The sequence below is a fragment of the Perca fluviatilis genome, chromosome 13 (genome assembly GCF_010015445.1).
Source record: "Perca fluviatilis chromosome 13, GENO_Pfluv_1.0, whole genome shotgun sequence".
Classification (NCBI taxonomy): Eukaryota; Metazoa; Chordata; class Actinopteri; order Perciformes; family Percidae; genus Perca; species Perca fluviatilis.
The window spans coordinates 25,846,666-26,069,407 of record NC_053124.1 but is presented as its reverse complement, the minus strand read 5'-3'; the positions used below and the strand labels follow the sequence as shown (position 1 = coordinate 26,069,407).

At 39.3% G+C, this 222,742-nt stretch overlaps 5 protein-coding genes and 2 long non-coding RNA genes across 21 annotated transcripts in view; 5 read left to right on the top strand and 2 right to left on the bottom strand.

Annotated features, from left to right (window-relative positions):
- nudcd1 (NudC domain containing 1) overlaps window positions 1–32,019 on the top strand; it is a 41,804-nt gene extending 9,785 nt beyond the window's left edge. The window contains exons 4-10 of the mRNA XM_039820658.1: window positions 1,736–1,919; window positions 2,815–3,003; window positions 12,606–12,813; window positions 17,623–17,767; window positions 18,989–19,114; window positions 26,653–26,812; window positions 31,289–32,019. Of these exons, the coding sequence (XP_039676592.1) occupies window positions 1,736–1,919; window positions 2,815–3,003; window positions 12,606–12,813; window positions 17,623–17,767; window positions 18,989–19,114; window positions 26,653–26,812; window positions 31,289–31,578 (1,302 nt within the window). The 3' untranslated portion in view covers window positions 31,579–32,019. The remainder of the gene's footprint in view (window positions 1–1,735; window positions 1,920–2,814; window positions 3,004–12,605; window positions 12,814–17,622; window positions 17,768–18,988; window positions 19,115–26,652; window positions 26,813–31,288) is intronic.
- A 13,580-nt stretch (window positions 32,020–45,599) lies between these two features.
- Window positions 45,600–51,174, bottom strand: trhrb (thyrotropin-releasing hormone receptor b). The gene is made up of 2 exons (XM_039819367.1): window positions 50,234–51,174; window positions 45,600–48,556 (listed from the first exon to the last, which is right to left on the bottom strand). Exons 1-2 carry the CDS (start codon window positions 51,014–51,016, stop codon window positions 48,131–48,133), a joined length of 1,209 nt encoding a protein of 402 aa, XP_039675301.1. The 5' UTR covers window positions 51,017–51,174; the 3' UTR covers window positions 45,600–48,130.
- A 16,060-nt stretch (window positions 51,175–67,234) lies between these two features.
- LOC120570761 (transmembrane protein 74) lies at window positions 67,235–74,193 on the top strand. Its single transcript, XM_039819286.1, has 2 exons — window positions 67,235–67,376; window positions 67,777–74,193. Exon 2 carries the CDS (start codon window positions 67,787–67,789, stop codon window positions 68,591–68,593), a length of 807 nt encoding a protein of 268 aa, XP_039675220.1. The 5' UTR covers window positions 67,235–67,376; window positions 67,777–67,786; the 3' UTR covers window positions 68,594–74,193.
- Window positions 74,194–84,767: 10,574 nt separating this feature from the next.
- LOC120572016 lies at window positions 84,768–86,227 on the top strand. Its single transcript, XR_005641338.1, has 2 exons — window positions 84,768–84,897; window positions 85,407–86,227. It is a non-coding gene; the product is annotated as an uncharacterized LOC120572016 (long non-coding RNA).
- Window positions 86,228–87,030: 803 nt separating this feature from the next.
- On the top strand, window positions 87,031–94,317 carry eif3eb (eukaryotic translation initiation factor 3, subunit E, b). The gene is given in 11 exon segments (XM_039821203.1): window positions 87,031–87,072; window positions 87,782–87,888; window positions 88,040–88,165; window positions 88,612–88,736; window positions 90,779–90,905; window positions 90,986–91,087; window positions 92,894–93,003; window positions 93,305–93,407; window positions 93,650–93,751; window positions 93,754–93,786; window positions 94,010–94,317. Coding segments are annotated over 11 exon segments (1,005 nt in total). The 5' UTR covers window positions 87,031–87,041; the 3' UTR covers window positions 94,049–94,317.
- Window positions 94,318–95,922: 1,605 nt separating this feature from the next.
- pleca (plectin a) lies at window positions 95,923–208,878 on the top strand. 15 transcript variants are annotated; one of them, XM_039819226.1, is made up of 39 exons: window positions 95,923–96,097; window positions 96,818–96,855; window positions 99,809–99,979; window positions 105,504–105,717; window positions 170,155–170,216; window positions 172,521–172,535; window positions 173,408–173,497; window positions 174,005–174,040; window positions 175,418–175,495; window positions 175,626–175,718; window positions 178,914–179,080; window positions 181,320–181,435; window positions 181,579–181,685; window positions 182,632–182,751; window positions 182,856–182,951; window positions 183,630–183,757; window positions 184,384–184,477; window positions 184,569–184,723; window positions 185,036–185,372; window positions 185,740–185,817; window positions 186,060–186,221; window positions 186,310–186,414; window positions 186,540–186,635; window positions 187,921–188,046; window positions 188,284–188,436; window positions 188,733–188,887; window positions 188,982–189,108; window positions 189,759–189,942; window positions 190,161–190,181; window positions 190,919–191,076; window positions 191,308–191,486; window positions 191,565–191,703; window positions 192,150–192,506; window positions 192,793–192,876; window positions 192,959–193,063; window positions 193,256–193,354; window positions 196,727–200,074; window positions 200,789–207,863; window positions 207,956–208,878. In XM_039819226.1, the coding sequence occupies exons 1-38, from the start codon at window positions 95,938–95,940 to the stop codon at window positions 206,975–206,977; spliced, it is 14,142 nt and encodes a 4,713-aa protein (XP_039675160.1). In that variant the 5' UTR covers window positions 95,923–95,937; the 3' UTR covers window positions 206,978–207,863; window positions 207,956–208,878. The 15 variants fall into 15 exon arrangements, with proteins under 15 accessions (XP_039675160.1, XP_039675161.1, XP_039675171.1 ...); XM_039819227.1 differs by lacking the exons at window positions 95,923–96,097; window positions 96,818–96,855; window positions 99,809–99,979 and adding an exon at window positions 102,368–102,730; XM_039819237.1 differs by lacking the exons at window positions 95,923–96,097; window positions 96,818–96,855; window positions 99,809–99,979; window positions 105,504–105,717 and adding an exon at window positions 137,079–137,347.
- On the bottom strand, window positions 100,887–103,181 carry LOC120570743. The gene is made up of 2 exons (XR_005641112.1): window positions 102,908–103,181; window positions 100,887–102,815 (listed from the first exon to the last, which is right to left on the bottom strand). It is a non-coding gene; the product is annotated as an uncharacterized LOC120570743 (long non-coding RNA).
- Window positions 208,879–222,742: the final 13,864 nt, after the last annotated feature.

The following is a 222,742-nucleotide window of genomic DNA, read 5'->3' as shown; positions in this document are numbered from 1 at the left end:
CGGTCCTTAGTAATTGGCTTGTAGTAGTCAAGCCTTTGATAAGATGAGTCTATGCACTTTAAGGCTGTATGTGGAATTGGCTTGTGTGTGCGTGCGTGTGGCCAAAGGTTATTTCACATTTTAAAGTACTATTGTTTTGTGTGTGTGTGTGTGTGTGTGTGTGTGTGTGTGTGTGTGTGTGTGTGTGTGTGTGTGTGTGTGTGTGTGTGTGTGTGTGTGTGTGTGTGTGTGTGTGTGTGTGTGTGTGTGTGTGTGTGTGTGTGTGTGTGTGTGTGTGTCCGTAATAAATGGACACATTAACCAGGTATTTGTATGCAGTCGGCCTTCTCTGCATTACATTACCTTCTTCAAGCAGACAGCTGTAGACACTGATTTAGAAATACTAGTTTGAATTAGCATTTATTTATTTATACAATAAAGACAAATATCTCTAAGGTGCATTATAGACCATTTAAGCCAGTTAATGCTGTGGCCTTCATTAAAGCATCGGTTAGAGCCTAAAAGGATGGTGCAGGGATAAATCCTTTTGTTATTGAATTCAAGGCTATTCTAAAGTTTTATATTCAGATGCACTGACACTTCTAAACTCAAAAGGTTTACATTTTACATTTGGGTAAGGTTTGGTTATAAGGGGTTAATAAGATGCGCTCCTCATGACTATTTAAATACTATAGTCTTGTCGCTGTCAGCAGATAATATAAAGCAGAGGGGATCCTGTGCATCCGTGTATGCATCATATGAATACTGAATAGTTATAGTGATTTGATTTCAGATTGTTGGGGAAATATATTTTGCACGCATAGCTGGCTGATATATTTAGTTTTTAAAGAGACCTACCACTAACCAAATTGACCCAAGTTTAACTTAAAGTAGATAGACCAAATGTAAAAGTCAATCTCTTTCCACATTTTGGCAACATTTTTGCTACTAAGCACTAATTCCTGTTGCATTTCTGTATCTTGGATATTCTCTTAGTTAGAAACCTTAATTTCTCCAAAGTGGAAAGTTATCTTTTAGTTTAATACACAGCATAGATTACAAAGATAATTGAAGACAACATGACAAACATGACTTTAAAAAAACATAGATGCAGTTGAAAAAGTCAATAAAAATATAGAGTAAAATTGTAAAATTTTGTTAGAGGGAATAAAGGAAAGTATGCATTCAGTATTTGGCAGTAACGACTTCCTGGACACATTTTTGTTGGCTCTTAACTCTATAGCGCCTTCTTGATGGTCAAAGCTCAATGTAAAGGGTTCAAAATGTGGGAAGCATCATTTCCAATCTAAATCTTGTTTTTGTATTTTAATGATATATCTCGCTCTCTCGAAGGCATTAAGATGTCATTATCAATTTATTATTATTTTTTTCCACATGTTTTGTTCGGTTTTAAGTTTTTAATTTTAATTCACAATGATATAAAACAGAATAAAGAATTTGACAAATTGAAACTAATGACTGTTTGATAATTTACGTGGATGACTTTCAGTTGTTGAAATTATTTGAAGATTAATTTTATGTCAGTTGACTCCGATATAATGGCCAGTTGTTCCAGGTCTAGTCAGTGGTTTTGTGCACTTGGTATGAGTTGAATGTCCATTCATTTTATATTACTCTGTCACAGATGACCACATCTGGCATTTACTTTAACAATAATGCCAGCCACCAGATTTTGCCCACTATCAAATTTATCCTTGTAAAATGTTGACTGTATTTGTTGATTCTTTACTTGTAGCCACTGTTTAGTGAAGACATGGAGGAGCCTTTCACCATCCTCCACAGCATCTCACATGTCCAGGATGGAGTCCACACCATGGAGGTCCTGCTGCTCCGCATCAAGAAAGACCCACAGGAAACTAAAGGGAGTGGTTTCTCAGTGTCTCTTGAGTGGATCACAGTCGCCAACACTGCAGGACATGGTGGGTGGTGTACTGGCCTATCATCATTTCAGTAATTGAGCATGAAGTGAAATAAGACAAGACAAGTGTGTCAAACATTATACGGTCTGAATTAGAATTTAAATTTCAAGCCTGTTATGTCATTTTCATGTTAATTTTTTACAGTATTCATACCCAGTAGACGACAGAAATCCTTTGTTAATTAAACCATACTAGGAAGTTAGTCATGGTCTGCCATTAATGTGGTTTAATTATTGTGCTCCAGATGAGATTCTAAAGCAAAAATTGGCAAGGAGAATTTTCATTAAAGTCTTTGGCCCTTGCTGAGAAAGAAAGAAAGAAAGAAAGAAAGAAAGAAAGAAAGAAAGAAAGAAACCCTGACTAATGATTCAAAGATTGGAAAGACAAAAACTGAAGCAGCCTTTTGAGAGTCCCTTCCTCAGTAATTTGGATTGAAAGATCCAGCCCTCTGATATCTGCCAGATGTAGAATAATCTTTGGTTGTTCGTGTAGTGTCTCAATGCTTGACCTGTCTTCACCTTTCATCTAGCTTTACAATTTTATCAAATATTATTGTAGAGGGGAATGTGAGTCTCCTAAAGCAATGTTACATACAATATGTTTTAATGCAAGGCATCACCAGTATTATCATTCTCAATATGCCCATGTAGTATTCTTAAAGACTATTTAATCACTATTTGCAAACATGTACAACAACAAATGGTTTAATACGTGATCTTATGAAAGGCTTCTCCCTTACCATGACAGTGAGTTGACTAGGGGCTCGGTGAATGTTTGTATTATGTATTGTTGTTAGTAGGTATAAGCTCGAAAATAAATGTACTATCCTGTTACTGTGTCAGAGTTCAATGGAAGACACGCCTTTATCACGGTGTCATTTGGTTTCCACATGCAGGTCAGGAGAAGAAGTATGAGGTAAAGAAGAGGAGGGCCCTCAGGGGGAAGTCGGTGCCTCACTACGCAGCGGTGGAGCCACAAGGGAAGGGGTTAATGGTGGCCTCGGAGAAACCGTTTGCCTTCACACATGTGGACGGGCGTCCTGTGGAGCTGCCTGACCCAGAGCCCATGGAGGTGGAGAAGACAGGTGGGTCAGAGGTGCTGCTGAGAAATCTGCCAGCACACTGCTAGAAAGTTACTAGAAAATACTGTGGTTAGGATAGAGTTTTTTTTTTCTTTACATCACAACTCCACCCTTCATTTTGACACTTTAAAATACATTATTGAGCCATGCCCCTCCCTGTTATTTTCTGTTAGAAACCAAAGATTTCCAAAAACACTCAAGAAAGGTCATTTTAAAGCTGCAGTAATTCTTTTTGGGCAAATGGGGTGAGACGATCTCCACAACAAGTTGAAAACGCTCGCATATCGTCCCTTTGTAGAGTTGTTATGGGTACTGTGATTACTATTTACACATTCAGTAGACACTGGGCAACATTATCGCTCATGTGTTTTGCCTTCTGACAAATTCAAATCCATTATTCCCTCTCCTTTTAGCACTACATCACCACCAACTTACCTTGGAAAGATATCTTTAGCTGCTTAATGCTTCACTTCCTTTACCAGCTAGTTGCTAACTTTGTCTCTATCGTGTTTGGTGCTGGGTAGGTAGTGTACATTAGGTTTATCTGACCCTTTTCTTGCTAAAAATAGTTACCTACTGTGGCTCGAAACGGGGTTAATGAGAGCAGAAATTGCAGGCAATAAAACCATAGCAATGAACTAAAACAGGCCAAAAGTTTACCTAGAGCTGCAGGGTTTGGTTGGTTGTGACTGCAAGCGACCACTTTCCCATTACACGATTTCATTTGGGCCATTGTTATTATAAAAACACTGATTTGAGGGTTTTTAACGAAGACAACACGGCCTAAAACTAATGCTCAAATTTAATGTTAAAGAGGAAGACATATCCATATGGATGTGTCAGAAAATCCTAATTCACTAAATGTGAGCTACTACTAGGGGTGGTACGGTCCATAAAAAAACATCCGAACCACTCGGTCCGCTTGTCTCAGTTCGGAGCGTGTGTGTGCCGCACGGTTCGACGCATGCGCAATGTAGCCTCGTGCCCGTATGTGATCTCAGACAGCTGTGTTTCCCTTTCGCGCGAAAGAAGAGGTGAGGACAAGTTACCTACAAAACGTACAGCAAAAGACTGTGCAAAACATTTAAGGCCATCCTGCCAACCTGTATACATTTTAAAATCAATTTACTGTAACGTTTTTTCACTCTAAAGTCGCTGAAGCGGCTGCAGTTTAGCCTAGATCCTGTCAGGTCTCTGCAGCAGGCGGGACTGCTCAGTTCTACCTGCGACTGATTATATTTGTATCACTTTTAATTTCAGGCAGCTCTTTGTTGAAATATTTTATGTGCAGAACTAATTACGAAAAAGTGTTGATATTATATCAGAAGTTTTGACACAATCTGATGCTTTAGAATTTGAGAAAACACTAAAAGGTGGTTTTGACATGGTTTGGCATTGATCATATACTAGTCCGGTGCCCGTTGAAAATGTGCTGTGAAATGTGTTTGGAACGGGCAATTGCTAGGCCTGTGGTATTGCTGCTTGTAGAATTCTTCAAAACCAAATTGTACCACAAAATTACTTACAGAAGGACCCCAAACCACTTAATATGCAACTTCACTGTATAGCTACTACTGTATTTACCTGACAGAGAATACCGCAGATTTAGAATGTAATCACAAAATATCACAATGACAAAGTGGAGTAATCAGACATTAGCGTCATCGTCTCATGGCAGTGTGCTACCAACCTGGAACGTTATTTCTCGCATTGCATAGCGCTGTGAAGGAATAATCTCCGAGATTACGTTATGTTCTGCCAGCTCACAGCAATTTCATACAATAGCACGAAAAGAGTTCCTGCAATTTATAGATAGATATAGCCAAAAAGTGGCTTCTTTCTTTTTTTTCTTGTAAAGATCACAGCCTGAAATTGTCTGTTAAACCTGTTGAAACAAAGTGAAATGCAAACGTCATCTGTTCTCCGAGCTGCTGTTGTGCCTCCCTCCATGAAAGATATATCATTACAACACTCCTTTCTTGGCATTTTTGTGACGAGATGTTTCTAGTTGTTTTCAGTCAAGCAACGTCGGCTTCTTCTGCCCATTATATTTAGGAGGCACAAACTGACGAGTTGGGTTGTAGCCATAGAAACGCCTGAGCAGGCAGCGAAATATTCCCAATCGGACAGGGGTCTCTGTCAGAGCTGGCTTTTCTAGGCCATTTATTACTGCTCGTACTGACATTGTGTGTCTTTCCTCAACAGCAGTGGTGCATTAAACTGTCTGTTTAGTTCAGTCAGTGAAAGAGTGAGAATTTGGGATTCATGCTCAGGTTTGCAATTTATGAATATTATTAACATTTGTTATATAATTGATTATTCAATTAACTGTTTTGTCAAACAATGTCATGATTATTAATAAATGCATGTTACTTAAGCCCATGTCTTCAAATTGCTCATTGACCAACAGTCAAAAACCCAACAGTGTGAAAATCACATTCTCACATTTTTGAGACTGGAACAAAACAATATTTGTTTTTTATACTTGTTAAATGACTGTCATTTTTGTTTCATTTCTAATCAGTTAAAAGAAAAGATTGACGTTTTGGGAAATGCTCTGATTTGCTTTCTTGCCAAGGCTTGGATAAGAAAATTGATACCACTCATCATGTCTGTACAATAAATATGAAGGTAAAGTCAGGGGAAGCTTAGCTTATTTTAGCTTAGCATAAAGACTTGAAACATTGGGTAACAGTTTGTCTGGCCAAAGGTCAAGAAATTAGCCTACCAACAGCTCTAACACTTACTAGTATCTTGTTCGTTTTATGTATATTACCTGCATTGTTACCTTTTGACAGAGCCAAGCTAGCTGTTTCCCTCTGTTTCCGGTCTTTATTCAAAGCTAAGCTCACTGCCTCTTGACTGTAGCTTCATATTTAACCTACAGACATGATAATGGTGTCAATCTTCTCATCAAACTGCAAAAACCAGAAATAAGCAAGTGCCCAAAACTGTTCCTAAATTGACTAAATCTTTTATCAGTAATTATGATTAGTTTAAGATTCAAGTTAGATTCTTGGCTTTACTTTTTTTTCCACTAAACATCCTGTGTCTGGACTGAACCAAATGTTCATATCCAACTGTTTGTTTTTTAAATATCTTTTCCTGTTTCAACACTTTTTAATACTCACAACCTCTAAACGAGCAGACAAACAGCCACCCTCTTTTTCAAAAGATATAAAAAAAGATCTCAGGTGTCGGAGACAGGGCAAAGTGTGTGTCTGTTGATGGTGCAGAAGCAGAATAATGGCAGCTTTTTTAGCCAATCCTTTTATCAGCGCTCTGCCTTTCTCCTTTCCAAATGGGAGAAGTGGATTAGATGTTAAGAGAGGAGGCTCCTTCAAAGAGTGATGAGAGAGGAGATGCAAATGGGGGAGCAGAGATGGTGACTTAATGGTGCACTGATGGAGAAGACCTGCTGAGATATATATATATATATATATATATATATATATATATACTGTAGAGATAGAGAATGCGTCCAAATTGGAAAAGTTTCTGAAATATGATCATCCCAGGAAAACAAAAACACTTCACTTATAAATGTATACGGTATAAATGCCAAAAGTACTAAAGAGTGACTATGGATCATTTATGTAAGTAGATTAGTTCTGTCTTGGTTTGGCATTGTGTCGGTACAGCAGTTTAGCCAACAGAATGTTTAAATGATGAACATTAGAAAGGCAAAGAGAATATTTGGAAATTAAATAAATAATTCGGCAGCTCCCATCTCTCCTTCTCATTGGTTTCTTTGTTGATTCAGTCGACAACAAAAGGTGATAATGAACATGTCTCAGTTCCTCACATCCCTGCCAGATATAGAGCAGGTCTGTTGGTTTGGAGCATCATAATTGGACCAATTTCTGTGATTAGGCTATGCCAGTAATCACAGAGTGAGTGTGGAAGATGAGCACTGTTCTGGCACAGAGCTTTCTCTATAGGAGTTTTGTTTATGAGAAACTGGCACAGAGTTGTCTGTGTATGAATCGGTTATTTACTTTATTTCGTATCTAAATATCCTCCATAGTTCTTTGTTTTTTAATCAAAGTTATAATGCCGGCCTGGATCGAAGCAATCTGTTCTCTCAAAGCATAATTTTGTTTAACTAACAGCAGACTTTATCTCTTTCAGAATATACTGTAAGAACATACTTATGACATTGCAGGTTTAGCATGCTGTGTGTCTATGATAAGAAAAGAAAAAAAGTGTCTTCTAATTTTCTTCACTTAAGTGTCTCCTTTTTAAGGACTGTTAAGATGAGACCAAAAATGATAATCATCCTTTGTAGATCATAAAAAAAAATCAAAGACTAGGAACAGCACTCCAATTAGAGTCTTTCATTGCCATACGGACAGACGTGGACATCAGAGTTAGGGGCAGAATCACATCACATGTGACGTGAATCACATGTAACTCTAAATTAAATTTGTGGTTTACCAAATTACGTTGGTAAAACAAAACTAGAGATCTTTGAACACAAATGTTCTATTCGTAATCATGATGATAAATCATGGGTTGCTGGGCACTTTAAAAGTCCGAACCAGAGCTTGAGTGAACTAAACTACAGTATTTGGGCATTGAGACAGTGGCGATGCCACGGAGAGGTGGTAATAGGGACAGATTCCTTCTCCAAAGGGCGGCGTCTTGGATACACTTCCTGATACCTGCATTAACAAAGGGATGAATGAGATTTCCTTTCCCATTTCTTATGAAGTTAATATTGTGGTTCCATCTGTATAGATGTATTTGGCATGCTGCCTGCAGTCACCTATAACTAACCCCACCTGTCTATATTTTGTGAAATTGCCAGAATACATGCTGAAGAAGGGTGTCTTGCCTGAAATGTCTGTGTGGCAATAAAAAGTCTAATTGAGTACTGTCCTAGTCTTTCCTTTTAAAAAATAAATAAATTGACTATTTACCATTTCATTTGAATGCACACAGCGATGTCTACTAACTCAGATAAATATGAGGGAGATCAACCTTATCGGCCTCTCTGGTACATCCTTTCTGGCAGTTTTGGGATGTGAATCTAAAAATTAGATAACATATGGACCTGGGGGATTAGTATTATCTGAACTAGAGAATACTAAGCAGTATTTCTAAATTAAGTTTGGATTATTCTGTTTCCCAGATAGTGAAATGAGGTGATCTGTGTTCTGTGATAAGGTCACTGTATTTTGCTCTTATTATATATGCCTCACAGCTACATTACAGAAAAGAGGAAACCTTAAACCTAAGACAAGAACAGTAAAAAACTGTAGCCTGAAAGAAAATAATGTCTCAATCTCCCTTCTGATCAGCAACGGATGAAAAGGACTTTGTTAGTGAAAGGATTCAAGGGGACTTTATTTTAGAAATATTTATCAGTGAACAACCTCTGACTCGTTTATGAAAATGTGATTTAAAGAAGGACACAAGGCCTGCTGCTCATACATTTTCCAATAAGACTTCCGTTTCATTCTGGGTATACAACTGTTCTCACACTGCCAGTACAATAGATAGAAGGCAACTCTCTCTCTGACAACTTATTTTGTTGATTCATTACCACACCGTTAAAATTATTTCATAGTGGATCATAGAATGCTAACACGCCAGTGGAGGTGCTAAGTCAGAGGCAGAAAATTGGCTTCTTAAAAATGTGGGCCAATGCCTGAACTCATTCAGTGCTGTGTTTTTAAAACACGCATAACTATAACTAATTACACTTTAGCTATTCATTTCACAACTAGGAAGCACTTAGAGAGAGCATACCTTCTCCAGTGCTGCACAACACTCTACATTTTTATTTGAATAATGGAAAATAAAGTTTAAAATTTGGATCTGGATTGCAACACACATACACTACCGGTCAAAAGTTTTAAAACACCCCAATTTTTCTAGTTTTTTATTGAAATTTTAGCAGTTCAAGTCCAATGAATAGCTTGAAATGGTACAAAAGGTAAGTGGTGAACTGCTGGGGGTTAAAAAAAAAAGTAAGGTTACCCAAAACTGAAAAAAGAAAGTACATTTCAAAATTTTACAAAAAGGACTTTTTCAGGGAACAAGAAATCGGTTAATGTAAAGCTGTTCTGCAGCAATGGAGGTTGATCAAGCTTTGAAAGTTGGTGCTACCAATTCCCACAGGTGTTCCAACTTGTCTGGATTACTTACAACCCCCTCTGTTTGTATAAAAGTATTGTTGGAACACACTGTGGTACCATACCCTCGTGAGCATTATTTGAACAGTATTGTACTGCAGAAAGTAGTGTGTTGCCATAAAAATGGTGGGAAAAAGGCAATTAACAATGGAAGAGAGACAGACCATCATAACACTTAAGAATGTTGGTCTTTCCTACAGAGAAATTGCGAAGAAAGTCAAGGTGTCAGTGAGTACAGTATTCTTCACCATCAAAAGGCACTTAGAAACTGGGGGAAACTCTGACAGGAAGAGGTCTGGCAGACCCAAAGCCACAACAGAATCAGAAGACAAGTTTCTGAGAGTCAACAGCTTGCGTGATAGGCGGCTCACAGGGCAACAGCTTCAAGCACAGCTTAATAGTGGTCGGAATAAGCAAGTCTCAGTTTCAACTGTAAAGAGAAGACTAGGAGCTGCAGGTTTGATAGGTCGAGTTGCAGCAAGAAAGCCATTGCTAAGACGTCAGAATAAGAAAAAATACTGAAGACTGGAAGAAAGTGTTTATGGACTGATGAATCAAAATTTGAAATCTTCAGTTCATCACGCGGGATTTTTGTACACCGTCGAGTAGGCGAAAGGATGGTTCCTCAGTGTGTGACATCAACTGTCAAACATGGAGGAGGAAGCGTGATGGTCTGGGGCTGTTTTGCAGGATCCAGGGTCGGTGATTTGTACAGAGTGAAACCAAAACGGCTACCACAGCATTTTGCAGCACCATGCAGTACCCTCTGGTATGCGCCAGGTTGGTCAGGGGTTCATCCTACAGCAAGATAATGACCCAAAACATAAGTCCAAGCTATGCCAGAACTACCTTAGCAAAAAAAGAACAAGATGGTAAGCTTAAAAACATGGAGTGGCCAGCACAGTCACCAGACTCAAACCCCATTGAGCTGGTTTGGGATGAACTGGACAGAAAAGTGAAAGCAAAGCAACCTACAAGTGCCACACATTTATGGGAACTTCTGCAACAGAGTTGGGAAGAACTTTCTGAAGAATATTTGATTTCCATTGTAGAAAGAATGCCACGAGTGTGTTCAGCTGTTATATCTGACAAAGGGGGCTACTTTGATGAGTCAAAAATTTAGAATGCATTTTGGTTTATAAATTGATTCCATGATTTCTTTTTTAACTTAAAAATATGTTCTATTCTTTCATTTCAAGTACAATGGTACAATAAGACATTGAACTGCATGAATTTTAATAAAAACCTCGAAAAATTGTTTTGACCAATAGTGTATATACTGCAGTAGTGATAGACAATCATGTGATGTATGAAATAAAGAAATTGTAGTGATGAGAGGCAGGATCAGACGACAGATGAGACTGACTCATGATGTTCTTTTAAGGGCAGTTTAATCTGTATGCTGTGAGAGGGAGCGCTGCTACGTAGCCATCGGTTCTCTCTCTCTCTCTGAGCCGCAAGATACAAAGGTGTTCTATATGGTTGGGTACACACAGAATACAAAACACATAGATATGCATGACATCACTTGAACATAACAACTTTGTCCTAACATGGTAGAAACAATCTAGCTGACACAGCCTGTTGCAAACACAGCCACTGGCATCCAGGTTAACAAATGAACTTGAAATAGTGGCGCCTCTGTCTCACACACACATGTCCAGCTGTCTTCGTTTCTCCCTACAGTCTAAAGTTACTTGCACATACAGCACATTACCATGATATGTTGAATAACAACTATCATCACATAAGACATAAAAGAATATGCTTAAGAAATTCTGTGATCTTAATCTCCCACTATCAATGCATGTGCCAGATTTTTTTTTATTCAAGTAAGAGATGCAGCTTATGAGAAAAATCCCTATTTACCATAGCAATATTAAGAAATTCTTTTAAGCAAAATCATGAATCAGCACCTGGCTTGGATCCACACCAAAAACGGCTAACGAGTTCTTTGGATGATGGCCTAACGTTGCACTAAATATAATCAATATCTGTTAACAGCAGATAAAAAGGGCTAAAACCTTTCAGATCCATCCTTGGCAAATGTAACAAATGACAGCAATGTGGTGTTACTGGTTTGCATATACTGTAAATATTTAGCCTTTAAAGTCCCTGAAAACATATGTTCTCAATTTGTTTTTTACTGAGTGATAGGGTTTTGGTTATTTCACAGGATAGATTTGTGTTTTTGTCTGTGCTCTTATTACTGGTTTGAAGGACATGAGTAGGTATGTGCAGCATAAGGGTTTAGAAATATTTTAATCAAAGTAGCAACCATTACTGTGTTTTCAGACAGAACTTTAATTTTAGAGGCAGTCAAGTCAATGGAAATCTGATTAATAAATGAAAGACGAGGATAAAGGAGAGAGACTGGAGGGGAAATAAGAGTACCAGGGTCTCGTGTGAGTGGACACAGTGGCTGTTTCCTTTACTAGTGGGCTTACAGCTAACATCTGTTCAGGTGGTATATTTGCTGTTTGGGGGGCATTAACACCAAAAACGTTCCAGCTGTCAAATGCATGTGAATGATGTGAGGCAGAATTTACTTTGCTTTCTGTCTGAACACAGAAGGGGTTGTTTACTTATGTTGACGGGCCACTGTTATGCAAATCTGATCAAACTAAACCTACACAGTCCAGATGAGTTTCTGAGTATTAAACTCTTAATAAATTGGTTGTTGCTTATTTAGATATGAATATTTAATGTTATAAATAAATACTTAAGATGTGAAAGTTGTAGGGGCTTTAATGTCAGAAGATGACCTATTTGTTTATGAAAGGGGCAAAAATGTATGCATATTTGATGTTGCCACCATGGCCTCATTTCCTCCTAAACGGTATAAACGTCCTCTTCAGATTTGAAAACCATGTGAGCATTTTAAATTATCTTGACTGTACCCTCAGCTCTATATTATTGTATCTTGAATTTCCCCTTGGGGATCAATAAAGTATCTATATATCTATCTATCTATATTACAGTGTGAATTTTACCCATTCTGTAAAAATCCTCTTGTAATTATAATATTGAGACCTAAGATTGTCACTTATATCTATAGTGATTTAATATCATTCATTTTTACTAGAGGTTCAACAAATTCAAACTGTCAATGGTAAACCTGAATCTGAAAATAAATCAATTAAAGAATAATTGTACAGAAGCACAACAAAATCTGCAAAAAGTTTAGGTGTACCAGGATCAGATCAAGACTGCAGGTCAAAATGTGAAATTGTGCCGGAGAATTGGCCTAATAGCTTCACTGTGAGCTCGGTCCTCATAGTCCCCCTTGCCGGATGATAATTCATTTATTTTAATAGTCATCCATCTGCAGTGTCGCTGAATATTCAACAGTAATTTCCTTCAACTCTTGCACTGTATTAGATGTTTTATGTATGACTCTGTACCAGCTGGCACAGGACTGTCATTAACTTTTGCACCATACATTTCTCTCCTGTTTGAACTCAGATCCCATTTACTTCTGGCAGCAGACAGAGGAGGACATCACGGTGTGTGTGCGCATGCCTGAGGGTGTCACCAAAGAGGAGGTGCAGTTCAGGCTGACGGCAGACAACATCAGGCTTGGAGTTCAGGGTTTCCCTCCTTTACTGGAGGGCCAGCTGTTTGCATCTGTAGACCCAGAGGCCAGCGCCTGGATCATCAAAAATGACAAAAGGTGTGCAAAGTTGATGTTTGTGAGTTGCTCTTTGATTTCAGTGTTTAAAGGAGCAAAAACAGCAGTGACACACACAGGAAACCTCACGGTACATTACAGCAGTATTGCTTTTGAATGAGCTGAACAGGGAGACACAAACCAACTCCAAAGAACAGTTGCCATCTCCGGTCTTGTTTATTCTCCTTTGTTTACTTTCTTTCACAACCTCATATCAAAATCATAGATCTCACATACTGCATATAGTCTGTACCCCATGAATCTCAGAACAGAGAATTGTTTCACAACTGTATGAATGTATGGAAATTGACTATGTGCAGTTTGCATGCACCATTCTAGAGATTTAAGAGACCTGAGATGCGTTCTGAGCTTGGAGCTTGAGTCAGCAACGTTTCACTTACCATCATAATGTATTTATTTATTTACAGCTTGTAATGTTCAATGAATGCTCTAAAGTCATTCAAGGAAGTAGTTTTCCAACCTGTAACGGCACTGTTTTTTTCTGTAGTCGTACAGCCACTTATTTCACGTATTGTGATATTAGCGATAGTGGAGACTACTCTTCGAAATGGCCTAGTATACAGTCAAGAAATTTGGGTCTCTAAAATGTATCAAGTATGCAATGCATCTAATAGTTGGGTAGTTTTCTTTATTGCCCAGAAAGTAAATGTGAAAAGTATTCATCTTCTTTTTGGGGTTAATAATGTTATAATGTATTGAATCCTAAGGATTGTGGCTAGGATTTCACTTTACACTGAGCAACAGAACCCATCTGTAATTACCTTGTCTGTCTCTGTGACCCAGGTCAGTGTCCTCGTACGGTCTCTCAAGCCAAAATGTTAATGAGCCAGTTTTGAGAAGCGTCATACATTCAATCAACACCATTGGAAAAGAGTCACCTTGCCCGGAATAGGGAGACCGGGAAAAATTCCTGTAACCAGGCTCCAGGTTGAGCTTTCAGGTGAATGTGTCCTACCACTCAGGAAGTTAAATCAGGGCCTCCCTGAGGCAGTTTTTAGCAGGGGAGGAGAACTACTTGAAACTCCCAGGAAACTTCTGAAAGCTTACAACATGCCTTCTGTAGAGAGAAAGTGGAGACTTGCGATGAGAGCTGTGACAGACTCACAAGGTGAAAAACATCGCTGTCGCAGCAAAAGTGACAGGGTCAAATTCAGGGCTCGAAGCGAATACGTTTCACCCCATTCCTTACAGAATGGACTGATACGACTGTTCTTTTTGGGAACCGTTTTGCCCAGTGTTCATTGAGCTCTTTGAAAAGATCTGCAGTAGCAAAGTGCCAGGGGTGGATGAGTTATGCCCTGAGATTGTTGGAGTGTCATGGTAGGAACCCTTCTTCAATGTCCCATAGAGGTCGAGGACAGTGCCAGATGAAGTGGTGGCTCACTTTTTTTTTTTTAGAGTCGCCAAAGGTTTTGTGCTCCAATTATTGCAGTATATATATTAGCTAAACTGGAGCTTAGTGCGACGACTGTTGAGCACCAAGCTTCAGGTGAACATGTTGTCCTAGTTGTGGAAAAGTGAACTCTTTCTCAACTTTTTGAAATACATCAACTGATTCAGTGTTGAAAAACGATAAAGCATTGGATCTATTAATCCAGTAGTCCAGAGATATTCAACAGGAGGTCCTCAGAGTAAGTGCTGCGGGGCCGCCATATTATGTCTAAAATGTTTTTGAAAGTTTATTTTTTCAAAAATTCAAATATGTCCGAAAATATGCAATAACATGAATCCAACCTATTATTAGGAAAGATAATTTGGCCTGTTTGTGAAAAGAAAACCATTTCATATACACATTGAAGATAAGCTTAATATAGGTAGCCATACAGTTAGGCTTAAGAATTCACTGTGCCTTCCACATATATGTTTAACATTAAAACATGATGTATAAATAATATATATATTCATTTTCATCCATCAGTCACATGCAACTCAATTTTATACAATATATGTACAGTAGTAGGGAGTCCCTACTCTCTTTCAGCTAAGGGGTCCTTGGCCTAAAAAACGTTGAAGACCCCTGCAGTAGTCAATATGAGTTGAGTCATATCCTCCTTTTGTAAAACCTTTTTATCTGTGTGGTTATTGTGGTCAGTTCCATCTATGCTTCCTGTTTCTTTAATACGTGTGTGTGTGTGTGTGTGTGTGTGTGTGTGTGTGTGTGTGTGTGTGTGTGTGTGTGTGTGTGTTGGTGTGTGTTGGTGTGTGTTGGTGTGTGTGTGTGTTTGGTCTGGATGTCCTTTTACAATGTAAATATCTAGGGAAAAAAACACTCCAATTGTTTGTATTGGGAATGTTTTTCCATACCAATGGGTTATGCATTTTATAGACAGACAGCTGAGCACCATCCTGCTTTCCTCTGCCTGGAACTGAATTAAGAAGCTGTCCTTGTGTCCTGTGTCTCGTTCATATCTTGCCATTGTTTCCCAAATATAGACCTGTTTCATAACATCCAGCAGCACAATAGAATATTAATGATATTTGCTCCTGAAGGCCCATGTTCCCATTCTTCGATTGAGGCTGCAACATGTGCACAACGTGTCATGTTAAATAGTAGGTTGACTATTTTTATGCCTAAAAAAAAATCTTTTCTGTTGGTAGAACTGAAACCCAAAGTAATTACAATTTGGAGGTGTGAAGTCATACATTACACAGTACTCTCTACTTTTATTATTATAACTTTATTTTAATTTTGTACGTCATGAAAAACAGAGACTTGGATTGGTTTCTGATAGCCAGTTCCATTTTGGATCTGGTTACCAGTTCTCAGTACCAGACGTCAACAAATCTCTTTTTTTGGAACCTTTTATAGCTCCTCATCCCTTTTTTTTAATTAGCAAAGAATAATGTAGAAAACCATTAAGGTAGTAAACTTCTCAATTTTAGCTGTTGCTAACCATGGCTATAGTTGGTCAAAATGACAAACATCAGCTGAAGCTAATTAACTATATTTTTATAATGGCAAAAATGTAACTATTGGCTGTTGTCTAATTGCCATAGTACAGAATGAATCATGACAAATAAGATTCAATAGTAAGTAGGCAACACCTGATATTTTAATATCTCATAGACATTTAATATATTATGCTTCAAAAAACTGTGTTTTAGCTTAATAACTAATTACCTGCAAATGTTTAAAGCTAAACCTAATTACATTTAATAAGGGATTTGTATGAATTACTAAACTAGTTCCAATGCTCACTCACTGTCATGCTCATGGACCCTTTTTGAGTGAGACTTGTATTACTGTGCCTCCTTTAAAATTCAGTTCTGATGCAACAGAAAGCTTTCATTTGAATACATATTTAGCTACATTAGACTGCCAATGCATTCACAAGGCATGCATTGGCACAGTCTTATCTGGACTTCTATGCCCAGGAGAAATTGTGGTAATTATTGGTTTACATAACACGCAGAAATAAACTTAATTTTTTTAGCACTTTTTTTTTTAAACAGAAGTTGCTTTACAGGAAGATTAAAAACAGAGAGTGAGATAAAAGAAGAGGCAGAAAAAAAAACCTAAACATAGGGGGAAAAATGTGTATAAGCCATAAAGGAAAGGGTACACAATTGTTACAGTAACATTATTTAAAAATTAGTATTTGGCTAAATAATACAGTTAACATGCATTACGTTGTTTCTCTTCTTATTTTTGTCACCATCAAACATGCTTTTAATAGTTTGCAGATGTGGTACTGTGCCGTACTGTGATGCACTTAAAACAGTACATTGTACCTTTTCACCATTCAGCCCTATTCAGTGGACCATAATGCATTGGCGAGTACATGATACATTCAGAACCACAAACCATGAAGCACCAACATGCAGTTGTTCATTATGCTATCTTTGCTTAATGGAAAACGGCAATTGGTGCACTGTGACTAAATATACTCGGAACCTTGAGAACTGAGATAAAATTGCTCTTGCAAAATGGAAATTTTCTTTAGATTTTGTTCTAATTTATTTGTATTTCGGCTTGAATTCATAAAGATGGATCTTCATTACCATAATGTAAAGTGAAAAAGGATCAAGTGTATAGGTTTTATGTGTATAAAGACATAATGTTATGCAGACTCTGCAACCTATGAGTAGCATTGTTGCAGTAGCAATGTTTGTGTAGGCCTTTATTGTCAGTAATTAATGTTACTGTATAAATTAGCCATGTAGAAACAATGATTGGTGGTTGCATTATTTTATTTTCATGTTTTGGCAACAAAAAATATTGAACTTCTGTGACTATTGGAGACAAGATGTTGGCAGATAATAATATTTTAGTTACTTTAGTCTGAATGTCAGTACAAAAATGTATAGAGGATAGAAAATAATTGCTGCTAGTAATGTTGCTAACCTTTTTTTATATACTTTCTTTCTTGTTTTATTCTGCTGCAACTTCAAACACTTGCTACTGAGGAAAATTCTGTATTCTCATTTCTGTCAAAACCAGATCAGCCACAGTCCTGTCACCCTGAATAACCCATCAAGCTCTTCTCTGACCTTTCTCATCAAAACTGCATTTCAGCCTACCAGACTGCTCCTGATTGGATGTTTACTAGTTGTTTGCATCATTCTCATTCAAGTACACCGTTTGCTCTGTAGTTCATAAAACTCATGCTGTCAGACAATTTCTGAAAGTGTGGAACCTTTTGGCAGCTTGTGACAAATAGAAAATCAGGTTGTGAGCTTTCTGACACAGCTTGTCTGCACACTCAAGCCTTTTCATTTGCATGTATATGACTCATTGATGATCAGCACTTTGAATGAGAAGGAATATGTTTCTATTTGTTTCTATATCAGCCTGGAGGTGACCCTGCAGAAGCGCACTGAGGGACCGATGTGGTCGGAGCTGGTGATGGGTGACAAGAGAGGGGAGAACGTGATGAGCGACGAGCAAGCTGCCCTCATCCACGAGAGACTGACATTCCTCACCTCTGAAGACTTGGTAGGCTGAGGCTCATGCTGATAACTCAAATACTAATGTCTTTCATCCGTGCCACCATTAAAACAAATATCCTGCCAAAGCTGCCTCCCTTGCATGAAAATACCCAACATTTGTGTAAATTTACGAGTGTAAAAACTGCCCACGAATTAAATGCTAATCTACCAATTACAACATGAGATATTTTGTGTGCAAAGTTGACATTTTGTCTAGAGCATTGTTCTGAAGAAAAAAGAAAACTTCATCCTCTGGGGAGCAAGAATTAGTTCACAAATTTTTATGGCATTCTGCTGATTTTCGATAAACACATTTTTACATCTCAAGCTGACCTGCTGCTGAAATACTCCATTTACTAATGTCCATTTTTCCTATAATTAGTAAAAATTTTCATAATTCTTTTTTTCGGAAAATTCCTAAAAAATGATTAGGAAATTACTCTTGACATTTGGCACCCATAATATAAAGTGTTACCAAATGTTTCAATAAATAAATCAATATATTTTGGGATATAGTGTTTTGTAGAAACTCAGTTGCAAAATGGTTGATAAATAAGACTGAAATGTCTGTTTATCTTATCCAGCGAATTAAATACAAATTATATAAAACCACAATCCAGTAAACCCAATATTACCATAAAACTGTACTGTTTTGGGGATTTGAAACACCCAGGAAATAGTAAAGCGAAATATATTGTGGAATAAACGTCATAAAGTTCATTTAATTATAGTTATATAATGTCATAGCGCCCTGCCCCATTGATAAATGTCTGGTTGAATCACTGCGGTGTTAAATCAATCAGCAGTACGTGTTTGAAAATATTACTCAAACATTAAACTTTCATGAGGCCAAGCTTTCGCTTTTGCTTGTTTTCTCAGGAGTTTTCCACATGACCTCACAGACATTTCTTATTTAAGTCCGCTCTTCTAGCTTTTAGCAGCCCTCCCTCCTCCTCTAGCCTATCATCTCTGTCCTTTCCCTCTTCAGCTGCTCCTCGCCCTCCTCTGTCTTGCATCTTGTACACATCATCACACTTGGGTTACCCTCCGTCTCATGTTCAACAGCATTTTTTTAGCCATATCCTCTCTCGCCCTTACACTTCATTAGTATCATCTGGGTCCACTTGAGGTCCTCAGTGCAAATCAAGCCTTTTTACATGTTAATAAATGCAAAACGAGTGTAACCGTGGCCTCGGCCTTGTTTTCCTGTTCCTCCTTTTTTATCCAGAACGGAAACCCTGACAGCGACAAGCCCCCTTGTAACTCTCAGGAGCTGGAGGACTGTGATGGGTTCCCAGAAGACAGCTCCAGCCTCACACACTTTGATGGAGAATCACTCAAGCCCACTAAGGTGGTGAGTAACACCTATCTCCTTCACTAGTAAACACGTTGATGCTCCAATCCTTCAAACCTGAGTCGTAAGATTTAACATTTTCAGTCGTGTCTGTCACCTCCTTCCATCCTGCATTCCCCTCAAGTACACTGCTGGCAACCTGATGCTAACTGCCTTCAGAAGAGCATGTTTTTATTCAGCACTGCCCCCAGTGAGCAAGCCAGTGCCGGCCTTGCACTTTAACAAGCCACTTTTTCAGAGAGCCCCACAAAGGCCCAGTAAAGAAAGAAACAGGCACACCCACTCCATTTCTATCACCTGCCCTCGTGACTCGAATATTAAGAAGCTGAACCATTGTACCTGGCATCTATTTTTATAAATGGTCATCCTGGGAATGTATTTGTCAGGGTACAGCAGGTCACTTTGAATTTTGTGCGGAGAAAGGCGTGGACATGTTGACATTTATCAGATGGTATCAATGCTCTGCATCAAAGGAGGCATTTACTCATTGTCAACCTATTAAAGCGGATATTTTCCTACTGTACTCTGATCGAAGACTCTTGGGCTGTCTATTTCAGCTGCAGTAAGCGTTAGCCTTTTAAGCAAAAGGTCACAGCGGATTTATAAACTACATTGCTGGCATTTAAGATAGTGTTTACAGTCTATCCCCAGCATATACTTCAACAAACAATAATTATTATCTTATTACAGTTTATGTTGTCAACAAGAGTCTACAGCTATCTTAGCAGCTCTTTGAGTATGTACTTACGGTCAGCTGTGCTTTAAGCTTAATGCTTAAATCAGCACGCTAACATGCTCACGGTGACAATGGTAAAAGGTTGATTTTAGCGGATATAATGGTTACCATCGTAGCGGGTTTGTAGGATAGCATTTGCCAATACACCAATAGTAAAGCTGAGGCTGATGGGAATGTTTACAGATATTTAAGATAACAGGAGACTTATTTGTTCCCCAAGGGGGAAATTGACAAACTCACATTTGGGTCATACAATTTTAACTTGATGCTGGCACTAGATGAAAAGTTAAGAGATCACCAAAGTTTTTATAATTCATTCTCAGGGGAACATAAGTGCCTGTACTAAATTTCCTGGCAATCTATCCAATAGTTATTAAGACATTTCATTCTAGCTAGCTTGGTTAAAAAGCAAATAACAATGCAACAAAATGCTGGAGTCAAATTCCTTGTATGTGTTTACACTTTGCCATAAAAAACTGATTCTGAAAAACAGGATTTTGTCTAGTTTGGGTTGTGAATGGCTTTTGTGTGGTTTTCAGATTAAAAGAATGCCTGAATAATTCAAGGTAGAAGATATGGAACTTGTCTTTTCCATTATTTCCATCATTCGTGAAATCTCCGCCTTGTATTATTTGTCGCTTTTCTACTATACTCATCTAAAGGTTTTTGCTGAAAAACAGCAATTGTTGAGGAAGATGGGAGCCTGTCGCAACCATCCATCAACAATGTATGAGAAAAAAAAAAAATCTTTCTCTTGCCATTATTTGTCCCAATGTGAAAAACACACGTCACATGTTGGAGTCTTTCCTGGAGAGAATGTGATCTATTTTAGTTGGAGAAAACAGGCTCACAGTTAAAAAAGGAAAAGTGGGATTTATTAACAGTTCTTAGATTTAGAGGTAGACTTAGAATTAGACTTAAATTTATGTTTCACTAATATTTCTGCTGAGAAAGTGACATGTACACATTTAAACTCCATGACGTAAGTATTTATAGAAGCAAATAACAAACTTACCTCTGTATTTTGGAAATACATAATAATGAGCTTAAGTTAAGTTTTTTTTTTTGCAGTTTAAAAAAGCTCTATTCATTTGTGGACATTAGTGTATGTCCATCACTGCGCCTCTTTCAGTTTCTCTGTTTCATTTGCGCAAAATAATTTATGGTTAAGAATTCCCCATCACAAAAACTCTCACAATAGTCAAACAAACCTTTTCACTATGTAATGAAAGGCTAATGATGAGTATTGAATACAAGGTGCAGTGATTCTGCCCAGGCTGTGATGCCTTTAATGTTTCTCCCCCCATTTACTCTGCAAAGGCGAGCTGCTGCCCTTAAATGAGGTGGATTAGAATCGTACCTGTACCATCAGCCTTTCGAAGGACAGTTGGGTCAGTTTGTTCACGTGTGGGTGTGTGTGTGTGTGTGTGTGTGTGTGGGGTCCGTATCTTGTCCAGGAAGCATTACCTTTCTATTCTTTACTTCCCTGCCTCATTTTGTCCGCCTTAATGCTTGCCTGCCCACTACGACATATATATATATATATATAAAACCTTTCAGCTTAAAATTGTGACCGCCTATTAATTTGGCACCTTTGTCAATGTGCTTCTCCTCGGTTCCAATCCCGGTTGAAAAGACTAAGAATGTTTTTTATCCGTGTTCCCTAGAGGGAGGCTGTGAGTCATATCCACTGGCCATATGTGTAATACCTTTTTCATTGGAGTATATCTGTAGATCTGTTAACTGCATTTACTGCAGGCTTTGGCTATCAAGGCTTTCTTTGAAAAATAAGATTTAGGAAACTTAGGAAAATGTACAGTTTGTAATTACCAATAACACCATTAAAATATATATATGAAAAACAGGGATATTGTATGTAAAAAAAAAAAAAACAACAGAAAATGATGTGCGTTAGTGCCATGTGTTGCAAATGTGCATATTCTTTAAATATTTCTATCTACACTTGCAGCGTCAGTCTAAGGATATAAATAGCAGTTAGTCGGTCCACCACGTTGGTCCAGACTGGAATATCTATTGAAAGGATTGCTATGGCAATGTTCACAGACATTTATGGTTTTTCTGAAACATATTAATTATTATATATTATTATTATTATTTGGTATATACGTCCATGGTGCCCAGAGGATGAATCCTAATGGTTTTGGTGATCCTCTGACTTTTCCCTGCTGACTCCACCAGCAGGTCAAATATTTCACTTATCCAGAACCCAAACCTTTGTAGACCACCATATGGCTTACTTTTTTTTGTTTGTGTGTGAAATATCTTGACAACTATTGAATGGATTGCCATTAAACTTGGTGCAGACAGTCCCTCCAATTGAAGTAAAATAACTTTGGTAATCCTCTGACTTTTCATCTGGCACCATTCCCATCAGCCTCTGATGTACTTTGTGTTCAGTGCTAATTAGAACATGTTAGCAGGCCAACTTGGTAAACTAAGATGGTTAACATGGTAAACATTATCCTTTGCTAAACATCAGCATGTTAATATTGTCATTGTGAGCATGTTAGCTGTGCTGAAGTACAGCCTCACAAAGTCACTAATTACAGTGTGTGATGATAAAAACATAATGTGAAACTTGTCTCTTTCATTGTGTTGGCACTGTCAAATGACTCTGCAAGCCAATTAACATCTTACCATTACAGAGCAAATACAGCTTCTCTGAACACAGTGAATGTTCAGAGTTTTTGTGTAAACTACATAATGATACCAGCATTGAAATAATCTGGTTTATTCCCCTTTGATTCAAGAGTGACAATAATTAAATGTGATATCAAAGAGATTGATACACTGAGGCAAAGTGAATTTTCTCTTGAATATTCATGATCACACACCAGACTGAATGATCTCAAGGTCTTCATGTCTGACTGTTGTTTGATTTAACTTGTCTTTGCAGTCAAATGAAAAGCAAAAGTTCAGCGTCTCGGGCAAGAGAGAGTCTAAATCAACAATGCTTTGTTCTCCCGATATAAAGGCGAGTGAGCAGCAGCCTCACAGCAACGTGACGGAAGCGGTGATGATGATGACAGGTAGTTGGCATTTCAGCTGTTATTACAGACATATGGCCTCAGTGTGCAGATACATTTGCTTTTGCTTTCGAAATGCCAACCACTCACTTCCTGTCATCCATCTATAAAGCCTACAAACCCTTTGATGATATCAAGGAAAGAGTATTCACTAAAAGCTTCTTTCAGACTGAGAACAGGTAATTTATTTTGAGTATTTGTCTATACAGAGCCCAACTGTAGTGCTTTATGCTGTGTGTTTCAATAATCAATAATATCGACTATTCAACTTTTCCATGAGTGACAACTTTACACGTTGTCCCAGTTAACAAAACAAAATACTAAATGTTTTCTAAAAAGGGAACCTGTATGGCAGGTACACTAAAACATGATTATTTTATTTATTACAAATCAAGTAACTATACAGAAAGATATTACAATACACCCGAGCAAACTATGTGCTTTACCACAAGGTATAAAGCAGACAAAAAGGCAAACCGTGTTTAACCCATTCTGTTTCTGCTATGTAGAGGCATTAAATACATTTAACAGTATAAGCAGAAGAACAACCGGGAGGGTTTTTCTCTGTGTCCAGGTCATCCATGTTCTTTAATAAAAATCCCCTGGTCCCTAAGAACTGGGCTTACCTTTCATATTTTTTAATCACTCTATATTTTGAATAGCATATTTCGGTTTAGCAGGTAACATAGGAATTAGAAGGAATTTTGTACTCATTCAATAATGGCTTTGTAAAGAAACTAAAGCAGAATAGGAATTTCTTTTATAGAGGTTTTGATTCTTCAGATTTCCCTGGTTTGTAAGATAAGATCTGAACACTCTGCTGTACATATCTGACACCGAAAGCAGGCCAGAGACTGTGTGAAAATATGTGCTGTAAAATAATGAGACAAAAGCCTCATGATTGGATGTTTCCTTTTTTGTGTGGAATTTGACCATTAACATGCCACAGAATATCAGAGGAAACAGTTTTATTTCCCAAGACCCAGGCCAGGCATAGGTAGAGTAGAGCTACAGTATGTATTACAATACATACAATAACAATGATTAGTCACCAACTGAAATGTCTTGAATTGGAGAAGACAAAACAAATCTTAATATCCTGCAGCTGGCTAATGTAATTCTTAATAAAGGTGGTAGAGAGTTTCCAGCTCCCAAATATGTTTATCAAACAATAACTGTATTCCTAGAGCATATATCCACACACACTCCCACTCAGCATTAGCATGTATGAGTATGAGCTAGTAATATTATTATATTTCAGGTTTAAGATATTGAAAGATGTAACTAGATTTTCCGAAAGTATGAAAGCTTATCCATAAGATTGTATCTATAAGGCATATTTTGTATTGGTGAATTTTCACTCTTTCAATGCATCAGAAGCAACACTTCCTCTTGGACTTTTTTTTAAAGCCACTATATGTAGAGTTTTTACGTGATCATAACATCTTTAATGATGCTGATGACAACATTTTTATTATAGAAAGATTAAGACACTCGTGGTGAAATTTGGTTATGTGTTGCTTTCAGTGTTTCAGTCTAGGATCCGTGTTAAGAAGGTGCCACCCACAGATGGCAACCAAGTCTGAAAATTTTAATTTCTTTCAGTATTATCTTGAAAATATAAAACCATTGTTTTGTTTGATGTTTTAACGTCTGGGATTGCCTGGGTGTTGAATCTGCCCACTCTACCAAGTTGACTGATTTGTCTGGCATCATCACATGAAGCAGTGGTTTCTCGGTTGGAAAAAAATCGATCCAATGAGTGCCCAGAGGGGACTAGCGATTAGCCAAACAGCACCACAGACGGGACTAATGGCATGTCTTCTCAATATCGCTAAACATAGTTTTTATGTTTTATGTGAACAGTTTTAATTGAAACTACTTTATACTAGGGCTGCAACAAATTATTTCCCTACCACTTATTTTATAGAATGTCAGTAAGTGCAGAGCCCAAGTTGATTTCCTACAGTGTCTTGTTTTGTCTGACCAACAGTTCATAACCCAAAGTTTCAGTTTACAAGCATGGAGGAGTGTTTTCTAACAGAAATATTCAGATTTGAGAAGCTGGAACCTGTGAATTTTTACGATTAATAATCAAAACAGTTGCGATTACATCTGTGGACTAACTGTTTAAGCTTTCTTCTAAATAAATATGAAAACTCATGGGCTCAAACTCAAATTCCAAGTTTCAGATTTTTCGTGAGTAACTGGGACATTGTTTTCTAAAAGATGCATTGCTGTTGTGTTTTTTTAAATATGTATTTGATCAATGCTCTGAGTAGCACAAATTAAACCCAATTCATCTCCATTGTGATGGCAGATGTTAATGGTGGGAATTTCAAAAGTTAGATCTTAAAATCTTGGCACACCACCATCTTACGTCTAATAATACTCAATTTGGCAGCTGTGTGCCATGCAGGGCTGACTGTTTTGACATCATTTTTACAGCAGCTGATTTCACTGATTGATTAGCATTTCCCATTGCACAGAGGAGAAACTAATCATTGAAATCACTTTGAGGCTTTAAGCTCAATGAAACTTGCATACACTCTGCCCCCTGTGACCGATACAATCTTTAACACTGTACTTATTCTTTGTTTTCATTTTTTGTTTCTTTTTATTGTCCATAAATCATGACCGGGTTAGTCACTGGTGTCATTGTATTCAACTCTCACACACAGGATCTACAAAAGCATGAGCGAACGTCTGCTGCATGCTCAAAGTCAAAACACAAGTGGCAAGAAAATGAAGTTTAGAGTGGAGGAGTGATGGCTTGCTAAAAGGCTTGTCATTGTGCACAACCATCAACCACCAACATGTGTGCTGCTTTATGCCGAATTTTCAATGCTTGTCAAGTGTGTTTTGAGATGGGGAGGACAGCGCTGCCTGACAGCCTCTAAAATATGTTTGCAGCTGGATTCACAGGGTGTGGGTTGACTCTGACTGAGGGATCGGTGTGAACACTCAGATGTCGAGGAGCGATTATGTCACAACCACGGCCATGTTCTCTCCAAAACAAATTGGAGTCAGACTAGAATAGCTTCAAACCACACACACGCAATTATGTCAAGTACATCCATCAGAGTGAACTGAGTCTTGGGCAAATACATGGCCTTTATGGCTGTTATCACAAACTATTCAGTACAGCTCTTCACCCTTAATGGCCACACTGAATTTCAATGGAAAGATCTTCTACAAACAGTAACAGTAATCTTTCCTTTTATTATATTGGTAACCACATAAGAAGAAAGATGTAGAGAAACCTGTATTTTTTTAAATCAATCACCAAAGACAAGAAAATAGACTTTATTGATCCCACACAGGAACATTTAATGTATTTGCAAAACCAACCAGAGATACTGGAAGGAAAGAAGTAAGTGTAAAAAATTAGGGAAGACAAAAAGAGAGGAGAGGATGGAAAGGAAAGAAACAAAAAAAGGAAAAGAAAGGAAGGAGAGAAAAAAAATGAAGGAAAGAAGGTAAAGAGGTGGGAAAGAAAGGGAAGGAGGGACGAAAGAAAACATGAAAGAGAAACAAACAAATGAAAAAGAAAAAACTGGAAGAAGAAAGGAGAGAAAAAAAGGAATGCAGGATATAAGTAAGTAAGTGAGAGAATAAAAATTGATGGAAAATCTATACAGGTTCAGCCACACAACAGATTACAACAGGGCACATCAGAAAATCTACCCTTCACACCATGTTATTTCAAAATCTCTATTAAATTGCAATTTGGAAAACTGTTTGTCTCTCTCCAGGTGAATCTAGGCAGCCATCAGTATCTGTTCACAGTTGATGGGAACCCCTCTGAAATGCCATGCTTCTGCCTCAGACATGATGTGGACGCTCTGGTGTGGCAGCCTCGTCCCGACCAACCCAGTAACATGTGGGAGCACATTGCCACGTTCAACGCCTTAGGTAAGAGCTTCAACTAAAAACCCCTTTTCAGCTTATATACTTCTAAATAGCCATGTAGCCATTATATTTGCAGCAGTATCTCCCAAAAACCCATATAAATATATATTCAATTTTTTAGATGTTTAGATGTGATTCATTAGTGATGTTTAGACATGCATTGAAAAGATGAATGTAAATGGACTGCATCTATATAGCTTTTCTAGTCTTAACAACTACTCAAGCTTATTTAGGACTATGGTTGCCTGCTCCTCAGATCTCTGCAGGGTAAATCCAGACAGCTAGCTAGACTATCTGTCCAATCTGAGTTTTCTGTTGCAAGACTAAAACAACTTTTGAACATACACAGGTTCCACCAAAACAAGTTCCTTCCCGAGGCTATTTTGCAGCGGCACCGTAGCTTATCTCGGTGCTTACCCATGACAGTTGTGATTGGTTTAAAGAAATGCCAATAAACCAGAGAAGTTTTACTCCCATCCCGGAATGCTGTGTGGACTAGCCACACCCTCCTCCACAGCGCTGTGGAGGAAGGTCTGGCAAAGCAAGACTACTGGATGTGGGAGTGGTTTGAAGATGTAAGCAGCAGTCTCAGTGAGGCCTACCTTAATTTCTATTTTTGATATATCATGACAACTTGAGTTGAATTATTCATTCTTACAGCAATTAACTGTGTTTACATTTGCTGTCATGCTGCTGCTGCTGCTGCTGTGCTTCTGGTGCTGCAGTGGCTAGACAACAGAATGTTTCAAATGGCGGCAATAAATCAGCAGTAAATGACCAGGGTTCTCATTTATAAAACTGTGCGTAGGATCCTTACTATAAGTCTACGTGCGCCCAAAAGGCCAAATTGGCGTACGCCGGAAAAAAGTCAGATTTATAAAACCGTGTGTACGCACACCTGTAAGCAGTGTTCCCTTTATAAATCACAAATTGACTACAAGCGTGCGTACGTGGATCAGCCTCTTATCCCGCCCTGTACACGCCCATTTTTAACCAAAACAAAAACAACCTCTCAGACGCTCGGGAATTGCTGCCAATTGAATTATAATTTCGGCCTGTTGTCGCACAGTGTAGGGAAACTGGATCTATAGACTACCTTTATTAATAAAATCTTCCAAAACAGCAGGCATTACGGCACTCAGGGACAGCTTCGATATACCAGACGTATATAATAAGATTTAACAGAACTATATATTATATCCAAACAAGCCTTAGTGATAAAGTTGAAGATTATATATAATATTATTTAAAAGAAACACTTAGCTGTCTGACATTTCCCTCTGGAAACAGCCGGTTTCACCCAGAGTGGCGAGGACCTGTATTTGGACCGGGATATGGCACGGTTCCGGCGCGTTGCCCTCTCTACTGGACCCAATTCAGTACATAGATCCAAGAGCGCAGCTATATTACTATTACAGCTATATTAGGGAATTTAAATCGGTATATGAGCCAGTCATCGTCATGGTCCGTGAAGTCTCTTGTTCTCCTGATTCTTCCATTCCAGTCCTCCTGCAGGGCCAGTAGTGCCATCATGCAGCATTACGCACGGGTTCACCGCAGTATTTATATGTTTAGTCTACAACAGTTTGTGATTGTTAACCTTGCTAAAATCACAGCAACGACTAGTGGTATCCGTCACCCCGAGATACAATTTGAAGATGAAAGAAATTGTAATAGGCAAACACTTTTCTTCATGCAGGTTTTGTCACAAACAGTATTAAAGTTCGGACTGATAATGAGGACATAGAGCGTAACGATTGCGCGAGAGCTTAACGGCTGTATTTCCAGACTTTGACATTTGATGATATATGCACAGTTTTAAAGACAGATATTTAGTTATTTACACTGTGTTCTGCAGTTATCTAATGGTAGGGTATTTGATGCTATCCTGTATTCCATGCAGTCGGGCCATCTCCTCCTCCTGCGCTCCGTAGCGGACAATGTGACGGCGAGACAGCGGCGATTAAATATTAAGAACGAGTTTTGATTTAAGATTTGAGTTGGAGGTGTTTATGGAACAATTATAACTCAGAAAAATTATCAATCAATTATCACTCAGTACAATCTTCATGATATGGTGTGAAGAAATGTGCATGAGGCATTAATACTTAAACATATTAAGAGTAGCCTAATCGTTATTCCCACATGTACTCTCTGCAGTCTGACTTCAGTTCACCACCTCACCATCTGCGTCGCCAATTCTTATTTTGTCTCCAAAATGTGCGTACGCATGGGTCAGAGTTTGCGTGGAGGACCGCACATTCTCCCGTCAAGTTTGTTTTTTATAAATCACAACCTTTGCGTGGGAAGTGGCGTACACACATTTTCAGCCCCGTTTTATAAATGAGACCCCAGGGAGTTTACTGACACTGCTGGTAGTGTACAGGGACGCACACATAAATGTGTGGAAATAGGATCATAAACAGATTTCTATGCTCTGCATTTAAACCATTTAAAGAGGTCTGGATGATAGTGTGTCTCTTAGCTGAGGCACTGACTAATGGGTTGAGGCTTTTTTAATTTAACTCCATATCTCAAATCAAATACTCAGGCCATCAGCCAGTGTACCCATTTCTAGAGCCACGTCTCTTTCAATCTCCGTCTTCATTGAATTCCTCTACTCATCTTTCACTTCTTAACGACGACTTCTGGAACATGTTTTATTTCAATTTTCACTTTGACAGGTATGACATCTTCATTTGTCTTTTTCATTAAACACCGCATGCAGAGTTTTACCAATCTGTCTGTTAGGAATGCATCATCCAGTTTAAGAGGGCAGATGGATCCCAGGGGATTTTTTTCAGTAATTATGTCAGTGAGTCCAAATGAGGCTCAGAGAGAAAATGGGCTGAAAACATGCATGCACCAGAACACACACTGTACTGAGTGGCCCAACCAGTCCTTCCTAAACCTTATAGATCGGGCAGTGGGGGCCTAAAGGTTACATAAAATTGGTTTGTTACTGGAAGGTGGATCTAATAACAATCCAACTTCAATCCTTGGCCTAGCAGGATAAAACTGCGTGGCGAAAGGGCAGAGCTTGCTCTTCCCTTATTTTCATTAAAGTACCATTGAGCAAGTCCCTGATTCCCAGCTATCCCAGCTAGATTCATTGGTTTCTAATTGGACACATACCTGATCAATCTTTTTTCCTTTGTGTCACTCAGCCAAGGCATTCTAAAAAATACTGTATTTGTACGAATGTGATATTTATGTTTCTGGGTAATACATTTGAAAAAGCAGGGGTTGAAATATATTTGAGGATTAGACAATTAATGTTATGTATTATTCACAACATCAGATTTTTTTTTTGAATGGAAAGACATTTTAGCCTTATTGTTGCTAAGCGAGCAAGTTTCTTCAAGTCCATTTAAAAGGCCTAAAAGTGTTTAGGATGCCCAGTTCAACCTGCTGGAGTTGCTGATGCTTGAAAATGGTGTGAAAGTGTTTTGCGGCACTGGAGGAAATAAATTCAGGAGTGAAAACAAGTGGAAAGTGTCTTTACGACGCCTTTACTACAGAAAAAACCAACAACCCTGAGGTGTTCAACTGTCAAACGAGCAGTAACTACCATTTACAAGAGCCTGACAGGAGAGTGTGTGAGTATGTGACTGAAAGAGAAGCTACACAAATGTGGGATTTATTTTATGCTTTAATTGTATTAGTTGATGTTTAATTTTCATTGGTCGTCTAATATTTGGGCCCTACGGTAGATTTTTTTCTCCATGCGATTACTCGATCTAGAATCGAATATACTGTATATTACATACTTGATCAGTGAAAAGCGTGTGAATCAACGTCCCTAACCCCAACTGCTCTAGTGGAACTGCATTATTACTCTGCGGCTAGGCAGCTTCTAATTGTGAATGTGCATCCCGGTGTGAGTGTAAACTAGCCTGGGAAAACCCTGACGAACTTCCGGCAAATTTGAGATTTGCTCTGCAAGTCAGTCTGGCGAAGAGCCCATTCAAACCCATTTCCAATGTCCCCAAAATCGAGGCACCAATCACAACCGCTGAGGCAGGTTTTACACCAATCACAACCATTGAGGCGGGCTTTATGCGACGACAATAGCGCAGTGAAGGCGAGCAGCTTTTTGTTTACATTCAACATGACGGCTACCGAAGCGCAGCGTCACCCGGATCGTTGGTCTGATTGGTTGAAGGACTATCCAGTTGCGCCCAGAGGCATTTGAGCGGCGTCCGTTGGTGACGCCCCTTTGGAAATAAGCTGTCAATGAACCTTTCCCAGACCCACTCTCAGTTACAACTGAGAAGGGTCTGGTGTCAGCCAGGCTAAGTGTAAACAGGGTGTGAGTGTAAACAGGGTGTGAGTGTAAACAGGGTGTGAGTGTAAACAGGGTGTGAGTGTAAACAGGGTGTGAGTGTACACAGGGTGTGAGTGTACACAGGGTGTGAGTGTAAACAGGTCGCTCCTGTCTGTGCATTTCTCTCTCATCTTCCCGTTCTGTTTTCATAGGCTACGTCCAGGCATCCAAGCGGGATAAGAAGTTTGCGACCTGCGCTCCAGACTTCTCCTACGCTTCACTGTGCGAGTGTCTCCGCCGAACATTCATCTACCGACAGCCGTCGCCGGTGGAAACCGTCCTCTTCAACAGGAAGCAGGGCCGTCAGGTAGGACAGGTTGCCAAGCAACAGGTGGCCAGCCTGGACTCCGATAAACCAATCCTGGGCTTCAGAGCAACCAATGAGAGACTGTACATCCTGACCTCCAGTAACCTCTTTGTTTTAAAGGTCAATAATAATTAGATTTGGGACTCTGTCATCTCATCCCCCTCCTCCTCCCTCACAGCAATCATTCCAAACTGAAGATCTGTTATCTGCTACAACTAAACAAAACTTCCTCCTCATGTGTACTGAATGTGTGTGTCCATGTTTCACCTCCCACAAGGCTTCTGTGTTGCAAAATGTCTAAGATAAAAAAGTAAGGAACCATGTTCTGAAAGACAAATTATTATAATAACTAAATAAAAAAACTAGATCTGAATGTTTCCAGGATATTCATTAAGAAATTAAAAAAATTCTCTGAATGATTTTAATTCAAAAATTGTCAAGTGAATCACATTTGATGCTACTGGATGTTTCATTGATATACATTTCATATATGTGGTGCCCTATTAATGCTCACTGCATTGTTAGACATTTGTAATGCCATGAATTCCAATTCATAAATACAATTGTAAACACTGATCTTAATGAGTGACTGATTTACTGAAGGCTGGCTGTGCTGCACTGATGGTTGGTTGTAGTTTTTGTCAGATGGTCAGAGGGGAGGAAGACACTGAGGAAATTCCTCTTCTTAGCTCATTCTAAAATCATTACTGTGGAAGTATGAAAGAGACGGTCATTTCCATAAATTTACATAAACATGTTTCACACATTACACTGGCTCATTTTGCTTTGGCCTCAATTTTGGACAGATTGGATGGACTTGAAGCCTATAATCTCAAGACACCTAACATTTCAATCACGTCTGCTACCTTTTTTTTTTGGAGAAGGTTGAAATTGAAATGCTACACTTCTCTCGTTTATAAAAGCCTATTCTTAATAGTCACATACACGTACAATGTAGTGAAAGTGTATTTCTTTATTGTTAACCCATCCTAGTATTAGGAGCAGTGGACAGTTATTTATACAGCATCCGGGAAGCAACCTACAATAAATACAGTAGATGGTGTCTGATGCATTTGTAGTACATGTGCATTTTGGAAGAAAGTTCATATTTAAACTTTTGAACATTTCCTCCAGCATTAAACATGGGATGAGCTGCAGTTTAAATGAGCTACATTTTTCAAATCTTTATGCCAATGCCAAAATCCTTCTGGTAAACGACACTTGTTCAGCAGTGACATTTTTTCAAACCCACTCATCCAATCAACCAACCAGATATGAAAAGATTCAAGAGAGACACTAATGGACTTTATTGTAGAAAGAAAAGGATGGTCCACTTTCCTTGATTACAACGCAACAAAAAGGCAAGAGACACAAGTAGGTAAGAAACGGAGATGAAGGTTTTCACAGGATTAGATCCAAAAAAGGAGAGAGTATAAAAAACACAACATCACCTTTTGACTCTTCCAAGAAATAGATCCGCAAATAGATGTCTTTTCATTTGCAGCCTGTGTTTGCTGTCTGGTAAAACTTGCAGATATTTAGAAACTGCTCTAACTTATTTATTAAAGCTTGAAATTGCCAGTGTTGTGTGAACTGGAATAACCAAGGAACCAGTGGATCAGCGTGAGTCCCAGTCATAGGCAGTTTGTCTTTACAATTCAATAGTTGCTATCAGGATGGTTTTCTGAAGACTCTCTGCAATTAGTTTCCTCAGCTCCCCTGAGTGCTGCCGGTTTCAGAGGCGATTTGTTTACCTCTGTCATTGTTTTGTTCAGGAAAATCCAGTTTTACTCTGTTTTTATTGAATTATTGGTGTGCAATTCAATTAGACTGCACTACTTGTTTTTAACGGCTGTACCAGCATCCTTAGATTACTTACATGGCCTGTCAGAGCTGCTAATTTCTCTAAGGGCAGCCTCTGTCTTTTCTCAGACACGGAGAAAAAAAACGCATTATCAAGCCATCTGACCACAGAGAATTGAATAATGAAAGATAGTTACCGCTCACCGTCTGCATTTACCAAACCTTCATATTGCTGTGATCAGGTTAACACCACATGTCTTTTGAGGACTTTATTAAAAAGCATTTTCAAGATTGAAATTTTTTTTTTTATCAGTCCCTCTGAGTGAGTTTCATTGGCTGCAGGCTCAGGAAAGTTGATCTTGCTCTAAATTAAAATCATGTTTCCTCAGACGACAACGATGTGCAGCTGGCTCCTATCTCACACCAGTGTTTGTATTTTCAATGATGCCATGTAATACAGGTACACATTCAGTTATTCAGTACAAGATATTGTAGTTCTTTAACTGATGCGAATGCATGAATCACAATCAAAAAAGGAAGATTATGGGGGTTATGCGACTGACTCCAGAAACCAAGTGAGTCCCATGACATTCAATAAAATAAAAAAGCAGTTTTAAATTAATTCCATTTAATTTAGTTGTAAACATTTGTTAATTATAATATTTGGAGCCCAACTTATGGAAATGTGTGCCCATTTGCTGCTTATTTTAAAACATTGCATATTGTAGAAGGTAACATAGAAACAATTTCTTCATTGAGTTTGCCGAGCAGATTCCAGTGTATCTCTATTCTATATTCTGCAGTACAGACCGTATGAGGGCCGAGTAACATGCCACAGTCTGAGAGACGTGTTATTGTTCATAGTTCAGCCTACATTTTACTGCCACATGTCAGATTAACACATCTGAGTAATCTTTCCTAATTATAAAACAAGAAACAAATATCAGCAGTTGATAAGTTTATTCTTTTATTCTTTTATTTTATGTCAAGAAGTACAGTATGTCACAAGGACAATACAAGGACAGAGTGATTTGTGAAGTTATATCAGAAGAATACAAAGCAAAGGAAGAGACGGAGAAGGCAAAAAACAATCAGAGTGAGCAATGTTCAAACATTTAAACACGTTTCTAGCGTTACTATTTCACAAAGGGGTCAACTCGACATGCTCTGTATACTTTGCCTTTTGGTTACATCAACATAACTCATTTCTTACTACTAAATACCATTATTGGAGAGATAGAGAGCAGGTTTGAAGTCATCAAAGTGGGATGCCGCGCCTGAGTTGAAGTGTTTGATCATGTGGATAATCATGTCCTGGTTTCATAAATGTGGATAGTCTAGTTGGAGTATTCTGATACTAGGGATCTACTAATCCAATATGTCAGATTGGATAGGTATTCACTTTAAAATACAGTCTTTGTCATGAAATTGTGTTTTCTTTTTTCATTAGCATTTTGAACGACTAATAAACAAATACACAATGAACTTAAAACATATATACATCAGAAACTAAAAAGTTAGATAACATAAAATGAGTAAAAAAAGTAAAATAAAAATACAGTGATGATAATACTTCACAATTCACAGATCACAGTTCAAAGATTGATAAGTAAAGTAATGATACATAAAGTAAATCATGTTAGAGGAGAAAATGTCACGTTTATTCAAATTTAAACCATAAGAGAGAAAGAGAAAAGCAAAAAAGAAAAGAAAAAAGAACTTTGTTTCTCACATATTTAATCCATTTCTCACTTCTTTCTTCAAATAAATGCATTTGATTTCTGATCCTCATAGTAGTCTTCTCCATTTCACATATTTCATTCACCAGATCTTTTCATTCATGATTAATTAAGTCGTTTTTCAACCAGTTTCTTGTTATTTGTTTAATTATTGCTACCCTTATTGTTAAAAATAAGTGGGAGTCTTTCTTCCCAATTTCATCTGTAATTTCCCTAGAAGTAGACACTGTGGGTCTTTATTTACAAAGGTGCCAAAGATTTTGATGACTTCTTTTACTGAATTTTCCCAGAAATCATTTAGAGCATTACATGACCAGAATACATGACTGTTTCACTTTCTCTTCACTACATTCTCTCGAACATTTAGCATTTGGTTTGTTTTATTTTTCTTTACATTTACTTTGAATTTGTGGTGATATGAAATATCTAATCAAAATCTTCCATGAGTATTCTCTCCAATAATTTGAACTTGTTTTAAAGTGCTCATATTATGCTCATTTTCAGATTCATAATTGTATGTAGAGGTTGTACCAGGATAGGTTTACATGGTTTAATTTTCAAAAAACATATTTTTGTCGTACTGCACATTGCTGCAGCTCCTCTTTTCACCCTGTGTGTTGAGCTCTCTGTTTTAGCTACAGAGTGAGGCATCTCACTTCTGTTCCATCTTTGTTGGGAGTCGCACATGTGCAGTAGCTACGTAAGGACTACTAGCCAGTCAGAAGCAGAGTATGAGGGCGTGCCATGCTAGCAGCTAGGCAAGCATTATAACGTGTTACAAAGTGACCACGTTCATCTCTGAAGTAAAGGCTGGACTACAATAGAGCTGTTTGGAGCAGTTTGTGAACAGTGTTTTCTGTTGGACATGGTAAGTCCTTTTGGGGTGGACTTTGGGCTTTTTCACTTAATAAACCTGTAACATGCACAAAAAAGATATATAACACGATAAAGGAAAGGGGAAAAAGCCACAAAGCATAATATGAGCACTTTAAATATTTTTACACATTTGTTCCCAATCCATTGATGAAATATCACATTGAAGTTCATTCTCCCATTTGTTTTTTACTTTCTCAATAATTAGTTTATCTTGATTATTTTTTAATTGCATGATTTTAACAACCTTTGTTAAGAATTCTGTATCCCCCACTATCGTACATTTTGAGGATACATTTTATCAGTGGATTAATATCTTCAATAGTTATTTTCCTTAACACGTCAAAAAGACAACTTCTCACTTGTAAAAAACGGCAAATTAGGTAAAGGTCATATGATGATTTTAACTGTTCAAAAGATTCCATGTCCTTTTCCGCTAACATTTGACCATATAAACACCATATCAGATCGGTACTCTGTATCAGCTGCGATCTCAGAATAACTATCGGAAGAGAAACAGTTGTATCGGTGCGTCCCTAATAGAAACCAGCATAATGTGGCATGTAAATACCTTTTCTCTTCATCCATATTTCTGATTAGTGTCTGTCAGCGTGTGCAGTGTGTTTTTTTAAATTTTTATTTAAGTGTTGTAGCAGTTTGTCAGTAAAACAATGAATATGATGACAAACAATGTGATCATACTGACGTGAAAGTGAAATTCTAACCGCAGTAATGGTGTAGGAAGCAGAGGATAAACTGTATTGTTGTTCATGCTCAGCCGCTGAGTACAGAAATGATGGCTGTGGAGGAGAAAACCTGGCAAATTTAAAAACCATGTGTACACAAAGCTGAATAACCAGATTTCTCATTTCATAGGCTATATTCTGCATATGATCAAAACCGGCTTACTAGTATGCATATTAACACACTCAAGTTGGAGTAAATACGTTGTCCTAATTAATACAGTATGCTATTAAGATGTATTCATTTTACTCAGTTTGTTGCTCACATTTGTGTTTTAATTATTGTTGAAATGAGCATTGGTCTTTAATTCATCATCAATCATACTTTAGTATTTATATATCTTTATCGAATGCCGTACCAGAATGTAATGATGCCATCTTAACTGTAAAGAGTAACTGAGTGGCCTTGAAAATACTTTTTTTTTGTGATTAAAGCTTAGCTCCTCGTGATAAGACTGATTTTCTCTGCAGGTGTAATTGGGCTTTTTAAGTGATTAAACGATTAAAGTAAACAAACCCAGATATTCTTCCAGTAGGAGAATCATGTAGGTAAATGATTATTGAGTTGATTGCACATTCTTTTGGTAATGAATAGAGATCCTCCCCGGTGGGATCAGTACATGGAGGGAAAGTAATTAGGTGTTATTGATGTCATACCTGTGCAGTCGTCTATTCACCAGGCGGTGAATGGTAGACACAATGGAAAGCGTAACGGTCACTGACAGATTTATATTGTCAATGTTGTCTTGTTTTCAAATTATATATTGTTTACAGTAATTACAGACACATTATAGTCTACTGTCAGCTTATGCAAGGTGTGAACTGCAGTTTCCCAAGATTTCGAGAAATAAGATAAGATAAAACTTTATTGTCTGTTCATCCAGAAAATGTCCTTGCATCGTCTGCTCCAACAATTAAAACATTAAAAAACACAAACATGAAAAACATCTGTATGGTCACCCAACAAACATCTCATATACACACACACACACACACACACAGACCAATTCCAAACATAATATTTATGATTGTCATGATTGCATTCCCTCAATGATACACCGATCACATGATCACCGCTTAGCTTATAGTAAGTAGTACAAAGACTTAAGGTGTGTAAGTAAGTGAGGTTTATAGGAGCTGGTAGGTGAATTGTATTACTTTTGGACAGAGCCAGGCTAGCGGTTTCCCCCTATTGACAGTCTTTATGCTAAGCTAAGCTAAGCTAACCAGCTTCTGGTGGTAGCTTCACATTTATAATACATAAGAAATTGATCTTCTCATTTAACTCTTGGCTAGTAAACAAATACGCATTGCTTCCCAATCATGTCAAACTATTCTTTTAAACAGTAGCTGTTAGCTGGAGGGGTGAGAACCAAACAAAAGTTACAAATAAAAGATGACCCCTTTCACATTAGACATCTTTTGATCCATTGTTAATTAAAAAATATTGATTAGAGCAGCTTTAAAGGATAAGGCTGGTGATATTTTATATTTTTCTTATTGTCAACAAAGCTCATGAAAAGACCAAAACTAAGTCCGTCACTGTGATTTTTATTTATTTAAAAGGACAAGTAAATTCCCCAAAAAATCTGAGAACTGTTGTTTTTAGACATGTATAGGTCCCCGGGTTTGCTAGGGACTATTTTTATCTGTGGATTAATAGACAGTTGGAGCTGTGGTGAGAATCTACAGCAACAGGAGGGTGAATGTAGATGGACTCAAAATAAACTCCAGTGCCCACATTCATTGTAATGAAGGAACACGTCACACAGTGTGGTTCATTGATGTGTTGTATATCAGTGTAAAAGCGCAGTATATCAGGCTTTGGAAACGCCGACAATACTTCTAGTTGAATCATCTTATCATTGTTTTGGGGTCTTTCATGGGATTTGTTGACCATGATAAAAATACAGAAAATTGTCATCCTTATACTTGAAGTATACAGCCACATAAATCCTTGGCAGAGGGTTTTACAGCATTTGGTTTCATTACTGTATCTGTATGACATGAAAAACTGTAGTTTAGGAAAAGTAACCCCTTTTTGAACAGCCACTCGACACAGTACGTTTTCTTCCACGTGTAATTATTCATAATGCTCTCTTGTTGCAGGAGAGCTGTAATTACACTTACGCCACCCCTTGTCTTTGTTGCTGTCTCTGTCCAGGGTGTCATGATGAACATTACAGTCCCATTATCACAGAACAACCCTCTTTTTATTGTGCTGAAACACTTTAATTTCAGAGTTAATGAGACAGAAAGTTTCTTATATCATTTTTTTACTCTCTCTCTGCTCATCCCCCCTCCCCGCGCTCTTACAGTATTTCTCTCTTTCAACTATACTGTCACTTCATCAGTCCCTCTTTTGCACCTTGTCTGTTTTGACACTTGATTAAGCTAAATTCAGACTTCTTAATATTATAGTGAGGGTGCACTGTTATTTAACTTCCAGAGGCGCAGTAATGCTATTCATCTAATTCGAGGCCTGCATCCTACAGACTGTCCGCAAATTATAGCCTGTCATACAAGGGCATAATTTCAAGTGGTAATCTATAGTTTTTTTTGATTTTGTTATTGTTAAATAGATAATTGTTGTGTTTCTGCTTCTGTACTCACCTGCCACTAAAGTCTCTTTAGTGCTCTAAATAGTTATTACAACTGATTCATGTTAAGTTTAGGCTAAATTGGGTTTAGTAAACCTATAGGAAACCCAAAAAGTGGCATCAGGGAGAGATAGGATAAAGATATAATTTGGATTTTTGGAAGCAGGGTTGTATGAGGTACTTATCCATAGTCTACAGTAGATGGCGGTTGGCATGCTCCCAGTTTGAAGAAACAGGCAGGAGTACCGACACAGAAGCTAAGCAATGTAGGCTACTGTATGCAAAACGTATTTTAGCCACCTTAAAAAAAGGCCCACCTAAAACAATTAATACATTTATAAGTGTACACTATTTAGAATATTTTCACCGCTTTACCTTGCCATCAGAAAGCCCTTTCTGACGAGGAACTGAAGCCGTTATCCATGCTCCCTTCAAAGCCACCAGACTCCTTTGACAAAGACAGTATTTTTATTGTTTGTCTTTAGTGAATCCAAACTAACCCTTAAACACCAAAGTCCCACAATAACACAAACAAAATGACCGAGTGAGGCAGCGGTAGACCAGCAACTCCTGTGTTCTGAGAGTTAAAATGACAAATGAGTCTGGTAACGTTGAACAGAGCATAGATAACGGCTTCAGTTCCCTGTCGGAAAGGGCTCTAGTAGCCTACGTTGCTTAGCTTCGGTGTGCGTCTTCTTTCTAAGGTGGTTTATAGCCTCTCACCTCTGATTCTGGAGCCGACAGCAGACCAACATCTGCGTATACAGGTAGGGGGAGGGCTCATATCAAAACATTATTTACACTTCAGAGAAATTGTATGGAGCCTTTTGAAATTCCACTCATGCAATTTAGTCCTGTGATGGCAGTAAATTAGCAGATTAAATTGCTCTGAGGCTGAATTAATATTGGATGATGCTCAGTAGATATGGTAACATAATTTACATTTATTGGTGAGAAGTGCAGTGTTTATTTCTTCACATATTCTCTCAAGGTAAATGTAGGAAGGGTGTCCATTTGTATGCAAATTAGTGTTATTGTCTAATTCAAAGTGATGGATGTGATGGGATATGTGGTTTGACACATTTACATTCTAAACATCCGTGAATTTCCATTCTGTCAAAGTCAGATGTCAAAGGAGCTGTCTGTCAGCAAAGCAACACATGAGTATGATTAGTTGTCTCTGTGGAATAAATTAATCTAAAAGTAATCAAATCTTTAATCAAATCATAAACAGTATAGTCACAATCATGAGTATAGTGATGTGGATACATCAATAACCATTACAAATGTTATTCTTTAAAGATGTAGGCTATTACAGTTTTTGCCTATTGCTTACACACTTTTTGCAGAATTTGGCTCATTATGTCAAAACTCTACACACAAGCCAATCAGACATAGCGCTTGGAGATTAACAACTCACATCTATGCCAAAATGAAACACTGCAATCACAACTTAACACTCCCTAAAAACGAAATTCTTGCAACCAAACCATACACAAAAGCACCATTTGAATTACTCTTTCATATCACCAGCAACGCACTGATGGGCTTTATATAAAACACTGCAGTCTATATTGTCATTCTTATTGTCATTTTCTCAGACTCTTCTGTAAAACTCAAAAGTAGAATTTCTGCAGTAATAAAACAAACATTCTTACAGAAATAAAGAAAAATAGAATCACAAATCATCAAATTTAGCAACAAAACAAAAGTGTGTGTGTGTGTGTGTGGGGCGCTTATGGATCCTGCCTTCTGTTCGGACCTCAAGACCTCATCAACATCACAGGCGATGTCCTTGCGGGCTAGGCATCGGGGAAAATATTGCCTTGTGTGCCAAATCCACCCTTGGATTGATCCCTCCTCAATGTCTTCGCATGCCTCTTCCATTGCTTGCAGAAGAGGCATGCAGGCGTGTGGTTGCCGATCATATATTTTCCACCGCCACGCTGAAAAGAATTCCTTGATTGCATTTAGAAAGGGGCTGTCCCCTTACAGCCCCTTTCTAAATGCAATCAAGGAATTCTTTTCATTCTTTTCCGAGATTGGCTCTACAACCATAACCATCTCACACTTTTATACCTGCCCCCTTACAGGTATAAAAGTAAATCTCGGACCAGAGCAGCCCAATGGAAACCAACATTATCCCAGATGACAACAAACCTGGGCTGCTCTGGTCTGTCCTGCACAACTGCATGTAGTGCATCTAGAAATGCAATGATCTGTCCTGTATTGTAGGGACCTATAGTGGCATGCAGGACTCCTTGGACACTAATTTTCCCCACGCTGCCCAGGGACATTTACAACGGCCCTTTGTCCAACTACGTTACAGCCCCGACGCCTGGTTTTGGCCAGATTGAAGCCTGCCTCATCCACGTAGATTTAGGCATCTAAATCCAGAACTCTCTGTAACAGAAAATGTTGAATAGTGTTACTGAAAACAAATACGTACAGTAACTACAATTTCTATATTTTTACAAGCTACAGGCAGGGCAGGTGGCAGCATAAACCCTCATTCCCACATCACAATATATAGTATGTGAAGTGACACATACCTGCACATAATCATGGTGCAGATCCTTGACCCTGACACCGTTTCTCTCAAATGGCACCCTGTAAAGCTGCTTCATTCTGAAGTTATGTTTCTGGAGGATGCGACTTAGTGTGGAAATGCTGACCCTGTTGATATTGTTGAATACATTTCTACTTGCAATTATGCGTTGTTGCAACTCACAAAGTCGGATTGCATTATTTTCTCGCACCATTTCAATGATGGCACGCTCTTGTTGTTGAGTGAAGAGCCGTTCCCTTCCATCTTGAAGAGGTCGTCCAACCATTCTGTAGAAAATGCCACCACAAGATATCATTGGTTAGGTTCTTTTTCACATACTGTACTTTCAAACTGTACACAGTACTGTAACATCACAATGGTATTCCTTTACATATACTTCACAGCACTACCCATTTTGTATAGTACAGTTAGTACAGTAATACTGTAATATGATACAGAATCATGTGACACATACAGTAGGTAGAGTGTGGAGTAGAAACTTGAAGATATACCTGTTCTCCAGTCGGAATGTCCTTATTATCGATGCTACTGTGTAGCGACTGAGGTTAGGGTGGACTCTTTGCCCAGTCTCCCTCATGGACAGGCCATGATTTATCACATGGTCCACCAGAGTAGCCCTGATGTCATCTGATACACATCTCTGCACTGGTCCTCGTCCTCTTCCACGTCAGACTTCTCTCTCTCATTGCCTCCATGCTTGCAAAGTTCTCAAAATGGCTTACCTGAGGCCTATTTGTGGTGCTATGGCTCAGACCGATTGGTGTTCTGTTTTCTGTGCAAGTGTTTTAAGTGAACAGAGTGTTTTCCCAATGATAACAGGAGATTTTGAACAAAGTGTCTAATGTAAGAAAATGTGTGTAGTGTTTCGCAATAAGTGTGTTACAGAATTGCAAACAAAGTGCAAAGTTGACAATGTGTTTAAGCTATGGTTACACTGTGTTTAAGGTATGCTACAAGAAGTTTAGGTATTGAGGCTTTGGTCTAAGCATTCGTTTTTAGTGTGTAAGCAATGGTCAAAAACTGCAATTGATCTTTTTGGCCTTTTGGGGGCAGCAACACAATCTGTCAACACAACACTCACACTCCTATCACTTCACGCCTATGATTTAACACCGTGATTAGGATTCACATCGCCTAGTCACTCATCTATCAGTTAACAGACAGACATAAAAAGCAGAATGGTAAATGTTAGCCTAAATGAACTGCTTTTATATAGTCCTTTTCTAGTCTTAACAACCACTCAAAGGAGTGCTCTTGTTGGCTAATAGTCTTTTGAATCCATTGAATGTCCAAGAAAGGCATTTAATTTCAGGAATTTTGGATTTGTCATTTTGAATCTTCCTACTCCTGTTCTTTGACTAAAGCCCATTCCTGCTAAAGTAGTAAAGTAAGTAGTAAATGGTAAATGGACTGCATATATATAGCGCTTTCTAGTCTTAGTGACTACTCAAAGCGCTTTACACACTACATGCACCATTCAGCCCATTCACACATGCATTCATACACTGGTGGCTGAGGCTGCCATAAAAGGGGTCACCTGCTCATCAGATAAGTCTAATCAGTTTGATTTCTAATGGAAAAGAGAAGTTGACGCCCCCAGGTATGCATTTCTGTAGACTCAAAGGGAGAAAATAAAAATAAAAATTGTAAAAACCATCTACTCTAATTCCGAAAACAACTTTATTTGGGACATAAAGATAAAATGTACAAATTAGCAATTTCTAGATAACCATCAAACATACTCACAGGATCACATTATTCTAAAAAGCGAGACCAAGGCAGCAGCTTCCAAATTGTACATCACAAAATAATATTTATGTTTTAATGGGCAATGACGAAAGAAATAGTATAACAATATACAGATAACTTCTACTTGACAAACAGAATAGTTACTATAAATAACAATATATTTCAATACACAGGGAACAACATACACAAGTGCATGAATCTACTGATACTCCAAGCATGTACAGTATTGGTACAATCATTAAACATTCAACATTTTCCACATATATTAGTAAATGAAACCACTGTTTCAGCGCGAGAGCTTCATCTTCCTTAGCTGCTGATGCCCAATTATATTCCCCTGTGTGGCAGACTGTGCTCGGACATTCATAAACAGTCACTGATCTGGCAGAAAAAATCACACGTCCATTCAGCCACGTTCGCTGATGGCTTTAACAGCTAAAGAGCGAGACGAGCAAAGCGATGGTTTGTAAATCCACAGTTCACATGATACAAAACACAGACCAAAACATTCACTTCACTTTGCTTCAACTTGAACACTGATGCTTAGATGGGCCTTATAGTGCTGCAGCTGAAATATATCAACATATTTTGTATGTAACACAAATGCTGTTTTTCACATATGAACTCCAGACAGTGTCTGAAAAATCAGGTCTCCTTTAGCGTCATATCTAAACGTGCTTTATCTAAACGCACTTAGTCGGAACTATTGGCGTCACTGGGTGGGCTTACGTTTCCATGACACGCAGGAAGAACGGTACGGTTGGGTTTAGGAAAAGAAGAATAGACAGTTGGGTTTAGGAAAAGAAGTACGGACAGTTGGGTTTAGGAAAAGAAGAATAGACAGTTGGGTTTAGGAAAAGAAGTACGGACAGTTGGGTTTAGGAAAAGAAGAACGGACAGTTGGGTTTAGGAAAAGAAGTACGGACAGTTGGGTTTAGGAAAAGAAGAATAGACAGTTGGGTTTAGGAAAAGAAGTACGGACAGTTGGGTTTAGGAAAAGAAGAATAGACGGTTGGGTTTAGGAAAAGAAGAATAGATGGTTGGGTTTAGGAAAAGAAGAATAGACGGTTGGGTTTAGGAAAAGAAGTACGGACAGTTGGGTTTAGGAAAAGAAGTACGGACAGTTGGGTTTAGGAAAAGAAGAACGGACAGTTGGGTTTAGGAAAAGAAGTACGGACAGTTGGGTTTTGGAAAAGAAGTACGGACAGTTGGGTTTAGGAAAAGAAGTACGGACAGTTGGGTTTAGGAAAAGAAGAACGGACAGTTGGGTTTAGGAAAAGAAGAACGGACGGTTGGGTTTAGGAAAAGAAGTACGGACAGTTGGGTTTAGGAAAAGAAGAACGGACGGTTGGGTTTAGGAAAAGAAGTACGGACTGTTGGGTTTAGGAAAAGAAGAACGGACAGTTGGGTTTAGGAAAAGAAGTACGGACTGTTGGGTTTAGGAAAAGAAGTACGGACTGTTGGGTTTAGGAAAAGAAGTACGGACAGTTGGGTTTAGGAAAAGAAGATTAGACGGTTGGCTTTAGGAAAAGAAGTACGGACAGTTGGGTTTAGGAAAAGAAGTACGGACAGTTGGGTTTAGGAAAAGAAGAATAGACAGTTGGGTTTAGGAAAAGAAGAACGGACAGTTGGGTTTAGGAAAAGAAGTACGGACAGTTGGGTTTAGGAAAAGAAGATTAGACGGTTGGGTTTAGGAAAAGAAGTACGGACAGTTGGGTTTAGGAAAAGAAGTACGGACAGTTGGGTTTAGGAAAAGAAGAATAGACGGTTGGGTTTAGGAAAAGAAGTACGGACAGTTGGGTTTAGGAAAAGAAGAATAGACGGTTGGGTTTAGGAAAAGAAGTACGGACAGTTGGGTTTAGGAAAAGAAGTACGGACAGTTGGGTTTAGGAAAAGAAGAACGGATGGTTGGGTTTAGGAAAAGAAGAATAGACAGTTGGGTTTAGGAAAAGAAGAACGGACGGTTGGGTTTAGGAAAAGAAGTACGGACAGTTGGGTTTAGGAAAAGAAGAACGGACGGTTGGGTTTAGGAAACGAGACACGCGGGACACGATCCCCGGTCTCCTGGGTGAAAGTCCTGTGTTGTTTGACCCGTCCACCACCCCAACCAACCTCCCTATGCGGAGTTCGGAGTGAGAAAGGGTTTCCAGACATAGTTCGGAGTTTCCCTTTCACACATGTAGCACACAACAGGAGATTGTTTGTGTCAGATGCATTCTCACTTACTGGAAATACTCAGTTTGGTTTAAATGAGAGGTGTCGCCTGGTGGGGCGTGCAGCAGACAGGACATGGCGTGGATTATACTGCGTCACAGAGCCGTTTTTTGTAATTTGGTCATAAACAACCGAGTCTCTTGCTGTTCCTTGAATTTGTCTAACGATTTCGGCATCGGCCCTTACCGACAGAAGTTTCCAAATGTCGTTGTCTCTCCAGTTAGACATTTTCATTGCCGTCTTTGTGTATATCACCCTTCATTTTTAACTTCTTAGTTTTCATCCCGGGTCCTTCGATCTCTGTAACACTATACAGTATACAGTCTTTTACAGTGTAAAGCATTGAGGGTTACAGGCACTGCTGCTCACACAAATATAAACTATATGAGTGAATCATCGACTAATAATTCAATAGTGAAGGAGGTACCATTGTCTAATAAGGCAGTTTTTTATAAAGGGTGGTTATGTTGTAAAACTAAGGCTGTATTAAAATATATTAACACTTTATTAACAATTATACCCGGAGACTATTAGGAAAGTCATCAATAAAGGGTTGTGACTTTGCTTCTTTAGAAATAGTTAATGAATGTATTTTTTAATGCACTTATTCATTCATTTACAAATTTAAGAAGTAACTTAACAGCAGTGAAAGTCTGCTGATGTACAGGTGTACGCCAGGCTGTTTCAGTACACTGTGACATCACTGGTGGGTGTGGTTACAGGTTTCTTTCCCTACAATAACAAATCAGGTTGTAAATATTAACACGTTATAAATAAAAAGGATTATGGTGTAGATTCTCTGCAGTCTTTTTTACCTATGGAAAGTTGTCTAACTATTCAACGGAGGGTTTTATGTTCATTTCATTTTCTGTTTGGAAAGAGGGGTTATTTTGCTGCAGTAGTGACTCATAGCAGTTGCTAGGAACAGTTGAATCTCAGTTAACTTAATTTTAGTCTTCTTTATCATAGAGTTATAATATGTGTACGTCGGTTTACAACAACCTAGCTGCTTCCGTCCTACAGTGCCATTTTTGTTTTGAATAGATTCTGGCAGTACACAAAGTACTTTATGTACTTTGTTTTTGCTCTCTGTCAGTGAACACTTTGCAGTGGAAAAACTCAACAAACCATTAAGAGATCTTTATAAAGAATGAAGCCGGCCTCAAGAACACACTCAACACAGTCTGTCTTGGTTTTCACATCATGCTCAAGGTTGTATGTGAGTCCTTCACGATAAAAATACAGCCTGTTTTGTCTGTGAGGGCTCAGGTGTGACTCACTCTTTAATGGTGCTGCCTGCATGGAAAACATCAGCCTAAGTCTTTCTGAAGCTGAAGTTAGTATGTACACACAGTCAATGGTGACTCAGAACATAAAGACTGAATTCAACTCTTCCAAGCCGTACTTGATGCTGTTTGGTGATGATCTCTTTGGTATCCTTTGGGATAAAATCATCACTGACCGGCTGTGTTGGTAAGCATGCCTGTGGTGGTTTGCAGGATTTCTGGGTTCACGTTATGTCAGACTGTAACCTCTCGCTGCCATTTGGAGCCACCCGTATGCCGCCCTGCCCTGTGCAGCTTAAAGGGGACGTTTCATGATCATTTATACAATCATACTTGTATTATGGGTTCTTGCTAGAACATGTTTACATCCTTTAATGTTCAAAAAACACATTTTGTTTCTCATACTAATTGTCTGAATAGACCTTTAATCACCCTCTGTCTGAAATGCTCAGTTTTAGCGCTTGTCTCTTAAAGCCCTCTCACAAAAAAATCCTAGTCTGTTCTGATTGGCTTGCGAGAAAAATACTGCGCACCTTTGCAAAGGTAGTTCTCAAGCTGTGGGTGGTGATTCTCAGATGAAGGGCGTTAGTGTATTCTAATGAGCCTGCATGTGACATAGGAAGGAGAGCCAAATCTGAATGGCTTGTTGAATCTGAGCAAAGCAGTTTTCTGATCTAAGCAGCCCAAAACCCTGTGGGTTGGCCGGCACTCCATTTACCCAAATGTATGTGTACAAGCACTAAAAAGTGAGTTTTTCATGATATGTCCCCTTTAACGATCCAATAGTGTTTTGTTTTGTTGACTGATACACGGTGTATAATGTGGGTAGGTCCAAGAGAAGATAACACCTATACAATAAGAGAGTGCTTATCTGACAATGTTTGTTGCTTTACAATGTACAGGATCATTCTCGGCTTTGTGCCTCAAAGACTGTCATTACCTATCAGTAGCTGTAATCTGTGTTTACATCTCTAGCCAAAGCAGCCTGTCTTTGAAAAGGTCAGCAGGCACTCAGGAAACAATAGTCCCACTTAACAGATTCCATTAAGCAACATTTTCAAACTCTTTAAATCTTGATTGACCCTCAGAATCGTCTGGCCTCAAACAAACTTTAGGCGTCGCTGAAATTCACCTTCCCGTACACACAAGGGTCTGGGAACATCATTTTTTGATCAGACAGCAGGTCTTCTGTGACGGTGAGCTCCTCCAGCTCTGTTGTGAAGTGATCGGTGCCCTCCACCAACGAGGAATCCTTGACTGCGCTGTACGTGAGGGCCACGCTGTAGGCGGCGGGTTTATCCAAGCCTTTCCTCCCACAGCAGCAGATCTTGCGGAAAGCGGCGCGAAACTTCTGAGACATGGCGTTGTAGATGACCGGGTTGATGGCGCTGTTGAGGTAGATGCAGATCCTGCAGAACAGCAGGAACCAGCTGTCCAGGTAGGCCGGGTCCAGGAAGGAGTTGACCACCACCAGAGTGCGGTAAGGCATCCAGAGCGTGGCGAACAGGATTACCACCACAGCCAGCATCTTGGTCACCTGTAGTGGGTGACAAGCAGAAATATGAGAACTGCTGCTGCAATAAAACTCCCAGAGGAGTCTTTAGTGGCCAAATCAATACTGTTGAGCTGTTAACAAGTAAATAAATATAAATAATAAATAATAAAAAGATATGGAGCCACATATGGTACACATATTCAGTTATTTCTCTTTATAAATATGAGTTCATGGACATCTATAAAGAAGCCTTTTTTTTTAGTTCAGAATAAGGAAGTTCTGACCTTTTGAAATCTTTTTCTTTTTTTAAAGTTTTTAAAGAGGCAGTTCACAAAAAGCACTTTTAGTAGCTATATGAAAACAAAACTAACTGCTATAGACTCCCATTACAGGTCAAATATATATATAAAATTGTATTCATTTATTTTAGAGCTGAAACAATAAGTCAATTAGTCAATTACTCAATTCAATTGATCAACAGTTTTCATAATCGACTAATTGTGAAGTTAGTTGTCGTCAAATAATTTTTTTAAGAAATGCCAAAAGGTTGCTGGTTGTGGCTTCTCAAATATAAACATTTGCTATTTTATTGTGATATTCTAGGATTATATACTGAATATAATTGGGTTTGGGACTGTTGGTCGAACAAAATAAGACATGTAAACTTGGATTTAAAAACTAAGCGGTTAATTGATTAATTGAGAAAACAATTCCCAGATTAATATATAATAAGTGGAGTTGCAGCACTAATTTACTAATTAATTAATTGATTTGTTTGTTTATTTAATTATCCATTGATTCAGTTTTGTGATCTGGGTTAATCGCCCCTTCAATGGTTTTTTCTTAGAGATTAAAGCCAAAATGTGTCTCTCTAACAATGTTTTTCCTGGACGCTGAGTACTAAGAGGAACTTAAAGAGGTTACAATAGGATGTTGTGTTTATGTAGAAAATCTGTGATGAAGTGTAATGTAACAGATATTCATCTAAAGCCATTCAATCCTATAATGACTCAAAACAGGTTTTTTAATTAAGGTGGAAAAAAAGCTTATGCAGAGAGAATGCCAGTTGTTGCATTAAAAAAAAAAAGTTCAATTGTTTTTCTTCAATTTAGTGGCATTTTTATTGAATTGTTTTGCCATACTGATCTTTATTCAAGACCTAATTTATAAAGTTAGTATGTATGTTAGTTAAGTTCTTTGTTATCATTTACAGTGGTGGAGGAAGTATTAAATTGATATAGCAATTCCAGACTGTAAAAATACGCTATTACAAGTAAAAGAACTGCACTGGAAGGTATGCAAGTATTATCAGCAAAATGTATGTTTTCAAAAGTAAAAATACTTGATGTTGAAAAATGCCCCTTAGCGTGTTCATATCACATTCTTGAATTATTTTAGTATTATTTTAGTATTAAGTATTATTAGTGATGCATTCATCAGCATTTTGCTGTTGCAATTGGTGTAAGTGGAGCAAATTTTAAGTATTTTATATAGGCCTACATTTATCCTGAAATTATCTTTTTTTTTATTGCATCATACGTTTTGTGTACAATCTTCAAAAAATGTAAATACTCAATAAAAGTACAAGTACCATATATTTGTACTTAAATACAGTACTTGATTAAATAACATTTTCAGCCCCATCCTCAGCAGAATGCATTCCCTTGTTAAAGATCAGCAGCCTGGCTGTCATCCTCTCCAGGCTCACAGGCCACCCACCTGTCTGCGGGAGGTCGCGGTGGAGCTGGAGTGACGGGAGTTTTTGCAGCTGGTTCTCTTATTGTTGGTGTTGTTGTTGTGTCCGTTCTTCTTCTTGTCTTTGGGGTCGGAGGGGAGCGGGTTGAGGAAAAGGATCCTGGCGATGAGTCCGTACAAGACCGCGGAGAGCAGCAGCGGCAACACGAAAAAGACGCCAAAATCAAAGAAGTAAATGGGTAAATAATACTTCCTGGGGACTCTGTAGCCGCAGGTGATGATGGTGATGTTGTCATACACCAGCTCATTGATGTCTGACAGATAGAACCACATCATACAGTACAGAGAAGTAAAAGCCCAAACGAACAAAATGATCTTTTTTGCTCTGGACAGGGTGCACAGAAACTGGGCTTTAATCGGATGACAGATGGCGATGTATCTCTCTATGGTGAACGCTGTTATGGAGCAAGAGGAGGCGTTGATCCCGAGATACTGGAAGTAGGTGATGAAGAGGCACCCGTAGTGGCCAAACACCCAGGATCCCAAGATGCTGTCCGTGATGGTCGGTAAACAAGCCGCTGTCAGCACCATCAGATCAGCCACTGCTAAACTCACCAGGTAGCAGTTGGTTGGAGTCCTCATGTGTTTGGTAGTGAGCACCACCAGGATGACCATAACGTTGCCAACGATTCCTAAAGCGCAAATCGCGAAAAGCAGTAAACTACTTATCACTTTGTACTGGATACTGTAGTCCGTCCAAACCCCCAAAGTGTGGTTCAGCTCTGGAGCTGTTGTAAAGTTTTCCATCTTAATGTTTAGGCTCAAATATCCGGGGGGAACTAGACTTTTCAGCGGATTTATTGACTCTTGACGCACCAAACAGGTTTTACGCACGAGAAAAGCGAGTGATAAATCAACTCTGCAGCTCCGGGAAAAGTGTAAATCGATCTCAAAACGCTCAAAATTGCACCCGGACGTGTGCTGCACATGAAACCATCATAATGTGACAAAGATCGATGCGTCGCCGGGTTCGTCAGAGCAAACTGTGTGTCGGGCAGATGGCGGTTTGGTTTTGAGCCTTGATCTTGGCACGCACGAGCTCTCATTACGCATGCGAGGGGATTAGCCCATCATTACATTTCGACACTAGACCTCCCCCATCAACAAAGCTGCGCCAAAATGTAACACCACATTTTTGTATTTCCGTTTTTTTTTATATTATTAGTTTATTACTTACATAAGGCTGCATAAATCAGTGTTAGTGCTGCCTAGAAATATGATTTAAACATGCAGCCGTGCTTGGCGGTGCCTCTTATTCTGTCTTATTTTGTCTCTGTTCATGGATGTAGTTTCTGGACTGTTGATCTGCATCTTTAAGGCAACACCCAAAATAAGAATTCAATTTTTAAGATTTGTGCGTTTTTACAGGGCAGTCTCACCTCTGAAAACCAGCTCAGCGCAACAGGCTGCCACTTTAATAAAGTAGCCTGCTGCATTATGGAATGAACTGCAGTCTCTGAAAGATGGAACTCATCAATAGTTGCAGGTCATGTTACACGCAGTGTTTCGCTTGGAATCCAACTTAAAAGTGGATGACTTTTTTTAAAGATTCTACATGCTCTTTTGCAGGACTGCATTTGCAAAAAGAAATGTCAGTACATAATCCTAAAGTACCGTAATTTAGTAAAATATGAATTTTGATTGTTCTATGGTATATGTCCAAGTTACAGCTGATGTATGAATTCTTGGCATAAACCTAAGGTCCGGAAAATGCTGACTAGTGTCAACCAAAATGTCTATATCATCACTATACATCTTTTTCTTTCCAGTTCCAATTAAGATGATGGCCACAGCCAGTATTTTTGATCAGACACCAAAAAGAAAGTCTTTATATTTAACTATTCTGATAAATGTTTATAGTTCAGGAAAACTATTGAAACAGTGTTATCCAAGCCAATTGTCAAACTTAAACAAATGGAGCCTTAAAGAAATGTATCTATCTATCTATCTATCTATCTATCTATCTATCTATCTATCTATCTATCTATCTATCTATCTATCTATCTATCTATCTATCTATGTATATCCATATATATATATATATATATATATATATATACATATATATATATCACAATTGCAGTGATATGTAACACTGCCTGCTATACTACACATTAAACCAACTTACTTCACTGAACAATGAAGCTGATTCAGTATATTTTTTTTACATGTGAGGTAGAAGAAACTTGAAGCGGAAAAACAAACCAGTACTCTTATGTGCAGCCAGCATGAAAAGCACAAAAAGACAGATCTGCGGTGACCTCTATTAGCTGCCATGCTGTCCAACAACATGTGAATCTGCAGTTGCCTGTTCTCTTTTTCTGCACAACAGTGTGGAGGTGGAAAAACTCTCCTCCACACCAACTGTGCACATTGTCCACAAACTCAGCTGAGAGTGGTGACGATCACGCACACACACACACACACACACACACACACACACACACACACACACACACACACACACACACACACACATTCACTCTGTGAGCACTGAAGCTGCTAGCTGTCCATCCCGACCAACAGGTGGACCAGGACGACAGGGAATTACATAATAATGACGCCCGCACCCCCCCCATTTTCTCCCATGATTCCTATTATCTCTCCGCTATGAAGAAACAGTCCGTTTTAGCTCAGCTTCTTGTAACCATTTTTGTTCAATCTGCTTTTTTGTCCTGGGTGAAGTTAGAAGATACACATAATGTGGTTAATTAGGCTGCTTTTTTTTTACTACCAGCAAGATTAAATGTTTAAATTGTTTTTTCTTCTGAATTGATTCTAATTAAGAGTCTACGTTCCTACCTTTAGAGTGGACAGGTTAACAATGTGGAATTAAGAAGCCATTTTTGTAGCAACATTTGGACAGTGAAACAGCACAAATGAAGACTTCAGCCATCTGTCAGCCTTTTATCACTTGGTTACAAATAAACAGAGAGAAAAGTGTCTGTTAATTAAACAGGCTCTCTGCAAATACTGTTTACATATTCACGATGAAATCAATAGCAATTTATCCACGGCTGATTATTATTGTTTTACATATTACAGTTATCATATACAGATCCAGTTTAAACATATTTGCTTGATTACATTATTCAAAGCATAGCCGTAGTGGCAGAAAGAAAAAAGCTGAAGGAAATGAGTGAAAGAGTTTTACTGCCACCCAAAGGACACACCTGACAAGCACCCAAACCGAGACTCGGAGGAAACCTAAGACTCAGACATTTCTGTTTATATTTTTAACATTCATTTCACAAACTTGAATCCAAAGAACCATTGCCTCTTATATTGACAGAGAGCAGTGTAGAGGAGACGAGACATGAGGGGAGAGAGATGCTGAAAGACGTGCACTCCCATGAAGACCAATAATGTTGCTGAGGACAGTTGTCCTGTGACTTTATCATTAAGAGAGCAGCTCCACAGACCTGTTGTGTGATTTTACGTGTTTGCTCTTACATTAAAATCAGGAAAGACATGCAGACAATGCATAGCACACTTTGCAAGTTAAAAAAAATATTTAAGATTTGAGTAACATTTGATCACTTTTTGACATCAAATGCAGTAGGTTGTAATAAACATCTAGCTAATGGCTGTTTTGTTCTGTAGAAAATCCTTTTTTACTAAGTTGTATTATTTTCTACTGTGTTGTTTTGTTGAGACTTATTGTCTTTTTTTCTTTTCTTTTAGGGCAAATAATTCGTATACTTATGAACTATAATACATTTCAGACTGAAAATGCTAAAAAGAAATGGAGCATCCAGGTGGTGTTTTGGGCTGCATTTACCCACTACATCTAACGGACTTCTTCTTCCTAGTTGTTCTCTGTATTTCTACTGGTATTCTATCAAAGAACATATTATCTTGAAAGGATACTCAAGTGAATTAGTGTTGCACTTCTGTACAATATTTAATACTGGAGGACTTGTAAGTACAAATTTAAAAAAAAAATGGCCAAAATCGATGCAGCAGAGATTTCTAGTATAGAAGTATGAATCAACCTGCAAAACCTAGAATATTGTTTGGTCTCTCAAACTGCACTACCCAAGTTTGTAATGTTGGCTTTCTGTAAAAAGATGTGGTGTATAATTTTGTTTCTGTCAGATTAAATTTTGAAAGATGGAAAGAAACAGAAAAGACAAATCTGCAGATTAAGCTCTGCCTGGTTTCAACCTGAAGCCAGCAGGGGGAACATTTGTCACGTCAGAGGACTTGATGATTTCTGGGTCCACAGACCATTACCTCTGACAATAACAAAAATCATTGCCATGTTTCTGCTGTGGTTCACTAACAGCAGTAATGCTTAGGTCTGACAAAAAACACCATAAAAGATGGCAGCAGGGGAAAGATTATGATATCCCCTGCAGGTACTTCATGTCCAAGTTACAGTTGATGTATGAATTCTTGCCATAAACCTAAGGTCCGGAAAATGCTGACTAGTGTCAACCAAAATGTCTATATCCTCACTATACATCTTTTTCTTTCCAGTTCCAATTAAGATGATGGCCACAGCCAGTATTTTTGATCAGACACCAAAAAGAAAGTCTTTATATTTAACTATTCTGATAAATGTTTATAGTTTAGGAAAAATATTGAAACAGTGTTATCCAAGCCAATTGTCAAATTTAAACAGATGGAGCCTTAAAGAAATGTATCTATCTATCTATCTATCTATCTATCTATCTATCTATCTATCTATCTATCTATCTATCTATCTATCTATCTATCTATCTATCTATCTATCTATCTATCTATCTATCTATCTATCTATCTATCTATCTATCTCCATCCATCCATCCATCTGCAGGTACTTCATGAATATAGATAGACTGAGCCTGATGATATTGTGCACCATTTATGCCCATAACATATATCAGTGTGCGTGTATTTCTTCCCAAAGAGCTATAAACCATAACATGTCAGTTCATTTGAGTTATACAGTACTACTGTTACACAATGTGCACAGCAATTAAGCTTACACCTATAATGTTTAGTAAATCAGAAAACATTTTTTGTTGGAAAAAAAAAAAGAGAGATTGCTTTTGCATGTCTACAGACATTTACTGTTATGCATAGCAACTCACTGAAAACATAACAGTACTTGTAAAAATGTAAAATACCCTTTGGTCGCTCTGATTTACTGAGACAGTGGCAGGCCATCTTAAAGAAAGTCAGTCCAAGTCAGTTGACAACCACACACACACACACACAAACTACAGCCATGACTCAAGGTCCGCCATAAACAAGCTGCCGACCCTGACCTCCCTTCATTAATGGTAGTACACTGTGGGGTCCAGTCCATAACCTCCCCTGACAGAAAGCATCACTTTCTGCTTCGAAGACAGCTCTCTCACTTCTTCTCCACCTGTTTCCTCACGGTCTTGCAGGGTGCCCCCGTACATCGACACACACTAACGGTCGCTGCACAAAACACCACGGAAGCCTGATTGTGCTCACGACAACAACAGATGTTCAGTTTGTAGAGGGCTGGTTAGGGGCAGTGTAGTGGTATGTGGGTGAGAAGGCGCATTTATGAGTAAAAATCACATTCACAATTCATGAAATTTGAAGATTTTCAAGATGGAAAGGATTCATTGAAATGTAACCTGTGGTTTCAAAAGAATACAATTAAAACTAGGATTTAACTTAATGTCATTACTGTTTTGCTGTTTCATGCTCAGTGCTTGCAGTGTCACGTTATAACGATATGTCTTGCAGGGATTCCTGCAGGATTTAAATCTGTTCTTGCAGCTTTGCAAGTTTTGAAACATGATCACATTTCACCGACCTTAGCTTCCTTAAAGTGGCTACCTGTTCCTTTAAAAAAAAAATGATTTCAGGATATTATCGATTACCCACAAAGCCCTGAGAGGCCTCGCCCTAAGTTATTTATCAGATCTCTTATTGCCCTATGTGCCTTCCGCACCCTGAGGTCCTTGGACGCGTTGCTTCTTGTTGTTCCAAGATCCAGATTCATACCCAAAGGTGTCAGAGCCTTGCAGTCAGGGCTCCACTCTGGAATTTTCATTTTTTTTAACCTGGAGGTTCTCCAATGTTCCCCCTGAAACACTCAAGTGGTCCATGAAGTAAAGTTTGAAGGGCTGCCAAAAGACAAATCAGCTGAAATATTTGTTCCAGTGGTTGCTGTATTCTTCGGGGATGGTGAAGCACAGTATAATTGTTGTGATGTTTTGGCACTCTCTCCACTCTGGAATGACCTGCCTGCAAACTCCGTCTTTTCTTTGAAATCTATTTTAAAAGCCCACTTAAAAAAAAAAAAAAATGCTTTTTGTTTATTTCATTTATGTTTTATGGCATTTTAGCTTGTTTTCCTCTCTGTGTTTTATTATGTTTAGTTTTTGTCTTATTCTCTTTGTGTTTTAAATGTGTTCTGTTTTTATCGTAAAGCACTTTGTAACTGTGTTTTGAAAGGTGCTATAAAAAGTCTATTATTATTACTATTGCTATTGCTATTACCATTATTATTATTATTATTATTGTTATTGTTATTGTTATTATTATTATTATTATTATTATTATTATTATTATTATTATACTTCAATCAGTAGAAGTTCACTTTCAAGATACAGAGATACTGTGGAAAGCTTGATTTAAATATTTTGAATCAGGAATTTTATTTTCCTTCAGATTGAAAAAAAAGGAGAAAGAAAGAAAAAAAGATCAGCAGAGAAAAATAGAGAATTTTCTCTGCAGCTGTCAGCCACTGCCAGGCTGAGGCGCCATGGTGCAGAAATGTGATGCTCCGAGCTGTGAGAGGGATGTCAAGTTGTTGCTATTGTTACTGGATGAAAAACATTTGTTAGTCTTGAGCCTTTGGAGTTACTTTACAACAAGCCATCATGTCTACAGTTTTACTTTTAACAAATGTTTAACAAATGTTTGTAAGTTTAATTTTAAAAACATTTTTTAACCTGGAGGTTCTCCAATGTTCTCCCTGAAACACTCAAGTGGTCCATGAAGTAAAGTTTGAAGGGCTGCCAAAAGACAAATTAGCTGAAATATTTGTTCCACTGGTTGCTGTATTCTTCGCGGATGGTGAAGCACAGTACAATTGTTGTGATGTTTCGGCACTCTCCACACTTTGCTCAAGAGAAAAAAAGAGGTTACAACTTTCACATTATTTTTTTTTATAATTCTCTCATCATTCTCTACTGTAAAAATACAAGGCTCATGTGAATCTCAATGGAATATGAAATGTCATAAAGTTACATGATTAATACCACAAAGAAATAATATAATCTACTTAATTTGGATGTAACAAGTACTGTGTGAATTCAAATGCAGTATTCATTTTAAAGTGCTCATATTATGCTTTTTGGCTTTTTCCCTTTCCTTTATTGTGTTATATATACCCAAAGTCCCCCCAAAGAGACTTACCATCTTCCAGAGAAAACACTGTTCACAAACTGCTCCGAACAGCTCTATTGTAGTCCAGCCTTTACTTCAGAGACAAACGTGCATTACTTTGTAACACACGTTATAATGCTCGCCTAGCTGCTAGCGTGGCACACCCTCGTGCTCTGCAACTGACTAGCTAGCAGTTCTTACTGCTCATGTGCGACTCCCAACAAAGATAGGAACAGAAGTGAGATGTCTCACTCTGTAGCTAAAACAGAGAGCTCCACACACAGGGTGAAAAGAGGAGCTGCAGCAATGTGCAGTATAACAAATATATGGTGTTTTCTGAAAATTAAACCACGTAAACCTATTCTGGTACAACCTCTAAATACAATTATGAACCTGAAAATGAGCATAATATGAGCACTTTAAAGCTAAAGCCTGTTAAACCAAAACAGATTTATGACTCACAAACAGACAGGTGGCAGTCAGCAGCACAGCAGCATGAATGGAGTTCATCATTTGTCTGACAGATTTAGTTACTTTTCAGCTTACAATTCTTCATACCCTACCTGCCCAGTGAAAACCGCTCTTCTCCAAAATATGGTGATTTTGATTTTAAATGTTTCTTTTAAACTGAATGATGAAGTGTTCCTTTATGTGTTGACACAATTCTCCTACTTCTTAAGCTAAATAAACTATGTCAAAAGCCTCTTGAATCAGCTGGAAAATGCATGGTCACAAAGCTGAAAACAGCGCTGTTTTTCTGACACCATGAAAAGTTAACTTTTTAGAGATAAGTGCTTTTCACACGACAGTATAACATACAAACGTATGATGATCTTATAGAATATGATGCATTGCTGTAGATAAACTAATCAACAGTTTATAAAGGAGTTCAAATTAACACATTCTTAAACATCTACAGCAGTAAAATGCAAAATACACATTAACGCAGCAGGAATATTATTTCAGAAAGATCAAATATAAAAATCAAACACTGACAGGAAACATTTGACTGCACAATGAATGCTTTTACTTTAGATACTTTAAATGTAGCTAATTATACTTGCATATCTTTTACTTAAAGTGGCTATATGTAACGCTCAGTTTGTGTTGATTCTAGCGTCCGCATTGAACAAAAGCGGTAATGTTTTTACCACACCTGCTGCTGTAAAGGTCTTTTCTTTACCGTGCTGTAGATTACTGAGTTAGCGTTACCAGGAGGTCGTTTAGTCACGATGAATGTTTTGATCGGACAGAAAATCATTCATTTTCAATAAGAGAATACGTTACAGATGCATTGTTGCATTTCAATTGTTGCATATGATAACTTAGTCTACTTTGGATGTATCGTGAGCTAAACCCGGTATCACCGTCACTGTGTCACGAAGCATTAGCAAGAGTTTGTTGTAGCAACCAACGTAGTAATAACTTATATAGCGCATTTCATGAAACCCACGGACACTTTACACAGGTACAGGGGGACAAGGGAAAAGAAAATAGTAGGCCAACACAAACACGGACTAAAAGGAATAAAACGTCCAAGCTAAATGGAAGGGGGACGTCATTTAATGTCAGCTACTGACGTACAACCACATCGCGCAATCCAAAGTTATTTTATGAATGAACTAGACATTACATACCTGAGGGACAATTCGGGGACGTTTTTGAATCATTTACAATCCCGTAATTGTCTCCATCTGTTGAAAGCCCGACCGAGATTGATTCGCGTTTTCGCCTGTCATCTTTCACTTTCCCTTTAAGCTTTTAGTTGTTCTTCGTTTGATTTCCTTCTTTTCTGCGATGGCCCTGCCCCAGTATCAGCCATAACTACAACAGATAACTTTTCAAATAAAATTAAAATACAATTAGGCCTATGTAAAAAAAATCTCCTGCCACCCTCTACCTGGCTGGATACAATAACATAACGGTGCTCTGTAGCGCCGTCTACCTGCCGAAAATCCTTCTATGACTTCGCGGGAAAAATCGGACCCAGGCAAAGGCCTTGATAAAAACTATAGAAAAATAGCATTCTTTTCACTTTTAGTCTCGTTTGCTGTTACAGGTCATTTATGATCATCAGATGAAAAATTACATTGTTTCAGAAACATTTAAAAGTTACATATAGTCACTTTAAGTAAGATCCTCCACCTTCTGTAGTTTGAGGTCATAACGGGGTAAGCAATACATCTGGTCTCATATCTTACAATTCTTCTAATTTAACATTTCACAGCTGATGTGTAAAAAAAATAAGTGATTTATAACCTCTTAAAACAACACTTTTTTCGTGTTCTCATATGTTTTACACTGATCATAACTCTCCTGGTTTTAAAACAGGATTTGTCTGAATTCTACAAAACTGCAAGCAAAAAAAAACAACAACTCAGAAATATGTTGCAGCAACTGTTAGACAATCTGGTGCAAGAAAAAAAAAAAACACTTGACTTGGCCCTCTCGATAGATTTTGATTTTGGGTTTTTTTTAAAACCCCGAATTTTAATCGGGAATGTGTCCAATAACTGATGGGTGAAATCACGTCATGTGTGTTTGTTTGTGGCTGGAAATGTTTGTCCTTGATGGATTATTAGTGAAGTGGGGATGTGAAGAAGTGAACAGGGGCCTTTAGTTAGGGGTAGGGACAAAGGGGAAGGGATAAGGGGAGGATTCGGATTCAGCGTTAGTCTCCTCTTGTGCCTGTGGTTGAGCTGCACTTCTGCTGCTGGGGCAAACGCTTGATTTACCTGCTTGAACCTCATCCAAAATACCCTTTAAGTTGTGCTGAGTGACACCACAGAGAGAAATAAGACTACTCAGCTCAGCTTTGCATTACAGCTTGACTCAGCTCTTATGATTAATGACCACAGGACACGAACCATCCAGCAGACGCATGGCTGTGTATGTGTGTTTATCAGTGCTCTGTCCAGTCAAAGACGCCCTCCCCTGCTGAAAGGCTGTCTGACTCAGTTGTGTCTTCCTGTATGCCTGTCCTGGTCTAACCTTGGACCTGCGTCTTCTCTACTGCTGCTGGCTTCCCATAAGCTATTCTTAGCTTTACTTGTGTTCTGGCTTCAGAGCAGATCCGTCAGTGTAAAATGCCACACTTCGCTGGATGGCTTTAATAAAATGGGCCCTGCTGGTTGGGAGCATCTCTGGAGGAAATGACAAATCACTTTAGATCATAAACAACAGAGCAGCGCTGTTGCTAGCAAAAATATCGCATGAGAATAGTCTGGTACTCAGACGGTGATGGAGCAGAATATTTGCAGGAGCTCATCTCAGTATGTCTCTCAGTGGTTGGTTTTTATTTCACTGCAGCGCTGCACTTAAAGTCGTACTTAGACAGATGAATTTTCCTTTTATTCTGTTTACTGCCTGGAGGATGGAGGTTTACACACCCTTACATCCCAGGAGAACACATCATTACCAAAACACTGTGCTGTCAGCCGCAGAGAGGCTATAGCTAAGCGTTTGCGGGCTTTGCTCAATATATAGTTTGTGCAGGTTTTAAGAGGGCTACATCTTTATTCCCACTCTCAGTTTGTTTCCTTTTAACTACAGTGTATACACTTTTATGTGGTCAGAATTGATTTGCTCATGTTATGTTTTTAATTCATGATGATTTAATGTAAAATCAAATGTATACTTTTATACTTTTTTTTTTTTTACAATTTGGTTATACATTGGAGTGATTAACAGACATTTCGTCTTCAACCTCCAGCTGTAGTTCGGCATGTGGACCATGTTCTGTGCCATGTGTAGCAACGGCCCCCTCAGGCCCCAATGAATGGTTTTTTTTTTGTTTAGTGTGTGTGTGTGTGTGTGTGTGTGTGTGTGTGTGTGTGTGTGTGTGTGTGTGTGTGTGTGTGTGTGTGTGTGTGTGTGGAGGTTATGAAAGCATGCGTGACTCTCTCTGACATGGCACAATCATGGTTATGTATTAGAAACTGCTATAGGCAGGGCAGCAGAAACTGTACTGGCATTAATGTTGCAGCATCGTGTATCACATTATGAGTCAGTATTTCAAGAATTAAGGTCAAATAAAGAATATCAGGAAACACTTTACTTTTAATCCCCTTATTTGATAATGCTGTAAAACGTGATTTTTTACACTATAACCTGTTCATACACCAGCCTTTACCTATGGATGTCAACAGGAGAAGTTTAGCTGTTGTCGACAAATACATATAACAATAAAAACACTTCTATATGCTTATAAATACATTAAAGTTTGTTATAAAAGATGTGTTTACATACTGCTTATGTTATGAGTGCTAAATAGTGGGACCTAAAATAAAGTATTGCTGAATATTACAATATATTACAATTGACAGGTTATAATGATTTTAGTATCTCTTAGGATATTGTTAAGTGCTTACTTATTTAATAGATGCTTTTATCTTGACTGTATTGCACACTTGACTGTATTGTACTCTCAACAAATATTAGATTTGAGCTCACTAATATCTTCTGACATGCACACCCTGATGCATTGTTTCTCATCAGTCCTGTACCTAATTGATAAATGATTTGTTTTTATGTGTTTATTTGTGTTATTTGAAAGTATGGTAATTTTCTTAAAACTCTAAACACAAAATGAAAAATGAAAAACGTAAAAATGAAAACATAACAATAAAAACTCTTAATAAATGTTTGCAACGCTCAGACATAAGCCATATAATATGAAATACTAACTATACCTGCCTATCTAACTAACTAACTAACTAACTATCTAACTACCTACCTACCTATCTAACTAACTATCTAACTACCTACCTATCTAACTAACTATCTAACTACCTACCTATCTATCTATCAATCTAACTAACTAACTATCTAACTACCTACCTATCTAACTAACTATCTAACTACCTACCTACCTATCTAACTAACTAACTATCTAACTACCTACCTACCTACCTACCTATCTAACTAACTATCTAACTACCTACCTACCTACCTATCTAACTAACTAACTAACTAACTATCTATCTATCTATCTATCTATCTATCTATCTAACTAACTATCTAACTACCTACCTAACTAACTAACTAACTAACTAACTATCTAACTACCTATCTAACTAACTAACTAACTGCCTTCTGTAGGTTCATGTTTCACAGGTTCTCATCGTTCGGCAGAATACTTCACTGAAAAATACACAGACTTCCGGACAACTACAAAACTATTTATTTTTCCAAATAGTGCATCTTAAAGTGCTGCACCTACTGTACAAAACACAATGCTGAAGGACAAATGTAAACAATGAATAGACTGTAGGCTGTGTTTATGTGGCGTGGCGAATGTAACCTTGGTTATCGCCCATATCAGTATGACTACGTCTCCTCCACTGCCTGGAGAGAAGGCATCGTGTATGGAGCTGATGGTTGTACATCTTCCATCAGAGGGCTGAAAAGAACTTTTCAACAGAATAAAAGAAGTGGAGAGTTTGGAAATATGTCAGGAGATAAAGAACTGTGAATTTCTGTAACTAAAGGCCAAAAGTATGTGGAAAACCTGAAGATGACACACATATGATCTAATTCCTTTAATTAATAATCATTCCTAGGCCAATTATAAAAACAGCCCACAACAAAAAGTACACGAAAGTATATTGACAGGGGTGTCCACATACTTCAGTCCATATGTCATGACACTTACAATGGCGAGTGAGATTCCTTTTTGGTGGACTGCTTACTGGTTTTGAAAATATTAATTAAAGCTATTAAAGTTTTAGTATTTGCAAAAGGGAGAGTCGGGTGAGAGAGATTACATTTTTGAATCTGGTGTGAATGTAGAAAAAAATGTGTGTGTGTGTGTGTGTGTGTGTGTGTGTGTGTGTGTGTGTGTGTGTGTGTGTGTGTCGCAAAAAGTGTAATTCAGAATAGTAAACTGACTTCAAAGCAAACAATGCTTGTTTTGCAGACTTCGTGAAGAGATTTTCAGATTTTGGTAATGTCGTAAAAAAAAAAAAAAATGGATATTGAATCAATCACTTAGCCAATCACCAATAGAAAGATGCCAAATTCTGTATCAGATATTTTGTTTTTTTATTCAGGACTTCTGCAGAGGTTTATGAGCACTCCCAGCTTAGAACCTCTGCAGACTGAAAGTCTTTATGCTGTGAAATTTGTTGCTTTAAACTTGTCTCCCTTCCATTCTCTCCATCAGAAATGTTAAAGCCACCCTGAAGCGGTTCGCCTTCACACTCTTCTCCCTCTGAAAATCTCCTGACTGCTCAATGTACAGCAATCCGTGCATACAGTATGTGTCAAGTAGCCACAAGCATTGGGGTGGTTGATCTTAGTAAACAGAGAAAATTACCTTGAATGGTGGAGCATTGAAGCGCTTTGTAATCATAACCTTCGGCTACCTATAGCCTACATATGCTTCAGTGCTCTGCATAGACAATGCAAGCTGAAGGATTTCAATAAGGGGATCAGGAAGTGGAACATCCCTATTCCTGCAGATGTGTGTCATTTAAATACCTTGTGACACAAATTATTTTTCTCATTTTAATCATTTAAATTCAGTAGAGGGATGAAATTCTCCTCTCGTGGGTCAGAAAATTATAGTCCTTGATGTACATGCTCCCCCTGTGTTAAACTTTTAAATATGATGATGTGTTGGTGAAGCTGATTGTTTGTTAGTTCCTGAAAAGCTGCCAGTTTGGAGCTTTTCACTCAGCAATGACTGTATAGGATTTGACATGGTTTTAAATGAATATCAAAGTAGAGTTTTCTTCTGGCTGTGCGGAGCTTCTCTGAAAATGGGCCATTCAGAAGATGATTGTCTCCTTTCAAAGGAGGAGAATCCCCTTTTCTGGATCAGTTTCTTTGTTGCAATAATATTGTTTGAATGCATATTATACATCATTATGTAATGATGTTGAATATGTTCCCAAAGGGATGGCTGCTTCAGTGATTAACGAGGCTGTTTGTTCATCGACTAGAGGATCCCGTCTTGCTCAAATGCTGTTGAGCACATAGCTATCACTGAGGACATTAAGATCATCTGTATTTCGTTTTTCTGGGAAATTGGAGAGCTTTAGTAAATTATTGGCAGAGTGATTCTTGTATTTCACACCTACTACATTTAAAGGAATAGTTCAACATTTTTGGAAATATGTATTCGCTTTCTTGCTGAGAGTTAGATCCATACCACTCTTGTTTCCATTTGTTCATTAGAAGCTGGAGCCAGCAGCTGGTTAGCTTAGCCTAGCATACAGACTGGAAACAGAGGAAACTGCCTCTGGCCAAAGGTAACACAATCTGCCTGCCAACACCAGTTTTTGTATTGATTAAACAAATGAGATATAACATATTAACTTGAGAGCTTTAGACAGAGCCAGGCTAGCTGTCTCCCCCTGTTTCCAGTGTTTGTGCTATGCTAAGCTAACTAGCTGCTGGCTATATGTTCCTATTTACCGTAGAGGCATGAGAGTGGTTACAATCCTCTCGTCTAACTCTCTGCAAGAGTGTGTATTTTTCGTAAACGTCAGAAAGAAAGAAATGATTAATTATTTGTCACCAGAATTTGAAACTGCCTTTAGACCTTAAATAAATAAACCATCAAAATCCAAATAACTTGAAAATGGGTGAGGGTTGTGGGATGGTGCATCGAGTGGGACGTGGACCCATGATTTCAGTATTTCTAAAATCCTGTCGCTGTGGTTGAGCAAGACACTATTTTGTATGGAGGACTTGCTGCCTCAGCTGCAGGGCTCCTGCTGTCCTTTGACCTCCCTTAAAAGAAGGCATGCCTAAAAAGATACTCGCTCGATACCGCCTCTCAAAATCTGACGAAAATCTTTTAAAGTGACCTTTGTCGATCTAAAATGAAGACAGATTCACCAACTGCATGGCCTATTTATCGCTTAAAATGTTTTCAGAAACACGTTTCGGTGAACTATTTTCGTAAAATCGTATTCCGAATGAGCCGCCATTACGGTCGGTTAGAAATTCTCGAGCAGCCAGACCCACGTGACGTGTTTGTCCAATCAGCTGCCGGTCAAGGGCTCCCTTCTTCTTTGTAGTCAAGATGGCGCCCGAGTAGTGCGAGTAGGGTCCATTGTTCTACACTGAACTTTTTGACCTTTTTTAGGGGGTCACCCGGGTACTTTCAGTGCACTGACTTTTTGCGTTATCTACACTATGTACTAAAAACTAAGTGTTTGAAATGTGCAAGTAGGCAGTTTGAGACACAGCCTTGCTCTTCAGCAATTAATAAAGCATGAATCACATCACTGCTATCTCAGAACAATAAGCAAATTCCTGCTTTTTCATGACAAACAATAGCACTTTTTAATAAGTTACCATTTCTTCCTATTAAACCCTGAAGGCTTAGTAACTAATTACTTTATTTATGGTTAATAAATTATTGACATTATTAAGACAAATTAAGACCAACATCCATTTATTATTAACTATTTATCGACAATTCCAACTGCAGACATGATGATTTATTTTAAAAGTCCTTATTAGACTTATTAGCCACGTCAGCTGCATAAATGTAGAGCAGTGTCGGCCAATCAGTCCATCACTTTGGTCCAACCTGTAAAGTCTCAACAATTATTGGATGGATTGTCATGATATTTTGTACAGATATTCATGTTCCCCAGACGATGAATCCTAATGACTTTGGTGATCCTCTGACTTTTCCTCTAGCGCCTACATGAGGTTGACATTTGACGTTTTGAGTGAAATATCACAACAACTTTTGGATGGATTGTCATGGAATTTGTTTCAGACATTCATCAGGATGAATTAAAATAACTTTGGTGAATCCTGTCCTTTTCCTTTTCATGTAAAGCCAACATCAGGTCAAAATTTTTTCATACTTTGTTATATGATCAAATACAAAACTATTGACATTCCAATCACCCTCAGCTTTACCTTGTGTTAAGTGCTGTCAGCATGCTATAAAGCTGAATTAAGATGGTGAACATGGTAAACATAGTACCTGCTAAAGCTCAGCATGTTAGCATTGTCATGTTAGCATGCTTACTTTAACATTTAGCTCAAAGCACAGCTTCATTGAGCTGCTAGCATGGCTGTACTCTTATTGCAGATTACTTTTGCTGGCATGGTTTATTAGAAAGTGAGAAACTCATAGACCTTTATTATGTTAACATGAGTAGATGCAGAATGCATGGTTTAATATCCTTATAGCTTGTTTGCATTTAACTTGCATTTTTTTGGGGGGCATTTTAGGCCTTTATTCGACAGGACAGCTGAAGACATGAAAGGGGAGAAAGAGGGGGAATGACATGCAGCAAAGGGCCGCAGGTCGGAGTCGAACCCGAGCCGCATGGAGGAGTAAACCTTTATACATGGGCGCCCGCTCTACCAACTGAGCTACCCGGGCGCCCCCAACTGTATGTTTTGCTGTTTATTAGAAAGTGAGGAAATCATGACTTCTTCCCAGCAAGATTCCTGGCAACTCAAAAGTTGCTCTTATTAATGCATGGCTTATAGCTGATCTATAAAGCATTACGTGTCTTATGAGGAGGTGGTAGCTACACTAATGTGAAATATCTCTACTCATTTGCCCACAGTGCAGAGTGTGCCGCTTGCAGACTCTCATCTGATTAGTGTGTGTGTTCCGGGGAACCCTCATGTTGGCACGGTAATAAGCATTATAAGGCGGTCTGCCGGAGCTCAGTCCGTGGGAGGGGTCTGCCAAACCTTTCCCTCTAATTGACCAGGGAGCAGAAGCAGCCGGTGATGCGAGCAGCCACAGACGGGGAGAGAGGTACTCAGCCAACCGCATTTTGTTGCTAAATAACCGATTAATGAATCACATTAGGTGGAGTTAGATTCATTAGCGTGTCGCATGGCTACTAAGTGTTTTGCAGCAGCGATTTGAGAGCTTGCAAAAGCCAGAAAAGGCGAAACATAAAGTGTTACCGAGCAGGTGGAAATGGCATTATGGCATTGTATATTGTCATGGCAATTAATTTAAGACTGTTTTAGATGTACTTTAAAATGCTTGCTTGCGGTACACCCAGGAAAAGGATGCGTGTAGATTCTGCTTGTGCAATAACTTCAGGCACAGATATAAAAGTAGCTTGCGGCGATAAAGCTTGCAAAAATTATTTCAGGTAGTTTAAAATGTTTATTTTCCTTCTTTAAATTGCATGTTTTACTGACAGAGACGGACGCATGGGCTTGTCAAGACGGGAAAGACAGCCCCATGCTCTAATGGCTGATCTCGAACTGTTTTACTTTGATCACTCCGATCCGACAGACACCTCCCTGGTTTTGAATAAGCCAAGTGTTGTCAACGAGATCAGCGGCGGGAAGTCACTTGAGCCCGGCGGAGGAGATGGTTCAGCACCATGGACAGAGACCCGGAGAGCTGCGCGGCCGGAGGAGGAAACGGAAACATCTTTCACCTGCCAACACCAAGGGGATGATGAAGATGATGATGATGTCCAGCTGATAGGGACAAGTCCACAAACCTGCAGACTGAGTCAGAGCTCCTCAAGTGAACTGTACGAGGAGGAGGACATCCAGGAACTTTACTTGCTGTCCGACGACGACCTCTCCTCTGACGGCTCGGGGAAGTCTGTGGATTACGGCTTCATCATCGCCGTGACATGCCTGGTGACTGGCATCTCTTTGGTCGCCATATCCTACACGGTCCCCAGGGACGTCCGGGTGGACCCGGACAGCGTGTCCGCCCGGGAGATGGAGCGGCTGGAGAGGGAGAAAGCCAGGGTGGGGGCCCATCTGGACCGGTGTGTCATAGCGGGACTGTGCCTGCTCACCCTCGGGGGCGTGCTGCTCTCCACCCTGCTCATGATTTCCATGTGGAAGGGGGAGATGATGAGGAGGAAAGCCTTTGCTTATTCCAAACACGCAGCAAAGTTGTACGGCTCGATCAATTTGAGAGCAGGCTCCAGTCCGACTCGGGAGTCCTGCTCACATTTGTCAGTGGCTGATGAGGATTTAGAAGTGCTGAGCTGAATTTATGGACAGGACAAGCGGAAAAGACTCAGAAAAGTGCTTAAGAAATCCAACGAGTTCTGTCCTTTGATCGGGGATGCAGTGGGGGTTTAATGCCGTTTTGTTTCTAACAGCTGAGGCTACGTTTTTTTTAGTTGATATGGACACTTAAAAAAAAGAATTCACATTTTTTTCAAGTCTGTCTTAATACAATACTCACATGCCCTTATGTACACAGACATAATTTGTGTTTGCTGTAACTGATCCTTTTGTCCATAGTGTCCCTGAACAGATCCAGTCCTAATCTAATTTCAGTTCATCTGAAGCTAACATGAGGGTTTAGAAGTTGGATTTGCAGGAGTTCAGACCAAAAACAGACCTGTAATAAATCAACACAAGTGGCTTTGTTGGTGAGAGTGATTTGTTTCAGGTACCAGTTAGACAATGAAATACAATGCAAGAAGTCCAGACTGTGTAACAGATCCAAGAATGTGAAGGCTTATCAGATACCAAAACCCTGCAGAGAAGTTTATAATACTCTGAGACAGGATTATACAACTCTGGAAAGTTCTCAGAGTTTTATTTAATTTTGTGTTGTGCTGTTCCCGAGGTAACAGTTGAAAGGTCACGTGTTCTTTTCATGCAGGGCATAAATCGGTCTGAATGCAGCCTTTGTCATATCTAGTGGGTATCTTTCAGTCTTTTTAGTACAAAGTTTAGTAGCCTACAGACACCATCTGGGAAAACACAAGGAGTGCATTTTGTACTAAAAAGACTGTAATTTTTAAAAGATACCAACTTGATTTCACTAACTCAGACTATGAAAGCTTAATACTTTTAGATAAACTTTGAAATATGTTATTTACACAAAAAGATGACTGTGGATGTTGTCCCCAATCACTAACATTGGAATTGACCTCCTCACAGTCAGCATGAACAAGAGAAACTATTACAGCAACCAATAACTCTTTGTGGTACATATTAGTATTGTATTAATATATTTCATATATGATTTTAATCTATACATTAAGTTTGAAGTAAACCATACATAATGTATGGTTTTCATGTATGGGTGAGCTGTACAACATTATTAGAAGTTTTTTTAAAGGTAAAACATGAAATATGTTTTTCTGAAATATATATTTTGTTCACAATGGTTGGTGATGGTTTGCCTTATGATGATCTCTGACACACCTTTTTGTTTACCATTGCATCACTGTTTTTAATGCTGTTGCTGTTGCAGTGTATTCGTGTTGACATGCCAGTGCAGACTTGTATGTTTGAAGTCCTGTCTGTAGCTGCAAGGGGAATCAAACCTGAATCAGGAGCAATGTCATTGCTACTGCCTTCATTTTCCAGCTTTGTCAGAAACAGCACTTCACTGAAATGCTACTAACAAAGCTGTGCAGATGTAGTTTACAAAAAATTTACAATTGCATGGATTCGTGTTGAACTCCAAAGAAATTCTGTTAATGTAATTGTGACATGCTGAAGAAATGCTTGTGTTTGCTTGTTGAAATGCAAATAGTAATACCACAGGAGGTGTAATTAGATTTTGTGGTTGAGTACCGATGTTGGGGAAGCTCAGTTTACGCCAAATACACTTGGGGGTTTTGACTGCAGATGTTCAAAAGCATACAGAGAGAGAGAGTGAGAGACAGAGAGAGAATCAACAAACCCCTGGGGGAAAGCTCTCTTGGTAATTGGTGTTATACTTAATTATTTGTGGGAGGCCTGTGAATCAGTGAAAAAAAGAAAGCATTTTAGCAATTGCCTCAATCAAACTCGATTGACTTGCTTATCAGAAAACCAAATCATTTCAGCTGCAAAACTGGAGTAAAATGTTACATTGCATTCAAGGGGAAGGAAGTAAATGGATTGCGTGCTCTGACAGAAGATGCTGTGAATGAACTATTGTATCTTCTTCTTACGGTGTGCAGAATGCTGTGCTGCGTAAGCCTCTGTAATTGAAAGTGCTTAAGGCCAGCAGGATCACATTATCCTCCACACCACCTTCGCTCACTCTCGCCTCGTTAATGTAATTAAATAGCCGGAATCATCTGACCTCTTAATGAAATATTAAGTTGCTATCCAATGCTTATCTGTCCTTGTTTACTGTCAAGGAACAACAGTTGACATGAACATCACAGGTGTCAGGTGTTTTCCTCTGCTTATATGAAAGAAAAAGTTATGTTGTGCTAAAGTGATGAGAATTACCCACTTCTCTTCAATCTGACTCATCTGCTTCAGTTGGTGATTCCTTACACCTACCAGATTGATTTTTTTCCGACAGTCATCAGAGAGACCAGCTGGAAGCTTGTTGCATTAAGTATGCAGGATTGAAGAGAAGTGGTATAGCATAGTAAAAGCGAGAGAGTGACTAACATGAAAGTCAGCCTTCTAACTCAAAACTCAATCTGCAATGCACTCTGGAGGCTACCGTCTGTGGGGATACCAGTCTTCCTAGCCCTTGTGGTGCATTCATGTACTCCTCAAATGGTCCCATTTCCCGAGGTCGGAAGTCATTCTGTAATGTAGAAACAACATGAACACTACAAAGATGATGTGTTGTATTTTATTGCTCAGAGCTGCACCAGTCCATTCCCGCAAACCACTAAAATATTGCTTTACCTGTCTTGTTATTAGGGTTAATGCTAATAAATAACTTTTCTAAATAATCTAGGTCACCGTCATCTGAACGGCTACAACCTAAGCAAAAAATAATAATTATATGCAAACGTGAATTAATAAAACTTTTTTATTTTTACCAATCGACCCAACATTTACTTTTGTCTGCTATGTTTCTGCGTAAGATAAACGTCAACTCAGCAAGTCAAACCAATTTTTCTGATTATTCCGACACCACATAATGCAGCATTGTTCAGATGTCTCCCAGTTCATGTAATTTCAAAAATCAGTCTAGAGAGCAAATATTACTCTTCCTTTCTAATGGATTGACAACACAACATTTGACATCTACCGCTAAGGAGTTAGATAATTGGAGATTTGTCTGTAAATATGGTGAAAATGTGTAGTTCTGTCATCACATTGTCTATGTTTATGGGAATTGGAAATAGGAAGTCAAAACAATGGCCCTGGAAATAAAATAATGACTTTTTCAACAACATAAATTAGCTTTAAGGTCTTGTGCTGAGACTATTTTGTCAGCTACTGTTTCCAAGTTCAATAATCAACTTTTAATCTTAACCAAAAAACTTGTTTTCTAATTGAAATGACAAACAAGGCTACAATGAGAACAAAAGTCCTTATTTATAAAATAATGGTAGTTTAAAACTCAGCTAATCTGCTTTGTTGCACCAGATTTTCATAAATCCATCACTAAATTTGTGTGTAAAGTCTCTTCTAACTAACCCCCTAACCCTAATCCAACAGCTTTTAACAGATTCAGATTATTTTTTTTTTATGTTGTTAAATTCAAAGCACAAATACAGACCTTTTCTCATGCGAAACAACCATTCTGGGCCTGACTTTGACAGATAGCAGTGTGTTCATGTCAGGCCTCATCGCTTGTAGTTGATTGAGAAGAAAAAGATGAGGTGAGGATGAGATGGGTTTTATTACATTATTAGTGATCTAAAGGGCCTGGGACACTGCAGCAGCTTTAATTGGTATCTGTTTTTGTTCTGCCAGGGGACTCTCCCAGACACCAAATGAAACCTGTAATAAAAAACAACACATGCACACATGCACACACGCACGCGCGCACACACACACACACACACACACGCACACACACACACTGCCGAAGCACCAAACAGAATCCCACGCACACAAGCACACTGAATCGCTCGGGCTTTTGCAGAAATTGTGCTTCTCTTGCAAAAACACACCCTGACAGACGGACAGACACACACTCAAACACTCTCTCAGCTGACACACACACATACACACACCCACACACACACAGACACAGACACACACACACACACAGACACACACAGACACACACACACTCATAGCCAGCGCGCGCCCCGCCCCCTCTTCCGTGAATGGAGTTAGTCAGAGTAATCATTCAGGGCAGCTGGCAGCAGGAAATGGAATTGGATTGCTGAAGGGGTCACTCAGGGTCAAGAGCTTGGGTGTGGTTGTGGACACTGGGGACCAGGAAGAAGAAAAGCCTTTGTGGCGGTGCTTTCCATCAGCGTCTGGCAGCCACTTATCATCAGCTTGTCATAACTCATCACACTGAGCAAGAGAGAGCTGCAGTGCACAGAAAACGTCCATCACGTCCGTCTTGGCTTGATAAATCAGGAGTAAGATCATGCCTCCGGGTCTGAAATGCCTCTCTTGAACTATTGCCTTAAGTTAATGACTTAGTCAATAATGTTTCTTGTTACTCCGATTGTTGCATAGCAACGGCAGGCAGTCTCAGTCACAGCTCAGAGAGAGAGAAGAGATTGCCGAGGAGAGTTTCAGCTAGACGGAGAAAAAAGGAGGGGAAGTAGAGGAACAAGCTGGAAATAAAATCACCATCCACATCATTTATCAGCTTTATGCATTCAGCTCAGAGGTTTTAAACCCCCAAATCCTGCACAAACTGACGTTCCCCTTTCAAGCTGTCTTTCAGTTTTCAGAGCTGAAAGCCGTTGGGGCGGATATACCTGTAGGCTGCATTTTAACTTGGAACTCTGGGTGAGGAAGAAAAGTCAACTACTTGGAGGTATTCACTGATCAGTTTCAGTTTAAAAGCTGAATCGTTGTTGAACTTGCTGCAACCCCTTGACTCAATGTACCACTGAGACTGAGAGGAGATGTGAACTGTCCTGTATAGGTGCAGGAATCCTACTCCAGACTCACAGTTATTATCTGCTAGTATCGTCCTTTCCTTTGTTTGTGGTGATTAAGTGAACCACCTGCTGTAGTTCGAGCTGCGCCCACATACACATGTGCCATTTTCTATTTTTTTTTTTTTCTTTTTTTTTGCCATAGTTGTCCTGGAAGAAATGCAGAAGGGACACCATAACCATAGAAACGGGGTCAGCCTGTTGCCACGGTAGCTCAGTGTAAGGGAGTTAAAGATGCTCTTCTTTTGATTTGCCACTCTGTAATGGCAGCTGTGGCAGTGTGTGGAATCTGACACATTCCCTCTGATTATCTGCAGTAAAAAAAGAGGCTTCTTGAACTACACGCCTCATTTGAGCAGACGTGTCAGGTGGTGTCACCCTTTGCTTGCTGTCAAATATCTTCAGAAATGTAAGAAAAGGCAGGAAATACTTCCTCTGCAAACCTGCACTCTGTTTAGATCTAACATGAAGCCGGAGCCTGGATTGCTGAATAGACGACTTATAGTTGCATTTCACTGTAGCACAGCATTTTCAACTATAGGTTGTTTTTTATACATACAGACATAATCGACCTGGGTCAGCACTCTACTAAAAAGGAGAAAACTGCACAGAGAGTCACTCACCTTCTTATCCTTCATTTTTATTGTACTCTGATGTGCTTTTTGTATTTTATTGGCTTGGTTGTGTGTCACTCTCCTCTCTGGGGGGGTGTAGGGTAGAATTAAAGTCTGATCCTGTGTTAAAAATGGTTTTTGTGGTTGTTTGCATTAAAAATAACTAAATAAACAATAATAATAAAAAAGGAAATGAAGCCAACAACAGCCATCAGAATCTTTTCTCATTTACAGCTCTGTATGTAATTTGAAGCTTGATCTCGCAGGAGAGCTTTTTGTTATGTCCAATCAGCAAAGTTTTCTTTATTTAATGAAATAAAGGAAAACATTCCTTAGACTTTTTTGTGATCAAGATCTTAAAAGAAGAATCTTAAAACAAAGCCGAATGTCTTTAGGTCCCCCACAGTACATAGTCACACCAATGATGCATCTTCCCTAGTCTTGCTTTGCCAGACCTTCCTCCACAGTGCTGTGGAGGAAGGTCTGGCTAGTCCACACAGCCAGGATGGGAGAAAAATGTGCTCTGGTTTATTAGCATTTCTTTAAATCAATCACAATCGTCATGGGCAGAGCTAAGCACCGGGCAGAGCCACAATGCCGCTGCAAAATAGCCTCAGGAAGGAACTTGTTTTGGTGAAATGTGTACATTCAAAAGTTGTTTTAGTCGGGCAACAGAAAACTCAGATTGAACAGATAGTCCAGCTAGCTGTCTGGATTTACCCTGCAGAGATCTGAGGAGCAGTTAACCATAGTCCTCATAAATCAAGTTTAGAATGCTAACACAAAGAAAGCAGAAGGTACCGGACATCCGGCCGAAAAGAGGAAAATCCAGCCGAATTTCCGGCAGAAACGGAGCAATCCCGGAAGTGGAACGTCGTGAATATGGACTATGTCCTCCCTAATACATAGTGTCCACCTCCAATTAAAAACATGCAGTGAAGGGGTAAGAACACAAGTTAGTACATGCAGACACATATTATAAATGCAAAGCAGAATTCCTTTAAGTGTGCAAGAAAACAAAACTAATATTTCTCGTTGACCTTGTTGCAATCACCAATCACAAATGATTTTCCAGAGGTCCATCACCCGCAGACATTCCTATATGTAAACAAGTTCCTGGCTTGCCATTAGAACAAAAAGAGGATTTAGGGGACTGAAGTATTTTAATTTCCAATAATCATCTAAGATTCCATAAATTACAATACAGCAGTTTAACTTATAACTAACCCCAAACCAAATCCAATTTATATTCAAATAGAAATATCAATTTGGGAGAAATATATTTTTAAAGGGGCTCTATATGACATTCAGAGTCAGAAAAGAATTGAAAGTAACATAAGATATGTCACAACTATACATATGGATTTCACATTTCTGCTTCTACACAGTGATTTAGAAAAACAGGCAGTAAGATTTTGTCAAAATTGTCTCAAGATGCACATACTGGCTTTTTCTGCAGCTTTCAAACACATCCCAGGGTTAGTTTAAGAGTTAGGGGTTCAGGCAAGGAATATATAAGTATTTAAAATATTCCTTCCTTTGCGGACAGTTTTCTCAGTTGTCACGGAGATGGCTCAGTTGTTATGATGTCACTTAATTATGGACCCTGGTGATAACTTGATGAAAACTGATTTATTTCCATGACAACTGAGTAAAACTCCATCCGCTGAGGAAAAACTACTGTTGCTATGGTAAAGAATGAACTTTCACACTAAATGGTGATTTTGGAAAGGCCATCCAATTATTCCTGCGAAATATATACTGTACAGTATATGTAAATAGGCAAACTGTGACTAATTTGCAAGGTGATGGCCTGTTCTAATATTTAAATTGCATATTTTTGAGAGCAGAATCGTAAAAAAGCTCAGTAGCATAAAATGTCCATAGACCCTCAGTGTTACTGCTAACATGGATTAATTGTGTGGAGGAATGTGCAATAAAATGGTTAAAATACTGTTGGAAATAATGGATTAAACCATGAATCAAATTGATAGAAGAATGTTAATGTTTAAAGTGTTATTCACAAGAGTCATAGTTCGAGCTGGACCTATTGAATTTAGAAAAACACTGGTCCATCAAATACATATGCATCAAGATGACGTGAGCATTTACAAGCATCTCACAGGAAAAAAAAGAAAGAAAAGATGTAGCCTCTCTGTAATCCTACTGAATAGATATTTCAACACTTGATGACTTGGGTGAAGTGAAAGGAGGAGGGTAAATTAATCTCACTGCAGGACAGTTTTGCTCACCTTGTCTCTGATTTATGCTGCAGTTTATCCTGCGTGCCAGGTTTTCATATCTGTCCAGCTCGTACCAGAGCAAGAACATAAAAGGTTTCTACAGAATACTAATTCCATTTAAGTCGCTCGTCTGAATCTAAATCTTGCTGACTGACTCAGTGGAGGTTTTCTCAGAAGTGGGCACAGACAAAAGCCTTGGATGGCTTTATTCAGAGGGAATCAATTGAGTGCAATCTTTTGGTATCAAACACTACATGTAACATTGATTGTGTCTGTTCTTTTTTGCTGCTCTATCAGAATCAATGTTTGTATATTTCTAAATAAGGAGGCTACAGTGTCTGAGCTGTGGCTTTTCTTGTTATCACATTGATGCAGCTCTGTACAATTACCTGGAAGTTTAAAACTGTACTTTCGCACTCTTGTGCTTTGAAGTCTGCTTTTAAACGTGCACTGCCAGGAAGCTACATGTAGGTATATGCATGTACAAAACTAAAACTAAAATAAACTACAGAAAGGTATTTGTAATTGCTGGCTTCATGGTTTAGTTTCATGCCTGTAAGAGGTAATTTGTTACAGAAATGTGCAAAAATAGTCTTCTAACATCCTGCCCACTTCATTTTAAAGGATTAGTTCACCTAAATTACAAATCAACATAGTTTCTCACTTTGTCCTATATTACTGAGCCACTGTAGTGGTGGAATCAGTAAAATTACTCAAATACTGTACGTTAGTAAAATGTTGAGGTACTTGAGGTATACATAAGTAACATTTTCACTGCAGGGCTTTTACTTGCAATGGAGTATTTCTATAATGGTGTTGCTACTTGAATTTTTGCTACTTGACATTTTTTTTATGAAATTCCTTTTAGGGTTGAAGCAGACATGTCAAATAAAACCAAAACTATCTTTGTATTGTTTTGTTATTCGGGCGAACCAATCTTTAACAAGCAGTCTTCGAAATACTATTTCATATTTGCATTATTTTTCCTCGCAGGCTATCAAATGTTTGCTGAGCAGTGCAGCTCTGTGGAGTTTAGGATGTGTCAACTGACTCACCAGCTTCAGTGACTCGCTGTGACAATGTATCCAACTCAGAATAAAACACACAATATCGCTTTTATTTGATAGAAATCTCTTTGGTGACTCTACAATACTCGGTTGGGTTTTAACCTAAAGCAAATACACATCACTATGAATACAAGGTACACCTTATATATTTAAATTTGTACTGGCTGGGGCGGCCTCTAGCTCACCCAGTAAGAGCGTGCACCCCATGTAGGCCGAGTCCTTTGCAGCGTGTCATTCCCCATCTCTCTCCCCATTTCCTGTCTATCCACTGTTACTATCTAATAAAGGGAAAAGCCACAAAAAATAATCTTAAAAAAAAAAATATATATATATATATACTGGCTACATGAAGGCAGGGGTGGCAGTCCTGATGAAATGTTTCAGGTTGCAAATCCGGAAACAACGATTCTTTGTTCTCATCTGTTCTCCATTATGCCACCTGTCATTCTAACTGAGGTGACTCACATCTGTATCATGAACAAACACAAGTCAAGAGATGCCAAAATACACATGTTCACAAATGCTATACACTTTTGTTTCTCCTCCTGTACACAGAAAAATAATGAGCCTGCACACCGAGTGGGGAACTTCACAGACCTCATTCAGTCAAAGGTTCCTGCCTTCAAATCCCTTGTAATGCAGATAACAACATTGCGTTCCTCTTCACTCTGATGTGCATCCTCCAGCAGCATGTTTCAGCCCAGTCAAGATAAATATCTCCCCTGCACATATTAAGTATTCTATTTCTGTCAACTTTATCAGGATTATTGGCTAATTAGAGTTACTATTTTATTTCAGAAATGTCAACAAGCAATATTCTTAACAATTAATTAACCTAATTTTAGATTGTTATGTTGTGCTAGTCATTGACACAGTCACTGTACCCTGTAAATGGTGACACATGCCATGTGAGTCAGAAAAACATCACTCCATAATATATAAATGTTCTTATTTATTATATATATATATAAAATTCTCTCTGTGTGATATATATGTATATGTGATATATATATATATATATCACGCAGAGAGAATGAGAGTTTAAAATATGATGAGTAAATAATTACATTAGTTTTTAAGAGACTGAAGCCCAAATTCATTAATAGCCCCATTCTAACCTTCATTAAGCACTTGTGCTTTCATTTGGATCTAAACACGTCTGCACAATGCAACCTTAATGTTACAACTTAACACAGAGAAAGAAGCTGAAGGCAGACTAAGTAGGGAAAGAGATCTTTTTGTATTTGGCAGAAATAGTGAAATCTCACGTTATAATTAATGTTTTATATTAACAATGAATTAAACAGGTATAGGTATAATGGGAAAGGTGTTGCTCATCGTTACAAATCTACATATAAATATCACCCAACTGCAAATCTGCTCTGCTCTATTGAGCGTTTTAGTGTATTTTAGCTAGTTGTTTAGGTTTTACGGACATCACTGTAATTTTCAGCCACAGCATGAAGCTGTGTTAAAAGCTGAATGAAAATATCTGCTAAACCCACTGTACAACATCTGTCCAGCACCAAACAGCATGAAGACAAAGCTAGCAGCTAGCTGGTGAACATAGTGGAGCAAAAGAGCCAGATTTTGCCTCCAGGAGATGGTGGAGACCAAAATAGAGCTAAAAGAGACTTATTGGTTTATATTCGTCAGGTGGCAAAAAACATGACTTCAAATGAATGCTAATGTTGCTCTGTGTCTGCTGACTGTGTTAACTGTTTGCTAAATGCATCAAGTTTACAAGCTACAATGTCGTGTTCACAGCTTGTTCTGCGTCCCTCAGGAAGTAAAAAAAAAAGATTAATTATGCTTTTAAGTCATTAAAGCCAAATTGTAATTTCAGCATGTAGCTGTGATCTTTAACAAAATTAAAGTCAGATTATTCTGCAGGCTGAGTTTTCAGTTTGCAATCTGACCAAATGTCGGAACAATTTCAATTCTCATGTTCAGTACAGAATGCTCTGCCCCTCAGGCTCCCGCTACACATTATACCGTGTTCACGTCTTGCAGAAAATTGTAGTGGGCTGGTGCACAATAGTGAGAGGAATGAATATGAGCAATGTTCTGCAAATCATTTGTGTAGATTGTATGCCCATGTTATAGTACAATATGTTACTGCTACTCTCAGTGACTGCTGTCCATTCACAGTCAAGCCCAGAGTTCAATATGCATTTCCCCACTTTTGTTTACACTGAATTACTTTTTATTGCCTTTACACACCCCTTCAGGTCAACACAACCCTGACCTCTACATTTTTTTAAATCGACAGCACACATTTTAATAAGTCTGGAGTGGAGTGGAGTGGAGTGTGTGTGTGTGTGTGTGTGTGTGTGTGTGTGTGTGTGTGTGTGTGTGTGTGTGTGTGTGTGTGTGTGTGTGTGTGTGTGTGTGTGTGTGTGTGTGTGTGTGTGTGTGCACGTGTTTGGACACTCAACCTTGCAGATAAATTACTAAGAAGATGACAAAGTGCCTGAACTACTTATTTCAGCTTAGAATATGTGAGGGCAAAATGTTTTGGCCCAGGGCAAATAAAAACATGTCAGCTCTGTCTTCTTTCTGTTTTTCTTTCTACATGAGCTTCCGTGAGCTGAATATAGCCTGTCAGCTTTCCTTATAAAAGCTAAAAGCGCTGCAACTTGAGACACATTTGTTGGTTTTAAGTCGATACATAACTCTGTGATTTAGACATAACTGGTGATTTGACCTCAATCAATTTCTTCTGAAGCCATTATAGATATGATAATCACTGTTTTTGTTGTTGTTGCTTGCATTTTTTTTTCCAGCTTCATGTACACACATTAATTAAAATGTGCTCACAGGCAGCATAGTGGCTCACTAGTTAGCGCTATCGCCTCAGCAAATATACGCACTGGTGAGTACTGAGTTTGAGCCTTGGTCCAGGGCCTTTCTGTGTGGAGTTAGCATGTTCTCCTCGTCTTTGCGTGGGTTTCTTTCAGGTGCTTAACATGTATGTTAGGTTAGCCCTGACCAAAAGGCACTAGCAAAAGAACTGGAGTTGGCGCTGCAGTTGCATCCTGTATAGGATAGGTTAAATGCAGAGGACACATTTCTTTTCTATGTATGTGAGTGCTTAGAAATGGCAATTAAAGCACATTTTTTAACCTTTAACATCAAACATGCCCAAGTACATATTTTGTTGAATTGTTGTGTATTTGAGAAGTCTTACAAATAAACTTGGAGATTAATTTTAATGTCTTTGTTTTGCTATAATTCTCTAACTGTGACACACTCAGACACAGTGAGACAAAGTGAGATTTGTGTTTGCTTTCTTCTGCTTTTTTTTATTTATGTTTTCTCTTTCATTTCTCTTTCTCTCACACTTTTTTCTTCCACACCCCAGACTATATCCTCAGTGTGCCTTTTCTGTCTCCTGTGCTCTCCTGGTGATAACGTATGAGTGTGGGTGAGTGCTCCACCCATCAAAGCCCTTCATTCCATGTGTATATATATTTACATGCAATATTTATACATAAAGTATGGGCATGAGGACCTACATACAGTACATTAGCATTACCGTATTGATTTTACACATCAGTGTAATTAACAGACAGTCCATCACTGAGAAGATTGGCAGCCTTCTATGGCCTCTGCACTGCAGTCTACTTTGTCCATGTGGGTCAGACTTTACAGGAAATGTGCGAAGAGTTCACAAGGTTCTCAGAGGAAGATGCGCTTCCAACGTGTTTTTCTTCTTCAGTAAAAAAATTAAATAAAACAACAGTAAAGGAGCTGCTTTTTGTTGGGGCTGACAAGAAGCGACAACAACTAGCAACATCGTCTTTGTGAAAGGAGAAAATGGGGTTTATGGGAAATGGGTCTTAACTTTTCTGACATGTTTGCACTTTGTTGCTACCATCTGCCTCAGCCACGGTCTAATCTGTAACACAATTAATATGACAGTGTATACGTATAACCCCACATACACCCCTTATACAAACAGAATAATCTGAATTATTGGCAGAGTATCAGGGAACATACAGGGAATTTTTCTCTCCCTATATTAACAGTATGCACAGTACAGTCAACTTCAGTATACATACAAATACTGAGAGCTAAAAGAAATACCAAGATAGATACAAACAGATCAGATTGCTGCAGGGTTGTTGATGGTAAAGAATGCTGGAAAACATAATTGAATATGGATAAAATTTCCTCTATATACAGAAAGGGTTTTGTGTGCCTATATTGATGGAATATTATGTACAGTACATACTACAGTCTGCCTCGACGTACATTGATCTACATATGATAATGAAAGTATTTTATACAGTAGGGGAAATAAGTATTCAACATGTTTTACATTAAACATATTTCCAATGCAGCTATTCACATGAAATGTAGACCAGATATTTAACTCAATAAAACTGCGCAGATAAAGAAAATCCTAACAAGCCGATCCATAATAAACGTTATGTGAAATAAAGTGGAATAACACAGGAAAAAAGAATTGAACATGCTAACTGGCATGTGTTTAATACTTGGTGGAGAAGCTTTTGTTTGTCTCACATTGTTCAGGTGGGATTTTCTTTAACACTCTTTAAATCTTAAAGATTCAGTGGGGGCCCACTGGTGAACAAATGTTATGGGCTTTAAGTCAGGTGACTGACTGGCACGCCAACATCTTTATTTTCTTCCTATGCTAGCAATAGACAGCCTCTTTTGCAGTATGTTTTGGATGGTTCTAACTGCGTCTACAGGTAGTTGTGTCTCATTCTCATCGTCCTGGTGGATGGCAACAGATTATTTTCAGGAATGTCCTGGTGCATTGCTTCATTCATCTTCCCTTTGATAATTTGAATTCTGCTGCTGGTACCATGATAAGAAAAACAGCCCCATACCATGATGCTTCCACCTTTGAACTTCACTGGTATTTTTAGGCTCATAGCTATTTCTCCTCCAAACATGGCATGTAGTATTGTTGCCAAAAGGCTTATGAAGTTTTCCAAACAACATTTGAAGGGGAGCATGCCTATGTTCCCACAGCCCTATGTTCCCACATTTCCTTTTTCATAAATTTGTATCAGATTTTATCCCCCTTTCTCCCAATTTGGTAGCCAATTACACCCAACCTATTATCCAGTAGCAATGGACTACAGAGGAAATGTAACCCTAACCTTAACATAGGGCCTAATTTTAAGAAAAATCTTAGAAATGTTGGAAAATAGGTCTGTGGGAACATAGGGCCTAATTTTCATTGAAAAAAAATTCTTAGAAATGTGGGAACATAGGGCTGTGGGACCATTGGGCTGTGGGAACATAGGGCTGACCCCATTTGAAGAAGCCTAAGGATTACAGGGAGAATGTAGTGTGGTCAGACAAGACAATTATTGAGCTGGTTAACTTGCTTAAAATAAGGGAGTAGCACCGTCTTCGATGATGACGTTCAGACAACACTCACCATTTTATCTTTAGTGTCACTTTTATTCACAAGGCTGGACAGTGAGGAAGTGTCTAGCCACTGTTGCCTGGTGACTGCAGCACTGCCAGCACACCTAATAAGCCACAAACCATCACTGGATTTTATTTATTTTTTTACCAATGCACACGAGTAAGCATCAGCCAGCAGACTTAGTTAGTGGGGACACTGTGAGGAAACTGCATTGGAGTTGACATTCAGGGAGGGGTCCCCGGGACAGGCTGTTCTTCCTGTTGTTTTATTTCCTTTGCTTTACTGTCAGAGTGTGGAAAGTCATTCGCTTTGACACTTGTGATCCTTGGTGGCTCTATAGAGCTGTTACAGAATACCACCTGGTAGAAAGCATAGCAATCTCACAAGAAGACACTTAATTTGAATTATCATCCAAGGGAGGTTATTACATCCAGTATTTGATTTTTTTTTTTTTAGAATGCTACTCTTTGTCTGTAATTAATCAGTTTAATTTGTGTCTCTTGCGCTTGTGTCTTTATTAAATTTTTGGCTTCTACTCTAAAGCGCTTCACATCCAGCTGGCTCTTGTTCTCATAAAAAGAAATGGAAGGCTGCCAGCCACTGAGATTGAGTTCAGGATATGTCCTGGCCTCAAGGATGGACAAGGAGAGAGAGGGAAAGTGGAGGAATGTGCCAGTAAGAACGACATTACATTTACTCAAGTCGAGGTTTTCTTTGTGTGATAGTAAGGCATGAGTAAGCTCTTCCATGGAGATTTCATGTGAAAATTCATTGCCTAGCTTTTCATAAACTGATGAAAATGTCTGCTCTCGACTGCAGCCTTTGAGAAAACTGCAAAGTGATGAGAGAGCAGTTTTTGAAAGTTTTTTATGAGTTACTGCTTCTATTTAACTCTTAAACAAATTCTGAACAGACACACTGAAAAATTATGTGACTCAATGACAGTCTTGTACTGCTGGCCAATGACAGAACATCCGTGATTCCTCCTGTGTGAGGGGTAAATGAGTCTAATTTAGTTTGTAGGTTTCTATGACATAGCTTCTTACAAAGCTGACCTTGTCTTGGATCTTGAAAGAGCTCCAAGTTCTTATATCCTGGTTTCATTCGTGAGCTGCCAATAAAATATTAGACTTAGGAAACAAACCAAGACTGCCTCTTTATACTAAATTGATCTTTCTCTGTGACTATTGACTCTGTGATCACAGCTGGTTCCAACTGATAACATTCCCAGCAGGCTGAGGAGTGCGTTTTCCTCCTCATTGACTGATGAGTGTCCCACATCTCTGATCGCAGTCCCTGCTGTGGTTATAGCTGCTACGATTGGTCCCTCTACTGACCTGGAGGAGGTCTCCTTTAGGTTGGCCACACAAAGTCCAAAGTCTCCTTCTGTCCAATTTGTTTGACCTAAAATACTTTTGAGACGTAATACTTTCTTGTCATAACTTCAAAAGATTTTCTTGGATGTGAGATGCAGTTCTAACAACTGCAAAACTCATGTAAAAACAATTTGGCCAATAATGTGTATGTTTATTTATCTATGTAGGCTATTTACTACTTATTTGCATGCTAGGCCTATAACTGCCTTTACAGAAATATTTTGTGCAGCACATTCCTGGCTGTCTGGAGCTTTTGAAATTACAGTAATAATAATATTAAGCTGTCCAGAAATAATCACAATCTATAATCACGTATACTAATTTGATTCTGTATGTCAAACGTGTAAACCATTTTATATGTTGTTAATCTGATGTTAATCACATTATTTGGGGTGGGTAAATATAACTTTCACATTTGTGAAAAAAGAGTAGACGATCGTATCATCGTTTGATAATTGATTTAATTATGTCAATTTGGATATATTAACAGAGAGGCAAAGACATTGTGGGACACTGTGGTTTTACTGACTTTGTATCGCTTGCAAGTTTGTGTTCCCTGTATATATATATATTTTTTTCTCTTTTTTCTTTGTTTGTTACCTCTATATTTTATTTCTGCGGAATGCAAAGAGAAGACATAGTTTTCCAGGTTCCGTCTGCGCTATGTCTGTCAATAAAGTTTGTATTTGAAGCCAGGCTATAGATAAACCAGGCAAGATGGCGGATTACGACCTGACTACCAAGATAGCTCATTTTCTAGACCGGCATTTGGTGTTTCCTCTTTTGGAATTCCTGTCTGTGAAAGAGGTAGAACAGATGTTGCATCGCATAACGCCAGCATATAATGCGGCTGTTTATTGGGGGGTGTTTATACATAAAAACACGGTTGTAGCGAGCACCGATTCATCCCCAGCCAGGCTAGGCTATCTGTCACGTTAGATTACATTAGATAAACAGACTGTCAGCTAGCGGCTACACATTTATTTTAGTTTTTTTTATGCCGGAGTGTTGCTGTACTAGTGATTGTAGCAGTCAGTTGCTGCGAGTCCGCAAAACCGAGGTTGTTTTTTAGGGCTTTGGCTAACAAGCTTCTTATTGTCGTTACCTAGCGTGTTAATGCTGCTAATTAGCCTAACGTTTCAGCCATGGTTTCATTTTAACGTTAGCGGATTAACGTTGGTTACAACCGGATGAATGGCATGAGTAGCACTGGCACCCATGTCCTGTCGTTTCCCTTTTCTGTTTTGTACAGTTGTTTCTAAATCTGAGTGTGTGTGTCCCACAGGAAACTAAATATTCTGTGTTTTTAATAACAGATATACAATGAAAAGGAACTGCTTCAAGGAAAGCTGGACCTCCTCAGCGAGACAAACATGGTGGATTTCGCCATGGATGTGTACAAAAACTTGTACCCGGACAAGGAAATTCCACACTGTAAGAAACCCAGCAGATTAATAGTTTGTTTTGATTCCATACGCAAGGCAACTTTATTTATATTATATAGCATATTTTAGCAACAAGGCAATTCATTTACTTTACACAACACATTAAAGAGCAATAAAAACAAAATCCAAATAAATATAATGGCTTAAATCGAATAAGACAGGTATTAAATGGAAGAATAAAAGTTACAGTGCAGTGTAAGAAATTAACAATTGATTTATTTAAAAATTATACATTGATTTAACTGAAAAGTTTTCAGCCTTTATTTAAAGGGAGTTTTGTTCCAGATATGTGGTCCATAATAACTGAATAGCTTTCTTTTCATAGCATTTTTTTCTGCCATAACATCTAGCTTTCAAACAGATAACATATACATCTTGAGCACTGAGTGTGTACAAAAAGCTTTTAGGTGGTAATTATTATTCATGGTTTATTTAATACATTTAAGCAAATGGAGGCAGACTATCAGTCATGTATTGAACCACTTAGTCAAAGGAAAGAATACAGTTGACGTCTTGTCATGTAGCCTCTGTGGCTGTGGTGTCCCAACATTGACCAGCCACCTGAGCAGAACATAATAGTACCATAATCTGGGAAGTACTTTGTTACCGGTCAGAAAATATGTTCTTGCCTATATCTTACTGTTTTGTGCTGTTGATTTTCCAACCAGATGAATAAATATTATTGGGGTTAACTGTGTTTGTTTTTCCTCTTAAAGTACTCATATTATGCTTTTTGGCTTTTTCCCTTTCCTTTATTGTGTTATATATCTTTTTGTGCACATTATAGGTTTATTAAGTGAAAAAGCACAAAGTCCACCCCAAAGGCACTTACCATCTTCCAGAGAAAACACTGTTCACAAACTGCTCCAAACAGCTCTATTGTAGTCCAGCCTTTACTTCAGAGACAAACGTGCGTCACTTTGTAACACACGTTATAATGCTCGCCTAGCTGCTAGCGTGGCACACCCTCATACTCTGCAACTGACAAGCTAGCAGTACTTACTGCGCATGTGCGACTCCCAAATAAGATGGAACAGAAGTGAGATGTCTCACTCTGTAGCTAAAACGGAGAGTTCAACACACAGGGTGAAAAGAGGAGTGCAGTACAACAAGAATATGGTGTTTTCTGACAAACCGTAAGTAATATAAACACATTCTGGTACACTTATAAAAATAAGAACATTGATTAAAGACTGAGCTTATGTTGCTGTAACAACAATTGTGTTAGTGTGAGAATTTTTTGTTTTTTTTTTTAGAGATCTGACGGAGAACAGCTGGCAGCGAGAACTTCCGGGCTGAGCCATTGTCATCAGATGTTTGAAAAGACAGAAACGAGACAGATGCAGTCCAGAAGTACATACTTGTCAAAGAAATGCATCTGTCTTAAATACTTTGCTCTTCTATATTATAGAACTGACAGTATTATAATACATGTCAAGTATGTATGTGGACTCTAAATTACTCCTCTATTGATCTATTTTTTTATTCTTCAACAGAGATGGGAGGATGCTCTTTGACTATCTTTCAGAGAAACACAAATTATAGGTTAAAGGTTTTAAAATGTTAAAATTTATTGATTCATAAACCTATGTGGTATAAAAAAAAACTGCACTTTATCTTTTAAAGACAGGTTGCACAGTGTGCTTTTGTTTATAACACAACCAGCTGCCGCGCACCGTAGGACTGTTTTCAAAACCGTTTTCAAAATCTAAAAAACATCCAACGCCACCCACCAATGTGCTCATTATACACTCAATGATCAGAGTAACTACTTGCAACTTTTCTGCCAATGGTTTCTTTATTTTACCTTTTTTTTGTATAAGTTATATAAAAAAGATTGTCCACGTCATGTGCACTACCTTCAAAGAAGGGATTGTTGTCATTGTGTAAAAGAACAGTCTTTGTTTTGCCTAGAAAGATGAAAGATGCCAACACTTTCTCCAATCAGCCAGAATCTGCCAGCCTTGCATCATCTAACAATTAGATTTCTTTGAGGAAAAAAATAAAGCAAAGGCGCTAGCAGTTTGAAAAACAGTGGATTAGTTGACTGCACTCCAGGGCTATCGACTGTTGAAAGCCACATTCATTAGAGCTTTAATGACGTGCCGCACCTTTTTAAAATTGAATTTCCCCTTGGGAATAATACTTAAACTCCATATAACTGGATGCTGGTCAGTTTTTAACCTTGTTCAATGTGATTTTTTTTTTTTATTATTATTTGTATTTCCCTTGTTTATTTATTTCTTAGTTTCGCCAAGAATACCTGGACACACTGTACAGGTACGCCAAATTCCAGTACGAGTGCGGTAACTACTCTGGGGCTGCAGAATACCTATACTTCTTCCGTGTCCTGGTAAGAATAACCACATAAGAATAGAAAATGTTGATTACAAGCCACAATAGATTCAGTCATGTTTATCTATTTTTTATTTTTATTATTATTTCCAAAATACTGCTCAGTCTGTTTTGATTATGATACACTGAACTTGTTGCTCTCTGCTCAGGTTCCCTCAACAGACAGGAATGCCTTGAGCTCTCTGTGGGGGAAACTGGCCTCTGAGATCCTGATGCAGAACTGGGAAGCAGCCATGGAGGATCTCACTCGATTAAGGGAGACTATAGATAACAATGTAAGTGAATAATACTTTAAGATGCTTACAGATGTTGTCAAGATTAGCTAGTGTTTACACTAGCAATATAGAGATAAAATGAGATCAGCCAAGCAGCATATAGCAACATGGAATGATATTTGCAGTTTCTGGTAAACGCTGAAGTAAAAAAATTGCATTACAATTGAGAGTGGAGCTCATTTTATGAAATGTCAGAATCCGTACCAATGTATCCCGACTGAAATCAAATAAAAGTGTACCCAGATGAAAGTCGAATGAATGATCTACTGCTATTTATAGGTAATTTACCTCAGAAGTTACTATGTGAACCTGCTTCTTGACCGTTTCTCTGCATTTGGCAGGAACGTCATTGGTCTGAATTGTATTCATAGGTATTTTGTTCTAAAAACATTGCCTGATGCAACATTTCATAACCTCTACCATGTGTGTCTCCTCTCTCCTTTCAGTCTGTGAGCTCTCCTCTCCAGTCACTCCAGCAGAGGACCTGGCTCATCCACTGGTCCCTCTTTGTGTTCTTCAACCATCCTAAAGGCAGAGACAACATCGTCGAGCTCTTCCTCTATCAGCCTCAGTGAGTCTAGATGTTCTTAATTCAGTTTTATTTATTGTGTCAAATCATAGCAGGAGTTATCTCAGGACACTTTACAGATAGGGTATGTCTAGACCACACTCTATAATTTACAAAGACCCAACAATATCCCCCAGTGTTTTCAATATAGCAAAAAACAGGCAGGCATATACACCATCTTAAAGTGATGGTTGGGAGTAATTTCACCCTAGGGTCCTTTGCACCACGACCTCAAGCCAGACACCCCCCCAGAAGCTTTTTTCACCTGGGTCTAACATTGGACGAGTTAGTGTTATCGGCTGAATAGCTTAGTGCAGGCGCTAATGGATCCAAGAGCGTCTCTTGTACATGACCCCACTAATAGTGCCCGAAATGATACCAAACTTCTACACTAGTACAAATAGGTTATGCTCTCATAAAACGATGGATTGTAAAGTTTGTTTTGCCTGTTGGCTTCTGCTCTCTACTGTTGTTGTTGCTGCTGTAAGACAAGTGCTTAGGGCCATCTACAAATTACAACACCGAAAAGAGATACAACAAAAATATTTATTAATTTAACTTATTTTTTAAAGTAAGTGCTGTAGTATAACTAGCAGGAGACAAGTAATAATTGAAGTAAGTTTGGAGACATTACCTTATTTAATCATTAAATTAATAAATATTTTTGTTGTATCTCTTTTCGGTGTAGTAATTTGTAGACGGCCCTAAGCACTCAGTAGCAACAGCAGCACCAGAGACGAGAAGCCAACAGGCAAGTGTTATTTACATAAACTTCTGGTGTACTTACAAGCTTTACAATCCATCGTTTTATGAGTGCATAACCTATAAGTACTAGTATAGAAGTTTGGTATCATTTCGGGCATTATTAGTGGGGTAATGTACAAGAGACGCTCTCGGATCCATTAGTGCCTGCACTAAGCTATTCAGCTGATAACGCTAACTCGTCCAATGTTAGACCCAGGTGAAAAAAGCTTCTGGGGGGGTGTTTGGCTCGAGGTCATGGTGCAAAGGACCCTAGGGTGAAATGACTCCGAACCATCACTTTAATAGTGCTGTCATCCAGACTTTAAAGTGCTCATATTATGCTTTTTGGCTTTTTCCCTTTGCTTTATCGTGTTATATATCTTTTTTGTGCATGTTATGTAGCTCTGCACAAATTCTTTCAGGAAGACATAACAAGTAATCAGTCCCTCCTAAAGCGAATCAGCGCTGGAGGCGTTCACCCTCTGATAAACCAATCAGGAACAGCCAAGGATCCCATAGGCCAATCACAGCGTCACATCACTGTTTTAAAAAGCTGCTTCTCTCCCTGTGCTATCAGCTGTCATTTCAGGAAGACGTCGTCCCTCCTCCTCCCCTTCCACCTCCTGTCCTAGTGGTGACCACTGGTGTCTGGATTCCGTCGGGGGGTTACATCTTGGTTCCCTACCCCTACATTAAATTTATTAATATATTAAATGTATTAATAACTATGGAGTCCAATCTCAATACACTTTACAGTACATGCTCTTGTACATTAAAACTTTTTGCATATCTGCAAACAAGTCTCTCCTGATTGAAAAAGGTTTACAAAGTGAAAAAGCCCAAAGTCCACCCCAAAGGGACTTACCATCTCCAAAAGAAAACACTGTTCACAAACTGCTCTGAACAGCTCTATTGTAGTCCAGCCTTTACTTCCATGACAAACGTGCATCACTTTGTAACACGTGTTATAATGCTCGCCTAGCTGCTAGCGTGGCACGCCCTCATACTCTGCAACTGACTAGCTAGCAGTTCTTAAAGTTAATTGTTTATCTTGCTCCAGAACATATGGCTGAGAGACACACTGGCTGCTTCACAGCCTGAGACATTTATTGAAAAATACTTTTTTAGTTTGATAGCCACCCTTGTTGTTCATGTCAGTTTATTTTCTAATTGAATTTTTTTTTTTTTTTCAACAATATGTGGCAGCTACAAAAGTTGTTGTTCATGTTTTGTTTAGTAAAATGACTTATGGTACCCCATTTCGTAGTGATGACACTGTGTGCTGCCTTTGTGTTTTTCAGGTATCTGAATGCCATCCAGACAATGTGCCCACACATCCTGCGATACCTTACAACTGCAGTCATCACCAACAAAGACGTACGAAAGCGCAGACAGGTGCTCAAGGATTTGGTGAAAGTCATTCAACAGGTAAGATTAATAAATGTATGCAGATTTGGCTGTGGGATTTAGTCAACATATGAATGGTGGTTTCTCTCTCACTTCCGCAGGAGTCGTATACATATAAGGACCCGATCACAGAGTTTGTGGAGTGTCTCTATGTGAACTTCGACTTTGACAGCGCCCAGAAGAAGCTAAGGGAATGTGAGTCGGTAAGGATAGCTTCCTAAAGTTTCTCCTGCTTGACAGTGTGTGTTTGTCATGGTGCACAGGCCTAAATCGCCCTATAAAAGTTAGCTGTCTCCTGAGACTGAGGGGTAATATGAAGCTTCCCTTAGCTATGGGGCTCTGATCTCCTGAGTCCCAGGCATTTAACTTTGCAGCTATTGAGCCTCAGCAAATCCATGTCTGGCCTGATTTGCTGGCTCTTAACTTTTATTCATTTTGATTTTCAAAGCGGAACAGCTGTCAAATTTGGGGCTTGGTTGCCTTCTCTTTAGAAACCCTTGACTGCAGTTTTTCATTTGTGTCAAGGGACAACTTTGTGCATTCTCTCAGCACTCTGATCAATTGGCTTTACCCCTCTTGGGTAAATCATTCAGTGATTGCGAAGGCCTCAACTATGCTGTCAGATATGGAGTGTGAGCATAATGACAGAAGAATAAAGAGTTCATTAAGTCATTCTGTTGTCATGGATTCTGCTGGCTTTTAATGACCAGGGGAATTTAAATGAACATGTTTTTGTTAATTGTCCCTCTAGAGATCAACAGCTCATCCTAATGAAATAAATGAAAATCACGATGTTTTTTTTTCTTTTTTAAAGAATTAAAGTTTTCTGTTTTAAGAACTTTTTGATTGATGTAAGATGTTAATGTCTGTAGTGGACCTGGTTTTTCTCGATCACAAGATGTGAAAAATAATTAGTGAACTTGTAACTATAGCACCTCAGTTTGTGTTTACCACAGCAAAGTGTTGGATAATTGGATTTCTTACACAATAACCACTCCTTGTGTAATAATGGTGCCACATCTCCTTTAAAAATCCCAGACACTAATATATTCATAAATGTAAGCTCTTCTGGAGAATTGAGGTGGCCAAACATCCCATTTGATGTTTCTGTGATCGTTGCTTTAAAACCACAGATAGAGAAGTCACAACATAATCTCCTAAAAAACACTCTGTAGGGCTCATGTCTGGTGATGGCTTTATGATTCATGTTGGGTGGCGGGCTGGTTCCATGTTTTCTCTTAAAAGAGCTTGGCGACAATGATGGAGAAAAAAGTTAACATCTTGTTGTGTACATACTGTAATTACCTCAAAAAGCATGCCTTGTGTACATGATTTAGCCTTCACACCACAGGAAACTCCTATTCAGCAGATAACCTGAAGAGATTTGGAAGCACATTGATGCATATGTTAGGGCTGGGCGATATGGAGAAAATCAGATATAGCGATATTCTTGTCCTAATACCTCAATGTCGATATTGTGGTGATATTATAGGGTTGACAATTGTGCTTTAACAAAACATCTTCACAATGAGATTTTAGATAAATAATCTTCAGTAATGTAGATATAATGACTAAGTGGGTAAAGGTACAAATAATAGAAGAACTAGAACAGTCTGGTAACAGAAAATGACATCACTTTACTGTAATGCAGCCTTTAAAACCAGGAAAAGACAACACTTATGCCATTTACGATATTACAATATCCAAAATCTAAGACAATATCTAGTCTTATATCACGATATCAATATAATATTGATATATTGCCCAGCTCTAGCATACATGTGCATTTAAATGATATGTATAGTATAGTAGTTTGACAAGACAAAAATATCCCCATTATTCAAACCAGATACCCACTACAAAACTGTCTTATAAATATTCTGCATTGTGAGGTTGGATAGTTTTGACCATAAAATGTGCTGGCAGAGAAACTAGAACTGCATTTTTCATACACCTTCAATACATGAATGCCTTGTATGCGTATAAAGTGATTTTCTTTGTTCCTTCAGGTTCTTGTGAATGACTTCTTCCTGGTCGCTTGCCTTGAGGATTTCATTGAGAATGCCCGTCTCTTCATCTTTGAGACCTTTTGTCGGATTCATCAGTGTATCAGCATCAGGTAAACGTCTTCGTAATAGGCATTCTTGTCAGGAACAGTGTGTCCACTGCCTTGTATTTGTGAAAGCACAGTTTCTGAGAAAAAACGCTGAAAGATCTTTTCAACTTCTCTTCCCAGATGTTCTGCTGTGGTTTTACTTTTCAGTGCTGCCACTGTAATTCATGGTGTTATTCATGTCCTCCTAGTTTTTCAAGTATATTCAACAGTGAACTGTAAAAATGGAAATTGGGGAATTTGGATTCTCTCAAAAGATAGTTACTTAACTGAAATGCACCCCTCCTCCTTCACTCTCTCCACTCAGCATGCTGGCAGACAAGCTCAACATGACGCCGGAGGAGGCGGAGAGGTGGATCGTCAACCTCATCCGTAACGCCAGACTCGATGCCAAGATCGACTCCAAACTGGTGAGGCTCTGCATTTACTGATCCACCTTCAGTTAGATGCCTTTCAAATCACCAAGTCTAGCATAAACAGCTCCGTTTAGACTACTAATGTAGGTAGTAGTATAGTTAGGGCAATGTATTTATTTTTGCTCTTGTAAGACTGAAAGCAGCATCCAAGGATTTACTGTAAGTGATGGTGCGCTTACCACTTTTGTGGTAGTCAGTCCTTCAGAAACATAAGTTCTTGTGAATTTGTTCCTCAGGCTCATGTGGTGATGGGCAACAACGCAGTGTCGCCGTACCAGCAGGTGATCGAGAAAACCAAGAGCCTGTCCTTTCGTAGCCAGATGTTGGCAATGAACATAGAGAAAAGAAGATGGCCCACAGCAACAGGAATGAGGTAGACAAAGCACTAAACGTGTAGGACTGTGATCAAATCAAATGCAAAGACAGGGTTTCAGCTACAAAACCTGTAAATGAGAAAATATCTAAAATAAATAGCCTGTATTAAATAAAAACATAAAAACAGGCCTATCTAATTTTGGAACAAATCTCTTTTTGCCTCTTTATAAAGTTGCTTTAGCATTTGTCTAATGTTTTTGTTTTTGTGCTATTTTTCTCAGACACCAAACTGGGCTGCTCAAGACACCGGCTTCTATTAAAATGGAAATTGGCTTCAAGATGATGAAGATTGCTCTAATGGATATTATTCAGGCTTTTTTTTTTATTGAATTCAATAATTTATCAGTTTAGAAACTATTGTTATTTATTAACTGGCAGCATAACGTCTTGAAGGTATTATTTATTAAGTGGACACTCTCTTCATTATAACTTATTTGGAATCTGGTGTGTGTTAATTTTTCAATTATTCACCCAAATGATCCAACCAGAACTGTCCTAAATTAACATTAAACATTATTTTGCCTCTTCAGAGAGATTTGTTTCTTCCTCCTTTAATTAATAATTGACCACTAGATGGTGCACTTGGTTTATTTTTGTTTCCTATTGTCTGCAGACTCTCTGCCAGGCTGTAGTTCCTACTACAAAATTGACCTATAAATAAAATAAAAAAAATAACACTTTGAAAGGAGACACTGAACTTGGCTCTCCTGCAACCTTGTTGATGTAGGAGAGGCAAAAATTATTTGGTAAATGAAAAGGAACGCTGTTGATGTGGAGATCAAATTGGATAAAAACACACTTACGGCAACTCGCATGACAGATCAGTCACACTTCATTTTCAAGGCTCCTCTGTCTATTGTCAGTTGGTTGTTTCTGCCCCTTCAGTAAATGCTTAACCACACCTTATTTCTGAATATCAAGTGACGCTGCAAAGCCTACTCAATTTCAGCATATCCTCAACAAATATTTGACTTTGACTGTATATGTACTGTAAAACTAGTCTTCAGTACACAGTAACATGCAGCTGTAATGAACAGGTTAGGTGAGTTGTAATGGTCAAAGTGTGCTCTTAAGTCACCCTTTCTTACACTGTTAGTCTATCTATGACAGGGGTGTCAAACTCAACTTCATTAAGGGCCACACTGAAAAATGAGAATCCCAATAAGGGCCAGACATGTATAGTTTACTGACATGCTTTTATTTAACCGAAAAAGTAAATTATCTTTGGCTGTTTTATTGCATTTTTCATATAGCTTTCTCACGTACAGTTTGGTCGACATAAAACCCTAAAAAAGTAAGCAAAAAAGTTTCTTAGCCATCATAGAATTTAGCAAAACATGAAAAACAAAAATTACATTTTTAAAAGCAGGCTACCACACAGCTGAACCTGTTTCACAGCCTGAATATGTAAACTCTCTGGTTGTGTGGGAATTTCTGAGGCTCAAAGTCAGCAAATCTTCCAAAATCTTTAAGTATCACATAATTACAGTGTGCCGGACTTTTTTGGTGTTGTGCATAGCTCGGGCGGCCAATATTAGTTGTGAACCTAAATTTATCTGTGGGCCCGGGTGTGTGAGTTTGACACGTGATCTATGCGATCTAGACTGGTATGTGCAGTTTCTCAATCACCCCTCTGTCAAAATACTGTTGGCAGGTGTTCAGGTAAAGAGGGGACTGTGCCCCAGGTGCATTCCTGAGTCGCCCCTCAGAATTACAGCCTCTTGGTCCATGTGAGAGAACTCCTGATGTTCAGCCTGGGAGTGCCTGACAGTTACGCCTGCTGCTGTAACTCCTAGCCACTCCTCCAAACTGTTTTCCTTACACGCACACACACACACACTTTTCCAGGACTCAGTAAAACACAACAGACACATATGCAAGCTAACACACATGCTTACGCACACTTAGAGCTGACGTGGGCTAAGGTCTGTGCGCGGCTCCTTCTGGAACAGCTGGTATCCATCTGTGGTTGCCGTTGCTCTGGCTGCTGCCTCTTCCTGCTGCTGTAGGCACCGCGGCTGCCCCGAGAGGACACAAACCGGCCCACTGCAACCCATTCATGAGCTGTGCTGCAGTCACACTCTGGGAATCAGACTTAGTAGAAGTGAGGCTCTACTGGTGACAAGCAGTGTGCTCACCAGGCTTCAGCATGGATATCCTGACAGCATGGGCTGTTACTAACCCAGCTGTGGCCCGGCTCCTCTGGGTCCTAGTTCTGGTAGTGGCCACCCTCCTGGTCTGGCTCTTCTTCTTCTGCTGCTACAGTTGGAACCAGAGATCCTCGCCTTCCCTGGAGAGGTATCTGGCAGGTAGGTGGGCCCTCAACCCCTTCAACCTCTCTGTGGGTGTGTGGAGGCCTTACAACAAGACTAGTGCTGCTTACTCTGAAGTTTTAACTTTTAACAATTCAGGCTTAGTTTGACGAGGAGGAACACTCAGTGGAAAGTTTTTTTTCCAAGTCCGGTAATTGTAAATTGTTAGTGTTTCCTTTCCAAGACGGCAGTATCCACATTTTCCACTAAGTGCCAGCTCTTGCTGGCTCTGCCTTCATTTTGTGGTGGTTCTGATTACTGTTTAAATGTGATTGCCCCATGTGAGAGGATACAATGGATCTTTCATACTTTTTGGTACAATAAAGCATGTTTATTTTTAGGACATTGCTGTGAGCAATCACAGGCATACTTTTCTGTTTAACTAAGAATGTGAAACTACACTTTAGTGTTGTACCACATTCCAGAATGTGAGCTTAATGATATGTTACAAATGACATATGATGTAACATCAGCTTAGCTCAAGCCTACAAGTTACAGTGATTTGCAGAGTCATGATAACCTGCATGTCACTGCAAGAAACGTGCATTTGCAATGAACTGTAACTCCTGTCATCTCTGCTGCACTATAGATATTTTAAAGCAATATCACGTTTACCACATCATGTGGGTAGTTGAAAAAATGATTGTCTCACATTTTGTGTTCCTATATTGTTCTGTCTAAGGTAATATTTGATTTTTTTTTTTTTTCTTCATACAGTGATGGTGAAGCACTCCAAATCTAAAGCCCCGACTCAGGTGAGAACATTTCTCTCATAAGAGTGACTTTGTTCTGTCTGTTTTAATGGACAACTTCTTTATTTGAATTAAAAATGCAAATGACGAAACACTTCTCATGCATAACATTTCTGCATTACCGCGATGAAGTCCTCAAAGTGCAGTCTGCTTTCATTGATCATTCATCTTGCATTTCAGCTTGTAACGCCGCCTTCATACTTCAGAGGTCCTCGTTCACTTGCACTTTGCTCAGTTTCATACAACCAGCCTGCAGGAGCACACAAGACCAACAAGCTTGACAAGTTCATTATTACTTATTTAGTGTGCTGAGCCATATTATTTAACGAACACACAGCTTAGAATGAGTTCCTAAAGCAGGTCAGCAGCAATTAAATTGTTAACCTGCCTGCACATCATTGTTAAGCTTTAAGGGTGTACGGAACTACTTCTTTAAAACCCTGTTAATAATTAGGAAATAATAATTCACAACATTTTCATATTTAAAATGTTAACAAGACTAAGAGTCTCATTGATAACGCTAACATGATGATGTTTAGCAAGTGTACTGTTTACCATGTTCACCATCTTAGTTAGTGTTAGCATGCTAACCTTTGCTAATTTTTATTAGCAAAGTACAGCTGAGGCTGCTGGGAATGTCCGTTTTGCAGGCAAAGTTTTGAAGTTGAACAATTAAAACAAACTGATGATAGCGCTAAATGAAAATTGAAGGAATAACCAAAGTTATTACAATTCATCCGAAGTGTCTGAACCTGGTCTGAACCAAATTTCATGGCAATCCAATTTCACTGAAAAACAAAAATGTTAACCTCATGGTGGCGCTAGAAGAAAAGGCAGAGGATCACCAAAGACATGCGGATGAATCATCTTGGAACAATGACTGTCTGTACCGAATTTAGTGTCAATCCATCCAGGAGTTGTTATAGCCAACCAAATTGGCTAAAACCTTTTAGAACCTAGTGTTTTTGACACTGCAGTGTTTCAACCTGTGTATCCTGTTTTTACATTTGATGTTCTTTCTCAGTAATAGGGGTAGGTGATGCATTTAATGTTTCCAGCATGAGCAACAGTGTTCCTTCACACAGTAAATACAAGAGGAACTGGCTTTTGCCGAAGCACAAAACGACGTACATTGTTCTTCAAAGACATTTGAACAGCATGCAACACTGATGCATCTACAGTTTGTGAATTCAAGTCATACAGTATGAATGCAATACACCTATTTAATGGACTCTCTTCAGCTCTAACCCCCTCTTGTCCCATCTTGTTGTTTATATAATTCCTATATAATCTATGTACTGTAATATAACCTCTCAGCAGCTGCAGCTTTATCACGTCGCAATTCCATTACTAAGTATCCTACGAGTGGCTCATGTTATACTGAAATATCTGCAACTGTACTGGCCTCACTCAGTGTGTTTTGGCACAGTCATTATGAGTGTTGTTACACAGTGGAGAAGCACTGTGTAGTCATTGTGTGTGATAAGCTTGAGAGGCTCTCTGAAATGGCTCCATGAGTGAAGCCCTTTGTCTGTTTGGCCGTAACACCCAACAGAGGTCCATTTCGTCCTGCAGCAGCCAGCGTATGGACAAAGAGACATGTGAGGTCTCCGTCTGGAGAACAGAGCTGCACAAAGCTACTGATGTAATACAGTGACCATAAGTTATTAGGCTGTCAGTCTCTATTTTGAATCTGATCATATACACACAAAGCTAAATACTGTATAAGCATGCACTTCCATGTTTTAGAAGAATGGACAGCAGTTAAAGGTCAAACTGCAATCACTGTAGTGCAATCATTTCTTCAAAGGACACTATGAGGCTGTGGGAGGGGGTCCATGAATATTCCCATCATGATCTGCGTCTGTTGATGGTTGGAGGTTACAGCAGAGCTGAGCCGCCTTACATTTCTGTGTCACGCTGTGGGATATGTGAATGATTTCGTTATGATTGCATGTGATTTTCTACAACAGAATGAAAGAAAGGCTTGTTCATTTCTTTTTTTACAATGTCTCTCATGCATTCTGTTTTAATTCACAGCAAAGAGAGGTGCGGTGGCCCTGAGAGCTTAACGCACTGCAACTTCAAAAAACAAATTTGTGATTTTGTTTTCTCCATTTGCTTGTGTTTTCTTAAGATGCAGTGCGTTGAGTTTTCTTAGAAAGGACAATAACTCCTTTCATGATATTGCATGCCTAAAAACTCTTAACGGCTGATTACTGCATGATGAGATGTAAGACAGAAGTTATTCATTCAGAAAGAAAATGATCTACAGTTAATGACTCCTCCCAAAGGATATAGAAATAATTGTAATTTGACGCATAATAGACTATACTGTATGAACATTGGCATTTACAATTGTAAAATATAGCTCATCCACACACACTGTAATTAAAATGTCAAGTAAGAACTTACTTTCAAAATTTCCACAGTTCCCATTCAATTACACTATACATTTTTTCACTTGGGTGCAAAAACCTCATTTTATGTATTTTAATTCCTCTTCATGGAATTTCAGCAGCAGGAAAAACAAAACCTCATTTGTTTACCTGACAGCACTAATCATAATCAATGGCCTCTGAATAAGGAAGCTTTTGTCCGGCTCAGTCGGTGCATGCCAGATATCGAGAGCTGCTGTTTTCTCTAATAGGAGAATGGACTTTCCTTAAAGCAAATATTAAAAACAAGCCTTAATTTGGGAAAAAAACTGAACTTGCTCCCATGTCGGATGTTATGTTAATTGATTTTGTGTTTTTTTTCTCCCTAAACTATGTTTTTTGGCAGAATGGGGAAGCCTCTGAAACATGTTGAGCTGAAGCTCAGAACTGAAACCTTTTGAATAAAGGTCTTTATGTCAAAAAGGCAGCTGCTTAAAGCTAACACAGTAGGGACAACTCTGCTGTGATGATCAGGTTAATAATAACGTTAAAAAATTAAATGCACTTTGTCATTTCAGAGGAAGAAAAAGCTTAAAGAGAAGCCAGCTGCTTCTGTCCAGTCAGAGAAAGTTGTGGTGAAGGATTCCGTGGCTCTTGGACAGGAGCCACCATGTCCGGCAGTCAGGAAAAGGAAGAGACGACCTCTTAAAGTCGGCATGGAAACTGTGACTGCAGTGAGATCACAGAAGGTGAGGAATGTTCCTCCACTGCGTGTCATCAAAGGCCTCGTTTCCTGGCAATACAGGACTACTTTCTCCACTGTGTTTGGTTTAGTAAGTCCGTTTTGGACCTTTTAATACAATTTATTTGGATTTGAGCTGTTCTGAGGGCTAAGCTGTTATAAACTTAAAGTGCAGGAATAACTAATGAGTGATAATTTTAACACTTTTTGTATGTGGCTACAGAGACAATTGTAGTTTATTGTGGCTATGAAGGCAGTGGATACATAACATGGATTTTTACCCAGGGGAAAGAAAATATAGTATATATACTAAATACTACATGCTTTTTCTTTATGTACTTATCATATGTGAATTGTAGGCTACTTTGCGAAGTTCATACTAAATGTATGACTTGAGCAATGTTAAGTGTTTTTTAGCAGTGCTTCAGCTCAATTCACAATATATTTTAGTGCACTTAGTTGTGTATTTTCTTTACTTTAAAAATCCTTAATGGTGATTAAAATGTACTTTTAGAAAAAAAAAATTAATATATACAATATACATTTAATACATCTTGAGGGGACACTTCTGATTTTAATCCAGATCTGTGTCATCTTTGTGTGGGCAGTGTGTTTAGATGAACTGTGTTTGGCTTTCCTCCGTGGCGCCAGTGCATGGAGCTCAGAGCAGCTGAGGTCCGCCGAGATCCGTCGGATGAAGGGAAACAATGCGGTTCTCGGCAGACCTCCGTGACGTGTGCCGCGTCATCCAGCTGATCTCGGCAGACCTCCGCTGCTCTGCTCAGCTGGGAGCCACACACTCTTCATCTGCACACACTGCCCACACTACCATGACACAGAGCTGGATGTAAATCAGCAAAAGTACTCAATATGCTCCTCAAGTAAACTTCAGGCAATCATCCGAAGAGTATTTGGAGTTATGATAAAATAGCCTTTATTGTTCACATGGCTTGTTTATGATTGAATGATTTACCACAGCATCCTTCATTTTCCTCTGAGCTCCACTGCTCTCTGGCTTCATAAAGCACTTGGTTGATCAGGTTGACCCATCAGCACAATGGGTACTAAGCTGGCACAGACACTGGGATTCAGAACTGATGGCACGCATTGTTTATGAACACAAGAATGGGCTCAGAGTGAGATTGAGCCAACACGTCACCTCCCCCAGCCCCCGACTCCACCATGCCCTTTGCTTCATTCTACAAATGGGTGAACTAATAATGTAGTAGGGCCAGACAAACAAACAAGCAATATATCATTCATAGTGTTGTGGTTACATAATGGCTCAGCATGACAGTTTTTAATTTGACTCAGTACAACTTGGCCCCATTTGGAGCGAAGAAGAAACTTGAAAAACATGACGCATAATAAACAACTCGCAAGGCAAAAGGAGATTAAATGGAACAGATTTCCTGAATAACAGTTCTGTTCATTTGCATTTTTATGACATCAAAGTGCAGACAGAGGTCAGCTGGCAGACACTACACATTGAATATACAGTAGACTAACTGAATGTTGGACTGCCACTAACAGAAGTTTCTCGTATTCATTTTTACATCATTCTATATTTAAGGATCACATGAATACTTGAATGTTAATAGGTATATTAATAATTGAATCTCCAACATCATTTAGGAATGGTTAGGTGAGCCAAGTCTATTTGGGAGAACTTTTTTGTTTTTATACATCATAATCACATGATATTTTCTAGAGCTGTCAACCACATGTCATGGCCTTTTTGGGATTCATGAGATGGAGTTACTCAGGTTACATGGAGAATGATTTAGTTGTCTTCACTTCGGTTATTATCATGTTATTATAAGACAACCAACTTCAAACTTGGAATTACAAGGCGATGTCAGGATTAAATACATTTGTCCAAAACCACCTGATAAAATTATTGTCAACTTTTTTTTTTTCTCCATTTAATCCCAAAATATCCGTTTTAAATATTATATATTGTTAATATACTTTTGACAAACTTGAGTTGAAAACTAACACCAGTTCTGTCCAGAGCACACGCATATGGGTTAAAATGACACTTGATGTAAGTAAGGGTATAGAATCCATATGCTTACGATCACAGCAGCCATCTGTTTCCACATGCAGGACAGATGCTGAGCTCAGCAGTAGTGTGCTGGCATTGCCTCCTCTCTTGCAACAGAATCCTGAAGGTGTGAAGATCGAGTAGAATATGTGCGAATGTAATTGATTTATGATCGTGTATTCACTCAAAATGAGCACAATAAGAAATACAATAGGCTGATATATAGTTCTTCCACGAGCTTTACATTAAACCATTGGCACTAAGGGGAAAAAAAACACACTGAACGGTGTAACGTGTGAAGAAGCTCCTGCCTCCGCACGCTGCGATCAACCTGATCGGAGCTTCGTTTTCACATGCGCACGGAGCATGCAATCAGATCTCTCCTCTCATCTTCATCCTAATGCGTGCCTGCTGTTTAGCGACAACTTCGACAACTTCGACCAGCAGGAAGGCATGCAGGCGGAGGCAGCAGATTCTTCCTCTTTGCTCGCTCTGCAGCCCGGATCAGTCCAGGTCTGACCGGCTGAACATCCCAGAGCACAGGATACTGCAGGACGCAGGCGCGACCGTCGCTGCGGCTGAGGATGATGCTTCTCTAAGTTTGAGCGGATCTAACTGGGACGAATCCGCCAACGGCACCACTACAATAAACAGATTTTTGCGATTTTTCATCTGGGACCAAAAACAGCTGTCATCCTGGATATTTTTGGCGTGAGTAAACCGGGAATAGTACAGATTATCCATAATTCATGTTTTGCCGCATCGCCGACGCTGTTAATCACATGATTTAGTGGCACTGAAAAAAAACTACAGGTTAGAAAAAAATCCGACCTATCTCCACTATAAAAAAATGAGAGTATTTTTTTGTTGTTGTTGCATATTCCAAACCTGTCAAACAGCAGGTGCACCTGCCAGGTCTCTCATGACTGCAGCCTTCAGGTCAAAGATTTCAGGTGTGGGGATGCAGTGCAGCTCTTTCTGGGAAGTATCCAGACTTGACAGCTTTATCTGTCAAGTGATCAACAGATCCAGTCTTAATGAAGTGCATCCCAGTTTCAAGGGGAGAAGACAAAGAGGGAGAGAGAGAGAGAGGAGCCTCAGTCAGCTGTCAGTGTGATTCAAACACTGTCAGTCTGTTCATACCAGCATACACCACACACCACTTAACTTTCTTCCATTTGTCCTGAGAGTTTCAGGAGCATACTATCTACAGCTCCTCAGGGTTGCCTGGTAACTATGGATCACCCTGAGGCTTTCAGCTTGCTTGGGTGATGGCCATACAAGAAAGCAAAGCCAGTCTGAATAGTAATGGGTTAGAGACAGGAGGTGAGAAGTAATCTTGTCATTAGAGATGTTTATTGGGTGTACTATTAAGTCAAAGCAGCAGATGATTGCATGGCTACTGAATAGATCAAGGCTCTGCAGTACAGTGATGATTAATTCACAGATTGCCTTAAACATGAAAAGGGCTCACACTTTGCTGCCTGACTGACTAAAGGATTATGTATATTAAAGCTATATGTGATAACTTGTGGCGCCTCAATGCAATCTTAAAATCAATCCTCTGCTGTGCGTATTGGGACTATTTTAGAAGCTATGAATCTTCTTTTTAAGATTATTTTTTGGGTATTTTCAGCCTTTATTTTTGACAGGACAGATGAAAGGGAAGAGAGAGGGGGGAATGACATGCAGCAAAGGGCCGCAGGTCAGAGTCGAACCTGGGCCCGCTGTGTTGAGGAGTAAACCTCTATATATGGGCGCCTGCTCTACCGACTGAGCTATTTGGGCGCCCAGAGGTTATGAATCTTTAACATGGCTCCCTTACTGTAGCTCTAGCCATTCAAACAACCCAGTCTGCATTTTCCTAAAGTATTTGTACAGTATCTTGTTTTGTATAGACTGAATCCTAGAAGCCAAGCTGAACACAAGCACAAATATGAGCTGACAAATAGTGGTTACGTAAATGCATGTGTGTCCATTAAAATCAGTCAATGAACTGCCACAGGAAAGTACAACGGGTTACTGCTCTACTTTCACAGGCAAACACTGTTATTGGTTCATCTACGACATATTGAGGTATTGCCATAAGCTGACTGGCAAAACACACGTTTTCCTGAAAAGAAAACTTCCATACAGGTTAAGTAATATAATGTGTCATGTGCAGATGTTCAGTGTCACTCTTTTGCCAGACTGAAACCATCAAAGCTCTAGATTTGGCTGCCTGAAATAAAGATGTAATAACAATATAAGAAGTAAACAATGTTGCAGTAGGCTACTGCAGTCCAAACAACAAACAGCCAGCCCGAAATAGCATTTAGCTAAATCGTAACCTGAATGTGAACTGTATCTGATGCACTGTAATACTCCGTCCTGGGACTTTGGTCCTGTCTGCTCCTTTCCAATCAGAGAGGCTGTGGCAGTGGAGCCAGCGCCCCTGTGGGGAGCATCCTCATGGTGCTGGATGGTGACTCAGCTGAAAAGGAAGCTGGGAGCGTGGTGACGTTGTACAGTGCATCAGCGGCACCTGCCCTGTTCCTCCCAGCAGCTCTCTGAATGAGTCAGGCCTGTAGGCTTTTGATGAAAAATAGTCCTTCAGATGGCAGTCTGAGCACTGGGCTGCAACACTGAGCTTGTGTCCTGGTTACTGCACATTAGGTCTAAATATAGATGCTCCAAATATGGCTGGCCAATCGTAATATGATATGATTGTGTAATATTAATCTAAAATATTAATCTAATATACCGCCCAGTCCTGCTCCAGAATATTGTTTTAATCACTGACATACCATACCAGCCCCAATATAAGATGTTTTATTTAGGAAATTACTGAGGAAAAAGTGGGGGTCATATTATATTTTAGAACTAGACTTTTGCATTCACAACTGCTGATATTTTTTATTAATGGATGAGGACACCTGCGTTTACAGGTTAGGCTACTTAATGTTGCTTTAACTGAGCGTTGCATTATGGGTTGCTTTTTATGTTAAGCTAGCGATTTCATACCGAACCGTTAACCGTTGTTTAGACCCCAAAGGTTTCTAGGTTATACTGTCTATGGTTATAGGCCCGTTTAATTTTAACGTTATCATTTTTTCTGCCACGAGGGGCATTTAATACTAGCCGAGTCCCAACGGCGTTTCCGAGAAATGGACTTTATAGAAGTGTCTGTCAGGCGGCCAAGAAATGTGTCACAGAAAGTCATGCTAGAAGATGGTAAGTTAGCTAGCTAGTCCTCAAAGACAGTTATCGCTAGGTACCGGTACATTTCATAGTTATATCTATGGGTAAAGTTAACGTTAGCAAACTAACAATATCAAACGGATAGCTCAAACCAAGCAATCTGACTGGTTCATATAACCATGATATAGCTAATAATGTAATAACATTGGTTACAGAATTTACATACAGAGACTTTCTCTCTGTTCTATTTTGAGAAGTTTTGACACTCCATGCCTATTCTTTTCTTCTCACTATGTCCATCCAGACCATGGAGGAGGTGAAGGACAAGCCCAAGAGGAGGCCTCTGGTCAGGGCTGCGTCAGAGGAGAGCTCCAGTGATCTGAGTTCAGTAAGTTACTCTCCATCCCCTGGAGACACGCTGCCCTGGAACCTGCCCAAACACCATCGCATGAAGCGCTCCAAGTCAGCCTCAGGAGATGTGCTGGACCCAGCAGAGAGGGCTGTCATCCGCATCGCAGGTACAATGTTCACATTAACAACAATAAAAAAATGGAGGTAGAATTGTCTGTGAGGGGGATTCATGTGTTGACAGAACTTTTTGAGTTCTGCCCACTCTTTGTCTTTATGCTTATACGCAAATTCTGCTGTAACACTGCTGCTATATCACCGTCTGTTAATGCTGATACTCATGTAGTATTTTATGTGGAAGCTCACCTCTCAGTCATATCACTTTGGGGCAGCTTTGCGATAATTGTTTGATCTGTGGTCCTCATTGTGGCTGCTGGCATGTTGTGACTGCAATTGTCATCTGCTGGTCATATCAGCTGTTTTCTAAAATGTGCACTTCAAGTTGGAAGTTTTCTGTCAGTACTGTCAGCTATTGACTTACTGCTTTACTTCACCGATCTGAGGATTTGTTGCATATATGCTGTCATTCATTCTGTTTTTGTGTTCTTGGTAAAAAAACAGTAAAATAATACGCTGTAATGCTGCTAGCTGTTGTTTTGGGTGTTTGGGTTAGGGATGATGTACACGTTACTTTTGTCTTTTGCACAGACCATTCATATAATTAATCCCCTGTAATGTTGGCTTCATGGCTTTTGTCACAAACAAAAGAGGTAGTCTCATTCACATTTTCTCTGCACACTTTGTATTCAGCCAAGCATTTGAGAAATATTTACTCAAAATAATGGGTTTATGTCACAGCTTGTTTACTATTTACTACTAACAATACATCTAAACTGTTATGTTCTGCAGTTAACACCCGAACCACACTCAGCCACTCTCACTGGCAACCTAAAACTTAAACTTATATCAATTTACGGCACAACAACATTTCTTAAGAAGATATTATCAGCCTCAAAAAACATGAATTTTTGGGAATTTTGCTACAGATATACATATAACTATCTGCTGCTTATGTGTATGCTGCAGCTGCTTATCAGGTCAATTGTTGGGTTTAGAGCTATCCATAGGAATTCACTAGACACGGTATTACCTGAAATGTCAAGATCTACTCAATTCAAATTTGAATACATACTTAACACTACCTCAGAGATTCATGTAGGCAGTTGAAAGAGATATATTGCGTAACAACATAATTACCATCTCTTATTAGGCTCATTTATTTCCCATGGGGGGTTTCAGATTGCAGGGAGGTTCTGCAGCTCCTTCACCTCTATTAAGTGTCCGAACACTTAGAGCTCAGAAGATGTGACTCACTGTCTCAGCACTTACTGTGGTGGGTGGACCCCCCCCGGTCGTCTCTGATATTGATTTGGTGGGGTGGGGTGGAGTACTGCAGCAGTGTTGTGTGACTGGTTGTTATTGTTTCTTCACACACAATAGCAATAGCAGGATTGCATGACTCCAAGTTCTCCAGCAGAACTGGTTGACGAGCTAGAGTTTCGGGAGATAGTGGGGTATCTGATTGATTTATGTCTGAAGTTTGACTTTTTTCACTTTCATGTCCTTTACTGACTTACTGTAATGCCTATACATGAGCAGGATGCCAGGGTCCAATGAAATATATTAGATACCGGCGACTGTACCAATGTTGTCTCATTGGATTGCTGCCATAATGGCCCTGGCCCAATTCATTGTGAGACACATGTATACAAGGCCTGAGCTGCAGCTTTATCTGACAACAAATGGAGACAGGACTATTTGTTATCAAGCTGCAGACTGTTTGAGAGGCAGGCAGTGTTGGCTGATACTAAATATGATGTCAGTATGACTGTATTAAGGTCTTTGTTGTTTTCTAACATGCTGTTTTATTGATCAGATAACTGTGACTCTTGACAGTTGCTGTGCTGATATCCGTACAGAGTGATAGTGATACAAAAAAAAACACAATAAAGTGCTGGTGAAAGAAATGAAAAAAACTGTTATAGAATACACAGGTCAGCAGAATTGTAAAGAGGAGAGGAGTGACTGATCCTGGTTTAGCATGTCCTGTGTTGTTATAGCCATGGCTCATAACCATTACCAGGGGCAGATAGGCCTAAAATAATTAAATGAAAGTGTAAGTGAGTTATTTGCTGGACCCATGAAGTGCTTCATCATTGGTCTTGGTCATCTAGACAAAAAAAACAAAAACATCTCTCTTATTACAAATGACATGGCCCAGAAAACTGAAATCAACTGGAAAAACACACCAATTGAAATGTGTTGAACAAATGCAACATGATTATCAGCATAAATAAGTAGTATTTAATTCGTATTTGTGATTACCTTACTGGGTAACCCTTTCCCAGTAGCTTCTTTTTTGCATGGCGTAATCCAGGGAATGGTCATAGCTGGGTTAAAATCTTAAAAAAGTTAAAGTTATTAGCCATGCTAGCATCACAACTCTAAAGGATTACGATGGGGGTCTGTCAGTTGGTCCTTGAATTGTTTGGGGTACAGCTTAGTTTCTTACCTCTTTGTTCTGTTTTCAAGGAACACTGAGTCGAGCAAACGTCATAGCTCTGCTCGTAACAGATTGAGATCAATTATTCATAATTGCTTTCAATGTGGGACTTTGAGCAGTGTTCGTCAGAATATTGAATTGGGGATGTATTATTGGTTTTTACATTTTACAGTCTTCACCATGGCTGCTTGCGTCAACAGTGTGTAAAAATATCGTTGGGACTCTTGTGCAGCTGGAAGTGCAAAGTTTAGTTTCGTCTGTCTTTCATACAACTGTGTTTTTTCCACTGACTCACTGACTGTTTCTTTTCCTGAGGCTTGTCCTGTCACTTCCCCTAAGCCAGGTGTCAAACTCATTTTCACTAAGGGCCACACTGGAAAAAGAGAATCACACCAAGGGCCAGACATGTAGAGTTTATTGGTGTGCGTTTGTTACTGCATATCACTTTTTTTTTTAACATTTTGGTAGCTTTTTTCCTCATTTTTGTTGTTTTTGTTCCGACTTTTTTGTGGCTTTCTCAGACATTTGTCACCTTTTTGTAAATTTGTTGCTTTTTCCGACATTTTTGTATGCTTTTTGTTGACATGAAGCCTACAAAAGTCATCAAGAGAGTTTCTTAGCCATCACAGAATTTAGCAAATCAAGCAAAAACAATGATACATTTTTTTTTTTAACAACAACCTGTTTCTCAGCCTGAATATGAAAACTCTGCTTCTTTTGGGGGAATTTCTGAGTCTCAGAGTCGGCAAATGTGCCATATTCTGCTTTGATTGTCAGGTAATTTCAGTTTAAAAAACACATTCCTGTGTTTTTAGTTTGGCGCACAACTAGGTTGGCCAAAATTTATTGTGAACCCAAATTGATATACGGGCCGGATCTAAATCTGCAAGGGGCCGGATTTGGCCTGCGGGCCTTGAGTTTGACACGTGCCCTAAGCTGTTTCCAAATAATAAAGACTGCCTTTGTACTTCCAGTGTTAACAGATAATGTATACCTATTTTAAAGTGAGGCGAAAAGTATCTTATAGTTACATGCTTTAGAGTATTGTGATCAGAGGGGTTTGTGCGGTATACATGCTGGACACTAGAGGGCAGAATCTAAAGATAAAGTTCAGTGGAGCGCGTCTGCATGCTCTTTACTCACTGCCCAGTGTTGCTGCTCACAGTATATATATCTTATTTCATGAACCGTTCACTTGATTTCACATTGTGGGAATTTGTAAACATTTTCTATATGTAGTCTTAGAACTACATTGAATTTAAATGAGAAACTTGTTTTACATTGCTTTGATACATTGCACATCTTGCATACATCTGCTCTGCATTTATTATTGCACCGCATGCACTGTAAGTTTTATTTATTTATTCTTTTGCCTATTCTAACGTTTTTTTAATTATTTATTTTTAGAGATTAAAAATATAAAACAAAACATCTGCATGCATAAACCAAAATAAATGCTCTAATGGATTATATCACTGAAAAGGTCATCACAGGAACATTAATTACTGACATTGTTGGAACAGTAATGCTAATGTGATTACTGTAATAAATAACTTAGAAACAAATTATCGATACACTGACTATATTTCAACCTGTGATTTATTTTCAGGCTGCCAACTTGAAAGCAGGTAACCAGGCAAGGTCTTACAAATACAAATCAGTGAATACACAAAGAAACAGTCAATGAATAGTGTGGGGGCGGTCGTATCCTTCCTTAGATGTGTTGTTGTTTTCTTTTCTTCTAGCAGAGAACATAAATTAGTTGCACAGCCGGGGCAGAGAGTCTTTAGTTTGGTGATGTGTGGGAGGAATGGTTGGCACTGCGGTCAGTCACTCGAGCCAAAGTCAGACACCAAGAGAGACAAAAGTGAGATTTTCACTATCCACTGGCCTGTGGTGAGAAACAGTAGGATGTTTTTTCACTCCATACTGTGGCAGACAGAGATCCGTATTGCCCATCAAAAAGCCATTTTAGAGCCAACTTGTTCTGTATGCTGTAGAAAGAAATCATGGAATAAATCATTGTCAGCCCTCAGTTTTAAATTGGTAATCTCTAAGACCTTCATTGTTTTACTTTGGTGATATCTTTAGCGCTGAGCTGTTGTTTTTGTGGTGGCACTGCACTTCCCAGAGTTGACTTGTCAAACAGTTATTACAATTTTTTTCTTGATTTTCTGTTGATGCAGTTTGACTTTCTCTGGTGGCTCTCTTTTCTTAGACTTTTTCACGGTTGATGTCACTTAAAGCGCCCAAATTATGCTCATTTTCAGGTTCATAACTGTATTTTAAGATTGTACCAGAATAGGTTTACATGGTTTAATTTTCAAAAAACACCATATTTTTGTTGTACTGCACAGCGCTCTCTCACTGCTGCAGATGCTCTTTTCACCTGGTTTCTGTTTTAGCTACAGAGTGAGACCTCTTTTCTTCTTCTTCTGTACTATCTTTGATTGCACTCGCACATGCTCAGTAGCTCAGATGTAGAGCATGTCAGCTAGCTAACTAGAGACAGTAAAAGAAAGCCTGTTTCTCCAACTTTGGTCAGTTACAAGGCAGGATTAGCTGGGAGACTTCTTCTAAATGAGGGCACACATGTAAGTAGTTCTTTTGTAGATAATGGTGAACTTGTGTGTGTTGTAGCAGTGCTTTGCTATTGAGAACAACGTAGCATGCTAGCGTTAGCATTAGCGTTAGCATGCTAATGCTAACGGTTAGCATGCTAACGAGCTAACGGTTGTGGTTAGCCAGCTCATGTGACGTCACAGTCCGAGCCGATTTTGAACAGCTCACTAGGAGACTGAAGGCAGGACACATTCAGAAACCGCATCTCACTCAAAACAGCATGGATGGATTTTTTTCAAAGTTTGTATGTGTGTGGAAGCACCAGAGACACAAAAGAACACCCCAAATCCCAGAAAAAGTGTTTTTTTCATAATATGGGCCCTTTAAACTTAGGGCCGGGCAACATATCGGTATTATATCGATATCGTGATATGAGGCTAGATATGGTCTTAGATTTTAGATATCGTAATATCGTGATATGACTTAAGTCTTGTCTTTTCCTGGTTTTAAAGGCTGCATTACAGTAAAGTGATGTACTTTTCTGAACCTACCAGACTGTTGTAACTGTTCTATTATTTGCATTTACCCACTAAGTCATTATATCCACATTACTGATGATTATTTATCTAAAATCTAAGTGTGAAGATATTTTGTGAAAGCACCAATGGTCAACACTACAATATCGTTGCGGTATCGATATCGAGGTATTTGGTAAAAAATATCATGATATCTGATTTTCTCCATATGGCCCAGCCCTTCTTAAAGTGCAAGGTTTTCTGCCTTTTACTAAAAAACAAGCCTAATCTTTATCTATCTTTAGGCCAATTTGAAACATGATATTTGAGTTACACTCTTTAGGCGGCACATGGAACTGTATGGTTCATAATCATAACTTATAGGGCTTTGTAATCAGATTGCTTGCCCTGTCAAATCAAATCAAGCTCTTCTGTTTTATGTGTCTCTAAAAGTCAGTTTGAAAAGTCCAATAATGGGTGTTTGTTCAACTTCCCAAAGATTGGTGAATAATCCTTATAAATAATGGTTATATTCAACATTATCAACATTATCATAATTTTAACCATAATCTTGTATTTCCACTGTATTCCTGCTATTCCTGTTTTTGTCTCTAAAACTCTAAAAGATCTGTTTATCAGGAAAGAAATAATGTTTATAGTGAGAATTAGTGTAGTGTTTATTAGATTCAGTTAAAAGTCTCAATTTATAGATATGTTAATTGTTTATTTGCATGCATATCAGAGATTGATGGAGTTTTAAAAACCTCTACTGAACATGCTGTAGGTGCTGGGAGTCCTTATCACGTTTAGGTCATAACTCAGTGGTTGAAAAACGCTGCAATTAGTTGGCTGGCTCAAAGTTGCAACGCTGTGCTTGATTATTCAAGTGATTTAGGGTGTTGAAATACTTTTCACATTCCTGAAATGAAGGATTTATTAATGTACATTTTGCAATTTGCAGTTTCATGCTGATGAAATTTTAATTCTTTCTGATAGTGGAGTAAACAAAAACTCCCAGCTGTATGAGAAAGTGATAACACACACATATGTGCTCAGCTTGTGAGGATATCTGCACTATTCTGTTGCTTTTAGCAGGGAGAGTTACTTTTCTGACTGGTCTGACTGTAATGGTGCATATATATATATATATATATATATATATATATATATATATATATATATATATATTATCAAACATTGTTATAATTTGTAGAGCTGCAAAGATTAATCGATTAATCAATTAGTTGTCAAATATTAAATGCCAACTATTTTGATAATTGATTAATTGGTGTGAGTAATGTTTTCAGAGAAAAAAGTTAAAATTCTGTGATTCCAGCTTCTTAAATGTGAATATGTTCTAGTTTGATAACAGTATGACAGTAAACTCAATATATTTCAGTTGTGGACAAAACAAGACATTTGATGATGTCTTTTTTTAGACAAAACAACTAATCGATTAATCGAGAAAATAATCGAGAGATTAATCGAATGAAAATAATCGTTAGTTGCAGCCCTAATAATTTGTTGAGTGAGTAGAGATTTTTAAGAGAAGCTGTGTCGCTCAAACAAGTGCACACACATAATAACACACCTAAAAACACACATTATGAGATGACATTGGCATGATATGCTGTAACACTTTGAACCTATCAACAACAAATAAGCCAGTCTATTTATGTTTGCATTGTTTAATGCATGAGTAATTGTGTGCACAAAATTTATGCACCAACTGTTAGATAAGTACTCGCTGCATTATAAGACTTTGTCATGGCACAAATTGTTACGTGCCATGATGGCTGAATTCAGCTGCTTCAGTCTCAGGGTCCTGGTATTGTGCATGCTGGCTCACTGTCACACTCTCATGGTCATCAATGTTATTTGTTCCATCTGTGCTTTTCCTGTTATGGCAAGTTTGATATCACTCCCTTGTTCACTCACTCACAATACACACTCAATAGATTACTCCATAATGAGCAGTAAGCTGTAATTTTGGATACTTACACGTCATCAATATTTTCCTTCATCACGGTAGTTGTAATTTCATATCAAAGGTCAATCATTGTATTGTGTGGTGTTAAGCAAGTAGTGTACATGCTATAGACACTACTATAGAATTTGGTCAATAAATTGGCTGAAAGTAAATATAGTGCAGAATGTCTGCTGTGAAAATGGCCTGTCCAACATAGATATTAATCTCAAAGCAGCAATAACAAAATTAATTCATTAAGAAACTAAAATTAAAAATCTTATGGGGTTTAACCATCAACAAATATGCCTTACCATCCGTGATAATGTGATAATATGTTATTGTTGATAATTTAATAATTTATTTGCAAAATCCTACAAATAATCCCAAAACAGATTCTTTAAGTGATTCACAATAAATTTCCTATGAACTTTTCCTCTAAAATGTTCCTGTCTGGCCACTATCTTGTAGGAAGAGCCAAGTGTAGCAGCAGTTTTTCTTGGCATCCTGATGTACTATTGTCACCGCTTTATCTGAGAGGGTCTGTGATCTCTCTGAATGTAATAGTAGATCTGTGTTTTCTTACCATTCACACTGCTTGGACTACAGGGCCTAAGAATTGGAATGCTATATCTTACACTGTATATTGTAAGAACTAGAGATGGTCCGATACTGCCTAAAACGCTGGTATCGGTATCGGGAAGTACTGGAGTTTATGCACCGATCCGATACCACGTAATAAAGCCCTAAAGAAAATCTATGTTAAAGTAGTTTATTTATGTTCTTTTTCCGTTATAACAGACGGTCAAACTGGAGAATAAAAGAAAGTTCTGTGGCATTCATTGTTTGTGTTTGTTCATGTTTTACAAAGAGTTTAACCTGAGCCAGACAGACAACAAAGATAGAAATCATATCACATCCATACAGGGATCATAGTATACGGTTATTAAAACATAATAAAATATATGACACGCTGGTATTGGATCGGTACTCGGTATCGGCCGATACGCAAATTCAGGTATCGGAATCGGTATCGGGAAGCAAAAAATGGTATCGGGCCATCTCTAGCAAGAACCAGTTTTATTTTGTGTTTCCCACAGCTAGATCAGAGCAGGGCTATCAAAGTTGATGGATATTGTCAGATTTAAAGGTACTTTTTATTGTCACATACACATACATGTAGCGAAATTCATTTTCTGCATTTAACCCATCCCTCAAGGGAGCAGTGGGCAGCCATTTTCAGTGCCCGGGGACCAACTCAAGATCTGAGCCAGTGCCTTGATCAAGGGCACTGACTGGAGAACCTAGTACATGTTTTTTGATGGTGGGGGAAACCGGAGCACCCGGAGGAAACCCACGGGGGAGAACATACAAACGCCACACAGAAAGGCCCGGAACGACCTGGATTCGAACCCAGAACCTTCTTGCTGTGAGGCCACAGTGCTAAATATTGGGCCACATGCTGCCCATGGCATATGAGGAGTACTGCATATAAGAAGCGAGTATTATGAAGTCATCATGTGATGTGACATTTCAGTTTACTTTAGCACAAGTGTTGGTTTTTGGGGAAACCGAAAGACTTAGAAGGAATAAGAAGTTCTGTTTTAAAGTTTTAGCTTTAGCCTGCTTTGCTGTGGTTGTAATTTTCACACATATTCAGAGTTGTTTATCCTTCAGCTGTGTGATCCAGCACCGATCCAGTGTTTAGTCCTGTACTGAAGAGGTGTGGTCCTCTGGCATTAAAACTTTAAAATCTGGCGTCATTCAGTTTTGGGAATATGACGTGACTTTAAGGAGAACCATGTAAGTGGTTTTTTTCTTCTTTTTTTAAAGCTGTGAATAGCACAGGATCCACTTGACGTGCCTTGCCCTAGTTTCTCTAGCAGCAGGAACTCAAATAACCCCACGCAGCTCCGTCATTTGTTTTTTCATCGAGGTAGCCATGTGTGTCTCTCTATCTGGGGTGGAGTTGGCCGGTCGTGTGTGTGTGTGTGTGTGTGTGTATTTGTGGGATCTGCTGGTCTGCCTCAACTGGTATCTATCTTTGTGGTGTGTGCTTGCCTCTGTGCCTTTAAGAGGAGGGTCTGATATGTGTGTGTGTGTGTGTGTGGGTGTGGGTATTTCTCAAGCTGAGGAGGGGAGTGGTGGTGGTCTGGAATGAAACCTACAGCTTTAGAGGGAATACTGTGACTAAGTGTGGGTGAGAAAGAAGGTAGGGACAGACAGATAGGTGGACAGACAGCCAGGAGGGCTTTTATCAGAACTGAGAGAACAGAAAGTCAAAGGGGGTTGAACAGTGCCAGTGGGAAGTTTAAAAGAAAGTTTGAAGAGAGAGGAAGGTGCCCTAACTCCGACTCAGTATCCCCAGGCCTATACCCCCATATGGCCAGTTACAGGCTCGAGGAGCAGGACTATGTGCAAGCCTATGAGAACGTCAGAAAAAAAAAAAAAAAAAAAAAAAACCCCCCCCCCCTCTTTATTTTTTTTACTAATCAAATATTTGACAGCATGAATGAATGGGGGAGTTGGAAAGTGAGTATAGTACACCAGCATTAATTGGTTTCATATTGATTGGCACAGATGTATTTTGGTTCAATAGGCCTCTCTGTCGGAATTAGAAACGGGAAGTATATTCTATTGTAGAAATGACATTGAAATGTGGTCTGACACCTTTGCACAGAGTTGCTGGAGAAACATCATAATATTCAGCCTCAAATCTTAGTTGTTAATATAGCTGGAGACTAGGGATCGACCGATTTTTCAAGGCCAATACCGATTATTAGTAGTTAATGAAACTGATAAGGGATATTTGGAACCGATATGCAATTACAGTGAAAATCAAAGTCAAAAATAAGATTTTGGAATGTTACAAATTCCAACACAAAACTTTGTTTAAAAGATTTAAGCAATTATTTAATAAATTAGAAACTTTCAACATAATACATAGTAAAAGAAAGTCAGATAGTGTTGTGGGCGGGGCATTAAGTCAGAATCAGTGGTGGGTGAAACCGAAGCAGAGGGACAGACAGAGCTGTAGCGGAGCCAAAGTAGCGCTGTTTTAAATTCATCAACTTTATCGGTTATCAGGCAAATAAAACATTGATACAGGTAATCTGCAAACTGCCAAAAAACAAGCTGATAATCGGTCTATCCGTACTGGAGACTGGTGGAAGTTATTCATAGCAGTGACACTTCATTCATTTAAAATTTAAAACTATGATTTCCTCTGTGGTGATTTTTGAGAGCTTTAAGGAAAGCTGTCTCTCTGAGATGCAGGAGGCTGAGCTGTGGTCTTCAGGTTGATCAATTAAATATGAATAAAACACAACAGAGTCCTAGTCTGTGTCCTCTTCTCTGGCATGGCAGCCTCCTTTGCATACAGGGGAATCACTGGGCAGTGTGGGCACAGAGAGGTGAGCCATTTGGCCTTTGGTTGAATGGCACAGGTCCAACAGTGCAAGAGTGATAAGCCAACAGGATGGCATATTAGACATTCACATGATTATGTCTGGGTAAACGCTGCCAATACTTGATAATTCAATTCAATTTTATTTATAGTATCAAATCATAACAGACTTATCTCGAGACACTTTACAGATAGAGTAGGTCTAGACCACACTCTATAAATTCCAAAACCCCAACAATTACAGTAATTCCCTCAAGAGCAAGCATTAGCAGTGGCTATTGCGACAGTGGCGAGGAAAAACTCCCTTTTAGGAAGAAACCTCGGCAGACCCAGACTCTTGGTAGGCGGTGTCTGACGGGCCGGTTGGGGGTGTGATGAACAGTGGCAATAATAGTCACATTAAAGATGATGGAACAGTGACTTTGAAGGTCATCGTGGAAGTTCATGTCATGTCGGATGCGGCGGACGCAGCAGGATGAAGCAGGATGCAGCCGGGAATTGCAGAGAATCGCAGAGCTATGCTCTGCGATTCTCTGCAATAAGGACTCCGGGGACATAAGGACTCTGGGGAGTAAACTCCCCAGAGCTAGGTTAGTAACAAGCATTTCTGGGACAGGATGCATACAAAAGGAAACAAATAGAGATGAGAGAGCAGCTCAGTGTGTCACAGGAAGGAAGGAACTTCCTTCCTCCTTTGATAGAGTTTTTCATTTCAGAAAGTGAACACAGGAATCAACCTCAAGATGTTCCTGCAGCTCATTTGCTTACTTGATTCATGAGTCTGAATTTGACCGATGCAAAACCTAGGAGGGCATCATGACCTCTGTGCTGCAAGAAGCAGCAGGTTGAAACTGGTTTTATACACGGACTGATTACCTATGTACAAAATAGTCATGTCAAATTTGACAAAAGAAAGCTTGAATAGTTAAACTGTTCAAATGTTGCTTTTGCAGCCCTGGTCAAAAGTTGTCATTAAATGTCCAAATTCAAAAATAAGTGCCTTATATGATGTACAATTATGGTATATGCATGTTGGTGCGAGTCTATATCTCACTCTTGTTTAATTCGAAATGAATTTGAAATCAGAACTGTGGTTGCACTAGGGGTGGGAGAAAAAAATCAATACAGCATAGTATCACGATATTTTCCTTAGCAATACTGTATCGATACACGGACGTTAGGGCTTTGACTCCGAACTTCGTTATTCGAATATCATTCGAATATTTTAAAAAATAATGATAGGCAGCCCTTAATAATCAAACCTGTTATGGGCATTATTTTTTGTAAATGTGTTTGCTTGTAAACGTTGTTTTCAATTCAGATTCCGAGGCTTTTTCACGCATTTCAAAATGTAACTACGCGTTGCGGTGACGCACGTCTCTCGGCCGTGGCTTGGTAGCGGTGCATTCCCCGCTAATTCTCAAAGAAAGCTGGCTTGCCCAGGGCCAGGCCAGCTCAGCGGCGTTTTTCTCCCGTCGCGTGCCGCTGTCTCTCATACCTACACCGGCCCCCGCACCCTGTCCCTTCTCCCCTTTCTACCTGCCTGCTCAGTGCTGCTGCACATGAGGAGAGAGCACAGAGGGGAGGGCGGGGCTGTTCCTCAGTCACACAACAGAAGAGAAAGGTGACTGTTTTGGCAGCCACAGGAGAGAAATACTTTGCGTGCTCGCTGGACAATACTGGCAACTTCTTTTTACAGAAAGTTGCTGTATTTTTCTACAGAAAGGCCAGATTTGTTGCTAGTCACTTTTGTGAAAAAAAAGTCACTAAGGGGGTCTGAAAAGTGGCAAAGTTGGCAACACTGCCCACACACACACACACACACACACATGCCGGCTCGACGCACACACCACCACACAAGTATAAACATCAGACCACTTACGTAGGCTACGGTGAAAGCTCCGAACTTCCTGTCGAAAGCATACTGTTTGTGTTTAATCCAGGGTCTGACTTTTCATTTAAAGGTCCCATGGCATGAAAATTTCACTTTATGAGGTTTTTTAACATTAATATTCGTCCCCCGCCTGCCTATGGTCCCCCAGTGGCTAGAAATGGCGATAGGTGTAAACCGAGCCCTGGGTATCCTGCTCTGCCTTTGAGAAAATGAAAGCTCAGATGGGCCGATCTGGAATCTTCTCCTTATGAGGTCATAAGGAGCAAGGTTACCTCCCCTTTCTCTGCTTTGCCCGCCCAGAGAATTTGGCCCACCCATGAGAGAGAGACATCACGGCTTTCAAAACGAGCAAAGTGGCAGTTGGTCAAGGCCACACCCCCAACCTCCACCTTGCCCCCCCCTCTCTCATCCTCAATAGCTAGAGGCACATAAATGGCACATACTAAGGAAAGCTCATTGTGGGACTGGCTCTAGTGGCTGTAATTCTGCACCAAAGCTGAATTTTGGGAAAGAGACTTCAGACCACTAAGGTCTATATAAAAGCATCCAAAGAGCACCATGTCATGGGACCTTTAAAAAAAAAGTTTGATACCAATATAGGTCTTACTGAAGGCATTTAATGGTCAAAATATTATTAATAAATATTCGAATATATTCTAATATTAATATTAATAAACAAACGAACTTTGAATATGATTTTTGGGCAATAGTCAAAGCCCTAATGGACGCAAAGTATCGATCTTTTATTATATAAATTGCACATGAACTTTTGACATGAACATTTTGCAGCAATAAAATTGAGGTGAGATGAACAAACAGAAATGTATCTTTTTAGGTAAAACTGATGTTTGAGTACATAATTTAAAGTTGGAAAAGGGTAATGAATTGCAATATATTGCAGAATATCGCAGTATGTTTAAAGTCGCAATAATATCGTATCGTGACATAAGTATTGTGATAATATGGTATTGTGGGGCCTATGGTGATTCCCACCCCCAGTTTGCACATCTAGACATTATTGCTTTCAAATCCTGACTAAGTTGCTTTTTGCACCAACACTACCTATTTTAATTAAATTTGTATTGGAGGACTAGGAGAACATTATCAGGTATCATATTAAGGTTTTGACTAGCTGCCTCTTGCTGTATGGGTCACTCCCAGGCTGAATGTGCAAGTTAAGGCAGGTGAATTACAGCAACATCTGGAGGCAATTTGTGCTAGGACATAGGCTGACAGGAACAGCTGTGCTCTCTTACTCCACTTGCCATCCATATACAGTAGGACATAAGTGAAGAAGCAGCTCCCTTCTTGTGGAGCCACCAGTAGTTTGTGCTGTGCAGGCCCTATAGTCTCTCTGTGTGCAACTGTATCAAAGCAAGGCATTGATGCTGAGAGGCAGCATGGGTGTTCAGCAAAATCTCTGGTAAAAAAATAGATTAGAAATCAAAGCAGAAATTATAACTGTGGGAACAATTTCCACCCCACGTACAACAGGCTACCAATAAGGACAAATTAACCTTGTCTTGGTGTCTATGTTGGGAACAATATCGTTCCGTCCAGTCACAACAGTCTAGTCATTTTCTTCCCATGCGGTTGCCTACTGTGCATGTCAATGTGGGCAGCCCTCCTGCTGTGTAGCTCTGGCACCAGTCTGGTGCTCCACGTCCCAGTCATAACCTCCAGTCCCTCTGCCAAGATCTCACTTCCTGTGACTCTTTCTTATTGTTGGTTTTTGACTTGATGCTATTTGTTTTAGATACTTATATACATACAGAGTAAATGGAAAGTATATGTGGGTGAAAAGGAAGCTGGAATATAAAGAGAGTGGAAGTTGTTTCATCAACTGTTACTTGGGGCACGACACTGATCTGGATTTTGAGCTATAAGTGGGATTATTGTTTGGGGGTTTGTCATGAGATGTCAGCCCTTTCTCCAAAACTATTGATTTTGTGTGTGTGTGTGTGTGTGTGTGTGTGTAAATGTCTGAGTGTGTGAACTGAATAACTCAAGTTTGGCCCACTTAATGCTGTGTTCATGTCATATCGGAATAAGCAGAGGAACAGGGGTAGGTCTAGACCGCACGATATACTATAACTGTAAATCTATCTATCTATAATATACAAAGATGCAACAGTTCCAGTAATTCCCCCAAGAGCATGAATTTAAAACTAGCCATTCATAACCTGAAGCTGATATTCCTCATTTATTGTAAGCAGATGTACTTATGCCGCGTTCTATTTACCTCGGAACTCGTTTTTTACGAGGTCAAAGTCGGAAACACGCCCCCTGACCTCGTATTTACGAGCTCGGAACTCGTACAACCTCGCAGTAGCCCGAGTTCAAAATCCAACATGGCTGCCCCCTGTTCCAACAGCTGTGAAAGCTGCAGTAACATAAAGTAAGTAAGTACTTCTGTCTCATTTGTGTCACTAAATGTCCAACTTCTATCTGTGGACATGTTGTTACGCTGTTTGCACGCACAAAAAACGGCGTAATGCGTTGTTATCAACTGGTTGCTAACAATAGCTAACCGGGCTAGAGCTAATGAAAACAATGAAAATCCGACTTTTAAATAGAACGCATTCAGCTCGGGTATGACGTCATTCCCAGTTGCGGCTTCCGAGTTCGAGGTAAATAGAACGCGGCATTATTAGTATTATTGGATCGTTTAAATTCTTATTACCGTGCTCTGCGGACAGTGATGGATTCTCTATTTTTACCACTGGTGTTGATGCCAGTTCAAAATGCAAAATATCCCTCATGTACAACTTGTATGTACCACTGGGAGGTTGATGTGAACGTTTTTTTTCCTCCTAAATGAAATAGCTTAATCTCACATTAATCAAGTTGTTATTCTTGTATAAGCTGTCTTGTGAGTTCCATTTGCATAAGTTATTGCAACAGGTGAAATTCCCTTGTGAATGATAAAGTGTGGTTGAGTGGAGCTCTGTGTTATGAACAGATCTATTAGTGTAAAACACGCAGCTCTGCTTTAAATACTCACCGCAAATATATCCCAGGAGTTTACTCTGTCAGTCTTCAAGTTATTCTGGTTGAAAGACTTCTGACATTTAGCTCAATGAGCTGTTTCTTAGCAAGGTTGCAGTAACTTATGTAATGAAAAGTAGTCTTTCCGTCTACAAATGTTATTAGTATTGTAGCATCAAACCCAATTTTTTTTACAATCATTATCTTTGAAATACAAGTCACATTTAACCAGTGTTGTATATCTCTTGGAACAAAGAGATAAGATGCCATTATAGATGTTTGGCTGCAGTGTTCATCCTCCCCATGAAAGTGCTTGGAAAATCTTAGTTACTGAGGCTGGAACATGGCAGGGTGGAGGGCCCTCAGTAATGACTCCGTCAAATACAGTATAACTACCTTCACTTACTAACAACTGCAATGACCTTGCCTCAGACTCAGGTGACCCTCAGAGGAGTGTTTCCGGGACTTCTTACTGATCTTAGCCTCAAGTATGCACTCTTTTGAGGTTAGTTGGGGGTTTTGCTGCCAATTATCTAAAAATTGTAATTTAAAGTGACAGACTTTTCCTTTGAACTTCTTGTTTTTTTAAGATGAACTAGTACAGTGCCCGTTCAAAATGTGCCTGTTTGGAACGGGCCGATTGCTTGGCCTGTGCTACTGCTGCATTCTCCAGAACCAAATTCTACTCCAAAATTACTTACAGACGGACCCCAAACCACTTAATATGCAACTCCACTGTTTAGCCTACCAATAGGTTTATTTTATTTTTTTGAAATTATTTTCCTCAACCTTTATTGTTCAGCCGTTTAGTTTTATCCAGCTTTTTAATATCCAATATCCAATGCTGTCCAAACAGCTCCAAATGCACCATAATCCAAATTAGGTACCCAGGAAACCAAGCGTGAAGTAGATTGGATGAACAGTTCATGAGATATTTCAAAGACAGACCTCACACACACACACAAATACACACAAATACACACACACACACACATGCACACGCACGCACACACATTTTATTGATTTATTAGACAGATAAAGTTCTAAGATCACCATTGTAAACTAAATCTAAGAGAAAACTAGGTGTTAAATACTCTTTTCCAGTAAACTGAAGAATCTCTAGATTTAAATATAAAATAATTTGAACTTTCATTTTTCCCTTTGCTCATTCGAGCTTTCAGGTAAACTGACAGTAAAATGACAATAGTTTTTTTTTTTTTGCTGATCTCATCCTTGTGTGTTCTCTGTAAAGTGGAGGTTTGTGGTTAAATCCAGCCTGCAAGGTGTATTTTAAATGTATTCAGTGTCCCCCTTCTCAAACACTCTTAAATAAGCCAGCACACTGGGAAACCTGCAGCTACAACAGACCCTGTTTTTTCACTTGGACGCTGCTGTGCGTGTGTGTGTGTGTGTGTGTGTGTGTCACTTCTTAAAGGGTTGGGATAAGTTTGTCTTGTGAACCACTGTTAAGCCGGAGCGTCCACAGAGAAGCCCCCCCTCCACACTTCACTTCCCGTACTTGCCTCAGATCAGTTTCATGCAACTTGATCTCAAATTCAAAAATAGCACTAGTCCAAATTATGCACGCAGGTTGTGCACATAGAAGATCACCCATGCCATATGCACAGATGCATAATCAAAACACTTGAGCTATTAACCTTTTCACAATGAAAAAGTTCACATTTTAGTTTGAAACATCCACATTGAGGCTGGAGGAAGTCTGGGGATTCGGTCGCACCATTGTGTGCTGTAACAAAATCATAGTACGGCAAGGTTTTCTTTACTGTATGTCCAATAGTCATTGGTTCATTTACACTGTACACTGTCATTTTCACATTTAATGTAAAATGACTCCTAATTTTAATTAAAAGGCCTCCTCACCTGCTGTGGGCTTCCTGTGAGCTGTTAATCATCTGCTGACATAATGTGATTAGTATCAACACGCATAACAAGAAAAAGCAATTTAATGACTAATGATTCAACCAAAGTTCATGGCAGCTTAAAACCAATCCGACAAATAAGTCAGAGTGTAGCTGTTGGATGCATTTGTGGAAAATGTGGACGTGGGATTTTGACGCAACAGGTTTTCTTTCATCCATCGATTCTTAGTCTCTCTGCCCTGCTGCTGGAAGGCAGGCAGTGTGTATGGTGGGCCCAGAGGAAAGTTTCAGTCATGGAGTATGATTTAGTCTGCATGCATGAACCGACACATGAACAGAGTGTTATTTTAGAGAGAAAAGCTTGTTCCCTGAGGGTGTCTCTGTGTCTTCTGCTGCCGGTCAAGATTAATATCTGTCAGAGTTTTGTTAATCTACAGATAAGCAAGCAATTCTTTAAAGATAAACATGGAAATTACTAAACTTAATCTGCACCTCTTAACCTGCAAGTCTGCTGTGTCAAACACCGGACAGGAGAAATATACTTTGTAGATGCACTTTAGGTCACTTATGTATTGTTTTAGGGCCTCTCAGTGTGAGGACCTCCATTGACAGTGGACATTGTCATGTATTATCTCCACATATGTTTGCACCTACACTCAATCCCACAGTGCCATGCCAACAGGACAACTCAGTGTACTGTAGATTACCCAGGACTCTCTGCTGCAGCAGAATCTTCTCACCTGTCTGCTACTTCACATGAGTTTGTAAGATGACTTGTTTGGTGTCTGTTTGTTCACATGTTCAGCTGAAACATATTGTGTGCTGATTACATGATGATGTGTGTGTGTGTGTGTGTGTGTGTGTATATGTAGAGTAAATAGACATGACTACATGAGGCCTAACTAGTGAGGAAATCTCCACTAATGTTTCCTTGAACCAAAAAAAAAACAGAAAGTTTGTTAGTTTAAATAAATGAACCTTTTCATTGCTTTTTCAAATTTATATATTTATAATTTGCACTATACAATGTCAAAAACTAGTAACAAATTCCTGTTAAAGTTCCCAGACCCACACATAACGTCTACAAAGTGCTGATTTTGTTCAACAAACCAACCAATGAGCAGTCAATCTAACAATATTAAATCGTTTTTGACCAGTAAATGATTGTTACTTGTTAACTGACATAAACAATTATTACTTTATTCATTTCCTAGAAGTCACCTTCATTTATCAACTTTTTATTTCAATACTAAAAAATGTTCCTTAAAGGACCCTCTGTAGGAAATTGTGGAACAGATAAACACTACTTTCTTGGTCCTCAACTAAAGGAGAAAGCTAGAGAACCACAGAAAGACTTGAACAAATAAATGTAAGAATTATTTAGTTCAGAGCTGATTCACATGGGTATAAACCTTTATGCTTAAAGTGCAAGTACGCACTGGGAAATTATCCAAAATGGAATCTAATAACCATGACAATATTCTAAAATTAAACAAAGGCCACAGTGAATACTTGATTGTAATTGGTAAGAGGTCCAATAGACATAAACATCATTCTGAATCCACAAAAAAAAAAAAAAGCTGTTATGGTACCATATGTAGAAAGCTTTTACATCTGAGGAGATATGATGCCTGTGACAGCTCTCAGTTTTGATGCCACTGGGCCTCAAACATCAGTGATCCTGCAGTAAAACCAGTTTGCCAGCACAGTCTCCATTGGTCATGCCACTTTATCTGGCAGTATTTGATGAGTTCACATTCTTTCACCTAGTCAGAATCCTCTTTGATGATAAATGACATCAAGATGCAATTAGTTTCTTTACTGTGTCTCTGGTTTCTTCTGTGGAACCATTTCAAGTCTGCAGAGAAATGCAAATCCCAACCTTGAACCACTGAAATTGAACTCAGCCTGACAGAGTCAACTGGGGAGGTGGGGGGGAGGGGGTGGGGGGGACAGGACAGGACAGAGTAGAGCTGCTGTAATTGAGATGGGATTTGTGTTAGAGCGGAGGATTACTGACTTCTCAAACCCAGGGAGTCAATAACAGCTGACATTAATTATGTAACCAGACTGCAAGATATTCATTCTAACAAGTGATTTTAATCTCAAATAGAATCAGGCAAACTTTCAACCACATCTCTTGGTCTTCCTCTTTCCCTGAGATGTGGCTGAAAGGTCCAGAAGAACCTATCAAGAATGAACTTGTATGCTTAATCTAAATTTTTTAAATGCAAAACCATCATTGAGGCCTGTTGCTGAAAAGTTAAGATGATTAATTTAAAAAAAAAAATCATGTATAATTAGTAAATTGTTTGACATTTGTCAACAATATATACTTATGCAAATATAGCTTTTAAAGCTGCAGTAGGGAAGATTGTGAAGAGCCAGGACTTTGCCAACAAATTTGAACATCAACAACTTCTCAGTCCCTCCCCCCTTTCTGCTGCAGCCCAAACCATCTCCTAAGCCCCTCCCACACAAGGGAGTGTGACAGAACTAACGGCATGTCAGACAGACAACATGTTCAATAACTAAACACCAACACAACGTTAACTTTACTCACCAACAGTAAAACGATGCTAACTAGCAGGCTACCGTTAGCCATTTCAGCATCACATCAGACCGACCACTGTGCTAACGTTACTATCATCCTCACCAACGTAGCTTTGTGGACTTTTGACTACTAATAACCAAGTGAAAGATAAATCATTCATGGTGATTATGTTACCTGTCGAGAGGAAATGTGGCTACATCTGCATCGTTCTTCAGATCTTTAAAATCCTGCAGCCACGCCACCTCTGAAAAGCCACTCCATTATTCACAGAGTTTTGGAAAACGTTTCTGCCAGCTTCGTGGGGGGAGGGGGAGGAAGCGCCTATATATGCGTGTGCCGAGCAGTGATTGACAGGCAGATAGACACCCCCTGTGGCCCTGATTGGAGAAAATCGACCGGGAGCGGTGGAATTTAGCCAATGGCACTACAGGCTGTAGGAGGTGCCAGAGGAGCTGTCTTTTTTTTTATTTTTTTTTTTTACATAATTCATGTAGTTCTACAGGAACATAGGGTCAGTTTCAGCAAATATGACAGAAAGTTAGTTTTATAAGACTTACCTACTGCATCTTTAATGGTCTAAACTAGCAACCTTTGAAAACATGTTTGACTCTAGTGGTAACCTCTGGTCTCATTTGTCATAATTGTAGACATATAAATGATCCAATCACTTGATTAACTGATAACAAAAACAGCAATCACATAATCAGGTGGACTGATATCTTCTCTTCTTACTTACTGCACTTCTGGTTAACTGTTGCTGTGTCTGTTTTACAGTTACTCTCATTGCCAAAAGTGAAGAAGAAAAAGAATCAATGAGGTTTTTAACCATTAACCTCAGGTGATTTAACAGTATGATGTCAGTGTTTACTTTCCCACAGTATTTGGAGACACAGATGCCATACGGAGTCCACGGTGTGTCTGGTAAGATATTGACTGATAGCAGTGACACTATGAAAGAATGTCTTTCTAATCTGCCTGTGAGGATGATGTCACGGGCAGAGAAATCTGTCCGGTCCCAGGGAGACTTCAGTTTCCTAGATACAGTCAAATACAAACTGTCATTTTATCCTGCCCAAGTGCTCCGTGCGGTCTAGCTATAAAAGATTGAGTGGATACGAAAATAAACCTAATATCATTCCAAATAGTGATTTGCACTCTGTAGTATTGCATTCAGGAGATCTGTATCCCCACATATGTCCATTTTGGGTATTGAGTAATTACTTACACAACCAATAAATACCATACGAAATATATAAACCATACAACCAGTCAATACAAATCATCAATCTGTCTTTTACAAAGTACCACCTCAGAAGAATACACATCCATGGCTGAGTGTCACCATGTGTTGACTGTTCATCCCTCAGTCTAACCTGTGTACAGTATGAGGGTACACAGAGATTCTGGCCTCACGTTGGTCCTGGGGTGTTGAACAATAGTGCTTACACCCTGGTCCTGGCATGCTACAGTAAGCCAGACTAAAGCCCGGAATGTCAGTAGTGAGCTGGCTGGCATGTACTCTATTTTATAGCAGGGTGCCTGAGTTTGGGAAGCACTGCTGCCTTTTCCACGAATCCACGCCCAGCTTTACCCTCTTACATTTTAGCAGTAGCTGTGAGCAATGGATCTGTACCAGTGATTCAACAATAACAAGAAGAAAATGAAAGAACTTGACTAGTGGATATAAGATCATTATTGACATGAGTATTCACTTTCTAATAAGCTGCTCAGAATGTTGTCATGTGTTAATGTTAATGCTCATGTTTTTACTTCAATCAAAAGATTAAAAGGTTTACAGAAATATGAGGTGTTTACTCCACAGCAACGCTGTTAATGTTGCCATACACAAAACACTGCACTCATGAATGTCCTGCCGCTTGTTGTTGTGAGAGCTCAACTAACCATTTCAAAATGTTTTAGTATCATCATCATCATCATCTTCATTCACGTCTTTTAAAGGTCACAGTTATCAGTAACACCATCTGCACAGAGTGGGTTGTTTGTTCTTTGGTGATAAACTGTTCCTCCGGCTGGCCCTAGAACAGCCTCTAGTGGATCTCTGTCAGTGCTACACAAAAAGCAAAAAGACAACCTGAATGTGTCTCTTTCACAGTTGTAGATCTGAAGGATAGCAGGCCTCAGAATACATTTTTCATCTTGACACATTCTGTGAATTCCTCCTGTGGTGTGCTCTCTATCTTCTGTCTGAAAGTGCCTCAAATAACACACACACACACACACACACACACACACACACACACACACACACACACACACACACACACACACACACACACACACCATGTTACTCTGTAGTTGCTCACTTTTTCTCACACCTTCTGCATCTTTTGTGCTGCATTCAAGCCGTATAGTTAATATCAGCCTCCGAGTATCAGGAATTTGACAGCCATAGTATTTCAAACCTGTGACAAGATGGCTGCAAAGACACTGTTGCTGGCAGTTGCATCTAAATAAAATCCAATATTAACACTTTTAAAGTCAATTCAGCTCTTTTAAAAGGAGCTAGATAGTTTCTGTCTGGTTTTACTTGTTAACAAACGGCTAGACATATGTTACACAACAAGAGTAGCTAATTTAGGCTATTTAAATGATAAGACTACAAGGCTAGCAGTGGTAAGTCTACTTTTCCTATTCTGCCAACATTGTGTGAATACAGCATTCAGTTTTATAAGATGTGTATTCATGGAAATTGCTTGTTCCTGATTGGCTGGCAGGTGCGTGTGAAGGAGTGGCCATGGTAAACTTTATTTTTAGCTACTGACAGTTGACTCCTTGACTGGTTTGAATATGTCTGTGTAGATGGGCTGCAACAACTGCACTTGGAGTTTGATATCGCTTTAATGAATCGAGACAGCACAGGATGGCACCCACAGTATCACCTCCTCCCCAGGCCCCCCCGATGGTGTACAGTATGTCATGCCTGAGATTGGTTTAGCTCTTTAGCTGAGCCAGTACACACCCTCACCACAGAGTGTACTGGTCCAGCTCCAACTTCTTTTTTTACATACAAAACAAATTACACAACATGTGACAGGTAATAGCAGATGGTGCACAGAACAGATAAACACAAATTGAACAAGAACAAAAACCCTCTCCCACCCCCCACCCTCTGCGGTCTCGAGAAAAACAAAACAAACAAACAAACAGAAATCACACCGTGCCTAATCACTCTCCTTTAATTCTTGTGGGGTTGAGGTTAAGTCTGATATTTGTGTTGCTGCGCTTTCCCATAGGTTGATAATTGATGATTTGGCTTTGTTAATCCTTGCTGTAGAGAGCTCAAGCATAACTATGTCCAGAAAGTACGCCAACCACTGTTTTATACAAAGCGAGTGGGAGGGGAGCCAGCTTTGAGCTATCATTTTCTTGGTTCCAGTTGAGCCGGCTAGCCAAATTTTCCTCTGTCTCCCAAGCAGGTGTAATTTAGAGTTGTCATTAAGTAACAAAACAATCGGGTCAGTAGGAATTAAAAATCCTATCACATCAGATATTATTGATGTTGTTTTATTCCAGAACTCATGCACCTGTTCACACTCCCAAAACCATATGCAGGAAAGTTCCAGTTCGTTCAGGTTGACAGAACGTGCAGTAGGGAGTGGGAATGACGTTAGAGACGTATGTCTTCTGAGGAGTCCTATGACATATGTTGAAGTGGATCTGCTGGTGATTTGGGTTCTTGGAACAGTGGAAAACTCTCCCAATTACTTGCGTTCACCTCAGGGCTCAGGTCTCGCTCCCATTTCCCCACTATTGGCTATGGATACTTGCATCAGTTTAGCATAAATCCTGGACACTAATACTCTCACAGAAAAATCAACAAAACATTTATTAACTGGGTGCGCCTCAAGACTATTTCCCCATGGTACTCAACATACCTTTCTAATTGAATAGCTGTTCTAAAGTATAAATACCTCTGTCATTCCCCTGCTTACAAGCAAAGGGTTTGTTACCAGACATTAAGTGTGCATTGTGCCATATTGGGGTTTTCAAATGCCACTTATTGTTGTAGCGTAGTTGCTCCTCCACCTGTTTAAAATTGGTCAATGTGTTGGTGATAATAGGGCCATAGGTTAGCATACACTTTTTTGGACACACCCCTGCAAATGCAAGGTCTTGCAGTCTTAGACTTCCAGTGAGGTTTTGCTCTATTTCTCTCCATGGAACTGTAGATGAGGGGTCCATCCACACTCTGAGGGTCCGTAGCTGAAAGGCTCTGTGATACATTTTAAGGTTGGGGAGGGCCAAGCCTCCTGTGTTTGTGGTACGTTGCATGGTAGAATATTTTAGCCTAGGTTGTTTATTATTCCAAGTATACTGCCAAATTAAAGTATCAAGTTTCTTCCAGAAATGTATTGGTGGGGATAAGGGGCTCATTGTACTTAAGAAATTCACACGAGGAACTATGTTCATTCTAACAACAGCAATCCTGGACCGCAGTGATGCCGGCAGCGCAGACCATTTGACCAGATCCCTTTGAACCTTACTTAATATAGTTTCATAGTTGTCCTGGACAACTCGCTGTAGCGATGCGTGTATGATGATGCCCAAATATGTAATTTTTCTTTGGGTTGGTATTGTAACACTAATGGCTGATGTCACATGACTGTTGTTCAATAAAAGAAGATTAGATTTATTCCAGTTAATTTTATAGCTGGAGATTGAGCCAAATTCGTTGAAGATCTTAAGAATTTTTGGAATAGAATCCTCAAGATCAGAGATGTACAACAAAATATCATCTGCAAATAATGACATTGAGCTGCTATTGGATTTAAACAGCATGGGGGAAAGCAGGCATCCCTGTCAAGAGCCCCGCTCAATGGGAAATGGCTGTGAAAGCTTCTCAATAAAGCGTTCTAAGCAGAGTGCCAAGACTTTGGAATAGAGCTTATTATCGGTCCCAATGAGGCTGATGGGCCTGTAATTTGAGCACTCTGTAAGATCTTTGCCCTTTTTGGGTATAATGGAAATTAATGCAGTTTGTTTTGTTGGTGAAAAGTACCCATCTCTGTAGCCGAGATTAAAGTTTGTAAAATGATAGGTCCTAATATGTCAAAGTACTGTAGAAGAAGTTCTGATGGAATTCCATCCAACCCTGGCGTTTTCCCTTTTTTAACAGCTTTTAATGCTGATTTAAGTTCCTCTAACGTTATACGTTGACCCAGTTCTTCTGCCTCCTCTGGGTCAAGAAGAGGCAGGTTTAGTTCTTTTAGGAATTCCTGGCACTGTGTCGGATCTGGGTTGGAGGAGGACTCATACAGCTTTGAAGGATTGAAAAGTGGCGCTGATTGCCTTAAGCTCACTAGAACACAAAATGTAATCAATGCGGGAGTGGGTGTGGTGACGTGCGGAAAAAAAGGTGTAATCCTTTCTAGTAGGATTGTGCATCCTCCATATATCTGTAAGATGGTGGGATTCCATAACTGCTCTAAACATGTCTGATGTGTGTTTTTGGGCCTTTGTGTGGTTGCCCCCTGATCTATCCTGATTTAAATCTAGCATTGCATTCATGTCCCCCGCTATAATTATTGAATATTCATTGAGAGAGAACAATTAATTGGTTAGATGCGGGAAAAAGCTTACGTCATATGTAGACAGTGCATATACTGAAACAAAGGCTATTTTTCTACTCCTTAATGTGGTGCACATATAAGATATCCTGCCTGATAAATCTTTACTACTTTTATCTAGTGCGCATTTCCGCAACAGTAACACAATGGAGCCCTTGGTTTTGGTGTCGTCACTAGATGAAGCAGCAATCTTGTAGTATTTATTTTGTAGGCGATTTATGTCTCTGTTACATAAATGTGACTCTTGTATAAGCGCTACATCTATATTCTTTCTTCTTAAGTAGTCCAGGAATTTAGCTCGTTTGATAGGCCCGTTTAACCCCCTGATGTTAACTGAAAGGAGATTTCTGTGTCTGGGTAGACAACAACAAGACCTGCTTTTTTGTCTCGCAGGCATTTCTCTGAGTCACTGTGGCAACAAATAAAGCGACTGATGTCGAAGAAGAAGGAATAGACCTGGTTTTTCAATGAAAATACGAGGTGGGTGAGGAGCTTTAGCCTTGAGCTACCATTGCGATCGTTGGTCACGTGACCTCTCATCAGCTCCAACTTCTTATGGCTGAACGTCATGGTGGGAAGAACAACATCCCTGAGAGGGTGGAGGGGGTGTATCAGTAATTCCACCTCTGGTTAAGTGGGACATGATGAGACTTTGGGCTATGTTTCAGACCGAGTTTTGACACAGTACTGAACAGCTGCATGGAAACAAAAACATCAACTCACTCACCCGGGTGTGTGGAGTCAGGTGGCCTACCATGATTCGCAATTACATTTAGCAAGGAAACTTAATTTTCTCTGTCCTGAAATACTTCAATTGCATTATGAACAAAGGCTTTTATCATGTGGTATTTTTGGAAACTTTTATTTTTGGAAACTTTTATTTCTGAAAACGAATCGAAGAACAATATCAGCACAAAAATGTAATTTAGCAGTGTCAAATAAGGATGAGACAGTGATAAAGTGAAAAAGTACTTATTTGCAGATGTATCAGATATCTCCCACTTCATCCTTGATTATTGGCATCAGTATCTGGATTCTGAACCTATCAAGGTGTGAATAGTTTGCCTCTAACTCTTCTCCTTTTAAAAATGTATATACTGAGATAAACATGCATCTGTGAAATACTAGTTTGTTCCTTCAATTGGCAAGTGTATCTCAACATTAAAAAAATGTGCACCACCTTATGATATGATGTGTATGTTTTAAACAAATGTATTTTTAAGGACACATTTGTTAAAATGGTAGATGCTTAAAAGAGAAATGGACATATAGTGTAGTGTTATTTGTCATTATAGAGTATGATATCTTCATTAAGATGATGATTCAGGTGTGGCCTGCCAGCTGGTGCGTAATGTTTACTAGCTGTCATCATGGGCCTCACTTCTTTGGTGTGAACCCCCTGCTCTACTCTCTACTGCAGCGCTTTACATACCTTCACAAAACACACTGATCTAAGAGGACGAGTGATCCAGCATTATAACATGTAGGTGGTGTGGAACAATAGGAAGGTGTGTGGGGTAGACTACTTATTGTTCATTACCACATGTTAAGTTGTTACTTTTTTCATGTATTTATCTGCTAACTTAACTAATAAGACTAAATATGCATCTCACCACTAAAATTGGCATATTAAATATAATGTTATTATTTTAATGTTACTCATCACACTTGTTCACTCATGAATGCTTCACTTCTTCTTAGTTGTTTTGTTGATAGTTGCACTGTTGTTGACATTTTGACTTGTCAAACAGGTGTAACATAATAATATTAATGATGGCTGCATTACACTTAGTTGTGCCAGTTCTAGGGCCCACTGGCCTAGCTTACAGCCTCAACTAAATGGAGCAGATCCATCATCACTGTTATCAGTTACACGTGGGCCTTTCCTGCCACAAGTCAAAATGTCTGCTGTGAGAAAGGTTGGTTGTATCATTGTATCCCAGTGTTTATTTAAATTTCGCAGTTTTGCTAAATGAATATGCTGCATTTAAAAGTCAAAATAGTTCAAATACTTCACAGAGTCGTGTCTGCATTGCTTTCTCCCAGTTTGTTTGCCACCCCCAAAGAGGTCTCCCAAAAGTGCATTAAGCTTAAGTATGGTGTTAGGGCCATTATTGGATTTAGGAACTGCCAGTCTCAGAAGTAAGGATTTGAGCAAGTTCTGCGTGAGAGCCTCATTTTGGGGAATAAAAGTCCTCTCTGAGTCACAACAAAGTGAAATATGTGATTGAACTGGATGGAACTCTGTAACAAAGAAGATATAGCATGCTTTGTTGTGTAATTGTGTTGTTTGTGCTTGTCCTTTGTGAGCAGTAGGCATTAAAAAGGAGCATTTGGATAATTGAATAGAGTTTGACTCTATGTCCCATTTTATTCTTTGTTTCAGCAAGTTAATCTATTCCAAACCTGGAAATCTGGGGGTCTGTTCTCAGCTATCATTTGATGGGTTAATCTGTCAGTTTTCCCCCCACATACTGTATACTCTAGCTCTGTTTATCTCCTCATTACTGCTGTAGCTGGCTGAAACTGGAGCTGTGCTATACCTCCACTCTGACAAGCATTTATTGATTGTGTATTGATTAGAAAAGGGGTCATTACAGCCCTCCTGAATAATTTCTCGACTATAGCACAAGGCTGTAGCGAACCCATGGCTGAAAATATGTCAGCGGTGTATAATGCAATTTGCTATACAGGTGTTTTACATTGATGCCTGTGTCCTACTTCTGTTTTCTCACACTTGACACAATCATTTGGCAGTTCACTATGGCTCAAGTTCAAGATGAAGGATCAGTGTGTGAGAGAGTGCAAGGTCAGAGGCAGGCTGTTGAATTCAGCAGCACTCTGTTAAAAGAGAAAATAGGTTTCCCTTAACCAGGTGGCTCATGTGAAGTTGGAAATACAAGAGCTGAGTTTGCCCTTTGAACATCTATTCATTGGGCAAATGACTTCCAATTTTTGGATTTTAAGACAGACATCCTCATTTGTCCCCAGTCATGTTTTTGATTTTCCCTCACAAACGGAGCCTTGTTTTGTTTCAGGACATTTCTAAATCCTGTTAATAATGATTTTGTGTCTGTGGTGGGTTTGTAATATGTCTGTGTGAAATGTAAAATATGTCACCCATTTGTCTTTTATAATAAAAAGCAGTTGTCAAAGCTATGCTCTTTTGGATCAGTCAAATATTGTAGACATGCGGTACTGAGAACATGATGTTCATTAAATTGCATTAGATGTTTTTTTTAAGTAGTCTGGCCCCTGAACACTTAATTAGGAGTAAGAAGAAAAATCTTGAGCAGAAAATGGCATCGACATTGAAACTTGAACCAGTGCAGACCTGTGGCCCTGATGCATATGACAGTCTGTCCTATAGAGCTGTGTAACTAATCAGATCACGTGATATTGTAGCAGTAGTAGATATTTTGGGAATCTTCTTTATCCCAGAACAGATGCAACTCAAGAAGACACAGACCTACACATGAATAGGTCATATACAAACTCACATACATCTGCACAATCATCCATTTTTTTAATTAAACAAACATGTTAGCCTAAAAATCCACAATGAGTAATCCACAGCTTCATCATCCTGGATACAATCGGCTGATTTAACCTCTCCTTTCTCCATTTAACAAAGTATAAGCCTCTTACCAAAACATGCTGACTCAGTACATTATGAAGTGAATGTTCTGAGCTTCAGACAACCCTCTCTGTGTTTCAGTGACTCGTGTATTTCACCTGTAGTTGAGCTGGCTTTCCTCATAATCTTTACCAGTTGTTGTCATCCTGTTTTAAAGCAACACTATGTAACTTTTAGCGCGAGCGAGGGGGGACCAAAGCGGGAAAAGTTACATAGAAACTACATACACATCAAAAGTAGATTTGTAATTCAGGGAAGAAAATAACCGGATTATTTTTTCATAGTCTCCAATATCTTCATTGCATTCAGCTTGGCTTTATGACGGGAGCAACACAGATCAGTTTTTTTCTCCATCTGCAAAAATCTTGTCATAGAATCTCATTTTACCATAAAGGGCTGTGCAGTAATGAATACATTTAAATCAATTGGCATGCATTAATGGATTTTTATGCAAATCTAAAAAACTTTTAAACACTTTTCATTTGGAGCTGCCATCGGGGAACGTTGCCTTGTGCATGTTTTCTGTTTTCCACTTCTGGTCAAATGTTTAAGTGTAGAGGCATATGCCCCCTGTCAGTACATTCATACTTAGTCAGACAAGCAGTTTCAGTATTGCTGACTTCAGGCACGACACAACAGAGCGCCAGCCAGTCATTGGAGGCTTGAAGAGACTGCTGAGTCAAAGTCAGCATAACCTTCACTGTCATCTTCTAAAATAATACTGTTAAGGCTCTAACAATATAAACCTTTATGACTCTCTGTGTTTTGACTATGATTATGATTATTATTTCGAGTGTCTATTTGCACCCCCGGTACGAATAGCCTCGGCCACACAGCTGAGCTATTCACACCCTGTGACGTAACAACAAAAAAACGCTCGCGTGCGCCGAAATCATGGCGGACATTCATCTTCCATGACCGCAGAAACTGGCATATATTAGGAAAGTTTTGTCTCTAAAGTTTATAACAATTGAATTTCTAGCGGAAAATGGATACTACAGTTGCGCTTTCTGTCTTCAGTGAAAGCATACAACCGTTAGTTTGTTAGTAAGTACCATAGTACCTATTTTTTGTATACAGTATGGTTACCTAGCAACCGCGGCTTGAAGACACCAAGTGGTAAACAGTTATCCATCATTTTGTAAGAACTGCTAGGTGAGTGGTTAGAACGCTGAGCTTTGGCCTAGGAGTCGGGAGTTCGATTCCCTTGTAAGGTGATCTTGTTTTTTTCATTTTGGATTAGATAATTTGCATGCAATTGCAAATCAGGGCCCGCGACCGCAAACATTTTTTTGCAGGGTGGTAGGGGAAGACTCATATCGAATATCCTTGCTCTGGTTGGGTTGGTTAGGTTTAGTCAAGAGGAGTGGGATGGTTATGGTTTCATATCGCGAGGTTTAGTTTTTCTAAAAAGTGCTCTGTCATCTGAACCCCTCCGAGATCCAAGGTCCCCTCTGCAGCATTTCTCATGAAAAATAGAGAGACTCCTTTAGTCCAAAATATTTAGGGGGATATAATGCTGAGTCACTGATGCTTTTGTTCTGATAGAGGAGAAATAAACCACTCAGTGACTTTTCCTCAGGTTTACCTTCATTTTATATTTTGAATTAAACAGACTTTATAGTTTAATAACACCATATTTCAAAGTAGATGGTTTATTTAATCTCCTAGACTACTAGAGTAGTATTTCATCAGGGCATTTATATCTTTACGTGGGTTATATATTTTGTTCAGCAGTATTTTTTCCTATCACCTCCTACCTCTTACAGTCATCATTTCACACTCTCTGCATCGGCTGCTTTATGTCAGCTATACGCGCTGTTGTGATATGACGGCGGAGCATGACTGTTATTGGTTGAGGCACCTCCCTGAACACCACGAGGATGAGACGGGACAACATCAGGGAGGGGTGAGAGGTGGAAAGGAGGGAGATGTGCTCCTTTCTTTCACAATTTCTCCACTGACAGGGATTGTGTGCGAGCGGGCAGGAGAGAGAGAAAGGGAGTGAACAAAAACACTAAGCTGCCAACTTCTGTGGCAGCAGCAGAGCAGAGAGGGGGAGAGAGGGATAGAAACAGCCTGCAGTCAGCAGAGAGACGTGTACATCCTCCAGCGTGGTGTTTCAGTACTGAGCTGACCTTGCAGAGCTCCGACTCGACTGTTTGGAGCCTCAGGCAGTTGCCAGCAGGGAGACTGTGAGCATGGATCCTGGAAGGTCTATCCAGCATGAGATCAGCTCTCTCAAAGGTATTCCTCAAGCTTTCTTATATATGTTTGCTTCCTCAGACTGTTGTCATCACCGTCATATGCTTTCTGGACCGCCTTGTTTTCCCACAATCCCTCTCTTGTGAGGACTTCCTCATCGTATAGATGCAGGCGGAACACAAAGTTGAGGGTTTCAGGTTGAGTTAAATGGAGGATTCCTAATCCTCTGTTCCAGCTTGCTTCCTGCATGTTTTTGTGGATAAAAGGAAATGAAAAGCTTTTGTTCTCCTTTGTGTCCAGGCGTGACCAGAGGGGTTGGAACAGGGGTCAGAAGTAATCATTGTGCTGAGATGGTGTGCTTTACGAGCTGTGGGAGGCTGCTGCTGCTGCTGCATGCGGCACATTGAATGCGTCTGCGCCGGGAGATGCAGAGCACAGCGGCTGCTGCAGAGCGGCTGCTACTGCTGCATCGCCGCGGTAACGGCAGTGGAGTGTTGCCCTGCCTCTCAGTCAGGGATGGCACTGTTTAGCCTAGTGAGAAGTGAACATCTGTGGTTGTGAAGGAAATATGTATTTCCCTGTACCTTGTCTGCTGCTTGTCAGGGTGCACCATGGTTAGATGTTCAGACATCAGCAACATTTGCTCCTCCCACCTCCCTTACAGGTGTCCCAGTACCTCACTGATGTCTGGTCAGTTTCATAATCGTTCCTGTTCTTTGATCACATTAGGGCTGTACCAAGTGATAATTTCTTTTTTTCAAGATTGTTTTTTTGTGGGGCTTTTTCCTTTATTCGATAGTGACAGTGGATAGACAGGAAAGGGGGAGAGAAAGAGAGGGGATGACATGCAGCAAAGGGCTGCAGGTCGGATTTGAACCCGGGCCGCTGCAAAGGACTCAGCCTACATGGGGCGCACGCTCTTACTGGATGAGCTAAAGGCCGCCCCGCAAATGATCATTTCAATTGTCAATTAATTCGGCAGTTATTGTCTAGATTAATCGTCTAGAAAATGTAAAAACAGTGAAAGAATTCCCATCACAATACCTCCAACGTGACTCTAACGTGACTTAAGATCATGTTTTGTACAAGTCCGGAACCCACAGGTATAAAACAGAGGAAAGCAGGCATTTCCTGATTGATCCACTAATAATGTCTGCTCTAGATCAAATAATTCCTGATTTTAATCAAATTTTCAATTAAATTATTTCATTTATTTAGGGAATGTTATCGTATGTCTGATATGTAACATTTGAGACCCTTGGCTTATTTGTAAAATTACAAAATGGGTTTTGTTGAAAAACAAGTTTCTACTAAAGCTGGGGTAGGCACTTTATTTTCTAGCGATTTTGCATTCCACAGACTGAAGCAAGTATTCTCTGGTATACTTCCCAACCCTACTCTCAGCTGAGTTTGATGCATACCAACTGTGGTCAAACTTTGTTTGACATAATGTTGCTTTGACAACACATTGAATAGATTTACCCAATAGGACTTCACCATTTTTGTTAATTACTCAACCAGTAAAGCAAAGGCTTTTAAACACAAACTCTTAAGTTAGTAGTCTTTTAATTGGCATACACCCAGCTGTATGGATATTCTGAGCAATTTGTGTCCCCACGGCATCTTAATATATTCAAATGGTTCTTTTCTCCTCCCATGTGTCTCCCATATCCTGCAGGCAACACTGTCTGCATGATTGAGTTTTTCCAGACTTAGTTTATCAGGTATTCAGGCCATGGGGAGTGAGCTACTTTTACACTGATCCTTGAACCATTGTGCACCATCTTCATCTCACTAAAGTAAAAAAAAAAAAAAAAAAAAAAAAAAAAAAAAGAAAAAAAAAGAAGAAGAAAAAAAGGAAAAAAAGAAAAAAAAAAAAAAAAAAAAAAAAAAAAAAAAAGGAAAAAGGGGAGGAAAAAAAAAAAAAAAAAAAAGGGGGGGGGAGGGGGTAGAGAGGGAGAAGGTACATGATCCTGGAGAGAGATCTGAAGGAGTCCTACCCACTGGGACAGGCTGAGAATGTTTTCCCCAGGGCTCTGGGGACAAAAGCTCCTTCGCTTCACTGAGCGCTCCCAATGGAGTTACTTAACATGTTGAACACTGCTGCTTACTCAGTGCAGCTCAGTTCATTTGTAAGCATGTCGTCACCTCAAGACCATTGCTCCCATTGTGCTTTCTTGTCAGCTATTTTCAAGCACTTGGTCCAGAATCAGCTCTTTAACACAAGAGCCTGTTGATAATCTCCTGCGTGTGTTGAGACAAGCAAGGCCACTATTGACACATGGCCTTGGTGATTTATTATTTACAGTAAAGTTCACCTGTTAAAACAGAATGATATTCCTGTCCTGTACCAACCAGCTCTGGATTTTGACCCAGATATTTTGAGCTTATGCAGATATATGTTTATATATAGTTTATATATAGTTTATATATAAACTATGACTTGCATTGTGTTGCATTTATCTGCATGTGCTGAATGATTTAATCAGCCCCCACTTAAGTGGAAGATATTGAAGCCGTTCTTTCTTCTTTACTTTCTTACTTTACTCTTTTTTCTTTATTTTGTATTTGGGGGTTTCTGTCTAGCTCTTATCAGCATGTGTACACAAACACACAGTTGTGACTAATGCATTCTGAAGGTTATGTGCCGTTGAAAGGAAGATTGCAGGACTTTTAAGAAGGGCAAGAAAGGTTTCAGACCAGGGATATCCAGTTAAAAGGAAGTTCAGGGCAGGGGTCAGTGCACTTGACATCAGGGCGGTTTAGTGTTTCAGACGTACGTGGCAAAGAGGCAAAGGAGCTTCATGACATTCGGCAGGTTCACTCTTCACTTCTGCAGAGCTACTTCAATATTGTCCACAGATATTTAGATAGTAACAGAATAATTGTAACATTATTATATTTTCACTTTAAAGAAGCAACTGTATTTTATGTATGTAAAAAATATTAATTTATTAATGTCATACAAAAAGATTGTTTGGAATAGCCTTTAAAGTTTAAGTAAGAAACTTTAAAGTCCATATATATATATATATATAGATTTTATATATAAAATCTACATATATATATAGATACACACATATTTGTGTTCAGGAAAAATACAAACATACAATACAATAAATAAAGCTATAATTAATATTTCATGTGTCTGCTTGTCAATTCAGGTGTGTTTATTGATGGCCCCAGTCCTTGTTGTAACATTGACTGGTGCTCAGGCAGGGTCGGCCATTGTTTATTACGAGTTATGTACTGTATATACAGAGTGCTGAACAGGCAGCAGCTGGCAGCCTGACTGCCAATAAGCCTTGCAGGTGATCCTGGGTTATCAGCTGTCTTCCACGGACCATTGTTACTAACGTGAGCAGAGGCAGACAGGAAGTGCTTTCCGTTTTTGTTGGCTAACACCTGTGACATTGTTTTGACATTGCATGTGATTGCAGTATCAGCAAGGCACGTGCATACTTTTCAACAAAGCTGTAATAAATTCATTTATTTGTGGTGATATATATATTTTTTTATTAACTTCAGATATTCCTTGTCCAAAAGCAGAATAGAGTTTTTAGCTGATGTTTTCTCAGCACCAAGACTCCTCAATGATCATGATGTTAAACTCCCTCTCCTTATGATGCCTTGATTAACAGGCCTGACTGAAGCAACAAATGTGCGCTCTCCTTAATCAAATTTGTAAAGTAAAAATAACAACATGATTACCATCATGATGGCGTTATTATGTGGTTCCCTGATGACCATAAAGTATATGGTAATCTGTAATCTGGGGATGAATAAGTATCCCTCTATGATTTGCTTCCTCATTTCCCCACAATACCCTCTACATGGGTATCTGTAGTTGTGCTCTGTTTGATCTGCAGATAACAGTCCGGTCCAAAATCAGATCAGCGTTTTCTTTTTCCTCTGCTGCTGCACTTTCTGCTTGCCAAGAATTTACCAGCATAAAATGATCCGTGAGGACAATGCAGGGGATACATTAGCAGCTGCTGTAGTTGGGACGGAGCAGAGGGGGCTATAGTTTAAAATATATGGTTCTCATCAATGCACTAAATATATGTGGGAAATCCAAATGTTTATTGTCACATTTCTGTACAGTTGTAATTCTTGAAAGTATCAAGTGGTTAGGCGTGTCTGTTGAATGTTGCTGATGCATATACATCCTGTGTGCATTTCATGCTCAGAGATGAAGGGCTCAAATGTCGCCCTCCCAGTCTCTGTAGCAGCAGTATTCAGTAGCTCTAAGATGCTTCAGCTGCTATTTGAGCTGTAGGAATTGGTAGACGGCCATGTTTTAGATTCCTCACCTGTTTCTGTCCAGCCAGGAGTACGATTCACTCCAGATGGGAAAACTGTAGCCAAGTAAACTGCATGCAGAGACATAAAAATACATCAAAGAGTTTGTCCCACCCTGATTAAGTTGTAATCAATATTTTTACATTAACAATGGATAACATGACTACTTGTATGTGAAAGGGGTCACTCATATTAACAAATTATCGCCCGACTCTGGTGTTCCCCTCAACTCCATCTGAATGTTTACAGCTACAACTTTATTCTTTTGGTTCAGTCTCACCCCTCTCATCAGCATTGTTTTCAGCAAAAAAAAAAAGCTCGGATAAACCCGCTGTACTATCCGCCTAGCACCAAACGCCAGACAAAGTTAACAACTAACATTTAGCAGCTAAAGAGCCAGATATTTCTCCCAGGAGTTGATAGCGAACAAAACAGAGCTAAGAGAAGAGTGAGTGTTGGACTCAAATTGATCTTTTATACACCCATATGTGTTGCATGTGTGAACGGGCAGGTGTTTGCTAACCACTTAACAGGTATAATGTGGTATTATGTTTACAGCCTGTTTCTGCTGCCCCCAAGTGGTCCAAAAGTCTGGCATTACAGGTTTAAGTAGGAAAATGTACTCACATATACAACGCAGCAAAGAACTGTGAGCCGATTGGTAGAAAAAGGTGAGATAAAAAAAAAAAACTAGTACCAGAAACATGGATTGTTTTAGTCAAAAGAATCAAGGTAATCCGCCTAATTGAGTCCCTTGTATAATGAAGAGTTTGTACTAGAATTCAGTCCGTGAGTACTAATTGTGTGATCTGCTTTGGGTCTTTATTACTCAGTAATAGTCAGTGTAATCCTGTTGGAGCTGTCAGTGAGTCTATAAGTCATGCTGGTTGATAAGTCCGGCCACGATCCTAGGCGAGTGGCCTCCTAACGTAGCTGATGTGATTACATGATCTCATTAACCCCAGGTTTCCTGCAATTCAAAAGGGGGGCTGCTTCTGTAATTTGACACATCCTCTCTAATCATACACTCCTTCCTCTAATCCTCCTCTCGGTGGGACATGATTACACTCTTCATGCTTTGTGTTGTCAGGCGAAAGGGGAATCAACTGGGCTATTGATACCAGGTGACTGTTAAACCACTTGTAAGACAAGTTTTTAAACACTGCTGCTTCTGAGTTATGAGCTGTCCCTGAAGTGGCCAGAAGGTGGCACTGTTAGTTAAGCTACTGCAGGCTGATACAACTTGCCAGAATTTGTGGAGGCCCTAATGAGATTTCAGTCACAAAGTTAAGTGCTATAAAGACAGCTGCTATTTCCACAGCCATTGCCACGATATTGGGTTTTATTTTATTTTCTTTAACCATGCCTTAATGGTCCTGTGGTCTGCACATTAATCCAAATCTTATGCCATTAAAAACATTTTCTCAAATAGGCTCAACCCATTAACTGCAGTAACACTTGGTGTTTGTGTGTCAACACCACTCCACTTAAAAATACTTTTTTCCCCCTACATTTACAGTTTAATTTTAAAGAATGTGTTTTTGAAATAGTGGATATTTGACTTTGGGACAAACTACATTTTGCTAACTGTGTTTGCTTCTTTCTCTTGTGTTTTTTTTCTTCTAGGTAAGTGGCTGTTTGCCTTTTAAACCGTTTGTGTGTTTGTGTTGTGGCTCCCCGGTGACAGTGTGGGCCAGTGGAGGCTGTCAGGTGGCACAGAAAGGGTGAGCTCCTCCTGTATGTGTTTATGATTAAAATATTATGTTATTGTAATGGTCTTCTTAGACAAGAGAGTTTTATAAAATTGAGGTCTCTGTCTTTGTCACCATTTGTCCCCATTCCATTGATCCAAATTAATTTTCCCCTTGCTACACACCAGCTTTGTATTTGGCCTAGCTTTCTAATGAATACAGCTTTGATATAATAATGGTAGTGACTGGGCAGCATGTGCTGTGGTTGTTGGTGGCATGAGAGGCTGCAGGATGTTCGTCATCATGTCGGACACTCTTTGCTCTGATGCCAAGTGAATCAACTGTATGTGATCTGTAGCTCGAGGCTGTGTCTGTGTCCCAGTCTTTCTTTCTGTACTTTTGTATCTCAAATCTTGATCTTCAACCCCTTGGTGAGAGGATGGAATCATGTGTGATGCCGTCAGTTTGTACAGTCTAAGGGTCCACTTTATGTGCAATATTAGGACTGAAAGTATTTATAACTTTCATTTAATGTATTCTGTTGATTTTATTTTAATTATTTTAATTTTACAATGAACCTATACATAAGATCCCAAGAGCCCAAGGTGATGTCTTCAGATTACTTGTTCCGTCTGACCAACACTCCAAAACCTAAAGATATTAAATTCCTCATATTTGGCTTTTTTCTTGATACATTACTTAAACAACTAGTTGATTTTCAAAATTATTGTTGATTCATTTAATGTCAGTTGACTAATTGATCAGTCTGCTAATTGCTTTTGCCTTATATTGACAGTTATAGACTTGTTGATCGACTTTGATGTCTCCGTAGATGTTATAGGAAATGGGTTACAAAGCCTGCCTGAACCTCAAAGTACCTTCACATGATGCATATACTATATTTTGCTTGTGTAACTATCCAGAGTGGGTTATATTCAAGCATCCCTCCTACTGACATTTAAGTTTGTCAGTAATTGTAAGTTATAAAGCTGTCGTCCTTGTGCCATTTCCAGAACTTGCCTGGCATTAGACAAAGTCATAAAAGCTGCAGAGGCTGTTTGTTTGCCAACCCTCACCGCAGGCAAAACAGACAACAACAGCCAGCAAGGCGCCCCACCTTATGAAAAAAATCTGCTCTTACCTTATAAGACCTCTTCTTTGCCATTCTCCTCCAGACAAATTGTAGTAACTATCATGCATTTTTCTCATGGCGGTGCAAAGTCTGGGAGTGAACTGGAAGAGGACAGAGAAGAAGGGAATGTAGCTGGACAGAGGGGAGGTGAAGCACTCAGTGAAAGGGTTTATTTTAAAGTAGCCCCTTTCACACTGTCACGGTTGTGTTTATGAGGAGGGCAAAGCTGATATATAGGACTCCACTAATGGCACCCCTCACATATCATGCTGACAAAGTGGCCTCAGTCTTTTCCAGACTGACTATAGGAGTGTCATCCAAGGCTTTGCCAAAGTGCCTTTTAAGTTTTGTTCTTGCTTATCTGGCAATCAAAAACACCGTTGTTGCACCACGGTGGATATTTTACCCATTACCTTAAATACCCTCGGGTGACATCCTGTGGACAAAGTTTCTTCTTCATCTGGTAGTTAATTAGCATCTGAGAATTAGGGTATTTTAATGAGCCGTGGAGCCGGCCATGAAGAAAAAGTTACTTAAAGTGTAACCATTTATGCTATTTCAACTGCAGTACACCATGGTTTATATTAGACATATTAGACATATGTTTCAATCAGGTTTTTCAGAGCATCACTGATTTCTCCCTGGTCTTAAAGATTTTGTAAATTTTGGAGAGAACAGGCCAATTTCAATCAGTTTGCACCTCCATGAGCATCCCTAGGTTACATAACTACCTTAGCCATGAACTAACCCATATATGGACACTCTCTTCTCAAGATGTAGAGCTAATCTCATTTGACCACTTGCTAGATATTGTCCATGTGTTTGCAAAGTTCAGTGTAGTGCCCCTGTTTCTTTATGTTCTGTTGTCAATTCAACCTATCACTATATATCAGCTTGGTTTTGAATCTGAAAGTCAAGAGAAGAAATACTGTCTTTTGAGTATCACTTGCTGTAAGAACAGAATATGGCTGTAATTAGCTTGGATTCACAGCAATTACAATAGATTCCAGTGGTGACTGTTGATCGGTATGTTCAGTATGTTGTAAACAATCCTTGCTTTGCCAATTGATAACTCAAAATGCTGCTTCCAGCAGAGCTGCTGAGCTACGAGGAGGCAACAGCGTGATGCAGAAGTGTTGTGGAGACATAGGAAACATGAGTAACATAAATATTCTTTAATATTTCCACTTCTAGTTCCTGTGGTCAGGGTTTTATTTCAGGTTTGGGTTTTCTAGACCGGAGATGAAAGTGTGTGTGCATGGTAACATAACAATCACTCTCCAAAATAATGTCTGCCCTCACCTCATCCTGTATCCACGCTGCCAGTTTGTCAATCTTTCAATGTTTTTATCATCTGAAACTTGGATGTTCATTTATAGTTGCGCGGTGATAAACCACTGAGCGCCTCTCACTTCCAGGAAGCCTGTAAGTGTTTTTTGTGTTGCCAGTAGCAATGCTTTCTCATCTGACCACTGTTCTGGCCTTGTGTATTTACTCATATTTCTATGGTGCATCATGTTTCTATGGTTACAGGCATTCCTGGTCAACCACACCCTACCATGGTTGTTTGGTGACTCACTACAGTGGCCAGTCTCACACACACACACACACACCGGAAACTCTCATATTTCCTCCTCTTCGGTTGCTATGGCGTATGGTTAATCACACGTATGGTTAATCACACGATACTCTTATGATCTGATTTGGCAAACTGGAAACTCCGTCAATTTGCAGTCATCCATTAGCGGCTTTCCAAGTCGGCCATTTTAGCTCAGTGAGCTTTCAGACAATCTGAGCTGCGTTTCCACTTTAAATGCTTTATAGGGTATCTGTCGACACCGCAGCTGCTTCATGCCTCCCTGGGATGCCTCACGGGGGTCTCCTCTTAAGTCTGTAAGTTCAGTGATTCAGCCAAACAGTGCTGTGAGCATCCATTAGCGGCTCACACTGACAGCCATTTTACCCTGAATGCCCTCTAGCCAGCTCATGTTTCAATGCTTTTATACTGATCAACATTTATAGCCTGAGTGGCTTGTGCAATACCAGCTGAAACTTTTTGCCTTGCTTTGTCATCTCCTTGTCAAGATTACATTTATGGTGTACTTTCCTCATACCCAAATTAAAAACATCTCATGGGTGTTGCAGATAAACAGACACGTCACACATTTCATACTCATCGACCTTTGTGTTTTAAGTCAACGGTAAATACCTTGCACCACCACCACCTGACTGTTACGACTTGTCATCCTGCAGACTTGTTTAAGTCTTTCTTATCAGCAACAGAACAGTAACCTGCTACAGGTGATTCAGATTCAGCATCTTGCTCAAGGATTGGTCTTAAAGGTTTAAATCCAGACCTTAACTCAGCTGCCTACTTATTTACAGACATGGCTGGTTTGTATCAGTCCCACATGGGCTAAAGTCAAACAGTTGTCATACGCATTTAGGGCTGCGGTGTCGTAACTTCGATACCGGTTCCTGAACGATAATGTTTTCTATACCAATCTTATAAAATCCATTTTAACAGAAAGAAATTACAACATTACAGATTACGGTACAAATCTTATTGGCTCACCGACCCTGAGGTATTGAAATTTGGTATTGAATGACGAGGCATTTTTCTATACTCTATATTAAGGAGGCAATTTGGGCGTTGCCTAAAAAGTATTGAATTTGGTACCCGGCCTGACAGGGTCTTATCACTGTCCTGCTCTTTTTCCATTGCAGATCTTATCCCTCAATATGTCTCAAATATATAAAATACATCGCAAGGCTTATCTGTGTGTTGGGAGGATAAGTAAAGGGAGCAGGACCGCTAATGCCTAAAAATACGCCTGAATAATAGTTGTTTTCTTATCTGTGTTTTTTGACAAATGGCCATTAAATAGACATGCATCCTTACTGCTCAAAGATGTTTTTAGTTCTTTAAACCTCAGGGCATTTTTAATAAGGCACATCAGCGGATAATCAGTCTTCCTTGGGAAAAATATGTTCTCCAAATCAGTAAAATATTTTTGAAATTCAGTGAACATGAGGTGAACAGATGTCAGATCCAACTCCACAACAGAGAGAACAGATGGAACATGGAAAAAGATGGATGAAGTGACACCCTTTGATACATATCTAGCTAATAAATTTACTTTTATTTCACTTCAGACGGTTTACCTAGCAGAATGGCTGTAGGTGTTTATTGGGTGCACGCTAGATTGTGATCACTGAGGAATAGTCCGTTTATCACCAGATGTGTGTGTGTGTGTGTGTGTATATATATTGTTTAAGCAATACTCCTCCCAGCACTTTTCCCACTGCTCCGTTTCCAAATGTCAAAATGCAAAGTTGCATTTAACAACCTGGAAGACAACCAAATAGCTTAAATGACTTGCTGTAAAGTCTGTACTGGAATGCAGAGAGCACTTCATCTGCCAGAAGAGTTGAATGGGTTTGTTTTTAAAGCAGCCAATGTCACCTTGAGTTGTCTCCATTCTCTCGTCCACTGCCACTTCCACCATGGCAACACGTTTCCATCACGCCGGGACACAAGCGGGAATAAACCAACTTCTTTATTTATATCCAGGCAAAGGTTAAGCATGCTGTGTTTGCTTCATGGTTAAACATATTCACATGGGGTAGCTGCTTAGAATTTTAGTGATTGTCTTCATTTTAAGAAGTTACCGCATAGTATATATTCATTCCCATTTGGTTGATAGTGAATTTGTGACTCAGTAGTGTTTATTTAGACATGTGTAACTGTGTTATAGCTGATGCGTTGTGTACTGTGTGTTATTAGAAAGGCTGTAGTTGAGAGCTGAAGCTAGAAGAGGTTTGACGCAGGTACAGACTGCTTAATTTCTCTCCATCTGCGGTTTAGTGGTAGTAGCAAAACAAAAGTCTGTTGTTGCAGCGGTTTTGTTTGATTTAGAGCCCAAGGACAGGTAATGAAGAGCACATGGAGATAAAGGCTTTGCCTCCAATGAACCAACACAGGCCCCAAGGTTTTGGATGAATCAAAATACCACTGAATTATTGCCCTGTGAGAGATCTGTTTTCTTCTACCATCAATTATTTTATCTGCTGTGCCATATGTCAAGACTTTAACCATGCTAGCAAAGCAGCAATTCAGCCATCTTCATGATTTGTGATTCATTCTTCCAGATATCTTCACTTCAGTATATCATTCCTGGCTATCAAAATACCAGGGAACTGGCACATCATTTGCCTGGTGTGATCTGCAGTGGTGCCTTGTCTGGCGAAAAAAGTATTTTACAGTGATTGTTTTAACGTTCCCATGTCCCAGAAAGGTGGGTTATCTCCACCTGCAGAGTTCAGTGTGACTAAAAGGACTTTTGTATTATTTTGTATTATACCTATTGTATTTGTTCAAAGTTGTATGTGGCCTCTACACAGAGCCTGTGTTGAACTGTAAGAATGATTGACTAATACTGTTTAACCCAGACCTGCTGGAGTCCTCACTAAGCTCGATGCCTCTAATGTATGTCGTTATTGCCAGCGATTTGTTATGAAACATTGCTCCCAGTAGAGTGTGAATCTGTTTCACATTCCTTTTTTTTGACAAACAGGGTGACAAACTATTAGAATGGTAAATGTTAAACAGTGCTAACAGATGTTCTCCTGTATTTGCAGAACTGTAAGCTTCACAGTTATCTGATCACTTTCTGCTGTACTAGGTACTATGTATAGCCTGGGACTCTTAATGGGATCTGCAGAGGGCACTGTAGCATGTGCTTTATTCTGATATTTATTATAGGATGACAGTGAATCAGTGCAACTGGCAGAGAAGGGAACAGTTCTACCACATAAAGGCAAACGGTAAAAATCACCATCCCCTGCAAACATTTTCCAAACCTTCTCCTTCGTATTTTTAGCCCCACTGGCAACCATGGTCATCCTGGATTCCATATTGCTTTCCAGTGTCGAGCAGTCTCAGAGAGGGTGGGTAACAGAACATTGAACACAGGCCCATTTGTCTTCTTTTGAGGGAAAGAAATTACTTGATAGCTTTTCCATTTAGGTTTGCAGAGTTGGCTGCTTGTGGATTTGGGCTGTGACTGCTGAGGGAAAAGTAGGGACATGATGGACTCTTTCAGTAGTTGAGTCTTAGGTTTAGGCTTTCCAACTCCCAACCTTTAGAAATGAAAAGGAGCTTTGACAGTATATAATATCGGGCACCTTCAGCAGTTTAACATACAAAGTGTGCTGTTCATTTTGTACCCTTGCCTTTTGTCAAAGTGACACGTTAAATACCATCAATCTGTAGCTTTTAAAGGTTGTAGACTTGCTACAGCTGTGTGTTGTGTTTTGTGTTGGTGGTGGTTTTCCCCTCAGCCCTGTTGATAGCGGGTTGTGTGTCATCTCTGCCGCTTATCAGATGATGAACCTTTTTATCTGTCGGCTCGCTTCCTCCGCTGGATACACTCAGCCTGGTTTTACAGCTAGAGCATCAGCTGTACACTAAGTCTCTCAGTACAGTATACACTGTGATTTAAAGTTATATCTATTATAAATCTTTACACCAGACAAAACATGTCATGTGACTGAGTGCTCTACAATATGACTTAGAAGAGAGCAAGAGACACCGACCGAGGAGCAAACCTTCGATTTACATTTGTAAAATAACATGCTTTTTGAGTGTGGTTTAATCTCATTGTTTATTAGAAAATAATTTTTTTGACTAATTTCAGGCCTAAAGCAGAGACCTCTATGTTCTAGAAGGAATGTATTTCTTAAACTGTTTTTAAATTAGGATAGTAGAATATCCCATCTGCAAAAACTATCCATCTTCCCAAGTATTAAACCCTTTTTAAAGTAGAAAACTAACATTGGAGAGATACATTTCTACATGTTTAAAATGTTTACAAAATAGTTTATGACGTTACAATTTCTCTTTCAGATTTTTTGTTATTATTTTGTTATAAGTGTTGATTGAGTTTGAGACAGTATTAACATCTTATTTCTTATAAGAATGATAGAATTGTTGATTTGTATAAGAGATGGGAAACTATGAGAATAAGGAAGTATGAGATTTAAAACTACATTATTTATTTTCTTAATCCTTAAAACTGGCGAAAGACGGTGTTGGGCTTGCATCAGTAATGCCCATCAGCCGCACAGAGTACAAACCTTCTCTACTCGGCTCCCTCTGATCTTTTTGGTTTCTGTTTTCATCCTTTGTGCACACACCCCCTTGAATTCTCCTCCTTTCATCCCTCTCGCCTCTCTTCTATACAGTTTCTCTTTCGACGGGGGACTGAGAAAGGTAGGAGGGGTTGTGAGCATCGCTGTTTCTCCATGCTGACTCATGATGATAATTTGGTAGATAAATCCTTTATCACAGTGAAGCAAAAGGAAAGATTTTTGTCTTGTTAGTTTGATGCTACTGCATGCAAACACCGTATAGTAAAGTGGTACTAGTCAGAAATATTTTAAGAGGAAATTCCTCAAAGAGATAAAAGAAAACTAGTAGTTAAAATGGTGGCTGGAATGGTAATGCCCTTAGCCGATCTGAGGGCAATCTATGAGCTTCTCTTTCGAGATGGTGTGATTGTGGCCAAGAAGGACAAGCGTCCACAGTCCATGCACCCTGACATCACAGGGGTTACCAACATGAAGGTAATCAGCGCCATGGGCTCTCTCAAATCTAAGGGCTGTGTCAGGGAGACTTTTGCTTGGAAACATGCCTATTACTATCTCACCAACGAAGGAATTGCATACCTGCGAAGTGCAAACAGTGAAAGGCCCCACATCGTACATCCCAAAACCCAAACCTGTAAGAGAAAGCCAAGAGACCCTGATGGACAGGCACATTTACCGCCACAAGAGAGTTAAAGAGGGAGAACAAGCTAAGATACCTACAATACACTTCAGAGGCTCCTACCAGTGTGATGCATCAGTTGGCCAGCCTGGTGTTCAGACCCAGACTTTTTTAAAGGATTTCTGCAGAGAAGAGGAACATTGGGCCAATGCGGGTAACAGGAAAAGTTTTGGAGCGTCTTTTCTCCCCACTAAGGACAGAGCCACCAGATGTCCTGACTCAGTGAAGGAGACCAAGCTACCAGTTTCTTTAGTCCCCTCTTCTTCAATTGTACCAAAGTTCTCCAAAGAGATGCCAACTGTTCACACGGTTCCTTGTGCCCCAGTGACGGAAGTCCAGGAGAAGTGTGTTAAGATGGCTGCTCCAAACCCACCTGCAGCTTTGGAAGAATCTGAATGTATGGAAATGCAGGAGGCTACGATTAAGGAGCCCCCACAAGAACTGGCACCAGATGTAACAAGAGGAGAAAACTCAAATCTAGCCTTGGAGGTACCTGGAGAGGTAGCACCTGAGGTTGAACCTGGTGAACATGTGGTGGTGGACCGGCAAACAATCCTTTTGTTGGCAGAGCTTACTGAAAAGGATGAACGACCAGACGTTAAAGATGAAGGTGTTCTTGAGGAAGCTGATGTGGGGACTGAAGAAACTGTTGAGAAGTTGTCATATGATGTTGAGACGATGAAACAGCTGTATGTTGATGTCTGCGGTCCTGTGACCAAGGCTAAGGCCTCTAAGTCTGATCCTGACCATGACTCAGCAACCTCTCCATCAACAGCCACAGAAACAGTTGTGGATTATGACACTGCTGATATAGCGGACACCCAGAAAGTCATGGAGAAGACCATTCCTACGACAGCCATCTCTGGGTTTCGTGTCTCAGAGACCTCCACCGGTGCAGCCTCTGAGGCAGGCTGTCCCAGCCCTGTAGTCCCTTCAGAGTGTCCAGTTATTGCCCTGAAGACCACTCTGCTTCAGGGAGACCAAGGCTTCCTCAACGAGGACCCTGAGAATCAGCAGGATGTTCAGAGGGTCTGGCCTGATTTCCTGGAAGGTTTGAGTTTGTCTTAGTTCTTCATCCTTCTCCTCTTCATCTCTTTCCTCCTCTCTTATCTTGTCTGCAGTAGTGGCTATCTGGGTGTTGCTATGGGCAATGTGTTTGGGAGGTTGAGAGAGGGATAATTTAATCTTCTAACAATACAAGTAATGCTCTTGTCGTTTCCCATACAGCTTAATAACAACCAGACTGCCAATTAGGTGTCATTTTACTGGATGCATGAAGACTTGGGCCAACCTGTGGCTTACTTGTATGGCCAGTTGTGAAGTCTTAGGTTTTAATCTCACATACAAGTCCTATAATTGATTTCATATAGATGTTTGCACAATTTTCAGTGTCAATTTGTGTTAAAATAGAGGCATCTGTGCAGGCAGGAGTTTTAAAACAAAGTGCATAACCATTTGCATATTTAGTGTTCACTTATTTGATTTACTAAATGTCACAGATTAACTAATTAACTAATATCTGTGCTGTTTTTTGGTGCCAATTTCTGTGCGCAAATATTTATAAATGCTTCCTGTGAGATGTTTCTGGGTGAGATCAAACAGAAAGCTGTGACTTGCATGTTAGACAGAGGTAGCAGATCATCTGTTTAGTGATGCTGATACATGCTTGTTCCATACAAGTACAGACACAGGCAGTCACCCTAGGGTATTTATATATTGTCTATACTGTCACATGAACGGATGCACATCCATGGGGAAACTTGTCTTTATCGTGCTGTAGACCAGCTTTAATCACATCAAGGCATGTAAATAGATATACAGACATACATTTATACATACAGTATAGTTCAAGGAAATTGGGTCTACTAGAGCAACTTCTAGTTAGGCTAGTTAATATTTAATTTGGTAGGTATTTTGTAGATTTTAATAGCTTGTATATAATTAAATCCATTTACAAATTAGAAGATATTTTAACCTATTAAAACATACATAAAACATACATGTAGATATTGTTGATATAAAGTTGTGTTTGACTGATGACTGATGGAGTTCATTCTGCCACCTGCTGGGGGAAAAGTGATCTGCTTTAAATACATTCCTGCTACTATATTGCACATTATTTACATGCACAGACCGTCCTGTCATGTTCTCTTCATCTTACAGAACAGTCAGCGTTTCTCATAGTTGCTATATAAATATGTATGACTCACACAGATTGGTGATGAGCAGTGCTTCTGCATAAGCCCCATATTGAAGTTCCAGGCTTTACCTTAATATGCAGCCTGCCTCAGAACTTTCCATTTTCAGGGCTGATATGTGACTAAGCAGAGAGCCTGGGAAATGTGAGTCCAATTAAGCCACACTCAGCTTTTCCTGCCTGTGCCTCCGCAAGAAGGGCGAAGCAGCAGAAGCAGTCCAGATGAGAACGTGTGGCAGTTGCCACCTTCCATCTGCTCTTCAGCGTTTTAGCCCAGCCTGCAATGAATGTAAACTCCAACATTTAAAAAGACCATACCGTACTAGAATGGAATGCAGCACACAGAGTCACTAACCTGCTGTGTCATAGTACTATATGTTGCATTTATTATGTAATATAGTGACAAAAAGAAATCAACAAGAAACCACTTGAACTGCGATGGAAATGAATAATACTAGAGACTTCATGGAGGCTCTGATTCAACACGGCCAAGGTAGGAAGTCTTTGTTCATGGAACAGTTCTATCTTCTTACCAAAAGGTGTCAGCACATAAATACTTTATGGTGAGTCTGAGCTTGTGCAGAGGACCAAAGAGGATGGAGTAGGTATGGGTGTGTCTCTCACTGCCAGTGTATCAGATAACCCAGGACAGAGTTGGATGTTGTTTGTGATTAAGTGACAGCACATTGTTTTAAAGGTTTTTAAGATTGCTTTTTACCAGAATTGCACCCTCTGTGTCTGGTTTATTCAGATCCCAGTGTTTATTTAGACAATAAGAGTGAAACAGATTATAGTTCATAACTTGAGTTAGATACCACCCACGCTGATAGACCGTGTCTGGGATCATGTTCCCTGGTGTTAAATCTAGGGGGTGTGGGCAGCAGGAGGGCCCCTGACTGGATGCCTTACTCCCCCCCCCCAAGATTGTTCCGGGTGAATACTAGGGATCACAGTGAAGTACCAGGCCTGGGTAGGCTCAGAAATAATGCACAGCTGCATAGATTACATGCCGTTGAGATACACAGACTGTGTGTTGCCTTGAGTAGAGACGCAGCATTTTAGTTTTGCTTGTTATTGTAATTTATCTGTCGGGGCTGCAACTAATGATTTTTTTTTTTTTATTACTTTTGGTATAAATCATTTAGTTGATAAAATGTGAAACAAATTGAATTTAATTGAAATTAAGCCCAGAGCTGAGAGCCTACATCTTCATTTTGTTTGTTTTGTTTGACTAACAGTCCAAAATAAAAAGATATTTAACCTGCAGTTATATAAGCCACATCTCATATTTGAGAAACTGCAACCAGGGAATGTTTGACAGTTCAAACATAAAAGTTACTGCAACTGGGTAGTACAAGGAATAGCACTTCATGTTAATAGTTAATGTTCTTAACAGTTCAACACAAATAAACCACAATGAGAATAATGGCCAAAATGAAAAAATATAGCCTACAGTTATACAAAGATACTACTGTACTGTATAGATGTGTGCTAATATAGCCAATATGTTAGATACTAGTACAAATCCTCTATTATTATTTTCAAATTTTTATTATTAATGATCAGTGAAATGTTTCAGACTCAGCTCCCACTTTTTTCCCATTTTTTTTTAGCTTTAAATCCATTGTCGTGTATGACTAACAGTATGATCCATATCCTGTGAATATGGGGGCATATTTTAACTGTCTCCGACTTTTTAATGGATTAAACAGAGAATCCTTTGTTATAGTAGCTTGCTGGCAAAAAATCATGTTTTCCGCTCTTTGTCTAAAGCCTGTAAGAAAATGTGTCCCTGGGAGTTTCTGCAGCCCTACACATGGATTCCATCCAGTGGCGTTCGTCAGAAACCACCACGCATGAGATGCTGTTTCCACTAAGGAAAGCCTCACAAATTAAGTCAAACTCGCAACGCTGTCTAGTTTTCACTTCCCAGCCGTGCCTCCGGTTCTCTTTTTTTTTTTTCATGCTTTTTCAGCACGCCCCCCTGAGTTTTCATCAGAACACAATGTCGTGAGGTCAGATTTGACTCCTTGGCAGTTCAGTATTTTCTCTAAAAGTTGTGAAGACGCTGAGCAAAGATGGACTTATGCTGCTGTTTCTGTCCAGGACCACCAAACGGTAGGTTTCCTTTTTACAGAAACATTTAATTTTAAATGCTATATCAGTACATTTGGGGATGCTAAAACAGGAATAATTGATAGAGTTAAATGTCTTGCATTATGCATGTCATCTCAGGACAGTGCCACTCCCAGCATCAGTATCTTTTTAGACGATTGCAAATTAAAAACGTCTCTGACATTCCTCTCATTGCTTACCTACCTGTGCTCTTTGGGAAATATTTGTCATTAGCAATTGAAGCATTTTAACTGAAATCAAAAGACCTTTTTACTTAACAAACTATATATTGATTTAAAGTTTGGCTTTATTGCCTTCGTATGAGTATGCTAAGCATTTATCACAATATGGGAATGATTGAGCAAACACATACCATGTGAAGAGAGTGGGAGGGGGCTGGCTCCTCCCATGAAGGAGTGGTAGAATGAATGAATTCCAGACATCTGTACTGCTCCCTCGGTTTTATTTCCTTTGCTCAGTCTTCACTGTAACTAACTGACAATTTGAGCTGCCAGCTTCTGAGGCTTTGGGGATTTGGTTGACATTTTGAAAATAGGATCATTTAGGGTTTTACCGAGAATTATCTGCCAACACGTCAGATGAAAATCACCCAGTTACAATCACCCTTTCTTATTTGTTGCGAGTGTCCTTTAGCTTCAGTTCCCAACTGCTTTATTTATTAAATGTACAGTATTCTCTCAACTCTGTCATAGCGTACCCTAGTTTTTTCAGTCTGTCAAACGCCTGTCCACCAGAGGACTTTTCTGAACTCTCCTCTGTATACTATTTGACACTGTGCTCATGCCAAAGGCAGCTTGAGCTCTACGTCTATTTCTGCTTGTTTAATGGAGCACGTGTGGTCATGACACTGGTCTTGGTGTTGGGTTACTGCGTAACGTTCTGGCAACAGAAACTCTGGCAGAGTTGCCATTTTGCCCGCAGCGAGATACTTTTGATGTCTCAACAGTGATGCAAGCAGGTGTTGTAGCTGTTACAGTTAGTGTTATTAGAGAAGATCCATCAAGTGTTAAGGGTTTACAGTCCTTGCATAGCTCTATGCACTGGGTTAACACTGAATACAAAAGGCATGTTGCTGAGACCCAGGTGAAATGCTCAGAGAGGAATATACTGGTGATAACACAGTGACAGCGAGATTGTAGTTACAGATGATTGACAGGTTTGAAAGTGTCTAACTCAAGTGATGTTGTCAGAAGGGGATCGTTCTAGTATAAGCAGACATTTTCCCTCAAGGTTCTTCAGTGTTTTAATAACAGGACCTGTCCAGAGGAAAAATGAAAAGCACTTTCTAAATTACGGGTTAAAAAATGCAGTTGGTATTTTGAAAGGGTTGGTGGTAAAACCGTATGCGGTTAAAAATGTTTCTGGGAAGCTTATAGGTTCTGGTTGTGTTGTCCCAAGCATAAGAAAGCAATTAGCATCTCTACAGTAGGGAAACAGTGAAGTTACATAATGAGAATGAATTGATTGCGAGTGGGTTATTCTGTGAAGGGGAAAAATAAACTGGGGAGGCATGGCTTCAATATAAACATTAAGAAAAGGAGGAAGGGGTTGGTCTTGGATGATCTGTGACTCATAAAACATGGTGGAAAATAACTGAAGGGGCTTTGGTGGGTAAAATAAAATCCTATGGAGTGAATGAGTTGGAAACTTTGACACTGGCTCAAGGAGGATCACACTCGCGCTTAGTTTCGCTTCTTATCAAGGCTGACTGGAATGATTTTTGTTTTTTTTGGGTGTGTGTGGATGTGTGTGTGTCTCACACAAAACAGCCTCATATATTATTAACTCCTGCAGATAGGCTGCAGCGAGATAGTTCCTGTAGGGCAAAACCAGTGGAGTCACTTGAGCCATGGAGGGGGGGTGCAAAACTTATTTTTAACTACTACAAGGCTGCAAGGTTGCTTGTGCTGGGAGAATTACAGCTAATTTTGAAATAAGTACAACTTAAGATAACAAAGAAGAGTGTGAAAAAGATTTAAAGAGGAATTGTTAGAGTAAAGTACAGGGAAAAAGGGGGAGGGAGGGAGATTGGCCACTTCTGCCAGAGGACTGAGTCACAGGGAAGAGAGGAGAGGGAGGGGTGCTCTTTCGCTCTTCTCTCTCTCGTAAAAGTCACGGACAACTTGGCTGCACTGCTTGTTTTAAAGTCCGTGATGGCACCAAAGCCCTAGGTGCACACCCCCTCCACTCCCCTCACCTTTCACCCCCAGCCCTCCCTTCTTTCTTCAGAGCCTGGGACTCTCCACTTTGTAACAGGCCCGATGCCGGCAAGCCCCCCTGGAAATGTGTTCCCAGCCCTTGTGGTTGTGGGTCACATTGTTACTTTAATCTTTGCCTGGCAGTGGAGAGTACGGAAGAACCAAGGTAAGAAAAGCTAGAAATCTCATCGCTACAAGGCTTACTTCAGGAGAGATGACGGTGTCTTAAGAGGAAGGTAGATCAAGGGTTTTCTGTGCAAATAGTTTCTCGCCGGCTGTTCTCGTCTGTCGTCTCTGCTCTCTCCTGTCCTGTGTGTTTTTCTGTCGCACACTCCTCTCTCGTCCTCACTCCCCCCTCTTTTTTCCCTCACACGTCTCGGTTTCCTGTGGTGCGGAGATGTTGCAGTTAACCCTGTAAATGCTGGCTGTAATGTGATGACGTCGGAGCTGGAGTATTCTGGTTGACTGTTTTTTGTTTGCTTCGTCAGAGCTTTGATGTGCACACCTCAGCATCAGCTTTGCTCCTCCGCTGGTACTTGAATAGTGTCCTTTTAAAAATGCGTCATCATTTCATTCAAATTCTATCTTTGTAGAGATGTGGCTTGAGTTGTGTGTGAGTTTAAGCCCTTGACTAGTCTTTTATATATCTTTATTTGTGGTTTCTCCTCTATTGTCATTAGACTTGTTCAGTCGGTTTCTTCTTGGAATGCTGTTAAGTGTAAAAAGTTAAGCACTTCCTTTTCACATACCAATCATGTGCTTGCAGGAAAAATTATTACTCTTTGATCCACCGAATAGCCTGAAGGTTACCTGCAGGCATCTGTGGCTTTAAATGTCACCAGCCACACCTCAGGCAGACCTAGTTTACTGTTGACACAGCTTGGCACAATGTCAAACACACCTCTGCCGGCGACACCCTCAGGCAAATTAAAGGTCTGAGTGACAGTCTGAGTCTGCAGGTGAAGATAAAGGGCAGTTGTTTTTGTCCCACCTCTGAAAGTAATGTGAGAAACCGGTTTGACTAACAGACACTCACAATTCAGTAACTTTGGACAATGAAGCAGCTTAAAAGAATAAAGTAGCCCCAAGTCACACCTTAACTTATCTACCTGAACTTTAAATGAATCAAGCTATAAACTGTTTGTAACAGTAGGAATGCACACTGTCCTGAAACGTTTGGTTGTTTTGCTAAACTGAAGCCAGGCACTGTACTTTTCCCTTACCGCTCCCTGTGGTCTAGGTCAGATAGTAGTAAACAGCACAATCCTGTTCAAAGGAAGTCAAGGAGAACACACCTTGAGTAGATAAGGGTAGTTTTCCCCTGGGACCGACCTGAGATCAGTTTGTTTTGACAGTAAGAGTACTTTTTCAGAACAGTGGCAAGTCATCAGAGGAATAAACAGACCCACAAACGTTATCTTATTCCCATTAAGGCTTAATATGCAAATCAGAACAAAAGTAAAAAGTGGAAACACATTAAATACAGATGTATCCACCTCTCCTCATCTGTGCTCCATGAGTATATATATTCTGTAGGCTGTGTACAGCTGGAGCACTGATCAAATAAAGGTTTCCAGGAAGAGTAGTTTGACTGGTAAATTGCTGGCAAACATTGCATTGCAAAACTGTGCTATCTCTGCCTTCTGTCAATATCCAGCCGATTTGCATTTCAAGAGATCTGCTTTCAGCTGTGTATTTGCCGCAGTGCAGACAATAAGTTTAAACCCTGTGCATCAGCAACGGTCATATTCCTTCTTCCCAGCACTTGTCTGCACTTTAATGATGTATTTTCAACAGAGGAGGGAGGTTTCACGATCAATTTCTGTCTGTCTGATTTGTACGGGACCTGTAGTGTAAACAATGGCCACACTTCCAAACATCCGCAGTATCACATGCTGAAGGTAAGGATGCAGCTGGTCTACTTGTGTAAGTTAGCAGGAGCCACAAGGTGCCTTTGACACAGTGGGAAGGGGAAAGTAGGTAAAAGGGATTTTTACCCAGAGCCAGGTTTAAAAAAAGCTCACAGAGTGCCACGCATGGCGACTGGCTAATGGTAGTGAACTCGACACTGGGGACAGTGGACTGTATCCTGGTTACAGTCACAACAAACTGAAGCAGGAGGTCTATGGCTTTCCTTCACAAGGCCGCATGCGGATCCTCGGGACCTTTAAAAGAATCTGAGTTCTCTGTTGGTCAAATCATAAAAACAAGGCTTTTGACCTCTTCTTCAACACTCTGTAATGCCGACCCTTGTCGCGTTTGACTCTTCTTTTATCTTAAGATTTACGTTAACGGTTTTGTACGAGGCTCTCTGAAGACTCAATAGATTAAAAAGCTCCATTCGCTTCACAACACTCAATTTGTCTAATCCGTTTGGGAAGCCACTCCCAATCTGCATCAGTGTTCATGGAGGACCCACTAGACTGGCGGCTGTGTCTGCTAAACCACATGCCACATTGTAGGATTGGGTTTAGATTTTGACTGGTGGTTAGAAGCTGTGACTCACTTTCCTGTCTCCTTTCACTGTGCCAGTAATAACAGACTTAAGGAAGGAGGATGGCCCGCTCTGCTTTAACTAAAAAAGTGAAAAAACATGCCGTTATTGAAGGACGCCAAGTGTTGAAAACAATGCCCTCCCACCACGTCCCTACATGCCCTTCACAATAGCAAGCGTAACATAAAACACATTAGTGGTAAACCTTGCAAGTAGTCAGGGCTCTCCCAGTTATGGCAGAGCAGCTCGGCTCTGATCTGTGTTTATGTTTCAGAGGGTGAAGGGCCAGCAACCGTGTCTCCTCGACATGTGATAAAGTCTCAACCACTCCTTTTAGGAAAATTGGCACCACCTCCTGCAGACATCTGAACACATGCATCCTCCATCAATCCAAGTTTTAATTATTTTAAGATTAAGGACACAATAGTAGTAACATGTTAGTGTCTTTGATAGTTTGCTTTAATTGAATTATTTTATGAATTTATTTATTGGTGTTTATTGATGTTTTCAAATGCTAAAGTCAGTTATCTTACTCTTAAACACAGGCTGTGGTTTACTGCAGCATTTGAATGCTGTTCAATAGCGCTTTTGTGTGATCCAGAGAATTAAGCCCGTGGGTGTATTAGTTATCATTTCCTACTTTTGTTATCACTGTCAGAGATGCAAACCTGTTTTATAAAACTGACAACAGCCACAGCAGAATTCCAAATTGCATCAAAGGCTATAGCTTAAACTAATTACATTTTATTCTTTTCTACCAAATAGTTAGAGGCAAACCATGGAGACATTAAAAGAAAAGCACATGTTCATATTGTATGCAGTTATGTGTAGCAACCATGATCTTTACTCTTGCAAAATAATTCTGTAAATAAACAGCCAAATATCTTGTAAGCAACAGCTAAGAAAAAAATGCATTTTTGGAATATTTTAAGTAACCTACTACTACTAATACGTACTCTCGTTCTGAATAGAAATTTACAGATGTTCCTTTGAGTGGAGTGAAGTTCAGTTGCTGAAAAGCTTTAGTTGCTGGTGTTATTTTGTTTGAATTACAGTTCTATAGCTAGATTGTCTTTAGCATGACCTAAAATATGTATGAAATTGAAATTGAAATTGTTTATTTAAGAGGATAACCCCTTGAGATGAAGCATCTCGTTTTCGAGGGGGTCCTCGAGACAACGGACAATAAGACAAGGACAATACAATACAGGACATATACATTCACACTCGCTTGAGCTCTCCCTCATCCCACCCCACCCCTCTCACATTGGTGGTTTGTGCTGCCTTAACTTAAAATAAGCCAATAAAATTATAAGCTTGTGAATGTGATCCCTTTCTTAATGTTACGCAAAGAAAGAGAGAAAACAAGACTCATATGTTGGAGTTATTTATGATCCACAGCTGTTGTACATGCGTGGGAGGGAAGGTGATCATTTATTAGGCTGCCTGCGGGCAAAAGTTGCTTATGTGCGCAGTCAAACACTACCCTTCGTTAACACATAGTGAGACAACAGAGAGGAGCATCTCTCGCTGTGTAATTATCATATTAAATGTGGCTTCCCAAGTTATTCTAGTTTCTGCTTTGCACTTCGGAGCCTGGGTGGTTATGTAATCTGGGGAGAGGCCTAGACATCACACATGCTAAAATAGGGACGTAGCGTGTACTCCTCAGCAGCATATACAACCCTCCGGTCTGTTTATTTCGGGACGTCTCTCTCAGGCGCGCTTCAATGGCACAAATCGTTGTTACTGTACGCGCTACGCACGAAGGCGGCAACAGAGGAGGATGGAGCAGCAGAGAGCTCTCCAGTTCATCTCAGTAAACAGAACAAAAGTGGGCTGGGCTTGTGACAAAGTGTCTGCAATCTGACACGACACTGCTTTTTTTTTTTTCTGTGGCTCGGATAGAGGAGAAAGAAAAGTTTTGAGGGCTCGTTACGAGAAATACGCGAGTCAGGGGGCGTTTTCGGGAAAGCCCAGCGCGCTGTTCGTTTACGCGCGGAACAGACACACAGCAGGATGGCCGAAGTGGAGGATACGATGCGCGCTGCTGTGCCGTCCTGGTGCGGCGGGCTGGAGCACCAAATGCTATATCGACGAACTAATTACATCCATGAAATGAGCTGCGGAGAAGTGGGGACTCATCTGTACAGCCGCATGTGCTGCGCAGGTAGGTCCGAGCGCTCAGCCGCCCTCTCCTTCTCTCAGCGCTTGTGCTGTAATAGGAGGAGGTTCTGCTTGGGAGGGGCTGTTGGGGTGCTGATGGTGATGATGTTAACCTTTTCCATGCCTCCACCCACAAGACATGAAGAGAGGTTTCACAGCAAAGCTTTGTTTGTTTGTTTGTTTTTTAATTATTATTATTGTTTCATTAACTGTTATTGCACTTTTATAAAATTTGACACAAAGATAACATGAGCATTATCAGTGATGACAATATCCTGACGAGAGCAGATTACTGTAATGTGTAGAGCTGAAATGACTTGCTAATTATTGATTACTTCTTGTCTGAATCAAATTGTGAAGTGGTCCAGTAAGCTGATAGGAAAGCCACAGAATCCCTATATTCTAAACAGTTACAAAGGATCGCTGGAACTATTTTGAAAGACCACTCCCAGCCTATACATCGGGAATTTCAGCTGCTACCGTCGGGACGCAGGTATGAAGTACCACCCTGTAAAACTAAGCGATACAGAAACAGCTTTGTCCCAGCGGCTATACGTATATTAAATAAGTAGTAGCAATACAGGTCTGCTGCCTTATTTATTTTTATTAATTAATTGATTTTTATATTTTTCTTTGTGTCTGCGGAACTATTGATTTAATGTATTTTATTAGTAATGAGCAATGATGTCTCCTTTGTCACGTTACATCCTACAGTCTGCTGCTGATTGTGTGTTTGTGTGTGTGTGTGTGTGTGTGTGTGTGTGTGTGTGTGTGTGTGTGTGTTTGTAAAAGGAGGCTGACCCATTCAACTCCCACTGTAAGCCAAATCTACCTTTTGGGTATTAATAATGTTACCTTGACCAGCTTCTCAAATTCAACTATTTTCTGGTAATGTTAATAAGCTAAAAACCGTTGGGCTTTAGACTGTTGCCATTTAAATATGCAACCTTTTCTGACGTTTAATAAACCAAATGATGAATGGATTTAACAAGACAATCATCAGATTATCAGATCAATTATTGTTAGTTATAATAAATAGTTAATTGCAGCTCTTATAGGTAATGTCAATTGTCTTTTATTTGAAGGCGTTTGATGGTTTTAATGTTACAAGCTTTAACAGGGGTCTGTAGTCTAAAAATGTATAGTGAGTACTGAGCTTTGTTTTAAAAGGATAATGTGTGTCACTGCTGCCTCTTGGCACAATCACTGTTGACATTTGAATACAATAACGACTCCGTAAACATTCATATTTTGTTAAGAAAAGGCTTAATCTGAGTGAAATGTTGAATAAATGTTTGTTTATCTACTTTATTATTCACTCTGAACATGTCACAAAGATAATCTGTAATTTATCAAATCTTCTAAATGTCTGTATTATTATTTGCGGACTGTGGTGCTGTGAGAAAGTTTTTTTTTTTTTTTTTCTCATTCCAAAGCTAAAGTTCTCCAGAGGTTTGGGGCCAAAACCGCTCTTTAAACAGTACGCTGATGGACTCCCAGCTTCTGTGTGTTTTTGATGTGTTGTCATAGCAACCACTCACAAATCACTCTTCCCACATTTAAAAGAGACGGTCTATGAATCAGCACTGCAGGGCCCCAAGTGGCCGTGGACTTTCTTAACAGTAGTCGGAACTCTTATCTGAATTTAGAGCAAAGAGGGTTGCCAACTACTAGTTAGACATCAAAGTGGATTACAGTAGAGCATTACATATTTTGACTTTTCTTATGATTTGTTGTGCAGCTTTTCCAACAGAAGAGGGAGACAAATCGTGTTGAGAAATAAGTTTATCTTCTTTTTAATTGGCCTTGGCAGTCACATCTGAAGATCATAAATCCAGCAATAATCTAGTTCTCATATTCTCATAATTGCAAGATTGTAAAAACATATGGCTATTTATATGTGCTTTTGAATGCATATTTCCTGAAAGTGACACTCCTACTTTAAAAGTGATTTGGAGTCATCTGTCCTCTTTAATTATGGAGAGAAAAATAACGTTGGCAATGTTAGAAAACAACTCAACGTCTGTGTTGTTGTTTCTTTGCACCGCCTATCAGCACCTGAGATTGTTTTAAAAAGGAATACATTCCTCACAGTTACAGACAGAGCTGTTCCACTGTGGTAGTGCATGCTTTCATGCCCGCTTCAGGTTGGATCTGCCCCATAATGCCCTGGGGCTTTCATTCTTCACCTTGACAAAGTTTCTCCCTGAACTGTCCAACTTTCCTACCATGATCCGTCCATCATAAACCCCATCAGGACCTGCTAGCCAGATGATACATGGTGTTAGTTAACATTCCTGTCCTCGGTGGGACTGAGATCGCATGCTGTCACTTGCACAGATGTACAGGTAGACAGAGTTCTTCGGGGAGGGGTGGTGTTATCGCAGAGGGGCGGCTCCCCCTGTCTGTGAGGAGGGTGGGCGCGCCCTCAGGAATGCATAGACTTTCATGCTTCTCACGCCAGAACTGTCATCATAAAACCCCTATCAGCTCTCACTGCTCGGGGTTATCATCACATGTTATCAGTAAGAAGGAACGGAGAAATATCCACACAGTACTGCACTGTGTGCACCTACCAGCAAGTTGTTGATAGCAACCTTTTTTTTATAGTCACATATTTGCATCACATTAAAAGTGCTTGTGCCTCTTTGTTACTTTTTCAACATTATACAAAATTGGATTTTAAGTAAATATTAATATTTAAGTAATATTACTGCAATGTCTGATTGTGTCAAGACTTCAATCAGCTGATATCGGCACACATTTTCGCATCTATTGGGAGCTGCAAAGCGCCACAATAGTTCAAATGCAGGTAGGCAAGGGAAACCAATTGCAAGTGAATACTTGCAATTTGTAGTTCATAAGCTTTTGGAGAAATTCTCCCTAATACACCTTATGATTTTACACATTTTTTAAACACCCTATAGCCTTGTGTTGAGGTCTGTGGCTTTTACTTCTCAAGTCCTGACAAGCCACCTCCAGCTGTTGGTATCCAAAAAATCTCTGCCTTACAGCCTTATGTCAGTATCTGCACGGAAAATTGATGCCCTTTAGGGTGAAAGGTGTTACAGGTATTTAGGTGCTACGGGACATGAATGTGGTCGTGTGGAGGTGCTAGTTTAGAAACCCTAACTTCCAAGAAAAACAATGCTGTGTCTTGTTCAGAGAGTTTATCTGAGATTATTTGTGCAGCTGCACAGATGGACAGTTTTATTGCATGATTAAGATGCAGAAGTAACAATTCTCTTTTTCTTTTAGCATTCATGCACATAAACACACACACCGTCCAGTCAATCCATGCAGAGCCACAATGGTGGCTCTATGTCTGGAATAATTTTCTGCAGCAGTGTAGTTACTCTCTTAAGAGTTTTTTGGAAGCTCAACAGAAGCTTTTATTCAAGATTGGAAATTCATCTGAGAAAAATTGTCCAAGCCTAATGCTCGAATACCATGTTATGTCTCACAGGTTGTTCTCATTAGAGATCTTTAAATGCTTCTATTTTCTTCTTGCTGCTGAATTCTCTCCTGTAGACAACTCCCCTACTCCGACCACACACACACTGGCCCCCCCCCACCCAGACTAGGAATCTGTACTGACAAACAAGTTTCATGCATTCGTTAGTTAGGACAAACTATGTTTTAGGACAGCATGGCTTTTCTACCGGCCCTCTTACAGTAAGATGACCTGAGTTCAAGTTTTTGAACGTTCTCTTTCAGTGTGTTTCAGCAGGCCGTTAGCCTAACCTCTGACCTTTCTCTGAAGATAATCTCTTATAAATCTCGACGTTTTACTGATGCTCTTGTTAAGAGTGACTGGAAGTAGTGTACAATTAATACATTTTATTTCAATTTTATCAATCAATTTTATTTGTCACATGAAATCGTACGAGGTACAATTCCAGGGAAATGTTATCCCATCAGCTCCTTAAACTTGATGTGCATGATTCATCATAAAGCGGAATGTGGCCGTTCGATCGGCACACAGAAAAAGTCCTGCAGACTGGCTAGCACGATGCCCAGCAGAGACGTGGCAGTCAGTGTTCAATTCCTCCATGCTGCCTCGGTGCTCCCTCTAATGTAGAGCTAGAGATGGACGCAGAGATGGTTTCGCTTGTCCACGTAGCCGGGATTGTAGCCATAGTTTGTATAGCCATCTACACCTTTTCCTCTGTGTTTATTCTGATGTTCACATTTGAAAATTTGACCGGCCAGCTGGCTAGCTAGCCTAGGCTAGCCGAGTCGGCAGGAGACTGGAAAGTTGGTTTCCCGATCCTGATGAGCGACTCATAGCCACATACCCTCACTGTCCGACGTCAACCAAATAAAGCACAATATTTGTTAAATAAACAATTCAGTCTTATGATTTAAAAAACATATTTTAGAGAAAACTTGAGAAACTTGCTTGAGATCGGTAATCTCTGTGATCACTGCGAACATGCAGTTGGTGAAATTTGCATGATTATGGGATAGCACAGCAGCGGCAAGCAGCAATCATTTTAAGAATGATCTTGCATTCAAAGACCAGATTTGAAGGCAGCTGTAGAAAAAACACTGCACTCACAAGAAACTCTGCTGCTAGAAAATAAAATGTGAAAAGTGAAAAGGATCATGTTTATTTGGTTTGTTGCATTAAAAACGTTGTTGTTTGACAGCTGAAATCAGGAAAACAGGGCTGGGTCAGGGGGAGAATCTCCCCACTCTTTTCACAGATCACTGTGTGGTGAATGATAGCTTCTGACATTGTAGCCTGCAGGCAGGCATTTGCAAGAGCTGGTGGGATCTTTTTTTTAAATAGCAGTGAATGTCAAAGACAGCAAGGGAGGAAAAAAGGGAGTACGACTTGTGTGAGGAACTGAATCAGAGGCTTAAACACTCCCATTTAACTACAGGATCCCACACTGTGAAGCAGTGTTACAGGCAATAAGAAGAAGGGGAAGACTCACAAAGTGCACAACATCGCCTCTCAACGTGCAGATGCTTATATTTTGTTTTTGATCACTGAGATAAGGCTGAGCTGAGATGGAGCGGAAATTCAGAAACTACTCCTCCGACAGTGTGGGTAGTGACGGAGTCTTCATAGAGGACTCCTACTATCAGGGCATGCTCAAGGCCATGGATCACAGGAAAGGTAGAGTTTGTCATCTTTACATTGTTTTAATAGTACCTGCGTGGAGGTCTTCTGTATTTCTCCATGCAGTTGAATTCTTTGATGTAGAAATGGACCAGGTAAAAGTTGAAAGTTGAATGCATCACGCCAGGTTGAAATTCTTTATCTGCTTTTCTATGTTATGAAGAAATGGTATTAGTTTAAAGTCTGAAAGGTCGAATCTACTTCTGCCTCTGGTGGTCTTCTGCCTCGCTTTTAGAAGAACAAAGGGACACGCCCCTTTATGTGTCATGGCTTTTCCTTTTTTCATTGGTTAGCTATGCTGAAACCCATTTTGAGATAAAAGAGCAACTAAGAAGAACAGACTTTTGGCAGGACTCACTTTCATATCACTTGTGTGTGTGTGTTACTTTTGCAGCGCATAAGAAAGGCTGCCTGTCTAAGAGACAGAAGACCTGAAAAATCACTTCACTTGCAAAAATGACTTGGTTCTTTTCTTAATCATGAACGGTTGTAATTGAAGAAGTTCAAAACACCCTGCCACATGTATTTTAATGCAGTTATCAGATGCATTAACCAGACCTGATTTTCTTGTGCTAAAAACTAAATTAAGATAAACATGTTGTCGCCTTCTGTGTGACACTCCGCATTACAGCTGTAATATTCAGTAACAGAAAGACGGATCATGTGCGATAAACAGGAATGTTCTTTCAGGAGACCTGATATATGTCACCTCATCTTACATATTTTTTTTGACTGAGCGGATCAAAGGAAACATCCACAGCTCTGTCTGTCGCTCCAGGCTACAGATGTCAGCCAAGAAAACACATTATTTGTAAGAGGGATCAGTAGAGTTTGCCTTGCTGTGTCATTTATTTCACTAGTTTGAGTTTTGAATGTTAAGTGTCTGTCTGACCTTGGTTTTCTAAAATTGTATTTAATGGCACGAATAAACTGCGGTTAATGTGCCAATAGATTTATTTTTTACAAAACGTATTTAGCCTGGATGCAAAGTCATGCGCTCGTGACCAAATGAAACGGTATCATTTCTCTGCTTTTGAGGTTTATGTCACTTCTCTGTTTCGACTGTTTGTGAGTCATCGACATAATGCCACACAGAAATGGGCGTTGGCACCACGGGAGGTCGTCTTCTTTGGTTTCTCTGTTCCCTCTGCATCTGATCGTGTCTTCTGTTGAATGAGCTTGGATTTCAGTTAGTTTCCTGATAATGCAGTCAAGCTCCTAAACATTGTGTGACTGATAAGAAAATCAAACATAATGGTTTCACTGTCTCGTCAGATTTAAAATTCTGCAACAGTAAGTCCCATTGTGTCGAATCCTAATCACTTTTGTTTAAAGACGGACCTTTGACGTTTTGTTACACCATACCGGCCTCTGTGTTTGACAACCACCCTCATCACTTTTTGAAGCACTACGGTGAAGAGGTGAAGGTGTTCCTCTGGTAGATATTTTTTCTGAGCCTGCATGTTTGGAAAAAAAAAAGGGAAAACATTGCGCAACGTATACAGTACCAGCTGGTATGTGAAAGCCCTGTTTGTAATAATCAGACTGTGAAATCAAAACAAAAACAGTGTTGTAAGGTGAACCATGTTGCTAGAGAGGTGCTAATCTGAGGGATGTCAGAGGTAATTTACTGGTGTCTCACCTGAGAAGCACAACACTTGTTTTCTTCTTTGTTTTGATGGACTGATTTTTAACCACCATAAGAGGGAGTATAGACACTTTCTGTGTCACCTTCTGCAGTCTCTGTTGATGTCATGCCAGTGTTCTGGTTTATGGCTTTGGGGAGCACAAATATTTCTCAGACTGTCTGAAACTCTGGGAAAACTTTTTTTCTTTTACGTTCAAGTAATGTTACCCTGAAGGGTCTCATCAGATGTGGGACCATAGCTGTGGTTTTGGATGTTTTAGCTCATTAAATAAAAATGATGTTTACTGCTGCCAACCATCTTCCAAAGCAGTGGTCAGGACCCCTCTGAGAGGTCACAAAGTAAATCTTAGGGGTTGTGGGATGACCAAGGATGGGAAAGCAGATTTTGTTTGTATGATTTTGGTCCAATTTCTGCTTAATTTGACCTAGGCCTATAAATCTATAAACAAATCAACCCTGTGGCTAACTGTTTCCAACTGGTCGACATATGCAACTAATTCACGTGATACGATTGCGAATATGATTATTAATAGTCTCTTTTGAATGCAATGTTTTTCTGAGCAGCCCTCTCTAAATCATTATTGGATGCACCAGCCAATAAAAACAGATCCAAATCAATCAGATCCAAATTAAGTTAATATGCAACAGCAATTTAATTTTGACCAAAAAATGAAAGATATTATATAATATATAAAACAACATATTTACATCAAAAGTTTATTAATCTAGTCTCTGTAAGATGATTTTCATGTCATGCTGACATGAATTGGAAGCCATAGGTTTGCTGGAAAGTTAGACATTTAAAAACCAGCATGTTTTGGAAAAATGCTCAGCAGTAACGTTAAGTGTATATAATTTGCAGTTAATAGGGTAAAACATGCTAAAACTCTTTCATTGAGCTTCTGTTTTAATTTTCTTTCCCCAGATGAACGAGACCGAGTTCAGAAAAAGACCTTCACAAAATGGGTCAACAAGCACCTGATGAAGGTAAGATCCCACTTCAGCAATACAATACTTAATTTTATACAAATGTACATTACATTTGTTGCGAGATGAAGCAGATTATAAAACTTCAAAAAGTTAATAAAATGTAATTTGGAGCTTGTATCCTACCTGGTTACAATAGCGTAAATTACACAAAAATGTTCCCTGAGTTGATATTGGACGGTCTAATCTAACCGAGTCTCACTGCTGGAAAAAGTTACCTGAAAGCAGATGAACTGGAAACAGAACACAAAGCAAACTCAGATTTTCAAAAAAGTGAAACACTAAACAAATCGCTCCCCCGCACAATAAAATCCACACATGCTATTTGTGTTAACTGCATGCGTGTGAGGGAGTGAGTCACGGACACCTGGCCTCGCTTTAGGAACAGCGGCATGGTGGGCCGGGCTCGGTCAGGTTTCACATCTGGACTCCAGACTGCCAGGGCGGCTTCTCAGGGCTCGGCAGGGGAACAGGAAGCTCCAGGACTGAGCTCCTATTCTGAATGGGGGGGCCACTGCTAAATATGTTTGCAGCCATGACACTGTAAGGCAGTACTTGTAGAGCGTTCTGGCCCATGACCCTTAAAGGTCCCATGGCATGAAAATGTCACTTTATGAGGTTTTTTAACATTAATATGCGCTCCCCCAGCCTGCCTATGGTCCCCCAGTGGCTAGAAATGGTGATAGGTGTAAACCGAGCCCTGGGTATCCTGCTCTGCCTTTGAGAAAATGAAAGCTCAGATGGGCCGATCTGGAATCTTCTCCTTATGAGGTCATAAGGAGCAAGGTTACCTCCCCTTTCTCTGCTTTGCCCGCCTAGAGAATTTGGCCCACCCATGAGAGAGAGACATCATGGCTTTCAAACGAGCAAAGTGGCAGTTGGTCAAGGCCACACCCCCACCCTCCACCTTGCCCCCCCCCTCTCTCCTCCTCAATAGCATTTAAAGCTACAGACACAGAAATGGCAGGTCCTATGGAAAGCTCATTGTGGGATTGGCTCTAGTGGCTGTAATTCTGCACCAAGGCTGAATTTCGGGAAAGAGACTTCAGATACAGTATTAGGGGATCACTAATCACAAAATTTTGTAATTATAATTAATTCTTTAATCTTTGGCCTTTGAACTGTTGGTTGCCAATTAATAATCTGTCGATCAATTAATCGTTGCAGCGCTAGTCTTGATTAAATATTTCCAAGCAGGCAAAAAGCCAAATTATTCTCGCAAGCATCAATGAAAGGATTTTAGTGTTAGAAACATTTCTGGTTTTTGTCACAATTTATATCTTTTGGCACCTACAACAAGAGTGACGTTTCCGTGAGCACGTTTCTGTAAGACACTGTACTTCAAACTACTCAAAAGTAGCTCATGTAATGTTATTTTATGACAACAAGACAAGAAGAAAATAATGCTCATTCTTTGAATGACACCCATGTATTTGTGTGTATAATAGGGATCTCAGGTTTCAGGTAACAACAGACTACAGTAGTTAAATCACATAGAATAAAAACACCAGAATTGCAGTGTTTTATTAGTTAGTAACTAGTTTTACTAATCATATTTCCAGGGAATGTTTTAAGCAAACATTAAACTAAAGCACAGCATAGCTCCACCTAAAGTGTTTTCAGCCCTCTATTAGAGAAATGCTGCTGCTCAACCGACCCGTTAGGGTTGACGAATCTTTGTTTTCAAACAGGAACTGAAGTGTGTTAAACTGGGAGGAATGTTTTCTGTCCTCCATCGGCATCCTGTGACACGGGGGTCTGTTCGAGACGGCTCACAGGCTTTTGCCGTCAGTCGTTTCTTTGTCTTGAAATCCCTCAGATTTGGGTCCAAAAGAACTTGAGCGGGCCGGCGATCTGGCTGCCCTCGAGGCGTTTTGGACTCGTGGTCACAACAAAGTCATGGGATTATTAAACTATGAGGCCAGGAACACTCCATTTTGGTGCTCATCTGTCTCTAAAGTGCCATCTACTGCATGTCTAGATTAAAGAGAATGAAAAACAGACGTTATTCTGTGTTTTACTTAAGTTTTATGAATCCCATTGCAATGCAGACCAGAGCAGAAGAGCTGAAGCAGATTTACATTTATAAAAACAGTACCGCTGTAAATAGTTTTGGATTGGATCAGTCAAATCAAATGATTAAAAACAGAAAATTACCAAGTGTCTTTGTCACATCACACCAGGGTCTGTTGTTTGTCTTTTGTTCTTCGTTTCCCTCACGAGTCCCTGCAGTTTTATATCTTCTCTCATCAAACTGTTTCTTCTTTCCATCCTTCATCCTGTCCTCCCATCCTGTCCCATCAGCACTGGAAGGCAGAGGTAGGTGCTGTCAGTGAGCAGAGTGCTGAGTGGACATACATGCATTTCTACCTGCATGTCTGTGTTAACACTTTTACCCTCTCTCATTCCCATACGTTAACTGAGCTCTTAAGCTGCTAACCTCTTTTTGAGGCTAGCCTTTTTTTCACTTCAATTTTAAAACTTGGACTCTTTTCTAACTGCTGTAAGAGCCTTTTCTGCAGTGCAACATATCCTTACTTGTTCTGTAACTCAGTTTACATTTACTAAACTTGTTTGGAAGAGAAAATGAAGGCAAACATTAAAATTATTACCCAAAACCCAATTTTAAATGTCCATTAGAATTTGCAGAAAAATGTTATGATTCAACTTCGAACCTATGATACTTACTAACAATAGTTTTACAATGCAATGACGGATTATAACATAATAATATATAAGATTTGAGTGTTCTTACTTTAGTTTTCAGTAAGTAAGTAGCTTAAATAATCTGGTTTGTTTACAACTGATCCAACCACTCATGTTTCTTGCCATTGTTAACCTACTGTGCCAAACGATACTTTACCCAATGACATGATAGCCAAAACTATGAAAAGAATCCAAAATGCGGGCCCAGTTTCCACTGCAGAAGGCAGACAGTTGTGTGTAGGTCCTTTCTTTTAAGTTGCTTTATTTATTTTTAGGTGACATTACGGGATTCAGTCAAATGTGTCTGTGCCTAGTGTGGAATCCCTTTCTGCTATTAGTGTCTAGGTGGGCAGCAGTTCCAGTGCTGTTTGTATTATGTGTGAATCACCACTGATGCTGGGGTGATGGGATGGGAGACTGAATGTATGGATCAATAATATATCACTGTAAAAGGTAAATATTTGTCTCCTCTCTTCTCTCCGCAGGCCCAGAGACACATCACGGACCTGTACGAGGACCTCCGAGATGGACACAACCTCATCTCCCTGCTGGAGGTGCTCTCTGGAGAGACACTGGTGAGCTTTGGTGAACTTCCACATTCAGAAATTAGGACATCCGCTTCTGCTGTAACCCCCTGTCCTGTCCAAACCTCTCTTATCGTCCCTGCGTCCCTGTCCTGCTGACTTAATTTGATGTCATTTGTTCTACTGTCCAGTCCACTTGTTGTAACGTGAACTGCTCTAAATGTTTATAGTTTTAAAATGATTCTGCTGGGTTTCTTGTCTCCACTCTTGCATGCGTTGACTTTGATTCTTTCGAGGTTTTTGGACATTTCAGAACATGCTGAGGTTATGCACACTCTTTTACTTTACTTACCTTAGCACTGTTTTTTTTTGGGGGTGGGAGGGGGGTGACGTAGCCTTAATACACTAATTTTCATCCTTTGCTTCCATCTCGTAACCTTTCTGCACTGACTTGTTTGACCCCTGGTTTTTCCTTTATCTTATTCCTGCTGACCTTTGCCCTGAACCTCTCCCCCTTCCCCTCTGCCTTCCTCTCTTGCGATGCTCTTGCTGTGGTAGCCGAGGGAACGTGACGTTGTGAGGAACGTGCGGTTGGTGAGTGGCGCCTGGACTGTGGGCGTCGGGCGTGGCATGTGTCACCACCCCAGGTGGCTGCTGGGTTGTGCATGATGACAGTCACACTCCCTGTATTGTCCCCTTTCTGTGTCGCCATCGTCCTCCATTTGGTCAGTGAGCTAGTCAGGTCAGGTGTCATGTACGGAGATAAGAAGCGCAAGTAGCTTTTAGAGGAATAATTTCTACAGTTGTGTATTTCAAAGGTATTTGATCATGTCCTTCAAATGAAGGTTACCATTTAAATATCGTTAAGAAGTGAAGAGCGTAACCTCATAAAAATAGAACCAAAATGACCATACCGTTCATCCGAGATTTCAGAATTGGCCGCAAAACTAAATATTTTTCATCCAAGAAATATCAGTATTCACATGATTTGTCTTCTGGGTTTGGATTTTCTGACAACAGGGTTCATGAATCCAAAGCTTTTCATTAGTGAATAGTGCCTGAACGCACCAAAAAGGAAATATTTAACAAAATAATTTCTACGTGCAGCTGTATCATCAGTGAATCAGTCTTCTGCCTCATGAATTATCTCAAGGACATTTCTTGCCTCTGCTAGTTAAATATACACAGATGGGTGCGTGTGAAAAGTATGAAATCTATCTTTAGATATTTTATGCTCTGAATGTCTGCACAACTTGTGGCTAAGGGCTTAAACATACAAACCACCGGTATGGTCTATTGGGTTCCCTCACTGTATTGAAAGCAACGGCCAAATTTTCATCACTTCCAGCTGATATGTTGACTTATTCTGCAGCAAGGTTTCTTACTGCCTTAAAGCTTAAGATGTGGAGCACCAATGCATGTCATGGCCATCACTCCTGGGGTAACTCTGTCCTGTGCAGGTTTAGAAATCATAGAGGCTTATGTATTCTGCTCGATTGGACTGAGCTACAGTTTAAATCTAAGGCAGTATAAGATGTTAAAGGGGTTTCAGAAGGAAAAGTTGATTGTAGGCCTCAGAGAAAATGAGGATATTGTGACTGATGATCGGGGGAATCACTGAGATCGTGTATCATTCATTATCATGCTCTCACCTGCAGACATCCTGGCTGGTTTGTTAATGCATTTCCAGGTCATTTAGGGTCAGATCTGGTCGAAGGTCTGACCAAACGCTTTGATCACAATCACGCAGAATTTGAATTGCACTTCAAATTTGCTGTATTTGAATTTTAAGTTAAGACCATGACTGTAAGGATTTTTATACGGTAGAATAGATCTTTGTTTTAAGCGCAAAAGGTCTTGCTGGACACTGAAACACCTGTTCTCAGTCATGGGGCCTTGCTGTTTGTTGATCATTCAACCTCATTTTCTTTTCTCTCCTCTTGATGTTTGGTGTCCTCTCGTCTCTTGCAGCCGCGGGAGAAAGGCCGGATGCGCTTCCACAAGCTGCAGAATGTACAGATCGCCCTGGACTTTCTCAAACACAGACAGGTCAGTAAATACTGACATTTCAGTTGCACATTCACATCAAAGGAGCATTTTGATTTTTCAGTTTTTCTCCTTGTTGAGTTTTAACTCTTCATGTTGCGTTATGTTTTATTGGTATCCATGCATCTTTCAGGTTAAACTGGTCAACATCAGGAATGATGACATTGCAGATGGAAACCCCAAGCTGACCCTGGGGCTGATATGGACCATTATCCTTCACTTCCAGGTAGTGTAGGACACTTTTAAGGGCTAATTTGCTATAAAATGCTGTAATTATGGCATTGAAGTTAACTTGGACAGCAATTATTGGACACAAAAGCTCAATCAATCATTATTTAAATTGCATTTTGCATGTATTCAGATTAAACTGACTGAGCCCGGTTGGGAACAGCTGACTCACATTACCTGAACTACATATGTTTATCTTTTAAACTGCACGTTAGCACATAATTGCTCAAGATCAAACTCTTCCATTGTATGAGTAACATGCGTTTCATACAGTTTACTTTCATTACATTGTGATTAGTTTGCTTCCGCGCACCGGTAAGGAAAATCAGAGTGCCGTTCCCTCTTTGGGGTTCAATCATCAGCCTCACTTTATCCTGGTGTTGACACAGCAGTTACAGTACAGTAGAGTCCAACAGCCAATCATTTCCAAATGGGCTTTATTGGACATTTGGCAGCACTTATGCTCTTATATACAACTACCACGGCTTCCGCTGTCCTTGAGTGCACAAAGACTAAACACTGAAAAAAACTATTCATTCATTTTTAAAGAAGAATGATCACATGTCAGTCAATATGAGAGTCTTTTTTTGACGCTTTTCTGTGGCAGCTCTATAGCTTACTGTTAAATTAAAATATAAGGGTTCCATTCAAAGCGATGTCAAACATAAACAGTATAAAATTGCTTCTATCACCTATGGCAACAAAGGCCACATTGGAAGAAAACCATCCGTCAATGTGCAGATGTGTTTCTGATTGGGAAGAGGCGTGTTTGCATATTCATTTAGCAGATGGTTTGGTAGATTTTGAAAAAAAAAAACTGTGGGAGTACATGGAGATTCTTTGATACTATAATGGGTATAATGGTTATGTTGGGATGTCGATGTGGGATACTTTTCCCCTTCCTGTGTGACTCAGTGATTACGCTGGAAGGGAACGTGGCGTGACAGCTCAGGACTCAAAAACTGCAGTGGAAACGAGAGAAATTATCTCCCAACAGTTGTCCGTATTATAAAAGTTAACTATGCTCTAATATCCAACTGAACCTAAATGCTGGTCAATTAATAAAATGAAAAATGTCCATGTAGATGCACTTAGTCATCAGGCATCTATTCCTGCTTCAAAAGAAACCATTTTCCTCTTTGTTAGTCAGCACAAACAATGGTGAATTTCCTCTGAGCTCCCCAGGTGCAGGTTATAGTTTACTAATACACAGGTGAGCGGTATGAATAATGGGCCTGCTTCGTGACAGAGAGGGAGTTGATATTCTCTCGATACTTTTAAAAAGAGGCTGCGAGGGCGGAGGTCCTGTTTTCATTCAGCTTCTGAGTCACTTTATGCCCCCGTCAAAACTGTAGCACTGGGGTTTCCCTTCTGAAGGGAAAATAGCAGAAGGAAGAGATGCCTTCTTTTTTCCCTCCTCCACCCTTTCCTGCAAAAAAAGAGCATGTAAGTGAAATTGTAAGTTCTGCTATGACTCATCAGCATACCTAAAAACACCAGTATATTGTGGAAAAAAACCACACTTGTTCCAGTAAGAGACTATTTATCAGGATTGGAAGTGCAACCTTCACTTAATGCATTATGTGCAGCTAATTTACCTCACTTATGGATGTCTTTCTGGTCTTATATATGAGTAAAAATCACAAAGGAGTGATATACAGACACCAACTACTCAAATACTGTATTGAACTGATTGGAGCCCTGACTTAGTGGAGTTTTCTACCAAGACAAGTTAAATGGTCAAAAACACAAAACAAAAACATACAATGTTAAATTTCAAAAGGTTTCCTGTAATTGTTGCAACTTTTTACAACTTGTGCCTAGTTTTGTAGAGAGCCCCGCCCGCCCTTCTGGTGCCTCAAGCAGACCTAAACAAACACAAGGGACGTTTCATAAGTACCGTTTGTAAATCTGATTATAGATATGGCAGAGGCAGCAACTGCTGGGCGATGGATTCATGCAAAGTAGAGACAGCGAGTCAACCGGCTGCAAAATCAAGTTGTAAAATAAATGTCAAGTCCCTCAATGTCAACAAAGTGCTAGGATTAACCTTAGAGGACATCTGGATTGATTAAACTTTGTTCATGCAATATATGCATATATATATATATATATATATACCGGGTTTTAAATTGACACCCGCCAACTCGCCAAAGCGTCTGTTTTTTATCGGACGGCTGCGGAAACGATCAAACAAGTCAGTGTTTACAGATTAGTTTGTTTTCCGGCAATACATTTCGGTGGTTTGGTGAGTGTTTGGCTTGGAAACAAAAAATAAAGAGGATCTGAAATTACGTAGTAAAGTTAGTTAGGGAAAAAAAAAATGTTGAGGTATTTTTCTAGAGTAAAGTAAATGTTTTTATTTTATCTACCAACCATCAACCCAAACAGATATTTAAAAAAAATCATGAATTCTTAAATGAGGGTTTCTTTCAGTAGTGCTTTCTTGTGACTCATAGCTGAGCCTTGCAGCTCTTAAAAAAGAGGAATTTGCCTGTGGAGGTTCTGGTACACAGTCCAACATTCATCATCAGCAGCAGAGTATTTATTGAGAATTCTTGTTTTGAGCATACAGTATAACTTTGTAAGATCAGTGACTCATGGACGTTTTCACTCTTATGATTTCTTTTTTACTGGCATATAAGCACAAAGCATTTGTGTTTCTTTCCAAAACAGTGAGTGTAATGTTGCATTTGCCCTCAAAGTAAAAGTGGTGGTTGTTATTTGAGGTTTAAAATGTGACTCATCTCAAGTCTGGAAGAAATCAACGGGCACACTGGAAAAAAAACTTTTTCCTGCCCTTCAACCAGCATGGCAAGATGGAAAAAGTCATTTTATCATGAAAACCTTTTACTAAATATAACACTATCTATGAGAGCTTTAGATATAATGATTAGGAAAATCTTGGCTGTTTGTGGGTGGTTTCATTTGCAGCTATCCAAGTGTTGTTGTTTTTTTAACCTTACATTACACTCATTTGGAAGATGCTTTTGTCCAAAGTGACTTAAAATAAGTGCATTCAAACTCAAAAGGATGAAGAACTAGATGTTATCACAACTTGTAAGTGCAACCCATCCCCAAAAGGCAGCTAAAAAGAGCTTTTGGTGCAAGTTCTCAGGGCTTTTTTTTCTTAAAGAAATGAAATAGAAGTAAGTTTAATATTTCTGACTAGTTGCACTGTCTCCCCCTTCAGATCTCAGACATTCAGGTGAACGGCCAATCGGACGACATGACGGCCAAAGAGAAGTTGTTGCTCTGGTCTCAGAGGATGGTGGAGGGATACCAGGGCCTGCGCAGCGACAACTTCACCACCAGCTGGAGGGATGGCAAGCTCTTTAACGCCATCATACACAAACACAGGTGAGACACGGATCCTCCTAGAGCGTGGCCCTGAGACTACCAGTTTTAAGAGTTTTACTTTACTTTAACATAATGTTCCTTGGATAAAAGTGTTAAGCCAAGGGGAAAAGGGCAAGAAGACAAAGACTTAAAAATTTAACATAGAGCATGATGCAATAGACAGCACTAATAAATTGCAAAAAGGAGCTGAAAAATGCAATTAAACCTACCTGTATAATAATAGTGACACAAAAAGATTATCCAGGAAAGGATGCAATGAAGAAGCATTTTTCAAACTATGCAGAAACTTTTTCTAATTAGAAAAGCTTGCCTGGACTTGGGATCTTGTAACACCGCAGGACATGAATTTTACACATAGTCTAAAGATTTTCTCTTTGACCTTTTTCATAGTTCATGTTGCTGTCTTTTATTATTTATTGCAGTTGGTTCAGTGACAGGAATACCAAATTCATATTTGAGTTTTACAGCAGCACACCTGACTTGTCAGGACAAAATGTGGATTGGTTATTGTAAATCAAACATCAAGATAAACACCAACTCAGACTTGAACTCCCCAGCTAATTCATTCATTCATTACATTTTGTAATTTTTTTACTCAGACTACCACAGACAATTGTTTTGAACATAGACAGAGAAAAACACATTTTGCAGCAGTAATTGTTTGAAAAGCTTTAATAGATGCTTTGCTAACTTTTCCTGATGTGAAAAAGTGTTTGTCATAACAATCCATTGTACCGTACATGAATTTGAGCTGACCACCGCTGCTGTCCTGCTATATAAAGAAACTACAAACTGTAACAGCCACCTTTCAAGCCTGCAGGAGCCGACTGTTTTATACACAAACCATATATTTTGGGTGGAGCACCACTTTAAGTCTTTGTGGTTGCACAGACAAACAAGCGCCGCAGGGTAGCTCACCACATGACACAAAAATAACATGGACAACCCTGAGTTGGCATCATTTGATGTGAAAAGATAGAGCCCTTTCTTTGTCGATGTGGGTGTATCACACTCATTTGAGAAAAGGTTGGCCTGGAGGTATGCTCACTGGAGGCTTGACAGGTTGTAGCAAAACACAGGTACACTAACCGCTCTGCCATAGATTCTTTCTTGGTAGAGGAAGAGCAGGACGGGCAGAGATTTAACAGCTTCAGCGAGGAGTCTTCGCAATGATCGACTGAAACAGAAGTCTGACCAAAACCTTACAATAAGAAGAGAATTGGATATAATTAAGGATGAAGGATATAATCAAGGATGAAAAGCTACTAAAGATTTTATGTTTTTCATAACCTAACAACATTTTGACCTCACTCACTTGGAAACCTTTAGTTGCTACAATGTTGAGCCTCAAAAGGAAGTTTCGCTCAAAGAGGCGTCTGACCAGTGTCTCCAGCAGCACAGCGGGCTCAGTCAGTGACCTGGAGGACCGCGTGGTCATGCTGTGCGAGGACATCCCCACCGAGAACTCTTTTGACTCCGGCCGAGGCTCCAGCAGCCCCGGAGCTCGCTTCAGTCGAGATTCCCAGAGCGAGGATCATGAATCAGGATCAGCGCCTCACATCATCCACCTTAGCAGGGACGGGCTGTCCTACAGCCAGGCCTGCTATGTGGAGCTAGAACCACCCCGGGCACAAAAAGAATATTACATCCAGAGAGTCGCGCAAGTGTATGAGTACTTGTTCAAATGTTGTGTTTTGGAAAAGCTTAAATGTGCAGAATTTACTTTACATTCTGAGTCCTCAAAGTTATCTTACTCTTTGCTATTTGTAGACATGAGATGCACTTTAATCCTTTATGCTCTGAGCTTGTGCCTACATGTTATTAGACTGCAGTTATCTGCCTGGCAAAGTGCACTCAAAGGCAACATGTCTGTCTTCTTTGGGTATTAAAATAATGGAGGAATTTAAAGTTTCTTTGGCTGTGAGGACTTTTGTTATTGCTTGCCACTTCTGGTATCATAAAAGACACACCACTCATGATCAAACTGCCTACAGCACATAAAATATGAAAGATGTAAAAAAAAGATAATTACCCATGAGCCATCAATGTGGAATTGTGGCTGTCAGGTAAAAAATTGAAAGAAATTGCAAAAACATCGAAGTAAGGGCTAAAGTTGAAATGTAATTAATGGGAATGTTTCTCTCTGACATTTGCAGCCGTCACACATGATTTAAAGAAAGTCTTGATTGATAGTAATAACTTCCTTTCACTGTTCTCTCCGTCTGGTTTATGTCCGCAGGCCCACTCTGATCGACATGAGTAACGTGTACCGACAGTCCAACCAGGAGAACCTGGAGCAGGCCTTCAGCGTGGCAGAGAGAGACCTGGGCGTCACCAGACTGTTGGACCCCGAGGGTGAGAGGAGTCAATTATTCAGAATCACCCTGAACGCTTTACTCAGGGAACATTTGAGCTGTGCATTGTTTTTATTCAGCTTCGCACTGTCAAAATTAGTCAAAAAAGTGACGTCATTTTTATCTCATAATTTCTCTCTACAGATGTGGATGTTCTCCACCCAGATGAGAAATCCATCATCACATACGTCTCCTCTCTGTACGATGCCATGCCCAGGGTACCAGACGTTCAGGACGGTGTCAAAGCCAATGTGAGTCCTCTTCTTCCTCATCACTTCATCTTTCCTCTGGATCACTATGATATTTTACAGCAGAGATGAGAAACCTTTGCAAGGTTATCACAAGGTGTATTCTTACTAATATTAGTACTTTAAACGTGGTCTAAATGCATAGTAGGCATTAGGGCTGGGACGATATGCAATTGTCCCGATTTGATTCTTTCCCGATATAGTATTGCGATTCGATAGTTATTGAGTTTTGGGATTTTCTTTTCCTTCTTTATAAAAAAACTAAAGTTGAATAACACTTCTAGAGACAATATATCATGAGACATTACTAAAAACAAATTGTTTTCTAAAAACTGGTGCACATCACATGTCTGTCAGTCAGTCTGACATTTATTTAATGTGTAAGTACATAACATGGATTTTCTGCTTTCGGTCAGAAAACGGGTTTAATGTAGTCGCCGTCGGCAGTACCATATAAACAGAAAATATTTAGGTGAATCATTGGTAAAAAAAAAAAAAAAAAAAAAAATTGATTCTAAGGAAAATAATTGATTTAAAAAAATCGACGCAAAAAATTCATGATACATAAGTGTTTCGATTTTTTCCCCACCCTTATTAGTCATAGTGTAGCAGATGTTCTTATTCAGACCAGTTTACATAATGATTACCACAAAAAAAGGGTCCAAGATGATCAAAGCAATGAGAAGTAAGGAGTACAAATGACTTACTTAACTTAATATATTACCATGAACCCATAAAGCACATTTGAAGTCAAAATGAAAGTAATCCTACACGCCTTTATAAAGAAATTTAACCATTCAATTTATAATCCCTCTTCAAAGAAAATCTGTAGGAAGGATGACTCTGGTAACTGAGTGTCAAAAGCATCAGCAGCTTTAGAAATTCTGCGTGATAAAAAAAATGTCAGGTCTTTAGTTAACTTGGACCTCTGTCTGTATCTGTGCTTCAGGAGCTGGAGCTGCGATGGCAGGAGTATTATGAGGTGGTCACCATGCTGCTGCAGTGGATCCGACACCACATCCTCGTCTTTGAGGAGAGGAAGTTCCCCAACAGCTACGAGGAGATTGAGGTGAGCGGCTCCTAAAGGAATGTGTTTTGACTAACAAAACCGCATAATATAAAAATGACGATGAAGCTCATGCTGCATTTATTAATCTCCTTTCTGATCTGCAGGTTCTTTGGCGTCAGTTTCTGAAGTTTAAGGAAACAGAGCTTCCTGCAAAAGAGGCAGACAAGAACCGCTCCAAACACATCTTCAAGTCTTTCGAGGTGAGTTTCCTCGGCAACTCTTAAAAACTCTGCATTCTGTCATTAAAGTCAGTTGTCCGGAAAATGTTTTGAAAGATATTCTTTGTGCTGTACATCATAAAATCATCAAAGTTGAAGTAATCAATATGTCTTTGTACAAATATAAACGAGACAAATTTTGTGTTTTCATTTGACAGTTCACTTTTTACCACCCACTGTTATGCCTGCGGGAGTTGCGACACTAGCACTTTGTGAAACCTTTACAGACTGTTAGATTTAGATTTTTTTTTTGATTTTAGATTTTTATTGATCCCAAAAAAAATGGGAAATTACGGTGTTGCAGCAGCAAAATATCAGACACACAGCACACATACAGAATATACATTAAATTATAGGATACAATATACATGAAATAAAAATAGAATATAATAGAATACAATACAATACAAGAACAAAGCATCAATAGAATAGAGTCATTTTGTGGTAATTTTCCAAAAAAGTAATCCAGGTACAATCCACGGCAGAATGTAAACAACTAAAACCTTAAACATATACAGCACTGTCTCAATGCCTTCAGAACATTCTGGCTTTCCAACACTGTATATAATATACAATGTATGTAAATTAAAAAAATAATCAGGAGATGAATTGATAATGTGAATGGTGGTAGGTTGCAGCCCTAATCTTGTGATTTTTCAGGGTGCAGTTCAGGCAGGTCATGTCAAAGTGCCGCCAGGTTACCATCCTTTTGATGTGGAGAAGGAATGGGGTCGTCTGCACGTTGCCATACTGGAGAGAGAGCGTCTCCTCAGGACAGAATTTGAGAGGTAAGAGGGCCATTCATCACATGCTCTGTTGCCAAAGCAAACTTAATTTTTAAAACAAGATATTAAGAAATGAAGATCAGAAATGAATCATCAGACAAGTGGTTACTGTGTGACCATGAGGATGACTCATTCCCTAATTATACAGTAAAGTCCACTTTGGCAATAAAAGGAAACTGAGTTGGCTTTGTGGTATGGGAAGTAGAAATCATATTAGGGCAAACACATGACAACAGTGCCACCGTCATGACAACAATCTAGCAATAACCGTTTGATAGTTACTCATAAACTTTTAATCACAAGGCTGTTAGGGCGTAGCTTTTGGTTTTGGTTCTTCCAGGGCTTCAGAAAGTGCTGTGGAAAGTTAAAAAAACAAACATAATCTCTACTTTATTGGAGCAACAGAGCTCTAACATGGCTTTCATGCATCAGGGATACGAGCTGAAGTATTTATTTCGACAGAAGACGGAGTGAGTGCTTTCAGTTTTTAAAAACTAGTTTAATATTTTTTTGTCAAGCGATTATTTTTACTTTAGCACAGCTAACAGACAAAGCTAGCATTTACCCTGGAGGCTAATTGGACTGTCAGGTAGTCTCCCTTGTCTGAACTCCCCTCTCTTCCTCTGCAGGCTGGAGCGACTTCAGAGGGTCGTCAGTAAGGTCCAGATGGAGTCGGGGGTGTGTGAGGAGCAGCTCAACCAGGTCGAGACTTTGCTGCAGACGGTGAGACTCAAACTTTTGTGACAGATACTACTTTAGCAGAAATGATTGCAGCCACATGAAGGGCTGTAACGTCTTTGTCTCTGTGCTGCAGGACGTGATGATGCTGAGCTCAGGGAGACCTGCTCAGCACACGGCAGAGATGGAGGCAGATCTGGAGAAAGCAGAGGGAATGATCCGCTTTCTCTTCAATGATGTTCAGCTGCTCAAAGATGGACGCCACCTTCAGGCTGAGCAGATGTATCGCAGGTGCAAAATCAAACTGCAACATTTCAGATAACTAACCTTTGGCATTAGGGCTGAAACTAATATCATTTTCATTATCAATTAATCTGCTAATCTCTTTTTTTTACTGAATTATTGTTAATTCATTGCTCAAACAGAGCAAATTAAAAAATCCTAAAAGTTGAGAAGCTGGAGTCACTGAATATTTGGCATATTTTCTTGATGACTTAAACAATTAGCTGATTATAAAATATTGTCGTTATTTTCCGTCACTTGACTAATCAGTGAATCGACATATCATGTCAGCACTAACTGCCATTCTTATTCTGGCTCTAGAGTGTATCGTCTCCATGAGAGGCTGGTGAACCTCCGCAGCGAGTACAACCTGCGCCTCAAGTCTGGAGTGACCATCACACAGATCCCCATGACTCAGATCCACTCCGCCCAGGTCCTGCAGCAGGCCCCCATGAGGGTGCGGCCTGAGCTGGATGAAGTCACCATGCGTTACATCCAAGATCTGCTGGGCTGGGTGGAGGACAACCAGCAGCGGGTTGATGACGGAGAGTGGGGCACCGACCTGCCCACTGTCGAATCCCAGCTGGGCAGCCACCGTGGCCTGCACCTGTCTGTGGAGGAGTTCCGCTCCAAGATCGACAGGGCAAAGGCCGATGAGGTACAAACAGCTGACACAAAACATTAGGTGGTATTTCAGATAGAGCAGAGAGATTATTTTATCTGGGAACTAAAAGTGGGTAACTGGCCATAGCGTGGTATCCTAGAGTATGTTTCACATGCTCTGTGTTGGTTTGTGTGATATCATAATTGTATAATTCGCTAAGTGTGCTGCCATTTTGAAGAGGACTCCCAAAACAGAGATTTAGATCTTATCAAATCAACTTCAAATAAAATAAAGAATATGTCAATGTTAGAATAAAGGGATCTCTTTGAAACAGGCAAAACTGTGTTTTTGCATTCATAACCATGAATGGTTGCTTGTCTGACCTGTTTCTAATGTTTCTTATTGCCTCTTCCTTCTCCAGAGTCAGATCTCACCTGCCAGTAAAGCTGCCTATCGCGAGTATCTGGGAAAACTGGAGCTGCAGTACGGCACTCTCCTAGTAAGTTAAAAAAAGACACTAAAATTAAAGAAAAAAATCCTGGATAAAGACATATTTTTCAACTGAAGCACCAAGTAGAGACTGAGCTGTTGCAAAGCTAATCTTCCACCAATTTCATAAAGGTTCAGTGAAGTCAAAACAAAAGAGCGTGAAAATGTACCATGATGTCATGTTTTAGCCCTCTATTCCCTCTCAGTCCCTCAAAATGCATCATTGCATTTTTGTCATCTGCTCTTTTGCAGAACGCCTCTAAGGCCCGCCTGCGCTACCTGGACCAGCTGCACGCCTTTGTCATCGCAGCCACCAAAGAGCTGATGTGGCTGAATGAGAAAGAGGAGGAGGAGGTCAACTACGACTGGAGCGAACGAAACACCAACATGACAGTCAAGAAAGACAACTACTCGGTAGAGTGTGATGTTTTAATAGGGTTTACCCGCAGTGCTTGCTAGTGATGATAGTGATGTGATTCTGATTGGTGTTGTTTGTGAGCAGGGTTTGATGAGAGATCTGGAGCTCAGGGAGAAGAAGATGAACACTGTCCAGGCCACAGGAGACAAACTGCTGAGGGACGGACACCCAGCAAGGAAGACTGTAGAGGTACGATTATTGTACTCACTTGATTACTACAGCCTATAAACAGCCTATAAACACATTCGACTATATTCAAGTGTTTGTCGTCTTCATCAAATCACCTTTTCTTCTCCGCTACCCTCCTTGCTCAGTCCTTCACGGCAGCCCTGCAGACTCAGTGGAGTTGGATCCTCCAGCTGTGCTGCTGCGTCGAAACCCACCTGAAAGAAAACACTGCCTACTACCAGGTATGTTTACTAACTTGCATCGCTAGACTTCATTACTTTGCGTGCTTTCACACCTATAGTTAGGTAGACTCGGTGCGATTCGGGGGTGAAGTTGCAACATTGTTGCATTTTTCATTTGGTTCGGTTTACTGCACCAAACACTGTAAACACATGTCACACGTTTGAGACGGTGGGTTGTTTATTGGACAGAATATCCGAAACTTACCGACACTTCTGGTCTGAGAAATAATGGAGCAACACCAAATTTATAACGTCTTAGGTTTTCTGATTCTGAGTGTTTGTAATATTTTAGAAAAAGGCGAACAATGAGCAGCTGACAGACAGCGAGTGAAGGAGAGAGAGATGATGATGATGATGATGATGATGATGATGATGATGATGATGATGTAGACGACCAGCAATGTGATCTCAGAACAGCTTATGGATCTGAAAGTTATCATCCCTTAAATCACATCAAGTCCGTAAATTGTGTGCAAGGTTGAAATGGCAGGCTAGTAAATGCTCTGTTGTTGGTTTACTTCCTGTATTTGGGTCAGATTGCGTTCTCACCTAAAGTGATCCAAACTCTAGTTCACTTGGAAACGAACAGAGACCCCCGTTTTCAAGCGGACCAGTGTTCGGTTGTTTGGTCTGCACCAGAGTTATTTTTGCGCTTTCACACCAGCCCAAAACGAACCGGACTATCCGACCAAACGCTCCAGGGTTCGTTTTAAATGGACCAAACGAGGTAGGTGTGAAAGCAACCTTAAAACGGTCAATTAATGAGGTCAGTTTATTCATAAAGAGTTAACTTAAAGCTATAGTATTTATTTTATAACTATTTCATCTTAATACACCCCCGTTACATTCAAGCCATTTTCAAAGGAGTTGATACAAAACTCTCTCTGTATTTGTCAGTATGCAGAAGCATTCAGCTTTAGAGGCGAAGAGAACATAAAAATTACAAGATCATTACCTATTCTGAAGAGTCCATCATGTTTTTAAATCCTCCGTGTCCTCTTTGAGCTACTAGCAACTGACTGGAGGAGGGGTAGGGGGGCGATCACCGAAGGCTAGCGTCATGTGGATGCACTGACAGTGTTGTTGTCATTACTTAGAAATCTTCATGGGGGCAACAGAAACTACACACTATAGCTTTAATTAAAGCACAATTTGTGTTCTTCTTTGCTCACCTGTCCATCAGTAAATGTGTTGCCCTTATTGTTTGTCCTACTGTTGCTGCCTTTATATGCAGGGCAAGTTCTCAACGCTGCAACCTAATTTCTTCTATCTCTTCCTCGTTTAGTTTTTCTCTGACGTGAAAGAGGCGGAGGACAAGATCAAGAAGATACAAGACACGATGAAGAGGAAGTACACCTGCGACCGCTCCATCACAGTCACGCGGCTGGAAGATCTACTGCAGGACGCAGCTGTGGGTTTATTCACTATTATGTTGTTTACTTACCAAACACACCAAGACACTGTTATTATCCTGTTGAGTACAAATTGTTCTGCGTGCTGAGAAATTATACAATACCTGTTGATTTAAAGCTCCACGAGGTGCTTTGGCACTGTGGTGAGGAGAGAAAACTGTTACTACTCCTGCTAAATACTTTCTTAGTGAAGCTTAATAAACACCATAAAACATACATTTTTGTTTTCTTTACAGGATGAGAAAGAGCAACTGACTGAGTTCAAAACTCACCTGGAAGGCCTGAAGCGAAGGGCCAAGACCATTGTCCAGCTCAAACCACGTAACCCCGCTAGCGCCATAAAGAACAAACAGCCCATCCAGGCCGTCTGCGACTTCAAACAGATGGAGGTAGGTGTCTTAACTGCATGGAGATATTATTATAAATTCATTAATTTTGTTAAATATTTTTGGACATACTAAGAATTGCTACATGCATACAAATCACAGAAATCATTAAGTTTTTAAATATTGTTAAATAAAGTTATATTGGCCAAATTTGTAATGGGATATCAATGAGTTCCAAAGCTGTGTCCAGCTTTCAGTTCACTTTTAATACAGTGTAATCATTTCTTAGTAAACGCCAGTAAATTACAGGAATATCCAGTAGTAGATTCAGTCAGATGCCTATGTTTATCTCCGTCCAGATCACAGTCCACAGAGGAGAAGAGTGCGCTCTGTTGAACAACTCGCAGCCTGACAAGTGGAAGGTGCTGAATGATAAAGGCAATGAGGCGTCTGTACCGTCAATCTGCTTCCTGGTTCCACCCACCAATAAGGACGCTGTGAACAGTGTTGCCGGGTGAGCTAAGAGTCGCTCGAGGGTGATTACTTAAAATCTAAATGCACACGGTGTGTCGTTAAATGCTCACTTTGACCCAACTAACATTCCTCAGACTGGACGGAAACCTCCAGAGGCTGCAGACGATGTGGCAGACGATGTATGTGGACATGAAGAGCATGCTGTCCTGGCAGTACCTGATGAGAGACATCCACATCATCCAGACCTGGAACGTCACCATGGTAACAACACAGGACTTCTGTATTAAAAAAAAAGACTAATGCACTTACAGTGCCTTTAACTATTTTTACTTTAAAATATTGAGATTCAAATTCTACATTTTGATTAAACGTGGAGAATTGCATAAGAGAAGTTTGACATTGTCTGCTAATCATAATATTATTTGTACTTGTATTCCTGGTTATTTTTAGTTGCTGCATTAATAATTGCAACATTAAACCACTATGTGGAAACAGATTAGTTCACATTTAGTTACTTTCAAGTTAACTTAAATTCAGATGAAGGCTAGTTGAATTGTTTCACCTCAATTGTGAAATATATTTGTTAAACTAATAGTATAGTATGCATAGTAAGTATGAAAACTGACTTCAAATTAACAATGGTAGTGGATAAAGTATACATGAGTGCTTATGTTAACTTTATTTGGTTTATCTGGTTTATTCTCTCTCTTATTACTGTTGAATAAATCAACTAATGACAAGGACAAAATCATTTATTCATCGATTATTCGCTACAAAATAGAAATAGAAGCTACTTTTATTAACACATATTTTACACTCTACTTGTTAATATACTGTAAATATATTTTCTAAATAAAAGCACAGAGTTTAATATCCATCTTCCCTGCCTCCCTCTATCTGCACCCTTATAGTTTAAGACCATGAGAGTGGAGGAGTACCGTCTAGCACTGAGGAACCTAGAGCTGCACTACCAGGATTTTTTGAGAGACAGCCAGGACTCCCAGATGTTCGGGGCAGAGGACCGTATGCAGGTCGAGTCCAACTACAACAGAGCCAACCAGCACTACAACACGATGGTCAGCTCTGCAGAGCAAGGTGTGTACTGTTTGGTTATTTCATGAACCACTGTGGGTTCTCTTTATCACCCAGACATGCTCAGAAAGGGTCTGATGTTGATTATAAGACACTTTTATTTTATTTTGAGTCAGTTGGACAAAACCATATTTTTTTCATTGAATCATTTCTCAGTCATTTTTGTTGAAGTTCATTCATGGTCATTTGTGTGTAAGTTGACTGTTGGATTCACATTACAGGTTATGTGCCACCCAGAGCAGGTAAGGTGCTTCAGTAAAAGTGCCAGATGTGCAGTAGGAGCTTTTGATTGGCTGAACAGGACTGTGTATGTGTGTGTGTCTGTGTATGAAGGGCTGTTGTCATGTTTAATTTAATTCATTAACTCAATCCTCTTCATCATCCTCACTGATTTTAGTATCCCTCCTAACTTCACTCATCGTTGCATTCTTCAGTCTCTGTGCATGGGTTTAACAGCAGCTGATTTCCAATCTTTATCACTGAATGATTAAATCAATTAACTGATGAATTAACAACTGACGGATAATCAACATGGAACCAATCAAGCATGAAGAAGTACATTTATTGTGTACAATGTGACATAACTACATTCACAAATCATAGTAATTGTGCTGAAGCCCCTGTATGTAAGTACTTCAGAGAAGTTTTGGATTTCAAGGGCTACAGTCAAAAACACTGCACCAAAATACAAATGACTAAAATAATGTACTAAAATAAAATAACAAAATAATAAAATTAATAAAATAAAACAACTAATACTGTACCTCTAAGTCTTAGAGGTACAGTATTAGTTATTTTATAACATGTATAATATAAAAACACAGCGTTCTCTTAGAGTCTAAGAGAACGCTGTGTTTTTATACAGATCTGATTGTTTGCTATTAAAATCTTCCTCGGTCTAACAGCTGGCTTATTTATCCAGTTTGTTTCTCTCTAAACTAATAATATATATATACATTTTTCTTTTTCATCGAACCAGGAGAGCAAGACGAGTCGGTGTGCAAGGTTTACCTGACGAAGATCAAGGACCTTCGTCTGAAGCTGGAGGGTTGTGAGAATCGGACAGTTACGCGCCTCCGCCAGCCTGTAGACAAGGAGCCACTCAAAGCCTGCGCCCTGAAGACTGCAGAGCAAATGGTAACGACATGACAACAAAAACTGAGATTTAAAACAAAAACACAAATCACAAAGTTGTTGGCATAGCAGTGCTTCATTCAGATGTACTGCGCTGTGTTTAAAACTCAGTACGTATCCTGTTATATCCCACTAACTTTAATCGATTTCACTGCCAAAATAATATTAATATACTGCATGCATATTATTGGCTTATTAGTTCACTAAACCATCTCCCTTTTTTTTATTTGACAGAAAGTCCAGTCTGAGTTGGAGGGCTTAAAGAAAGACTTGAACTCCATCAGTGAGAAGACGGAGGAGGTTCTGGCGTCTCCTCAGCAGTCCAGCTCCGCCCCGATGCTTCGCTCTGAACTGGACGTCACGCTGAGGAAGATGGAGCACGTCTACGGCCTCTCCTCCGTCTACCTGGACAAGTGAGGCTTTTGTGACTCTCTTTCTGAATTTCCAGCTGGTGCTGAGCTTTTTATTAAGTGTAAACCTCTTGATTTCAGGCTGAAGACCATTGATGTCGTGATCCGAAACACTAAAGACGCAGAAGACACAGTGAAGAGTTATGAGACTCGTCTGCGTGATGTTAGCAAAGTACCATCTGAAGAGAAGGAGGTGGAGGACCAGCGTAGTCAGCTGAAGGTATTGTCTGTTTTTGGAAAGATGTTCAATTCAATTCAATTCAATTTTATTTATAGTATCAAATCATAACAGTTATCTTGAGACACTTTACAGATAGAGTAGGTCTAGACCACACTCTATAAATTCCAAAACCCCAACAATTCCAATAATTCCCCCAAGAGCAAGCATTAGCAGTGGTTGTTGCGACAGTGGCGAGGAAAAACTCCCTTTTAGGAAGAAACGTCGGCAGACCCAGACTCTTGATAGGCGGTGTCTGATGGGGCCGGTTGGGGGTGTGATGAACAGTGGCAATAATAGTCACATTATTCACTCATGTCTACAATCAATGTACATATTTTGTTTTATATTTTGCTATGTTTAAACTCTTAACCCGTGTTATGCTTGTCCCCAAACTGGACTACATTATTTTTATATTAAGGGGATGACTTTGTTTTTTCGTCTGACAGTCAATGCGTGCTGAAGCAGAGGCCGACCAGGTGGTATTGGACCGCCTACAGGACGAGTTGAAGAGGGCAACAACTATCAACGACAAGATGACGAGGATCCACAGCGAGCGTGACGCTGAGCTGGAGCATTACCGTCAGCTGGTCAGCAGCCTCCTGGAGCGCTGGCAGGCTGTGTTTGCTCAGATGGACCTGAGGGAGCGAGAGCTCGGCCTCCTTGGGCGCCACATGAAGTCCTACAATGGAAGCTATGAGTGGCTCATCCACTGGCTCGAAGAAGCGAGACAGAGGCAGGAGAAAATTCAAGCTGTGCCCATCGGTGACAGCAAGGGTCTCAAGGAGCAACTGGCAGAGGAGAAGGTATTGTAATAGAAAAGATGAGCTGTGTGGGGTAAAGGGAAGTAAAGTCATTATGCCCTCTGGTGGTCACACTGATGGTACACATTTAGTGCACTGTATTCTCGTTAAAAAACTTTCTTTACTGATTATAATTATGTACTGGCTGTGGAAGTCATTTTAATAAGACTGGTAGCTGTGACGTTTCCTTTTTGTTAAAAATAATGGAATACACTATAAAAATGTGAGAAAATACATTTTGAATAGTGAAATATTGTCTGTGTGTTAATGTTTTCATTTATTTTTACAGAAACTCCTGGAGGAGATTGAGAAAAACAAGGACAAGATTGAAAGTTGCCAGAAAAATGCAAAGGTTTACATCGATTCAGTCAAGGTATGTACTGATTTTTCCAGCTTTACAACTGAAGGAAGTTTTTTTTTCTGGCTTGATTTAAGATTATTTTCTTTTTTTTTAGGATTACGAGTTTCAGATTTTGACTTACAAAGCCCTCCAGGATCCCATAGCATCTCCTTTAAAGAAACCCAAAATGGAGTGTGCATCTGATGATATCATTCAAGAGGTAAGTTGTACGAGTTTATCACCTTTATAACATCACACCACCTGAGTAGAGCAAACATGCGCATATATCCAGTTTGGTTGAGTACGACGGTCTGTTACCTGTTTAATCATTACTGTGATTAAAATCCCTTTAGCTATTATACACATACATGTGTGTTCTTAAAGTCAAGTAAATACACTGCATTTCTTTCAGTATGTTACTCTGAGAACCCGCTACAGTGAGCTGATGACTCTCACCAGCCAGTACATTAAGTTCATTATAGAAATGCAGCGCCGCCTGGAGGATGACAAGGTAATTACACACAAGCCCTGAAGACATGCAGCAGCAGATTTCTGTCAAAAACCCACTTGGCAAATTACCACTAACACAAACAATGCCACCTTTACCTGTTAACAGATTTATGTATGGGGAAATCATTTGTCATCTACTACCAAAATGTTGGCACTCAATACGTATAATTACTCAGAGTCTGTTCAGTCTGTGATGATAGGACAGCGTTCAGTGGTGAAGCAAACTGTTTCATCCTAGTGTTTCAACACATCACATCCCCACTACAGTATTTGTCTGTCATTGCCCTACACTGTGTATTTAGTCAAATCATGTCACATAGTCTTTACATATGACTCCGATCTGCTCTGACCTCAGTCACATTTCCAAACTGCTTAACTGCTCGATTTAATATTTGCTTCTTTATTTCCTCTTGAAATCACCCACACTTGTGATTTAAAGGCTTCAGTTTGGCTACCTGCCTTCTCAGATATATTATTTTTCAATCTACCTTACCTTTTATTTTCCCCTTCCTTTTCTTCTTTTCTAACTTTCTATTGTGTTTGATCCTTTCAACCTGCTCGCCAGTGCTTTGTCATGATGAGTATTAATCACACGCTTAAGAGATGAATTAACTCCAAAGCACCAGGTATTTAAAAAAATAAAATAAAAAGACCCTCTCAGTTCATGTCATTCCTCTCTACATCAGACCCTTGTCTGTAGTGAAAGGAAGGTTCAGGATTTTTTTGGAGACCTTTCATAATTGAGCTCGTTCTTAGTTCTCTGATCAATTTGCATTGCTTCCATGTTCATGCTTTGCTAGGGTAAATGTCAACTTTTAAAATAATTTGCAAGCTTTTGTATGTATTTCTATTGTCTTAATATAATAATGTGACTTAAAAGCAATTATGCTTTTATAAGGACCTATTGGGATTATGGACAATATTGCTTAGGGCTGCAACTAATGATGATTCAAGCATTTACTAATCCCAACTTTGCAGAGGCTAAAGTAACGTCTTTAAATGTCTTCTTTTGTTTGACCAAAATTCAAAATCCCAGAAATATTCCATTTACAATTATATATAACAAATAAAAGCAGCAAATCCTCTCATTTCAGAAAATGTTTTGTCATTTTTTTTCATTATTTCTGCTTTAAAAATGAAGATTAATCAATTGTCAAAATATTACAGAAAATAAATATAGAAGGCTGATGAAAATCTGCCAGAAATAACCGTCCTAAACTAGATCTTAATTAGCGCTCAATATGACAGGTTTCTAAAGTGTTGGACCTTCCTTTTAGGTGTCAATCACCGGTACAATTGCACAAAGCATCGCCCATGTTACTAAAGAGTAGAACTCATCTCTTGATGTTTGCCTGTTTCTGTCATCAGAGTTAAGTGTAAATTGATCTTGGATTCATGTCTTAAGTCTACATTTTAATCCAAGCTTACTTTTTGCTCTGTGTTACATCAAATCATGCTATGTTTGCTGCATCACTATGCTGTTCTACACAGTCAGGGTTATTTTGGTTGAAATCTTGGTATCTTTCCCACTGCGCTTCATACTTTTTGCATGCTGCTAATTATTTATTCCCTTATTTCTTTTTCTACTTTACACATTTTACAAAAAGCTGCTTTATTTTGAGAATGTAAAGATTGAGGAGTGACACAACTCTAACCCTAAATATCAAATGGTGAGTCAATTATACAACAATGTTCCTTTAGAAACCCAAATATATATACACTCACCTAAAGGATTATTAGGAACACCATATTAATACCGTGTTTGACGTCACCTTCAGAACTACCTTAATTCTTTGTGGCATTGATTCAACAAGGTGCTGGAAGCATTCTTTAGAAATGTTGGCCCATATTGAGAGGATAGCATCTTGCAGTTGATGGAGATTTGTGGGATGCACATCCAGGGCACGAAGCTCCCGTTCCACCACATCCCAAAGATGTTCTATTGGGTTGAGATCTGGTGACTGTGGTGGCCATTTTAGGACAGTGAACTCATTATCATGTTCAAGAAACCAATTTGAAATGATTCGAGCTTTGTGACATGGTGCATTAACCTGCTGGAAGTGGCCATCAGAGGATGGGTACATGGTGGTCATAAAGGGATGGACATGATCAGAAACAATGCTCAGGTAGGCTGTGGCATTTAAACGAGGCCCACTTGGTACTAAGGAGCCTAAAGTGTGCCAAGAAAACATTCCCTACACCATTACACCACCACCAGCAGCCTGCCCAGTGGTAACAAAGCATGACCGATCCATGTTCTCATTCTGTTTAGGCCAAATTCTGAGTCTACCATGTGAATGTCTCAACAGAAATCGAGACTCATCAGACCAGGCAACATTTTTACAGTCTTCAACTGTCCAATTTTGGTGAGCTCGTGCAAATTGTAGCCTCATTTTCCTATTTTTAGTGGAGATGAGCGGTACCCGGTGGGGTCTTCTGCTGGTGTGGCAGAAGACCTCAAGGTTTTGCGTGTTGTGGCTTCACAAATGCTTTGCTGCATACATCGGTTGTAACGAGTCGTTATTTGAGTCAAAGTTGATCTTCTATCTGCTGGAATCACTCGGCCCATTCTCCTCTGACTTCTAGCATCAACAAGGCATTTTCGCCCCCCAGGACTGTCGCATACTGGATGTTTTTCCTTTTTCAGACCATTCTTTGTAAACCCTAGAAATGGTTGTGCGTGAAAATCCCAGCAACTGAGCAGATTGTGAAATACTCAGACCAGCCCGTCTGGCACCAACAACCATTCCACGCTCAAAGTAGCTTAGATCACCTTTCTTTCCCATTCTGACATGGAGTTCAGGAGATTATCTAGACCTGGACCACACCCCTAAATGCATTGAAGCAGCTGCCATGTCATTGGTTGATTAGATAATTGCATTAACGAGAAATCTTACAGGTGTTCCTAATAATCCTTTAGGTGAGTGTATTTTGATAGAAGCAACAGCAACACACACCTCAACAATACTGAGTTTGCCATCATTACTACTACATACACATCATTTTCAAGACCATAATATACAGTATTGATGATGTAATATGTGACAAGGCTTTATTACAGCTTATATTAAACATTGATCAAGTAAAATACCTCAACTGCATGAAAGCAAAGTGTAGTGTCGTGCTGTCCTGTTGTGAAGTAAAGTGTCATTCTGTGTGCCACACATTAAATTAACATGACAAGCATTTCCCAATTCAGTATTTTTCCTCTAAAGAAGTGTATATTTGTTGTGGATAATAACTGTAACACAATCTCATGTATTTACATTTTCATGTACCTACATGTTTTATAACTACTTGTTTTATTTTGTAGTCTAACACCTCTAACATTTTCTCAATTCCTTTTACTCCCTCTTTGCTTCTACTAATACAGAAAGCTTCTGAAAAACTAAAAGAAGAGGAGAGGAAAAGGGTGGAAGAGATACAGTCTGAGTTAGATAAACAGAAACAGTTGGCTGAGGCTCATGCTAAATCTGTGGCCAAAGCAGAACAAGAAGCACAGGAGCTGAAGTTGAAGATGAAAGAAGAAGCCAGCATGAGGCAAGATGTTGCAGTGGATGCTGAAAAACAGAAGCAAAACATACAGCATGAGCTACATCATCTGAAGACTCTGTCTGAGCAGGAGATCAAGTCCAAGAGTCAGCAGCTGGAAGAGGCGCTAGTCAGTCGTACCAAAATTGAGGAGGAGATCCACTTAATTAGAATCCAGTTAGAGACAACAATAAAACAGAAAAGCACAGCTGAGGTTGAGTTACAGCAGCTCAGAGATAAGGGTGCTGAGGCTGAGAAGCTCAGGAAAGCTGCTCAGGACGATGCAGAAAGGCTTCGCAAGCAGGTGACTGAAGAGACTCAGAAAAAGAAAAATGCAGAAGATGAGCTGAAACGTAAATGTGAGGCAGAAAAAGAGGCCGCCAAGCAGAAGCAGAAAGCAATGGATGAACTGCAGAAATTCAAAATGCAAGCAGAGGAGGCAGAGAGGCGCATGAAACAGGCTGAGGAAGAGAAACTGAGGCAGATCAAGGTAGTAGAGGAGGTGGCACAAAAGAGTGCTGCCACACAGCTGCAAACCCATTCCATGTCATTCAATGAGAAGACAACAAAACTGGAGGAATCCCTTAAGAAAGAGCAGGGCACCGTCCTTCAGTTGCAAGAGGAAGCCGAAAAACTCAGGAAGCAACAAGAGGAAGCTAACAAAGCCAGGGAGCAAGCAGAGAAAGAGCTTGAAACATGGAGACAGAAAGCCAACGAGGCTCTCCGCTTGAGGCTACAGGCTGAAGAGGAAGCTCAAAAGAAGAGCCAGACTCAAGAGGAAGCAGAGAGGCAGAAAGTCGAGGCAGAGCGTGATGCCAAGAAAAGGGCTAAAGCTGAAGATGCTGCTCTTAAACAGAAAGAGAATGCAGAGAAAGAGTTGGAGAAACAGAGGAAATTTGCAGAACAAGTAGCCCAGCAAAAGCTTTCTGCAGAACAAGAATGCATACGACTAAAGGCTGACTTTGACCATGCTGAACAACAGAGGGGCCTGTTGGATAATGAGCTCCAGCGTCTAAAAAACGAGGTGATTGCTGCCGAAAACCAGAGGAAACAACTGGAAGAGGAGCTGGCTAAAGTCAGAAGTGAAATGGATGCTCTTCTGCAGATGAAGATTCAAGCTGAAAAGAAGACGCTCTCGAACACAGAAAAGAGCAAGCAGCTTCTTGAATCTGAAGCATTGAAAATGAAACAACTTGCTGATGAAGCAACTAGGCTGAGATCGGTTGCCGAAGAGGCGAAGAAGCAGAGGCAGACTGCAGAGGAAGAGGCAGCTCGGCAGAGAGCTGAGGCTGAGAAAATACTAAAAGAAAAACTGGCTGCCATAAACGAGGCAACTCGTCTGAAGACCGAAGCTGAGATCGCTCTGAAAGCTAAAGAAGCAGAAAACGAACGATTGAAAAGAAAAGCTGAGGACGAAGCTTATCAGAGAAAGCTGCTGGAGGATCAAGCTGCTCAGCATAAACAAGACATACAAGAGAAAATCACACATCTGAAGAGCTCGTCTGATTCTGAGTTAGAGAGACAAAAAACAATTGTGGAAGAAACTTTGAGGCAAAAGAAGGTGGTTGAAGAAGAAATTCACATAATTAAGATCAACTTTGAGAAAGCATCAAAAGGCAAGTCAGATTTGGAGGTGGAGTTAAAGAAGTTGAAGGGAATTGCAGAGGAGACACAGAAAAGCAAACTCAAAGCTGAGGCAGAGGCTGAGAAAATGAAAAAGCTTGCTGCGGAGGAAGAGAATAAAAGGAAAGAATCTGAGGAGAAGGTGAAGACGATTACTGCAGCAGAAGAAGAGGCAGCTCGACAATGCAAAGCCGCTCAGGAGGAAGTTGAACGTCTCAAAAAGAAAGCTGCTGAAGCAAATGCACAGAAAGACAAGGCTGAGAAAGAGGCAGAGAAGCAGGTCATCCTGGCCAAAGAAGCAGCACAGAAATGCAGTTCCGCAGAGCAGAAAGCCCAAGATGTTCTCAGCAAGAATAAAGAAGACAGCCTTGCTCAGGAAAAGCTGAAAGATGAGTTTGAAAATGCTAAGAAACTTGCACAAGCAGCTGAGGAAGCCAAAGGAAAAGCAGAGAAAGAGGCTGCCCTGCTCAGACAAAAAGCTGCAGAGGCTGAAAAGCTGAAAAAATTGGCCGAGGATGAAGCTGCAAAACAGGCCAAAGCTCAAAAAGATGCAGAGAAACTGAGGAAAGAGGCGGAGGAGGAGGCCTCTAAGCGAGCGGCAGCTGAGGCGGCAGCTCTAGAGCAGAAAAAGCAGGCTGATGCAGAGATGGCAAAGCACAAAAAAGAAGCAGAACAAGCACTTAAGCAAAAGTCTCAGGTTGAGAAGGAACTTACCATGGTTAAACTGCGGCTGGATGAGACTGATAAGCAGAAAGCTGTGTTGGATGAGGAGCTTCAGCGAGTTAAAGGTGAAGTAAATGATGCCGTCAAGCAAAAGGCACAGGTGGAGGATGAACTGTCCAAAGTAAAGATCCAGATGGATGAGCTCCTGAAACTTAAGCTTAAGATTGAGGGAGAAAACCAGCGCCTCATGCAGAAAGACAAAGACAATACTCAGATATTACTTGCGGAGGAAGCAGTGAAAATGAAGAGCCTGGCGGAGGAGGCTGCCAGACTTAGTGTGGAAGCTGAGGAAGCAGCCAGACAGAGACAGATCGCCGAGTCTGACTTGGCTGAACAGAGGGCACTTGCAGAGAAAATGCTAAAGGAGAAAATGCAGGCCATCCAAGAGGCTACAAAACTGAAAGCTGAGGCACAGGAGCTCCAGAAACAGAAGAACCAGGCACAGGAAAAGGCAAAAAAACTACTAGAGGACAAACAGCAGATCCAGCAGCGCCTTGATAAGGAGACAGAGGGCTTCCAAAAATCATTAGAGGAAGAGCGAAAGAGGCAGCTTGATGTTTCAGCAGAAGCAGAGCAACTAAAATTGAGGGTGAAAGAGCTCAGTGACGCTCAGTCAAAAGCTGAAAAGGAGGCTAAGAAATTCAAGAAACAAGCAGATGAAGCAAAATTGCGTCTTCAAGAGACAGAAAAACAAACTACAGAAACTGTTATGCAGAAGTTGGAGACACAGAGGCTGCAGAGCACCAGGGAGGCTGGTGACTTGAAGGAAGCCATCGCTGACCTCGAGAAAGAGAGAGAGAAACTGAAAAAAGAGGCAGAGGAGCTTCATAAAAAATCTAAAGAGGTATTTTGACATGAATTAACACTGTTAGTCAATTTACACAACCGTTCCAATTAACATAGTTCTGTAAAAAACACTAACTACAGTATTTGTGGAAAAACATGTAACATTTCATGTAAATTGCAGAAACTTAAAGTAACATCCAGCAATTTATATGTCTTTGTTTATATGTCATTCAAATAACAATACTGCAGAGTTCAAATACTCACGAGTAAAACACTGAAAGACTTTTTGAGAAGTACTCTTATTCTCTTATTCACTTTCTTGCCGAGAGTTAGATAAAAATATTAATGTATGTATACTATACATGAATCTACTTTGAGAAGCTTAGCATTAAGACTGGAAACGGTTAGTCTGGCTCTGTTCAGTTCACTTTTTTGTAGGGATTAAACAAACAAGATATAACATGTTAATTAGTGAGCTGTAGAGCTGTTCATAGGCGGATTCTGTCACCTTAGGACAAAGCCAGGCTAGCTGTTACCCCCTATTTCCAGTTTTGATGCTAAGCTAACCGGCTGCTGTCTTTAGCTTCATAAAGCGTACAGACATGAGAACTAGACTTAATCTTCTTATCCAACTCTCGGCAAGAAAGCCTATTTCCAAAATTGTTGAATTATAACTTATAACTTATATAAATTTTGCTTTAAGTTACATGCAATGATTGGGTGATATTTGATTGACATTTTACTGATTTATTTGTTCTTTTTTTCCAAATAGATGGCAAATGCCCAACAAGAACAGATTGAGCAAGAGAAGGCCATTCTTCAGCAGTCCTTCCTCACAGAGAAGGAGCTGTTGTTAAAAAGAGAAAAGGCCGTTGAAGATGAGAAGAAGAAGCTTGAGAAACAGTTTGAGGATGAAGTGAAAAAGGCCAAAGCTCTCAAAGATGAACAAGAACGTCAGCGGAAGCTAATGGAAGAGGAGAAGAAGAAACTTCAGGCCATTATGGATGAAGCTATTGAGAAACAAAAGGGGGCTGAAGCAGAGATAAAAAACAAGCAGAAAGAAATGGAGGTGCTTGAAAAGAAAAGGCTTGAACAAGAAAAACTCCTGGGAGAGGAAAACAAAAAGCTTAGAGAGAAACTCCAGAGTCTTGAGGTTGCCTACAAGACAAAGGCCATTGAAGTTCAGACTGGTACAGTTCCTGAGGAGCAGTTAGTTGCAATGACAACGGTGGAAACAACAAAGAAAGTCTTCAATGGCTCTGTTGAAGCGGACGGAACGAAGAAAAATGCTGAATCACCGTTTGCATTTGATGGAATTAGAGAGAAAGTTCCTGCTGAAAGGCTTCATGACATTGGTGTCCTGACGAAAAAGGAATTTGACAAATTGAAAAAAGGCAAAGTGTCTGTGCAAGACCTCGGAAAGACTGATAAAGTTAAATTGTGTCTTAAGGGACAGAGCAGCGTCGGAGGTGTCTTGACTCCATCTAAAGAGAAAATGAGTGTATATCAGGCTATGACAGAGAACAAGATCACCCCTAACACTGCCACAATGCTCCTTGAGGCGCAAGCAGCTTCTGGCTACATCGTAGATCCAGTGAAAAATAAACTTCTCTCAGTAGATGAGGCTGTTAAAGATGAGTTAATCGGCCCTGAGCTCCATGAAAGGATGCTTTCTGCAGAGCGAGCAGCCACTGGCTTTAAAGATCCCTATACTGGGGCCAAAATCTCTCTCTTTGAGGCCATGAAGAAGGGACTTATTGAAAAGGAGCTGGCCACCAAATTCCTAGATGTACAGCTTGCAACTGGTGGCATCATTGACCCTATCAATAGCCATAGAGTGCCACTTCAGACTGCCTACAAGCAGGGTCAGTTTGACGCAGACATGAACAAGACACTCGCTGATCCCAGTGATGATTGCAAATTATTTATTGACCCCAGCTCTCAAGAGCAACTCACTTACAAACAGTTGCTGGAGAAATGCACCAAGGATGCAGAGACAGGACTGCTGATATTACCAGTAACTGAGAAAGCTGCTCAGAGTGAGAGAACATACACAGATCTAGAGACTAAAGAAGTGTTTAGTACATCAAACGTTGTTGTGCCTTTTGGAAGGTTCAAAGGCAGAACTGTCACCATTTGGGAAGTCATAAATTCTGAATATTTCACTGAAGAGCAAAGAAGAGAATTGATTCGCCAGTACAAGACAGGCAAGATCACAGTAGAGAAGATTATTAGAATTGTCATCACAGTAGTGGAAGACAAGGAGAAGGAGAAGGAAAATGTGTTTAATGGTTTGAGGGCTCCAGTCTCTGCCAGTGAACTGTTAGAGTCTAAGATTATAAACAAAGACTTGTTCAACAAATTGAGTAATGGCAAGATAACAGTGAAAGAGATCTCTGAGATGGAGCATGTGAAGAAGGCACTACAAGGAACACCGAGCATTGCTGGACTGTTAAATGAACCAACCAAGGAGAAAATGCCTTTCTATCAAGCTATGAAGAAAGACTTACTGTCACCAGAAACTGTGATAAACCTTCTTGAAGCTCAAGCGGCAACTGGGTTTTTAATTGATCCTGTCAAAAATGAGAGGGTCCCTGTTGATGAAGCTGTTAAATCAGGTCTTGTGGGCCCAGAACTCCATGAACGACTTCTGTCAGCAGAGAGAGCAGTCAACGGTTACAAAGATCCATATACAGGAAAGAAGGTGTCTCTGTTTGAAGCCATGAACAAAGGCCTTATAAAGAAAGACCATGGCATCCGTCTACTTGAAGCACAACTCTCAACAGGTGGAATTATCGACCCTATTAACAGCTATCGCATCCCACATGAGGTTGCCTGCAAACGAGGATATTTTGATGAGGAAATCAGCAAGACCTTGAACAAAAACACTGATGACACAAAGGTGTTTTATGATCCTAACTCACAAGAGGATTCAACCTATGCTCAGCTCATGGATAAGTGTGTCACGGACAAAGAAACTGGACTCCCATTGTTTCCTCTTTCAAAGAAGGCTGCAAAGCCAAAAGAAGACAAACAGATTACAGAGGCTAAGACAAAAGAGGCTTTGAACCATTCAACCATGGAGCTGGACTATGGCCCTTTCAAAGGAAGAAAAGTCACAATTTGGGAGATCATACACTCTGAATACATCACTGAGGTGCAAAGAATAGAGCTGATTCGCCAGTTCAGAATGGGGCAGGTGACAATTGAAAAGTTGATAACGATTGTGATAACCATGGTTGAAGAAAAAGAAGACAAAACAAAGAAAGAAGTCTGTTTTGAGGGCCTAAGAGCACCAGTCACTGCCAACTCTTTGCTTGATTCCAACATCATCGATAAGGCGACATTTGACCAAATCCAACAGGGTAAAAAGACACCTAAAGAAGTTAGTGAAACTGATAAGGTACGGAAGTACTTGCAGGGCACAGACCGCGTTGATGGTATCACAATGGAAGATTCAAATGAGAAGTTAAGCATTTATCAAGCAATAAAGAAGAATGTTTTGCAGCAAAACACTGGGCTTGTACTACTTGAGGCCCAAGCTGGAACTGGTTTCATAACCGATCCGGTCAAAAATCTGAAATACTCTGTGGATGATGCTGTGAAGAATGGAGTTGTTGGGCCAGAGCTTCATGAGAAACTTCTCTCAGCTGAAAAAGCAGTGACTGGATACAAAGATCCATATACAGGCAATAAGATTTCTCTATTCCAAGCCATGAAGAAAGAGCTTGTCCTGAGGGAGCATGCTATTCCTCTCTTGGAGGCTCAGTTTGCTTCAGGAGGGATCATTGATCCAGTCAGCAGCCATCGTGTTCCCATTGATGTGGCCATTCAGCGTGGCTTTTGCAGTAAACAAATGTCCAAGTCCTTCAATGAACCCTCAGGCGACGTTAAAGGCTTTACCAACCCCAACACCAATGAAAGTGTTACTTACAAGCAGTTGGTGGAGAAATGTCTAAGAGATCCCAACTCTGGTCTGTGCTACCTGCCTCTGTCAAAGGTCGAAGCTCCTGCTCCTGTTGACAAATCTTATCAGTACACAGAGGAGCAAGCCCAAACAGATCTAGCTAACACTCAAATTGAGATCCCTCATAAGAGTTTTGCAGGAAAAACTTTGACCATTTGGGAAGTCATGAACTCAAATATGCTTCCAGAGGAGGAGAGACGGCGCCTCATGGAGCAGTATCGCTCAGGGCAAATCACAAAGGAAAGAATGCTAATCATCATCGTTGAAATCATTGAACAAAGGGAGACTCTAAAGTCAGAGCAGAGCATGTCATGTGATGTAATCAGGAGAAGAATTACTATTGAGGAGCTATACAGTGCTCGAATTATTGACTTGCACACATACAACCTCTTGAAACAAGAAAAGATGAACATTCGTGAGGTAATGGAAATGCCATCAGTCAGACAGTACCTCTTTGGTACTGGTTGCATTGCTGGAGTCATATCAGACAGTCCTCCAAAGATCAGCATTTACCAGGCCATGAAGAGTGGAAAGATTAAGCCTGAAGTTGCTTTGAGTCTCCTCGAGGCCCAAGCAGCAACAGGATTCATAATCGACCCAGTGAAAGATGAACTTCTAACAGTTGATGAAGCTGTACGCAAGGGGCTTGTGGGCCCTGAACTTCACGACAGACTTCTCTCTGCTGAAAGAGCAGTTACAGGTTACAAGGATCCGTACAGCGGGAAAGTGATTTCTCTCTTCCAGGCAATGAAAAAAGGCCTCGTTCCTGAGGATTATGCCTTCAGGCTTTTGGAGGCCCAGAATGCCACTGGTGGATTCATTGATCCTGAATACTACTTCCGCCTTCCTATAGATGTTGCCACGCAGCGTGGATACATCAACAAGGAGACACTTGACAGAATATCTGAATCTACTGAGGATGTGCGAGGCTACACTGATCCAACGACAGATGAAAAGCAATCCTATGCCCAGCTACTGAAAAGATGCAGAGTTGATAAAGAAAGTGGTTTGCGGCTACTTTCACTGGCAGACAGAAGTCTTCTCTTCAAGGGTCTCAGAAAGCAAATCACTGTGGACGAGCTGCTTCGTTCACAGATTATCAGCCAAAAGACATACAACGAACTCACTGAGGGTATCATTACGGTGGAGGAGGTCAGCAGAGATGTGAAGAAATACCTGGAGGGTACAAGCTGTATTGCTGGTGTGTATGTAGAATCTAGCAAAGACCGCCTCTCTATTTACCAAGCAATGAAAAAGAACATGATCAGACCAGGGACTGCCTTTGAGCTCCTTGAGGCTCAAGCCGCCACAGGATATGTAATTGATCCTATTAAGAACCTGAAACTAAATGTCACTGAAGCTGTTAAGATGGGTGTTGTTGGCCCAGAGTTTAAAGATAAACTCCACTCAGCCGAACGAGCAGTCACAGGCTACAAAGACCCTTATTCTGGCAAGATCATCTCACTGTTCCAGGCTATGAAAAAAGGCCTCATTCTGAAAGACCATGGCATTCGTCTGCTGGAGGCTCAAATTGCTACCGGTGGAATCATTGATCCACAGGAGAGCCATCGCTTGCCAGTTGAAACAGCATATGAACGTGGCCTCTTTGATGAGGAAATGAATGAAATCCTCACTGACCCATCTGACGACACAAAGGGCTTCTTTGATCCCAACACTGAGGAGAATCTCACCTACCTGCAGCTGATGGAGAGATGTATGACAGACCCAGAAACAGGCCTCGCTCTTCTGCTGCTGAAAGATAAGAAGCGCGAGAGAAAGACATCATCCAAGTCCTCTGTTCGCAAACGTAGGGTCGTCATCGTCGACCCAGAGACGGGCAAAGAGATGTCCGTGTATGAGGCGTACCAAAAGGGGCTCATTGACCAGCAGACCTATCTCGAGCTCGCAGAGCAGGAGTGCGAGTGGGAGGAAGTTACCATCACCTCATCTGATGGAGTTGTGAAATCCATGATCACTGACAGAAGGTCTGGTCGGCAGTATGACATCGATGATGCTACCTCAAAGGGCCTGATTGACAAGTCAGCTCTGGATCAGTACCGCGCAGGAACTCTGTCAATCACAGAGTTCGCAGACATGCTGTCTGGAAACATGAGCGGAGTCAGATCACGTTCATCCTCCTTTGGCTCCTCTTCCTCTTACCCCATGAGCCCAATACCTGTTATAAAAGCACCAGCAACCACATGGAATGACCCAACGGAGGAAACTGGGCCTGTGGCTGGAATCTTAGACACAGAAACACTGGAGAAGGTTTCCATAACAGAGGCCATACACAGAAACCTGGTGGACAATATAACAGGTCAAAGGTTGCTGGAAGCTCAGGCCTGCACAGGAGGTATTATCGACCCAAATACCGGAGAGAAATTCGCTGTTGCAGATGCAATGAACAAAGGGCTTGTGGACAAAGTCATGGTGGACCGCATCAGTCTAGCCCAGAAGGCGTGTAATGGATTTGAGGATCCCAGAACCAAAACCAAAATGTCAGCAGCCCAAGCTCTAAAGAAAGGCTGGCTGTACTATGAGGCTGGGCAGCGATTCCTTGAGGTCCAGTATCTGACTGGTGGATTAATTGAACCAGATGCTACCAACAGAGTCTCCATAGACGATGCTGTGAAGAAGGGCACCTTAGACGCACGCACTGCGCAGAAGTTACGAGATGTAAGTGCATACTCCAAATACCTCACATGCCCTAAAACCAAGCTTAAGATCTCTTACAAGGACGCTATGGAAAGGAGCATGATAGAGGAGGGGACTGGTCTGCGACTACTTGAAGCATCATCCCAATCAAGCAAAGGCCTTTACAGTCCCTATAGCGTCAGCGGGTCAGGCTCCGCTTCTGGGTCACGATCCGGCTCAAGAACCGGTTCCAGGTCAGGCTCCAGAAGAGGCAGCTTCGATGCCACAGGATCAAGTTTCCCTACTAGCTTCTCTTCCTCACCCTCTTACAGTTCACCAAGCTATGGCCGCCGATACTGATGAGTTTGAAAGTTAAGGAATGAATTTCTAAGGAAAGGATACACTATAAAGCCACAGTGCTCACCAGATGCCTACTTCTCAGTGGAATAAGGACTACCTTTATTCTGCTCTGCATGTGGCTGTTACAGGACTTTTAATATTTCGTTTTATACATATAGTTGAATAATTTTCTTTATTATATGCGTTACATTTACATTTAGTTACGTTTATGCTATTTTATCAGAGTTTCTGATTACCGTACTGTTAGCAGCATACGCTAAAGCTGTATATTATTTCCAATATCTATCACAAAGTTTTAAATGTACATGCTATTTTTTTTTTTTTTTTTTTAAAGTTTAACATCATAATCATTTACTGTTGCACAAACAATATTCTATTTACAATATTGTGGTTGTTACACTCTAACCAAAATTGCTTATTACCATTAGCCTGATCGTTAAGGAAAACCAAATTAGGTGTTTAAAATAAAATGTCTGTACTTGTGTATATTTCTGAATATTGAAAGAAAAAAAAGAAAAAAAAGGGTTAGCTAAAGGAATATAAATGCCACTCTGCAGGGCAGAATAAGGAGTCTCTCCCGAAGATGAATAAACACTAAAAGTGTTTGCTTTACTGTAAGAATGCCAAGCTTCAAGAATGCCAAGCTTCAAGATCTTTTCTCTCCTGGGCTACACAACCACAAATACTCTCCCAGTATCTCCTCCATTCCCAGTAGTCTGTCATATAACCTGGAGTTACAGCAACATGCTAACCTTGTCAAATGAACCTTAAAGAGCGAGCTCCCATAAATGGAAGGCTCATGTAGCCTATGAACATCCATGACTTTACAAATCCAACCTCAAGACCAACACATACAAGTCCCTGCCTTTCTGAACACTTAAAAAAGGTACGTCATTCAATCGTGTCTCAGTTTAGTGCAATGTATTTATAGGTCTGTGTCTGCGGACCATCTAATGTCGTTCAATTTTTCCGTTTCAGATTTTTGTCTTCACGGTTCATCTCATCTCCGGCTCTTTGCTCAGATGTCTTCCAGAGACACGAGGCATTCATTTGGACTGTGACCTTTACTGTAATCACTGATTTTATGCAACAGTACAGAAACACACTTTGTTTCATCGGATGCTTTTGACTGTACTGGACCATTTTGAAACTTGCATCTACTCTTGAATTTATTTAAAAAGGCCTAAACAATGCTTTGTAAGTGCCTGCAACATCCTGGGATGTTGAGTATTCTTAGACTGTACAGCGGTTATTCTGTCAACTGACTGATGCATGACTGTAAGAGCAATCTACCCATAATATGATTGATTACTGTGTTATCAGGTAAGCTTACTACAGTACGTCGCGATCTAACTTTGAAATAGTAACTGTTTATTTTAAGTGTCATGAATCTGGTAGTCACACAGGGCTAAAAGGTATGGTTTAAATGTTTCATAGTTAAGATTTACACTATTTGAATATTTCTTTCCCTACACAGACAAGTAATGTAATCTATGTACTGTATATTGATGATTATATGGAGCACTATTGCTAAAAGCGATGAATTAACATTTCTTTGAGAAAAATCTTTAAGCTTTGCCACCAGACCCAGTATTTGTATTTTCCACCACATGTTTTGATTTTAATTCTCCTTTGTAAAGCAACACATATGATCTATATTATTTTATTTTCGTACTCTATATTTCTGCTTTGCATGATTTACTAACATTTAAAACGGTGCAAGAATGAAACAGTATATCCATGAAAGCATTTGTTTTGTTATGTTTCAAAAGGTTTGAAGGATGTATTTTAATGAGGGTTGTCAAGCCTTGTTGAAAAGGGTGTATTTATAATTAAATGGTGACAAGGAATTTTATTGTAACACCTTACGCTATGTAAATAAACATGGAAATGAAATGGTTTATCTCAAGTCTCACTTCATGTTGGCTTTAAGTCTGAAAGTATGAAAGTAGGTCCTTAAATTTGTATCCGATAAAAGCAGGGGAAGGCTGGTTTTGAAAGGCAGGAGAAGACTGACATCTAGTGGCTGTACAGTTCAACTCCAGACACTCATGGTGGTAGAGAAAGTATTCAGATATGTTACTTAAGTAAAGGTATTAATAATACACTGTGAAAATACTCCGTTACAAGTAAAAGTGCATAAGTATTTTGTAGTATCATTTACTCAAAGTATTTTTTTAAAGTACTCATTGAGCAGAATATCATCTGTCATGATTACCACCATCACATTTTTACCAGAGATTTGAACTGTTTGCGGCACAAGTTGCATTTGAAGGGCTACAGATAAACTACTTACTGTACTTATTATTATTATTATTATATTATTATAGTATTTGAAACATTCCCACATAACATTCCACGCCTCTAGACCCTGATCGATTTCATTGGCCAACTCCACGCAGTAAGTCGTCCTCAATCCTCAGTGTAAAAACTTTATCATATACTATAATTTTTCATGACTATATACGGTACGATGACTTTTTATGACATACAATACTGTACTATGACTTTTTATGATTTCTTTTATGACATACTATACTAAGACTTTTTATGATGTTATACTATATACCATGACTTTTTTAATTCTATGACTTGTATGACTTTCTATGACTTATTATGACATGTTATGCTATGACTTTTTATCACTATTTCGACATGCTATACTATTACTTTTTTATAATTTTTTTTGACATGCTATGACTTTTTTAATCAATGTTTTTGACATACTATACTAAGACTTTTTGTCACTTTTTATGACATACTAAACTATTACTTCTCGACGTACTATACTATGACTTTTTTATAACTTTTTTCGACATGCCGTGCTTTTACTTTTTTAATCACTTTTTTCAACACTATATATATATATACTATGACTTTTTTATATATATTTTCAGCATAAACGCTTTAGTGGCACACTGGTTTAGAGGTTATCACTGCTGCTGACAGGAAATCAGCAAATAATCACTGCAGACTCTGATCCAGTTTTTTTTTCCGACATGCTATACTATGACTTTTTTCAACATACAATGCTATGACTTTTTTTTTATCACTTTTATCGATATATTATACTGTGATTATTTTTGCTATACTATGACTTTTTTATCACTTTTTTCAACATACTACACTTTAATGTCTTTTTTTAAATACTATACTATGACTTTGCTTCTTTTTTTTTTAAATGCTTATAGAATGACTTTTTTCGGCATGCTAAACTATAACTTTATCACTTTTTTTGGCATGCTATACTGTGACTTTTTTTTATCAATTATTTCGTCATGCTACACCATGACGTTTTATCACTTTTTTCAACATGTTATACTATGACTTTTTTAGATATATTTTTTAAATGCTATACAATGACTTTTTTCAACATGCTATACTATGACTTTTTTTGACATGCTATGCTATAACTGTTTTCAACATTAATTCTTTAGTGGCACGTGAGGTTATCTCTGGTAGACTCTGACCCAGGTTCGATGTCCAGGGTCGACATTTTTTTCGACATACAATGCTATAACTTTTTTAATCAATTTCTTCGACATGCTATACTTTGATTTTTTTAATTTATTTTTTCGACATGCTATAATATGACTTTTTTTATTTATTTCTTCGACATGCTATACTATGACTTTTTTATCACTTTTTAAACATACTATACTATTACATTTTTATAACTTTTTTCGACGCACTATACTATGACTTCTTTCGACATACTATAATATTACTTTTTATAATTTTTTAACAAACTATACTATTACTTTTTTATTACTTTTTTGACATACTATACTATGACTTTTTTATTACTTTTTTGACATACTATGCTATGACTTTTTATGACTTTTTTCGACATAATATACTATGACTTATTTATTACTTTTTTCGACATACTATACTATGGCTTTTTATGAATTTTTAACATACTATATTACGACTCTTTTCAACATACTATACTATGGCTTTTTTAACATTCTATATTATGACTTTTTTCGACATGCTATGCTATAACTGTTTTCAACATTAACTCTTTAGTGGCACACTGGTTTAGAGGTTATCACTGCTGCTGACAGGAAACCAGTAAACAATCACTGCAGACTCTGACCCAGGTGTGATACCCAGTCCAGGGTGGACTTGTTTTTTTTAATGGGCATTAATGATAGGACAGCTCAGACATTAAAGGGGAGAGAGAGGGGGAAGATATGCAGTAAAACCATCACAGGTCAGATTTGAACCCTGGATGTTCTGCATAGAAGAATAAACCTCTATATATGTGCGCCTGCTCTACCAACTGAGATAAATGGCCACACTGCTATGACTTTTTTAATAAATTTTTTCAACATGCTATACTATGACTATTTTATCACTTTTTACACATACTATACTATCACATTTTTATAATTTTTTGACATATGAGTTCTTTTGACATACTATAATATTACTTTTTATGAATTTTTTTAACAAACTCTAAACTCTTTAGTGGCACACTGGTTTAGAGGTTATCACTGCTGCTGACAGGAAACCAGCAAATAATCACTGCAGACTCTGATCCAGGTTAGATGTCCAGGGTGGACACTTTTTTCTACATACAATTCTATGACTTTTTTAATCAATTTCTTCGACATGTTATACTATGACTGTTTTAATCACTTTTTACACATACTATACTATCACATTTTTATAACTTTTTGACGTACTATACTATGACTTCTTTCGACATACTATAATATTACTTTTTATGATTTTTTTAACAAACTATACTATTACTTTTTTATTACTTTTTTCGACATAATATACTATGACTTTTTATGATTTTTTAACATACTATACTATTACTTTTTTATGACTTTTTTCAACATAAAATACTATGACTTATTTATTACTTTATTCGACATCTATACTATTACTTTTTTATCTACTTTTTTCGACATGTTATACTAGGAGTTTTTCATGACTGTTTTCGACATACTATGACTTTTTATGATTTTTTTTTAACATACTATACTATGGCTTTTTATGATTTTTTTACATACTATACTATGACATTTTTCGACATACTATACTATGGCTTTTTATGATTTTTTAACAAACTATATTACAACTTTTTTCAACATACTATACTATGGCTTTTTATGATTTTTTCAACATACTATACTATGACTTTTTATGATTTTTTTAAACATATTGTACCATGACTCTTTTCGACATAATATACTATGACTTATTTATTACTTTTTTCCACATACTATACTATGGCTTTTTTTTATGATGTTTTTAACATACTATACTATGACTTTCTTATCACTTTTTTCGACATGCTATACTGTTACTGTTTTCAGCATAAACTCTTTAGTGGCACACTGGTTTAGAGGTTATCACTGCTGCTGACAGGAAACCAGCAAATAATCACTGCAGACTCTGACCCAGGTTCGATGTCCAGGGTCGACATTTCTTTCTACATACAATTCTATGACTTTTTTAATAAATTTTTTCGACATGCTATACTATGACTTTTTTTAGCACTTTTTAAACATACTATACTGTCACATTTTTATAACTTTTTGACGTACTATACTATGACTTCTTTCGACATACTATACTATGACTTTTTATGATTTTTTATAACAAACTATACTATTACTTTTTTTGACATACTATACTATGACTCTTTTCGACATAAAATACTATGACTTATTTATTACTTTTTTCGACATGCTATACTGTTATATTTTCAGCATAAACTCTTTAGTGGCACCCTGGCTTAGAAGTTATCACTGCTGCTGACATGAAACCAGCAAATAATCACTGCAGACTCTGATCCAGGTTTTTTCGACATACAATGCTATGACTTTTTTTATCACTTTTTTCTATATGCTATAATGTGATTATTTTCGCCATGCTATACTATGACTTTTTTTATCACTTTTTTCAACATACTACACTTTGACTTTTTAATGACTTTTTTCGGCATGCTAAACTATAACTTTATCACTTTTTTGGCATGCTATACTGTGACTTTTTTTTATCAATTATTTCGACATGCTACACCATACTTTTTTAAACATGTTATACTATGACTTTTTTTTATATATTTTTTAAATGCTATACAAAGACTTTTTTCAACATGCTATACTATGACTTTTTTATATATTTTAAATGCTATATAATGACTTTTTTCAGCATGCTATACTATGACTGTTTTCAACATTAACTCTTTAGTGGCACCCTGGCTTAGAGGTGATCACTGCTGCCGACAGGAAACCAGCATGTAATCACTGCAGACTCTGACCAGGGTGTGATACCCAGTCCAGGGTGGACTTGTTTTTTTTAATGGACATTTCCACCTTTAATGACAGGACAGATCAGACATGAAAGGGGAGAGAGAGGGGGAAGATACGCAGGAAAACCATCACAGGTCAGATTTGAACCCTAGACCTTCTGCATAGAAGAATAAACCTCTATATATGTGCGCCTGCTCTACCAACTGAGATAAATGGCCACACTGCTATACCTTTTTTAATACATTTTTTCAACATGCTATACTATGACTTTTTTATCACTTTTTACACATACTATATTATCACATTTGTATAATTGTTTGACATACATACTATACTATGACTTCTTTTGACATACTATAATATTACTTTTTATGATTTTTTTCAACAAACTATACTATTGCTTTTTTATTACTTTTTTTTAACATACTATACTATGCCTTTTTTCGACATGTTATACTATGACTTTTTTATCACTTTTTTTGACATGCTATACTGTTACTGTTTTCAGCATGAACTCTTTAGTGGCACACTGGTTTAGAGGTTATCAATGCTGCTGACAGGAAACCAGCAAATAATCACTGCAGACTCTGACCCAGGTTCGATGTCCAGGGTGGACACTTTTTTTCTACATACAATTCTATGACTTTTTTAATCAATTTTTTTCGACATGTTATACTATGACTTTTTTAGCACTTTTTAAACATACTATACTGTCACATTTTTATAACTTTTTGACGTACTATATATGACTTCTTTTGACATACTATAATATTACTTTTTATTACTTTTTTCAACATACTATACTATGACTTTTTTTAATAAATTTTTTCGACATACAATGCTATGACTTTTTTTATCACTTTTATCGATATGCTACACTTTGACTTTTTAATGCCTTTTTTTTACATACTATGCTATGACTTTTAATTACTTTTTTCGACATAATATACTATGACTTTTTATGATTTTATTCAACTTACTATACTATGACTTTTTATGATTTTTTTAACATACTATGCTATGACTTTTTATTACTTTTTTTGACATACTATACTACGACTTTTTTATTACTTTTTTGTCACACTATACTATGACTCTTTTCGACATACTACAGTATACTATGACTTTTTTGACATACTATACTATGACATTTTTTTTACATAATATGCTAGTACTTATTCATTACTTTTTTCAACATAAAATACTATGACTTTTTATGATTTTTTCAACATAAAATACCATGACTTCTTTCAACATACTATACTAGGACTTTTTATGAATTTTTTTTAACATACTTTACTATGACTCTTTTCGACATACTATACTAGGACTTTTTATGACTTTTTTCAACATAATATACTGACTTATTTATTACTTTTTTCGATATACTATACTATGACTTATTTATTACTTTTTTGACATACTATACTATTACTTTTTATGTTTTTTTTAACATACTACATACTTTGACTTTTTTATTACTTTTTTCGACATACTATACTATGACTTTTTATGATTTTTTTAAACATATTGTACCATGACTCTTTTCGACATAATATACTATGACTTATTTATTACTTTTTTCCACATACTATACTATGGCTTTTTTTTATAATTTTTTTAACATACTATACTATGACTTTCTTATCACTTTTTTCGACATACTATACTATGACTTTTTTATAAATTTTTTCGACATACTATACTTAGACTTTTTTATGATTTTATTCAACTTACTATACTATGACTTTTTATGATTTTTTTAACATACTATATGACTTTTTTCAACATACTATGCTATGACTTTTTTTAACATACTATACTATGACTTTTTTATTACTTTTTCGTCATACTATACTATGACTCTTTTCGACATACTACAGTATACTATGACTTTTTTGACATACTATACTATGACTCTTTTCGACACACTACAGTATACTATGACTTTTTTGACATACTATACTATGACATTTTTTTGACATAATATGCTAGTACTTATTCATTACTTTTTTCAACATAAAATACTATGACTTTTTATGATTTTTTCAACAGACTGTACCATGACTTCTTTCAAAATACTATACTAGGACTTTTTTTAACATACTTTACTATGACTCTTTTCGACATACTATACTATGACTTATTTATTTATTTTTTCGACATACTATACTTTGACTTTTTTATTATTTTTCAACATACTATACTATGACTTTTTTATGACTTTATTCGATTTACTATACTATGACTTTTTATGATTTTTTTAACATACTATATGACTTTTTATTACTTTTTTCGACATAATATATTATGACTTATTTATTACTTTTTTCGACATACTATACTATGACTTTTTATGATTTTATTCGACTTACTATACTATGACTTTTTATGATTTTTTTAACATACTATACTACGACTTTTTTATTACTTTTTCGTCATACTATACTATGACTCTTTTCGACATACTACAGTATACTATGACTTTTTTGACATACTATACTATGACATTTTTTTGACATAATATGCTATGACTTATTCATTACTTTTTTCGACATACTATACTATGGCTTTTAATGATTTTTTTAACATACTATACTATGACTTTCTTATCACTTTTTTCGACATGCTATACTGTTACTGTTTTCAGCATAAACTCTTTAGTGGCACACTGGTTTAGAGGTTATCACTGCTGCTGACAGGAAACCAGCAAATAATCACTGGAGACTCTGATCCAGGTTTTTTTTCCGACATGCTATACTATGAGTTTTTTCGACATACAATGCTATGACTTTTTTTATCACTTTTTTCAACATGCTAAACTATGACTTTTTTCGGCATGCTAAACTATAACTTTATCACTTATTTTGGCATGCTATACTGTGACTTTTTTTTATCAATTATTTCAACATGCTACACCATACTTTTTTAAACATTTTATACTATGACTTTTTTTTATATTTTTTTTAAATGCTATACAAAGACTTTTTTCAACATGCTATACAAAGACTTTTTTCAACATGCTATACTATGACTGTTTTCAACATTAACTCTTTAGTGGCACCCTGGCTTAGAGGTTATCACTGCTGCCGACAGGAAACCAGCATGTAATCACTGCAGACTCTGACCCAGGTGTGATACCCAGTCCAGGGTGGACTTTTTTTTTCATGGGCATTTCCACCTTTAATGACAGGACAGATCAGACATGAAAGGGGAGAGAGAGGGGGAAGATACGCAGGAAAACCGTCACAGGTCAGATTTGAACCCTAGACCTTCTGCATATGATAGAAGAATAAACCTCTATATATGTGCACCTGCTCTACCAACTGAGCTAAACGGCCACACTACTATGCCTTTTTTAATACATTTTTTCAACATGCTATACTATGACTTTTTTATCACTTTTTACACATACTATACTATCACATTTTTATAATTTTTTGACATACTATACTATGACTTCTTTTGACATACTATACTATGCCTTTTTTTGATATGCTATACTATGACTTTTTTATCACTTTTTTCGACATGCTATACTGTTACTGTTTTCAGCATAAACTCTTTGTTTAATGACTCATTCCAATGTACGCAATTATCTTACGGAAATTTTGCTTCTTTTGAATATGTGGCTCTTCAGCTAAGATCCTCCCCTCAAGCTATACTTCTAAATATCTACAGGCCACCTAAATACTGTGCATCCTTCTTTGACGATTTTACTGAACTGCTGTCTATAATCTGTATTAACTTTGACCGTGTAATTATTGCTGGTGATTTTAACATTCATGTTGACAACCCCCAGGACCGAGGGACCAAAGAACTGTGTTGTGTTTTTGAGAGCTATGGACTGACTCAGCATGTGACACAGCCCACGCACAATAAGGGGCACACACTGGACTTGATTATCTCAAAGTGTCTAAACATTTCCAAGGTTGTGGTGACTGATGTTGCTCTCTCTTATCATTCCTGTGTTTTCTTTAACGGCACTATCTCTGTGCCCAAAAGTGTTCAAACAAAGTTAATCAGAAAACGGTATATCACTGAAAACACCAGTGAATCATTCATTCAGCTTTTCTCCTCTGCACCCGCCCTCACTGGTGCCTCAGTGACTGAGCTTGTAGATAATTTCAACTGTAAAATTACGAATGTTATTGATGCCATTGCTCCCACTAAGATCAAAACTGTCTCTGGTAAGAAAAGATCTCCATGGAGAAATTTTGTAGTGGTGAGAACAGAAAAAAGAGAGTGTCGAAAAGCTGAACGCAGTTGGCGAAAAACTAGATCCATTATAACACCTATAAAGAGAGACTTCGCATTTATAATTTGGAACTAAGGAATGCAAGGCGGTCCTTTTTCTCTGACATTATCGCCAGAAACAATAATAATTCACATGCTTTGTTTGCTACTGTTGATATATTAACTAACCCTCCAGTACCAGTAGCATCTGAACTATTGTCTACCAAGGCTTGCAACGACTTTGCCTCCTTCTTCACAGAAAAAATTCAGAAAATTAGACAAACAGTCAGTGCTTCCATATCAAGTACAGGATATGTGTTGTCACAGTGTTCACGCAAAACAAATTCCAACATGACACAATTTCATATGATCAACCATAAAAACCTGGAGGACATTATACAACATCTGAAAACCTCCTCCTGTTGCCTTGATACTCCACCAATGGATGTTTTCAAAAATGTTTTGAATTGTTTGGCTTCTGATCTTCTACAGATTGTAAACACATCTCTGCTCTCAGGTATTTTCCCACAGGCCCTAAAAACTGCAGTCATCAAGCCACTCCTAAAAAAGAACAATCTAGACACGTCACTAATGAGCAACTATAGGCCGATATCAAACCTTCCATTTTTAAGTAAAATCATAGAAAAAGCGTTTTTTCAACAACTCAACCTTTTCTTATCGCTAAACAACAGTTTTGATGCCTTCCTTAAAGTCTTTAATGACATCCACTTAAACACAGATAGTGGCAAAATTTCAGTCTTAGTATTACTTGATCTCAGTGCTGCATTTGATACAGTCGACCATGACATATTACTTGACCGATTGAAAAACTGGGTTGGCCTTTCTGGCTCAGTACTAAAGTGGTTTGAATCCTATTTAAAGAATAGGGGTTACTTTGTGTCTATAGGTAATTATACATCTGAGCATACAAATAAGGACGTATGCGTGACTGTTCCCCCATGGGGCCTCTGTTCCTTTGTTCAACATCTACATGCTTCCACTGGCTCAGATTATGGAAAACAACAAAATAAGTTACCATAGTTACGCGGATGACACACAAATTTACATAACCTTATCGCCAGGGCACTATAGCCCAATACAACAAATGAATAAGTGCATTGAACAAATTAATGACTGGATGTGCCAGAACTTTCTTAAATTAAATGAAGAAAAAACTGAGGTGGTTGTTTTTGGAGCTAAAGAGGAACGATTAAAAGTCGGCGCTCAGCGACAATGTTAAAAACAACAGACAAAGCCAGAAATCTTGGTGTAGTGATGGACTCAGACCTGAATTTTAAAAGCCACATTAAGACAATTACAAAATCTGCCTATTATCACCTTAAAAATATATCAAGGGTTAAAGGACTTATGTCTCAGCAGGATTTGGAAAAACTTGTCCATGCTTTTATCTTCAGTAGACTTGACTACTGTAACGGTGTCTTTACAGGTCTCCCTAAAAAATCAATCAGACAACTGCAGCTGATTCAGAACGCTGCTGCCCGAGTCCTCACTAAAACCAGGAAAGTGGATCACATCACTCCAGTACTGAAGTCTCTACACTGGCTTCCAGTGCCTCAAAGAATTGATTTCAAAATACTTTTGCTGGTTTATAAATCACTAAACGGTTTAGAGCCAAAATACATTTCTGATCTGCTACTACACTATGACCCACCCAGACCTCTCAGGTCGTCTGGGACAGGTCTACTTGTTGTCCCCAGAGTCAGAACTAAACAGGGGGAAGCAGCGTTCAGTTTTTATGCTCCACATATCTGGAACAAACTCCCAGAAAACTGCAGGTCCGCTTCAACTCTCAGTTCTTTTAAATCAAGGCTGAAGACCTATCTTTTTGATCTTGCCTTTCTTTAAATAACCTATTTTATCTGCTTTTAAAAGTTTCCTACCTAACAGTGCTTATACTGCACTGTACATTTTATTCTTGTCTTTTATGTTTCTCTCAGTTTTTTTAAATTCTTATACTGCACTGTACATTTTTAATTTGAATGTTTTTAAATTGTTTTTAATTGTTTTCTGAATGCTCTTTCATGTTTTATGTAAAGCACTTTGAATTGCCCTGTTGCTGAAATGTGCTATATAAATAAAGCTGCCTTGCCTTGCCTTGCCTTGCCTTGCCTTGCCTTGCCTTGCCTTGCCTTGCCTTGCCTTGCCTTGCCTTGCCTTGCCTTGCCTTTAGTGGCACACTGGTTTAGAGGTTATCAATGCTGCTGACAGGAAACCAGCAAATAATCACTGCAGACTCTGACCCAGGTTCGATGTCCAGGGTGGACATTTTTTTCGACATACTATGACTTTTTTAATAAAAATTTTTGACATGCTATACTATGACCTTTTTTTTAATGACTCTGTGTTCCCTTTGTCTCTTGTCAGATTGTGCCCTGTCAGTTTGTGTTTGTGTTGATTCCTGGCGTGTTTCCCAGTGTCAGCTCTTGTCAGTTTCTGTGCTTCCTGTTTATTCCAGTTCTTGTACTCCCTTGGTTTTTTGGATGCCTTTTGACTTCATTTTGGAATTGTTTTTTTGCCTGCTGCTGCTCTCAGGACTCCCTTGGTACATTTTTTGTGTTTCGATCAATAAATCTTCAACTTTCTTCTGCCTGCCTGCCTCTCTCTGCATTTGGGTCCTCTAATCCCCTGCACCATAACACTATGACTCTTTTCAACATACTATGCTATGACCTTTTATGATTTATTAACATACTATACTATGACTTTTTTTGACATAATATGCTATGACTTATTCATTACTTTTTTCAACATAAAATACTATGACTTTTTATGATTATTTCAACAGACTGTACCATGACTTCTTTCAACATACTATACTATGACTTTTTATGATTTTTTTTAACATACTACATACTATGACTTTTTAATGATTTTTTAACATACTATACTATGACTTTTTATGACTTTTTTCGACATAATATACTGACTTTTTATGACTTTTTTCGACATAATATACTATGACTTATTTATAACTTTTTTCAACATACTATACTATGACTTTTTATGATTTTTTAACAATCTATACTATGACTTTTTCAACATAATATAATATGACTTAATTATAACTCTTTTTCGACATACTATACAATGACTTTTTATTACTTTTTCAACAGAATATACTATGACTTATTTATTACTTTTTTCGACATACTATGCTATGACTTTTAATTACTTTTTCAATACGCTGTACTATGACTGTTTTCGACATACTACAGTATACTATGGCTTTTGTATGACTTTATTCAACTTACTGTACTATGGCTTTTTATGACTTTTTTTCGACATACTATACTGACTTTTTTATTTGTTTTTTCGAAATATACTATAACTTTTCATTACTTTTTTCGACAGGCTATGCTATGACTTTTTTCAACATACCATACTATGACTTTTCTATATAGAAGAAGAGAAGAAGAAGACAAACCTTTATTTATCCCGCGAGGGGAAATTCACATTTTTCATTCTGTTAGTACAGTTGCACACACAAAACATCAGGCCTGACATACACACACATATGCTCAGGACCTATACATGCTATACACACTAATGGAGAGATGCTAGAGTAAGGGAGTTTCTTCCTTAGATGAGTGACCCGAGCAGTTGGGTGTTCAGTCCCATGCTCAAGGGCACCTTGGCATTGCCCAGGAGGTGAACTTGCTCCTCTCCAGCTACCAATCCACGCTCCATACTTTCGTCAGTACGGTGACCCTCCAGTTTCCAACCCAACTCCCACCCCCATATATATATATATATATATATACATACTATCCTATATACTGCTATATATATACTATAACTTTATTGTGACTTTTTATGGCATATTATACTGACTTTTTTCAACATACCATACAAAGACATTTTTATGATTTCTTTAGACATACTATGATGTATTATGTTGAAAAAAAATCATGAATAGTATAGTATAGTATAGTAACTATATATTGTCAGTTTATAATCAGTTTATGACATACTATACTATGACTTTTTGACTTTTTTATGACTTACTATACTATGACCTTTTATGACATCTATACTATGACTTTTTATAACATACTATACTATGACTTTTTAACGACATACTAAACCAGGAATTTTCATGTTTTTATATGACATAATATATACTATTACATGTTTTTGAAATACCATAGTATGACTTTTTCAAGATAACGTCTATTATTCCTAGAGAGGAAAAGCAGGAGTTGCTGCAGCACAAGACATGTATGATATGCTTAATAGCAGTGAGTCTAGAATATATGTAAACAGCGTACACTAGAAATATAATGTAGTACATGATGTGGTGAGACAATAAAACATGTAATACTGGTGTAGTATGAGGTGTAAGATATAGTATAGGTGCAATGTAATAGTATTAATAACATAATACTACCACTATAATATGATAACATGATATAGTATAGTATAGCAGTATAACACCACAGCAAAGAACAGTGCACTGGCTATAACAGACTGATATAAGATCTTCAGGACCCTGTTGCACACACTGAAGGAGCTGAGTCTCCTCGGGAAGAACAGTCTGCTCGGTCCCTTCCTAAAGAGGGCATTAGTGTTATGTGACCCGTCCAGTTTTGTTGTTGATATGGACCCCAAGGTACCTCCACTTCCCCTGAATGTTAACAGGGACAGAGGGGTTACTTTTCCTCTGGTAGTCCACCACCAGCTATTTGGTCTTGCTGATGTTAAAATTCTGATGATTGTTATACCATGTGATGAAGCTATCAGTCCTCTGTACTCCTTCTTGTTGTCGTTGTTAGTGCATCCATGCCATCCAATATCAGAAAACTTTTGGAGGTGGTGGTTGTGTCTGAGGTCTGAGAGTAAGAGGAATGATGTTAGTACAGTTGCTTTATTACATATTCATGACAAACTGTACTATAATAATGGCATTTCTATGACATAGTATATTATACTGTGACATTTTTGTTGGCATTGTTACGGCCCTGGCAGAATTTTGACGTGTCTAGATTTTTGCTGGTTTTGTGTAGCTGTGTGAGTTTGTGCTCTGTCCTCAACCTATGGGTGCCTCTCTCTGACTGACTGGAGTGGTGGGTTCAGCCTGGGGAATGTCTTCTGCTGACTGGTCCATCCATCACATCCTGCATTTTTCTTTCTTGGACCACTGTATAAATGCAACACAATTCAGAGAGACGGAATGGGACCCATAGACTGTTAAAAATAATGGATGCTTCGAGACCTGAAAGGTGAAGCCAGC

Excerpts from the sequence above, each read along its gene's own strand:
- pleca (XM_039819226.1), top strand. The coding sequence starts at position 95,938 with ATGGATATCCTGACAGCATGGGCTGTTACTAACCCAGCTGTGGCCCGG. Across the intron at positions 184,724-185,035 it reads GCTGAGCAGATGTATCGCAG|AGTGTATCGTCTCCATGAGA; the intron begins GTGCAAAATCAA and ends TTCTGGCTCTAG. Across the intron at positions 185,818-186,059 it reads TGCAGTACGGCACTCTCCTA|AACGCCTCTAAGGCCCGCCT; the intron begins GTAAGTTAAAAA and ends GCTCTTTTGCAG.
- trhrb (XM_039819367.1), bottom strand. The coding sequence starts at position 51,016 with ATGGAAAACTTTACAACAGCTCCAGAGCTGAACCACACTTTGGGGGTT. Across the intron at positions 48,557-50,233 it reads CCGCGACCTCCCGCAGACAG|GTGACCAAGATGCTGGCTGT; the intron begins GTGGGTGGCCTG and ends CACCCACTACAG.
- LOC120570761 (XM_039819286.1), top strand. The coding sequence starts at position 67,787 with ATGGGCTTGTCAAGACGGGAAAGACAGCCCCATGCTCTAATGGCTGAT.